Here is a 288,358-nt window from a genome sequence, read left to right on the forward strand (position 1 = left end):
CTCCCTCCTGAATCCTCCTCCCCCCCCCTCCTCTCTCTCTGCGGATGACTTCGTCAACCATTTTGAAAAGAAGGCTGATGACATCCGATCCTCGTTTGCTAAGCCAAACGACACCGCTGGTCCTGCTCACACTGCCCTACCCTGTGCTTTGACCTCTTTCTCCCCTCTCTCTCCAGATGAAATCTCGCGTCTCGTGACGGCCGGCCGCCCAACAACCTGCCCACTTGACCCTATCCCCTCCTCTCTTCTCCAGACCATTTCCGGAGACCTTCTCCCCTACCTCACCTCGCTCATCAACTCATCCTTGACCGCTGGCTACGTCCCTTCCGTCTTCAAGAGAGCGAGAGTTGCACCCCTTCTGAAAAAACCTACACTCGATCCCTCCGATATCAACAACTACAGACCAGTATCCCTTCTTTCTTTTCTCTCCAAAATTCTTGAACGTGCCGTCCTTGGCCAGCTCTCCTGCTATCTCTCTCAGAATGACCTTCTTGATCCTAATCAGTCAGGTTTCAAGACTGGGCATTCAACTGAGACTGCTCTTCTCTGTGTCACGGAGGCTCTCCGCACTGCTAAAGCTAACTCTCTCTCCTCTGCTCTCATCCTTCTAGACCTATCTGCTGCCTTTGATACCGTGAACCATCAAATCCTCCTCTCCACCCTCTCCGAGCTGGGCATCTCTGGCGCGGCCCACGCTTGGATTGCGTCCTACCTGACAGGTCGCTCCTACCAGGTGGCGTGGCGAGAATCTGTCTCCGCACCACGTGCTCTCACCACTGGTGTCCCCCAGGGCTCTGTTCTAGGCCCCTCTCCTATTCTCACTATACACCAAGTCACTTGGCTCGGTCATATCCTCACATGGTCTCTCCTATCATTGCTACGCAGACGACACACAATTAATCTTCTCCTTTCCCCCTTCTGATAACCAGGTGGCGAATCGCATCTCTGCATGTCTGGCAGACATATCAGTGTGGATGACGGCTCACCACCTCAAGCTGAACCTCGGCAAGACGGAGCTGCTCCTCCTCCCGGGGAAGGACTGCCCGTTCCATGATCTCACCATCACGGTTGACAACTCCCTTGTGTCCTCCTCCCAGAGTGCTAAGAACCTTGGCGTGACCCTGGACAACACCCTGTCGTTCTCCACTAACATCAAGGCGGTGACCCGATCCTGTAGGTTCATGCTCTACAACATTCGCAGAGTACGACCCTGCCTCACACAGGAACCAGCGCAGGTCCTAGTCCAGGCACTTGTCATCTCCCGTCTGGATTACTGCAACTTGCTGTTGGCTGGGCTCCCTGCCTGTGCCATTAAACCCCTACAACTCATCCAGAACGCCGCAGCCCGTCTGGTGTTCAACCTTCCCAAGTTCTCTCACGTCACCCTGCTCCTCCGCTCTCTCCACTGGCTTCCAGTTGAAGCTCGCATCCGCTACAAGACCATGGTGCTTGCCTACGGAGCTGTGAGGGGAACGGCACCTCCGTACCTTCAGGCTCTGATCAGGCCCTACACCCAAACAAGGGCACTGCGTTCATCCACCTCTGGCCTGCTCGCCTCCCTACCTCTGAGGAAGCACAGTTCCCGCTCAGCCCAGTCAAAACTGTTCGCTGCTCTGGCACCCCAATGGTGGAACAAGCTCCCTCACGACGCCAGGACAGCGGAGTCAATCACCACCTTCCGGAGACACCTGAAACCCCACCTCTTTAAGGAATATCTGGGATAGGATAAAGTAATCCTTCTAACCCCCCCCCCCAAAAGATTTAGATGCACTATTGTAAAGTGGTTGTTCCACTGGATATCTTAAGGTGAATGCACCAATTTGTAAGTCGCTCTGGATAAGAGCGTCTGCTAAATGACTTAAATGTAAATGTAAATGTTTTAATAATAGTGAAATCAGACCTTACTGCTGAGTACCTGACAGACTACCATTTCTATGGGAGTAGTTAAAACAAGTTAACAATGGAGCTTTGAGTAAAAAAAAGGCTTGATATACCTCTATCGGTATTCCATCAAGCCCTGGGGTTTTTCCAGACTGAAAGGATTTTTAATAGGCTCAAAAAGTTATTCTTCTGTAATTTGGCCTTCGCACTGATCTTTCTGTACATTTGTTAATTTATTTATTTATTTTTTATTTGGGAAGAATTCCTTACAGTAATCGTCATTCAGTGGGAGAAGATGGGACGGAAAAGAGAACATCTGCTTTAAATATTTAGTTTCCTCTAATATCATCTGGAGAATCATAGATGACTATGTCTTCAGTAACGAGTTTCTGCAAATAATTTTTGTTAGCGTTCCTGTGTGAGATTCAGGAAGAATGTTGTGCATTTTTATCCATATTCCATCCAGTTTGCTTTATTTTTGTAATAGATTACAGTAGATCGTTCTTGAATAAGTTCCTCCAGTTCTTTTTGTTTTTCCTCTAACTTATTTTGTATCTCTGTAGTATCGTTTTCATTGCTATCTACCTGAACTATTTGTTCATGTATTTCCCTTGTTAGAAGTTTAAGGTTGTTTTTCATTGTGTGGGTGGCTGGGTAAGTGATGATTTTCTATGCCCCCCCCATTTTCTGTCACCCCTCCCCCTTCCTGTTTAATGTCACAGGGCTGTCTCATATGACCTTGAGAGGCATTGTTGGCACGGCGAGAGATCTGCCGCGGCCTCGCCTGAGGGTGTCCTTGAACTGGATCTGCAAGACCAAAAAAACTTCACGCTGCAGCCTGATAGACATCTCAGATCTCCTCCGTCCCTCTCTCTTCCCTCCCTCTCTCCCCAGCTCTTTTTTATTCAATCTGTGCTGCTCTTATCTGTCCCCCCGAGGGGAAGATAGTTATCAGGATGCTGTATCTTTAACCTCCCTATCGGACCAAGATAGAGACAGAATTTCAAAATGTCTGACTGGCCTGGTCATGTGGATGTATTTTTAATCCTCCCTCCACCTCCTCCTCATTCTTCTGGCTGGAGCACCCATGTAATTTCAGGAGAGGAGTGTTTTTAGAACACACCTGTGTGTGTGTGTGTGTGTGTGTGTGTGTGTGTGTGTGTGTGTGCAGTGAGATAGCTGGCTAGCTGACCCACAACAAAGCAGCAGTCCACTTGAGGTGTTATTTACATACAAGGAAATCCCAGACTGTTTCCCCCCCTTCCCTTCCAGGCTGTTGGCACAAAGGGCTCTGTACTGGAGATCCAAACATACCATTTGTCTCTATTTAAGAGATCTGGCAGCCTTGTGTTAAATCATCACCTGAAGAGGCAGCCTCTCTAACTAACTTAGAAAGGGGAGGAGAAGTAGATTTTAACAGGCTGCTCATGCTGACTGACAGGAATGCTAGGTCATGGTGAAAATATGTGACATTTACATGGGTAAACAACACCATGGTTCACTGTACAAAGTCCTTCTCTCATTCTGTACTGTCATACTAGCCAATCATTACTTCTACTTTCACCTGAGTTTGGAACTCAACATAAGCCAGAGGAAAGCACACAGATGCTTTTATCAACATGCAGATAAATAGCGCAGAGCATCGCTCCCTTTCAATATGATGCAAGAGCAGGTCAACCAGCTAATATTTACACTGCACCAAGAGACTGCTAGTTCAATATATGAACTGAAAGGAAATGCAGTGTTCTTTTTGCCTTTAATGCAAATACGACTTCCAGGAATCATAGTAGTGACTGTGTGTGTGTGTATCAGTGTGTATCAGTGTGTGTCAGTGTTTGTGTTGAAGAGCAACAGAAAGAGGCCTAGCCCTTCTCCTCGCCACTGGCCCAGCCCCCTTCCCTGCAGCTCCCTTCACGCCTGACCTTTCATGACTGTAATGTTATCACATGTCCTATGCAGGCAGGGCTGCTGGAAACCATCTGCTAGCAGCGCCATGGCGGCCAGGCCCCTTCACTAAAACACTGCTCTGGTACTGGCTGGAGAGACCCGGTCTGGCCCTGTTTTGGATTTAACTGGTTTACTGCTCAGCATGTCTCACCTTCACACACATATACACACACACAAATATAGAAACACACACAGACTAGGGCTGGACGAAATGGTCAAAATATCATATCACAATATTTTCTAAATCTTGGACACTTTGACGGTACTTTATGTTTTTAAATAATAAAAGTTATATATTTGCTTTATGAGTTGTGCATGACCCTAGAACATACATTTTAAGTGATTTCAATAGGGCTTTCTCCATTCTGATGGTTTTATATCGTTCAATCAAACTTCAACTAAAAGTTGATTTCCACACTGGGGGGCATGATATTGCAAAACATCTAGGACTTATTTTTAAATGAACAGCGCAGTTAAAAACTAGATTTTCCTGTTTCCTTAATAATATTTCCACACTATGACGTTGAAATAACACTCTGAAATTGTGAAAATAATGATAATTTTTGTGTAAGAGTTGTAATTTTTTTTTTTTAAGCCTGGAATTTCAGCCTGTTCTGGTGGGATGGAACTTTTAACTGACATAATGATGTCACAATGTGATCTATCCAAGATGGCGTAGCAGTCAGATGTCTTTGTCCTTCGTCTTGTTGTGTCCCATGTATATATATATTTACATCTTTTCTTCGCATATATTTTTATATATTTTTTTCTAAAAACTCAACCTCAAAACACTCTCCTGCAACCCGCCTCACCAATTAAAAAAAAAAGTATTATTTACCTCAAATCTGAAATCCACAACAGAAGCTAGCCAGAGGTTAGCCAGAGGTTGGCCAGTTCACTGGCTAACGTTGGAGTTCAGCTAGCCACGGTTGGCGGTCATCAGCTATCCCTTAGCTCAAAAATCTATTGCCAGTTTTGTACAGCGCGACTCAGACCAGAGCATACCGGACCTATTTTCTCTCCATATCCCCGGATTTCTACCGCAGGCTGTGGACATTTACACCTGGATCTTGCAGCTAGCTAGCTGCTACCCGAGTGACTATTGGCTAACGTCGGTCCCGGAGCTAACATCAATTATTCCGGAGCTAGCCAGTTGAAGAGTTCCATCAGCCACTCCTGGGCTACAATCACCTATCCGGACCCGTTTTACTGCCGATGCGGAGCCCCGTCGGGCCTTCACGACTGGACTACCGACGTTATCTGCCCGAGGGAGTTATCCAACTGGCCCCTCCGTCGCGACATAACCTGAACACCCATCTGCGGCCCGCTAATCGTTAGCTGTCTTATCGGCTGCTATCGGACAATTTTCTTGGGCCACTATAACTATAACTATTTTGCCAATTGGACTGGTCCCCCCTACCACACGGAACCCCACTAATCTACAGACGGAAACGCACGAGGTGGCTAAAAACAAACCTCCCTCCATCTTCTGCCAGCTTGCTACCTATGGCCCAGCTAGCTGTCTGAATCCCACGGGACCCTTATGATCACTTGGCTAAGCATGCCTCTCCTTAATGTCAATATGCCTTGTTCATTGCTGTTCTGGTTAGTGTTTATTGGCTTATTTCACTGTAGAGCCTCTAGCCCTGCTCATTATACCTTATCCAACCTTTCAGTTCCACCACCCACACATGCTATGACATCTTCTGGTTTCAATGATGTTTCTAGAGACAATACCTCTCTCATCATCACTCAATGCCTATGTTTACCTCCACTGTATTCACATCCTACCATACATTTGTCTGTACATTATACCTTGAAGCTATTTTATCGCCCCCAGAAACCTGCTCCTTTTACTCTCTATTCTGGGCGTCATAGATGACCAATTCTCATAGCTTTTAGCCGTACCCTTATCCTACTCCTCCTCTGTTCCTCTGGTGATGTAGAGGTGAATCCAGGCCCTGCAGTGCCTAGCTCCACTCCTATTCCCCAGGCGCTCTCTTTTGATGACTTCTGTAACCATAATAGCCTTGGTTTCATGCATGTTAACATTAGAAGCCTTCTCCCTAAGTTTGTTTTATTCACTGCTTTAGCACACTCTGCCAACCAGGATGTTCTAGCCGTGTCTGAATCCTGGCTTAGGAAGTCCACCAAAAACTCTGAAATCTACATCCCTAACTACAACATTTTCAGACAAGATAGAACGGTCAAAGGGGGCGGTGCTGCAATCTACGACAGAGATAGCCTGCGGAGTTCTGTCCTACTATCCAGGTCTGTACCCAAACAATTTGAACTTCTACTTTTAAAAATCCATCTCTCTAAAAACAAGTCTCTCACCGTTGCCGCCTACTATAGACCACCTTCTGCCCCCAGCTGTGCTCTGGACACCACATGTGAACTGATTGCCCCCCATCTATCTTCAGATGGGACAAAAAAGTTCTGGGACACTGTAAAGTCCATGGAGAATAAGAACACCTCCTCCCAGCTACCCACTGCACTGAGGATAGGAAACTCTGTCACCTCCGATAAATCCACTATAATGGAGAATTTCAATAAGTATTCTTCTACGGCTGGCCATGCTTTCCACCTGGCTATCCCTACCGCGGTCAACAGCACTGCACCCCCCACAGCAACTCGCCCAAGCCTTCCCCATTTCTCCTTCTCCCAAATCCAGTCAGCTGATGTTCTGAAAGAGCTGCAAAATCTGGACCCCTAAAAATCAGCCGGGCTAGACAATCTGGACCCTTTCTTTCTAAAATTATCTGCCGAAATTGTTGCAACCCCTATTTACTAGCCTGTTCAACCTCTCTTTCGTGTCGTCTGAGATTCCAAAAGATTGGAAAGCAGCTGCTGTCATCCCCCTCTTCAAAGGAGGGGACACTCTTGACCCAAACTGCTACAGACCTATATCTATCCTACCCTGCCTTTCTAAGGTCTTCGAAAGCCAAGTCAACAAACAGATTACCGACCATTTCGAATCCCACCGCACCTTCTCCGCTATGCAATCTGGTTTCAGAGCTGGTCATGGGTGCACCTCAACCACGCTCAAGGTCCTAAACGATATCGTAACCGCCATCGATAAGAAACAATACTGTGCTGCCGTATTCATTGACCTGGCCAAGGCTTTCGACTCTATCAATCACCACATCCTCATCGGCAGACTCAATAGCCTTGGTTTCTCAAATGATTGCCTCGCCTGGTTCACCAACTACTTCTCTGATAGAGTGCAATGTGTCAAATCGGAGGGCCTGTTGTCCGGGCCTCTGGTAGTCTCTATGGAGGTGCCACAGGGTTCAAATCTCAGGCCAACTATTTTCTATGTATACATCAATGATGTCGCTCTTGCTGCTGGTGAGTCTCTAATCCACCTCTACGCAGACGACACCATTCTGTATACTTCAGGCCCTTCTTTGGACACTGTGTTAACAACCCTCCAGACGAGCTTCAATGCCATACAACTCTCCTTCCGTGGCCTCCAACTGCTCTTAAATACAAGTAAAACTAAATGCATGCTCTTCAACCGATCGCTGCCCGTACCTGCCCGCCCATCAAGCATCACTACTCTGGACGGTTCTGACTTAGAATATGTGGACAACTACAAATACCTAGGTGTCTGGTTAGACTGTAAGCTCTCCTTCCAGACTCACATCAAACATCTCCAATCCAAAGTTAAATCTAGAATTGGCTTCCTATTTCGCAACAAAGCATCCTTCACTCATGTTGCCAAACATACCCTCGTAAAACTGACTATCCTACCGATCCTCGACTTCGGCGATGTAATTTACAAAATAGCCTCCAATACCCTACTCAATAAACTGGATGCAGTCTATCACAGTGCCATCCGTTTTGTCACCAAAGCCACATATACTACCCACCACTGCGACCTGTACACTCTCGTTGGCTGGCCCTCACTTCATACTCGTCGCCAAACCCACTGGCTCCAGGTCATCTACAAGACCCTGCAAGGTAAAGTCCCCCCTTATCTCAGCTCACTGGTCACCATAGCAGCACCCACTTGTAGCACGCGCTCCAGCAGGTATATCTCTCTGGTCACCCCCAAAGCCAATTCCTCCTTTGGCCGTCTCTCCTTCCAGTTCTCTGCTGCCAATGACTGGAATGAACTACAAACATTTCTGAAACTGGAAACACTTATCTCCCTCACTAGCTTTAAGCACCAGCTGTCAGAGCAGCTCACAGATCACTGCACCTGTACATAGCCCATCTATAATTTAGCCCAAACAACTACCTCTTCCCCTACTGTATTTATTTATTTATTTATTTTGCTCCTTATTTTTCTACTTTGCACTTTCTTCCACTACAAATCTACCATTCCAGTGTTTTACTTGGTATATTGTATTTACTTTGCCACCATGGCCTTTTTTGTCTTTACCTCCCTTATCTCACCTCATTTGCTCACATTGTATATAGACTTATTTTTCTACTGTATTATTGACTGTATGTTTGTTTTATTCCATGTGTAACTCTGTGTTGTTGTATGTGTCGAACTGCTTTGCTTTATCTTGGCCAGGTCGCAATTGTAAATGAGAACTTGTTCTCAACTTGGCTACCTGGTTAAATAAAGGTAAAATAAATAAATCTGATTACAATACACCAATGATTGGTCATCTGGGTGAAGGGGTGGGCTCTAGACCCAGGCTGGTCACTAGAAATAGACACGATTTAGGACATTTGAAAAGGTCTTGATAACATCGATATATGCCTTCCCTGGGGCTCACAAAAAAAGAAAAACTATCACCCAGCGCGAATCCATGAGGATCTGAGCCAGAGCGTGCTGTTTAGACTACGTGCTGCTTAGACTACGTGCTGCTTAGACTACTAAAAATAAAGAAAAACCCTTGAATGAGTAGGTGTTCTAAAACTTTTGACTGGTAGCGTATGTAGTATACAGTATGTTAGTATGGGTATTCGAACACAGCTTATGAGATCTTGTTGCTAGAGCTTGACCATCCTATCAGACAATAAGGGTTGTGTATGTAAATATATTTACATTTGTTTTTAAATACACACATGATCAGACTGAACATTTCTAGGGCCAAAGAAGGCTCAGGGAAATATATGATAAAAACATATTTTGGTGTTATTTTCATTAAATAAACACACACAGTGATTGATTAGACATAGAGTGATGCTTTAAAAATTGTAATTACAACGACTACAGGGGGGCTTTAACCAAATATTGGAATTGCGATTTGACTATAGTTAGAATGTAATAGTGGGCACTTTGAAAACAGTGTTGTTTGACATGACAACTAAATTCAAAAGCCAGGGTGGCGTTCATAGAATTAGGAATTAAAATACTAATAGGATCTCTATGGAGGCATTATTGTGACATGGTGGTTAGTGTTTCCCAGGGGAGTGGGACCCTATAATCTTTGGCTACATTAAATGTTTTCTCTTAGTTCATGTAGCTAACATATTCATGCTTAGCCAATTCCTCTCTGATTTAGAAGATACTGTTGCACAAACAACATGCTGATTTCAACCTCATTTTCATTATCTCCAGCACAATACCAGTGTCTACATACGTGAAAACGGCGCATTTCTATGTTTTGTAAAAAAACAAATGTGAATTAAAAAAGTTCTACCTGATGAAATCATCAAAAGTTTCAACATTTTAAAAACACTATGAGATTCGTTGTAACGTGGGGAGCATGAAAATACCCTCCCTAAAAGTCACAGTGTTTTTTATTTTTAATCCTACCCTGTGATGTCTTAGAGAAGTAGAGACATCACAAATCTCAGATAATTTTTTAGGACCATTTTATGTATGTTTTTAACCAAAAAACTGTGGCTCAGTTGGTAGAGCATGGTGTGTGCAATGCCAGGGTTGTGGGTTCGATTCCCACGGGGGGCCAGTACAATTTTTTTTTTTTTAAATGCATGAAATGAAATGTATGTATTCACTACTGTAAGTTGCTCTGGATAAGAGTGTCTGCCAAATGACTAAAATGTAAAAAAATGTATATATATATGAAACACGCTGTTTTCACATCCTGTAGACATTGGTTTGGTGCTGGAGGTTGAAAAGTGGTGGAATTGAACTTTAAACAGTTATAATAAACAGTGGAAAACAAGCACTACTACTACTTTAATATGAGATTCTCCTCAGACCTGAAGGTGGCCAGCCTACTATAGATCCCCCTGTGGAGGACCAGACTAAAAACAGACTAGAGTGCAGAACCTATCCTCCACAATGCCTAAAATATTCATTACAAGCAGACCTGTTCCACATAGCGAAATATGAGTGAGAGCTGCTGGACTGTCTGAATATTGAATTGGTCCAAAAACTCAATACATGGATAAGCCCTGATTTCAAGTTCCAAGGTCCCAGCTCAGCTCAGCTCCCTACAACGTCAGACAATTATGTTGCCTGGGCTTTTTGGAGACATAAAAGATGCCAAGTAAATGAATAACAGTGTGTTGAAATCAATAACAATAAAACCTATAGTGAATGTAGCACATATTTTACCGGGTTTAAATGGGGATATGACAGGAATCAGTATGGGCTGGAATTGCTAAATAGTCAATCTTGCTAAATAGTCAATCTCACATAACATTAAGGGCCTTCTTAATTAAGCCCCTCAATATAGAAATGGAGATGGGGGGATTGCCTTGGATGTAAGATGATGACATCAGATGAAAGCGTACACCCTAACTGTCTGTGTACATACTGTAGATACTGTACATGCCATCATGATTCGTCACCAGCCAATTAGAACACTGAGTGCATTCTTGCAATTGGGTCATTTCAGCAAGCCATGACAACCACCATCTCAGACTGTTCTGAAATCGTTTCTGTAGTTAGAAACAGATAATATTATTTTCTTTAAATTCAATGTGATCTCTGAGAATTTAATTGATTGCACAAAAATTGGCAATTTTAATTTGTAGAATTTATATAATATTCAAAAAATATAGTACCTAAAATCCAATTTGGACCAAACTTTTTTTCTAAAAATGAGTAAGAAATTAAGTGGTCAAAAGCCATCCACAGACCCTCCACACTCCACCCCAATCCCACCCCAACAACGAGTATATAGTATCAGTTCTCCATGTTTGACATGTAAACTGTCTTTCTAAGATCATTCGTAAAAATCCAAATAACTTCACAGACCTTCATTGTAAAGGGTTTAAACACTTCTTCCCATGCTTGTTCAATGAACCTTAAACAATTAACCTGTGGAACTGTCGTTAAGACACTAACAACTTACAGATGGTAGGCAATTAAGGTCACAGTTATGAAAACTAAACCCAAAAGAAAGATGCCCAGGGTCCCTGCTCATCTGCGTGAACGTACCTTAGGCATGCTGCAAGGGGGCATGAGGACTGCAGATGTGGCCAGGGAAATAAATGGCAATGTCCGTACTGTGAGACGTCCTCGCAGTGGCAGACCACATGTAACAACACCTGCACAGGATCGGTACATCCGAACATCACACCTGCGGGATAGGTACAGGATGGCAACAACAACTTACACCAGGAACGCACAATCCCTCCATCAGTGCTCAGACTGTCCGCAATAGGCTGAGAGAGGCTGGACTGAGGGCTTGTAGGCCTGTTGTAAGGCAGGTCCTCACCAGACATCACTGGCAACAATGTCGCCTATGGGCACAAACCCACCGTCGCTGGACCAGACAGGACTGGCAAAAAGTGCTCTTCACTGACGAGTCGTGGTTTTGTCTCATCAGAGGTGATGGTCGGATTCGCGTTTATCGTCGAAGGAATGAGCGTTACACCGAGGCCTGTACTCTGGAGCCGGATTGATTTGGAGGTGGAGGGTCCGTCAGGGTCTGGGGCGGTGTGTCACAGCATCATCGGACTGAGCTTGTCATTGGAGGCAATCTCAATGCTGTGCGTTACAGGGAAGACATCCTCCTCCCTCATGTGGTACCCTTCCTGCAGGCTCATCCTGACATGACCCTCCAGCATGACAATGCCACCAGCCATACTGCTCGTTCTGTGCGTGATTTCCTGCAAGACAGGAATGTTAGTGTTCTGCCATGGCCAGCGAAGAGCCCGGATCTCAATCCCATTGAGCACGTCTGGGACCTGTTGGATCGGAGGGTGAGGGCTAGGGCCATTCCCCCCAGAAATGCCCGGAAACTTGCAGGTGCCTTGGTGGAAGAGTGGGGTAACATCTCACTGCAAGAACTGGCAAATCTGGTGCAGTCCACGAGGAGGAGATGCACTGCAGTACTTAATGCAGCTGGTGGCCACACCAGATACTGACTGTTACTTTTGATTTTGACCCTCCCATTGTTCAGGGAAACATTATTCCTTTTCTGTTAGTCACATGTCTGTGGAACTTGTTCAGTTTATGTCTCAATTGTTGAATCTTGTTATGTTCATACAAATATTTACACATGTTAAGTTTCCTGAGAATAAACACAGTTGACAGTGAGAGGACATTTCTTTTTTTGCTGAGTTTAGTATGGAGCTGCGGCTCAGAGTATTGTTTCTTTATCCTATGTAATGTATTCTTATTGAATTTGGTTATGTTTCCCCCCCTGTTCAGAGAAATTTGTCTTTGAAGTTGTTGGGTTTAGGTCCAATCTTGCATCCTGATATTCTGCTATCCCAGGGGGAGTGAGCATCTATCTGCCTTGGACCATCACCCATCCATCAGGAGCTTGCTAGGGCTACCAGTGGACATGGCCAACTGCACTGTAAATACCCTGACCTGAATGTGATGAGGGAGAGAGGAGATCTGGGAGAAATCTGTGTTTTATTTAGAAAAATAACAACCTGAGTTCAGAAGAAGAAAATGTAGAGAGCTTAATTTCTTCTGAGTGTGTGTGGTTTGGCTGGCTTGTCTGTGAGCTTGTCAGTTGTGATTGCAGTAATCAAACGCTATTACTGGAGATGGAGGGGGGAACAGAGGCGCTTATAGGTGGTAGTACTTCACAGACTCCCACTACTGTAGGCCCTCCCTCTGTGTGTGTGTGTGTGTGTGTGTGTGTGTGTGTGTATTTTTCTCTCTGTGTGATGTAGGGCTAAGGAGTGGTGAGGAGAGTTCCTCAGCGCTCAGCTTGGGGCATATAATCTATGGTTCATTTGCAGCTTTTCTCCTCAGTTTGACAAGCCGTTTACAAAACGGAGCCTCTGCCGCTGACCCAGTTCTGAGTGGCTGCCTCTGCCTGCATCTCGCAACAGCCAGGGCCCTGCCTCCCCATCATGCCTTGCTCTGCTCCCTCTTCTACAGTCTAACTGACGATCAATCCGCCACCCTCTGCCTTCATGAACTGTGGGAAAAAATAGGTCGCCCTGACCCACTTTTCTTCCTTTTTTTCTTCTCTCCCTGAGACCGTGCTAGGAGTTCTGCAGCATACGATCAAGGGAGTGAGAGAGAAAGAGGGGGGGCTAGGGCTGTGGTGGTCATGAAATTTTGTCAGCCGGTGATTGTCAAGCAAATAACTGCCGGTCTCACGGTAATTGACCGTTAATTAACATAAACACATTTACCATCTCCTGGCTTCCACACATAGCTTACAAGCCACTGATGCAGACCTTTGGAACATCTACATTTTAAAAAGTCTAATAAATCCATGTAACCATCACAATAAATCCATTATTTATTTATTTTAGGCAGGTCGAAAGAAACCATGATATGAAGAAAATGTAGTCTATTTCAGAAGAACAGGGTAGCATACTCTGAGTTGTCCTTATGTTAGGCCCTGATCTGGCTATGCCACATGGCTGTGGGCTACACTAGTTCATTTAGCGGACAAGATTTTCTTAGAATTACGTGGCATTATTTTATATTATTTTATGGTATGAAGAGTACAACTGAACAGAGCTGAATAAAATAGAAAGGATATTTTCTCCAAACGATTTGAGAGAGTGCGCACATGCAGCTATTCTGTGTTGAGCGGTTAACAAAGAAACAGGTCCTCCTATATGCTTAATTTAGAGTTATTTATGTAACTTTAATTGTGATACAAATGTTGGGCTATATCTTTTGATTTGATATATTTTAAGGCTGCATGATGCCACTCTAATGGTGATTTGAAAAAAGTTGCATGAAAGGCCTGAACTCTGCTTTGTTTTTTGCGCAGGCTGTACACACTTCATCAGTCTCTCATTCACAATTTGACAAGCACTTAATAATGCCTTGAATTTCCCGGCTGCATCCCCTTTGTGTGGCCGTAATGCCCCCTAAAAAATCCATGCCTTTTGCGGCCAGTGGCCGTTGTGCCCTTGGGCTGAATATAATAATTATAATTCCCTTCTTCCGGTTGTGTGCCGAAGCATCTCACACTCACATGGCTCTCAGTCACGTGATCGGGTCCTTTGACAAGTGACACATTGGGGATGCAACTGCACGCGTTCCTTATCCAATTCCGAGGCGCATATTGAAGATATTGGAAGAACTGTCCACATTTACTTTTCGTAAGCCAACAAGATGAGTAGGCCTAATGAACAGCAAAAGCACTAGCCTATATCAATCTACTATCCCCCATAGTACAAACGTTTCCCTTTTCTATTCTGTGAAAGAAAGAAATATTCCAAACATAGTCTGGGACAGTTGTGGGTTGCAATAGATCCCAAATTAATACAACTAGCATCAAAAAAACTGTTTTAAGCAATGAGCCTGACACAATTGATGAGAAAGTTTAGCTTAAAATGTTGTTAAACTATTAGGCTATTTCTAAACTTTATAAGCGCAGCAATGCTCACACTGCAGTAGGCTATAAGCGCAAATGTTCCATTAGCAGGAAATTCACCATTCTCAAAAGTGAACACAAATGCATGTAATGCGTTTATTATAAAGGTGCATTTCTGAATTTTTATGGTGAAAAGTATCTTCCCAAAACTTGAAATTCACATGCAGTTTATGTTTAACAGTTAAGCTCTACACCCGTTGTAAAGTGGATTAATGTGCTTCATTTTAAGACATTATTTGGCCACTTTAGATACAAACCATATCAAAACATATAGGCCTATGGGCTAGGCTACATGAGATGTGCGACTATGATATGAAAAGTTGCAAAGAAAAGCATGCACTGTTTCTTGCCTTAAGCGGGCATCATTCACAAGTGATAATATATAATTCACAAATGATAGACTAATATTGTCACCCATCACACTATTCTTGATTTAATCTTGTCTTTACATATACTAAATAATATATATGTGTGAAATTAGTTTTGATTTAGAATGGACCATTATCATGCACCTGTATCGAAACAGGAGCAGAGGAAAAAAATACATGTCATCTATGCACTTAAATAGAGAATGGAGGAAGCTTTTACCGTGTTTAATTTTCATGACAGCCAGGTATGCTATACTTCTGTTGTAAAAAGAAGCAATATGCTTACTTTTAGGAAAGTTGAGAAATAAATATAGTAGCCTATGGAAAGCTGATGGGATCCTCCTCTTTTTAATAGAGGCCATCACTCTGTTTTATCATGCAATTGTATAGCCTATAAAAATGTTGCGCAACATGAGCTCATGGGCTCTCATGAAGTTTGATTACATTTTCAAAATACATTTGCATTGATGTCAGAGTGATTAGAGGGACAATATATTGCTGAGTACCAGGCAGTTAGCAAGTTTGGTAGGCTACTAATGACCATCAGCAGCATCAGAGCTTGGAGAAGCCTAATTACCGTGACTAAACGGTCACATGGAATTTGACTGCCGTCATGACTAGTGACCGCCGGTGTGGCGGTAATACGGTCACCGTAACAGCCCTAGGAGGGACAGAGTGGGAGAGAGAGAAAGAAAGAGAGGGGGGGTCGAGAAAGAGAGACAAAGAAAGAGACTACCATCCTGAGTCCCAGTGGTTGTAAGATCCCACTCCTGTGGCCTTTGAAACAGAGTTGACCCTTATCAGCTTGGCCTGGCCAGTATGTACAGTAGGCAGAGCAATCCTCCCACGCCTTCATTAAACAACTAGCTACTGCTCCCAAGGCACAAACATTAGCCAATCTACCGTGTTCACCAACACACACAATCACAAGCAGACACGCGCACACACACACACACACACACACACACACACACACACACACACACACACACACACACACACACACACACACACACACACACATCCCACCCCTCCTCAGCTAAGAGGTGAACATTAGCTCATCTATTACTCAGAATGTTAAATGGGATCCTTTGCCTTATTTAAACACGCACTGTTTTTTTACTAATTTATCAACAGCCATTAAGGTAGCTATGGAAAATGTGTTGTAGGTGCAACATAAGACAAAAAAATGACAAGGGTTTGAGTGAAAGGACTAACTTGTGCCTCCAAGTGGCCACACACCTCTACAAAGTGTGCACATTTCCTAAGTAATTTCAATGCACTTTAATGACTCAAAGAAGAGTCCTCAACTAACTAGGGCTGGGCGATATGTCCCAAATATCATATCACAGTATAAAAAAAAAACTAGGGTGGCAACACATACACTACCGTTCAAAAGTTTGGGGTCACTTAAAAATGTCCCATTATCACCCATTATCAGCAACCATCACTCCTGTATTCCAATGGCACATTGTGGTAGCTAATCCAAGATTATCATTTTAAAAGGCTAATTGATCATTAGAAAACCCTTTTGCAATTATGTTAGCAGAGCTGAAAACAGTTGTCCTGATTAAAAAAGCAATAAAACAGGCCTTTTTTAGACTAGTTGAGTATCTGGAGCATCAGCATTTGTGGGTTCGAGTACAGATGCAAAATGTCAAGGAACAACAAATGCGCTCCTTGAGTGAAAGAGGGCGGGGCTAGGTCTGTGTGGAAAGCGGCATGTGAGAGAGTGATAGCAGAGAGAGATGAGTAAACTATAAAAATGGACTTTACACACGGTGTATCACATTTAACAAACCAAACATTCAAATACCGTTATAGAAGGTAAAGTTTAAAGCCCAAACCGGTCCGTGCATCAATACCGGCACATCGTAAAGTATGGTATACCGCCCAGCCCTAACTATAAGACGATTTTTTGAGCTCTCCTAGCTGTGCCGTTGAGGAACTAGAGCAAGCACTTGTAGTTATTTTTGTTTGGAACACAACCCTGCCATCACACAATTAACGTTGTTGTTTACGCAATCCAAACATGGTCCATTATAAATCAGAATCTGGGTCAGGTGGGCATCATTTGAAAGCTTGTTCTATTGTCAACATCACTAGCTAATTATAAAATACGATATTGCAGTGTTAGGCTTTCACAATGCAATTCAGGGAACAATATCATAATTTTGGTGCGCATGAGTGCCAGGGTCAGATTAAGAAATCGTAACCCAGGGTATGGCTCCTGAGTGCCACAGTGGTCTAAGGCACCGCACCTCAGTGCTAGAGGTGTCACTACAGACCCTGGTTCAATCCCGGGCTGTGTCACAACCGGCTGTGATCGGGAGTCCCATAGGGCGGCGCAGAATTGGCCTAGTGTCGTCCGTGTTAAGGGAGGTTTTAGCCGGGTTAGGCTGTCATTGTAAAATAAGAATTTGTTCTTAACTGACCTGCTTAGTTAAATAAAGGTTCAATAATAAATAAATAACAAAAAATGGCACAATGCCATCTTGTAACAACATTAAACATAGTGATCATAAATGCTGACACTGTATATGATGTAAGTTTTATGATATGGAAATGTGCACATGGACTCACAGGTGTTTGGCTTGCTTGTATGACATCAAAGCAGTATTTATTATAATCCTCAATGTCTTCAAAATACATCGGGTCATCTTAATTTACAGCATTCCCCTCACTCAGGAAACAAAACATTTGCAAAAGTTGCCCAATTAGCAGGAGAGATGGGGCAACTTCTTGTCGCGCGCGGTGCTCAAGTTCAGAACAGCTGTCAGTCAAAACCCATACAGAGCTGTGAAGCGCAGAGGCTGAGGTCTGATGTCATGTATAGCATGTTACTGTACAGTCACTGCATTCCAATTAAGGCATTTAACAGTGGCCAAATCTGCCATTTTCAACCTGTATGACCCTGTGGATAGGAAACTCTGTCACCACCGATAAATCCACAGTAATTGAGAATTTCAATAAGCATTTTTCTACGGCTGGCCATGCTTTCCACCTGGCTACCCCTAACGCGGTCAACAGCACTGCACCCCCCACAGCAACTCGCCCAAGCCTTCCCCATTTCTCCTTCTCCCAAATCCAGTCAGCTGATGTTCTGAAAGAGCTGCAAAATCTGGACCCCCACAAATCAGCCGGGCTAAACAATCTGGACCCTTTCTTTCTAAAATTATCAGCCAAAATTGTTGCAACCCCTATTACTAGCCTGTTCAACCTCTCTTTCGTGTCATCTGAGATTCCAAAAGATTGGAAAGCAGCTGCTGTCATCCCCCTCTTCAAAGGAGGGGACACTCTTGACCCAAACTGCTACAGACCTATATCTATCCTACCCTGCCTTTCTAAGGTCTTCGAAAGCCAAGTCAACAAACAGATTACCGACCATTTCGAATCCCACCGCACCTTCTTCGCTATGCAATCTGGTTTCAGAGCTGGTCATGGGTGCACCTCAGCCACGCTCAAGGTCCTAAACGATATCTTAACTGCCATCGATAAGAAAAAATACTGTACAGCCGTATTCATTGACCTGGCCAAGGCTTTCGACTCTGTCAATCACCACATCCTCATCGGCAGACTCAAAAGTCTTGGTTTCTCAAATGATTGCCTCACCTGGTTCACCAACTACTTCTCTGATAGAGTTCAGTGTGTCAAATCGGAGGGTCTGTTGTCCGGACCTCTGGCAGTCTCTATGGGGGTGCCACAGGGTTCAATTCTCAGGCCAACTCTCTTCTCTGTATACATCAATGATGTCGCTCTTGCTGCTGGTGATTCTCTGATCCACCTCTACGCAGACGACACCATTCTGTATACTTCTGGCCCTTTTTTGGACACTGTGTTAAATACCCTCCAGACGAGCTTCAATGCCATACAACTCTCCTTCCGTGGCCTCCAACTTCTCTTAAATACAAGTAAAACTAAATGCATGCTCTTCAACCGATCGCTGCCTGCACCTGCCCGCCCGTCCAGCATCACTACTCTGGACGGTTCTGACTTAGAATATGTGGACAACTACAAATACCTAGGTGTCTGGTTAGAATGTAAGCTCTCCTTCCAGACTCACATCAAACATCTCCAATCCAAAGTTAAATCTAGAATCGGCTTCCTATTTCGCAACAAAGCATCCTTCACTCATGCTGCCAAACATACCCTCGTAAAACTGACCATCCTACCGATCCTCGACTTCGGCGATGTCATTTACAAAATAGCCTCCAATACCCTACTCAATAAATTGGATGCAGTCTATCATAGTGCCATCCATTTTGTCACCAAAGCCCCATATACTACCCACCACTGCGACCTGCACGCTCTCGTTGGCTGGCCCTCGCTTCATACTCATCGCCAAACCCACTGGCTCCAGGTCATCTACAAGACCCTGATAGGTAAAGTCCCCCCTTATCTCAGCTCGCTGGTCACTATAGCAGCACCCACATGTAGCACGAGCTCAAGCAGGTATATCTCACTGGTCACCCCCAAAGCCAATTCCTCCTTTGGCCGTCTCTCCCAGTTCTCTGCTGCCAATGACTGGAACGAACTACAAAAATCTCTGAAACTGGAAACACTTATCTCCCTCACTAGCTTTAAGCATCAGCTTTCAGAGCAGCTCACAGATTACTGCACCTGTACATAGCCCATCTATAATTTAGCCCAAACAACTACCTTTTCCCCTACTGCATTTATTTATTTATTTATTTTGCTCCTTTGCACCCCATTATTTATATTTCTACTTTGCACTTTCTTCCACTGCAAATCTACCATTCCAGTGTTTTACTTGCTATATTGTATGTACTTCGCCACCATGGCCTTTTTTTGCCTTTACCTCCCTTATCTCACCTCATTTGCTCACATTGTATATAGACTTATTTTTCTACTGTATTATTGACTGTATGTTTGTTTTACTCCATGTGTAACTCTGTGTTGTTGTATGTGTCGAATTGCTTTGCTTTATCTTGGCCAGGTCGCAGTTGTAAATGAGAACTTGTTCTCAACTTGCCTACCTGGTTAAATAAAGGTGAATTTTTTTTAAAAAAAAATAAAAGTATACGAGTACGAGTGTAAAGGATGAACGTTAAAACATTGAAATTAAATTGAATCATTAATATATATAGAGGATATAAAGAGCTCCACACGTCATCATTGTTAATAGTTGAAAAAAAAGCGCTGATTACAGAAATTATTGCAGTTGATATGCAGCCATTGTCAATGGCCTACTTGAGTTGCAAGGTAATTTGCTAAATGAAGGACTGCAACCGCCATGCAAATGTGTAGAATTCGTGGGAAATTAGCTTTAAAACTGCAACATTTTCTCTTCGCCAACAAGAGGGGTGTGACCAGTTTGGGGTCGCATGGATTGCGAGGTGGGGGTTTGTTTCTACGCCGATTAGTTACATTATCCATCCAGACTTTTGCCTCCTAGGAAATTTGTGTGATCGGACCTTCTCAAATAGTACTTAACCTGTTTAGGATTGGGGGCAGTATTTTCACGGCCGGATAAAAAACGTACCCGATTTAATCTGGTTATTACTCCTGCCCAGAAACTAGAATATGCATATAATTAGTAGATGTGGATAGGAAACACCCTAAAGTTTCTAAAACTGTTTGAATGGTGTCTGTGAGTATAACAGAACTCATATGGCAGGCCAAAACCTGAGAAGATTCCATACAGGAAGTGCCCTCTCTGACCATTTCTTGTCCTTCTATAGCCTCTTTATGGAACATAGAGGATCTCTGCTGTAACGTGACATTTTCTAAGGCTCCCATAGGCTCCCAGAAGGCGCCAGAACGGGGAATGATGACTCTGCAGTCCCTGGGCGAAAAACAGTAGGGGTTTTGGAAAGTGGTCGCTCTGAGAACAATGACACGGGGCGTGCGTGCATGTGAAGACACCATTTTCTATTTTCAGTGTTTGAACGAAAACAAGGTCTCCTGGTCGGAATATTATCGCTATTTTACGAGTAAAATCGCATAAAAATTGATTTTAAACAGCGTTTGACATGCTTCGAAGTACGGTAATGGAATATTTAGAATTCTTTTGTCACGATATGCGCCGGCGCGTCACCCTTCGGATAGTGTCTTGAACGCAAGAACAAAACGCAGCTATTTGGATATAACTATACATTGCCAAACCTAACTTTTTTCTACTGCATCATTGATTGTTTGTTGTTTTACTCCATGTGTAACTCTGTGTTTTTGTATGTTGTCGAACTGCTTTGCTTTATCTTGGCCAGGTCGCAATTGTAAATGAGAACTTGTTCTCAACTTGCCTACCTGGTTAAATAAAGGTGAAATAAATAAAATAAAAAATAAAAACTATGGATTATTTGGAACCAAAACAACATTGGGTGTTGAAGTAGAAGTCCTGGGAGTGCATTCTGACGAAGAACAGCAAAGGTAATCCAATTTTTCTTATAGTAAATCTGAGTTTGGTGAGTGCCAAACTTGGTGGGTGTCAAAATAGCTAGTCATGATGGCCGGGCTATCTACTCAGAATATTGCAAAATGTGCTTTCACCGAAAAGCTATTTTAAAATCGGACACCGCGATTGCATAAAGGAGTTCTGTATCTATAATTCTTAAAATAATTGTTATGTTTTTTGTGAACGTTTATCGTGAATAATTTAGTAAATTCACCGGAAGTTTTCGGTGGGTATGCTAGTTCTGAACGTCACATGCTAATGTAAAAAGCTGTTTTTTTATATAAATATGAACTTGATTGAACAAAACATGCATGTATTGTATAACATAATGTCCTAGGAGTGTCATCTGATGAAGATCATCAAAGGTTAGTGCTGCATTTAGCTGTGGTTTTGGTTTTTGTGACATTATATGCTAGCTTGAAAAATGGGTGTCTGATTATTTCTGGCTGGGTACTCTCCTGACATAATCTAATGTTTTGCTTTCGTTGTAAAGCCTTTTTGAAATCGGACAATGTGGTTAGATAAAGGAGAGTCTTGTCTTTAAAATGGTGTAAAATAGTCATATGTTTGAAAAATTGAAGATTTTGGATTTTTGAGGAGTTTGTAATTCGCGCCACGCTCTACCATTGGATATTGGCGAGGCGTTCCGCTAGCGGAACATCTAGATGTAAGAGGTTTTAAGTACCCCTATAAAGCAGTTTGCAAAAAAAAACTAAAATAGATGAGAAGCATCTATTCCAAAGCTGCAGCTTGTGGTTAGAACACATATTTCCATTTAACCTGTTTGGGATAGGGGGCAGTATTGAGAATTTTGGAAAAAATATGTGCCCATTTTTAACTGCCTCCTACACCAACTCAGAAGCTAGAATATGCATATTATTGTTCAGGTTTGGATAGAAAACACCCTAAAGTTTCTAAAACTGTTTGAATGGTGTCTGTGAGTATAACAGAACTCCTATGGCAGGCAAAAACCTGACAAGGTTTCATGCAGGAAGTGGCCTGTCTGACAAGGAGTCGTGCGTCTTGCATCTGTTTATTGAAAAGTAAGGATCTTAGCTGTAACGTGACAATTCCTAGGGCTCCAATAGGCTCTCAGAACCCGGGAAAAACCTTAACGATGACGAGGCGGCCTCTGGCTGAAACAGATTATCGCCTTTGGTAAGTGGCCGATCAGAGGACCATTGAATGAGGCGCGTGCACGATTCGCCCCCGTGGAGAAATTTCATTCGGCTGTTTAGGCTCATTGCAGATTCCCGGTCGGAATATTATCGCTTTTCTACGAGATAAATGGCATAAAAATTGGTTTTAAACAGCGGTTGACATGCTTCGAAGTACGGTAATGGAATATTTAGACATTTTTTGTCACGCCATGCGCCATACGCACGACCGTGATGTAGCATTCTGATAGTGTCTAGAACTCACGAACAAAACGTCGCTGTTTGGATATAACGATGGATTATTTGGGACCAAACCTACATTTGTTATTGAAGTAGAAGTCCTGGGAGTGTATTCTGACAAAGAACAGGAAAGGTAAGAACATTTTTCTTATAGGAAATGTGATTTTGGTGAAGGCTGAACTGGGTGGGTGTCTAAATAGCTAGCCCGTGATGGCTGGGCTATGTACTTAGAATATTGCAAAATGTGCTTCATCCGAAAAGCTATTTTAAAATCGGACATATCGAGTGCATAGAGGAGTAATGTATCTATAATTCTTAAAATAATTGTTATGCTATGTGAACGTTTATCGTGAGTAATTTAGCAAACTGTTAGTAAATTCCCCGGAAGTTTGCGGGGGGTATGCTTTTTCTGAACGTCACATGCTAATGTAAAAAGCTGTTTTTTGATATAAATATGAACTTGATTGAACAGACATGCATGTATTGTATAACATAATGTCCTAGGTGTGTCATCTGATGAAGATCATAAAAGGTTAGTGCTGCATTTAGCTGTGGTTTGGATTTATGTGACATTATATGCTAGGTTGAAAAATGGGTGTCTGATTATTTCTGGCTGGGCACTCTCCTGACATAATCTAATGTTTTGCTTTCGTTGTAAAGCCTTTTTGAAATCGGACAGTGTGGTTAGATTAAGGAGAGTCTTGTCTTTAAATAGCTGTAAAATAGTCATATGTTTGAGAAATTGAAGTAATAGTATTTCAAACGATTCAAAAATCGCGCCACTGAATTCAGGTGGCTGTTACGTAGGTGGGACGAATTCGTCCCACATGCGCCAGAGAGGTTAATCAACCAGTCCATTTTGATTTTGTGATAAAGCGGTCGTGATTTGGCACGGAATGTAGCTTGTCTACAGTTTTGTTTGTGTATCCCATCAGTTAGATACGTTTTTATAGGCAGTAATTTTTGTAGGCCTAATGGAAGCTTGGGTGCTGTCACGTCCTGACCTATTTAGGTATTATTTGTATTGTAGTTTGGTCAGGATGTGGCAGAGGGTATTTGTTTTGGTTGGTTCGGGGTGGTGGTTTGATTAGAAGGGTGTTTTATTATTTCCGTGTTTTGGGTTATGTTCTATGTTTTTCTGTATTTCTATGTTATCTCTAGTTTAGTAGTTCTATGTTAGGTAATTGGGTGTTGGACTCTCAATTGGAGGCAGGTGTTTGTAGTTGCCTTTGATTGAGAGTCCTATATATAGGTATGGGTTTTGTTTGTATTTTGTGGGTAGTTGTATTTCGCACTGCTGTTATTTTTGTAGCCTGTGAAACTGTCGGTCTGTCGTTCTTTGTTTTCCGTGTTCACGTTTATTTAATAAATTATAATGATGAGCACGCAACCCGCTGTACCTTGGTCCTCTCTCTCCTACGACAGCCGTGACAGGTGCGTAGCACACGTGTCTGTAGCGAGAGCAGTCGGATAGAAATTGAGTGAGAGACATGTAATGGAGGGAAAAGAATGTAAGGAGAAGAACTGTAATCACTTGACTAGGTTTCTTTTTTGTTGTGAGTTGATAATACACATAACAAATGGAAGGAACACTAGAGTCAACATGAAATAACAGTTGTTTTAGGCACAAAATGTAACCTGCTACAAAGCAGATTCCAGATGCCTAAGCCTACTCTATGACTGTGGTATAACTTTATTGTCCCCTAACAGTCATTCCACGCAATAGGATTTCACGTGGAATTTTATGCCATTTTCTTATGGTTTTAAGGGAAAACTGATTTAAATACCAAGAACATCTTTCTATTTGTCACATTCCTACCTGACACTGTCACACCAATGTCACTGTGGGTCGCGACAGCTCATGATATCTCCACCCACGCACACACGCAAACACACATACAATGCCCTTCAGAAAGTATTCATACCCCTTGACTTATTCCACATTTTGTTGTGTTACAGCCTGAATTCAAAATGGATTACAATTATTATTTTTCTCACCCATCTACACACATCCCATAATGACAAAGTGAAAACATGTTTTATAAAAAATAAATACAGAAATATCTCATTTACATAAGTATTTACACCCCTGAGTCAATACATGTTAGTATCACCTTCGCAGCGATTAGAGCTGTGAGTCTTTCTGGGTAAGTCTCTAAGAGCTTTGCACACATCGATTGTACAATATTTGCATACTATTCTTTTTTAATTTTGTTCAAGCTCTGTCAAGTTGGTTGTTGATCAGTTTAAAGTCTTGCCATAGATTATCAAGCCGATTTAAGTAAAAACTGTAACTAGGCCACTCAGGAGCATTCAATGTCATCTTGGTAAGCAACTCCAGTGTATATATGGCCTTGTGCTTTAGGGAAAAAAAACTCCCTAGTCCTTGCCTATGACAAGCATACCCATAACATGATGCAGCCATCACCATGCTTGAAAATATGAAGAGTGGTACTCAGTGATGTGCTGTGTTGGATTTACCTCAAACATAATGCTTTGTATTCAGGACATAAAGTTCATTTCTTTGCCAAATGTAACTTTAGTGCCTTTTGCAAACAGGATGCATGCTTTGGAATATTTGTATTCTGTACAGGCTTTCTTCTTTTCACAATGTCAGTTAGGTTAGTATTGTGGAGTAACTACAATGTTGTTGATCCATTGGGTGGCAGGTAGCCTAGTGGTTAGAGCGTTGGGACAGTAACCGAAAGGTTACTGGATTGAATCCCTGAGCTGACAAGATAAAAATCTGTTGTTCTACCCCTGAACAAGGCAATTAATCCCCTGTAGGCTGTCATTGTAAATAATGTTTTTTTCTTAACTGACTTGCCTAGTGAAATAAAAAAAATCCATCCTCAGTTTTCTCCTATCACAGCCATTAACGAACTCTGTAACTGTTTTAAAGTTCCCATTGGCTTAATAGTGACATCTCTGAGCATTTTCCTTCCTCTTTGGCAACTGAGTTAGGAAGGACATCTGTATCGTTGTATTGATACACCATCCAAAATATAAATCAGAACATGCTCAAAGGGATATTCAATGTCTGTTTTTATTATTACCCATCTACCAATAGGTGACCTTCTTTGCAAGGCATTGGAAAACTTCCCTGGTCTTTGTGGTTGAATCTGTGTTTTCAATTCACTTCTCGACTGAGGGAACTTACAGATAACTGTATGTGTTGGGTACAGAGATGAGGTTGTCATTCAAAAATCATGTTAAACACTATTATTGCACACAGAGTGAGTCCATGCAATGTATTATGTGACTTGTTAAGCAAATGTTACCTCCTGAACTTATTTAGGCATGCCATAACAAAGGGATTGAATACTTGCTGACTCAAGACATTTCAGCATTACATTTTTCAATGAATTTGTAAAAATGTCTAAAAACATAATTCCACTTTCACATTATGTGGTATTGTGTGTATGCCAGTGACACAAAATGTCAATTTAATACATTTTAAATTCAGGCTTTAACACAACAACATGTGGAAGAAGTCAAGGGGGTGTGAATACTTTCTGAAGGCACTGTAATTCTTCAATCTTCATTAAGCTGCATTCAGTCATGGCTGGGTTCTTTAATATTCCCCTGCATTAGCCATGTTCCTCAGTTAGCAGCAGTGACAACAGCAACAGACTCCTCTTGTCCCTTATTGTGACCCTCAGTTTTACCTCAGCTAACGTGATCATTTGTTTTCACAAAGCACTAATCGATACATTGCCAAACCTATTGATTCCACTCAGAGATGGGATAGCTAGCTATATGTTAGCATCTCTTTGCCTATATCTTGACCCATGTTTCATGCAGTGAGTAGGCAAGCATACTGTATATAGAGACAAGAGTGATACCAGTGGATGCAGCAGCGCGGTTGCTATGCCATGTGGTTGCATACATACTGAATAGCATTAGTCGTTGCCTGACATCCTACTTTAAAAGCAGTGAGGAGGTTGACCTGGTGCTTAACTTTCAGCAGAAGTGCTAAGCCTCTGCATGCTAATGGTTACCTACTGTGCTGCTGCACAGACCTGTTGGGTAGCCTTAGAGACACAGTCATCAGCATGAAGCCTGCTGCTGTTCCACTTTTCCCTATGCTTGGCCTAGCCAAAAACACAACATAAGGCACTTCCTCTCCAGAAGAAAAAACATGAAATATATCACTAATGTGAATGAGCAACATCAGCAGGTGAGAACTGAGGAACATGGCCTTATTCTCTTGTGGGTTGAATGTGTGTCAGATGTGTTCATGGGGCCTGTGAGGGTTGAGGGGAGGTGAGGTTTCCTAGGAAAGGCCAGTAAGTGGAACAGTCTAAACCTTTTTGGGGTGTATGTAGGTCAGGCCTGGTCTCCTCATAACCACCAAGGTCAACGCTGCTAAATGGAACAGCAGGTGTCTTACACAGAGCGAGACAAGAGAGCAAGAGGGAGAGAGACAGAGATGGACAGACCTGGCTGGGCTAAACCACATCTCTCTCTCTCTTTGCCAAGTCGTTCCACCTAAAAAAGCACAAGAAAGAGGATTTCGACACCCACCATCTCAGATTGTTCTGAAATGGTTTCTGTAGTTAGAAACAGATAAGATAAGCATTCCTGCAACATTATTTTGTTGAAAGATAATTTCAACTGTGAAAAATGTAACTAATTGATTGCACCCAAATTGGCCATTTCAATTGAATAGATTTGTGTAATACTAAATAAATATAATACTCAACGTCCAAATTTGAACCAAATCTCTTCTTAACAATGATTAAGATGTGAGGAATCCAAATAAAATGGTCAAAGGTTTTTCTGAGAAATTAACCATTGGAGTCGCTTGCATTTTCCCCCACAACTTAATGTGAAAGTACCAGGTTTTGCCCACTAGATGCACTGTTCCTGTCACGTCCTGACCAGTATAAGGGGTTAATGGTTATTGTAGTTTGGTCAGGACGTGGCAGGGGGTATTTGTTTTATGTGGTTTGGGGTTTAATGGGATATGTATTTATGTAAGAGGGGTGTTTGTTTTATGTGTTCCGGGATTTTTGGGTAATGTTCTTGTTTTGTATTTCTATGGTTTTCTATGTTGTGTATTTCTTTGTTGGCCTGGTATGGCTCTCCATCAGGAACAGCTGTACATCGTTGTTTCTGATTGGGAGTCATACTTAGGTAGCCCTTTTTTCACCTGTGGTTTGTGGGAAGTTGTTGCATAGCTGTGTGTGTAGCCTGCAATACTGTTCGTTCGATCGTTTTTTTCTTGTTTTGTTTCGTTAAGTGTTGAAATAAAGTTAAGATAAGCACTCAACCCGCTGCGCCTTGGTCCATTACGTACCACGACCGTTACAGTTCCCTCTATTGCCACACACATATACATTTTGCTGGTCTGTTTATTAAATGGATCACAACATTTTTCTCTGGACAGGGAAAAAAACATCACCAAATTCACAAAAAAAGACATTACAGAGTATGAATAAAGAGATGAATGCGCACACAAACATAGAGAACTGATATTGTATACTGGCCATTGGGGTGGAATTGATTTGGGGTTTGGGAGGGTCCGTGCGTGGCGTCTGACCATTTATTTGGATTCCTCACGTCTTAATCATTGACAAGAAGAGGTTTGGTCAAAATCGGATGTTGGGTACTTTATTGAATATTATATGAATCACATAAATTGTTTCATTTCTCAGAGTTCAAATTGTCTTTCAACAAGATAATGTTACTGGAATGTTTATCGTATCTGTTTTTAATTACAAAAACCATCTCAGAACAATCTGAGATGGTGGGTGTCATGGCTTGCTGAGATGAAATGGAATGACTCAGCCCGGTCTGTTCTATCTCTATACATGTAAACACAGTGACACAAGGACTGTTAGGCTGCTACAGCTCTCTTGTGCTAGCTAACAACCACAGGTGTGTGTTTGTGTGTGTGTGTGTGCGTGCGTGCGCATGCCTGTCTGTGTATGTGTATACAAAGCATGTTACACAAGCTGTACATTGGCATCAGTTTGTTAGTTACTCAAGCGCTAGCCCCATTCCCTGACATGTAAATACAGTTACACAAGCTGCTGTGTGTTTGTGCAACGCTAAAGCTAAACCTTGATAGGAAACAAGGTTATACAAGCTAAGGGTTACTCATGGCCTGCGAACCCTACATGTAAACACTTATATTAAAATGGCTTTCTGTCTGTCTGAAAAATACTTAGGTTACATTCTGAAAATACCCCTTTATGTTACACACATCTGTTATAACTCAAGTATTACCTTAGGAAATACAGATGTTCCGCCAACTCTGTTTTTGTTTTGAACTCTTCATAAAGCTTCCCTTATTCCATAAAAAATACTTCTAAATAAAAATCCAACCCTTGATCCAAAGTCCAATAACCTCAAACCATCGCCTGCATATGTGGAGGTAAAGAAAAGGGAAGAGGTAAAGAACAGGGAAGAGGAGAAAGAGAGGGAGGCAGAGAGAGAGACAAAATACTGAGCGTGAGAGATTCCTGCCTAATGTATCATTACACACTTCATGGAAATCATGGAGTTTCATTGGGATGTGTTAATGTGGTGTTAACACAGCGATAAGGTTGATCCATTCACTAGGCAGAACATATATTAAATACATCAGAGGGGGGAAAAAAACTATAATGACAATTAAAAATACTCTGAAAAGCAGTCAGCTCTATTAAAGAAAGACGGAGTATGGCAGGAGCAGGTACATTTTTATGAGTGGGACAGCTACTGCTGCTGTAGCCGAGAAGAGGACTGACTCAAGGCAACTGCAATAACATGAATCCCCCCAGCCAGTTCATTGAGGACATGAATCACTTTAGTCACAGACTGACCTTCAAACTGACACATCCTGGGATCGGTGATCGAGAGTCGAGACGATGACTAATCCTGCCTGACCTGCCATTGGCTGCCATTACAATGAAGCATGCAGGCCCCTGGGCTCAGGGGGACTATTGGGGCTGCTGTTTGTTTGCTCCAGCTCAGATCATGACAGGAGTCATCCAAGGGGTAGAAACTAGGGGAAGCCATGTATCTGCCTGGCTCTGACACATTGACCTCCAACCTGTTTGACCTTGGACTGGCGTGATTAGCCAATAGGACAACAACCCCTGCAGCTGCATGCTCTGCTTGCATGCTACAGTCAGTCAGTCACCCCCTGCCCCCTCTTAGTCACATAAGGACTGTTAATGTTGGGAGGGGAGGTTGGGGTGAGGTTCGGTGAAGGATGTCACATGATTGGATCTCCTTCTGGAGAGTTACTTAAAAAGCCTCTTCAGCAATCAGGTCAAGGTCTTAATGCCAGAGGGAGAAAAAGAGAGAGAGAGGGGGAGGGGGGAGAGAAAGAGAGGGAGAAAGAGAGGAGAGAGAGGAGGAGGAGCGCTACAGTACACTACTCCTCTGCATTCACAGAGCCTGAAGAGGGAAGGAAGGAAGATCACTAATACACAGGCAGCAGTGGTTCTATTAACAATATTAATCTCTCTGCTTAGTGGACACTTTTATTCAAAGTCAGTTCCATGGTTATCAGTCTCACACATCTTTTTTTAATTTCTATGGCTGCTGGATATTTACTGGCCAAATCCAGGTTAATTGCCTTTACTCAAGGGCAGAGGAGAACAGCAGAGTATGAGCCAGCAATCTTCTAGACACCAGTCCATTCTCCCTAAGTAATAGGTCATAGCGCTCCCTACAGACATCTTTTCTACTCTCTCAAATGGCCTCTCTTTCTCTCACGCTGCACAGGGCAGGCAGAAAGGCTTAGCCCTGGGTGTGTACCACAGCTCTCTCGCTGTCTGTTTACCAAGGCAGCCCCCTCACCAGGATGCCCACAATGTCATTAGTATTTTAACATTAGTATCACTACTTTACTAATGAATGTAAAAGCCCAGATCAGAGGTAAAGCTCAGGATGAGGGGGGAGGGAACACGCCGGTGAAATTAAAGAATGCTATTCATCAGTGTGTGAGAGCCTATGCAGTCCAAATATTGTAATGTCATATGAACTCTTGTCTGAAAAGCAAAGGGCAACATGTTATATATGTAATTTATCAATTACCACTACAAAAAGTGTACTAACACATTTACTGGTTTGTAGTCAGTAGGCAAAGAAACCTGTTTGGATAATTTTTTAAACACCAACAAACTGGAATTCTCCCTGGTTTTATATCATAGTACATGTATCTCTCAGTAGCATATCTGTGCGGTAGGCTATACTGTAGGTCTTCTCCTAAACCCCTCTCCAGTCACCACACTCGTCCTGACCAGTAAAGCAGTAAAGGGGTTATTTGTTATTATAGTTTGGTCAGGACGTGGCAGGGGGTATTTGTTTTATATGGTTCAGGGTGTGTGTGTATGTAGAGGGGTGTTTGATTTATGTATTCCGGGGTTTTGGTCATTGTTCTATGTTTGTATATTTCTATGTCTGTTCTAGGGTGTTTAGATCTGTGTTTAGGTAATTGGGATTGGGGCCTTCAATTGGAGGCAGCTGTCTATCGTTGCCTCTGATTGAAGGTCCTATAATTAGGAATGGTTTTGTCATGGGAATTGTGGGAGGTTGTTCTTTGCATAGCTGCGTGTTGCCTGCAAGACTGTTTGTCATCTGTTCGTTTTCTTGTTTTGTTTTGATAAACATGAGCATTCACGTACACGCTGCGCCTTGGTCCATTCACTACGACGACCATTACACACTCAAAAAAATGTTGCGTTGTTTGAATGGTCTAAGTGCTGGTTTGCAGTCATTGGGCCACTTAGTTGGGTTGTTTTCATTAAAAAAATCTAGGTTGGGTTCTTGATGCTGGGTTATTGCAATATGACGCAGCGGGTCAGATAAGAAAACTGTAGGAGTGGCTTAGTAGGGGTGTGGCGTTCAGATAGTTATTTTTGGCCATCCATGAGAGTAAATGTCATTCCGGTTAATCTGTTCTGTTGTATTGTTATCATATATTAAGGTTAAACACTGACAATTTTGTAGCTTTAACCCCACCTAGAGTTGACTGAAGCACTAAGTAACATAATAAAAAAATCGCCAGTTTTGCATTGCATACGCCGACGTCGCACTTACGCATTTGTGGTGAAAGGTGGCAGAGCTGGAGCGGTGTTTGTCAGACCATGAGACATTCCGGAAATCGGTCTACTTACGAAAACGTCTGTAGCATCAAAAGGGGAGACTCTCACGAACACGATGGTGTTCTCCGTTTTGCTCTACGACCCCCACAAGTGTTACAGGACTCGTCTGAAGGTAACCAGTACCAGTTTAAAATAATGAATGGAAGTATGAAGGTAGTTTTGTGCCTACCCCAAACAGGGTTCAATATGTGTAAAAAAAAATATACAGTATATATTTCCTGAGCTTTCTTATATCTCCTAGATATAGGACAAACACTGCAAAACCTTGTTTCTTATTATTATTTTTTTAACTGTCTTTTTTGCTATTTATGAATGTGTTATTCAATGCGTTTCTCTGGTCTGTTAGTAAAGGTCAAATTCAATATTTTATCAAATACTTTTTAAAATATATGTTTTATACCTAAAGGAGTCTTAAAATTCAAAATGAAATAGCTAAATTATCCATAGTATGACCATCTTAAAACAATTCCACACTGTATGTCAGTTTAGAACCCCCTGCGCCCCCAACGGCTTAGACTTTTAAGAATGAATGAGTCTTACACAAGTATATGAGATCTAAAAGAGCCTATGCATATCCCAATGTTGGGAGAGTTACCATTTGTTACAATATGTACATAATAATGTCATTCATTGTATATTAAATATGTAATGGGAAAGCCACGCCCCTAATAGGCCATGCCTCCTGAAAATAACCTATGGATTACATTAAATAAAACCAAGCATGAAAAGTCAGCCCAGCATGAAAGTGAATAAAAAAACAACTGATGGTTAAATTAACCCGCGTTTAGGTAATCCAAATAACCCAACATGTTGGGTTATTCACGCAACCCAAATGGCTGGCTCAAAATAACCAAGCATGTGTTCTGTCCAATATTTACCCGGCGCTAGGTGACCAAATAACCCAAATGGGGTTGTTTTCAACCCAACATTTTTTTTGGTGCACTCTCCACAGCACAGCCACCCGCACAAGGTTCCCTGTTGCCTGGCAACAGCTCGCCTCATCACTAAAATCCCCAAATCTCCCAAAAGTTATACAATTACAGTTGGTGGTGTGGTGTTGGGGAGTACAGTACATAATAGGGATCGGGTTATTGTTTTCACAGCACTAAAAGGATAAAGGATGTGTGTCTAAAACAAGCAGTGAGTGACTGACTGACTGAATGGGGAAATCCCAGCTAGCAGCTCCTACTACCACAAACAGACACACAGTCACTGTGATGTCATCAGGATCCTGCTCCATTTGAATTTGGCCCTAGCTCTGTTTTTCCACTCCCTTGGAAAGCCATATGATTCAGATATCAGTCTGCCCATAGATTAAGACAACAGGGTGTGAGTCTGTGTACGTGTGAGCGTGTGTTAACATGAACGATAATCAAAATATTGACCACCACACTGTGCACTATGAACTCTCTGGTCGGTGCTCCTGGTCTTGGAGCATTACAGCTACCTACTCTAAGGACAATGTTTTATACAATAAACATTTTCCCGAACGCACCCCTTCTTGAGGTAAATAAATCTCTCAGTCACATTCCCACAGCACCTACTGTATAGTATATGCACCCCTTCACCTACCCTCCTCCCTCCTTCCCTCCACTATCTTCCTGTGCAATATATTCATCATTTATTAATACATTCTGAAAATTCCTCTTTAGCTAATTGACTGGGAAATTTTCTTTCAAACAAAAGCTTTTAAAAGAGAAAGATATAATTAAGTTGCCGGGATCTCTCTGCCCACTCCTTGTCCAGGGGGCCGGGCTGGGGGCCGGGCTGGGGGCCGGGCTGGGGGCCTGGGGGATGTGTTCTGCTCTGCGCTACTCTATGTGGTGTCAGGGAGTCACATACACCCATGTTTAAAGCAGAGGTGAGCTGGGTAGGTAGGCAGGCAGGCAGCGTTACGTAAAGCCTCCCTCTGCACAGGCTTTTTGCAGCAGACGCTGTGTCCTTGCTTGGGCTGCTTCAAGGTTCCCATAAGGACAGGCTGTTAAGAAGTTGGGAAGGACAGGGCCCCTGTAATATGCTGGCTGGGAGGGAGCGCTGTGATGAGACTGCGCCTGCCTTGGAATTTGAATTCTCCGATAGACAGGCTCATGCATCAATCCCTCAGCTTACAAAGACAAACCACTAACCTTCACCAGGCCGGGGACTCGTCAGGAATGAGTGGCATTTTCACTTAGCCTGGACAGCTTCTCTCTCCCCCAGACCTAAGCTCTGCTCTGCTCTCAGTCCCTCCACATAACCTGGTTAAAATAAGACACAGTTAAGTAACACTCCCCTTAGTCCGCAAAAATCCTCTGGTGTTTCTGACATCCTAATCGGACTTTAACCTTTAACCCCCTAGCTGTGCTCTTCAGGACTGACCCTGATGACCAGGACACAGACAAAAACAGGTAGCCTAATGCATTAGCAGCTAACCAACTAGTAACTACACAAGACTAAGTAGCTAACTAGAAGAATTTGGGATAGTCATTATCAAATTCTGTAATTATCAAATGGTGTCATATTGTAAGTCATACTGTAAGTTGTTGAACAGTGTGGCTTTGCTTACAACAACATTATCTTTCCTTTCTGAAGGCCATTTATTGGTCTCCTATTTTCATCCTCTTCTTGTGATTTCAAACTGATTGTAAACACACCAGTAGCCTATTTGTTGTATCTACTTTGTAAAGCAATGTGAGTCATGTTTTGATGTATCGTAGCCTATAACTACTTCAGTTAGAAACAATGTATTCTACTGTATTCATGAGTGTATTTTCCTGTTTCATTTACAGTGCACCCACACACTACCATGCCAGTGGCATTAGCCTGCTTGTGATAAAGAAAGGAAGTGAAGAGACCTTCTCCCTGCCCAACCACACACATAGTAGGAGAAGCCTTCTGCAGCACCTCCACAGCCTGAGGCCACCATCTCAACAGCAGGGAGAGAAAGTCAACTCTGCTCTGCTCCTCTGTTGTGACCACCCCAACCAACCCAAGGAGACAGTCAGGTCTACTCACATCAGCCTGTAGGTTCGGGCTTCTTCAGACTACAACAAAACATGGCCTTTATATCTGAATATCATCAGTAGTAAGGAAAGACAGAACAATGGCCACGCACATTATGTTTGGCCTGTGTATGTAACAGTACAAGGTAACTGTGTTCTTCTCTCTTGTTGCCACTGCTTCATTGATTGTCACAGTTAGGTTCCACAGCTGTTGTTTCTGAAATGGGGTGCCATGTTTTCATGTGGGTGACATGCTTATTTATCTGACCTGCATCTCTCCCCTCTCTCCGTGGATCACTTTGGGAGTAATTTCAGCAAAGTATAAATCATTTACAGCAATCGCAAATGGTAAGAATCAATGTGTGTGGATAATTGAGCGGCCCTGTCAGTGCTCCAAGGCCAGGGTGCAGGAGGGTGAGGTGGGGAGGGGAGTAAGGTGGGAGTGGAGATGGGGAGGTGAGAAAGGTGAGGTGAGAGAGGAAGAGTTATCCAACAGATGAGCCAGACAGCCAGGGCCAGTCAGTATCTCAGAGGGCTGCCTGCCTGCTCCAGCCTCCCTCCAACTTTCATCCCTCCATTCCGTCATTCCACCCTGCCTGCCTCCAGGAGCCACAGCAATAAAGAAGCATTTAGCTGCTCCTGCCATGTCATCAAAATGAGTCCCATTGACTTTGGTTCCATCCCTCCCTTCCACCCCGCTCCTGGATTGGAGTAGATAGCCTAGGAGAGTTGGTGTGATGGGTTGAAAGCATGACCGACATGACATTGTATTTCTACATCACTAATTCAACATCTAGGCCTATTGTTAGCAGGGGTTGGAACCGGTTCAGGGAACAGAACCAAAAACCGGAAAATAACAACATTTTTAGAGGAACAGAATCAGAACCGGAAGTGAAAGTGATCTATACTATTCTGGAACAGAGCCGTCATTTTAAAAGCATGGGGACTGGTTAATAATGTTATTTTACATTCCAGACTTTCAGTCCCACAAAAAACACAACAAAGTGTCTATGCAAAGCCCTCACTCTGTCACTCAGAAACATATTCCAGTGTCTGCCTGCCAGATGAAAATCTTTGCCTGTGTGTGTGTAGGCTACCTGCCCCTCCCCCTCCGAAGCATAGGCTACTCTAGCCTATTGACGTTACAAGCGTGATCCAGAAATTAGGAAGAGAGATTTTACATTTTTATTTTTAAAACCTTTATTTAACTAGGCAAGTCAGTTAAGAACAAATTCTTATTTGCAATGACGGCCTACCCTGGCCAAACCCTCCCCTAACCCGGACGACGCTGGGCCAATTGTGCGCCGCCCTATGGAACTCCTGATCACGGCCGGTTGTGATACAGCCCGGGATCTAACCAGGGTCTGTAGTGACACCTCTAGCACTGAGATGCAGTGCCTTAGACCGCTGCGCCACTTCGGAGAAAATAATGGATTCACTTTTTCAATGCTAATTAAGGATACTATAGTTATCATGTTTCACATTGGATTTATTAATTACAAAAAGGTCAGACGTGTTTTTAAATCTGGTGTCACTCTTCATACACAAGCTTGTTAGCTAGCTAGCTAGCTAGCTCTGGGCCAACGTTAAGACAACTCTCAGAAGTTCAAAGACATCGAAGGTTCCTCCATAGAAGTTGTTCCTTCGTACATAGGTATAATTCTGAGGGCCTAATTCAGATAATGCATGTCATAACAAGATACCCAGCGCTTCAAGCCTCCTCCTCCACACTCTCTTCCACCCACAAAATGTCCCTACAGTTGTCTGTCCATCGTGCATGTAAACAACTATAGCTTGCCCGCTCCATAGCAAGCTGCTCTATCCGCACTGATTGCTGAAGTAATTTCATGTTGAGCTAAATGTAAAAAAAATCTGAGGCTTAACCTTTACAGCTGTGGGCTAAATCAGGGCCACACAGTGTTTCTTGGTAGTCTTAAACAAATCTACTTTGAAACTAAAGTATACACCTCACACACATGGTTATGGGCTTTAAAAATAATAATATACCTGTACCACATCAGATATAGAGATGAAATGTATTACATTTTGAGTTTGCATCCCAATATTACACTTTATATACGTCATAGAAGACTGAAATATAACAAAACCATTTGACATAGAAACACCGGATTTTCTGCGTAATTTTAAAAATAAAAGTAAAAATTCATTATAAAAAACATTAATAACAGTCCACCCATGTGCCACTAAGTCATCTGAGGAAATGGCTACAAAGGAACAGAAAGGAATTATAGAAACAGGTATTTTTTGGGGGGGGGTTCGAACTGGTTCAGTGAAACTGAATGAAAAACAATAACGGTTCTGTTCAGAACGAAACTCATTTTAGTTCCAACCCCTGATTGTTAGAGATATATTTTAACCCAAGCACATTTCTAAAGAGTAGCCAACTGTTGGAAGTTAAGAGGCTGGTCATTACACCACAATCAGCATTCTGATTCCATCTACAACAACCTTAAAGCCTGATACTCCGACCACACGTTCGCAATGTCTGAACAGACCTATCGTGGACACGTCATGACACCTGATATATACAGTAGTTTACAGTATGCAGATTGTTGACAGACAACCTTACACTGTCCTGACACGAGATTGTGTGTAATTCAAACACAGCTAGCTCGTTTCAGTAGCTCAGCATTCATGAAAACACAACTTAAGCGCACACACTCAAAGGCATGCATGTATGCACACACACACACACGCATATGCACACACTCTCACAGTATAGGCTACACATACCTTCCTCTACAATTGACCCTTAATATACCTACAGGGGTATTTTATACTGTGTCATTTTAATTAGGGCTGTCCCGAGAAAATAAAATAGTGGTCGACGGAGAGTCATCCTGTTCTTTCGACCAATCGATTGGTCGAAATGTTTAAACCTATTTTTCCATATATAGACAGACACACCATATGTGTTTGAATAAAATCAACTACATATGCAGTGTGATTGTCTGATGCTTCAAGCACACTGTTTGATTAAATAATTAAGACACATAAATGACTCAAGATAGAGCCTGATGGTCACACTGCTCTGTTCGTGCTGAAGCTGCAACACCATTTCAGCCATTTAGTTTTTTCTGTCACCAAAATTACTCATTTGTTTACGAAAAACATTCCCTATTCCCTCAACCCTTGCTCTCTTTATGTGAAACATGTAAGCATCGCACGCATGTGAACAATAGGGCCTGACCTCAAGCCTATCATAATCACATCAATAAACTAGTTATAACAAACTCCGAAACACAGTAACATGTGACAGCAAAATGTATGCGGAGGACGTGAAAAAGAAACTCGAAACGGGCAAATGTTTACTGGGTGCTCAGGAGGGAAAGGGGAAGTCAATTCTGTGGAAGTCAATTGACTTAGTAGTAGAAACTACTGGAGCTCAAGAAAAAGGGGAGTATAGGAGCAAGCTTTGCGTGAGTATTATGTGTGCCAAACAGTTGCTGTTAGATTACAATATTATATATTTTTCTGACCATTTGGAACAGTGTAAACAATACGAAATAAATAAGTGTACCAGAGAGTCTGTTCTAACGAAAAACAAAAGATATATAGAGTACCAGTCAAAAGTTAGGACACACTTACTCATTCAAGGGTATTTCTTTATTTTTACTAATTTCTACATTGTAGAATAATAGTGAAGACATCAACACTTAAATAACACATATGGAATCATGTAGTAACCAAAAAAGTGTTAAACTAATCTAAATAGATTTTATATTTGAGATTCTTCAAAGTAGCCATCCTTTGCCTTGATGACAGCTTTGCACACTCTTGGCATTCTCTCAACCAGCTTCATGAGGTAGTCACCTGGAATGCATTTCAATTAACAGGTGTGCCTTGTTAAAAGTTAATTTGTGGAATTTCTTTCCTTCTTAATGCATTTGAGCCAATAAGTTGTGTTGTGACAAGGTAGGGGTGTTATACAGCCCTATTTGGTAAAATACCAAGTCCATATTATGGCAAGAACAGCTCAAATAAGCAAAGAGAAACGACAGTCCATCATTACTTTAAGACATGAAGGTCAGTCAATCCGGAAAATGTCAGAAATTGCAACCCAAATAAATGCTTCACAGAGTTCTAGTAACTGACGCATCTCAACATCAACTGTTCAGAGGAGACTGCATGAATCAGGCCTTCATAGTCTAACTGCTGCAAAGAAACCACTACTAGAGGACACCAATAATAAGAAGAGATTTGCTTGGGCCAAGAAACATGAGCAATGGACATCAGACCAGTGGAAATCTGAGATTTTTGGTTCCAACCGCCGTGTCTTTGTGAGACGCAGAGTAGGTGTATGGATGATCTCCACATGTGTGGTTCCCACCGTGAAGCATGTAGGAGGAGGAGTGATGGTGTGGGTGTGCTTTGCTGGTGACACTGTCTGTGATTTATTTACAATTCAAGGCACACTTTAACAGCATGGCTACCACAGCATTCTACAGCGATACGCCCTCCCATCTGGTTGGCGCTTTGTGGGAATGTCATTTGTTTTTCAACAGGACCATGACCCAACACACCTCGAGGCTGTATAAGGGCTATTTGACCATAAGGAGAGTGATGGAGTGCAGCATCAGATAACCTGGCCTCCACAATCACCCGACCTTAACCCAACTGAGATGGTTTGGGGTAAGTTGGACCGCAGAGTGATGGAAAAGCAGCCGACAAGGGCTCAGCATATGTGGTAACTCTTTCAAGACTGTTGGGAAGGCATTCCAGGTGAAGCTAGTTGAGAGAATGACAAGCGTGTGCAAAGCTGTCATCAAGGCAAAGGGTGGCTACTTTGAAGAATCAAAATCTAAAATATATTTTTATTTGTTTAACATTTTTTGGGGTACTTCATGATTCTATATGTGTTATTTCATGTTGATGTCTTCACTATTATTCTACAATGTAGAAAATAGTAAAAATAAAGAAAAACCATTGAATGAGTCGGTGTGTCCAAACTTTTGACTGGTACTGAATAAAGCCTTTATTACAGAAGACTAAAAACAGTTGCATGCATTCGTGACTTGCGATTGATTTATTGTTTAGGCTAATTATCCAAAACTCCCTTTGTTATTTCATTTTAAAACTAAAATGCTTGATTGAATTTAAATCATGAATGACTCATAATGCTGTGTGATGACATGAATGAATGATTGAAACAGTATATAGATACCTATAGAAGTATTGAAATAAAGGGCTAAGTAATGAAAATGACACTTATTGATGACGATCATAATAATCATTTTTAGAATGACAATAAGAAGCAGATCAAGAAAAAGGAGGGTATAAGAGCGTGAGCTACGTGCATATTATGTGTGACAAACAGATGCTGTTAGATTACAATATTATTTTTCTGCCTGATTGGAACAGTGAAAAGAACACTAAATAAATTATAAGCAATACCAGTCTGTTTTAATGAAATAAAATGGTTAAGCCTTTATTTCAGCATAGCAAAGATTAAAAACAGGCGAATCTGTGAAATTGCTTTATCTGACATTTTGCCGTTGCATGAGGCTTGGTGCTCACGGAATCAGTAGGCTATTAAACAATCACTCAAACAGGCAACATAAGCAAGATATGTCTTATTTCTGTAGATTTTTATGGATGATTTATAAAGCCAGGCACATTTAAGAGTTAGGCTGTTGATTATAGACCTAATTAAGTTGGGGTTTTCTCTCCTCAATTTTCTTAGACAATAAAGGCAAGGGCTGTTTCCTCTTCTCGGCTGCTGCTGCATCCACCGCATTGTTCTCAATCCCAATATGCTGGTTAACTTTCCTATTATGCACATAGCAACATAGGGAAAGGCGCCAATTTTCCACGCATTGAAGATTATGTTTCAGACAGTGACCATACCCAACACGGGAAAAAACGCATTTGTTATAAAATAATATGAGATTTATTTGTGTTGCACCATTATTTTTACATAATATAACTATATACAATTTCAGTATGACGTCTTAGAGTGATGGACTGTGCCATCCCTGTGGCTTCCGCAATGGATTAGTCCACTGAGACAGGGGTGAATCAGACAGGTGTCTCGTGCACCATGAAAAAACGAATTTGCGACTGCTCGACTTAAGAAATCTCGGTCAACCAACAGCCTATCGACCAAACAATCAACCAGTCAACAAAATTGGGTTAGCCCTAATTTTAATACATAACTACAGCAAAGTGCATTAATTGCAAAAACTGTAACAACACTGTTACAACACTGTAACACCCATTTTCGGGGAAGACAGATGGTTTGTTGTCCTGGGGAAACAGAACCTTGATCTCTTAGACCAGGGTCCAGAGTCCAGTCTTGTGAGCATTCAGCAGATGTAACATCATTTGCATATTTCTCATTTAAATATCCTCTGATTCTGTGGCGGGATACCGCACATCAATCATCATCAGTAGCTCCCTAGACAACAACCCACGGCTACAGCAAAACAAGTTGTGTAGAGTACAGTACACTAGCTTAGTGTAGGAGGAATATGGCTGGCATGTGCACCAGATTAGCCTATTCAAGAGCAAGAACATGTTAAATGTGGAGGTTTTAGTTATCTATGGCTCCAGTACAGAGGACTATACACAGCTACCGTTGAACATCCTGTACAAGATCAGGTCAAATAATTAAGTAGCTGAAACACTCCACAAAGGGAGGGCTAAAAGCCAGACCCCCAGACAGGCTGAGTATTTAAACTTTTCAAAAGTCAGCCAAGTTCACTTCAACAACGCTCAGGCCTATATTTGGCTAATCCACCCAGGTTTGCTGTAAAAGTAGGCCTAGTACACAATTGAATGTGTTGATGTGTTCCAAATGATGAAAAGTAAACAGGTTTGTTGTTGGGGGGGAAGTTTTGCCAGGGTGGCTAAGCACACCTGAAATAACAGTGAGGTCATGCCCTCTCTCTCTCCTGTGACTCCGCTGGCTAATCTTCAACCCCTGACGTTTTGCCTCTCCACCGATCCCATGGTCAAATAGCCTCTGCAGAGTCCCCAACAATCGGATGTTCCGGTTTTCAGGGGAAATGGAAAGAGAGCCTGTGACAGGACTTCCGCATTTGGAAGTTAACAAGGCGGCACTCCATATTAACTCCTCCTCCACATTTGCTGGATTGGTTGAACAGTGCAGAAGAGAATGTTCCCTGACATTTTTTTCTCATCAAGACCAGTATGTAGGGGATCCAGTTTCAGGCGTTTCTTTCATGCCTGCTACATTAGGTTAATGGTCAAATGCAGCTACAGGACATCTGGTGATGACTACTCCAAACAGTGGAATAGTTCAAATCCATTCTACCTGTCAATTGTCAGTAGCCTACTGCTAAGATATTGAATTAAACCATAGCAAACTAAAGAATATATAAGATGTAGATAATAATAATAATAATCAACAACAATAATAATAATAACAATAATAATGTAGTAGTAATACAATGTCACCAGTACTTTCTGTGTAGAAATCCACAAGGCTAATTTAAAATCTGGTATATGAACTGAATATTGAAAACTCAAAAAATGAAGTGACTAAAAAACTACGGTAGGCCTACATTATTCCAGACACTGTGCCAATGATGAATGAACATTTGAGGCGTGCAATGCCAAACATTTTGTCACCTTTGACAAGGAACAAGGAAACACAACAGATTAATTGAAAATAATCTGCATCCAGTTTTAACTATGAAGCATTATAATGCATTTATAACGTTAAACTACACCAATCAAAACTCTGAAATGATTACTAATTTGGCTACCTTGGAGCAGACTACGAAAGAGCCAAATTGATGTTGACAGTCATAATATCAATACCGGGCCTATTTACTAATGCTCATAGAAATAATATTCATTATCTGTATTAGTAGTGAGTGGCTATGCGCCTTTTACTTAGTACTAGTCCTATGCAGCATTTTAATGCAGGTTAAACTGAACATATGTATTTGTGGCCTATCATTTTGTAGGCTATAATTTTTACACGTAGGCTAGACTACAGCGAGGACAGTGCAACAATTGTAACAACAAACACTATAACAACAAATTAACAGTGTCACAACAATGAATGGACAATGTAACAATGTGAGAAAAATACGAAATAGCAAAGTAGCCAGCACGAACAAGCTACATGATTCGTATTTGAGTCATTAGATTTAGGCGACATAACATTGGCGCTTTCTATGGCAAATAGCTATTACATGTCTACGTGTGGTAATGCGTTTTATTAAGGTCGACAAGGAAATAATCTCAAACTGGCTATAATGTAACCCCGATGCCATTTAACAAAATGGAAACGACATTACCACAGCACTGGCTGGTTTATTACGACTTCTTTACGCAGCGTTTTCACACCGCTATGAGCCCAGAGACTAAGGCTCGAGACACAAACATCCTTCAACCCTCAAAAACATGCTGTAAACATGTTAAATCCATGACACACACCCCGTTTGTGCCCTCGCGGATTTTACAGAGCCGTTCATTTCACAGCCTATTCTGTACATTTAGCTCGGCACGTACCTGCTTGGGTTTGTCTACCCCACTGGCTGACAGTGGACCCCACTCAAGCGAAAAGGTGCATTATCATTCGAAAGGAGGAAATCCTTCGGATAGTCTCGGTGAAAAGGTCGGATTTCTCGAACGCGGGTTAATTATGAAAAATTGATGATTTATTCCAAAATGCCTCGGGTTTGGATCGAAGTGATCAGGCTCTGCGACCTGAAGTCGAATCAGACGGAATTGCTTATTCTCGGAATCCCCTTGCTCCCGAGCACTCAGCAGAGGCGACACTCCTCCTCTCTGCCACTGACACCACCCTTAAAGGAGCAGTTTAAAGGAGCAGTGGCATTATCAACCGATCCCTGCCCCTCTCCAAATGTATCGTTAGACTTCGTGAAAACGTTTGCGGTTTATTGTGTTTAAAAGTAGAATACAATCAGTTTTATAGCCAATGGTTTATAGACACTTAAATAATGTGTTTATTAATGTTGTATACATAATTATCAAATAATGAACTGTCTATAAATTGGGCCTACTTACAAACTCTTTGCAACCTCTGAAAGACAGCAAGGATGAGATCAAAGGAAATGGAATGAAAATGTAACAATCAACAACAAAAAACTTGTTGCCTTTTAAAAATTAGCACAATCAGGCTTTTACATTAATGGTTGTATTACATTATACTGATAGTCTGGGCAGTTTAGTATAGTACGTTATGAATTTCCACTATTACTTAGCCGTAGCTCTTTTTTTCTGTGACATAATCTCTGTGGTATCTACTATGATGGCCCACAGTCTTCTATCTCATTTGGCCTTGAACAAAATGTCTCAGAGGACCTGGGGAACATCTCTGTTTTCTGTCATGAATAAAAACACAACATAACCTACTTCTCTTCTGCACAGCCCTTCTTCCAGAGAAACTCTTTTTATTTTTAGACTGGGGGCCTGGGAGTGTGGGTGTGTAGGGGGGCAATACAGTTCTCCCACCACACTGATTTTCACTATTGTTTTAATTCCATGTTATTGGTTAGACAGATTTTTAACAGGACACATACATACACGCACACAGGTGCACACGCAAACGCGCGCGCACACACACACACACACACACACACACACACACACACACACACACACACACACACACACACACACACACACACACACAGCTTCAGCATTTAGGTTAACCAATGGATAATGTGCCTCATAACTGAATGTAACCTCACCATAATGGTTAAACAGTCATTTAATTCAATGTTAGTTTAATAAACAGAACTGACACTCAACTTGTCACTGCGATAAATTGTATAGCACTTTACAAGGTCATTGTTCACGGCATGTCTTACCTTTAATTAGCATTTTACAGTGTAACTGAGGTTAATGTAGGACTCAGAGACTAAAGTTCAGTCCAAATTGGCACTCATATCAACCTTGTATTGTCTAAATTGATGGCTTTTTATTGTCACTGTCTGACTAGATACTACACATGAAAACAGGCTTAACTTTGAGATCCTTTTGTGCTATTTATTTTGTCTTACTGAATGTGCACCATACATCTAGAATGTTCTTCTTGACCACTGAGATGTCAGCCTTTAGGTTCGGGGGAGCAAATGGCCTCAGCAATTTACGGTATCTACCCTCGTAACCTCTGAACTTAAGTGACCTTTCATCTTTGAACTTTGACCTCAAATGCCACATGAATGGAGATTCAATATCCTCCCTTTTATTCCTTCCCCCACCAGAACTGCCCTGACCTCTGCCCCCAAGCTTTTCACAGAAATGTGGTTCACAGAACTTCCACCTTTGACCCTAAGGGAAGGACAGCCTGTGGCTGTTTTTGTGGCTGTATTAAGAAGTCTGCATGTAACACAGTAATACTGAAAAGGATCACACACACACACAAAACAAAGTCTCTGGTAACAGACACGATGCTTTGTGTGTTACATTCTATGGTGGAAGTGGTAAGGGTAAAGTCTGTCAGGGCAGCCATGAGGATAACTGTGAAGTTAGTAGAAGTGTGGCGATTCTGACGAACAACAAAAGACAGAAAAGAGGAGAACGCATGGTGCATTTAAGAGGGCTGGTTAACAAGGCGTTTAAGGGCCTTTTGTAAATGCACTCTGATGTTTTACTGGACACACTAGTTAAAATTTTGTTAACACCCAAGATTACTTACTCTGTCATGCAGAATAACCAAAAGTAGTAGGTTTGGATGTTGTATCATGAGACATTACCAAAATAACCGTGGTACCAAAGAAAGCAATACAAGAATGCTGAATAGCCGGTGTGATGCTGAACAATAATAGATTAATACAAAATTAAATAAAAAAAATTAAAATGTGGAAATCACATAAAGATAATTGGTATCCTCATGTAGAATTGTATCAGTCTTTCTCTAATTAACAAACTGCCTGCTCATCAATTAATTAAAACTTGAAGAAAGTAGCCAACCTACCAATGTCAAAAAGACAAATTGCTTTAGACAATTAACTAGCCTGGTTGTTTTCTAAGTCTAAACTGTGGATTTTCTCATCCATAAAATACTTGAAAATAGCCATTCAACTGTGATTCACCTTACACATGAGCAAGGGTTCAGTGAGCAGTTACTGGGGCAGATTATTATCAGAATCTTTTTTTCTTTCATCCAGGAATTAAATAATCCAATCAACCCCCCAGTCCCTCAAATGTTTTTTCTGCAATTTAATTCCAGCTGAATATTTCAATGAAAAGACAAAAAGAGACAGAATGATATGAATCCCAGCGCAAAGTTCTATGGTGCTCCACGGCTGTTTTCCTGAACCCAGTAGTGCAAATAGAGGAGAGTTTAGATTCAGACGCCTGATTGTCTCTGAGGGAGAGAGCCAGAGTGTCAGCAGACATTAACCCATGACCTTTAACCTCTACTCCCCAATTTCATCCGGAACGTCTCCTAAGGTTTGGAGTGGAGGGAGGGGCTTTGAAAGGGCAGGCAGGTGCGAACTGGGATAGGAGCAGGACTGTTGGAAGTCACACTATACTGTAACCTTCGGACTCAAATGAGTAAATAATGGTTGTTAGGGTCTCATGTATAGAAACAGAATGGATAGAGCTGTACTTTGACCTTTGTACCTGAGTTAGCAAAAGCCTGGGTATGGAAATATAATATACTGAGGTACTGTTTTTATTTTAAAAAACATAACCTATTTAAATTTGGCTGGAATTCAATCTTACTGACTGACTGACTGTATCAATTTCAAACCATTTAATTTTTTTGTCACCCTATTTCTACAGTTCCAGATCCCACAAGGAGAGAATTACTCATTAACAAGTTAAACTGACTTTATTGGTGCAACAAACAAAGGACAGGAAAGAGAAAAGCTAGCCTCTGCTCAGAGTAAACACACAAAGATGATATAACACTGACTAGCAGAGATGTTTCACAATCATCTAGAATTTAGATGTTCTGAATTTTTGACTTCTCCCTCATTGAAGTAAAAATGTTTTCATAGATACACTGACCGGCGTCCGATGAAGCAGATGCTAAGCTACAGGACTGTTTCGCTAGCACAGACTGGAATATGTTCCGGGATTCATCCGATAAATTTGAGAAGTTTACCACATCAGCCACTGTCTTCATTAATAAGTGTATCAACGACGTCGTCCCCACAGTGACCATACTTTACCTACAATTCCCAACCAGAAGCCATGGATTACAGACAACACCCACACTGAGCTAAAGGCCAGAGCTGCCGCTTTCAAGGAGCGGGACACTAATCAAGACGCTTGATAAGAAATCCCGCTACGACCTCCAAAGAGCCATCAAACAGGCAAAGCGTTAATACAGGACTAAGATCAAATCCTACTACATCAGCTCTTACGCTCGTTAGATGTGTCAGGGCTTGCAAACTATCACAGATTACAAAGGTAAACCCAGACGCGAGCTGCCCTCCGACGCGAGACTACCAAATGAGCCAAATGCCTTCTAGGCTCGCTTCGAGGCAAGCAACACTGAACCATGCATGAGAGCACCAACTGTTCTGGACGACTGTGTGATTTTTCTCTCCATAGCCGATGTGAGTAAGATCTTTAAACAGGTTAACATTCACAAGGCCCCGGGGCCAAATGGATTACCAGGACGCATACTCAGAGCATGCGCTGACCAGCTGGCATGTGCCTTCACTGACATTTTCAACCTCTCCCTGACCCAGTCTGTAATACCTACATGTTTCAATCAGACGACCATAGTTCCTGTGCCTAAGAACACCAAAGTAACGATATATCAAATTAATTTGATTAATTCGAATGTATGTTTTAGCACAAAATTTGTTTTGAGTTTTTATGACTGTTTATGTCCGCTTGTTCTCATGTTGTCTTTTTGGTCTCGTCTCCTTCACTCCTTCTGTGCTGTATGCACCTTGCAATTTACTCACACACACCAAGCCCCTCTCCCTGCTACTCACAACTACAAAGATGAGAGCTCTGACAAGTGGTTTCAACCCGCTATTGTCATTTGAGGTTTTGTCCAACATAATTGGTCATATGGACACCGAAACACATTGAGACGTTATTTTACTGTAATAGAGGAGAAGGTAACCTTTATAACGATACCGTTTTTATGTCTCAACTACTCAAATTGCGAGCAGAGCAGACACTACTAAAACAGGAGTATCAATAAACATTGATTCTGGAAAATTAATTCTCAGTTTGTCGTGCGTGGTACCACGTACCGCTCGCAGCATTTTAGCCAAAGACTGATATACCAGCTGTCTAGTCTGTGTTTTATAAATGTGCAATGTGCATAAAACACAATAATATAAGGAATTGGCAATTTGTTCTCATTTTGAGAAATAAGGTAGGCCACTTGATTTCAACATCTGAATAAAGTGGACAGGCTAGCATAGTGGTCCAACAGTTAGCGACAGACAGAAGGGTGTGTTCATAACAATTAAACTGTGATACCTTGTTAGCTAACAAAAATATCCAAGTTGGCTAAACTTGAAATGTAAAGATAAGCTGGCTACTCACTAGCACATGGGCTTGTGCTTGAGAAATTGTTTATGTGACCGGTGTTCATTTTCTATAATGCTGCTACAAGAAGTTAGTCATTATTAGTGAATGTGCATTATGCATGGCTCTGGTAAATAACAAAAAGGGCATTTTCATAGACAGACTTGAAAGCCAGATCATTGATTATTGCAAAAAAAGCAGGTTAAACTATTTTGATAAAATAACTACATTATTAGTGGGTCTTCCGGCTTATATTTAGCCTAGGTATAATTTCACAAGCCCTGAATTCATTAGATTATTGCTGCTGTTTGAAATGCAGTGTATTTGACCTTTAATTGTACAAGAAAGCTTATTTAGAGAAAACATATGTGACGCTGGTATAAAGGATTTGGAGACAGGCGCAGGAATACACAATATGGGTTTTTAATACACCCAAAACAAACACGTATACAAGAACACTGGGCTGTACCCAAACAAAAGTGTGAGGGGAAACCTCGTTGAACGACAAGGGACGATACCCGTAATACACAATATATAAAGAACGCAGCATAACAGCTGCACCAACGCATAGGTGCTCACACGACCAACGGACATGGGAACAATAACAGACAATGACAGAGGGAACATATATAAGATACTAATCAGGGGAAATGGGAACCAGGTGTGTGTAATCAGACAAGACAGTCCGGGGTTGATGATAATGAATCCCATTCAGTGAAGCCTAGAAAGCCGGTGATGTAGACCTCCGGAACTGGTGAACAGAATGAGCAGCAGTACTGGGGGGATCCGTGACAACATAAAAATATAAAGATACAGTATATATTGGGAATCGCCCATCATTTTGAAAAAATCTAGATATGATTTTTAGGCCATTTTGCCCAGCCCTATCGCCCAGTAGCACACACATCTGTAGCCATGAAATGCTTTGAAAGGCTGGTCATGGCTAAAATCAACACCATCATCCCAAACATCCTGGATCCACTCCAATTCGTATACCGCCCCAACAGATCCACATACGGCGCAATCTCTATTGCACTCCACACTGCCCTCTCCTACCTGGACAAGAGGAACACCTATGTTAGAATGCTGTTCATCGACTACAGCTCAGCGTTCAACACCATAGTGCCCTCCAAGCTCATCACTAAGCTCAGGACCCTGGGACTGAACTCCTCCCTCTGAAACTGGATCCTGGACTTCCTGATGGGCCGCCCGCAGGTGGTGAGGGTAGGCAACAACACATCCGCCACGCTGACCCTCAACACGGGGCCCCTCAGGGGTGCGTTCTTAGTCCCCACCAGTACTCCCTGTTCAACTACAACTGCATGGCAGTGCACGTCTTCAACACCATCATAAAGTTTGCTGACGACCCGACGGTGTAAGGCGTGATCACTGATGACGATGAGAAAGCTTATTGGGAGGAGGTCAGTGACAGTGCCAGGACAACAACCTCTCTCTCAACATCAGCAACACAAAGGAGCTGATTGTGAACTACAGGAAATAGAGGGCCGATCACGCCCCCATCCACATCGACGTCGCTGTAGTGGAGCAGGTAGAAAGCTTCATGTTCCTCAGTGTCCACATCATTAAGGAATTAACATGGTCCACACACACCAACATAGTCATGAAGAAGGCACTACAATGCCTCTTCCCCCTCAGGAAGCTGAAAAGATTTGGCATGGGCCCTTAGATCCTCAAAAAGATCTACAGCTGCACCATTGAGAGCATCTTCACTGGCTGCATCACGGCTTGATATGGCAACTGCTTGGCATCCGACCGCAAGGCGCTAGAAATGGTATTGAGTATGGCACAGTACATCACTGCCCTCCATATCATCTATTCCAGGTGATGTCACAGGAAGGCCTTAAAAATGGTCAAAGACTTGAGCCACCCAAGTGATAGACTGTTCTCTCTGCTACCGCACGGCAAGCGGTACCGATGCAACAGGTCTGGAACCAACAAGACCCTGAGCAGCTTCTAGCCCTAAGCCATAAGACGGTTAAATAGTTAACCAAATAGCTACCCAGACTCTTTGCATTGACCCTTTTTGCGCTAACTCTTTTGACTCATCACATCAGCTGCTGCTACTATTTATTATCTATCCTGTTGCCTAGTCTCGTTACCCCTACCAACACTGAGTGTACAAAACATTAGGAACACCTTCCTAATATGGATTGCACCCGTTTTTGCCCTCTACTCGTCGAGGCATGGACTACAAGGTGACGAAAGCGTTCCACAGGGATGCTGGCCCATGTTGACTACAATGCTTCCCACAGTTCTTGACACACATGGGAAACTGCTGAGCGTATAAACCCAGCAGCGTTGCCGTTCTTGACACACACAAACCAGTGCACCTGGCACCTACTACCATACCCCATTCAAAGGCACTTAAAACTTTTGTCTTGCCCATTCACCTTCGGAATGGCACACATACACAATCCATGTCTCAAATGTTAAAAATCCTTCTTTAACCTGTCTTCTCTTCACTGCAGATCCTCTCAAGCTCTGTCCGGTTGGATGGGGAGGGTTGCTGTACAGCTATTTCCAGGTCTCTCCAGAGCTGTTCGATCGGGTGGCTGGGCCACTCAAGGACATTCAGAGACTTGTTCTGAAGCCACTCCTGCATTGTCTTGGCTGTGTGCTTAGGGTCGTTGTCCTGTTGGAAGGTGAACCTTCGCCCCAGTCTGAGGTATTGAGCGCTCTGAAGCAGGTTTTCATCAAGGATCTCTCTGTACTTTGTCCCTGTCACATGGAGTAAGCCAGACGGCTTAATTAACTGAAAAACCTAACCTATATCACATAAAAAGATGGCGGAGCCACAAAAGTACTATTGTGCAAGGGTGTTTATTTACATAGTGAATCCAGAAGAAAAACAACAGTACTGCCATCCAAAGTATACATTATGGGGACAGCTTAAAAACAATGCTGCCCCATCAACAGATCAATCCAAAATGGTTCCCCCCTTGACCTGAAAGAGAGGCTCTTTTTGTAGGGGAAGCCCCTCCCATCAGAACATACCCAGCACTAATTAATTAAGCAATTACCTTCATCAAAGCCTACATTTTCCACTCTGCAAAACATAATGAATTATATACATTGCAACATGTTTCTCATGATACAATATACCAATATAACATTTACAAAATCCCATCCCTACTGACATGGAGTCTTCCAATATGCCCATTCACACGAACGAGCCATTCAGGACAGACACTACAAAGCCTGCCCAATTACCGTAGCTCTGGTCCTTATCCCAGCATACCCAGAAGCTACAGAGATGGAGAGAGAGGAACAGAACCAAACAAACAACGCACTCATCCATAACATTGATAAGTACAATAAACGTTGCTTAAATTAAACAGGAAGGCTTGTCTGTGTATTCTTTATACCATAAACTGTTACTGACAGGAGGTAAGAATAAAGTGTGAATTGTATGTACTAAGATAGAGAAGTTAACTTGTGTGTCGACCCACATTGTTAACGTAGCTGATAACGGAGCAGGGAGGAGTGATGAATGTGTGTGTGTGTTGGTGTGCCAAACGCTGCCCGCGGCCAGTGATGGACTTCTCTGTCACAGTCCCGTTCATCTATGCCTTGATCCTGACTAGTGTACAAGTCCCTGCCGCTGAAAAACATCTCCACAGCATTATGCTGCCACCACCATGCTTCACTGTAGGGATGGTGCCAGGTTTCCTCCAGATGTGACGCTTGGCATTCAGGCCAAAGAGGCCAAAGGCATTCAGGTCAATTTTGGTTTCATCAGACCAGAGAATCTTGTTTCTCATGGTCTGCGAGTCTTTAGGTGCCCTTTGGCAAATTCCAAGTGGGCTGTCAAGTGCCTTTTACTGATGAGTGGCTTCCGTCTGGCCACTCTACCATAAAGGCCTGATTGGTGAAGTGCTGCAGAGATGGTTGTCCTTCTGGAAGGTTCTCCCATCTCAACAGAGGAACTTTAGAGCTCTGTCAGAATGACCATCGGGTTCTTGGTCACCTCCCTGACCAAGGTCCTTCTCCCCTGATTGCTCAGTTTGGCCCGGCGGCCAGCTCTAGGAAGAGTCTTGGTGGTTCCAAACCTCTTCCATTTAAGAATGATGGAGGCCACTGTGTTCTTGGGGATCTTCAATGCTGCAGAAATGTTTTGATACCCTTCCCCAGATCTGTGCCTTGACACAATCCTGTATCGGAGCTCTACGGACAATTCCTTCGACCTCATGGCTTGGTTTTTGCTCTGACATGCACTGTCAACTGTGGGACCTTATATAGGTGTGTGCCTTTCCAAATCATGTCCAATCAATTGAATTTACCACAGGTGGACTCCAATCAAGTTGTAGAAACATCTCAAGGATGATAAATAGAAACAGGATGCATCTTAGCTCAATTTCGAGTTTCATAGCAAAAGGTATGAATACTTATGTAAATAAGGTATTTCTGTTTTTATTTTTAATACATTTGCAAACATTTCTAAAAACCTGTTTTCACTTTTTCGTTATGAGGTAAGGTGTGCAGATTGCTGAGGATATTTTTTTATTTCATACATTTTCGAATAAGGCTGTAACGTAACAAAATGTAGAAAAAGTCAATACTTTCTGAAGACACCGCAGCTTTCATCTGGATTCACCTGGTCAGTCTATGACATGTCTATGTCCTAATGTTTTGTACACTCAATGTATATGGCCATATCGACCTCAATTCCCTTGTGACCCTGCACATCGACTCGGTACTGGTACCCTAGTATATGGCCAAGTTATCACACCTCATTGTTTATTAATTCTATGTGGAACTAATGGATTATAGGCACTTATGCAAACATGCTGTATTTTCCAGTTTGGACAAGGTAATCCTAGTTGCTGTACAGCTATTTTACACTTGTGTCACCTCCTTTATCTGCCTCTGAAAAGAGGAAGGGGATGCATGTGAGGACATGAGATATTTCTCCTCCTGTTGACTGTGTATCTGAAAGGGAAAATATACCATCTACAGTGCATTCGGAATGTGTTCAGACCCCTTGACTTTTTCTACATTTTGTTACGTTACAGCCTTATTCTAAATTTGATTAAATAAAAATAATTCCTCATCAATCTAAAAACAATACCCCATAATGACGAAGCAAAACCAGATTTTTATACATTTTGAAAATGTATTAAAAATATAAACAGAAATACCTTATTTACATAACTATTCAGACCCTTTGCTATGAGACTCAAAATTTTGCTCAGGCGCTTCCTGTTTCCATTGATCATCCTTGAGATGTTTCTACAACTTGATTGGAGTCCACCTATGGTAAATTCAATTGATTGGACATGATTTAGAAAGGCGCACACCTGTCTATATAAGGTCCCATTGTTGACAGTGCATGTCAAAGCAAAAACCAATCTATGACTTTGAAGGAATTGTCCGTAGAGCTCAAAGAGAGGATTGTGTCGAGGCACAAATCTGGGGAAGGGTATCAAAACATTTCTGCAGCATTGAAAATCCCCAAGAACACAGTGGCCTCCATCATTCTTAAATGAAAGTTTAGAACCACCAAGACTCTTCCAAGAGCTGGCCGCCCGGCCAAACTGAGCGATCGGGGGAGAAGGGCATTGGTCAGGGAGGTGACCAAGAACCCGATGGTCACTCTGACGAAGCTCTAGAGATCCTCTGTGGTGATGGGAGAACCTTCCAGAAGGACAACCATCTCTGCAACACTCCACCAATCAGGCCTTTATGGTAGAGTGGCCAGACAGAAGACACACCTCAGTAAAAGGCACATGAAGGTCCACTTGGAGTTTGCCAAAGGGCACCTGAAAACTCTCTAAACCAATATTTAACTTTTTGGCCTGAATGCCAAGCGTCACGTCTGGAGGAAACCTGGCACCATCCCTACGGGGAAGCATGGTGGTGGCAACATCATGCTGACAGGATCTTTTTCAATGGCAGGGACTTGTACACTAGTCAGGATTGAGGGAAAGATTAACAAAGTACAGAGCAATCCTTGATGAAAACCTGCTCCAGAGCGCTCAGGACCTCAGACTGGGGTGAAGGTTTACCTTCCAACAGGGCAACGACCATAAGCACACAGCCAAGACAACGCAGGAGTGGCTTCGGGACAAGTCGCTGAATGTCCTTGTGTGGCCCAGCCAGAGCCTGGACTTGAACCTGATCGAACATCTCTGAAGAGACCTGAAAATAACTGTGCAGCGACGCTCCCCATCCAACCTGACAGAGCTTGACAGGATCTGCAGAGATCAATAGGAGAAACTCCCCAAATACAGGTGTGCCAAGCTTGTAGCGTCATACCCAAGAAGACTAAAGGTTGTAATCGCTGCCAAAGGTGCGTCAACATTATACTGAGTAAAGGGTCTGAATACTTATGTAAATGCTATGTTTCAGTTTTTTTTATTTTTAATACATTTGAATATTTTTCTAAAAACCTGTTTTTGCTTTGTCATTATGGGGTATTGTGTGGAGATTGATGAGGAAAAAAAACAATGTAATCAATTTTAGAATATGGCTGTAACATAACAAAATGTGAAAAAAGAGCACGCCCCCATTCTCATCGACAGGGCTGTAGTGGAGCAGGTTGAGAGCTTCAAGTTCCTTGGTGTCCACATCACCAACAAACTAGAATGGTCCAAACACACCAAGACAGTCGTGAAGAGGGCACGACAAAACCTACTCCCCCTCAGGAGACTGAAAAAATTTGGCAAGGGTCCTCAGATCCTCAAAAGGTTCTATAGCTGCAACATCGAGAGCATCCTGACTGGTTGCATCACTGTCTGGTACGGCAACTGCTCATCCTCCGACCGTAAGGCACTACAGAGGGTAGTGCGTACAGCCCAGTACATCACTGGGGCTAAGCTGCCTGCCATCCAGGACCTCTACACCAGCCGGTGTCAGAGGAAGGCCCTAAAAATTGTCAAAGACCCCACCCACCCCAGTCATAGACTGTTCTCTCTACTACCGCATGGCAAGCGGTACCGGAGCGCCAAGTCTTGTACCAAAAGGCTTCTCAAGCCATAAGACTCCTGAACAGGTAATCAAATGGCTACCCGGACTATTTGCAATGTGTGTGTGTCTCCCCCCAACCCATCTTTACATTGCTGCTACTCTCTGTTTACCATATATGCATAGTCACTTTAACTATACATTCATGTACATACTACCTCAATTAGCCTGACTAACCGGTGCCCCCGCACATTGGCTACCCGGACTATCTGCATTGTGCCCCGCCACCCGCCAACCCCTCTTTTACGCTACTGTTACTCTCTGTTTATCATATATGCATAGTCACTTTAACCATACCAACATGTACATACTACCTCAATTAGCACGACTAACCGGTGCCTGTATTTGGCCTCGCTACTGTTATTATTCACTGTCTTTTTACTGTTGTTTTTTATTTCCTTACTTATCTATTGTTCACCTAATACCTATTTTTTACTTAACAATTGCACTGTTGGTTAAGTAAGTAAGCATTTCACTGCTATACCTGTTGTATTCGGCGCACGTGACAAATAAACTTGATTTGATTTGATTATCTAAGCTGGTAGGAAGCAAAACAAAGGTCAGCCTTGACTTTGCACAAGAATCCCTATCAGTTGTTTCTGGAATGTATAACACATGTCTTGGAATCCAAGTTTGCTACGACGACATCTCAAATACATCAAAATACCTTTGGAGCATACGAGTCTGTGTGATTTAAAAAAAATTATATATCTTTTCAAGTATCTTTTCAACACATTGATATGGAGTTAATCACCATAGCTTTATACTTCAAAATATGAAATGTCTCGCTATTTTCTAAGTTAATCCCACTGAGCAGACACTGGTTGAATCAACGTTGTTTCCACATCACTTAAATTAAATTACGTTGAACCAACGTAGAATAGAAGCTGAATTGACGTCTGTACCCAGTGGGATGGTATGTCAAGGCTCAAGACTCCATTCTCTGTGTGATGGGTGCTTTTGCGTGTTTTATTTCTCCTGAGGGTTACTGATCTCTATGAAAGGATCTGCACTCCACTCGCTGCTCAGTGAGGGATATTATGATGTTCGGGTCACAATGGGGTTGGTGTGTCATTTATTTTTGTACACTTCTACTTCCCCTGTGGTATTGGCATGGAAAGGCAACACAAAGCGCTCTGGTTTGAGTTAAACAAGGCCATCTGGCATGAAACCATCTTATGGTTGTCCCTGAAATAAAGACTTGCTCGTGAAGAAATGTTATTTGAAATTATTGCCTGATGCACATGCACCTTTCTGGATCCCTGTCAAAATTTGAAAAACAGTTCACTATTTGTCTAAATGCTTATGCATGCATGTGTGTGCGCATGAATGTGTGTGCATACGTGTGTGTGAGAGAATTGAGGAGTGACTCAAGCAGGCCTAGACCAGATTTGTTTGTGGGTGAGTTGCCCTGCCTGTCTGTCCCCCTGTACGTGCAGTGGCCTTGCATCTTGTTGACCTACTTGGTGCTCTTTGACTAATCCCTGGCGGTTCTGCAGGTGGCATGGGGAGGAGCTCTGCTCCGGGTTCCCCTGCATTTGAATATCAGATGGAAAAGGCGGGGCCTCACAGAAAAAAACTCTAAACTGCCAAGGGATTTGACTGGAACTCCTGCCAACACAACACGGAATGTTTTCTCAGTGCCCCTTCACTGTCTCTTTCTCTACCAATCTCTGTTTCCCTCTCTCTACCCCTTTCCTCTCTCTTTTTCCCTCTCTCTCTCTCTCTCTCTCTCTCTCTCTCTCTCTCTCTCTCTCTCTCTCTCTCTCTCTCTCTCTCTCTCTCAATTCAATTCAATTCGCTTTATTGGCATGACGTAACAATGTACATATTGCCAAAGCTTATTTTGGATATTTACAATATAAAATAAATAAAAATGAGAATCCAAATTGTCAACGGGACAACATTAACAACAATAACCAAGGGTCAAAATAACCATACATTCAACAATAACAAAAAGCATACAGTAGAGTACATGTGCAGGTTGATTGGTCTGTCAGACACTGTCCCTCAGTGCGCTGCCAAACCACAGCTCTCTGCGTCCTCCCCCAACAGGACGGGTAGCCTATCCTCATCAGCGAGGTCTTTGAAACCTTGAATAGGGGTTTCAAATTTGGGAAAATGACACTCTCTAATTGTTTTATATTTTTTACATTTTGTCAGGAAATGCAGCTCCGTCTCAGGTTCTGCTGTTGTGCAGTGGTTGCACAGCCTTTCCTCTACAGGGAGCCAGGTTTTCCTGTGTCTACCCTTCTCAATGGCAAGGCTGTGCTCACTGAGCCTGTAGTTTGTCAAGGTTTTTCTAAGGTTTTGATCAGTAACTATGGTCAAATATTTAGCCACGGTGTACTGTCGATTTAGGGCCAGATAGCACTGCATTTTGATTTGTATTTGCGCTTGTGTTTCTCAATAAGCAATGTAGTTTTGTTTTGACTGTGTTGTAATTTGGTTTATTCTGATTGATTGGATGTTCTGGTCCTGAGGCTTCAGTGTGTTAGTAGAACAGGTTACTGAACTCAGCCCCAGGACCAGCTGGATGAGGGGACTCTTTTCTTTGCTCAGCTCTTGGCATTGCAGGGCTTGGTAATGATATGAGAGGAGGTCACTGTATTTTAGATGTTTCCAAAACTTAATTGATCTTTTTTGAGTTTTTATTATTAGTGGATATTGGCCTAATTCTGCCCTGCATGCATTGTTTGTAGTTTTCCTCTGGACATGTAGGAGAATCTTACAGAACTCTGCATGCCAGGGTTTCAAGGGGGTGTTTGTCCCATTGGATTAAATCTTGTTTTGCAAGTGGACCCCACACCTCCCTCTCTCTCTCTCTCTCTCTCTCTCTCTCTCTCTCTCTCTCTCTCTCTCTCTCTCTCTCCCTCCCTCCCTCTCTCTCCTTTGTGGCAGCCAGCCAATGTCTCGTGATCTCAACACCTATACTTCTTTTCCACCTATTTGTTAGGCTTGAATTGCAGCCATCTTATTAGCTGAGTTAGGTCTGATACTGACACCACAGCTCACTATGGGAACAATATAACTAATACCATGGCATGTTTCCTATTGTGTTTTTTCCCTCCCTTTTTCCCTGGCCTTGTTTACCAAAGGTCACATGGCCCTCTCTCTCTCCTCTTGGGTGCTGTGTGTGTGTGTGTTAATGTGTTGCGTGTGTGTGTAGGATGGCCACTGTGAGAGCGGTATGTACTGTACATATTATATCCCACATGAACCTGGTCGTGTAGCACCAGCGTCTACCTAACCCTCCAACACAGATAACCCAGCTAAAAATGCTATCCTATCACCTTGCATGTATAATGGAAGTTTTCTCAGTGACACACAGTGACCTGCTGTCTTGTGTGTGTGTGAGGTTTAATTACTTATGTTTGGGTGATTCAATTACTCTTTCACCTTGTGCTTTATGGCCTTCAACCTACTCACTCACCAGAGACCATTTGCAAGTATAATGAGCTATAGATATACTATTAAAGGATACATTGCCAAATCTGTCTTAAAGTCAATTGGATGATGCCTACTGTAGTTTAGCAACAATGAGTGAAAGAAAACTTTTAAAACATCCTTGTAGCTGTTTTCAAATAATGTTTTATTGAACTAGATTTGCCAGCATCATTTTTTTACTTCAACATATTTTCAACAACACTATGTTATTTAACTTTTCTAAATGTCAGTGTGGAGGGATGTCAGCGTGGAGGGATGTCAGCGTGGAGGGATGTCAGCGTGGAGGGATGCCAGCGTGGAGGGATGCCAGCGTGGAGGGATGCCAGCGTGGAGGGATGCCAGCGTGGAGGGATGCCAGCGTGGAGGGATGTCAGCGTGGAGGGATGCCAGCGTGGAGGGATGCCAGCGTGGAGGGATGCCAGCAGGGATGGATGCTAGCGTGGAGGGATACAAGCGTGGAGGGATGTCAGCGTGGAGGGATGTCAGCGTGGAGGGATGTCAGCGTGGAGGGATGTCAGCGTGGAGGGATGCCAGCAGGGATGGATGCCAGCGTGGAGGGATACAAGCGTGGAGGGATGTCAGCGTGGAGGGATGTCAGCGTGGAGGGATGTCAGCGTGGAGGGATGCCAGCAGGGATGGATGCTAGCGTGGAGGGATACAAGCGTGGAGGGATGTCAGCATGGAGGGATGTCAGCGTGGAGGGATGTCAGCGTGGAGGGATGTTTAATGAGAGGAAGTGGTGAAGGAGAGGAGTTTTAGTCAAATTTCAGGGAAAGAGGCACCTCCCTCCCTCCCACAGACACAGTAGAGTGAGCACCCAGTGACTAAACCTCCCCAGCCCTGGCTGATTAGCTGGGGCCTCATCTCTCCTCCACCCACCCTCCAATCCATCCACTTCTCCACCCATCCCTCCTCCACCCCTCCATCCACCAGCAGCAGTTCCCACGGGGCCGTTAACTATTGACCCTGCTCAGTCATTATCAGATCAGCATTGGACACACACACACTGGGGCACTTTAACAACATGCCATGCAGTGTACACACACACACACACACACCCCATGGAACTTAAACAACACACCACAGTGCAGTGTATACACCCACTGGGTCCAGATAACTAACTGTGCTCCGGGAATGATTTGGCCTCATTGGAAAATAATAATACGTGCTCGTACTGTAATGACTGTAGGACGGACATGCTAATCTCTCTCTGTAGGGTTTTCATTCGAGGCTGAGCGATTCAGGGAGAGAAACAGAAACAGAGACAGGGAGAGAGACAAAACAGACAGAGAGGCATAGTGAGTGAGAGAAGAAAGATAGAGAGAAAGAGCAAGAGAAAGAGAGAGAGAGAGAGAGAGAGAGAGAAAGAGAAAGCCTAAAGGCCATACCACTAGCTCGTGTCTTCTCCACAGACAGTCTCCTTCAGCAGCACCATCTTCAGGCCCTGAGGGAATGCCAGTGCTTAGCAGCACCCCCCCCGATCATCATTACTAAACGTGTTGACAGAAATGTAGTGTCTCCTAATGAGCTGCTAGCCAGGATCCACTGTCATCCATCTAATAAGGGACTGACTGTCAATATTATATTATATTATACTGGATGTGGAACACTTTCTTTTTGTTGCTCATTCTATTACGATACTAAGATTTTAACAAATGATTTAACAATTCAAGTCAAATGTGTAACAATAATGTAATAATGTGAAAAGAAACACTGAAAATGCTATCAAACCCGTTCTAATTCAGACAGAGGAATGTGTTATGTGTGGTAATCAATTGAAATTCATGGCAGGTGCCATGTACTGCACTGTAATTCTCATGTAGGTGCACAGACTCTGTGTGCAATTCTAATGTTTATAGATACAATACATATTACCAAGGCTGTTATTATTTTAAAACAGTAGGAGACAGGCTTAGTTTCAGCGAGTGCGCGTGTGTTTGTATACAGTGTGTGTGTGTGTTTGTGTGTGTGCATCGCCTGCTGCATGTGTGTTTGTGTGTCAGACAAAAAGCAGATTAGTGAAAACACCGAGGTAAAATAAGCAGCCTGACCTTGCTGTGAAACTGAAAGGCAATCCTCTGAATGATCCGCGGGTCACTAGCTTCGTCCTTCAGACTGTTAAAGTACTTCTCATCCCCCTCTCCCTGCCTATCTCTGCTTCTTTATCCAAGCCTTGTGCTGCCTCTCTCTCCTTCTCTTCCCCCTCTCTATTGTCTGTCCCTTCTCTACAGCATTTGTCTCCCTTAGTATCTGTCCATCTGCATTCCTCTTCTCTCCATTTCTCCACCTACAATACCTATTTTTCTGCCATTCCACCCATTTTCTCTCTATGCAAAACAGCCGGTGTCTACATGTGCCACTACAGAAAATAACGTTGGAGTAACATTTATTCAACAACTCTTTTGATACCTCTGTCTTCCTTTCACGTCAGGCTCCTTGCACACGCTAGTCTGCTAGTGTAATTTAAAGCTGCATTGCTACCTGCGTGCGTTCCTCATGACAACACCGGGATGGCCCTGATGTGTCTGATACCCCAGCGTGTTCAAAGCCCAGAGAACACTACAGATACAGAGCAGACATTACAGTCACATTAAACACTTCCCCGACTCTTTGAGTTGTGAAATGTCTGACGCTAAAGAAGGAAGCAGCTAAAGGAGTGGTGCCTTGCCAGGTGAGCAGCACAAGCTCCTTGATGTATAGGATGCCTCAAAAGTTGCTGCATTAGCTGAAAATTACAAGTGTCAGCAAGTTCCTGGTGTCAGTTATGCAATGTCTAATTGCAGAGGTGCATTGCCAGTCCAATACTCACTGTGTGCGTGTGTGTGTGTGCGCGTGTGTGTGTGTGTGTGTGTGTGTGTGTGTGTGTGCACGTGCGCGTGAATGTCAATTCCATGGAGATGAGATTTCAAACTGACATATTTCTGTTTATGGGAAAACATGTCCTGCTAAATCACCACTGACGAGGTGTTTGGAATTTGCTTTAACATACTGTAAGTCACCTCTCAGGACAGTGTGTTGTGTTGTGTGTTGGTCTTACCCTGTGCTGCTAACCAACCGCTGGGATCTCCTTGCTCAAGGGTAGAACAACACCAGCCAGGCAGCTACCATTGTCCTGTGATTCACCTCTACTACCATCTGGACAGCATTGTCCGCCCCTACTAATCTAACCTACCGTACCGCTGTAGCTCCTACTGTTTAATCAATAATACCAGTGATTGAATGAGAGCTGAGGAAAACACAACAAGATTGACAAACATAATGTTCTATACAGTATGAGAGGATTTGTTAAAGCGTCAGTGGTTAACCGGGGTAAACAAGTCACATGGTTAAGCGCTCTAGAATATTACAACACCTACTGTAGAGAGAGGATTACTATAGAATGTTATATACGGAAGATAAAAAAATCTATATATACACAGTATGAAATCCCATAAATATAGAATACATACAATATGTGGCCGATTTTGCAACTACAGGCTTTTTTTGTGTACCATGGGTGGATTTTTAAGAACATGTTTTATTTATATTTGTTCTTTTACATATATTAAGTAGACACCAAAATAACATGAAACTTTTTTTCAGCTTTAAATTTTGTTTTTTTGTTTTATTTTCTAAAGCATTTAATGTCTGGATTTCACTGTTTCACACAGTTTTTGCCTTGTCTCACACCCAGACTTGATATTCTGCTATGTATAAAAAAAATGTTTTGTGTTGATAAAAATATTAAATGCACATGTTTAGAAAAAGAGTGCATTTTTTAAAACTATATAACTATTTGATGTGTATAAGCCATTTGTTACTTTTCTTTACACAAAATACAGTTGTCTCACATTATTGCGCAATTACCATTACTCTGAAAAAAATTAGAAATGATAGTGTTTTTTTCAACATTTTACACATCAAGTCACACAAGAACTGGGAAGTGACACTGAAAAACAAGGATATGACATTGTATGATATTATATCTCCACCTTGAAGAAAAGTCACTTTGAATATGTCAAGATAAGAGAATATTCTGTATCATTACCGCAACGGCTATAACTAATCTAGATTGTCCTCTATTTTAAATAATACATCGCATTATGTTGCGGTTGGAATTGATCAAATGTTAGCTGATCATATTAGCCAAGTAAACCTTATAACCTGGCAGTTAAAACCCCAAATGTTGCAAATTGTCATTACCAGCACTGTCATAACCATGACAAAATGTGTTGGTAATGACAATTTCCAGGTTATTTCCATCAGAAAGTAGCAACTTTTTGAATACGTTTTGTATAAAAATGGGTATATGCCTGCTCAATACTGCTTATCAAATGAGATTTTACTGTCTTTATAGCAATCAATGATATTGTAGATATCCATTTCCACCACAATGTACACATATTTATTAATAAAAAATATATTTACACATCTGTCTGCTTGAAGTGTAAAGCACTTACTTGTTCCCAACATAACTACTGTAAAAAGTATACATTTAAACAAGAAATTGCATTGTTGATGGTACTGTAGCTTTATTGTATTATTTCTTAATGTGGTAGTATCACATCCTATAGACGGATAAACCAAATAATACAATAAAAACATAGTGTTTTTCATTCAGTGTTAAACAAAAATGTTATGTTCTATGATGCGATGGTAATGACATTTGCAGAAGGTGTTTTGGGAGAACTGAGTAAAATCCATGTATTGTTGAAGAAATAGTCACAGCAAATACCAGTGTTCCTGACAAAATTAGAAAAGTATTTCTGTTGATAAAGGTTTTTTCAAGAAACCTTTTTTTGAGGAAAATAAGAAATGCCAAAAGTGCCCCTCGTTGCAAAATCACCCATATAATACATAAAATGCACTAAAGAGACATTTTAAATGAATTCAAACGATGCACACATACAAGACATGTTTGAGGACATTACAGGGCAGAACATGCTGAATAGATGGACAGAACTCATAAAAGTGAAATGTACAGAGATCTATGTTACTTCTCCACCCATCCCTACCAAAACCTTTACTTTTGATACTTAGTATTTGCACAGGCCCGGCAATCGGTCAAATTTCCAGACAGATTTCCAGTGATTGGGGATTGACACCACAAGACTTTATCTCAGAATAAATGACTGGCTTGCCGCCCCACCCCCCCTACCTTCCCCCGGCCAGGCCCCATTGACACAGTGGACGTTTCTTTTTCTAACCCTGACCTTTATCCATGATGGCTATAGCTTCTGCAAACAGGAATAGCCAGGATAACAGGATACAAATACAGCTTTGAAATGGCAAAGGAGACATAAGACGTGCATAGGCGTACATAGAATGCCTCGGATAGGTGACTACCATCATAAATTGAAGGGGAAAAGAAGATTCAGAACACTTTTCAAAAGCACAATGTCTGCTCTGGTCCTGTTGTGAAAGGCTAATAACGTGATATCTTAATTACATTACTGCAGGTAGCCTCTATAGAGCTATACATACACTACCAGTCAAAAGTTCACACACCTACTCATTTAAGGGTTTTTATTCATTTTTACTATTTTCTACATTGTAGAATAATAGTGGAGACATCAAAACTATGAAATAACACATATGGAATCATGTAGTAACCCAGAAAGTGTCAAACAAATCTAAATATATTTTATATTTGAGATTCTTCAAAGTAGCCACCCTTTGCCATGATGAAAGCTTTGCACACTCTTGGCATTCTCTCAACCAGCTTCATGAGGTAGTCACCTGGAATGCATTTCAATTAACAAGTATGCCTTGTTAAAAGTTAAGAAGGAAAGAAATTCCACAAATGAATGCATTTGAGCCAATCATTTGTGTTGTAACAAGGTAGGGGTGGTATATAGAAGATAGCCCTATTTGGTAAAAGACCAAGTATATATTATGGCAAGAAGAGCTCAAATAAGCAAAGAGAAATGACAGTCCATCATTACTTTAAGACATGAAGGTAAGTCAATCCGGAACATTTCAAGAATTTTGAAAGTTTCTTCAAGTGAAGATGCAAAACTATCATGCGCTATGATGAAACTGGCTCTCATGAGTTACCCAGAGTTACCTTTGCTGCAGAGGATACGTTCACTGGAGTTAAATGCACCTCAGATTGCAGCCCAAATAAATGCTTCACAGAGTTCAAGTAACAGACACATCAACTCTTCAGAAGAGACTGCGTGAATCAGGCCTTCATGATCGAATTGCTGCAAAGAAACCATTACTAAACAACATCAATAAGAAGAAGAGACTTGCTTGGGCCAAGAAACACGAGCAATGGACATTAGTCCAGTGGAAATCTGTCCTTTGGTCTGGTTATTCCAAATTTGAGAATTTTGTTTCCAACCACTGTGTCTTTGTGAGACGCAGAGTAGGTGAACAGATGATATCCACATGTGTGGTTCCCACCGTGAAGCATGGAGGAGGAGGTGTGATGGTGTGTGGGGGTGCTTTGCTGGTGACACTGTCAGTGATTTATTTAGAATCCAAGGCACACTTAACCAGCATGGCTACCACAGCATTCTGCAGCGATACGCTATCTCATCTGGTTTGCACTTAGTGGGACTATCATTTGTTTTTCAACAGGACAATGACCCAACACACCTCCAGGCTGTGTAAGGGATATTTGACCAAGAAGGAGAGTGATAGTAGTTCTGCTTCAGATGACCTGGCCTCCACAAGCATCCGACCTCAACCCAATTGAAATGGTTTGGGATGACCGCAGAGTGAAGGAAAAGCAGCCAACAAGTGCTCAGCATATGTGGGAACTCCTTCAAGACTGTTGGAAAAGCATTCCAGGTGAAGCTGGGTGAGAGAATGCTAAGAGTGTGCAAAGCTGTCATCAAGGTGGCGACTTATTTTGATTTGTTTAAGACCTTTTTGGTTACTACATGATTCCATAAGTGTTATTTCATAGTTTTGATGTCTTCACTATTATTCTACAATGTAGAAAATAATAAAAATATAGATAAACCCTTGAATGAGTCGGTGTGTCCAAACTTTTGACTGGTACTGTAGGTGGAGCTGTGTCCTTTTATGTTAAAAAAGGATCTATTGGAGGACCCCCCCCCCCCGCCCCCCCTCTCTCACACACACGAACACAGACGCCGACACAGACACAGGGTGATGGATCGATTGCGGAGTGACAGAGGTGAGGAAATAGAGAGAGATTCAGGATTTACATCTTCCTCTGATAAACCCCCCAATGATAAATTGACTCCACACTGACAAGGACACACACACGGGCCTCGTTTGGCCGATGAGGAGTTAAAAGATTTGCTATCTTCTTTTCTAGCTCCTTTCTCTCCTTTATTTTTAAAGCAGACTTCAACGCAAAGCGAATAACCTTTGTGAATGATTTAGTTTATTGACCTCTGCAGAGATTTAATATGAAGGTTGTTTCCTGCTAGCAGACCGAGCGCCAGTGGGGTCCCCAGGTGACATGGGCAAGGTCGCCCATCTCCCTCCAGTTAACAATATATTTGTCACACGCAGTGGGTTAGCCCCCAACACAGTGCTACCCCCTTCCACTTGATTAGCGGGACCAATAAGGGCTGCCAAAGATAATAAAGTAGACATTGGCTTCAGGAGATATGTCAAATGTCTCCAGCATCTCTCCCTATCTCACACACACCAGATACGCACACACAGACACATGTGCACATTCCCACTCCTCTCCCTCCCAACCTCCCCTCCTCCTCCCTGTTCTTGTTTTATTGTTTCCCAGATGAAGGTTAAAGGGAGATGCTGAACAGACAGAACAGCCTGGGGGCCTCGGAGGGCGGCTGAGCCATGGTGCTGGGGTGTGGCTGTGGGCATTATTACTGTCACCAGCTCAGCCCCCTCTCCTCTCTACATGGTGGTGTGTGTGTCAGAGGGGTGAGGCTGCTCTGCCACAGGGCCAAGGGGCCACAGCGTCCCACGCACATATGGGGCCAGCAGAGGGGTGCTGGTTCTTGACCGAGCCGTCACTGATAATAATCAAGGAGAGCTATCGAGCCTTATTAGCCCTGCCATTTTGTCACGATGAAGCACCAACTTGCAGCAGCAAACACAGGTGAATTATGGGGGAATGGTGAAATGCATTATGGTTCAGGGTAGCAAATAGTTTATGGCACAGTGTCGTAATTAAGTTGGGGCAGATTGTGAGGATAGAGGTGCCGGTAATGGAGGGTTTAAATCTTTTGGGCCGCTCGTGTCTTAAGTGCTACATTATTGATTTGAATGTATGAAAGTCCAGTGATAATGGAGGGTGTGTGTGTGTTTGGGTAGGGGATGACAGATGGATGAGGGTAGCAGGCTGTGCTGCTGCATGTGTGTGTCCTGTTTGTCCTCTGACTGACTGGACTACTTTGCATGACGAGGTCAGAGAAAGGTGGTGTTTACAGCTATATATGGGTTGTCCACATGAGACGGTAGCCTACATGAGATAACATCAACATAATCACTCTGCAACATTTTACTAAACGCATAAGTATGCTTTAATATGTAAACATAAATAACAGGAGTATTATTTCAGTAAAATTGCTTCAGAAATTTGTATCAGAGTAAAGGCATTACTGCATGTTGTAATGTGTTGTCATGCTTACATTTACATTTTAGTCATTTAGCAGACGCTCTTATCCAGAGCGACTTACAGTAGTGAATGCATACATTTCATGCATTTTTTGTTGTTGTTGTACTGGCCCCCCGTGGGAATCGAACCCACAACCCTGGCGTTGCACACACCATGCTGGCGTTGCAAACACCATGCTCTACCAACTGAGCCACAGTGAAGACTACTATGCTTATGTAGGTATTATCATGAGACTGGTGGTAGAGGATCAGAGACGTTGAATAACCAACATCTGGCTTGATCTAGTGCCATGACATGTGAATGAGATGAAAAAACAGGAAAAAGGGACACTGCAAAATGCCCATATACACTGCAAAATGCTCTATATTACAGTATGTCAGTGAAAGCATTTGAACAGTATCGATATCACTCCGAATAAACATATGGAGACGGTACGGCGAGACGAGAGGTGAAATTTGCATTAGCAAGAAGAACATTAGCATGATCTATGATCACATTGAAGAAAGACACAGTACATTCTCATTAAACCAATACATTTGGAGAGTCTATAACGACCTTCTATTCCTGACCTTCTCCCTCAACTGCCCACCATCCATAACGCTGCTGATTTCTATCTATAAATCATTGTTCCTCTGCGATCATTTCTCTATCACTACAATTAGGCTCTCAATACTGGACATCATGTTTGCTAAATCCAGATTAACTCAGGCCACCAACACTTCCATAGAAAATGTGAAGAGGATTAATGAAGACAATAGTGGCTGTCATATTTCAGACTGTGAACACCGCTACAGTAGATCTTAAGTACTACATTACAGTAAGTAGCCTACTGCTCATGGCTACACAATTAATTAATTAATTAATTAATGAATTAATGAATGACATTTTATTTTTGTGTCAAATCGCCAATTGGCAACCCATCCCTTATGGGATTAATTAACACATAAACAAACATTACAATAATTCACTATGGTAGTTAAATGATAATTCTTCTTCTGGTGTTCTCTGCAGTGCGCATGGCATAGAGTGAAAAAAAAGTCAGTTAAAAATCAATACATGATAGTAAATAAGGTTATCCAAACAATATTTACATTCCTAGAGCAGTAAAACAATATACATTAAGTTGAAGTCTTAGTTGACATACACCTTATCCAAATAGATTTAAATTCAGTTTTTCACAATTCCTGAAATTTAATCCTAGTAAAAATTCCCTGTTTTAGGTCAGCTAGGATCACCACTTTATTTTAAGAACGTGAAATGTCAGAATAATAGTAGAGAGAATTATTCATTTCAGCTTTTATTTCTTTCATCACATTCACAGTGGGTCACAAGTTTACATACACTCAATTAGTATTTGGTAGCATTGCCTTTAAATTGTTTAACTTGGGTCAAACGTTTTGAATAGCCGTCCACAAGCTTCCCACAATAAGTTGGGTGAATTTTGGCCCATTCCTCCTGACAGAGCTGGTGTAACTGAGTCAGGTTTGTGAGCCCCCATGCTCGCACACTCTTTTTCACTTCTGCCCACAAATGTTCTTTGGGATTGAGGTCAGGGCTTTGTGATGGCCACTCCGATACCTTGACTTTGTTGTCCTTAAGCCATTTTGCCACAACTTTGGAAGTATGCTTGGGGTCATTGTCCACTTGGAAGACCCATTTGCGACCACGCTTTAACATCCTGACTGATGTCTTGAGATGTTGCTTCAATATATCCACATCATTTTCCTTCCTCATGAAGCCTTCTATTTTGTGAAGTGCACCAGTCCCTCCTGCAGCAAAACACCCCTACAACATGATGCTGCCACCCCCGTGCTTCACGTTTGGGATGGTTTTCTTCGGCTTGCAAGCCTCCCCCTTTCTCCTCCAAACATAATGATGGTCATTATGGCAAAACAGTTCTATTTTTATTTCATCAGACCAGAGGACATTTCTCCAAAAAGTACGATCTTTGTCCCCATGTGCAGTTGCAAACCGTAGTCTGTCTTTTTTATGGCGGTTTTGGAGCAGTGGCTTCGTCCTTGCTGAGCGACATTTCAGGTTATGTCGATATAGGACTCGTTTTACTGTGGATATTGATACTTTTGTACCTGTTTCCTCCAGCATCTTCACAAGGTCCTTTGCTGTTGTTCTGGGATTGATTTGCACTTTTCGCACCAAGGTACGTTATCTAGGAGACAGAATGCGTCTCCTTCCTGAGCGGTATGATGGCTGCGTGGCCCCAGGGTGTTTATACTTGCCTACTATTGTTTGTATAGATGAGCGTGGTGCCTTCAGGCATTTTGAAATTGCTCTCAAAGATGAACCAGACTTGTGGAGGTCTATCATTTTTTTTTGAGGTCTTGGCTGATTTCTTTTGATTTTCTCATGATGTCAAGCAGAGGCACTGAGCTTAAAGCTAGGCCTTGAAATACATCCACAGGTACACCTCCAATTGACTCAAATTATGTCAATTAGCCTATCAGAAGCTTCTAAAGCTATGACATCATTTTCTGGAATTTTCAAAGCTGTTTAAAGGCACAGTCAACTTAGTGTATGTAAACTTCTGGCCCACTGGAATTGTGATACAGTGAATTATAAGTGAAATAATCTGTCTGTAAACAATTGTTGGAAAAATTACTTGTGTCATGCACAAAGTAGATGTCCTAACCGACTTGCCAAAACTATAGTTTGTTAACAAGAAATTTGTGGAGTGGTTGAAAAACAATTTTTGATGACTCCCACCTAAGTGTATGTAAACTTCCGATTTCAACTGTACATACATACATACATACATACATACATACATACATACATACATACATACATACATACATACATACATAACATATAGAGAGAAATAAATACTGAAAAACAGAAGTCCTTTGAACCCAGTCTGGCACAAAGAGAAGATTCATATGGGAGACAAGCCTATACAAAATCTATATACACACATGCCATTTACCACATAGAAGCTAAATATTAGTACAATTTAATTATAGGTAGCCCTTTTTCTTTTATTCCAGGCTTTATCTAAATATTCCACAAACGGAAATACACAATGGACATAAAAACATTTCAATTTCTTCTCATCACTCAGCTACATAATGCCAGGGTATATCTGGTATGATTTCTGGAAAAAGCACAAGCGTATATCGTGGTATAAAGGGCAATAGAGGACAAAATGAGTTTCATGCTCTATTTCTTTGAGGTCACAATAGTTACATAGTCTTTCCTCTTACAAATGCTAATCAAAATAGTGGTAACATTTTATTTGACCCTGGCTAGCATTAGAACAAAGTTGCCTGGTATTACATGTAAAACAAGTATTATTACTATGGGTATGCATGCATAGCCCTACTATTGCATGGATTGTGCCATTCATTTTATTATGATTATTATGACTGACCACCTACAATAAGAGTTAACATCTTTTTTTTTACTAATAATAACATGTTGTCTGACCAACAGAGAGGAAGGCTGGGGGCATGTCTGTAGTCTGTAGTCAAGCCATAGGTCCTCTCTCCTCTGGGTAACCCCAGCATCATAGCAAGGATAAAGGCTACCAGTGAAGCAGTATAGTGGGGCTAGTGAGGCTAGAGATGCTATAGAGGCTGGAGAGGCCACCAGTGCAGACAATCATTGACCTCTTCATTAAAGTGGACTGGGGCAGACCTCTAGGGTAAGGGCTACGCTTCCAAAGTAACTCTGCGGCTCTGACCTCATTTGCAACCAGACAAGCCTATTGTAACAGCAAATATAACAATATTGATTTTGCAAGTGGCAACAGTGCTGTGCGTCTTATTGATCAGGATCAAGCACTTATCACTCTAGAGACCCAGAGTGTGCCAGTGTTAAGCGCAGGTCTCAGGTCTTAATTACAACAGTGGCCTTCGCAGGATTCCTGCCCTAATGATGGACCAATAATACTACTGCGTTTGACCTTAGCTATTGGCTGCATGACCAATGCATGTGATCAGATTAATATCACCCTGCATGCCTGACAGCATATAGTTCAATATTTTAGCAAACAGAGTTGATATGTGTTTCTCTGTAACATTGAACAACATCTACCATTTATATACTCTGTCCATATAGTGTGATTTAGATTGTGAGTGCTAGTGGTCAATGGTGAGAAGTTCCCTTGGCCTTGGTGTATTATCCACATTCCATATGCAGTAACACTATCTTACTATGGAAGCTCTATGGCACAGTCATGATTTTCTCTTCTATAATCAGGGCTCTAGACTAACTCTTTACACTACTTTTTCAGTTGATGGCACCAGCATATGATTTGGTCGCACTAATGTTTCACCGCTGCGCGACAATAATGACCTGCATTCCATACAGAACCAAGCTAATAACCATATTTTAAATTAGCATGCTCTTGCAGGGCTTGACATTCATATACATTTGCCAGTGGCACACCGGACCAGTGCCAACTGAAAGCTTCAATTATTTGTTGATGGGGTAGTCCAAAATAGGAGAGGGTTGTCAAACTTTGTTTTTGCTTTGGGGAGTCTTGTGTAGTTTTTTTGTTGGGCACAGGGGAGGGTAGTGCGTTTTTTCCTGGTTTACATTTGCTCTTTTACTATATAACTTCTATCATCCTAGACACATTTCCTCATCTGCTTGCATGCACTTCCCCTATATCAAGGTTGTTTTGGTACTTCCCTTATGCGCTACACTTTTTCGCACGCTAACTTTTACTATACAATAGGTCAATATAGTCTACCAGTCGAACTGTCTATCCTGCCCTCTATCAAGTGGTGCAGTAGAGTGTATACGCAGGTATATGCCGTATACCCACTTATTTTTTCAGCAGGCATTGCGTATACTCACGTAATATGCGTATCAAAGCAGTGTAGTGGAGGTATACGCCAAATCAATGAATGAGGTTGATGGAACAGATTAGAATGTTTAGCTTAAAATGTTGATAAACTATTCATTATTCACATTTTAGCCACAGCAATGTGCACACAGTGGTTGGCCTACCCTCGAATGTTCCAAAAAGCAATTTGCAGGAAAACACTGTTCTAAAATGCGCAACTCACATGCGAACAGTTTCATGGACTGAGATGGGAAATATCCCTTAGAAATGTAGAAAGTGTGTGTGGGGGGGGGGGGTCTAAAGACGCAACAGCTATCATGGGTTGCTAATATGACTAAGATAATGCCTTTGGCTGCTAGACAATGAAATAAAGGTTAAAGAAAACCGACAGAACAGGAGAATGCATACGAGAAAGTCTTTGCCACTATGTTTCTATGGTGGGATTTTGGCTATAGGCTACTTTGAAGCAAGGTAAGACATGCCTCATAATATGAAGTAAAATGTCCAGGTTTTAAAACAATTAAGGAACAGAAAAAAATATAGCGATGCTAATAACTGTCTTCTGGTAGATTAACTGCTTTCCCAAATACCTTCTCAATTAAATGTTAACTAGCTACAAAATAGCCAATGTGTCACGGCTGTCGTAGGAATGATCGGACCAAAGTGCAGCATGTGTCATTCCACATTTTATTTATACTGTGAAACTATGCAATACATAAATAAACTGAATGAAAACACAACAAACCGTGACGCAGAGGTGAAAAATACACTACTCAAAATGAATCTCCCACAAACGCAGGTGGGACAAACACCAACTTAAATATGACCTCCAATTAGAGACAACATGACCAGCTGCCTCTAATTGGAGATCATCTCAAACAAAGCCCAACATAGAAATACAAAAACTAGAACAACCCAACATAGAAATACAAAACTAGAACATAACAACCTAGAAAAACTAACCTAGAAAACCCCCGTCAAGCCCTGACCTATTCTACCATAGAAAATAACAACTTACTATGGTCAGGACGTGACACAATGCCTACCTGGCAGAATGATATCATGATTATTTTCATCAATCCAGTGGCCATTTGTTTTGCAAACTCCATCTCATGTGCTACAGAAATACCACTAACCAAACAACAGTACTAGGTACCTGCATACTTGAATTAAATGGTAACTACTGTCACGTCCTGACCAGTATAAGGGGTTATTTGTTATTGTAGTTTGGTCAGGACGTGGCAGGGGTGTGTTTGTTTTGTGTTGTCGGGGTTTTTGGGTAGTGTTCTATGTTTTGTATTTCTATTTTCTATTTTTTCTATTTCTATGTCTAGTTTATTGTTTTGACCTTCAATTGGAGGCAGCTGTTCCTCGTTGTATCTAATTAAAGTTCCTATTTAGTAGGGGTGTTTTTCATGGGGTTTTTGTGGGTAGTTGTTTCCTGTTTAGTGTTTGTTGCAACTGACAACACTGTTTTCGTCGTTCTTTTTGTTCAGTGTTCATTTTATTTAATAAAAGAAGATAATGAGCATTCACATTCCCGCTGCGTTTTGGTCCAATTCATACGACGCCCGTGACAACTACACTAAGAAATGTACATTTCTTAGATTTTTTTCCGGGCCTCAAAAGTGGTCTCTTAAAGTGGTTTAAGCATAGTTATGGACTTAGAACATCTAATTTGTCGTCTAATTGGTTTATTAATACATTTTCAAGTTCATAATTGTGCACTCTCCTCAAACAATAGCATGGTATTATTTCACTGTAATAGCTACTGTAATTTGGACAGTGCAGTTATATTAACAAGAATGTAATCTTTCTGCCCATTTCAGATATGTCTATGTCCTGGGAAATGGTTTTGTTACTTATAACCTCATGCTAATCACATTAGCCATTACCTCAGTTGCCCTGGAGGGGGGGGTGCACCGATCCCGTAGAGGTTGAAGACCAATATGGAATTTATAATTTTAGTTCAGTCAGGGTGTATGCCATTGTTTCTAATAATGTTTCACACAGGGCACCTTTCCTTCGCCGGGTGGCCATTTGGGCCATTTTTGGCAAGAACTGACTTTACCCACTTCTCCTGGCACCACTACACCACCTCCTCCACTGTCCAACATTCATAATGACAATAGCGGTAGGTGGATCGTTTGTCCAGATCTGTAATAGACTAACTAGCAACACATACCACACATAAAAGCATTCACAACAGCATCAATTTCCAATATGAATCCACAAGAACAAATAGGAATAGCTGATAGGCAGCGTAGAGGCCTGGTGCAACATTGTGCATGAAAGAACAGCGAAGACGAGATATGCAGCTCAAAAAGCTCCCCTACTGATCTTGTTTGGGGACAATAAAACTATCCTACCTAGAATAGCCTACAACACAATGCTGTGAATAATTGCATTATTGTTTTAAAGTGAGTACAAAATCATACTATAGGCTGCAGTGAAAATGTAATTTCAATAATGGCACAAAAGCCCTGTTATTTTAATGTTTCATCACATTTGGATCAGTTGTGGGTCTAGACTAGAGTGTTGGGCCAGGAACCTAAAGGTCGCTGGTTTGAATCCCTGAGCCGGCAAGATGGAGAAATGTTCTGTCACTGAATAAGGCAGTTAACCCCGAACAACAATTGCTCCCTGAGGGCCGATGGTGTCGATTAAGGCAGCCCCTTGCATCTCTCTGATTTAGAGGGGTTGGGTTAAATGTAAAAGACACATTGCATTCAGTTATGCAACTGACTAGGTATCCCTTTTCCCTCAAGAGTTTATAAGGTCTACAAATGCAGAGTAGCAGGCCAGTCTGGCTGTATTTTTACTTCTGATACTGAAGTGGCAAAGTCGATTTCGATTTTTTTTTATAAACAGGGTCGCTACAGTTATTGTTATTTGTGGTCATAAACATTATTTTGAGTTAATTCTATGAGGAGGAGGGTGTGCAAAACCATTTTAAGTACAAGGGGAATGTCATGTGAAAATATTTTTTTATGTTGGGGAGGGGAGTGGATAATTTTTTTAAGGCAACTTTTTATTTCACCTTTCTTTAACCAGGTAGGCCAGTTGAGAACAAGTTCTCATTTACAACTGCGACCTGGCCAAGATAAAGCAAAACATTGCGACACAAACAACAGAGTTACACATGGAATAAACAAACGTACAGTCAATAACACAATAGAAAAGTCTATATACAGTGTGTGCAAATTAAGTAAGATTAGGGAGGTAAGGCAATAAATAGGCCATAGTGGCGAAATAATTACAATTTAGCAATTAAACACTGGAGTGATCGATGTGCAGAAGATGAATGTGCAAGTAGAGATACTGGGGTGCAAAGGAGAAGAAAACAAATATGGGGATGGGGTAGTTGGGTGGGCTATTTACAGATGGGCTATGTACAGGTGCAATGATCTGTAAGCTGCTCTGACAGCTGATGCTTAAAGTTAGTGAGGGAGATATGAGTCTCCAGCTTCAGTGATTTTTGCAATTTGTTCCAGTCAGTGGCAGCAGAGAACTGGAAGGAAAGGCATCCAAAGTAGGAGTTGGCGTGAAATATACCTGCTGGAGCGCGTGCTACAGCTGGGTGCTGCTATGGTGACCAGTGAGCTGAGATAAGGCGGGGCTTTACCTAGCAAAGACTTATAGATGACCTGGAGCCAGTGGGTTTGGCGACGAATATGAAGCGAGGGCCAGCCAACGAGAGCATACAGGTCGCAGTGATGGGTAGAATATGGGGCTTTGGTGACAAAACTGTGATAGACTGCATCCAATTGTTTAACCTTGAGTTGGACCAGCCCAAATAATAGTGAATCAGCAATTCAAAAGGTTTGAGTTGATTTTCTAATCGATGCATGTTACATTTGGATTGGTTTGGGGTATGTCTTAAACATTTGAATCAGGGGCCGATGCGTATATTGGTATTGCTGTCTAATATAGTACTGTGTTACAGTGGGGGGAAATCAAATAATGTTTCTGTTTGCTAACTTAGCTAGCTATGTAACTAGCTAGGTAGCTAGCTAAACAACTACTGGTAGCCAGATCTATTACTAAAAATAGAAGAGGTTTTACCATTGGAGATCTTTTGTATCTTGAAGCCTATTATTTTTTTGTCCTAAATAGGGCTAGCTACAAAACAGCAACCCTTACAAAAACGTACTGCACCATGGTACTACTATGATACTTTCACTTATACCATGGTATAGTCTGAATCATGGAAATGTACCATTGCTTTAGCTTTGAAGTATGATGGTACTACCATGTTACTGCCATTGCACCTAAACATTACCATGGTTTTGCATCATTTATACCATGGTAAAGATGTGAATCATGGAAATGTACCATGGTTTTAGCTTTGAAGTATGATGATACTGCCATGCACCTAAATAATACCATGGTATAGCTTAATTAACACTATGGTAAGTGTGCATCATGGAAATACTGTCACGTGCTGACCAGTAAAAGGGGTTATTTGTCATTATAGTATGGTCAGGGCGTGGCAGGGGGTGTTTGTTTTGTGTGTTTTGGTGTTTTGTTCTATGTTTTCTATATCTATGGTTAAATTCTAGTTTTCTATTTCTATGTTGGTTTTTGGGCATGACCTCCAATTAGAGACAGCTGGTTGTAGTTGTCTCTAATTGGAGGCCATATTTAGTTGATGTTGTTTCACTTGTGTTTTGTGGGTGGTTCTTTTCTGTATAGCCTGGATGCCTTATGGAACTGTTTTTCGCCGTTTGTTTATTTTGTTTAAGTGTTTTCATCGAATAAATTAAGTATGAGCACTTTACCTGCTGCACCTTGGTCCTATCCTTATGACGCCAATGACAAATACCATGGTTTTAACCTGAATTATACATTCTACCATGGTAACACACAATTATGAAAAATGGTCAAATTATCATGTGGTAGCATCTTTATTAATTGTGAGTTACCATAGTACAATGGAGGTACAATGCATTAAATAAATAAACCCCCAAGGTCAAAAGAGGTTGGTTGGTATTATATTGATGAATTTACAGTTGAAGTCGGAAGTTTACATGCATCATTAAAAAATGTTTTTCAACCACTCCACACATTTTTTGTTTACAAACTATAATTTTGGCAAGTCGGATAGGACACCTACTTTGTGCATGACACAAGTAATTTTTCCAACAATTGTTTACAGACAGATTATTTCACTTATATTTCAATGTATCACAACTCCATTGGGTCAGAAATGTACATACACTAAGTTGACTGTTCCTTTAAACAGCTTTGAAAATTCCAGAAAATGATGTCATAGCTTTAGAAGCTTCTGATAGGCTAATTGACATCATTTGAGTCAATTGGAGGTGTACCTGTGGATGTATTTCAAGGCCTACCTTCAAACTTTGCTTGACATCATGGGTAAATCAAAAGATATCAGCCAAGACCTCAGAAAATAAATTGTAGACCTCCACAAGTCTGGTTCATCCTTGGGAGCAATTTCCAAATGCCTGAAGGTACCACGTTCATCTGTATAAACAATAATACGCAAGTATAAACACCATGGGACCAATGTTTGCCTCCCCGTACCTGCTTCTCATCCCCGGCGTCGGTCCTTACAAAATGCAGAAGCCATCATATGAAGCATCGGGGAGTGCTGACGTTCCGGTTGGTGGTGACGTCGGGTCCGGGGCCCGACACCAATGGAACCGGTGGTGCCTAACCCAGCTCGTCGGGCTGTCACGCCCTAGCTGGCTCGAGAGGAATCTTGTCCCGGTTGGCTCGGAAGGCGCCCAACCCACGTTAGGCCTCAGCCAGATCGTCAGGCTTTTATTCTCAGCCGGCTCGTCAGGCTGCTACGTCTCCGCCGGATCATTGGGCTCCCACGCCTCAGCAGGATCAACAGGTCTTCATGCCTCAGCCAGATCGTCAGGCTCCTATGCCTCAGCTGGCTCGCCAGGCTCTCACGCCTCTGCCGGCTCATCGGGGGTTCACGCCAAGCCGGCTTGTCCAGCGCACGTGCCTCGGCCGGCCCGTCAGGCTCGCCCAGGTGGGACGCCGGGTTGCGCCCCTAGAGGGGGGGGAGTACTGTCATGCCTGCTCCTGCTCTTCCCCCCTGGCGCTCGAGGGCGCCAGCCTCCCCAGCATTGCACACTCCTGCCATCATCATTACGCACACTTGCCTTCCCGCCGTCAGGAGCATCAGCAATTATCGGACTCACCTGGACTCAATCACCTCTGTCATTACCATCCCTATATCTGTCTGGTTCCCCGCTCTGTACTCTGCTTCTGCATTAATGTTCATATGTCCTTGTATAACGTGCTGACGCTGTTTCTGTCCTGTTACCTGTCTGTTCCTATTAAATGTTTGACTCCCCGTACCTGCTTCTCATCCCCGGCATCGGTCCTTACATAATTGTACAGGTTAAAATCTTATTTCCTGCATCTCTATACATTTTGCCATGTAATGGTTACTTTTTGTTGCCATTTTAAAGCACATTTTTTGCAATTCTACACATTTTGTCATGGGTTGCAGAGAACATTTTCCCGTTTTAAAGCTAATTTCCTGCAATTCTACACATTTTGCCATGTCTCATGTGTGTTCATGTGATATTTGAGTGACTCGAACATTAGAACAAAATCAATGGGCAAAAAAACCGAGCTAAAAAACGTTAGCTGACATGGGCTAGTTGATCTGGAAATTTATGACGCGTTATAAATAAATCAAATCAAAAAATATTTGTCACATGCACCGAATACAACTTACAGTGAAATGCTTACTTACAAGCCCTTAACCAACATTGCAGTTTTAATAAAATGACCTAAAAAAAAAAAATTTAAGTAACAAATAATTCAAAAGCTGTAGTAAAATAACAATAGTGAGACTATATACAGGGGGTACCGGTACAGAGTCAATGCACCGGTTAATGTAGGTAATTGAGGTAATATGTACATGTAGGTAGAGTTATTAAAGTGACTATGCATAGATGATAACAGAGAGTAGCAGCAGCGTAAAGGGGGGGGGGCAGTGCAAATAGTCTGGGTAGCCATTTGATTAGATGTTCAGGAGTCTTATGGCTTGGGGGTAGAAGCTGTTTAGAAGCCTCTTGGACCTAGATTTGGCGCTTCAGTACCGGTTGCTGTGCGGTAGCAGAGATAGCTCTCTAAGGTCTGCAATGACTGACATGACAAGAGGAAAACTGTTGATGCACTATCCAATTTTGAAACTGCACCTAGTGCATTCTACTATTACAATTTTCAGCAGTAAGTTTAAAGACAGACTGAGTTTGGGAACCACTGGTTTGGAGTCCATGAACCTTTAGCTCCCACTTCCCTATTGTGAGATGGTTATTTGCAAAGGCTGTCAATGGTTTTACCAGTGGTGATTTTAGTATGTAAATCTTGGTGGGGCAAAAAAAAACTTAACAATACTTTAATTATTCTATAACGGTGACAAACGGTGCACACAAATTGTTAGGGCAAACATGAAGGTGTCCCAAAAGCAGAGCTTTCATTTCAGCCCCATGGAGTGAATCCCTACCACCACTACACATGGCTATCAGCGAAGCCTTGTCTGGCAGCGAAACAGTTCATTCAGCCTCATTTACTGCCTTTTTAAAAAACATAGCTGATATGGCTGACTTACTTAAACACGTGGTTACTACTGACAATTGAGATGTACAAACCATGGCATAAGGGAACGACGAGCAGATAAGAGGCAATCTGTAATTTCGATGAAGACATTAATGAGCGAGCTAGGATGGACGTAGTCAATATAACTATTTGTTCAGCACTTTTGAAATGTACAGCGACAGAATTCAGAACATGGGCTGTTCTTACAGTATTCTCCCTGTACACCAAGTCAGAACCATAGGATAAGTTATGAGGGGGAAAGGGACCAAATTATTAGGGTGAGGCACATGGGCTACTAACAGCTTACTACACAACATAAACTTAGTATTACTTTCTTAGCTACAGTATACATATCTCCCTGGCATATTACATCATTTGTGCAGCAGCATACAATACATTTTTGGACTCACCTTGTTGTGCTTTGCTCACTTGAACATGAAGGTGGTGCGGCGATCCTTCTTGTGGGCAAATTTTGTCATCAAACTTCATCATCAAAGTCTGGCATTCTCTGGATTTATGGTGCTTTCAAGACAACTGGGAACTCTAAAAAAAACATGATCGAATAATGACGTCAGTGATCTTCAGGTCGAAGCTCTAGATAGAGGCCTGAGTTCCTGACTTGGAATTCTGAGTTGGATGACCTTTCAAAATGTATTTTCCCAGTCGGAGCTAGTTTTTTTTCAGAGTTCCCAGTTGTCTTGAACTCACTGAAGTCTGAGATTTCCCAGTTCCAAGTTTCCACTTGTTTTGAATGTGGCAGAAGTCATGCTGGATTGACAGCAAGGCCAATGTATTCAAACTTTTCTGGCCCATGGTGATGCATGTGAATGTTTATCCTTTTAAGCTTGGAATGGAGACCCTTAAACCCAGACTTGGACCACACACCCATTCGACTGAATAGCAGGCTAGTTATTGCAACGCATGCAGTTAGCTACTGATTCCTTCCAAACCACTCATTGTTGAATTTGCGATTTCCAACTTGTTTTGTAATGTTTATGTCCAATGGCCGATGAGCACCGAGACATTTTATTTATAATCTGTCTTCATATGACAAGGATTGAAAAGAATTTGCCAGTAGATTGTCAACTTGATTCATGAAGATGACTGCTTGTCTAGCTTGCTAGCTAAGATTTTGAAAGTATGATGTTGACATGATCAGTCCAATCAAAGCTAAACATTTTTTGATGTAATTTTATCTGTGGCCAATGACCTTGAGACTTCTTGGATGGGCACTTCTAATGTAAATCTATGGCAGCACCCAAGGGGCTTTAATTTTTGAGCTCTCCCTGTAGATTTTGCGGTGACGTAGTGTTCCCATGAGTGACAGAAAACTGAGCCAATCACGGTGCAACAAGAGAACATTACCAACCCCTATGCTCCACATTTTCCCCTGGCTGCCCCACCACCACAGAAATCACTGAGCTAGGCTGTAACGCCTGCATTTTGTAGCTAACTTACTCTAAAAAAGCTAATTGTGAAGCAAAAACAAACGTGACTAGCTAAACATTTTTCACTGGCACCCTAGTGATCAATTAAAAATTGGTGTTGCACTGCCAAGTCCCTGACACTTTGGTGACAGTTGGCAATCGCTATAGGTTGTGGTAATGACATGCATTTTATGCATACGGAATATTGTGTATATGTATATATATGTATATTATTTGCCTTGAAGAAAAAAATCTGTTTTGGATGACAATGAATGTAAAGAGATGTCTCAGTGCCAGACGAACCATATTATGAGAAGAGACCATCCAAATCTCATGAATATATTTATCTACAGTTGAAGTCGGAAGTTTACTTACACCTTAGCCAAATTCATTTAAACTCCGTTTTTCACAATTCCTGACATTTAATCCTAGTAAAAATTCCCTGTCTTAGGTCAGTTAGGATCACCACTTTAGTTTTATATAATAGTAGAGAGAATGATTTATTTCAGCTTTTATTTCTTTCATCACATTCACAGTGGGTCACAAGTTTACATACACTCAATTAGTACTTGGTAGTATTGCCTTTGAATTGTTTAACTTGGGTCAAACATTTCGGGTAGCCTTCAACAAGCTTCCGACATTCATGCTGACAGAGCTGGTGTAACTGAGTCAGGTTTGTAGGCCTCCTTGCTCACACACGCTTTTTCAGTTCTGCCCACAACTTTTCTACAGGATTGAGGTCTGGGCTTTGTGATGGCCACTCAAATACCTTGACTTTGTTGTCCTTAAGCCATTTTGCCACAACTTTGGAAGTATGCTTGGGGTCATTGTCCATTTGGAAGACTCATTTGCGACCAAGCTTTAACATCCTGACTGATGTCTTGAGATGTTGCTTCAATATATCCACCTAATTTTCCTTCCTCATGATGCCATCTATTTTATGAAGTGCACCAGTCCCTCCTGTAGCAAAGCACCCCCACAACATGATGCTGCCACCCCCGTGCTATACAGTTGGGATGGTGTTCTTCGGCTTGCAGGCCTCCCCCTTTTTCCTCCAAACATAACAATGGTCATTATGGCCAAAAAGTTATATTTTTGTTTCATCAGACCAGAGGACATTTCTCCAAAAAGTACAATCTTTGTCCCCATGTGCAGTTGCAAACCGTAGTCTGTTTTTTTATGGCGGTTTTGGAGCAGTGGCTTCGTCCTTGCTGAGCAGCCTTTCAGGTTATGTCGATATAGGACTCGTTTTACTGTAGATATAGATACTTTTGTACCGGTGTCCTCCAGCATCTTCACAAGGTCCTTTGCTGTTGTTTTGGGATTGATTTGCACTTTTCACACCAAAGTACGTTCATCTGTAGGAGACAGAACGTGTCTCCTTCCTGAGTGCTATGATGCATACTATACTTGCGTACTATTGTTCGTACAGATGAACGTGGTACTTTCAGACATTAATTGCTTTTTGGAAAAAGGCGTTTGGAAATCGTTCCCAAGGATGAACCAAACTTGTGGAGGTTTTGACTGATTTCTTTTGATTTTCCCATGATGTTAAGCAAAGAGGCACTGAGTTTGAAGGTAGGCCTTAAACAACATCCACAGGTACACCTCCAATTGACTCAACTAATGTCAATTAGCCTATCAGAAGCTTTTAAAGCCATGACATCATTTTCTGGAATTTTCCAAGCTGTTTAAAGGCACAGTCAACTTAGTGTATGTAAACTTCTGACCCACTGGAATTGTGATACAGTGAAATATAAGTGAAATAATCTGTCTGTAAACAATTGTTGGAAAAATTACTTGTGTCATGCACAAAGTAGATGTCAAATCAAATCAAATCAAATGTATTTGTCACATACACATGGTTAGCAGGTGTTAATGCAAGTGTAGCGAAATGCTTGTGCTTCTAGTTCCGACCATGCAGTAATATCTAACAAGTAATTTACCAATTCCACAACAACCACCTTGTACACACAAGTGTAAAGGAATGAATACGAATATGTACATACAAATATATAAATGAGGGATGGCCGAACGGCATAGGCAAGATGTAATAGATGGTATGGAGTACAGTATATACATATGAGATGAGTAATGTAGGTTATGAAAACATTATATAAAGTCCTAACCAACTTGCCAAAACTATAGTTTGTTAACAAGAAATTTGTGGAGTGGTTGAAAAACAAGTTAATGACACCATCCTAAGTGTATGTAAACTTCCGACTTCAACTGTTGCTCTGTCAGGTCACTAGACCTTGATAAAAGCATGGGAAATTAAACAAAACACACACCATGCATACAACCATTATGTGAAATAGCATATTATTGTAATAATAAGGGAACTTATTAGATATTTATTCTTAATGCGCTATTCAAAATGATACCTATGGGTAATCTCCTATTTTACTAGCATCTCAATTTGTTTGTCTAGGAACGCATCATTTGAAGCATTTGTGAAACAAAGCTACTGGTAGAAGCAGGATGTTGGTCATAAAGTCTAGCTGTCACACTAAGAGGGAGCATATGTAGCTCAAGGTTCTGCTGTCAATCGTTAAACCTCAGAACCATGCAGGTCAATCAATCTCTCTCTCTGCACCCCTCTCCCTCTCCCCCTCTCTCTCCTCTGTCCCAGATCACTGGAGGAGAGGAGAAAAGAAATCTATGGAGTAAAGTAATCAGTGGACGGAAGAAAAAGGGAAGGCCTCAGGCCCGCTTGGCTACCTGAGTTCCATTTCACGCATCAGCAGTTGCAACACAAACACACAAAACTCTACTTGCCTGTCCTTCCATCCTAAACAACACAAGCAGCCCTGCGCAACACACCCCTGTGACCTACTCCTCCCCAGAGGAAACTCCCAGAGCACACTGCAGCACACAAGTCTACTTGCTCCACTGCCTGGTGACTGTTATTGATCTCCAGTCGAACACATCAAACACCCCGATACGACAGGCTTCTCTATAGTATACTAGTACAAAGATCTCCTATAATGTCAAGAGGCTGTGGTGCTAGACAACTGCCCCTCTCCTCTCCTTTCCCACTCCCCTACAGACATCATCAGCTAATGTACATGAGACAATCTATGCTGCATCTGGTCCGTACTTACGGCCTCTCTGTTCAATAGTGAAACGTTTTTTTATGGCCCTACCGTCTGCAAAATGGTTCGGCGAGCCATTTGACGAATTAAACAAAATGGCTCCACATAAAATGTCTCATCACACTCAGTTCAATGGTCCCTGGTACATCCATGATACTATGGAGGAGTGATCTGTGTTCATTCAGTACTTTAGCAGTATATTTCTCCCCTTAGACCAGGGATGTCAAACTTATTCCATGGAGGGCCTAGTGTCTGCAGGTTTTTGTTTTTCCTTTCAATTAAGACCTAGACTACTAGGTAAGGGGAGTTCTTTACTAATTAGTGACCTTAATTAATCAATCAAGTACAAGGGAGGAGCGAAAACCCACAGACACTTGGCCCTCTGTGGAAAGAGTTTGACACATGCCATAGACTATATCTAATTAAATCTTTTGGCTATTTAAAGTAAAATGTTTGGTTTTGAGTGTATTCCTTCTTGTAGTATGTGTTACAGTACCACCATGTGACTTTATCTTTAGGTGACTTGGATGGCTAGTAATGCGTGCAGGGTCACAGTGGGTGGTAGAAGGGTGACCCATGGGTGGGTATTTGTTTAACAACTGTAAAATGCAAATGACTGTATACCCTGAACCACTGCTATACTAACAAAGGACTTGAGAGAGAAGTCAGCAGTGTTTACAAGGGGCCAGGGGAGGAGGGAGGATAGATGGCTTTGGCATTAAATCTCAATTAGATGGATTTAAACACTAGATGGGTTGGGACTATCCATGGATCCTATGGAACAACAACAACATACATGATCTCACTGTTAATCTTGTTTTCATATACAGTATCTAAACAGACAGTGCCACTAAAATGCCATCAACTGAGTGAATACAATGCAAGGGCTGATATGACGTCGAATTTGGAATGAACTTCAAAGCGACCAATGGAAACCAGGGTTAGGGTCAATTCCCTTCTAATTCAGTCAATTCAGGAAGTAAGCAAAAATATCAATGTTCCTCACTGAAGTGGAATTGACTCCAACCCTGGTGTAAACATCACATGGTAGCTTAGTCATCTAGTGACCCTCTAAACCAGCCTGTCATCACAGGTGTGACAGACAGACAGTGCGTATTTGATCGTGGTTGTCCGAATGTTCCTTCCTGCCTCTCTTCACATGGTCCTAATGGGGCCTTTATGAGAGGGCAGGTGGACATCACAGGAAGCCCTGTCTCTCTAATCCCACTGACTGCTGTCAGGTCAGGATGGAGCTGCTGCTGCTGCTTTAATGAGCGTTTTGACCACATGGTTCCTCAGAGTCAGAGTCATCCCATTCTTCTGTGTTGTGGGACTGGGAGAGCAACGTGTTCTGTGGAGAGAGGTCGGTCGGCATCAAGGCCGACTCCCAGGGTTTGTGACGGTGGTGGTGAGATTACTCATTGGCGTAGTTTTGTTAAGGCTTTTCTCCAGCTTCAGCAGAACATGTTCCCGAGTGGCTTGTGCAGGGTCACCCTGATCCCTGCTTGCCCATTCTCTCCTCCTCCCTCGTTCTCCTCCTCCTCCTTCGTTCTCCTCCTCCTCGTCTCTGTGTTTTTTTGTGATGTTATCTTTTCACTCTCCTCCCACTCACTGCTGTTCCCTGAAGCTGTCTCGGGATGAACAGCTCATTGTTTTTGTCCTTGTGCTGGTTTCCAACACAGCATGCCTAGTCAGGGCGGTTAGCTGTTTCCTACACAGCCCCCTTTGAAAGGAGGACAGGTCAGCAGCAGGCCAATGCCAACTTAAAGACAATTTATCCTCTTCCAGCAACACGCAGGCTGGAGCCTAAATGTCAGTGCTCATTGTCATACCAGGACTGAACAATACTGAGCCCTGTTAGCATGTGATTTATAGATCTATGCATGATTCATCTTCTTACTGTAAATAAAATCAACAAAACACCCTCCTGTTTATAGGCGAGACGTAACATAATGAAACATATGAACGTCTGAACACAGAAGGGTGTACAGCAGTTCAATTGCTTTGCTTTTCTTGTACGTACAGACAGGCAGTGAGCACAGCGTAGGCAGGGCCATGACAAGATAAAAGTCCTCTTTTCAGCTTCATCTGTTCACATAAGTTATTGTGTCTCCTTTTTTAATTTTCATTCTTTACACAAATCAAGAAGGAATGCTTTGTAGATGGGTTGATGAAAGCAGCTCTCTCTGCTCGGTGGGGGGTGGAGGGGGGCTGAGTGATTGAGGAAAAGACACGTTGCTCCTCATGAGGGCCCTAAAATGTATGTGCCCTTTTGGCGCTGCCAGGGGTGACCTTAAAAATCATAAACACTTGACGAAAGGCACGGCCACTGTCTCAGGACTGATCAATCTCCATCCTCAGCTCCCCCTCTGTACCATTCACACACAGACACCACTACTCAAATAATACAATCTGTTGGTAAAGCTGGTGGCATGTCATCAATAACAGGTTATAGCAACAGTCAAGAAATCTGTTGATTCAGGTTAGCAAACCTGCTGTTAGCTTGTTGGGAGCTATCTATCTAGGCTGAATTCGCCAATAGCATTATGTCACCTTTGTGTGACGGTACAGTACCAGTCAAAAGTTTGGACACACCTACTCATTCAAGGATTTTTCTTTATTTGTACTATTTTGTACATTGTAGAATAATAGTGAAGATATCAAAACTATGAAATATCACATATGGAATCATGTAGTAACCCAAAAAGTGTTAAACAAATCAAAATATATTTTAGATTTTAGATTCTTCAAAGTAGCCACCCTTTGCCTTGATGACAGCTTTGCACACTCTTGGCATTCTCCCAACCAGCTTCATGAGGAATGAAGGAGTCTAGCACTTGTTGGCTGCTTTTCCTTCACTCTGCGGTCCAACTCATCCCAAACCATCTCAATTGGATTGAGGTCGGGTGATTGTGGAGGCTAGGTCATCTGATGCAGCACTCCATTACTCTCCTTCTTGGACAAATAGCCCTTACACAGCCTGGAGGTGTGTTTTGGGTCATTGTTCTGTTGAAAAACAAATGATAGTCCCACTAAGCGCAAACAGATGGGGTAGCGCATCGCTGCAGAATGATGTGGTAGCCATGCTGGTTAAGTGAGCCTTTAATTTGAAATAAATCACAGACAATGTCATCAGCATTGCACCCCCACACCATCACACCTCCTCCTCCATGCTTCACGGTGGTAACCACACATGTGGAGATCATCCGTTCACCTACTCTGCGTCTCACAAAGAAACAGCGTTTGGAACCAAATTTGGACTCATCAGACCAAAGGACAGATTTCCACTGGTCTAATGTCCATTGCTTGCATTTCTTGGCCCAAGCAACTCTCTTCTTCTTATTGGTGTCCTTTAGTAGTGGTTTCTTTGCAGCAATTCAACCATGAAGGCATGATTCACGCAGTCTCCTCTGAACATTTGATGTTGAGATGTGTCTGTTACTTGAACTCCGTGAAGCATTTATTTGGGCTGCAATCTGAGGTGCAGTTAACTCTAATGAATTTATCCTCTTCAGCAGAGGATTACTCTGGGTCTTCTTCTCCTGTAGTGGTCCTTATGAGAGCCAGTTTCATCATATCGCTTGATGGTTTTTGCGTCTGGATTGACTGACCTTCATGTCTTAAAGTAATGATGGACTGTTGTTTCTCTTTGCTCAAACGCATTAAGAAGGAAATAAATTCCACTGTAACGACGTGCGCTGAGAGTCGGGAAGCAAGTTCAGGGAGTGAGTGTTTTAATAAATAAACACAACATAATACAAAATAAGAAACGCGAACAACAAGACACAGGAACAGAAACAATAATGCCTGGGGAAGGAACCAAAGGGAGTGACATATATAGGGAAGGTAATCAGGGAGGTGATGGAGTCCAGGTGAGTCTGATGACGTGCAGGTGCGCGTAACAATGGTGTCAGGTGTGCGCCATAATGAGCAGCCTGGTGACCTAGAGGCCGGAGAGGGAGCACACGTGACATCCGCAAATAAACTTTTAAGAAGGCACACCTGTTAATTGAAATTAATTCCAGTTGACTACCTCATGAAGCTGGTTGAGAGAATGCCAAGAGTGTGCAACGCTGTCATCAAGGCAAAGGGTGGCTACTTTGAAGAATCTAAAATCTAAAATATATTTTGATTTGTTTAACACTTTTTGGGTTACTACATGATTCCATATGTGATATTTCATAGTTTTGATATCTTCACTATTATTCTACAATGTAGAAAATAGTAAAAATAAAGAAAACCCCTTAAATGAGTAGGTGTGTCCAACCTTTTGACTGGTACTGTATATCATCATTCTGTTAAACATGAGAAATGTGAAGCACCACAGCAGTTTATTGTCCATAGCAGTTTAATCTAAATGAACTACGCCTGAGATTGACTGGCAATGGGCATCTGACATTGCAATTTGCAATTAATCACATAGGAAGGAGTAGGCTGGGAAGTATTTGGGGAAATAGAATCATACTATTTAGCAAGAGTTTTCATCTATATTTTTCATAGCTGTCTGTTGACCACCACAAACCGATGCTGGCACTGACAGCACTCAACAAGCTGTATAGGGCCATAAGCAAACAGGAAAATGCTAATGTAGAGGTGGCGCTCCTAGTGATCGTTGACTTTAATGCAGGAACACTGAAATCTGTTTTTCCTCATTTCTACCAACATGGAACCTGTGCAACTAGAAGCGCAAAAAACTCTGGATCACCTTACTCCACACACAGAGATGCAGACAAAGCATTCCCTCGCACTCAATTTGGCAAATCTGACCCTAACTCAATCCTTCTTTCCTGTTTACAAGCAAAATCTCAAACAGCAAGTACCAGTGACGCACTCAATAGGGATGTGGTCCGATGAAGTGGATGCTAAGCTACACAGACTGGAATATTTTCTGGGACTCAGTTACATTTACATTTTAGTCATTTAGCAGACGCTCTTATCCAGAGCGACTTACAGTAGTGAATGCATTCATTTCATTAAAAAAATTATCCGTACTGGTCCCCCGTGGGAATCGAACCCACAACCCTGGCGTTGCAAACACCATGCTCTACAAACTGAGCCACACGGGACCAGTTGATGGCATTAATAAGGGAATCGATGACATCATCTCCACAGTGACCGTATGTACATATCCCAAACAGAAGCCATGGATTACAGGCAACATCCGCATTGAGTTAAAGGCTAGAGTTGCCGCTTTCAAGGAGCAGGACACTAACCTGGACGCTATGCCCTTCGACTAGCCATCAAACAGGCAAAGCTTTAATACAGGACCAAGATCAAATCCGACTACACCGGCTCTGACACTTGTCGGATGTGGCAGGGCTTGCAAACTATCACGGATTACAAAGGGAAAACAAGCTGAGAGCTATCCAGTGATGCAAGCGTACCAGACGAGCTAAATACCTTCTATGCACACTTTGAGGCTAGCAACACTGAACCATGCATGAAAGCGCCAGCTGTTCCGGACGACTGTGTGATCATGCTTTCCGTAGACGATGTGAGTAAGATATTTAAACAGAAGAACATTCACAAGGCCGCAAGGCCAGACTGATTACCAGGATGCGTACTCAGAGTATGCGCTGACTAGCTGGCAAGTGTTTTCACTGACATTTTCAACCTCTCCCTGATCCAGTCTGTAATACCTACATGTTTCAAGCAGACCACAATAATCCCTGTGCCCAAGAATGCCAAGGTAGCCTGTCTAAATGACTATCTCCCCGTAGCACTCACATCTGTAGCCATGAAATGCTTTGAAAGGCTGGTCATGGCTCACATCAACACCATCATCCCATTCACCTTGGACCCACTCCAATTCGCATACCGCCCCAACAGATCCACAGATGACACAATTTATTTTGCACTCCACACTGCCCTTTCCCACCTGGACAAAAGGAACACCTACGTGAAAATGCTATTCATGCACTACTACTCAGCGTTCAACACCATAGTGCCCTCCATCTCATCACTAAGCTAAGGACCCTGGGATTAAACACCTCCCTCTGCAACTTGGTCCTTGACTTCCTGACGGCTCACCCCTAGTTGGGGAGGGTAGGCAACAACACCTCTGCCACGCTGACCCTAAACACGGGTGCACCTCAGGGGTGCTTGCTTAATCCTCTCCTGTACTCCCTTTTCACCCACAACTGCTTGGCTGCGCACAACTCCAACACCATCATTAAGTTTGCCGACGACAAGACGGTGGTAGGCCTGATCACCGACGACGATGAGACAGCCTACAGGGAGGAGGTCAGAGACCTGGCAGTGTGGTGCCAGGACAACAACCTCTCCTTCAACGTCAGCAATACAAAGGAGCTGATCATGGACTACAGAAAACGGAGGGCCGAGCACGCCCCCATCCACATTGATGGGCGTAGTGGAGCAGGTCAAGAGCTTCAAGTTTCTCGGTGTCTACATCACTAAGGAATTATCATGATCCACACACACCAACACATTTGTGAAGAGGGCATGGCAATGCCTCTTCTGCCTCAGGATGCTGAAAAGATTCAGCATGGGCCCTCAGATCCTCAAAAAGTTATACAGCTGCACCATTGAGAGTATCTTAACTGGCTGCATCACCGCTAGGTATGGCAACTGCTTGGCATTCGACCACAAAGTGCTACAGAGGGGCCAAGCTCCATTCCATCCATGACCTCTATACCCAGCAGTGTCAGAGGAAGACCCTAAAAATTGCACCAAGTCTGGAACCAACAGGAGCCAGAACAGCTTCTACCCCCAAGCCATAAGATTGCTAAATAGTTACTTAACCAATAGCTACCCAGACTATCTGCATTGACCCTTTTTTGAAATCATCATATGCGCTACTGTTACTGTTTATTGTCTATCCTGTTGCCTAGTCACTTTGTCCCTACCGATATGTACATATCTACATCAATTACCTCATACCCCTTCACACTGACTTGGTACTGGCATCCCGTGTAGACACTGAGTGTACAAAACATTAAGAACAAATCAAATGTTATTTGTCACATGCGCCGAATACAACAGGTGTAGACCTTACAGTGAAATGCTTACTTACATGCCCTTAACCAACAATGGAGTTTTAAGAAAATACCAACAAAAAAATATGAGATAAGAATAACAAATAGTTAAAGAGCAGCAGTAAATAACAATAGCGGGGCTATATACAGGGGGTACCGGTACAGAGTCAATGTGCGGGGCACCGGTGTCCAGGTAATTGAGGTAATATGTACATGTAGGTAGAGTTAGTAAAGTGACTATGAATAGATAATAACAGAGAGTAGTAGCAGCGTAGAAGAGGGGGGAGGGTTGCAATGCTGTCTGGGTAGCCATTTGATTAGCTGTTCAGGAGTCTTATGGCTTGGGGTAGAAGCTGTTTAGAAGCCTCTTGGATCTAGACTTGGCGCTCCGGTACCGCTGGCCGTGCGGTAGCAGAGAGAACAATCTATGACTAGGGTGGCTGGAGTCTGACAATTTTTAGGGCCTTCCTCTGACACCACCTGGTATAGAGGTCCTGGATGGCAGGAAGCTTGGCGCCGGTGATGTACTGGGCCGTTCGCACTACCCTCTGTAGTGCCTTGCAGTCAGAGGCCGAGCACTTGCTATACCAGGCAGTGATGCAAGCTGTCAGGATGCTCTCGACGGTGCAGCTGTAAAACCTATAGAACATCTGAGGATGCCAAATATTTTCAGTCTCCTGAGGGGGAATAGGTTTTGTCGTGCCCTCTTCACAACTGTCTTGGTGTGCTTGGACCATGTTAGTTTGTTGGTGATGTGGACGCCAAGGAACTTGAAGCTCTCAACCTGCTCCACTGCAGCCCCGTTGATGAGAATGGGGGCGTGCTCGGTCCTCCTTTTCCTGTAGTCCACAATCATCTCCGTTGTCTTGGTCACGTTGAGGGAGAGGTTGTTGTCCTTGCACCACACGGTCAGGTCTCTGACCTCCTCCCTATAGGCTGTCTCATCGTTGTCGGTGATCAGGCCTACCACTGTTGTGTCATCGGCAAACTTAATGATGGTGTTGGAGTTATGCCTGGCTGTGCAGTCACGAGTGAACAGGGAGTACAGTAGGGGACTGAGCACACACCTCTGAACCCCTGCTCCTTCCATGACATAGACCAGGGATCATCAACTAGATTCAGCCATGGGACAATTTTTTCTTGAGTGATGGTCAGGGGCCCAGAACATAATTACAAATAATTTGTAGACTGCAAGTGAACGCAAGAATCCCAAACAGATATAATATTTGACTGAAACATAATCATTTCAAGCCTTGTTACATTTGAATACGATCACGAGTCTCTCTATTATGCGTGGGAATACTTGGAAACAGATTTCACAAATTAAAATCACTTGGAGCTGATTTCCTGGTGTTTTTACAGTCTTTTATGTCCAACAATAAAATGGCCCGTGGGCCGTCAGCTGGGAAACCCTAACATAGACTGACCAGGTGAATCCAGGTGAAAGCTGATTCCTTTTTGATGTCACTTGTTAAATCCACTTCAATCAGTGTAGATGAAGGGGAGAAGACAGGTTAAAGAAGGACTTTTAAGCCTTGAGACAATTTAGACATGGAATGTGTATGTGTGCCATTGAAAGGTTGAATGGGAAAGACAACAGATATAAGTGCCTTTGAATGGGGTATGGTAGTAGGTGCCAGGTGCACCAGTTTTGTTCAAGAACTGCAACGTTGCTGTGTTTTTCATGCTCAACAGTCTCTCCTGTGTATCAAGAATGGGGCGGCAGGTAGCCTAGTGGTTAGAGCGTTGGACTTGTAACCAAAAGGCAAGATCGAATCCCCGAGCTGACAAGGTAAAAATCTGTCGTTCTGCCCCTGAACAAGTGTCACAGTCACTGTCCTCAAACTCCCTGTCATAAATAAGCCAAGGCGCAGCGTGCCGGTAATTCCACATCCTTTATTTTGAAGTGAAACCGACCAAAACAATAAACAGGGAAAAAGGGATGCCTAAGTATGGTTCCCAATCAGAGACAACGATGGACAGCTGCCTCTGATTGGAAACCACACTCAGCCCAAAACAAAGAAATAGAAAAACTAGATTGCCCACCCCACATCACACCCTGACCTAACCAAACTAGAGGAAAATAAACGTCTCTAAGGTCAGGGCGTGACAAAGCAGTTAACCCACTGTTCCTAGGCCGTCATTGAAAATAAGAATTTGTTCTTAATTGACTTGCCTAGTTAAATAAAGGTAAAATAAAAAACAAGTTAAAAAATGGTCCACCACTCAAGGGACATCCAGCCAACTTGACACAACTGTGGGAATCATTGGCGGGGGGTGTCCTCAATGTTTTGTACACTCAGTGTATAAAAAACATTTATATTATTTTTTTTTCTTTCTCTCTGCATTGTTAGGTAAGTAAGCATTTCACTGTTGGTCTACACCTGTAGTATACAATGCGTGTGACAAATACAATTTGATTTGATTTGAATAATCATATTTTTTTCTCCCTGGCCTTGCGTTGCATTGTTACTCGATAATTACTGTGGTCCCTGGAGGATTCTCATTAGGGTGTTGACCTTGAGGAGGTTCATGCACAATTGACATTTTAACTAAAGACCGGAACACTCTTCATTCCATTCCCCAATGCACAGCTCAGGCAGGCAGGGACACACCGATCACATTGTCTGCTGTGAGCCAACTGAAGCGGAAAAGCCAGTGAAAGTCCAGGAAGCATGGATAAAAAACTCTGAATGTGATGAGGTGCTGCAAGGGCAAGATGTCTTAAATTACCCCCCTTTCCCCCCCTTTCCCCTCAGCCCCCCCCCCCCTTTACCCTGACAGTCCCAAGCACCCATCCACTACTCATTACTCTCTCACCCCCCATATCTATAGATTTCTTCAACCTCTCCACCTGTTCCAACCCCCACCTCTATTTCTCCCCTCCTTCCACAAGTTTGTTTTTCTGTTATTGGCTTGGTGAGGAGGAACACAGTAGGTTGAGTAATTCTCCCGGGGGTGATAATGCCTCCTGACCTTTCATTAAACCTTAAGCAAAATAAGGACTTTACCGCTCCTTATCCGCCATGACGGCTCCTGGTGCATTGAGGGTCTGTGGCTGAGTGAGCCCCTGGAGTCAGGAGGGTCTGGAAGGGGGTGGCTTTGTGCTGTCACAGTGTGAAGCGTCGGGTGGTGGGGTCAGAGGCTGGGGCCAGGGCCCCTGGGTGGCATACAGGCTGACAGCAGACAGACCTGCTATTTGTTGGCTGTAACACCTCTGAGCTGAGGAAGATGTCAGCCAGCATCACAACCAACGGGGCCATCACCTTTCCCCTCACTCCCGCCCCCCTGCGGCCTTTGGATGTGCTCCGCCTATAATGCAATAAAGATCCTCACCCTTCTATGACAATAAAAACAAGTGTGACGCTTTGCACCTTATAATACAATGACCATGGCCCTTTGGATAGCAAACATGATTGGTCCACTGTACTACACCAACGTGATAAATAAACATAGGAGATGATACAATTAACATACCACATCCATCGTGAATTCAAAGTCCAGAGAGCAATGAACTAACCAGTGATATTATTTCATAATCCCACTGTACAGTATGAATAGTTTGGTCAGTCAGTCCTGTGACAACTAAGATCATTAAGAGTTTCCTGTGTCATGTGGTTTGCGATGGAGTGGATAGGAAGGGCTTGTCAAGTCATGACAACCAACCATATAGCCTCCACATAGAAAACAGTCAGGCAGCTAATTCATTAGACCCAACAGAACATATACATAATATACTCTTTCACTAGCTCAGATAACTGAAAGGAGATGGTGCTGGTTGTAGAGACTGTTCAGAGAGACCCACAGGGAAGTGATTGGTAGTAGGACTGACTGGCAAGATAGAAAGTGGCTAGCTAAAAGCATTGCTGCCTGCTCTGGAAGAGTGAGTGGCCCGTGGGGGTTGGGGTAATCGACAGAGCCTGAGCAGAGGCAAGGCTGTATATACTGTACGTCACAGTAATACAAGGGAAGCAACCCCTTAATTTGAGACCCTGTTTACAAAGCCTCTTTTATGCAGCTTTTCCTAATTTACACCAGGCCAGAAGAATGAGTAATTGCTAACCAGAAAACAGGTTTATTTTGCTATCCTATTAAAACATACATGGTGACAATGACAATGTCCCTCTTCTGGAGAGAGATAAGCAGGAAGGCAGCACTACGACGACGCGACACACATGGGTGGGACTCTCAAAATTAGAACTGGGATCACATCCGTGGCACAACAAACATCACTTTTGGAGGGAATTGGGTGCCGTACGCCCTTGTGCTCCTAATTTCCTCCCGGTCCCATAATAACAAACCCCTTTGTCAGTGATTGAGGCTTTGTAGATATTTACGCGCCGGGGGAAATATAATGTTATTTTATTATTCCAAACAATAGGGCTTACACTGCATCTGAAATGGGTCACAAACCGATTATAAATCGGTTTTTTGTTTGTTTTTTGACTACTTTCATTCTCTATTTTTAGACATAGTAAGGAGGAGGTGTTTTTAAAAAAAACATTTAATCTATGACAGAAGATACAGTGGTGAGCATCAATAAACACTGTTTTTTAATTATTCTCTAGGAACATCTGATAATATGTCATTAAAACAAAAATGTCTGCTGATCCCAAACCATTCATGGACATACTGTGTGTGAAAGTGAGGACATTGACAGAGCATTATATTTAGCCTGGCTTACAGTGATAATTACAAAAACATCAATACCCAGCCATTCACCCCTCCTACATGGTGATCCCAAAACAAATCCAACTTGACAGCTTGTGATCATTTTCTAGTGAGTTATAATGATGGATTTTAATGTGTCATTTTTTATAAATATTAGATGTTATGCTTTTAGTTACGCGCACACACACACACACACACATACGGAGGTATTCATTAATAAATAATGAAGGCAACAAGAACACCACTAACAGAACACTAGACACTAAGGTGCTTTGTCATCCTGAGACATTAGTCGTTTTACAGTCCTCCCAGGCCCACTGTGTGTAATTAGCTTGGCTGTCGCCACATCTCTGGGAATGAAAGGGCACCTCACGATCCCAGGGTCATGCGGGATCAAAGGTCACAGTGGAGCCATCATGAAAACTGGTGAGCACACATCAACATGCACACACACTCAGGCATACACACACACTGAAGCAGGCAGGCACACATTGGCACACACAAATGCATGCATGCATTGTATCAATGTCTTTAATGTTCTTAGGTGTCACAGTAAAATATGCAAAGCAAATAAACTGGCTTAATACGGCGGGGCACCACACCCTAATAGAGTATTTTTTTCCCATTAATCATATCATAATGAATTTTACTAGTTGAATATACACACCAATATGATACTTATTTGTACTACAACTTTTCTGAAATATTGAGGCAATATCTCCTTAAATATGCACATAATTGCACATATCACAAATACATTTTTCTGGACACTGGATAAAGTCAACCTATAGATTTGGTTTCATTTTGTTAAGAGACTCCAGGAACGGACTTGTATAGAGCAGATTGTGGATATATACTTTTTTCATCTTTCTATCTGTAAAATACTAAAGCTGCATCTTTGGCGCATATTTCCAAAGAAAATGTTATCTATAATCAAAATTTGACAACATATCAACAATTCCTTCTATACATGTCTGGAAAATATATCTAAGGATAACTCAACACAATTTGGTGAATGCAGATGCTTATGAAGCTGAGATAAATGAGTTGGCTGTGGGAAGCGTCTGACTTTTGGGAAATGGCAGTTAAAGAGAAGTACAATGAATTTAGGCTACTAATCGCCAAACGCGTATTTAGACCCAATCTCTTCAAGGTAAGTTACTACATATAGTCCAGTTTGTAACATTCTCTATGAAATGGGCTTTTAAATTCTGTATGATTATACTGAACAAAAATATAAAACGCAACACTCATCTATTTCAAAGATTTTACTGAGTTACAGTTCATATAAGGAAATCAGTCAATTTAAATAAATTCCCTAATCTATGGATTTCACATGACAGGGCAGGGGTGCAGCCACCCACTTAGCAGCCAGGCCCACCCACTGGGGAGCTAGGCCCAGCCAACCAGAATAAGTTTTTCCCCACAAAAGGGCTTTATTACAGACAGAAATACTCCTCAGCATCCCACCACCCCACCTCAGACGATCTCGCAGGTGAAGGAGCCGGATGTGGAGGTCCTGGGCTGGCGTGGTTACACGTGGTCTGCAGTTGTGAGGCCGGTTGGACGTATTGCCCAATTCTCTAAAACAACGTTGGAGGCAGCTTATGGTACAGAAATGAACATTCAATTCTCTGGCAATAGCTCTGGTGGACATTCCTGCAGTCAGCGTGCCAATTGCACGCTCCCTCAAAACTTGAGACATCTGTGCCATTGTGTTGTGTGACAAAACTACACCATTTGATGTGGTCTTTTATTGTCCCCAGCACAAGAAACACCTATGTAAAGATCATACTGTTTAATCAGCTTCTTGATATGCCACACCTGTCCGGTGGATGGATTATCTTGGCAAAGGAGAAATGCCCACTAACAGGTATATAAACAAATAATAATATTTTTGTGCATATGGAAAATGTCTGGGAGTTTTTATTTCAGCTCATGAAACATTGGACCAACACTTTACATGTTGCGTTTATATTTTTGTTCAGCGTACATGTAGTGAGCATAGATATTATGGATTTATGTCCATTTGAATGTGTTAAAATGAATTACAGTTTTATGACGGTAGTAGGATAAACATAAGAAAATCAAAATTTACATCAAGTTTTTGACATTTACATTTTTAGACACAAATAATAAAGGACCAAAATACCCGCAAAAATCTAAATTTATAATGTCATTTCAGCCTGTGGTGCCTTAATGAAACTAAGTAAGGCTGTCCTCTCTTTTACTTCATTACTGTAAGGTTGGAGGGTGAATGTGGCCCTTAGGACAGGGTCAAGGAAATGGTAACGAGTCGACTGTGAGTGACATTTCAGATGGAAATGACATAGATTGTGCCACCCACGTGCCCTGTGGCATGGCATTGAATGGAGGCAATGTCAGCCTGATCTTACTTAGCTACAAAAGCTGCTGATAAACACCCCACCCCCAATGACACATAAACATACACACGCATGCATGCTTGTGTATATGCTTTAACACACACACACACACACGTGATTGTCAACCTTGTCTCACGTCAATTAACAAGGCACGCCACCTTCCAGATGTGAATGCGCCATCCTAACCACAGGTCAGGTTTAGCTGCGAGAGGTTTGAGTGAAATACATTCAGTTGTCTCATTGCGCTGGATGTCGCAGTACTGTCTGACATGGGAATGGCTGAAGGTCAAGCTGTCCTTGTTTGTGTAAAAAATAGAGAACAGAAATGTGTTTGTAGAACTAGAAAGTCAGAATACTATGATCACAATGTTCAGAACAAGGAAAGGTGCTTCTTACACCGCTGCCATAGCAAATATAACTATATTTCTAACAAAATGGGTGTTATGTTCCCCAGTTTCTGTGTTGCAGTTTGTGTATTTGTGAGTGTGTGTTTCAGGAAATGGCTTCCTGAAATTCTCCACAAGAATCTGATTGGTCGGCCCCCATTGATGATTGGAGAGCTGACCCCGCCCCCTCCGTCAGGACGCAGCTGTCTTCAATTACAGACTCCTTCTAAAGCAATATAAGCCAGTGTTCTGTTGCTCAGAAGAGAGATGATTGCTGAGAGATAAGGCTGATGGCTATATCATATGTTGGTTGTTGCTGAGAGTGAGACAGGCAGTTTTGGTATGTACAATGTTAGTTGTTGCTGGGAGCAGCCTTGGTATGTTCTGTGTTAGTTTGTTGCTCAGTCAGACAGAGCTTATTTGATATCCTGTGTTTCTGTTTTTTTTTTTTGTGAAATAGTTTGTATTGGTTCCCAGGGGGGAAGGCACCTAGGGAGTGCTTAGGCAAGAGGCCTGTGGGCATACATAACCTGTAGTATTCACTGTCTATGCACACTAGCTAAGACCTGGGTGGACCATCCCCTGTATTTTTGTTAGTGCACCAGGTGGTGCTAGTTAGGTGGATAGGCAGGTAAGGTAGGAGGGGGCGTTGATATTTACTTTCTATGTTTTGGTTCCGTCCAGCCCCTTTTCCCCCAAACTACCGTGTAACAGAATAAATTCCTTGTAAACGGTAATTCTCTGCCTTTTGTCATCCCTACTCACACCTACAGTCCCATACCTCTTTCACACCACGGAGAGTTGAGTTGTAGCAGGGTGTTGCGTTCCCTCTTTCTAGAGGCGTGCGTAACAATGGGAACAAAACGAGCAAAACACTGAATTACAACTGTTGGAAGGCATTCACATCCACCTATAACCTCATAACAGACTGCAACATCCAATTACCTTATTCATACATGGAGCAATGCCCTTTAGCTGTAACATTCAAATGGTCAACTCCAATATCACTCATACCGTAAAGTCACAAATAGTTTTCCCCCTCTAACAAAAGCTTATCTTGAACTGGGGCTATGTTTGACATGGGATCTGTTTTGTGTCCTACATAAGTCATCTGAACTACAACTCCCAAGGAGAATGGGGATCAGATATGGAGGTCCAGCCTCAAGGACAGTTAAGCTATTTAAAGGTGACGTTCTCAGTCAACGCAAAACAGAATGCCAATCTATCTTCCCTGTTTGCAATATCTCCCCGCTTCTTTTTTCATCCCTCTCCTTACCCTGCTATTTTAGGCTTTCCCCTGCTCTCTCCCTCTACCCCCCCCCCCCCCCCCCCTCCGACATGCTGAAGAGGCAGCTGTGAGGAAGCAGGGTAATAAAAAGAGCTAATGAAAGGTCGCAAGGGGTCAGCGTGCTCACATACCTTCACCGGACAAGGGGATGAGAGGTCAGCCATTCCAGGGAGACAAACTGTTTAACTTTTTGACTAGAGGGCGTCAAATGTTCAAAAGGTCACAGGGTCATAACCCCTGGGTTAAGATTCCAAGTGCCCTGTGGGTCAGAGAAGGAATGCTGGGTAATGGGGGTTTGGAAGTTTGGTCTCCATCCTCCTTTTCGACGAATGAACGAAGGCTGCAGTGTAAATGAACAGTTGTCTCCTTGTTCCACCTCAGTCTCACCAACATCACCATTTGGGACAACATACGATATGGTGAATTTGTAGTTCTAATGAAATATTTCAATGTTGACAGTTCATGGGTATATTGCGAGTATCAATATACTGAAATATTTCCAAGGAATATTTCATTGAATTTTAAATGGCAAGGGGAATAGTAAGAACTAATTAAAGCTATTTTAGTTTTACATTTCAATAGAGATTTAGTTATCCTCTGACGTTAGTAGAAAGCTTAGTTGAGCCTGACAAAATAAAACAATTCAAAATTCACCCACTTAACGTCGCAACAAAAATCACACCTGACTGTTTAAAATGATTTTTATTGTGAAATGATTGACGTAAACAGTTGATTTGATTCCAAACAAAAATACTTCTCTCAATACCACAGTGTTCTGCAAGTGACAAGATGTGGATTACATCAGTCATAGTGAAGGTGGATTATTGCCAACAAGACATTAAACCCATATCCCCCTGTGTTTTAACTATCTGAGACATGTGCCAGTTCAAATCTGCTGAAAAGCAGTAGGGATAACACTGCCATCTTGAGGAGAACATTAAAAACAGACACCAACATGCAGTGTGGAGCAGGGGTAGAACTCCCAGTAGAGGGCACTGCAATGGCACCTACCCAGTCCAATTCAACATGATTTCAACCCACTGCTAACAGCATTTAAAAATCTATTTGAAATGTAAAGTCCTTTTAGGAAATCATGCTGTATAAGAGGTGACAGAGCACACACACAAGTTAAGTGTGTAAGTAAAGTCACTTGGGGTAATTGATATACGGTTGAATTCATATAATTTGCTAATTCTCCTGGCCTGCTTATTGGATCTCAACTGTAGTGAATAACTGGATAAAGCTGATGAGACGTGTTTCCAGTGAACTAGCCACCTCATCCCAGCTGTCCCATTAGATTCATGAATCAAATTAGCTGCAGCAGATGAGTAACACCGATATGATCATTGGCAAAACATCAGATCAGGATTTGACCATGTATTCTAGCAACTCTATCCATGTCAAACATACTGTAGCTGGGATTAGTCTGTTTGAACCAATGGTAGCTAACTGCCGGACAGCAGCACACTGTCAGTCTGCAATGCTCAGAGTGTGGTGCTATAGTAATGAATGGGTTTTAATAACTACCCTACCATATGAACTGCACTCCTCAGCTGTATACTAGCCTAATCAGTAGTCACAACAGAAAACACAGTCAATATTGGGTTTATAAATTGGATTTTCATTGCAGTACTGTTAGCTGACCAATGGTGGGTGTATTTTCTTTGTATCTGACATACTACAGTGCATTTGGAAAGTATTCAGACCCCTTAATGACAAAGCAAAAACAGGATATTAGAAAGTTTTGCAAATGTATAAAAAAAACAACTGAAAAATCACATTTACATAAGAATTCAGACCCTTTACTCTGTACTTTGTTGAAGGCCCTGCGGAGCGTTGTTGCAGAGCTGTTTTCAGGTCTCTCCAGAGATGTTAGATCGGGTTCAAGTCGAGGCTCTGGCTGGCCCACTCAAGGACATTCAGAGACTTGTACCGAAACCAGTCCTGCATTGTCTTGGTTGTGTGCTTAGGGTCGTTGTCCTGTTGGAAGGTGAACCTTCGCCCAAGTCTGAGGTCCTGAGCGCTCTGAAGCATTTTTTTTCATCAAGAATTCTCTGTACTTTGCTCTGTTCATCTTCCCTCAGTCCCTGAGTCCCTGCCGCTGAAATACATCCCCACAGCATGATGCTGCCACCACCATGCTTCACCGTAGGGATGGTGCCAGGTTTCCTCCAGATGTGATGCTTGGCATTCAGGCCAAAGTATTCAACCTTGGTTTTATCAGACCAGAGAATCTTGTTTCTCATTGTCTTAGAGTCCTTTAGGTGCCTTTTGGCAAACTCCAAGTGGGCTGTCATATGCCCATTACTGAGGAGTGTCTTCTGTCTAGCCACTCTACCAAAAAAGCCTGAATGGTGGAGTGCTGCAAAGATGGTTGTCCTTCTGGAAAGTTCTCCCATCTCCACAGAGATACTCTGGAGCTCTGACAGAGTGACCATCAGGTTTTTGGTCACCTCCCTGACAAGGCCCTTCACCGATTGCTCAGTTTGGCCGGGCAGCCAGCTCTAGGAAGAGTCTTGGTTCCAAACTTCTTCCATTTAAGAATGATGGAGGCTACTGTGTTCTTGGGGACCTTCAAAGCTGCATACATTTTTTGGTACACTTCCCCAGATCTTTGCCTCAACACAATCATGTCTCGGAGCTCTACGGACAATTCTTTCGATCTCATTGCTTTATATAGACAGGAGAGTGCCTTTCCAAAATCATGTCTAACCAATTGAATTTACCAAAGGTGGACTCCAATCAAGTTGTAGAAACATCTCAAGGATGATCAATGGAAACAGGATGTAGGTGAGCTCAATATTAAGTCTCAAAACAAAGGGTCTGAATACTTATGTAAACAAGGTATGTTTTTTTTTTTATATATATTTGCTAATAAAAAACAGAAATACATTATTTACATAAGTATTCAGACCCTTTGCTATGAGACTCGAAATTGAGCTCAGCTGCATCCTGTTTCCATTGATCATCCTTGAGATGTTTCTACAACTTGTTTGGAGTCCACCTGTGGTGAATTCAGTTGATTGAACATGATTTGGAAAGGCACACACCTGTCTAAAAAACTGTTTTTGCTTTGTCATTATGGGGTAGTTTTAGTGCGTAGTTTTAGAATCAGGCTGTAACGTAACAAAATGTGGAAAAAATTAAGGGTCTGAATACTTTCCGAATGCACTTTATATACACTGAGTTAACAAAACATTAAGAACACCTGCTCTTTCCATGACTTAGACTGACCACTTGAATCCAGGTGAAAGCTATGATCCCTTATTGATGTTAATTGTTAAATCCACTTAAACCAGTGTAGATGAAGGGGAAGAGACAGGTTAAAGAAGTATTTTTAAGCCTTGACACAATTGAGAAATGGATTGTGTTTGTGTGCGATTCAGAGGGTGAATGGGAAAGATAAAAGACTTAAGTGCGTTTGAACGGGGTGTGGTAGTATTTGCCTGGCGCACCGGTTTGTGTTAAGAACTGCAACGCTGCTTGGTTTTTTATGCTCAACAGCTTCTCGTGTGTTTCAAGAATGGTCCACCACCCAAATCACATCCAGACAACTTGACACAACTGTGGGAAGCATTGGAGTCAACATGAGCCAGCATCACTGTGGAATGCTTTCGACATCTTGTAGAAATATTACCTATTATGTTAAAAACAACTTTTAATCCAATAACATTATCATATACCACGCAATAGACAGCATATCTTACAGTATATTGCCGTGCAGTGAGCAAAGCTGCTGCTATTTGTGTGAGAGTGATGACAAAGGAGTTTGAGTCTTGCTCCAGCACACTAATCTAAATCCAGCCCCCCCAGGCAGAAGGAGCGTAGCGTGAAGGCCGCGACACACAGACAGACATGCAGCGCTCAGCTGAAGGAGTCATACACAGCTCCAATGGATTTACAAGCGATACGGCTATCTCTCTGAACCTTGACAAATGCATGCATTATGCATGAGTGGAAAAAGGTGACATAAGGTATATAACTGCTATATCACACATTACATTAGCCCGCTGAGTTTAAGCCTAGGCACCAGTTCGGGAGCTACTGCAAGTCTCCAGGTCTCAAGCAACTTCCCAGCAAACCAAAATTGGTTCTGTGAATGTACTTGTTCTTTAGGTCGTCCAGTCGTGCTGACGATTATAGAATGTTTATATAAAACATTCACCTGATGTTGCAAAACTGTTTTCTAGAACACATTTAATCTGTTCTATATTAAAAACAATTGTGGGGGTACTGTTACCCCTTTTTCATGATATCCAATTGGTAGTTACAGTCTTGTCCCATCACTAAAACACCCGTACGGACTCGGGAGAGGCAAAGGTCGAGAGCCACGCGTCCTCCAAAACACGACACTCCAAGCCGCACTGCTTCTTGACACATGCTTGCTAATCCCGGAAGCCAGCAGCACCAATGTGACGGAGGAAGCACCATACAGCTGGTGAACGAAGTCAGCGTGCATGCGCCCGGCGCCACAAGGTCGCGATGGGACAAGGACATCCCTGCCAGCCAAACCGTCCCCTAACCAGGACGACGCTGGGCCAATTGTGCGCCACGTCATGGGTCTCCCAGTCACGGGTGGATGCGACACAACCCGGGATCAAACCCGGATCTGTAGTGACGCCTCTAGCACTGCAATGCAGTGCTTTGGACCCATGCGCCACTTGGGAGGCCCCTAATCTGTTCTTTAAAGACTCCCAGAATGTTTCATTAGGTTGTGGGAACAGTCTGGTGGGAAAATTGTGGGGACATCACAAAATAAACTGTCCAGTTGTGCAGACAATTCTACAGTGTTTATTTTAGGGTGCACAAAACACTAACCTGATGTTACAAGAACACTTGTCATCTGTTCTTTAAAAGGTTCCAGAATGTTTCATTAAGTTGTGAGAACTGTCTGGTGAGAACATTGTGGGATATCACAAACGATATGTTCCCAGAACACAAAAACTGTCAAGTTGTGCAGATGATTCTACAATGTTTCTTTTAGGTTGCAAAAAACATTCACCTGATGTTTCAAGAATGTTCCCAGAACACATTTTGTCTGTTCTTTAAAGGTTCCCAGAACATGTAATTAGGTTGTGGGAACAGTGTGTACATTACAAGTGATAGGTTCCCAAAACACAAAATCTGCTCAGTTTTGATGACATTCATACAATGTTTAAGTTAGTTTGCAAAGGACATTCATATAATGTCATCCCCCTCTTCAAAGGGGGAGACACTCTAGACCCAAACTGTTATAGACCTATATCCATCCTGCCCTGCCTTTCTAAAATCTTCGAAAGCCAAGTTAATAAACAGATCCCCGACCATTTCGAATCCCACCATACCTTCTCCACTATGCAATCTGGTTTCCGAGCTGGTCATGGGTGCACCTCAGCCACGCTCAAGGTCCTAAACAATATCATAACCGCCATCGATAAAAAAACAGTACTGTGCAGCCGTCTTCATCGACCTGGCCAAGGCTTTCGACTCTGTCAATCACCGCATTCTTATCGGCAGACTCAATAGCCTTGGTTTCTCAAATGACTGCCTCGCCTGGTTCACCAACTACTTCTCAGACAGAGTTCAGTGTGTCAAATCGGAGGGCCTGTGTCCGGACCTCTGGCAGTCTCTATGGGGGCGACACAGGGTTCAATTCTCGGGCCGACTCTTTTCTCTGTATAGATCAATGATGTCGCTCTTGCTGCTGGTGATTCTCTGATCCACCTCTACGCAGACGACACCATTCTGTATACATCTGGCCCTTCTTTTGACACTGTGCTAACAAACCTCCAAACAAGCTTAAATGATATACAACACTCCTTCCGTGGCCTCCAACTGCTTTTAAATGCTAGTAAAACTAAGTGCATGCTCTTCAACCAATTGCTTCCCGCACCCTTCCGTCCCACTAGCATCACTACTCTGGACAGTTCTGACACTACAAATACCTAGGTGTCTGGCTAGACTGTAAACTCTCCTTCCAGACTTAAGCATCTCCAATCCAAAATTAAATCTAGAATCGGCTTCCTACTTCGCAACAAAGCCTCCTTCACTCATGCCGCCAAACATACCCTCGTAAAACTGACTATCCTACCGATCCTTGACATCAGCGATGTAACTTACAAAACAGCCTCCAACACGCTACTCAGCAAACTGGATGTAGTCTATCATAGTGCCATCCATTTTGTCACCAAAGCCTCATATACCACTGCAACCTGTATGCTCTCGTTGGCTGGCCCTCACTACATATCCGTTGCCAAACCCACTGGCTCCAGGTCATCTATGTCTTTGCTAGGTAAAGCCCCGCCTTATCTCAGCTCACTGGTCACCATAGCAACACCCACCCATAGCACACGCTCCAGCAGGTATATTTCACTGGTCATCCCCAAAGCCAACACTTCCTTTGGCCGCCTTTCCTTCCAGTTCTCTGCTGCCAATGACTGGAATGAATTGCAAAAATCTCTGAAGCTGGAGACTTATATCTCCCTCTCTAACTTTAAGCATTAGCTGTCAGAACAGCTTACCGATCCCTGTACCTGTACACAGCCAATCTGTAAATAGCACACCCAACTACCTCATCCTCATATTATTACTTACCGTCTTGCTCTTTTGCACCCCAGTATCTATACTTGCACATCATCGTCTGCACATCTATCACTCAAGTATTAATGCTAAATTGTAATTATTTTTGCCTCTATGGCCTATTTATTGCCTACCTCCTTACTCGTCTACATTTGCACACACTTGTTCTCAACTGGCCTACCTGGTTAAATAAAGGTTAAATAAAAAAGAATACAAAACGTTGACAGAACACCTGGTCTAAGTTCTTTAAAGGTTCCCATAACATTTAATTATGTTATGGGAGTTTAGGATGTTAAAATAATATTCTTGTGATATTCACATAGGTTGCACAATGTTCAACAATATCTCAAATAGTCTGTATTTATGTTGTTTATAGCATCCATTCATATTCACGCAATGTACAATTAACCTTGTCTTGGAGGTCCTCAGAACATCTCAAAAACATTTAGTTAATGTTATATTTAAGTTTGACCGACTATTACTATAACATTCTCAGCATAGAAATGTGTATCTCCTTAAAGCATACTCTGCCAAAAGAGAGGATGTCTTTATTTCATCCAGATTTATAAATCCAGTCAGAAATGCAAATTTAGACTACCTGTAAAAATGTTTAACATTGTGTAAAAGTTGACTGCTAAAAAACACCTAATATACATCCAACTTTGAGACACTTGATATGGTCGCCCCTGTCTTATTTTTCATTATCTGAAAAGTACCTTGTAAATATGGGCCCAGAAGTATGCAGCATATAAAGACGATGGGTGAGTGATGGTGAATAACCCACTTACCAGTATTTCCCTGGGTTAGTTATGTAGAAGGCTAAAAAAAGAAGAATGGAATTCCTGATGTTACAGCCTGAATTTAAAATTTAAAATGGATTAAATTGCGATTTTGTGTTACTGGCCTACACACAATACTCCATAATGTGAAAGTGGAATTATGTTTTATAGAAATGTTTACAAATGAATACAAAGTTTAAGAGCTGAAATGTCTTGAGTCAATAAGTATTCAACCCCTTTGTTATGGCAAGTCTAAAGTTCAGGAGTAAAAATTTGCTTAACAAGTCACATAATAAGTTGCATGGACTCTGTGTGCAATAATAGTTTTTAACCATGATTTGTGAATGTCTACCTAATCTCTGTACCCCACAATTAGCTGTAAGGTTACTCAGTCAAACAGTGAATTTCAAATACGGAGGTTTCCTATTGGTAGATGGGTAAAAATAAAAAAGCACACATTGAATATCCCTTTGATGAAGTTACACCCAGTCTCTACAAAGATACAGGCGTCCTTCCTAATTCAGGTGCCGGAGAGGAAGGAAACTGTTCAAAGATTTCATCATGAGGCCAATGTTGACTTTAAAACAGTTGCAGAGTTTAAGGGTTGTGATAGGAGAAAACTGAGGATGGATCAACAACATTGTAGTTACTTCACAATACTAGCCTAAATGACAGAGTGAAAAGAAGGAAATCTGTACAGAATAAAAATATTCAAAAACATGCATCCTGTTTGCAGTAAGGCAATAAAGTAAAAAACACAAAAAATGTGGCAAGGAAATTAACTTTTTGTCCTGAATACAAAGCTTTATGCTTCGGGCAAATCCAACACAACACATTACTGAATGCCACTCTTCATAATTTCAAGCATGGTGGTGGCTGCATCATGTTATGGGTATGCTTGTCATTGGTAAGGGAGTTTTTTTAGGATAAAAATAAACAGAATAGAGCTAAGCACAGGCAAAATCAGAGAGGAAAACCTGGTTCAGTTTACTTTCCAACAGACACCTTTCAGCAGGACAATAACATAAAACACAAGGCCAAATATACATTGAAGTTGCTTACCAAGACTAAATTGAATGTTCCTGTGTGGCCTAGTTACAGGTTTGACTTAAATAGGCTTGAAAATCTATGGAAAAACTTAAATGGCTGTCTAGCAATGATTAGCAAACAACTTGACAGAGCTTGAAGAAGTTTTTCAAGAATGTGAAAATATTGTACAATCCAGGTGTGCAAAGCTCTTAGAGACTTACTCTACCCAGAAAGACTCACAGCTGTAATCACTGCCAAAGGTGATTCTAACATGTATTGACTCAGGGGTGTTAATACCAATGTAGATGAGATATTTCTGTATTTCATTTTAAATACGTTTGCAAAAATTTATAAAAACATGTTTTCACTTTGTCATTATCGGGTATTGTGTGGAGATTGGTGAGAGAGAAAAACATATTTAATCCATTTCTAATTCAGGCTGTAACACAACAATATCTGGAAAAGGTCAAGGGGTATGAATACTTTCTGAAGGCACTGTAATTTAATGCTCTGGGAACCTTTAAAGAACTCAGAAAGGCTGTTCTATCAAAATTCTTGCAACTTCAAAGGAATGTTTTGTGCATCCTGATTGTGAATGTTAGGAGAACATTCCAAGGATATTTCATTTAAGAGATAAAACAAATAAAATAAAAATGTTCATTATCAAAAACATTATTGCTATGTTTTTGTGATGTTATCATCCAACTGTTAGAAAATACCCTATCTAGAACTTAATGGGAATCTTAGCTAATGTTCTGGGAATGTTCCCGTTTTGCTGGGTTATCATACATATACAGTGGGTGTACAAAATATTAAGGACACCATCCTAATATTGAGTTGCATCCCCCCTCCCCCAGCCTCAATTTGTTGGGGCATGAACTCTACTAGGTGTCGAAAGCATTCCACAGGGATGCTGGCCTACAGTATGTTGACTCCGTTGCTTCCCACAGTTGTGTCAAGTTGGCTGAATGTCCTTTGGGTGGTGGATCATTCTTGATACACTCGGGAAACTGTTGAGCTTGAAAAATGCAGCAGTGTTGCAGTTCTTGACACAAACCGGGGCGCCTGGAGCCTACCACCACACCCCGTTCAAAGGCGCTTAAATCTTTCGTCTTGCCCATTCACCTTCTGAATGGCACACATACACAATCCATGTCTCAATTGTCTCAAGGCTTAAAACTCCTTCTTTAACCCATCTCTTCCCCTTCATCTACACTCAGTGTGTGTGTTATCAGTGCTGACAGCAAGACATGTTGTTTTAAATATTTCAGACCTAATTCTGTTGCAGTGACCCTGTCATAGCCAGATGAAAAACGGTGTTAATGTCTGGATTAAAGTCAAAGGGGTGAGTGATGGCCAGAGTAGATGCCCTGTAAACACATACAGCAGACAGATCTGGGTTCAGATCTAGGTCTGACAACATATACTGTACACCCATTCCCTTGCCTGAGAAGACAGTGACTTGAGGCAGATGTGGAAAAGAGAATAGGAGGGATGCAGACCATAAATTCAAAACACATGTGCCCAAGAATAGAGAAGTTGTTAGTGATGGAGGAGAAGTATAGTAGAGGACAGGGAGAGGAAGGATTCACAGAGGATTAACCCTGAGCCTCACATCAATAATAATAAGAATAATGTTATTTTTCTGAGGGCAATCCTCTATGGAACCTCTGCTTAGAGTAAATGAGCCATATAGCCTAGTGATTGAAAACAGATACGTGTCATATCTGTCCTTGGAATGGAGAAATAATATCACTTTAATGCTGACAATTGTATTTAGAGATTGACGGGATTTGTTTAAGAAAGATGTGGACAGTTTATCTGAATGGATTGAAAATGGTGGTATCATATCTTATGGTTTAAGTCTTTTATGTTGTTATTTCGTTTTATATTCAGCGTAGTGCATGACATGTCTGCTGCGTGTGTCTGCTAACATTGTCCACTATAACTATTGAACAACTGAAATCTAAACATGAAGAATTAACATCAGGGTTTATAAGAGATTATACAAAAGACGGATTTAATGTCTGGGTTTGCCCAGTTGCATACACATACCAATTAACTTTATATGTAAAAAAATAAATAATAATTAACAGGCCTGCAATGCTTGGGTGGGGAAAATATTTTCTAGATTATTTAAATGATTTGTGCCCTCAAGAAGGGTATAATATTGCAACAAATGTAAATACTGTTTTTTTTCTATAAATTGTCAAATATAATTTATGAATAAAATACCTTTGCTAAGTGTCACTCGGGAATATTATAAAAAAAATTAATTGGCAAAAGTAACCATCTTAACACTTTCACATATATCACTAAAGCCTGACTAAAAGATCACAACCCCATCACGTCAAAATCCCAGTAATGACAAAAACATCCCATAACAAAAGCAGCGTGAGCTGTAGCACTATTTGTTTGTTGTGTGCAGTTAGCCAGCCTGAGCCAGCGCCTGCCTGCTGAGAGTGTGATTATGGGTGGCCTGCCTGGTCCAGGCCGGCCTGCCTGTTTGTGAGGGCTGTCTTGGACAGTAATGGTTCACTGCTTCTATTGGATTATGAGAGGGATTTTAAACTGGTACTAAGCCGCAGGGCTGTAGACAGCCTGCGGAGCGCAGGAGCTGTGTGTTTGGGCATGTGTATATAGGGGTGTGTGTTTGTGGGTGTGTGTGTGCATGTGTGTGTTTGTGTGTCCTCAGCAGTCAGCTTGTCTCTACTGTTTTCCATTGTCTGTGGCCAGAGGTGGAGGGAGGCACAGCATCTGAAATATGAACCTATTCTGCTTCTCTCTGGTAAGACACACGCTTTAATGAACCTTCTCTTTCTTGTGTTTTTTATTCTTTTTTTGGTGTCTCAAAAACTCTACATCTCAGACAGGGTTGTGGATGTTTACTTCCTGAATTGAATTAATTAAAATGGAATTGACCACATTCCTGTCGCCAGGACAGACTGTCTTGTCTCTGCGTTCCCTGTCCAGTCCCTCTCATAATCTGGCAGACTGCTCAATCAGGGAAAGGATTGGTAGCACAGAGATGTTATTGCTGTTGACAGGGATCTGACATGGACTCTCTCAGAAGGAGACATAAAGGAGATTGAGGTTTCAGTCGTACTATGCTTTAGGAAGTTATCGAAAGACATTTGTGTATTGTAGTTGTTTGTCACGTCGGGTTTTAGAGCAGACAGATAATTTTAATAGGAGGATTCAATGTTCTGAATTGATGAAGCGGCAAATGTTTTATTAATTGGTCCTAAAATACAATGTTTCTTTGACAAAGTAGGTTTCTATTCAAATACATACTTTTAGAGGTTGACAAAGAGTCAAGCAAGACAGTATGATGCTTTTGTATTTAACATTTCCTTTGTAATGTAACTTGAACTTTGAAGAAAAGTTTAAAATAGTATTCTTTGAATACTGTTGAGGGGGGTTATGAAAGTGGTTAGGACACAGTTAGAGTCCATTTTCCCTATATACATCCTGGATGAGTCTCCCAAAACTGGTTAGAAACCTGTAACAATAGCCCACATTTAAGAAAAAAAAAAGCCTTACATTTTTTTATAGAATGGACATTAGATGTAACATTTAAAATACCTTTAAAAATAAGAAAAAGTTCATGTTTTTTGCATAAATGTTTTTAGCCTGTTTGGGATTACTGGGTGAATGTGGTCGACATGGAGCTCCTTAGAACAGATCACGGATCACCAGGTTATGTAGAGAGGAACATGTCCTATTCATGGATTAGGCCAAAGTAATCACCCCAGAGTCAACATTTAATCCCCTATGCTCACTGTGTAAAGTGTCAATGCAGCTACTTCATTTGTTGTTGGCATGTTATGTACACTACACACTTCAGGACTTGACTTTTACAGCAGGTCTGACTGTAACCCAAGGTAGGATTTAAGACACAGGTAACTGGGTTGGTTTAGCACACCATAGGGATTCAGAACAGACTTTAGGGGTTTCCGAGACTAACCAACCCCGAATATGAATACAAAAATTATAGTACTAGAGCAGTGCTCAAACACACTCAAGGGTCAAAGGTCAGAAGGACCGTGTCTTACTGTGTGCCATACTGTAATCAGATGTATTTTATCAAGTCTCCTAACCTGACCTGGCTAGCCGCATTCCCCCTGATTGGGAGACTCCAGCATGTCATTCCTATCCAAATAACACTTATAGAACTTGCAACTAGACAGTGAACTTGGTGAAATGGCTTGTGTGTTAAGATCAGAAAGAAAAAGTGTGCCACTGCAACTTAAAGATTTGGCTGTTTTCTATCATCACCTCATGCTTATGACAACCAATATAACACAGTAACAAGTCACGAAACTTGGCAAAGCGTGAATTTTGACCATTGAGTACATAAACAATACCCTATGGAATAGTCTATTGAGAACACAGGGGTTCTCAAATTGGGGTCCGCCGAGGGGGTCTGCAGCCAGATCTCAAAACATACAAAATATAAAAATAAATTCAATAATGAACATTATCATTTTTTTTACATTAATATCACTAACAACAGATATAACGAATTCTGGCCAAGGGATCTATGGAATACATTTAGAGGGTGTAATACAATACAATACAATACAATGAAATATAATTAATCTATAATGTATCTTCATAACCCTGGGTAACATGGGCCTGGGAAGCTCACAGGGATATTGGTATCCATAGTACTCCATTATTCATTTTTCAACTTAATACTTCTTGTATTCCCCCAAAAAGTTTTATTTACTTTTTGTTTTACATAAATACACTGTAATTTAAGCTTTAAAATGGCAAAATGTGTAGAATCGCAGGATATAATCTTTAAAGCTGAAACAACAAAACATCTCTCTGCAAAATTCTCTCTCTGATGCAAAGAGGTGGGCCTTTAAAATGTTACTTCCCAAGGCCCGAAACTTGGTTTGTTCGGCCATGCACTGCCGAAGTCATAGTAAAACTCCTTGTATGCTATTTTTCTTTCACTTGAGTTATGAGAGGGTCCCTGATGAATTTGCTATCACAAAAGACGTCCCCGACTCCGAAAAGTTTGAGAATTACAGCAGGGATTCTTATACTGTTTTATGTCTTATATACTGTTTTATGTCTTTCCTGTCCCTGATCATGTTGCTCTCTTTCCTCTGGTCTAGGAGGGCTCGACGGACAGCCTGTATGAGCCTGCTCTCAACAAACACCCAGTCATCCAAGAAGACAGTTGTAGAGTTCCCAGTCGACACAACAGCCGACACAGCAGCCCTTCTCTGAGGGACAGGGCCAAGTGGAGAGGCTCAGATCCATGTATACCCACAGTGAGTTCTACCAAATATTTAACAAAATATCAATACACTAACTAATGTACTCCCTAACCCTAGAAAATTGTTGCACATCAACACAGTTTCAGTTTCTAGATTGAGCATTTATAGATAATCTATAGGTGACTATCCAGATAAAGTGGGACCTAAAGTAGACCTCATACCTCATATCAGGCCAACAGATTCCAACACACTGATGTTAGTCTCCAACAATAACAAACCAGTCAGACACTGCTGGTGACCTGTGACTGCAATCTGCTGCTGAAACTTCAGGTCATTGGATGGGTGCCTGAAGACCAACTTTTCTGTGTAAGCCTATATCAGTCTCTAAGTTTAATCAGGGTATTTGGAGATGGCCTACTTGTGCTATACATTATGTGTGCCAGTTCAATGCAGTGTTACATTACATTTATTTTCTTCCCAGGAGCTGTCCGAGGCTCACAAATCCCATTTGAAAAAGAAGAAGAGAAGGTATGGAAGTTTGTATTGTTTACGGCTGTCAGTCAATAAATGCTTTGGTTAAAGAAAGAGTGAGGGGCTTAGTTAACCCCTGAAATGGATACTAAGGCGTGCTGCTTACTGTATACCTCAAGGAGATAATGAGTTAATCAGGAGTTCTCAGCAGGTCCACCGTTAATGTTGCTGTCCTTTCATGGTGGCCTTCACTCTCTAAGCTTCCAGGGAGCTGTCTGTTTGGACCTTGGTCCATTGCTCAAGTCCATTAGAGGGCACCTATTCCATAATTTTCATATCGGAACAAGGTCATAGTTCATAGTCTGCTTTGACCGAGGATGGGATTTTTGTAAATGAAAAAGTTCAAGGGGGTTCCTAGGGATGTTTATTTGTAATGTTATTTCAAGCAATTACACACTGAAAGCTGTCTTTTTCTATATATTTGACAAATTACAAGCAGTCTACCTGATCTCCTTCATGTAATTCTACTGTAGTAAACAATTAAAGATGGAACTCTTTTCTTAAAGATGTACTTCTCTCCAAAGATCCACAAACAAATTGGCAAGCCTAGTCCATTTACTGACGTAGGTGGAACATAAAACATGTTTTCAGTTGTAAACATGGAGCCTATAGCTAGCCTGTGGTTGTGTTTAACTATGATATTAGATCAATGGTGTGTATTAGGTGTTATGGTGCAATTTCATGAGAGTTGGGTGGGATTAGGATTAGATTAATTGGGACAAGAGTTGGGATTTATAATATTCTTTCCCATTTACATTTATTGCATGTATTCATTTATTGCATGTAAGTCTAAAATGTAAGATAAAGGATGTGATTTATAGCCACATTCACAGAATGTTGTTGGAAATACAGTACCTTGGATTTGGATTTCCCAGAATTTTTATTTAGGCTAGTGGTCTATTGTAAAGTGGTTGTTCCACTGGATATCATAAGGTGAATGCACCAATTTGTAAGTCGCTCTGGATAAGAGCGTCTGCTAAATGACGTAAATGTAAAAATGGTTTACAGAATGACACAGACCCATACTGTTCAAAACATTGCTATTGCATGCAAGGAGATGGGTCAAAATGTAGAATTGTACTGTGGAAATGACTTATGTAATTTTTGATTGTGAGTGAATCAAACAGTTGTGTTATGACAAATCTTATCAAGCACTTCATTGTTGTTGAAAGATAAAATCCAGTTAGTATTGTGTGTTTCATGTGTTCACATTGCAACCCTAGCACCAGACTTCTCCTGAGGTGTTGTTAGAGCCATAACTAATATGTCATCATCATAGACCATTAGTGACATTTAACTAATATGGTTAAACAACAACATTGACAAAATGTCTGCGTATTGAGTGAATGCTCTGCTGGAGACAACCTCAACATTGACCGGAATTTATTTTAATTTGTAATTTCAGATCACATGTACCAACAACGTCAACATCGGACAATGAAACCATAGGTTAGTACAAAAAAAATAATTGCAATACACTGATACATTTGACGTACTCAGACGTGTTTGAGTGAGCGTAAAATCACAGGCTTCTTACCAACTTTGCTTTGATCCTGCTCTCCAATTTATTTGGAGCTGTATAGTGTGCGCACAATGCTGCACTCAGTATTAGTAACCTACTTGGCCGTGCTAGACCTACTGGCTTCTGTACTCTATTTGATTTCACTTGGCTCTCTCTTAGCCTTGCTGCCACTAATATAGAGACCTTAATGGCCTCGGTTTTCTTCCCCTGACCCCTCTATTGCAGATAACACAGACACTAATGTCTACTGGCAGTCACCCAGAGAGAAGCAAGATTTTGTTCACATCAAGAATAATCACAACGAAGGTAAACGGCCAGAAACATATGTCAGCCAAAGAACATAAACCTCATGTTTCATTTAGGGTATGCTTGCTAAGGCCCGAGAGAGACACTATGTGTGTGAGACAGACTTGTAGGATTTAGTTAATGATGACAGATACAGACAGACCTACTGATGCTCCCCATGCTTTTCCAAAGTCAGTGAGGAAGGAAAAAACCTATCGCGGTGTTTTATGATGAGGGATTATGTTGAATGAGACAGCTGAATGAGAGCAAACAGGGTGTCTGTTGTTGGCTGTTAGAAACGAACTGAGGCGGGCCCAGACAGTTTCCTTTGGATTCTGGTTCATGAGGCATAGTTACAGTAGGTAACCCTACACCTGCAAATCTACAACCAAACAAGTCAAGATTGTGGTGTGTGTGTGTGTGTGTGTGTGTGTGTGTGTGTGTGTGTGCGTGTGTGTGTGTGCGTGTGTGCGTGTGTTGCTAACAACAACCTACTGAGTACCAAAGAAGTGGTCTAACCATGCATTCTTGCCTGTGGTTCCTCAGAGATGGGTCAAGGTCCTTGTCAGAGAAGTGTGCTGGCGGTAGAGGACAGAGTGGAGCAGCTGAACTCTGAAAGAAGAGAAAAAGAGCCCACAACTCAGGTAATACTATACATATCATCATCATCCTCATCATCAACCTCATCATCATCCTCATCAACTGTTGGACAAAAGATCAATTGTAGGCTAGCACGATACCACAAATTCGATTAGAGATATTGGACTTCGCTTTTCAAATGACAAAGGCAACTAGATAAACACTTTTCCCCTGAAATGAGCAGCATTAGCTTAATTTACCCAAACAGGTGAGCCCAAATCACCTGGCCTTGCTCATTTCATCAGTATAGGATATTGGGTACACATGCAATAATCTCTAGGTAAAAGTCACATTTTGAATTTCCGACAGGCTTTTTCTAAATTCTCCCCTCTAATGCCCTCCCAATCACACATAAATCTGTAAAACGTATGGCCCTTGTTTTTCACTTTCTGTTTGAGATATAATCACTTCCTGATTGAAATGCTCGATCATTTTACTAATGAATTCCCCTGACACAGAGCTTTTTGGTTGTGTAAACATTTTGGGTCATCTTGAAATACAGAGAAAGTAATCTACAGTCCCTTGATAATTAGCACTGTAGCCTACATTAGGCCTACTACAGCCGCAAATATTGAAGGACTTGGTGATGGTTGTGGTGAAGTCCACGCTAGGCTCCTATCCTCTTAGCACACTTGTGTTCTTTGTCTCTCGCCAATTCGGGTGCATTAATTGTTTTATTAAATGTGAATTATCCGTTTATCAATTCCTGCGATTGCCGCTAAATTTACCGTTAATCCCCGCCATTTCTCAATAATCTAGAACGATAGTGTTTGGATAATTTATTATTATTCACGGAATGTATTATCAGTAGGCCTGTCACATTCATTTATCGTTCTCATTCTTGGCGCGGACCCGTTTCCAGAGCTCACAAACCACGATACACTTGTGAGAAATACGTTTTGGAATATTTCATTTCATTTAAGACTTTTCTGTCAATTTCCAATTTTATTTGGAGAGCTCCATGTTTGTTTGCATGTGTCTGGTTCCTCCATCCCGCCAAAATGTTCAGTGATCGCACATAGAAATACACATGCATGTCACGTTTGGGAGCCAGTAGGTCTATTGTGAGTTGAGATACATTTGGGAATAGAGATCAATTTGTGAACAGTGATGAAATATTATGATTAAGTCTGATTTAGACGAATTTACCAACATAATGAATGATATATAAATTGTATTTTATGTAGTGCCATGTTGAACATTAGGCCTAACCCTAGTTTTCACTAAAAGCATTGAGGATATAAGTAACTCATTAAACGTGTATTGTTATTTTGTTTATGCAGGGGGTGAACTTCGAGGCCTGGAACCCAAACTATGAGCCCCCTGACATCCATCAGCAGAACACGGTGAGTGTTATTGTCAGCAGGGGCAGCCAGAGACCTCATGCCCATTGAAACTGATGGTGTACCTTAATACATTTTCAGTATTTATCTGAAAGATATACACAATAAATACAAGAAATACTCTCTTGTTTCATGCAGTGCTAAATACTGACCGTATGCTACAATAGACGACACAGTAATTGTACATTGGAGAGAAGAACAATGCACTATGGCATTAGCACAATCTCCTGTGGGACAAGCAGGCAGCAATCACTTTAGCAGCACAGTGATAATTATTAGTAATGCAGTGCAGATGGCAGAGCATGGAAATGGTAATCCCTCACCCACATGGCCCCTGAGCTCCACGCGGATCGGTCTCTCTGTGTTAGTGTGTTTGTCTGGATGTGGCACGCGGATCGGTCTGTGTGTGTTAGTGTGTTTGTCTGGATGTGGCACGCGGATCGGCTGTGTGTGTTAGTGTTTGTCTGGATGTGGCACGCGGATCGGTCTGTGTGTGTTAGTGTGTTTGTCTGGATGTGGCACGCGGATCGGTCTGTGTGTGTTAGTGTGTTTGTCTGGATGTGGCACGCGGATCGGTCTGTGTGTGTTAGTGTGTTTGTCTGGATGTGGCACGCGGATCGGTCTGTGTGTGTTAGTGTGTTAGTCGATGTGGCACGCGGATCGGTCTGTGTGTGTTAGTCTTGGTGTGTTAGTGTGGTAGTCTGGATGTGGCACGCGGATCGGTCTGTGTGTGTTAGTGTGTTTGTCTGGATGTGGCACGCGGATCGGTCTGTGTGTGTTAGTGTGTTTGTCTGGATGTGGCACGCGGATCGGTCTGTGTGTGTTAGTGTGTTTGTCTGGATGTGGCACGCGGATCGGCTGTGTGTGTTAGTCTGTGTGTTTTAGTGTGTTTGTCTGGATGTGGCACGCGGATCGGTCTGTGTGTGTTAGTGTGTTTGTCTGGATGTGGCACGTGGATCGGTCTGTGTGTGTTAGTCTGGATGTGGCACGCGGATCGGCTGTGTGTGTTTGTGTGTTAGTCTGGATGTGGTACGCGGATCGGTCTGTGTGTGTTAGTGTGTTTGTCTGGATGTGGCACGCGGATCGGTCTGTGTGTGTTAGTGTGTTTGTCTGGATGTGGCATGCGGATCGGTCTGTGTGTGTTAGTGTGTTTGTCTGGATGTGGCACGCGGATCGGTCTGTGTGTGTGTTAGTGTGTTTGTCTGGATGTGGCACGTGGATCTTTGTGTGTGTCAGGACATGTGACTTTATGTTTCTTTGTGATACCAGAAAGGATGTAGCAAGCCCTCTCTGTGCTTCTTTCTCTACATATAGTATACTCAGGAACCGGCAAGGGGAATGTGAGCACACATGGGTTATTACATGTTGTGTCCATTTATATGGTTCTTCTGTATTTGGTTCTATCTATTTGAGATTTTGGCACAATAACCATTGCTGGTGCTGGCATATATGTTTTTATTGGGCTCCCGAGTGGCGCAGCGGTCTAAGGCATTGCATCTCAGTGCTAGAGGCGTCACTACAGACACCCTGGTTCGAATCCAGGCTGTATCACAACCGGATGTGATTGGGAGTGTAGGCCGTCATTGTAAATAAGAATTTGTTCTTAACTGACTTGCCTAGTTAAATAAAGGTTACATTTAAAAATAATAAGAATTGAATGAAATGTACCTTTGCATTTTATTTTGGTGAGGTTTAAAAATGTCCCGGTCCCTCCATTCCCTCATCCCGCCAGTTGAATTACAAGTAATAGATCAACCAACGTCCTCAGGTGACTGGGAAGACACCATGTGGTACAGTTAGACCTACTGCTCTGCTGGCCAGGTTTGTCAGGGTGGTTGGGGTGAGGAAGAGGTAGGCTGTGAACTCAGGGTAGGAGACGTCAGGTGTGTGTCTGTGGCGGCGGCCATATCACAGACACTCCTCCACTTTAATCTTCTTGTTGACTCTATAACCAGAGCAAAACTAAAGACAAATAAAAATAAGACAAAAACATGGCATGTGAAGTTTTCACTTGACAACTTGAAAGTACTAGGCATTACATAATGCACACTGATATTATGGACACTGATAGCCTACCTACCTATATTATTCTGCTGCAGACTGGGGATGCGGAGGCTGACATGGCTGAATCTAAGGGAAAGCTGAAGAGGTTCCAGAGGCTAGTGAAAGTGAAGAAGGGAAGCCAGATGGGACTAGATGATGGAAAGACTGACAGCAATTGTGAGTTCTAATGGATGCACCTTGGCTCCAAATTCAAAGACAGAGCTGCCTGCCTGCTTGATACACAACAAATTCTATGAATACAAAACCCTAGAATAATAGGGGCAACTCTCGTTAACAATTGAAAGCTGATGATTTTATTATTCTTTAAAGAATAAATTACGTATCTATGAATGAATAGGACTAAAAAGCCCTTTATTTCTCTTCTTGTCCAGGTCACTTGGCAGATTCTGTGTTCAGTAACGAAAGTCCTGTCATCACCTGCATCGGGCTGGGGAAGAAGACAGAGAAGAAGTCCTCGAAGGCTGACCCACCATCGCCACAGAAGCAGCAGACTAAGGAGACCAATGGGAAAGCTGTGGAAGGACCTTGGAGCACTGGGGTTCACGACCACCACTGGGGCCTCACAGAATTCCCTCCACCCTGGGATGTCCCCTACCACACCTGCCACCGGCCCCCAGGCGAGCCTCGGAACTATGGCTTTGACTTCACCCTGCCCCGAGCAACAGCTTGGGACCGCTTTGAGAGTCTGGTCCAGGAACTGGACAGCAAACAGACGCCGCCAGTGTTCTCACACCAACGGGTCATCCGCTCGATCACAGATCTGGAAATCTCAGAATCCACGGTAAGATACGGTTTTCTTAAGGGATCATACATACAGGTCTGACAGAGGTATTGAGGGAAGCTGTGGGACTGGTGTTTCCTGAGAAATGATTGCTTTGTTGGGCACACTTTCCCCTACATAGGCAAATTTCTATTTGGTATTCATTTAACAAAGAACAAGCTTATTAAGGTAAAAGAACGGAAACTGCAATATACAGGCTTTGTGGTAATTCACCCCTTCCTGTGCTCACCAGTCGCTTGGCCACTTCCTCATAAGTAATTTTACTGGTTACAGTGAACTTTCAAAAAAACTATGAAGACAACAGTTTGTGACATAGTCTGAAAAGTCTTTCGACCTTAAACAATTGCATTTATGGCAAAAAATGAATTACTCACATTATTACAACCCCAATCCAGCAGTCATCAATGAGGCTTTCTGGGTGCACTGAGGATTATTCAGTGTCTGTAGCTTGTTGACCAGACTTTACCACCTCCCACCTAAAAGTACAACACATGCATGTCTTTCATCACAGAAAAACAGACTGTGTAGATATAGTCACATCCTGGCTGCCTTAGAGGAAATGTAGCTGCTCTGCACAACTGTTGCAGTATAGTAGGTTGTTGATATGATGATTGGTCAAATAAGCAACAGCACAGTTGTTTTTTATCAACAACAAAGAAACTGACCAGCAGTTATTCAGATTCAGCACTATGCTTCAGAGGAAAACGTCAAATGTCTCAAACAAAGACACGAAGAGCAAGACAAAACCAAAGGTGAGATGATTTAAAAGTCTGTTTTTTTTGTGTAAAATGTGCTTTTCGATTTGCTGCTGTAATAACAAAAAACAACATTTTATATGGCTGGGCATTTTGTTTAAACATTTTCTAACTTAAAAGTACTTGTTGTAATTTCAAATAAAAGGAAAAGTTCTAAAGCATATTTGCCAAACATTAGGCTGTATTACAGCAGTAACTCAGGATATTGAAAATGAAGATTCACTCAAAAGTTTGAGTTCATTATAAAAGCAATACTAGCATTTGTTGCTCTTGTTATTTGACCATTATTTCTGTTAGAAATCATTAGCTTTCCCCAGTAGGTGACAGTGACTGCAGCCGGCCAAGGTTCACGGTTCACTAACGGTCAGATGATCATTGCGGGGCCACGAGCCAGGGTTTAATGTAACAGATGTTGGATGAGAGCCTCAGAATGACCACTAAAACTAATCTAATGGGCCGCCAGTGAACAACGGACCATTGCTTTTCACACAGTCACATTTTTTATGACGTTTATGCAGATTATTATCTTTCAATTAGCATAGTGCAGATGAGCAGATGACAGGTTTAAGGGAGAACAGCAGGATGTACTAGAATAGTAAAATCCATAACAATAACGCTATTATATAACAGGAATACAACACACACAAAAAAATGTAGCACAAGAATGATATGAAATACTATAATATTCAATGTATTACATTGGATTTAGTATAAGAGAGTTACATTACATCACTTTATGGCAAACGGCCGACCATAACTGATACAAACACCACTCAGTACTCATCCATTACCATACAGCAGTACTCATAATACTCATGATATCAATAGTAGTAGTACAAAACAACAATACTACAAAGACAAGGTTTAGTTTGGCAGCTTTAGAAAATACATCTCTAGAGTTCAAACTGAACCTGCAGTTATATCATCAAATCCAATCTTAGTCAAATGCAACATAAGACACAATAAGTACAAAAAAGATTAAGAGAAATCTCATGAAATGCCATAATGGAGCCTGGTGGTACTACAGACAGTACTATGTAAATACATGACCAGAGGAACAGCCAGGTTAGATGTAATGGTTTACAAGGTATAGGCCTACTACAGACATGACTTGTTTGTATTGTGCTGCTTTGAGTTCAACATAAACACGACAGCCAGACAACATGTGTCCTGCTGTTACCATCCCAAACACGTTTTAATCTGTAAAGTTAATCTCTCATCTCACCCAGCGCTCCACCAGCTTTGGCCGATTTGACTCACTCAGACACCAACCAGACCCAGTGAAGCCAGAGGAAAATGGAGGTGCTTTGGTACGTGAAGCATCTGTCTGATTTTGTCGGCTACTTCAACAAGTAATTCCTTATAAGTGACACTGTAAACTTTCTTAATTGTTTCTATGGATGTGACGGTCTTGGAATTTTGGATTGCGGTTAATTGTCAGCCAAATGACAGTGGTCACCTTTATAGCCGTTTGAATAGCAAAAGAAATAGTAAATGTTCTCCTCTCCTCCGCTCATGACCGCATGTGCTGCCATATAAATAGAATCGAATGGGAGTCATTCAAGTCAATGATGGCATAATGGGTGGACTGGCGGCCATTGCAAGCGTACCCATAGCAGAGATAATTTAGAGAAGAGGGGAATCTCACTCGAATCGTATTAACACCAATTGTGTTCGTTTCCCATGTGTCGTCAATGGGCCACGCGGTGCATTATGGGTGATTATGGGACAAGGAGATCACTCCTTCAAGAATGGGAGTCAATTGGACGCTAAACTCAAAAAACAGCATTAGCATAAATTACTTGAACAAGAAGTACAACATTACGAATCTTTTCCGAGATGTGAAATAATTTACTTGTTCTCTGTAATATCGTAGAGCTTTGAAATCGTGACATTACGTACTTTCGAGGAAAATAGGCAGGTTTCTCGACTCATATCCACAACATGAACGCGATTGGTCGACAGTCTGCAGGGTGGGGCGTTATACGTGTCTCCATTCATTGGCCACTGGGATTCCTATCTCCTCCTTTCTAAGTATCTCTGCCCATGGGAGCAAAGCAGTAAGTGATAGCAGGAAGTGTATCCATCAATATGTGCAGTATTTTTTTTAATTTAAACTCAACTGACATTACTTAGGTGATAATGCCCAAAAAGCCGGTGTTTGGAGGATATATTGGCACGGGTGTTGGCAAACCGTGCCAATATATCCGTCAAACACCGGCTTCGAGGGCATTATCACTTTTATACAATGAGTTATATCAACATATTCAAATAATGATTCACATATTTTCATAAAAAAACATTATTTTGATGAATTTATTAATACTATTTCATCCTCCCACAAGATATAGTCCTGACATAAATTGAAGGTTGCTACCCAAGCCGACTGTTCGTTCGTTCTATTGGTTCGATTGACAGAGTAGTTAAGTCTTTTTGTTCTGTATCTATGGACGCGACCCAGTCGTTCTTTCTAAAATGTTCCATTGCCATACTGGCTGGCAACGTTCTTATAACCCTTGCTTGCTAGCTAGCCAACTACTGCTAATTTACAGTCACGTCAAACAGTGCAGCCAGAATAACAGCAAAGTAGCTGCATTTGTGTTTGTTTGAGCTGTTTTCTAGTGACATTTATTTGGATACAGCCATAACAATGAGCTAATAATGCGCGATTTCGCCTGCATAGAAAATGTGCTCTCTCGTCAAGACACTGTTGTTCAGATGAGCTAGCCATCAACACAGCTAACACAATCACTTCAAACTGAAGCTGGAAAGACTACAAACTACCTGCATTTCATTTAGTTTCACCTGTTTTCTATTGACATTTATATATCCATAAAAATGATGCCAGCTGATTCATGAGTTCGACGAGCAGAGAAAAGCTGTCTGCCTGTCTGTCTCGTCCCGACTCCCTACACCTTCATTACTATGGGACTGCTGAAGATCGAATTTCAAAATGTAAACAATGTTGCAAATGTCGAAGAGACATACAGCAAGGTTAACACAAATCTCCGCAGTTGAAAACCAAATGCTAGTCTAAAAGAAATGGGAGAAAATGTCTTGATGCTTTTTATAGTGGAGAATTGCCTGGCTGGACTGATGAGACAGTGGATTGCACAGTGAGATGGAACAGAGTAAATAGGCATTTTAATGTCATAGCTTTAGCGGGTGGTAATTTGTGGAATAAACACCGGCTGGAATGCGATTTTTTTAAACAATCATCATCCAGTATTAGATCCACCCGTTGTATAATAAAAATACATTCCATTGCATGAGCCACATAAATTAAATTAACATTCCAAACTCAGCGAAAAAAGAAACATCCTCTCACTGTCAACTGCGTTTATTTTCAGCTAATTTAACATGTGTAAATATTTGTATGAACATAAGATTCAACAACTGAGACATAAACTGAACAAGTGCCACAGACATGTGATTAAGAAACGGAATAATGTGTCCCAGAACAAAGTGGGGGTCAAAATCAAAAGTAACAGTCAGTATCTGGTGTGGCCACCAGCTGCATTAAGTACTGCAGTACATCTCCTCCTCATGGACTGCACCAGATTTGCCAGTTCTTGCTGTGAGATGTTACCCCACTCTTCCACCAAGGCACCTGCAAGTACCCGGACATTTCTGGGGGGGAATGGCCCTAGCCCTCACCCTCCGATCCAACAGGTCCCAGAGGTGCTCAATGGGATTGAGATCCGGGCTCTTTGCTAGCCATGGCAGAACACTGACATTCCTGTCTTGCAGGAAATCACATACAGAACGAGCAGTATGGCTGGTGGCATTGTCATGCTGGAGGGTAATGTCAGGATGAGCCTGCCGGAAGGGTACCACATGAGGGAGGAGGATGTCCTCCCTGTAACGCACAGCGTTGAGATTGCCTGCAATGACAAGCTCAGTCCGATGATGCTGTGACACCACCCCAGACCATGATGGACCCTCCACATCTAAATCGATCCCGCTCCAGAGTACAGGCCTCGGTGTAATGCTCAATCCTCCGACGATAAACGTGAATCCGACCATCACCCCTGGTGAGACAAAACCGTGACTTGTCAGTGAAGAGCACTTTTTTACCAGTCCTGTCTGGTCCAGTGACGGAGAGTCCAGCCTCTCTCAGCCTATTGCGGACAGTCTGAGCACTGATGGAGGGATTGTGCGTTCCTGGTGTAACTCGGGCAGTTGTTTTTGCCATCCTGTACCTGTCCCGCAGGTGTGATGTTCGGTCGTACCGATTCTATGCAGGTGTTGTTACACGTGGTCTGCCACTGCGAGGACGATCAGCTGTCCGTCCTGTCTCCCTGTAGCGCTGTTTTAGGCGTCTCACAGTACGGACATTGCAATTTATTGCCCTGGCCACATCTGCAGTCCTCATGCCTCCTTGCAGCATGCCAAAGGTACGTTCACGCAGATGAGCAGGGACCCTGGGCATCTTTCTATTGGTGTTTTTCAGAGTCAGTAGAAAGGCCTCTTTAGTGTCCTAAGTTTCATAACTGCGACCTTAATTGGTCTTAATGGCCGTTCCACAGGTGCATGTTCATTGATTAATTAATTGAACAAGCATGGGAAACAGTGTTTAAACCCTTTACAATGAAGATCTGTGAAGTTATTTGGATTTTTACGAATTATCTTTGAGAGACAGGGTCCTGAAAAAGGGGCGTTTCTTTTTTTGCTGAGTTTAAATTACCATGGAAATTATAGCATCACAATACCAGGCAGCCATTGCGAGTGTAACCATGAGTTTGCCAGTCAAATTCCCATCCCGTTCTATTCATTCTATTTCCATGTGTGCTGCTGCTGAAGTGAAGGGTGCTTTGCCTAGGCAACCAAAGACTAGTTTGCTAAAACACCTTGCTTTTGTCAGCAAGGAGCAACAAAGTTTCATCACATTGTAAAGAGTTCATGTTACCCCAGAAACCGCATGAATGCCCGGCCGTCCTGTCTTGAGATTGTTCCACAAACAAAAAAACAATGGTTTCAAATGGTTACGACGTCTGTTTTTTTTTTGGGGGGGGGGGGGGGGGGGGTTGATTCGTCTTCATCCATAATCGGCGGTTACACAGTACGGTTATTGTCCCAGCCCTAATTGTTTCAACATTAGTAGATTTGTATTTATTTTTCCAAAATAAACTGATTCATGTTTCAAGCCAGCAGGGCTGACTCATCTTTTTAAATGATGTTGCTGTATCGTAGTTTAAGCATTTCAACTATGTAACAACAAGTGTATGTTGATATGTGTGCAGTCTGCAGAGGGAGAGCAGGTTAATAGTGGTGACCAGACCAGATCAGGAGGTATAGGCAAGAAGATGAAAGCCATCTCACTGACGATGAGGAAGAGGATGGGCAGGCAGTACGCTAAAGCCCTGTCAGAGGAAATGGTGAGTGAGACGAAGCACGTTGTGGCAAACGGATCAACTGTGCTTTCTTTTCTTTATTTTTTAGTTTGAATAATTTGAAGGTAACAACATCTATTAAAACAAAATCAATATTGCACTTCAATTTTTACATTGCAATTACCATTGTACAGTTTTTCTTTACATTGCAAACAAAACCGACAACGCCCCCAACCTCAACTGTATTTTTTGACATTCAGTGTACCACAGATCTCTGATAAAAGCCAAATGTGTGAAATGAAAGTTTAACTAAAAGAAAGCTGATGTCTGAATGCAGAAGTATAGGCTGGTATTTAGGAAATGTACAGTAAGACCACACAAATTATGGGAATGGATCAAGTCCACATAAATGAACAATATAAAACCAACAGAAAAGGAACCTTGGAAGTGAATAATACAGAATGACAAAACAGTGATCATAGAGTGGTAATAGAATACAGTGATAATACAGTGCATGGCTCCTCAGGAAGTAAAGAAAGGAGGATTATAAATTATGACGAACAAGTTAGGCTAGGCTTTTAGTCCAGAGACCAACATGTCCAAACACTGGTCAGTACAGGACAAAGACTCATTAACACGTCACCTGGTAACCAAGTTATTTGCGAAGCTAAAAAGACACAACTCTTCTCTCACAAAGAGAACAAGGGAGGTACAGTCAGAGCCTACGGAGCAGGTATAGGGGGATTACACACAGCTCCTGCCTATGTCAAGTCTCAGTTATAAATGGCAAGGCAGCTCTGTGTGGATTAAGGACTCAGAGAGAGAGAGGAGAGAAGCTCCTCTGTGTTCTTGCACAAACTACCTGGGATACTGAGCCGGTTTGGCACACGGAACATCTTAGAACCCTGCCCCGACCCGGCCCTCTGATTAGTTTAGCTTTCTCTTTTCCTTCCTCCTCAACCGCCATGCTGTGAGCGGAGATGAGATGGGGAGTGACGGAGAAAAGGAGGGCAAAGAAAATAATAAAACGTGACCTGTTCTGTTGTTTTTTTACTGGTAGTGCGACGAGACGGAGAGAGATGAAGAAGGAGAAGGGGATGTTGTTTACAGTGTCCATTCATTTCCAAAAGGACACAGAAAGTCCAGTCACTCTCTGGAAAGCCTCTACAGTCTCAATAGTGGACAAAGCTCCTCCAGTAAGCACACAGCCAACACCTTACTGGATTAAACATATTCACTCTCTCTTTACTAATGCAATTTTAGTTTACTCTGCAGTTGATAAAAATCAAGTGTGTAGTTTCATCTGCTAAGGCATGTTGTTGGACCTTGATTTACCCAACAAAGGATGCCTGACAAACATAATCACAGTCAAAAGTCTAAACGGTCAATATTTATTTCACCGCCATAACCATCAAACTGTAACTTAATATTATAATTGTTAAGTAGACTACTGTTAGACCAGCATCAATCATAGGAGGCTGCTGAGGGGAGGACGGCTCATAATAATGGCCGGAACGGTGCGAATGGAATGGCATCAAACACCTGACAACCATGTGTTTAATGGATTTGATACCATTCCCCTAATTCCGCTCCAGCTATTACCACAGGCCTGTCCTCCGCAATTAAGGTGCCACCAACCTCCTGTGAAATCAACCACATTAAGGAGTAAAAAAACGACCTCGCTATGTAGCATGATGTATAACAACACCCACAATGCTCACCATAACACATTCGGCCCTGTGTTTGTAAAGGTTGTTGTGAAGCTAACATGATGTCTGTCTCCTACCAATCCATCTGTGTTGTGCCCTAGGTGGGGTTACCAGTGGGTCAGATGGCTCCAGTAACAGAGACAGTCTGAGGCTGGATGAGGAGCTGCCCCTTTCCTACACAGGCCAGTTCTGTGGTAGAGCCCGGGTCCACACTGACTTTGTCCCCAGTCCCTACGACACTGAATCACTCAAACTTAAGGTAACCTACCTGACTGAACCACCTGACTGAATTGTCAAACCTGTCCTTCAGCACATCCTCGTGGACTTTTAAGCAGTTGAGATAGAGCCAATGTCTTGCAAAGTAGCTTGTGAAGACCTAATACATGCATTGCTCAAGTAAAATGCCAATTTCTTCTTTCAGGTAGGGGATGTGATTGAGATCATCAGCAAGCCTCCTATGGGGATATGGACAGGCATGCTGAACAACAAGGTGGGAAACTTTAAGTTTATCTACGTAGACCTCATAGTAGAGAAGGTTCCTGAACCGCCTCAGAAGATGACACACAGGAGGAGCAGGAGACCCCGGCCCAAAACGCTACAGGAACTCCTAGAGCGCCTCAATTTGGAGGTAAACTGACTCTCTCTCCTTGTCTCTCTCTCTCACTCTCTTCTCTGTCTCTCTCCTCAAACCTGCTGTCACAAACAATCGCTCTCAAACAAATTTGTTTCCTGCATTCTTAAAAAAAACTATAAATTGCATCTTTAGAGAACCATACATTTCTGATGTCAACACAGTGATGAGACAGGATTGAGATGTTTTTATTGTAACATGATGGCTTGCTTACCGATTGGTATTGTTTTTCTGTGTTGTAGGAGTATGCCTCCTCCCTGCTCCTTAATGGGTACCAGACAGTAGATGACCTGAGGGAGCTGAAGGAGCAGCATCTGGTGGAACTCAATGTGACTGATTCTGAACACAGACATCGTCTGATGGCTGCCGTCGATTGCCTCCAAGAACCCCAAAGTGAGTCAGGGCAGTCTTTTCCCTACTTTGATTTCCAGGTGGGATGCAAAGGCACTTAAGACAACACCTGGGCCTTCTGGCATCAACATTGCCAATTTAAACCAATAACAATCCAAACACTTTTATGTGAGGCGCTCCAGAGTTGCTAGTTCTGACAAAAACAGTAGGTGTGGAGGAGATCATAATTCCCTCTAAGCATATGTACTGTATTTAGATTGCCAAAGGCCTGGTTTTAGATGTCAAGCGTATAAGGAAGGGTATACCGTCAGCGGAGGAAGTGCTGTATCAGGGCCATGGTATCATGGACACAGATAAAGAGGCTATTGATAACTGGATAACCACCACTTACAGCACAGAGAACACAACAGGACAGTTACCACACATAGTTCAATACAGTCACAACCAATTATTCAGGACAGTTACCACACACGGTTCAAAAGAGTTACAATAAACAATTCAGGACAGTTACAGCAAACAGCTCACGACAGTTAGCAATCACAGTTTAAAACAATTATAACAATACTGCTAAATTGGCAAACTGTCTATTATAACGAAGTAATATCACTGCAAGAAGTGAACTTCAGAATCCAACATTAATTGAGTGCATCTCAGTGAGTGTAAATAACAGGGTATCAGCCATCTTGTCCTGGCCATAGCTAGATAAAGAAGATGTGTTACACTGCTAATACCTTAAGAGTCAGTTGCTAGGACATGAAAGGAAAGGCTGAGTGGTAGTCAAGAAACATAACATTGAGTGATGTAAGACAAGATAAACTACTAACAGGAAATGTCATTTTCAGAAGCCACTGTGGTTTGGGTGTTGCACTAGCCCATATATCTTGTTTTTCAATCTCATGCAAACACTTTGGATCTTTTGAAATTCACTTTTAGCTGCAGTAACCAAAAGTAACAAGGGCTCAGACTCAGAGATTCAACAGCCTACATAAAAATTGAAACATACCAGCTGCAATAGACATACTATTTCAGTGCTTGAGAGAAAAGGGAAACTATAAAAAAAAAGTTATTTCTGCAACTCTGATATTGTGGGAGCATATCAGATTTGTGGACATAACATTTAAATAGACCACTATAAGCTCTCTAAGCCCCCATGTCTGTTCCATTCCAGGTGATGGTCAGGAGGGAGAGTTAAACCAGGAAGCCAAGTCCCCAACTGAGAGTATTAAAGCTGACCTGAACTGCCCCAGAGATTCTGGCTGCTACATGCCTTCTGACTGCTCAGACAACAGCAAGGAGGAGACAGACATCCATGTGCCAGCACTGAACCATCATCCTCCCATGGCTCAGACCTAACCGCCACCAGCAGATAGACACCCCTAAGGGCCTTTCAGAAAAATGATCGATGTGGATCCATGCAACAATTGTCTCATGCGAAAGACCCTTTACGTAGGACAAGAGCACTCCTCTTTGCTTTCATACTGCATTCAGTATCAGTAGCCTATGTGGCTGGCATTGCGGTTGTTATGCATGTACCCACTATTTCCACGTAATTTCAACCCAAAAAAATCTGTGATGACGGTGAATCAACTTTTAACCTAAATCCAATGACAATGTTGATTTCACGTTAAATTCACCTTAGTTGGCAACTCAACCTAATGTAAATCAAAACTAGACGTTGAACTGATGTCTGTGCCTAGTCGCCATCTACTGTACACCAAAGGCAGACCAGGCATTTCCTGAGTTGGCTTGGGTGCTGGTTTGTAATTGTTGATGATGTATCCCAAGCCTTTACAGTTATTCCTCAAGTCTCGTGAGTCATCCTGTCATTGGACCTGTGAAATCATTGCAGTAGGCTAGGCTTTGTTTTTAGCACAATGTGCAATGTCAGCATTACTGTGTGTGGGTGTACAGTACATTTTCAGAGGTGCATGTGGAAGAGGGAGATATTAAGAGGGTTTAAAGCATTTTTCTACTGTATCTCAGATTTATGATATTATTGAACATTTTGTTAAAGTGATTTGAGAGTCAGCAGCTTACTGACAGTTTTTTGAAAGCTCTCCTTCATTCTAGCAATTGTTTTACCAATGTATTAATGAAACGACTATGAAATGCAATATTTTTCCAAAAATAAAGTATTATAATTTTCTGCAGCTGTTAAATCATTTCTGGTGAGAATGGCACAAGGGGATACATTGTTTTTCTTCTGAATTGTCATCAGGAAGAACAACCAGCAGATGTACCAATATAGGCCTACAATTGGTTGGTAAAAATTCTTCATAATACAGTCATTTATTAACATTTGCATAGGCATGAAATAAGCACACTGGATACATTTACATTCTTTATTTAAGCAAGTCACTGATTTCAGATGGAAATCTGAGAGGTACATCACTCCCCCTTACTTCAGAGCAGGAGTCCACATGGTGGAAGTGTTGTCCAAATCCCTCAGTGAACACCATATATCCTGGATTGGGCCTAATCAAACACAGGCCTATTTATTCCTAAATGTATAATCCTAAACTGAACAGATTTGACCATTCTGTTGTTAGCAGTGTGCCATTTATAATGAATGGAGACACGTTTATAATAGCACAATCAGGACTCTTAAGGAACAGATCTGTGAAACACTGCAATTTAAAAATATACTTGTTTTGCCAACTCACACAATTATGGGGTTTAATATTCACTAGAAAACACTTTAAAAATGACAGTAAGTACATTTGCACAGAGGTAAAATTACAAAAAATATCCATAGTATATGATGTACAACTACACGGTCATGTTTTCCCAAGATAAAGGGACACCTATTGCTTTATTTCCACATATGATCCACATATAGTTCAAGTCAAAAGTTCTGACACACCTACTCATTCAAGGGGTTTTCTTTATTTGGACTATTTTCTACATTGTAGAATGATAGTGAAGACGTCAAAACTATGAAATAACACATATGGAAACATGTACTAACCATGTGTTAAACAAATAAACATATTTTATATTATAGATTCTTCAAAGTAGCCACCTTTGCCTTGATGACAGCTTTGCACACGCTTGGCATTCTCTCAACCTGCTTCACCTCGAATGCTTTTCCAACAGTCTTGAAGGAGTTCCCACATATGCTGAGCACTTATCCTTCACTCTGCAGTCCAACTCTTCCCAAACCATCTCAATTGGGTTGAGGTCGGGGGATTGTGGAGGCCTGATCATCTGATGCAGCACTCCATCACTCTCCTTCTTGGTCAAATATCCCTTACACAGCCTGGAGGTGTGTTGGGTCATTGTCCAGATGAAAAACAAATGATAGTCCCACTAAGCGCAAATCAGATGGGATGGCGTATCGCTGCAGAATGCTGTGGTAGCTATGCTGGTTAAGTGTGCCTTGAATTCTAAATAAATCATTGACAGTGTCACCAGCAAAGCACCATCACACCTCCTCCATGCTTTACAGTGGGAACCACACATGCAGAGATTATCTGTTCACCTACTTCGCGTCTCACAAAGACAGAGCAAGTCTCTTCTTCTTATTGGTGTCCTTTAGTAGTGGTTTCTTTGCAGCAATTTGACCATGAAGGCCTATTTCATGCAGTCTCCTCTGAACAGTTGATGTTGAGATGTGTCTGTTACTTTAAATCTGTGAAGCACTTACTTGGTCTGCAATTTCTGAGGCTGGTAACTCTAATGAACTTATCCTCTGCAGCAGAGGTCCTTATGAAAGCCAGTCATCATAGCACTTGATGGTTTTTGAGACTGCACTTGAAGAAATTTTCAAAGTTCTTGAAATTTTCCGGATTGACTGACCTTCATGTCTTAAAGTAATAATGGATTGTCATTTCTCTTTGCTTATTTGAGCTGTTCATGGCATAATATGGACTTGGTCTTTTACCAAATAGGGCTATCTTCCGTATACCACCCCTACCTTGTCACAACACAACTGATTGGCTAAAATGCATTAAGGAAAGAAATTCCACAAATGAACTTTTAACCAGGCACACCTATTAATTGAAATGCATTCCAAATGACTACCTCATGAAGCTGGTTGAGAGAATGCCAAGAGATGCATAAAGCTGTCAAGGAAAAGGGTGGCTACTTTGAAGAATCTCAAATGTAAAATATATTTGATCTGTTTAACACTTTTTTGGTTACTACATGATTCCATATGTGTTATTTCATAGTTTTGATTATTCTACAATGTAGAAAATAGTAAAAATAAAGAAAAACCCTGAAATGAGTACTGTAGGTGTGTCCAAACTTTTGACTGGTACTGTTCCTGAAATACTATTTATAGGAGTTGTGTCATATAACAATATAAGTACTGAAACACACTGTCCCTGCAACAGACTCTTATTGTAACATACCAGAAACTACTTTACAAAAAGGCAGCCACGTGAAGAGATAAGGATATAATAACTTCAACCTAAAGCAAACCAATCATGGCAGAAAGAATAGGCAGCGAAAATATGATTGCAGCATGGACTATGTTGACTATTGAATGCCCTTCATGTGCATACCTGTGTACATTCCCAGTGATGCAAAATGTGTCCTCCTATCGATGTGTGAAGGATACACACTACTCATCATGAGAGTGAATTCAGCCTAATAATAACATTCTATTTAGAACACCAAACCATGACAATCCTCTCAGAGGGAAAAGAAAATAACTGAAAAACAAAAAGTCAGATTTACAAAAATGTACAGTTGAGAAGAAAAAACATCCCATGATCCTTCAGAGCTTGAAATACAACTTTTAAAAAGGTCACTCCAGCAAGTAGATCAACAGTCTTCAAAACATTGAACATTCAGAACTTTTAGAAGTTCAAAGTTCTAACATGTTGGCGGAAACATCGAAGTTTAAAGTAGCAGCCATTGTGATTCTGTCTGTTGCAGTCTCCGTGTGATGCCGTCATAAGTGTAGTTGGCACAACCAGCTCAAACAGGTACAGAGACAACTCATCTGTACTGCGCATTGCATGGCAATTCTCAGGATATAGAGACAATTCATCTGAACTGCCCATTGTCCTGGCCATTCTCCAGGTATACAGACACAGCTCACTTGTACTGCCCAATGTCATAGCCATTCTCTGGATATAAATGTTCATCTGTATTGGTTACTCCATTGCTTACCTCTAAAAAAGGAGAGAAAAAAAGAAGAGTTCAACTTTGACCCTCACTCTTTTCCATTCTTGATTTGGTTCAGTGGGTTGGTTGGAGAATAGTGCTGGCAACATCAGGGTTGTGGGTTTGATACACGCATGGGCTACATACTGATTATACTGTATGTTTCCGTGTCAACTTCAACAGTTCTGTCAGTTGCTTTGGATAAAAGTGTCTGCTAAATGCCTATATTATATTTGATTTATTACGTACCGGAGAATATGAGTTTCTCTTTCATGATGTTGACGTCTCGGCTGGGCCGGCGAGTCACAGCACTCAGCATGATCTGCTCTGGGTTGTAGTTCTGCATGCCACTCATCCTCCATCTGACAGGGCGACACCACACCGTCACAGATACATTTAGAGTCAATATAAACATAGTCAAATGATGAATACATATTGATGAATACATATCGATGAATACATATCTAAATGAAACCGTGTAACTGAGTACAAGCGTTAGAGCTTCAGACACAAGTAAAGCACAAGGACAGAAAACAACAAAGCAACATGGGCCATGGGAGTCACCCCAGTTACCTGATCAAGTGATAGCTGACAGACGCCAGAGTGCAGCAGAGAAACGGAGCATGCAGATCAGGCAGAACAAAATCAGTCAGAATGGAGGACAAATAGGGAAGAACGAGAGAGAGGAGGGAATGAAAGAGGACATAAGAAATAAATATGATATGGACAAACAGAAGGAGAGAAATTGCCAGATGAGGAGGAGAAGAGAGAGACAGGGCAGTGAAAGGGAAAGAGCAGAAGCGTCAGTTTAGAAGCAGAAGGCTACGCAACACAAAGTTCAGAACACACAGACCTTTACATTTACACAACAGTCCTGAGAAACACTTAGTACGTCAGACTAGACAATGGAGCAGAGCAGACATATCACTGAAGTGTGTGCATCCAGCTTTCATCGGGGATCAGTGTAGTAGAGAACTTTGCATTGTTATTGCAATACTCTGGAAATACTCAAAAGTGTGAGGGTGAGGGGTATGCTGCAAATACACAACCATTCACAGCTAAATGAAAGGAGATTCAGTTTGATCGTAATGGAAAATGGGTACTTACTTTTGAAAGATGAATATTCCTGTAACTATGGCGATGGAGACAAGATCTGAGGTGATCCAGACTAAGCAGTATTCATATGGGCTCTGTAAACACGAACAGCTGTTCAGAACCAACATCCACCACTAGATCGCAGCATCACCACAAATATACTGTACCTCTCATCATGATGAACATGCGATGACGATCAGAACATGAATGAAACTACTTGAGTTTTAAGTCCTAGTCTCGAGCTGTGTCCTTGGGTCTGCTGCTGTGTCCCCATGCCTCACTTCGCTCTTACCCAGCTATTCTGCTGTTCCCTAGTCACTATCTGTACTCTTCCCTGCGGTCCCCAGCCTCTCTGTGTTGCCTTGCCTCTGTACTGTAGCAGTTAAAAGGGGTACCCAGTCATAGAAAATTGACTGTTACATTCATGGGTATCTTCCATACGTCTACACTGTACTAAAAGTGTAGTTATTGCAATGAAGAGGTGTAGACGGAGATTCTTACCATGAGCCAGATGGGGTAGGGCACCTTGCGGAGGACCTGCGGGGCGTCGGAGGAGACAGAAGGCACTCCGCTGCACCACAGCACAGAGTAGAGCCACGGCTCATTCACCGGGTACACCATCACACTCATGTTGTTCACCAGGAAGTCCCTACAAAGATAAATAGTTATTGGACATGCTGGCCTGTGAGTAACCAAAACGCAGGGTGAGGTTAGGGTTAGGGATTAAGATGAGATTCTAGGACTTTTTAGATTACATGATTGGACCTCCCAGATAACATTTTGGACAATCCCAGCAGGTGAATGGTTAGGGTTAGAGTTTGAGTGTAACAGTAGTATGTCTTACTGAATGTCCTTGTTACTGGCCTGTGAGTAGCGCAGGGTGAGGCTGCTGATGCCCCTGTGTCTGAGCTCCTCCACTGACAGTTTCTCTAAGGAGGTCTGCTGTAGCCCCCTGACACGGCCCCTGTCTGTGTCCGGGGTCCACGTCACCTAAAAAAACCACAGGGCACAAGACGCAGGGTAAGAGTCTGGACCTGCTTTTTGATTTACACATCTCTACCAATGTTGCTAAGGACTCAGTGACAGATAGATACACAGAAAGTCCTCCTCACCCTCTTCTGTGATATCCCAGACCTCTGGACGGCCCACAGGGTGTCCATGATCCAGGTCTTGTAGTGTGGGTGTTCTGGGGGAGGTCTATGGAGGTTTAACAGGGCTGAGCGGTTGGCCCTGGCTGTCAGGCGGAGCATCTCTACCAGGCTACACACTGTCAGGTTCCCCATTCGGTTCCGGTCCCTCCCTGTCAGAGACCCAACCGTCCAGTAGGGGTCACTCTGGAGAGAGAGGGAAGAGAGGTGTTTTATTTGATGAAGTGATGCAAAGTGGAGTGAAAAAATATACTTGGAGTGGGAGAGGGAAGGGTAGACTAGAGAAGGGGAGAGACTAAGAGAAAGAGCAATAGAAGGAGGGAGAGAGACATATACCCAGTGAGAGGGAGAGAGAGACAGAGGGGGGAGAGAGGTACCTCCAAAAACCACTGCCCCGCATTTAGAGAGCGAATCTCTGTCCAATTGAAGAGAGAGGCGTCCTCGTGCTGTTTGTCTGGAAAGACCTTGGCGATGTTAGTGGTCCTTCTCAGAGTGCGGTCTCGCATCAGGAAGGGCACCCCGTCCAGACTGTAGAGGAGAGTTGGGACCACAGACTGACATCACTGAACCAGTAACACTTATGTAATTTATGTCACTGCTTTTATAAATAAAATAAAGAGGTTCTGTGGCAATGGGAGTATTAAAATGGGCCTGTAATAACAGGCTATAATGCACTAGTGAAAAGAAATGGATGTGAGATTAAAATGGTCTTAAAACAAGTTGACTACGTCAAAGGCAGGGTCAGAATGGGGGTGTTTAGATTTTCTCCATAACCTTTTACACGCTGTGAATGTTGCTATGGCTTCACTACAGAAAGGCCCACCCGTCGTTACCGGTCTACTGTAGAGAACTCATTACTCCTAACATTAAGGTGGTAGGGTGGGGTTAGGTTATTGGCTGGTAGAGTATGGCTGGGTACCTGACGGAGACGTCGGCCTCCAGGGAGCTGACCCCCTGTTGCAGGGCCTTGTTGAAGGACATCAGGGTGTTCTCTGGAGCTAGCTACAGCACAGGACACACACACAGACGGGGACAGACAGAGACAGGAGGTACAATGGGTTGTTAGAATTTGATGGCAGTCATTTGAGCTAGTGTTGGAAAGGCAAATTATTTCAGCTTTAAAGAAATAGGAAATAGGTTAGCAGCCGACTACATGTGGAGATTCCTTAGGATCTACATGAAGCGGCTAGAGAGTAGGGGACAAGAAGATGTTTCTGTAGGGGGACACGGACTCACCATTGGAGCCCCCCGTCTTCCAATGACATCAGGTCGAGGTTTGAGGCTGTTCCTGTCCATGATGCAGGGTGAGGTGATGGCAAGGGGAGCCATGTAGAGGACCAGCAGGACACTTAGGTAGACAAGCAGCACAATCATGTGGATCTCTGGGAAGGAGGAAGACCATAGAGTGAGGACATTAGGTCCCAGATTTCTGACTGCTGCTGCAATCATTGTTCATTATCAAACATCTTTATGGTTATAATGATAATAATCATGAAGTAATGTAATAATATTGGTATCCTGATTAGAGTTACAGTGAAAGCCAATCAAAATCCAACCCAATACTTACTGGTTCTCCCTGCACGGATCACATGTCCAGCAACCAGCCAACCCAGCGCTGTGACAGCAGCCAGAGCTCCTATGTGCAGGAAAGGACCTGTGGACTGAATTACAACACAGGAAGACAGGAGTTTTATAACCTTGTTCTCACACACACACACACACACACACACACACACACACACACACACACACACACACACACACACACACACACACACACACACACACGTAGAGAAACCAACAAATAGAGATGTAGACCTGTAGCGATATAAGAATGATGTCCCATTCGTCCCCCCACACGTCACTGATGGAGACCACACCACTGACAGTGGTGATCAAGGCAGCCAACACACCAATCTGTGGAGACCAACATATCAACAGTTTGATTTGTTCTACACATTCCTATGCAGGGCTAACAGTAACATGGTATTCATTTCCTCATCAGTAGGTCAGAGTTAATTTGAAGGCCTACCTTGTGGATCCAGTAGAGGTTCAGTTGCTGTCCCAGTGAAATATGACAGAGTGCTAAAATCTGGATACAAACAGAGCCACAATCAGGTTAGATCTTACTGAACCTGCAGCAGCAACATGTGTTTTACTGTGTGTACAGGCATTTAACCAAACATGAAACTTACTCACCATTAAAAATGTTATGTAACTAAAGCCAACTGCGGTGGTTGCGAGAATGGGGACAGTGCCATCCTTCCATTCCCCAGAACGGTTGTATAGTAACCTGAGAAAGAGAGACAGAGGGTGGGGAAGGTGAGCCAGTGTCTTAAGAAGAGGACCAGCCCTGATAGGAGATATTGAAATATGCACACATTAAATTACTAATTGAAAACTGCTCAAAAGAGAGACTGCTTCTGGAGGACAGAAACAATGGTGCAAACTCAGCTCATAGCCACTCTGGTAAGGACTAACTTACACTCACCAGTTGAATTGGTTGTAGTCATTGTGGGCCTCCAACCAGAAGTAAGCCCAGAAGAGGAGCAGGGAGAAGGTGCTGCACAAGATGATGAACCATGCACATTCCCACTGGTGAACACACAACAGAATGAAGAAGACATGTACTTTCTATAACACTTTTAACATAACGTTCCACAACTTTCAGCTAAAACAATCACACAACGAGTAAAACAAGTCTAAAACAAATTACCTCTTAAAACGAAACAAAAATAGATTTTTTATGAATTTCCCCTTTGATTGGTAACATAACTTCCACCTTTCATCTGTCCTCTGGCATGACTGGCTTGAAAGTTTGGTCAGATTACCAGGCACTTCCCCCATTGTAATTGACTGGATTGAGGGGGGTAAAACAGGTCAGGGGCGCATGCAGAAAGGGAACAAGTTTGCGAAATAGCAAATTTCCCAATTATAATAATTTTATTGAGGGGAAATGTACTTACTGTGACATGTGGTTGTCTCACCTAGCTATCTTAAGATGAATGCACTAACTGTAAGTCACTCTGGATAAAAGCATCTGGTAAATTACTAAAATGTAAATAAGTAATTATGAAGAATATGGAATAATGTTATCTGTATTCATGACATCTCTATCTGCCACGTTTTACAACGTTTGCGTACTGAATGTGGCCCAGGGCAGACCACAGCCAGGTGGAGTTGACCAGTGATCAGCTTTATCTCATGCTGGCCAGACTAGTGCTGCATCTCTTCCACATCTACAGTCTATTATTAGAGGCCTGGCGATAATGTGTAGACACGTGGTAGTTAAGAGGGGAATACCACATTAACACTTACACTGCACTCAGAGGAAAGGCTAGGAATCTCATCAGTGAGGCCTCACCTTCTGCTGGTTAGAGGTAATGCATAGGGGACAATGGGAGAGTAGAGGGCTGCTGTTTTAATGAAGTCTGGTTTCTGAGGTAACCAGCACACTACTTCTGTTGAGGCAGTCAATTACCTGGTCTCACACAATACTTCACAGCCTTGACAAGACCTTGTGTGTGTGTGTGTGTGTGTGTGTGTGTGTGTACAGTGCTGTGAAAAAAGTATTTGTCCACTACATAAGTTTCTCTACTGTTGTATATTTTTTATATTGAACATTATCAGATCTCCAACCAAAACTTAATATCAGAAACTTGAGTGAACAAATAACAATTACAAACTTATTTCATAAACAAAGTTATGAAACACCCCTGTGTGAAAAGTAATTACCACCTGACACTCAACTGGATGTTGTGCCACCTTTAACTGCAATGACTCCAACCAAACACTTCCTGTAGTTGTTGATCAGTCTCTCACATCACTGGGGAGGAATTTTGGCCAACCCTTCCATGCACAACTGCTTTAACTCAGCAACATTTGTGGGTTTTCAAGCATGAACTGCTCGTTTCAAGTCCTGACAACGTTAGTGGGGATTAGGTCTGGACTTTGACTAGGCCATATCAAAACTTCACATTATTGCTTTTTAACCATGTTCATGTTGACTTGATTGTGTGTTTTGGATCATTGTCTTGCTGCATGACCCAGCTGCGCTTCAGCTTCAGCTCACAGACAGATGACCTGACATTCTCCTGTAGAATTCTCTGATACAGAGCAAAATACATGATTCCTTCTATTAAGGCAAGTCGTCCAGGTCGTGAGGCAGCAAAGCATCCCCAAAACATCACACTTCCACCACAATGGGTGACTGTTGGTATATGGTTCTTACTGTGGAATGAAGTGTTTGGTTTTCGCCAAGCATTATGGGACCCATGTCATCCAATATTTTCTGCACCTTTCGCACACAACACATTACAGTGGGTGATCATACCTCTCACACACACACCTTTAAAACCCAAGGGGGTAGATATATCCACACAGTAGTTCCTGAAAATCATGAAGTCCAACCAGTGACCCCAGCCTGGTTCTTCTCCCTGAGCTCCATAGACCATCTGTGGTTACTGGTTTATCAATAGAGGGGTGATGGGGCTCAGAGTTAACTCTCTTAAGTTTCACTGAAAACACTCTCCTACTGGACAAACACTAAGTGCACATTAGCACATTTCACTGTTTCTCAACTCTGGTCCTTAGGTACCCCCAGTCATATTGGGCAAACAGGAAGTATCCCTATGCCGAGTCGAAATGAATCATTTTGCAGGCATCTTTTCACTTCTCCAGGTGTAGTCTTTTTTGCCGATATGTGAGATACATCAACCAGCCCAGTGCACAGCCAGTCACAGTGGAAGTCATTTTACAGTATAGTAGGGCCATTTCAGACACAACCATAACCAACCACACTATCGAGGATACAGGAAGTCAGTCTTTAGCACGGTGTCATTGTCACCAAGCTGATGACGTCTAATCCTGACGTCCTTCTAATCCCATCACTTCCTCCTCCAGACTGTGCCTTGGCTCCATTCTCCTTCCCTCTCTAACGTCTTCACAGCCTGCTAATTATAACCCCTGATAGACAGTGCTGCCCTGCCACACCGTTTCATCTATTGAGAAGAACACTGATTAATCACAATGAAGTAGCCAAGTCAGAGAAACAGTATGACTGCCTACCATTTCCGGCAAACCTCCTCAGACAGACGTGCACATCTCACTTCTGTATGATACAGTACTATGCACATTTATTATCCTATGGATTTTGCCATATCAGGTGCATGGTACTACATGAAAATATGTACCTAAAAATAGGACAAATATAATTTGTGTCTCAATGACAACTGATGGAGCTATGAATCCAACTTCAGCTGGAAATGGAACTTGTTCAGCATGGGCTGCTTTATGGTTTGCTAGTCTTGAGCGAAAGCATTTCTAGGTCATTAATTACTAAGTTCTCTATGGGCTTGAAGAGCAGGACAGAGGTAACCCGTTTCTGAGAAATACCAACCTACCACTCAAAGTAATACCACTAAGTACCAGAAGAGAAAGCAATGATATACAAACACAGGAGGGTCAACTCAGGCCTGGGAATCACAGTAGCACTATCTCCATGGTCAAGTCAATAGCAGAATGAACTCTAATAATAAGAGTCAGAGAGATAGGTATGTACATGTGATTCTCATTGATGTGTATTTGGATGATATGAATGTCTGTATGCATGAGTGTGCACGTGTGTGTGTGTGTGTGTGTGTGTGTGTGTGTGTGTGTGTGTGTGTGTGTGTGTGTGTGTGTGTGTGTGTGTGAGTGCTTTGTAAATAGAGAGAGGGAAAGCAGGTGTGCAGCTGTGTGTTTGTATTTTTCCTCTTGGTCAGCACCTCATTACTGCCCCGCTCACACTTTCCCTACTAACTGGCCTAATTTATGGACAACATACTGGGTTTTTGTAGTCCAATGACAAGTTAAGAACAGCAGGAGCGGCTCTGATACTCCAGTCTGCATCACACAGCTGGGAGTCTGGGTAGAAGCATTATATTAAAACACCCCCATTGACTTCAACAACAAGCTTATGGCTACCAATGCCTGTCATAAACCTAATACCTCCCAGTGAGCAAAGTTTTACAGACCACTATTTACAGAAAATGTCATTTGAGTTACATTTAATAATATTACATTTTTAAAGTATGCTATTGGATAAATGTAACAATTTAACAAGGACGGTAGCTATAATAAAGCTTTCTTGAAAGGTTGAATGCATTGGATAACTCAGACTTTTGCTTTTGGTAAATACTTACTTGCCTGCCTGCCTGCCTGTCACATAGTACACACTGACCTCTATAGCAATGCACACGACTCACTCTACACTCTGCCCCCTTCTAGACAAGAAAATACAGTACATGTTAACATTTTACAGAAAGCTGACAGGTATAACACTTTATTACTTGTTATAAGCACCTATGAACTATAATGTCTTATTATAAGGCTTATAATATGTTATTTCTCTCCAGGAAGCATATATCTAAGGTAGGGGTCATTCAGGCAGGCTCTTGCCTGGCAGGCTGACTGATATTGTTGTGCTCAATCTCACACGTGTCAGGTTACTGTATATAAGTCCAAAACTATTTCATTGTTCTTTCCCTGCAGGTGATACGTCTCCTGGCTTTGTTTTGCTTACAAACAAGCCTCACTATCAGTGTTGGAAATTCATCTGTCACTCGTGATCTGAACAAGACAGTTCTTCAATTAACAGACTTCTGTTGTGTAGTGACATTTTTACTACTGTTGTCAAAGCCACTCACTGCTCCTAGCCCTACACTGCCCAAATACCTACTTTCATGACAGTGGCCTAAAATAAAAGCTAAGCAAAGTTTTGTAAAAAAAACTGTCCACTGAGAGCAAGGCTGGTTTCATCATTTAGCTCAACACAGCTGCTGACGTTTGCCAAGCTTTTCATTGCTTACACTAAGTAGCCGGACCATAAAAACATAACATCAGACGGTAACCAGTTCATGAAAGATCATTCTGGCTTAAACATAGTGATTCCACTTTGGTACTTGGAGCTAAATCAGGTGCTGCAGTAGTGCTAATAACAGCCTAATAAACAGGCTAGCCGACTTTTGTTCTACATTCTGTACACACACACACACACACACTCACACTCAAACTGTGCTTGTGAAGGTGTATCAATCCCTATATCGGTAACTCATCATTATCATTGATGATTTGCGGTCTCATGCTCTCAGTAAATGTCCGATGAGGAGATCCAAAGCGTTTTCTATTGAGCGCAAAGCCTAGTTATTAATGCAAGCTTTATTAACGCAGGCTTTCCAGCCATGCATCATTAGCACAGATCCCCTGTTTTGGCCTCAATCCATGTGGGTAAATAGATATTATATCTTACAGTCATTCAGTATGGGTTATAGATGTTTTACTCCTTAAAGGGGCATCTGTTTGTCTCAGTTTGATTAGGTGAGTGAAAGGGCATCAGTTCCTTTGGAATTTGATACTGAGGCCTAGCTTTCCCCAGTCTGTGCCCCATGGCGATGAGAGGAGACAAGACAACAGGTCTCTCTGTATATCACTCCCTTTAATAATAAGTCATTTGACTGATTGAGGACAAGAGTGGTCCTCCATAACAAGTCCAGGAATGTTGCCAGCAGGTGCAATTAAAGGTCAGGACAATCTAACTCTCAGATATTCCATTGATTGGTATGAGAAGAGAACATACCAATACACCCATAATTTGTCCACAACAGAACATCTTGTGACATTTGCAGAAGTCTTTACTCTCACCTTGGAGCTGTTGTCATGGGAACGCTGGTAGCGTTTCCAGCGGCAACCATAAATCCCAGTGAGGAAGGACAAGCACAGCTGCTTCTCATAGACCTGCTGCAAGGGTTGGTGCTTCACCATGCTCCTTCAGCCTCGGCTCGCCACCGGTCCGCTAGCATCCCACACTGAACAGGGAACACTGCAGGGAAAAAAGACAGGAGTCAGAAACATATTGAAGATAATTCAAGACTGGAGAAATAATTTTGAGAGGAGAAAGTAGAAGGAAAATGTGAAAATATTATAACTTGAAGGAAGATAGGCCAAAAGGAATTTGTTGTCAGAGTGTTTGTGTAGAAGACCATTTATTACATTTTCCAGTTACTCAACATGGTGCCTGTCTTTTCATTAACTGAACTCCATGGTGATCGTTGTGAGGAACAACCGAAACCCTACAAAACCTGCATGAATACTGTGACTTAGTCATGTAAGGGGTAGTCGGGTTGTGGATCGGCTGCTCTCTCTGCTAGGGTTGGGCGGTATCCTGATTTTCATTCCGTTCCTGTACCATACCGGGTATACAGTATTTTTTTTTTATATATATATATATATATATATATATATATATATATATATATATATATATATATATATATATATATATATATATACATATATACACACACACACACATACACACACCCCCCCCCCCCCAATTCGGAAAGTATTCAGACCCTTCATGTTTTCCACAATTTGTTATGTTACAGCCTTCTTCTAAAATTGATTAAATATTTTTTCCCCTCATCAATCTAGACACAATACCCCATAATGATGAAGCAAGAACTGTTTTTCAGGTTGGATGAGGAGTGTCGCTGCACAGATATTTTCAGGTCTCTCCAGAGATGTTTGATCGGGTTTAAGTCCAGGCTCTGGCTGGGCCACTCAAGGACATTCAGAGACTTGTCCCAAAGCCACTCCGGCTGTTAAGGGTCGTTGTCCTGTAGTCTCCCAGTCCCTGCCTCTGAAAAACAACCCTACAGCATGATGCTGCCACCCCCATGCTTCACTATAGGGATGGTGCCAGGTTTCCTCCAGGTGTGACGCTTGGCATTCAGGCCAAAGAGTTCAATCACTGTGTTCTTGGGGACCTTTAATGCTGCAGAAATGCTTTGGTACCCTTCCCCAGATCTGTACCTCGACACAATCCTGTCTCAGAGCTCTATGGACAATTCCTTCAATCGCATGGCTTGGTTTTTGCTCTGACATGCACTGTCAATTGCAGGACCTTATACCGACAGGTGTGTGCCTTTCCAAATCATGTCCAATCAATTGAATTTACCACAGGTGGACTCCAAGTTGTAGAAACATCAAGGATAATCAATGCAAACAGGAGTGAAGGGGTCTGAATACTTTCCGAAAGCACTGGGGGGTTAGGGTCCCAACAAATTACTAGACAATTCCCATAGCGGACACTAGTTAAATGCTAAGAAGCGCAAGCAAACAAATTTCAAGGACAGACAACCCAGCTCATAAAGTTATACAAATATCTTGAAAGGCTACACTCAGTTTGCTGCACGCACAAAACAAATATTAGACAGCAGGGATGTTGATCCAGGAGGGGATTGATTGTCTGTTATAACCAAGAAGCTTAATAATGTCATCTAGCCACTTAGCAAGCAAGTTAGAAAACCAAATACGTTGCTGGACCCCTGAGCTGCAGATAACTTATTTGGCACATCTAGTTATAAGGAGTGGCATAACACACGGGGGGGCTTAGAGCTTTAGTGGGCCCCTTTAGTGGGACGGTATTGAAAATCATACCATCTGTATTTCACATACACCGGTATATGGTATATCGCCCAAGACTTCTCTTGGCAACCAAGCACACATCAGCACATTTCACAACGGCCTGTTAAAATAACAGTATACCCGAGAAAGAGGCCCAGCACGTCCAGCTCCCATTCACTTCATCCTTCCCAAAATATTGGTTGTCTTGGTTGTGTTTAAAAATGTCCTCTTGGAAAACTGTCACGGTCATCCCCCTCTTCAAAGGGGGAGACACTCTAGACCCAAACTGTTACAGACCTATATCTATCCTACCCTGCCTTTCTAAGGTCTTTGAAAGCCAAGTTAACAAAAAGCCAGATCACCGACCATTTCGAATCCCACCGTACCTTTTCCGCAATGCAATCTGGTTTCCGAGCTGGCCATGGGTGCACCTCAGCCACGCTCAAGGTCCGAAACGATATCATAACCGCCATCGATAAGAGACAATACTGTGCAGCTGTATTCATCGACCTGGCCAAGGCTTTCGACTCTGTCAATCACCGCATTCTCATCGTTTCTCAAATGACTGCCTCGCCTGGTTCACCAACTACTTCTCAGACAGAGCTTAGTGTGTCAAATCGGAGGGCCTGTTGACCTCTGGCAGTCTCTATGGGGGTGCCACATGGTTCAATTCTCGGGCCGACTCTTTTCTCTGTATACGTCAATGATGTCACTCTTGCTGCTGATGATTCTCTGATCCACCTCTACGCAGACAATACCATTCTGTATACTTCTGGCCCTTCTTTGGACACTGTTAACTAACCTCCAGACGAGCTTCAACGCCATGCAACTCTCCTTACGTGGCCTCCAACTGCTCTTAAGTAAAACTAAATGCATTCTATTCAACCGATCGCTGCCCGTAGCTGCCCGCCCGCCCGTCCAGCATCACTACTCTGGACGGTTCTGACTTAGAATGTGGACAACTACAAATACTTAGGTGTCTGGTTAGACTGTAAGCTCTCCTTCCAGACTCACATCAAACATCTCCAATCCAAAATGAAATCTAGAATCGGCTTCCTATTTCGCAACAAAGCCTCCTTCACTCATGCTGCCAAACATACCCTCGTAAAACTGACCATCCTACCGATCCTCGACTTCAGCGATGTCATTTACAAAATAGCCTCCAACACTCTACTCAACAAACTGGATGCAGTCTATCACAGTGCCATCCGTTTTGTCACCAAAGCCCCATATACTACCCACCACTGCGACCTGAACACTCTTGTTGGCTGGCCCTTGCTTCATACTCGTCGCCAAACCCACTGGCTCCAGGTCACCTACAAGTCTCTGCTAAGTAAAGCCCCGCCTTATCTCAGCTCACTGGTCACCATTGCAGCACCCACCCATAGCACACACTCCAGCAGGTATATCTCACTGGTCACCCCCAAAAGCCAATTCTTCCTTTGGCCGCCTCTCCTTCCAGTTCTCTGCTGCCAATGACTGGAACAAACTGCAACAAAAAGAAAATCACTAAAGCTGGAGACTCTTACCTCCCTCACTAGCTTTAAGCACCAGCTGTCAGAGCAGCTCACACATCACTGCACATAGCCCATCTGTAAATAGCCCATCCAACTACCTCATCCCCATACTGTATTTATTTATCTTGCTCCTTTGCAACCCAATATCTCTACTTGCACATTCATCTTCTGCACATTCTACCATTCCAGTGTTTAATTGCTATATTGTAATTACTTCACCACCATGGCCTATTTATTGCCTTTACCTCCCTTATCCTACCCCATTTGCACATGCTGTATATAGACCTTTCTACTGTATTATTGATTGTATGTTTGTTTATTCCATGTGTAAAACTCTGTTGTATGGGTCGAACTGCTTTGCTTCATCTTGGTCAGGTTGCAGTTGCAAATGAGAACTTGTTCTCAACTAGCCTACCTGTTAAATAAAGGTGAAATAAAAACAAATAAAAAATAAAATAAATACATTTGCACACACTGTATATAGACTTTTTTCTCTATTGTGATATTGACTGTGTTTGTTTATTCCATGTGTAACTCTGTGTTGTTGTTTGTGTCGCACTGCTTTGCTTTACCTTGGCCAGGTCGCAGTTGTAAATGAGAACTTGTTCTCAACTAGCCTACCTGGTTAAAAAAAGGTAAAATGAAAATGTTTTAAAATGAAAAGAGAGTTATTTTCATTGAAGATGGAAACATTTCCTAAAATGTCAAACATTTCTGTTCTGGAGTCAATGACTGTCCTTCGTTTGTTGTATTACTCTTTGGTTCAACATGTTCATCTTGACAATCATTTAAAAAGCAGTATACAACATTACCGAAACAATACCTTTGAAAGTGGCTCAATGCAACTACTGTAATATGAACCTTTCTCATGGCTTCATATTACATAGACACAAAAAAAGGGTCAATTGTCTACAGAGTCAATTTTGTGAACCAGTGACCTTTAGTTATCTTTCTAGCTGCAGTTGGACGCACAGCCAAATTAGCCAAGAAGCCATAGACCAGATGTATTAAACTGTAACCAGAGCACACCTCCAGGAGTTAGTAGTTACAGTACACAAACACCACTCAAATATTTATGAGCAACAAACAAACAAAAAACTGGAGAGGTCCCTTGACATAGCAGAGATGGCAGGTAAAACATACTCACATGATGAATATAAAGCTGGGTAAAGCAGCCTAGTCCCATAGTAAATGAGTGAACAATTTCAAGTTTCAGCCTTCCCATCAATTATTATTAACAACTCGGCACCCAGAACCAAATTAGCTGAGGCTGTCACAAGAGCCTACGCCAAACCACATGATACACTTTCCAACACTCAATAAAAGTATTGATTACTTCTAAAACAGAACATGATTGCACTTTTGGTCCATTATATCTTCTAGGCGGTGAAATAAAACAGGTCTCACAGCTGGAGATTGCATGTGGCTGGCTAACACAGATACAATGTGTGTGTGACCATCTGGTTGTCTGGGAACCCTAACTAAAAACGACAGTATGAACACTTCCAACATCAGTGATGTCGTCCACACAATGTATTACGAATAAGGCAGAGAAGCTACATTGTTGAGTTGTCACATCATTCAATAAGAAAAAAACTATAGCGAAACTAAAATGTTAAATGAGTAGTTCACTATTTTACATATTCCTCACCCTGAAAGTAGTCTATGGGCCAGGAGAAACTGCATTCCATGGTTCAGTGGTCTTTAAACAGCCATTAGAAAACACTAGCTAACTTTAGCCACTGCTAGCTAAAAATCTATGGAGGTGATGGGGTGAAATAAATAAAGAAAAATGTGCTCACATGCCCCCATCACTTCCATAGATTTTTAGCAAACGGTGGCTAAAGTTAGTTAACCCTAGGTTTTGTGTGAAGTCAACATACCCAGAAGAGGATGGAAACTAGCTGTCCTCTAGATACACCGTGGTGTTATCCCAGAGATTGCTGTTGAGGCTACTGTAGACCTTCATTGCAAAACTGTCTTTTTAGCAGCTATTTGGTGACATCTGAATATATAGTTTTATCGAAAAACCTTTTTAATGTTTCAATATTTATATTTTTATGAAATTCACTGAGTAGGATGGTCCTTCCCTTCCTCCTCTGAGGAGCCTGGTATGGTCGGTGTCGATACTTTCCCGGTTACCGTCGCAGCTCTAAACATCAGCAACATCCTCTTAGTTTTTCTCGACCTCAAGATGAAAATCAATTCTACATGAGAACTAACGTTATCAATCATTGCCAACAGCTACATTTCCACTATCTCCTCTACTCTGTTGATTTACCATGCCAACCTAAATGAGATAAGCACGGAAATATTGATTGGTCTTTTTAATCACACCAGCGGACCGGGTGAGCGTCAGTGTTCCCTCAGTGAATGGCTGTCACATGAGGACATAGAACAGTGACAAGAGTCCATTTCCTGGGTAATCTTCCCAGACAAAGAGAGCAGTACATTTTCCCCTGATTCTTATCTCCTAACAGACAGATTCTCAGAACAGAGAAACAGAGAGAGAGATGAAGATGTGAGTGGCTGGAAGGTGCACACGCTTAGAAAAAAGGTGCTATCTAGAACCTAAAAGACTTCATCTGTCCCCATAGGTCCTGTGTGGCTCAATTGGTAGAGCATGGCACTTGCAATGCCAGGGTTGTGGATTTGATTTCCATGGGGGACCAGCACAAACGAATACTGTAAGTTGCTCTGAAAAAGATAGTCTGCTAAATGACTAGAATGTAAAATGAGAAACCTTTTTGGTTCCAGGTAGAACCTTTTTGGGTTACATGTAGAAACCTTTCCACAGAGGGTTCTACATGGAACCCAGAGGACAGCCAAAATACCCTTTTGTAACCTTTTTTTCCCGATGAGTGTAGCTGTATGGTCTGGTCTCCTCAGCTCAGCTAAGTTTGAGTACAGCTACTGTACCAGGTCCACTGTTTCCATTTGATTTATTTTCTGGCTGTTTTGCATATTATTTTGGAATTAATACATGTCACATACCAGTTTTCAAAAAATGTCAAATAAATAAATAATAGAGTTAATAAAGCCGCATACAAACATGGTCTCTTTTTTGCCTTCTTGAGTAAGGCAGCTCCAAAATGCAAGTGTTTCAGCCCAGCTCAGTGCATTCTGTGGTGGTGGGGCAGCCAGCGGAAAATACGGAGCGTAGGGGTTGGTAATGTTCTGTAGTTGCACCGTGATTGGCTCAGTGTTCTGTCACTCATGGAGACACTACGTTACTGCAAAATCTACGGGGAGAGCACGAAAATTCAAGCCCCTTTAGTGCTGCCATAGACTTACATTGGAAGTGCCTATCCAGACCTCCCGAATGGCACAGTGGTCTAAGGCACTGCATCGCAGTGCTTGAGGCGTCACTACAGACCCGGGGTTGTTCCTAGGCTGTGTCGTGACTGGGAGTCCCATAGGGCAGCGCACAATTGGCCAGTGTTGTCTGGGTTAGCAGTGGGTTTGGGTGGGTGGGGGTGGGGGGGGCTTCACTTGGCTTATCGCGCTCTAGCGACTCCTTGTGGCAGGCTGGGCACCTGCAGGCTGACTTCAGTTGAACGGTGTTTCCTCAGACACACTGGTGTGGCTGGCTTCTGGGTTAAGAAGTGTGGTTTGGCGGGTCATGTTTCGGAGGATGCGTGACTCGACCTTCGCCTCTCCTGAGCCCATTGTGGAGTTGCAGTGATGAGACAAGATTGCAATTGGGAAGAAAAAGTGGGTAAAAAAAGTGCCCATCAAAGAAGGCTCAAGGTTATTGGCCACAGATAAAGAATTCAAATCACATTATATCTATCGTAGCTTTGATTGGACTGATCATGTCAACATCATAATTTCAAAATCTTAGAAAGCAGTCATTATCATGAGTCAAGTCGACAATCTCCTGGCCAAATTATAGATAAAACATATCGGTGCTCATCGGCTATTGGATATTAACATTACACAACAAGTTGTAAACGGCAAATTCAACAAGGAGTGGTTTGGAAGGAATCAGTGGCTAACTGCAAGCTTTGCAAAGCAATCACTAGCCTGATATTCAGTGGAGAGGGTGTGTGGTCCATGTCTGGGTTTAAGGGTCTCTTTTCCAAGCTTAAAAGGATAAATATTCACTCGCAACACACCATGGGCCAGAAAAGGGAAATATCAGACTTCAGTGAGTTCAAGACAACTGGGAACTCTGGGAAAAAAAAGAGCTCCAGCTGGGAAAATAAGTTTTGATCGGTCATCCAACTCAGAATTCCAAGTCGGGAACTCGGGCCTCTTTCTAGAACGCCGACCTGAAGATCACTTGTATCATGATTCAACCTTGTTTCCCCCCCCCCCCCCCCCCCCCCAGAGTTCCCAGTTGTCTTGAAAAAAAATTAATCCAGAGAATGCGAGACTTATGACAAAATTTGGCCACAAGAGGGACCACCACACCAACTTCCTCTTCAAGTGAGCACAGCACAAAGTGAGTCCAAAAATGTATTGTATGCTGCTGCATATATTATGTAATATGCCAGGGAGATATGTATACTGTAGCTAAGCAAGTAATACTAAGTGTATGTTGTGTAGTAAGCTGTTACTAGCCCATGTACCTCACCCTAATAATTTGGTCCCTTTCCCCCTCATAACTTAGCCTACTGTTCTGACTTGGTGGTGCACATGTAGCCTATAGCCTGTTTTAGAGAAATATAAATCATTGAATATTGTAAGAGCTTCCTTTGTCTGTTTATATGCCCCTTTTATTTATCCGACGGGTCTGACTTTGTGTACATGGGAGAATACTGTAAGAACAGTCTATGTTCTGAATTGTCGCTGTACATTTCAAAATTATGGATTGCCTCTTATGCGCTCGTCGTCATCTTATGCCATAGTTTGTACATCTCAATTGTCAGTAGAAACCACATTTGTTTAAGCAAGTCAGCCATATGAGCTATGTTTTTTTTTTTTAAAAAGGCAGTAAATTAGGCTGAATTAACTGTTTCGCTGTGTGCTTAGGGTCGTTGTCCTATTCGAAGGTCACCCCAGTCGGATGTCCTGAGTGTTCTGAAGAAGGTTTTCATCAAGGATCTCTCTGTACTTTGCTCGGTTCATCTTTTCCTCGATCCTGACTAGTCTCCCGTCCCTGCCACTGAAAAACCTCCCCGCAGCTTGATGCTGCCACCACCATGCTTCACCGTAGGGATGGTGCCAGGTTTCCCCCAGATGTGACTCTTGGCATTCAGGCAAAAGAGTTCAATCTTGGTTTAATCAGACCAGAGAATTTCAAGGTCCTCAAGGCCAGCATCCCGGAGTCGCCTCTTCACTGTTGACGTTGAGACTGGTGTTTGCAGGTACTATTTAATTAAGCTGCCAGTTGAGGACTTGTGAGCCGTCTGTTTCTCAAACGAGACACTCTAATGTACTTGTCCTCTTGCTCAGTTATGCACCGGGACCTCCCACTCTTTCTATTCTGATTAGAGCCAGTTTGCGCTGTCCTGTGAAGGGAGTAGTACACAGCTTTGTAAGAGATCTTCCGTTTCTTGGCAATTTCTCGCATGGAATAGCCTTCATTTCTCAGAACAAGAACCGACTGTCGAGTTTCAGAAGAAAGTGCTTTGTTTCTGGCCATTTTGAGCCTGTAATCGAACCCACAAATGCTGATGCTCCAGATACTCAACTAGTCTAAAGAAGGCCTGTTTTATTGCTGAATGTAGGCCTACATTGAACCCCACACACTTGCAGCTACTGTAGGTTGAATGATAGAACAGTTATTTTAATGTTAAAATGTTATGGGATACATTTTCTCCATTGTTTTTTTTATGGTAGACCACTTACACTATGATCAAATAACTGGAAATTAAAGCGGGTACAGCCTCAGTGTTCACAAGTAAACACGCGGCAGAAATTGCACAGAATTTTCACAACATTCAAGTTTGCGCTCAGCAGACCTGAAATTTGCTCAGTGCAGAAACATTGAGGGAACATTGCCCCAGAAGATATTTATATTATTCTAAGATAAAAATAAATAAATAATAGCCTACCTAATGACACTCTTCCAACTGTATTTTCGATTATCCTGCCTACACCCCATAATTTAACTGGCTACTGTAGTCCCCTTCAAGTTTGTCTGACAATGATGACATGCTGGCTAGGATGCGCGCCATAGAAATAGAATGTATAGGACGCTCTACAAGCACTAAGTCAATAGTGCTTGTAGAGAAGAACATGTTACTTGCAATTGCCAGTCTAGCTTTTATACCAATAATATCCTAATTAGCCTGTAAACCCACACAAAAGAGAAAGTAAAACAGCTGACCACTAAAACCCTTAGAACAATGAGTTGGCTATACTGTACATTCTGTACAGACAAAGAGAGACATCAATAGTATTGTGGCATGTAGCCTATCAGTTAGAATTTTGAGCCAGTACCCGAATGATTGCTGGTTCAAATCCCTAGCTGACATATTGAACAATCTGCCTATGTGCCCATGAACAAGGCATTTAATCCTAACTGTTCCTGTTAGTTGCTCTGGATCAGAGCATCTGCTAAATTACCTAAATGTATGTGCCATCATCAATACATAAATTAACATGAATAATGATCCCTGAGCCTGTTATATTTTATGTTGTACAGGCCTAGACCTATTTATTTTCTTGATTGTTGTACATAACATTGTCATGTATTTATTTTCTGTTTCTCTAGAGACAATACAGACTGGTCTCTTATCGGATCACCCTGTAGTGGATGCTGAGGGGAGAACATATAGGTCAAGGTCAACGATGGGTACTCCCAGCTTCTGTGGTGGCAGCAATTACATCCAACCACACTGACCCCAACAGCCTCTTCATTGAATTCCAGGAAGTTGAGGAAATTTTGAAGAAATAACATTGTAGTTCAATAATTTTTTATAAACAATTTCATGTTATTATAAAACAACAATTACACAGTTACTATGCCATTCACACTGTCACTCAGACGAGAGATTTACAAACATGTTCCTGGGAAGCAGCCGTCTTGTAGGTTTTCACTCCAACAGGTGATGTTGATTAGGGTTGGATTGAAAAACAATAGGACAGTAGCACTCTAGCTAGAAGGTCTGAGAACCATGGGGTTATGTAAAACAAAGGGAAGATCCCAATTTGCATCCTCTCTCCTTCTCAAAACACATTGAATGAGAAAGCCAGAGGACTTCTCGCTTTCTCATGAGAAAGAGACGAGGACGTGAGGATTATGCAGTTGAGAACTTCAAACAGAATCCTACTCATGACTCCATGTGTTGGCTCATGCCTGGGAGGCAGCCCGGTTCCAAATTTTCACATGGAGTAAAACACACCTACCTGGGCGCCCAGGCCAGATTAATCGAATCCCTTCAATGAATAGAACGGGTGTTCTCATTCAAGACAATGATGGCATAATGGGTGGACTGCCGGCCATTGCGACTGTACCCATAGGAGCAAAGCAGGAAGTAAAAGCAGGACATGTATAGGGCTTTTGCAGTGACCGTATTACCGCCACACCGGCGGTGATGAGTCATGAAGGCAGTCAAATTCCATGTGACCGTTTAGTCACGGTAATTAGGCTTCTCCAAGCTCTGATGCTGCTGATGGTCATTAATAGCCTACCAAAATTGCTAACTGCCTGGTACTCAGCAATATATTGTCCCTCTAATCACTCTGACATCAATGCAAATGTATTTTAAAATCAATTCAAACTTCATGAGAGCCAATGATCTCATGTTGTGCAACATTTCCATAGGCTTGGCAATTGCGAGAGAAAAGAGTGATGCCCTCTTCTAAATAGAGGAAGATCCCATTAGCTTTCTATAGGCTAAGCCTACTATATTTATTTCTCAACTTTCCTAATATTAATCACATTGCTTATCTTTACAACAGGAGTATATATTTACAACAGGAGTATAGCCTACCTCGCTGGCATGAAAATAAATCACGGGAAAAGCTTCCTCCATTTGCTATTTAAGTGCATAGATGACATGTATTTTTTCCCACTGCCCGTTTCGAGACAGGTGCATGAAAATGGCCCATTTTAAATCAAAACAAATTTCACACATATATTATTTAGTATACGTAAAGACAAGATTAAATCAAGAATAGTCTGATGGGTGACAATCACTTGTGAATGATAAATTATCACTTTTGTGTGACTTTTTGTAATCATAGTCGCACACCTCATGTAGCCTAGTCCATAGGTCTATATGTTTTGTAATAGTTTTGATAAGGTTTGTAATCACAACTAAAATGGCCAAAGGAAATCTTGAAAATCACATAAATCCGCTTTTCGTCACACCCTGATCTGTTTCATCTGTCTTGTGCTCGTCTCCACCCCCTACAAGGAGTCTCCTGTTCTTCCCCATTATCCCCTGTGTATTTATACCTGCGTTTTCTGTTTGTCTTTTGCCAGTTCATCTTGTTTTGTCAGGTCTTACAAGCGCATTTCCCATTTCTCCAGTTATTGTTTTCTAGTTGTCCCGGTTCCGATTTTTCTGAGTCTGCCTGCCGTTCTGTCCCTGATTGACTCTACCTTGGTTTACAAACCTTTGCCTGCCCTCGACCTGCCCCTTTGTATAATGAATATTCTAAGAACCAAACTATCTGCCTCCGGTGTCTGCATCTGGGTCATATCCTGAGTACGAACTGGCCATGACTGACCCAGCAGACTCGGACAAGCTCCGCAACACTGTCTCCCTCCAAGGAGCCACCATTGGAAGACATGAGGAGTTACTGCATAACCTTGTGAAGGGACTCCATATCTTGGCGGAACGCCATGACCATGCCTTCCATGCATTGTTGGAACAATTCTGCGGACTATCTACTAGGCAGCAAGCCACAACAGTAACCTTCCAGACTCCCAGTAACCCCTCTGGGCTAGGGTGGTGTGGGAACAACAATCCACCGTTTGCCTTAGTCTGGAAGATTTCATGACGGAGGTAAGCTGTGGGCCATACAGGGAGTCTCCCATCTCCTATTACTCGCACTCCTCTCTAAATCTCTCTGGGTGCTCATGGACTCTGGGGCCGACAGGAGCATCATGGACGCTACCCTGGTGTTAAAGCTGGGCATCTCCACACAACCCCTCTCCATTCCCATGGACGCCAGAGCATTGGACGCACGCTCTATTGGTAGGGTCACTCACAGTGTGGTTCCCATCAACCTGTGAGTGTCAGGTAACCATAGTGAGTCCATGCAGTTTCTGCTCATTGAGTCTCCTCGTGGCTCCAGGGGCACAACCCCCTGATCAACTGGGCTACAGGTTCTATCCTGGGTTGGAGCCCAATCTGTCACACACATTGCCTCAAGGCGGTGCAGCCTGCCCATGGGAATTCTCCTGCGGGCTTGGGAAAAGCCTCAGACCTCTCAGCGTTCCCTCGGAGTACCAGGACCTCCGGGAGGTTTTCAACAAGGCCCGCGCCACATTTCTTTCTCTGCATCAACCCTACGACTGCACCATTGACCTCCTCCTGAGTACTACACCACCTCAGGGGCAGCTTTATTTCTTGTCTGGTCCGGAGACCAAGACCATGGAAATGTACATTGAGGACTCTCTGGCTGCAGGGTTCATTCGTCCTTCCTTCTCCCCAGCTGGGGCAGGGTTCTCTTTGTGGAGAAGAAGGACAAGAATAATTGACTAAAGGGGGCTTAATGACATCACGGTAAAGAAACGTTACCCTTTACCACTTCTCCTCGGCTTTCGAGCCTCTCCAGGGGGCGACCATTTTCTCGAAGTTGGACCTTCAGAACGCCTAGCATTTGGTTCAGATACGGGAAGGAGACGAGTGGAAGACAGCCTTTAACACAGCTAGCGGGCACTATGAGTACCTAGTTATGCCATTCGGACTGACCAATGCTCCCGCAGTGTTCCAGGACCTGGTCAATGACGTGCTCCATGACATGTTGAAACGGTTTGTGTATGTCTACCTCGATGACATCCTTATCTTTTCCAGTTCGGCTCAAGAGCATGTTCTCCACGTCTGACAAGTCCTCCAACGCCTCCTGGAGAACCAGCTGTTTGTTAAAGCTGAAAATGTGAATTCCATCGCTCCACTATTTCTTTTCTGGGATACGTCATCGCTGCAGGGGACATTCAGATGGATCCTAACAAGGTGAGAGCGGTGGTGGAGTGACCCCAAGCCACCTCCAGAGTGTAGCTTCAAAGCTTCTTGGAGTTTGCTCATTTCTACCGCCGCTGGGGTTACAGCACCCTGGCTTCCCCCTCCCTGCACTCACCTCACTTAAGGTTTCGTTCACGTGGTCCCCAGCTGCTGACCAGGCGTTTTCGGATCTCAAACATCTATTCACCACAGTGCCCATCTTAATCCATCTGGACGCGTCCCGTCAGTTTGTGGTGCAGGTCGACACATCGGACGTTGGAGTGGGGGCCGTCCTTTCCCAGCGTTCTGCCCAGGCAAAAGCTGCATCCCTAACCCTTCCTCTCCCATTGTCTTAATCCCGCTGAGAACTACAACAATCCCACGGAACTACAATTTCCATGGAAATTGGGAACTTCTTGAGGTCAAGATGGGGCTGGAGGAGTGGAGACATTGGCTAGAAGGGGCAGAACATCCATTCTTAGTGTGGACCGACCCAAAGAATCTGGAATATCTCCGCACCACCATGCGCCTCCACTCAGGGCAGGCTCGTTGGGCTCGGTTATTCACTCGTTTTAATTTGATCATCTACCGCCCTGGGCTTATTCCTCTAACCTCACCTGCCATCCTGGCTACCACCGGACCCTGGCTTTCCTCCTCCGACGGTTTTGGTGCCCCACCATGGTTCCAGATGTCTCCACGTTCATCGTCGCCTGCATTGTGTGTGCACAGAGTAAGACTCCACGGCAAGCTGCGGCAGGCCTCCTTCAACCACTCCCTGTTCCTCACCGCCCCTGGTCCCATATATCCCTGGACTTTGTCACTGGTCTCCCTCCGTCCGATGGCAACACCACCATCCTTACGGTAGTGGATGGTTTTCCAAAGCCAACCATTTCATTCCCCTTCCCAAGTTAACCTCAGCCAAGACGACGGCCTAACTCATGGTCCAGCACATTTTCCAGAGCCATAGACTTCCGGTTGACATGGTCTTCAGTTCTCATCCCGATTCTGGAAGGCGCTCTGCACCCTCATTGGGTCATCGGCCAGCCTGTCCTCCGGGTTTCATCCCCAATCTAATGGCCAGTCGGAGCAAGCCAATCAGGACCTGGAGACGACTCTTCATTGCCTCGTCTCAAATTGTATTAGAAACAAATAGGAGAATGGTTAAATTAGCATTAGTTTGACTTTGTTGCATTTAGGCGGTCTCATGTCTCATTCAGGGGGTCTGAGACCCCCCCTGCGCTCCCCATAATTCGCACTCTGGTGACCATGGTCATTTGGCTGACCAATAACTGTCATACAAAATTCCATCATTGGTTATGCGTGTCATCATCATAACCAGATGTGACTGACCTAGCGGACTACCTAATAAGACTAACCAAGCAATGAGGACTAACAGATAGTAGTTCTGTGGACTGCATGTTAATATAAGAGTTATTAAACATAACTAAACCGGATAACTCACTGCCTTGTCTCCATCATGATACATGACCTTTACATCCCTACTATCATGTCCTCTTTAGAGGTTACATCTCTATCCCAGGCCATGTACCATATTCTACCTCTCTCTGGGGACTAATTGGGGACATATTGTTTGTTATATGAATTTAGGTCGCCAGTGATTTACAAGGCTCAGACATAGAAAGAAATGCTTGAGCATCAGATCATGCAGATCTGCGTTGGTCCAATCGCTGTTAATTCATTGTTTGACTTGTATGGGAACACCCCAGCCCAGGGGAGATACTTCCTGGAGACCTAGCCCAGAGTGACCCACCGTGCTGGGGGGAGCTGGGCCGTGGGCACCCTGCCAGAGTCCACATCCCGGACGGGCCCCCAGGGGAGGGTCACGCAGGGCTGCTCAGCCTTCCATCACAAGGGAAAGATTTTACCCAGGTCAGGTCACCCCCTATTGACACACTGTGGCTTTTCAGAACAAGAAATCTGATGACAGGCTAAATATTTGTCTGTTAGGCTGTTCCATTCAAATGAATAGTTGAACACAAAAGTAAAGGCCTTACTTTTTCTTCTGAATAGGTGTAAAATAAACAGAAGGACAAGTGCTAGAGGGATGACGTGTCAGCTGAAAAAACACTCATACCTTACAATCAATCAAACTGCCTTAAACAGACACTAAGTTATTTTTTGCAATAAGTTCAGGCACTCCTTGTGGTTTAACATATCAAACTGCCAATGGTTGATGCAGTTAACTGGAAAAAAAACCTATAACAAAGCCTTTCAAGCTATTTGGAATGTAACATTGACCCTGGGCAGGAAAAAAAATCTCTGGTAGTAAGACTTCGAAGGCCTTTAAAGGATCGCTGCAGGGAGTTTCATAACTGGCACCTTTCTGTAGCTACCCACTGGGCACACACTTGTTGAATCAACGTTGTTTCCACGACATTTCAACAAAATGACATTGAATCAACGTGAAATAGACATCGAATTGATGTCTGTGCCCAGTGGGTACTGAGGAACAAGTGGCCCAGGGGCAAACAGAGAAAAGCAAAACAACCTGAACCAAGACAGGAGACAGGGTGGTGTGTATCACAAAACAACTGGCAAATAACAGAGAGGGGTGTAGAATTAGTTGTAAGTTTAATAAATTGTTAAAAACTAGAGCAACAGTTGCAGGTGTGGGCTGCCGTGCAATGGTAGTTTTCCTATTTCTCCTGGAATAAATAAACCAAACTTCCATAATCCGTGGCAATTTAATGCCGGAAGTGGGACATTGATTGACAGACAACCTATCAACAACACACTATCATAAGGCAATGTCTAGTTCCACCTGTGAGGGATGGAGATGTCAGTGTTGATGGTCTTGGCCCACTTAAGTGGAACTGACAGCATTTTAGCAACATGAAATCTTAGAAAAATCTGTTCATATACACCCCCAGGAAGAATATTACACTTTTTAACCTTTTCGTACGCGAGTTCCAAATATCTCTAACGGTCGCCCCAGCGTGAGTTGTTTTATGTACGTGATGTCAGAATGCATTCACTGTTCCAAAATGTGATTGTTACGCAACAGGACAGTTAACACGTACTGCCTGCTAATTATCTATAAGCTGTTTCAACATGTCAATTTCAAATTATTTTCTAACAAGTTGTATTTTCTAACCACAGTTTGAATTGAGGTGTGTTCCGCCTCCTCATTAATTCGCATAGAAGTAGCCCATTTCACTGTTGCGGACAATTTATGTTTGAGACTTTCCATCGTCGAGGACAGCCCTTACCCATTTTGTCCACACATCAAGTATGCAGACTTGCACGAACTGGCACATTTTCTGGCTGGTGCTCGCTTTGCCACCACCATTGTTGTTTTCCTTACAAATAATAACTTTGGACAAGTGTGCTTTCCTATCAAAGTAAGTGCCTTATTTTCTGTATATCATGCTGTCGTTTCTACTGTAGCATGAATTATGTATGTATGTACGGAGCATAATATATTTACAGTTTTATTCGCATGTTTTCAAGTACTGGTGACAATTATTACATAGATTGTAATGGACACCTATGATGTGTGTAAAATACTTTTTTGAAGGTTGCACTGATCATAATGAGCTAATGCTAATCTATTTGCCAGCTGTGTTTGTTGACATTATACAATGCATTCTGGGTATCACGTAAAAGTCTGACAGACCAAAGATGTTATAATGAGGTGAAGGAATGGTTCACTCATCTTTCGGATAAACTTCCAGAAGTGAATGATTGTAGACGACACACCCCCTTCAACACGCGTACTGCAAACAGACAACTCAACTTGTCTCCTTTTATTATCCTTGGTTAACGCAAAAAACAAACATGGTGGCGTGCACAAACTACCCATCGTTGGATTACTTTCGATTTCTAGAAAGTGTCTTACTCAATTATTTAGATCAATGTTGAGCTCAACCATGATGTGATGAATTATAAATAGTAATTGCCATTAACTAATTCATATTGTGGTTTCTGTCAGCTGAGCGTTATCTAAATATCACCGCTAGTGTCATGTCAATATTTCTTCAGTTAGCGCTAGGACTAATGTAGCTTACATTTTCCGGTTTGGATGACTGTGCATGCTGTTGGTACTTCTGTGAATGTCTGAACATGGCATCCAAAAATAAACTTGTCACATTCTGTCACGGTCTTGGAAATGAGCGGACCAAGGCGCAGTGTGAGTATAGTTCCACATATTTAAGTGAAACTAACAAAACCAAATAACAAAACTTAAGACCGTGATGACGTAGTGCCCAAACACACTATCAAACAATCAATATCCCACAAAACACAGGTGGGGAAATAGCTACCTAAATATGGTTCCCAATCAGAGGCAACGATAAACAGCTGCCTCTAATTGGGAACCACATTAGCACCAACATAGAAATAGATGTACTAGATCACCCCCTAGTCACACCCTGACCTACTACACCATAGAGAACCAAGGGCTCTCTATGGTCAGGGCGTGACACATTCAGGACATAATTTTATAAGGACTGTGTTTGTGCAAAATGTTTGTGAAAAAACAGTGTGGCTAGCTCAAATGCTGACTGTTGCGTCAATCGAAACTGGATGATCTAAATAAGGGTCCTAATCAAACCGGTCTGAGCTTCCGCTGCAGGGACCACTGTAGAATGATCACTCTTTTGTTGGTACGTGTGAAAAGGTTAAAACATTTTTCTGACAAGCGAGCACTTAGCTATGTGACTCGTTTCAGGAAACTAGGGGTATGTCACGCGTCACTACTTCATAGGAGGGCCATTTGAACGTAAACTTATTTTTTTCAAATCCAAATGCGTTTTTTGGGCATAAATGCCTTCTGGAACATGTGAAATTTCATGTACCTTAATAACAAACTTGTATGCCATCTGTAATTACAAATACAATTGTTAAAATTACAAAACCTAGTTGGTTTAGTCATGGAAAAAGTCAACAAACTTCCCTCTAGCCATGAGTGTCTGAGATAATGAGTGGGCTGGACATGCCGAGAGATGAGTTCAGATTGGTCTGCCATGTAGCACTTTCTGTCTATAATATGAGCTGGTCAGTATGTGAAGGTAATCTTTTCTAAAAGATATCACGTAGTATAAACTGCATAAGTGTTGCGCTCCACTTTCTGGAGGACCAGGTTTTTGCCGTTTGACTGCAAATATGCAGACGGAGTCAAAAAGAGAACACACAGAAGGCTGTTGTAATCTGGATAGTTTTTTTTATACATCTTCAAACTAAGGGCAACCATGGCATCTGTGACAGAGGGAGACGTGTCCGTCCAGGTATATTGGGAAAAGAGTCTAGTTGGCTACATTTTCAGATATTACACGTTTCTAATTTTGTCAGAAAGTTGTTTTCATTTCAAGTTAGTGTACTGTTAGCTAGCTAGCTAACGTTACGTGTATTATCTGTGTACTAACATTATTCGTATCTCAGAGCTATTTCAATTGCTAGTTATAGCCTAATGTAAGCTATTTACATTGAAACTGGTCGGTTAGCTACCTGCAGATTTATGCAGGCTGGTAATTTTATGAGTTGGGATTATGCTTCGATGTTTAGCTAGCTACATGTCTAAACAAAATACTCCACTATGCAATCAACAATTTCAATAGAATGTTTATGATGTCACTGCGACAACTATCGATAAACGTAGCTGGTAAATTCGCTCTGGCTATCTACTCTGATTTCAGTACACTCAAGTGTTTCATTTTTTTTTTTTCACCTTTATTTAACCAGGTAGGCAAGTTGAGAACAAGTTCTCATTTACAATTGCGACCTGGCCAAGATAAAGCAAAGCAGTTCGACACATACAAGAACAACACAGTTGCACATGGAGTAAAACAAACATACAGTCAATAACACAGTAGAAAAATAAGTCTATATACAATGTGAGCAAATGCGGTGAGATAAGGGAGGTAAAGGCAAAAAAAAAGCCATGGTGGCAATGTAAATACAATATAGCAATTAAACACTGGAATGGTAGATTTTCAGTGGAAGAAAGTGCAAAGTAGAAATAATGGGGTGCAAAGGAGCTAAATAAATAAATACAGTACGGGAAGAGGTAGTTGTTTGGCCTAAATTATAGATGGGCTATGTACAGGTGCAGTGATCTGCTCTGACAGCTGGTGCTTAAAGCTAGTGAGGGAGATAAGTGTTTCCAGTTTCAGAGATTTTTGGTAGTTCGTTCCAGTCATTGGCAGCAGAGAACTGGAAGGAGAGGCAGCCAAAGGAGGAATTGGCTTTGGGAGTGACCAGAGAGATATACCTGCTGGAGCGCGTGCTACAGGTGGGTGCTGCTATGGTGACCAGTGAGCTGAGATAAGGCGGGGCTTTACCTAGCAGGGTCTAGTGTGACAGAAAACAGAATAACTGACGAATTTACAAATGCTCAACACCCAATTAATATGGCCGGTGTCAGTAAATGTTGGCAAAAAAGGGTGATTTAATTTTTGCCAGCAGCACATTTGCAGTCACCAACGCTCTGGATAACATAAAAACAGACTAACCAGCTCTGCTAGGGCGTGTAATATGGTCATAATGAGCTGTTCTCTCATTTGTGTCTGGAAGTAGCTAGTAAGCTACCCAACGTTAGCAAGTTAGCTTGGGTGCTTGACTGCTGTTAGGTCAGAACACTCGGATCAACCCTACTCCTCTGAGAGTGAAATGCTCTGAATTTACGAACTGACAATCTGACAACGCTCTGAGTTTACAAAACACCCAGAGCTCACTCTGGCACTCCAGATTACATTTACGAACACACCCGCAGTATAAGACAGCCATTAGTCTTGAAATCTTTGGTTGTTTAGTACATAGCTTCACATGTGAATCCTTAAAGCGATGGATGGAGCTAAAGCTTAAGAGGGTGTGAACGATACTGAATGGGTGTAGACAAAGAAGAGCTCTCCAGTAGGTACCAAAACATTGAAGTTTATCAACTTTCAAAGCAGAATAACTTTCACATGGTTCCTCAACTGTAGTGTATAATATACAATTTTCTAGCTCTGAGTCTCTACTTTTATCCAATGTAAAAAACACAATTTAAAATTTTGCTACAGAAGACAAATGAAGGCAGTCGGTCACATATGGTCATTTTCAAGTGTTCATAAATTCTTAGAAGTTTGGGAATTACGTACAGTTGAATTCGGATGTTTACATACACCTTATCCAAATACATTTAAATTCATTTTTTCACAATTCCTGACATTTAATCCTAGTAGGTCAGTTAGTTGTCTTAGGTCAGTTAGGATCACCACTTTATTTTAAGAATGTGAAATGTCAGAATAATAGGAGAGAGAATTATTTATTTCAGCTTTTATTTCTTTCATCATATTCCCAGTGGTTCAGAAGTTCACATACACTCAATTAGTATTTGGTAGCATTGCCTTTAAGCCACTTTGCAAGTATGCTTGGGGACATTGTCCATTTGGAAGACCCATTTGCGACCAAGCTTTAACTTCCTGACTGATGTCTTGAAATGTTGCTTCAATATACCCACATCATTTTCATACCTCATGATGCCAACTATTTTGTGAAGTGCACCAGTCCCTCCTGCAGCAAAGCACCCCCACAACATGATTCTGCCACCCCTGTTCTTCACGGTTGGGATGGTGTTCTTCGGCTTGCAAGCGTCCCCCTTTATCCGCCAAACATAACGATGGTCATTATGGCCAAACAGTTCTATATTTGTTTCATCAGACCAGAGGACATTTCTCCAAAAAGTACAATCTTTGTCCCCATGTGCAGTTGCAAACCGTAGTCTGCCTTTATGGCGGTTTTGGAGCAGTGGCTTCTTCCCTGCTGTGTGGCCTTTCAGGTTATGTCGATATTGGAATCATTTTACTGTGGAAATAGATACTTTTGTACCTGTTTCCTCCAGCATCTTCACAAGGTCCTTTGCTGTTGTTCTGGGATTGATTTGCACTTTTCGCACCAAAGTACGTTCATACCTAGGAGACAGAGCGCGTCTCCTTCCTGAGCGGTATGATGGCTGCGTGGTCCCATGGTGTTTATACTTGAGTACTATTGTTTGTACAGATAAACGTGGTACCTTCAGGCGTTTGGAAATCGTTCCCAAGGATGAACCAGACTTGTGGAGGTCTTGGCTGATTTCTTTAGATTTTCCCATGATGTCAAGCAAAGAGGCACTGAGTTTGAAGGTAGGCCTTGAAATACATCCACAGGTAAACCTTCAATTGACTCAAATGATGTCAATTAGCCTATCAGAAGCTTCTAAAGCCATGACATCATTTTCTGGAATTTTCCAAGCTGTTTCGAGGCACAGTCAACTTAGTGTATGTACATTTCTGACCCACTGGAATTGTGATACAGTGAATTATAAGTGAAATAATCTGTCTGTAAACAATTGTTAGAAAAATTACTTGTGTCATGCAAAGTAGATGCCCTACCCGACTTGCCAAAACTATAGTTTGTTAACAAGAAATTTGTGGAGTGGGTGAAAAACGAGTTTTAATGACTCCAACATAAGTGTATTTAAACGTCCGACTTCAACTGTAGATATGCTAGCCCATTAACCACGTTATGACTAACTTGTGATCATTGCCCTTGCTAGTTTGATTGTATTGACATTCCCACCCTTAGTTACATTTGTCAGTTTTTGTCCAAAATATTGTGTCATTGAAACAATGCCTCCCGAATGGAGGCAGCAAACAATGTACCAGGCCAGCTGGAATTTACAACCTGATAGCAATATTTTTTGGACTACCAAGAAATGTATTGGTGAATTATATTAAATCATGCATTGAACTGCATCCCTCTGTTCTGCCAACAATGCCTTAGTGTACAACATGGAATGTTGAGTCAAATAGAACCTATTTTTAAAACCTCTTATAAAGTTGGTTTTGTAGCATAAACTGGGATTTTGATCTTTTTGACTGATATTATGATTGTCTGTTTGTTTCATATTGGCAAAGTAATTAAAACGCTGGCAGTTCCATTTTAATGTTCTGGTCTAGCATTTTCTTAAACAGGGGCACGAGGGGAGCCCTACAATATTACGTTTTTCTAAGTAGTGAGAATGCTAGGGAGCAGCCAATGTTGAAAATAATCTTTAGACATGTACTTTTCTTCAATGTAGTTTTGTAATTGACTAAAACTAGCAGAAAACAAGAAAATTGCGCTTGAAAAAGGTCAAGCTTTTGCAGTGAGCCACTGGGGTAACCTAGGTAACCACATGTTGTTTTCCCCACAGCTGGGCAGTGTCACTATGTTCTAATTTCTAGAATTGGCCTCTCAGACGATAGTAGTGTTCTAGAATTGGCCTCTCAGACGACAGCACATTACAAAGTTGCCTGTGTCATTAGAATCATCAGCCCATAGTTATTCATAGAATAATCCACTGAGTTTCAGCCATGGATATGTCTAAAATTAGCCCTTTATATCGGTCAGTGTCACTTATTTCCAAGCTCCTCCATTATTCATTCATTCCCTCATGAAAAATATATCACACATTAATTATTCATCCCTGGGTCTCTCATTCACTGAATTCACTGCCCCACAATAGGGTTTGAGCAACGTTCTCATTAGCTACTCATCAAAGGGATGGGAGGACATAACACATTTACTACTGCCCTCATCGTGAAAACATGGCTTCAGACATGACCCATACATGTCAAATCAATCATCACTGAGGTGGCTGGTGCCAGAAATAGCTTTTGCTGACACTGTGTTATGTACCTGACTTTATCAGATGGTGGGAGGATGTGACTTTTAATGGCTGAATGAGATGTTCCTCAGTAGCAAAGCTGTATAACCTCTTGGCCAGCATTTGATCATTTATGCAGTCTCCCAAGTAGCAGCCTAATCATTCATTCATCAATGATGATTCAGACCTGACAGATAATAACCTCATGATGACGTATGTTGGGAAAAGCAGGATACAACAGAGTCTGGAAAGTGTTGTTACAAATGCAGTGACTATATAATAGCCAGAATATGAAATGCAAAAAGACTGAATTTCATTTAACAGAGACCCTAGAGTTACTATGACTGAGATGTTACAAACTGCCCTGGTGCATTTGGCTGCTGTGATAACTTAAGAGCTCATCCCAACCTTCTCTCTAAACCTGAATACATTACTGACCAACACACAAGACAAAGATAGGAAGAGATCCACATCACAATATGGTTGGACATTTTTAAACAGTCCAGGTCTGGTCAGCCACTGTTGGCTACCTGACCTAGGCCAATTAAGATGTTTTAAATAAATGAGGGGACATCGGGATGGTTCTAACACAGGATAGTTGTAACACTCTCAATATGTTTAATCAGGGAAAAGCTGAATCATGTGACTCACTGTGCACATGGTCAGTTTTGTCCTCAACCCTCTGTGATAGACTCTGCAGATTTGAATGACATTAATCTGATTTTGAGGTAAGAAAGTAATCTTTTTGACCAAATTTGTTTTTGCACTGGCATCACCTGCTTTGTCGTTAGATTCACCAAACTTATCAGGTTTTTGACTGATTTCTTTTGATTTTCCCATGATGTCAAGCAAAGTTTGAAGGTAGGCCTTGAAATACATCCACAGGTACACCTCCAATTGACTCAAATTATGTAATTTAGCCTATCAGAAACTTCTAAAGCCATGACATAATTTTCTGGAATGTTCCAAGCTGTTTAAAGGAACAGTAAACTTAGTGTATGTAAACTTCTGACCCACTGGCAATGTGATACAGTGAATTAAGTGAAATAATCTGTCTGTAAACAATTGTTGGAAAAATGACTTGTGTCATGCACACAGTAGATGTCCTAACCGACTTGCCAAAACTATAGTTTGTTAACAAGACATTTGTAGAACGGTTAAAAAACAAGTTGACAACTCCAACCTAAGTGTATGTAAACTTCTGACTTCAACTGTATTTTTATACAGTAATTATTATTCAATGTGTCATCATCTGGAATTTGAACTCACAACTTCTTGGTTGCCAGCATTATGATATTTCTGCTATGCCACCACACCTGTACTCCTGCACTTTGGACTTCAAATTAAATCTCAGTTTTGTTAAATATACGCTCAAGAAAAACTATGATATTGTATTTCTCATAGTGATTCAGGAGTAACATTGAAACAACATTAGACAACTATACAGAAAACCCTCAAATTGCTGAAATAAGTAAATTAAATCAATGACGAGAATAAAGTCAGATTAACTGATAACTAAAAGAGCAGTGCAGATGGCACTCTGTGCATAGATTTATTATAGGCATTGAATGTGTAGTGGAATGCGACAGACATTATTGCTCAGCAGAAAGATCAGCACACCTAAAATCCAGAAACTGGGAGTCCAAATCCCAGGTGGGGTTATATTTTAGATGGAACAGCGTACCACTTACTTTAAAACCACAAACCATTAATGGTTTGGGACGATCTGGGACCATCACGTGACATTCTGAAGACTGGTAAAACAAATGTCTTGAGCACATTTGTGTGCTTAATCTACGTCACTTTTGTTTTGAGCCGACTTCGCAACGGGCTTTCCAAAATGAATGCAATCACTTTTTACCTGGTGTAACATTGTCTCTTCCGTCCCTCTCCTCACCCCAACCTGGGCTCGAACCAAGGACCCTCTTAACACATCAACAACTGCCTCCCACAATCATCGTTACCCATCACTCCACAAAAGCCGCAGCCCTAGCTAGCCATTTCACACCGGTTACACCCCCCCCCCCCCCCCCCCTCTTGACCGCCTCCTTTTCTGCAGCAACCAGTGATCCGGGTCAACACCATCAATGTAACAGTTTTGCTTCTGTCCCTCTCCAACCTGGGCTCAAACCAGGGACCCTCTGAACACTAGGCAGGTAGGCTAGTGGTTAGTGCGTTGGGCCAGTAACCGAAAGGTTGCTGGATTGAGACCCTGAGCTGACGAGGTAAAAATCTGTTGTTCTGCCCCTGAGCAAGGCAGTTACCCCACTGTTCCCTGGGTGCCAAAGACATGGATATCAATTAAGGCAGGCCCCCACACTTCTCTGATTCATAGGGGTTGGGTTAAATGCGGAAGACACATTTCAGTTGTACAACTGACTAGGTGTCCCACAAAGCATCATTACTTATTGCTCCACAAAAGCCGCGGCCCTTGCAGAGCAAGGGAAACAACTACTTCAAGGTCTCAGAGGGAGTGATGTCACCAATTGAAAAGCTATGAGTGTGCACCCTGCTAACTAGCTAGCCATTTCACACTGGTTACACTGGGGCAATCTCCTCCAGCCGGGGCAACCTGTGTCAGATAATCAAATCCCTTCAATATCTCATGTGAAGTGTTCCAAAAACATGTTTTCATATGTGAAACACGTTTTCACAAGTGAAATGTCACATGTTATCACGTGATCACATTAACTTCACATTAAATCACGTCATCACACAAGATCACACGTGTTCACATGTGGAATTCATTCAGTTTTTTTCCATAAGGGACACAACAAACATTCAATTGTTTAGTCCAGATGTTGTTGTTTAATTGTCAGATGTTGTAGTTTAGTTGAGAAGGGCCAGTTAATGGAACGTAAAAATAAACATTTTATAAATTGTATTATTATTTTATTAATTCTGCTGTTCTCATGTTCTCAATAAAAGCTATCAATATTTCGCTGCATGTCGTGATTTATGCATTTATTCAAACTGTTAAATTTCCCCAAGCCCTGTTTCAACTGACCCGAAGGTGGGGTAATGTTTCCACAAAGTCACAATTGATCTGTTTTATTTAGAGAGATAATACCTATACCCATTTGTAGCAGACAGATGGAAGCTGTTCCTATCACGTTTTGAATGTAGTAGCTCAAACAATCTATGAGAAATTGGCAAAAATGCCAGAAGTGTTACAGCCATCACCCCTACAGTACAACTGTCTGGCCATCAATGTCTCATTAGGTCTCATGAAATGATCGCAGGTAAACAAGGCAAGCCACACAGTAGGCTGTGTGATATTGGTCGGTTTATATTCAATTTAATCCGTTAACCTGCACACAATGTCAACACTCACCTTCCCTCCACGACTGCGTATCTTCTCCAAAGCAAAAGTTATAAAACTAGGTAGCCTATTAGATATATCCGTCATAGCCATATTCCCGTGATAGTACACCGATACTTGTCCCCTAGTTGAAGTTATTGCAGGTTCGTCCGACTTCAAATAATTCGCTAAAGTTTATGGTTCGCGAGAATTAGGTTTCGGGTTAAGTCGGCAAACCATCTAATGATAAAATATAACATTTAGGGTACATAAACTACAGACGCGGGCGCACCGAGAATGATCATTTCCAATGACAATGTCCGAAGTGAATTTTCATTGGAATTCTAACAAAATAACTCACAGGATTGTGACTCACCGAAGTTTTACACACTTCTCAGAAAAGGATAGAACCTTAATCCGTCCGACACGGTGTGGGTGGAGCTGCAGTGAACCCACTTCGCTCCGACAGACCTGTTACGAAAAGGCTATGTATCCTCTGCCCGGCACTGGTTCAGGGTATGGGTTTTAGAAACTAGCAGCCTGGTCTCATAGGCTAGACGTAACATAGTAAACATAAATCCGGGACTGTCAAATTATACTGGACAAAAATATAAATGCAACATGTAAATTGTGGTCCCATGTTTCATGGGCTTAAAGAAAATATTCCATACACACAAAAATCTTATTTATCTCAAATGTTGTGCAAAAATGTGTCTACATCCCTGTTAGTGGGCATTTCTTCTTTGCCAAGATAATCCATCAACCTGACAGGTGTGGCATATCAAGAAGCTGATTAAACAGAATGATCATTACACAGGTGCACCTTGTGCTGGGGACAATAAAAGGCCACTCTAAAATGTGTAGTTTTGTCACACAACACAATGCTACAGATGTCTCAAGTTTTTGATGGAGCGTGCAATTGGCATGATGACTGCAGAAATGTCCACCATTGAATATTCATTTCTCTACCATAAGCTGCCTCTAATGTCATTTTAGAGAATTTGGCAGTATGTCCAATCAGCATCACAACGGCAGACCACGTGTAACCATGCCAGTCTAGGACCTCCACATCCGGCTTCTTTACCTGAGGGAACGTCTGAGACCAGCCACCCAGACAGCTGATGAAACTGAGGAGTATTTCTGTCTGTAATAAAGCCCTTTTGTGGGGAAAAACATATTATTATTGGCTGGGTCAGGCTTCCAAGTGGTGGGCCTATGCCCTCCCAGGCCCACCCATGTCTGCGCCCCTGCCCAGTCATGTGAAATCCATATATTATGGCCTAATGAATTTATTTCAATTGACTGATTTCCTTATATGAACTGTACCTCAGCCAAATCTTTGAAATTGTTGCATGTTGCGTTCATATCTTTGTTCAATATAGTATGATATGTTTTGTTTGGTATGGGTATATAAGACGGTTACTTACTTCAGGCAAAACGAAAGTAGGGCCTAAAGGTTGTGTGTTCAAATCTCATCATGGACTTTAGCATTTTAGCTAATTAGTAATGAATTAATTACAATGAATTACTACTTTTTAGCTACTTTGCAAATACTTGTTAGCTAACCCTTCCCCTAACCCTAACCTTAACCCTTTAACCCTTTAACCTAACGCCTAACCTTAACCTTAACCCAAAACCCTTAGCCTAGCTAGCCACCTAACCACCTGGCTAACGTTAGCCTCAACAAATTCTAATTCATAAAATATGATACGTTTTGCTAAATCATAACATATTGTACGATTGTAATTTGTAACATATTTTTAAGAATTGCAATTCGCAACATACCATACGAATTGGAATGCATACCATATCATACACAATGGATGATGGACATCCAGAAATGAATACATATCAAATTAAATGTAACATATCATATACTAATTGGAGTGTAACGGATTTACATTCACTATGTTATGTCTACCCCTGATCCAGGTAGCAGCTAGTGACTGACAATGAGCATCTGACATATGATCAGATGAATCAGAATAAGGCCCACACATTGGATAGGTAAATAAAAGTGCACAATGTATAGGACATTTTTCAATAACGACTCAATAACTGAATGATCAATTATTTTCCATAGATTCCCTGGATCATAGTCCTGAATCATGACATCTGGTCATTTTTACAGGGTGAATTTGGTGTCGATGCTTAAATATTTTTTTTATTTAACTAGGCAAGTTAGTTAAGAACACATTTTTATTTACAATGATGGCCTACCCCGGCCAAACTCAAACAACACTGGACCAATTGTGTGCCACCCAATCATGGCCAGATGTGATACAGTTTGGATTTGAACTAGGGACTGTAGTGATGCCTCTTGCACTAAGATGCAGTGCCTTAGACTGCTGTGCCACTTGGGAGCCCTCATTGACATGTCCTGCTCTATTTCATCATTTCAACTGTTCTCCTTGATGATGTCTATGGTACCTCCAAGAATCAGGATGGCTGCCCTTCGCAGGTGCCATCTAGCACCAACCCCTGTTACAACTCTGAGGCAGTGAGCCAACACCAAGCACAGAGAGGGAGTGACATCCAGCAGGAGATCTATTCCAGGCCTAACAGACACAGATTAACCCCTGGCTTGGGAGATGTTTGTGTCAGGTACCTCTAATCTTGTGTAACTGACAAGTGGAATAAATTTACTTCATCTTGTAACAGAAGTTGGTGAGCAAAGAAGGTTAGGTGGGTCTACACGCTCTCTGTGTCTCTGTCTGTCTCTGAGAGCTCTATTCTGTAGATTAACTGCACTAATTTATAAGGGGATTTAGAAGGAGTTTATACTGTTAATTTTAAGTTTATTGATTGTTTTCTTGAAATTGTGTGACTGTCACTGGAGAAAACTCCCATATATCTAAATCCTAGTCAAGAGAGATACAGAGCTTGTGGCTGCATGAATATTCCCCAGCACTTGGCAGCCCCTGGTGGTGAATCATCATCATCTCCTGTATTCATTTGATGATTTTCCTCCACCAGAGGATGCTATTGCCTTCTGTATCTCACACAGCTAACTTGAGGGCCTCTCTTTACATTTGTCCAGTTCCAAATGTAAACTAGTCCCTAATAGACACACCATCTGAAAGGACTGGCTACGTGAGTAAGCAATATGATGAAAATTACACCTATAATTTATGCCTGATACTAATTGTCTACAAAAACTCTGCGTTATATTGGCATCGAACCAGTCACCCTCCGTAGGAGAGGGGGTGACCTTGATAATGTATTGTTAAAACGAGAGGCTGCCTGGATCTTTAATTTAAAGAACCTTGCACCCTTCGGTCTCAACATAGACTTTGATCTTAAGCCATTCTTGTGATTATTGTGACTTTGCCATTGTAATTGTTTGTAAGTTTGTGTAGGGGTCCCTTGTTGCTCAGTTGGTAGCGCATGGTGTTTGCAACACCAGGGTTGTGGGTTCGATTCACACGGGGGACCAGTACGGAGAAAAAAAATGTACGAAATGTATGCATTCACTACTGTTAGTCGCTCTGGATAAGAGCGTCTGCTAAATTACTAAAATGTAAATGTAGTCTAAAATGAATATATGATTGTATGCTATCCATTAGTTTTTTTGTTTGCCATTTTTATATTTGAGAATTAACCAATGATATTAGGCCACACTTGGCCATGATTACAGACAACGGTGTGTCTTTTGACACTATATAAACGAGTCATCCTGCAGTGTTTGTGATCATACCCTGATGAAGACAGCTTGGCTGTCGAAACGTTGGATATTACATTTTTGCATCTGAGCTCCTCCTCTCCCTTATTTTCAAGTTTTCTACTCCGCTAGCCAGCACCTCGCCTTAATAGGTGTGCGTTTCTTTTTCTTCTAGAACATTCCATTACTAACAGAAGAATACCCCCACACTGTGACCGGCTTCCTCACAGCAGAGACCTCAGATTTGAGAGAGAAGTTAAGGTTTTCTGAAAAATAGTTTACAGCTGAAGAATAAGGTGTCTCTTGGGGATGCTCCTCTGCTTCAATACATGAGAACTGTGAGCTATATTAACATATGGAAGTTGCCATTCTCAAAATAGAGGATTTACAAAAACATTTTAACTCATGCTCTAAACCAGAGTATCCAAAACTTGGTCTCTTGGGCAAAAGGCAAAATGTGCACCCAGGTGGGGCCCCAGGACCGAGTTTTGGATACTCTGGTTTAGAGCATAAGTAAAAAAATGTTTGTCTATTCTCTGATTCAAATAACCAACTCATCATCAAGCTTTGATTATTTTAATCAGCGCAGTAGCATTTGGGAAAAAAACAAAACATGCACCCCTGGGAGACCCCAGGACCAAGTTTGGGAAACCCTGCTCTAAACTGATGGTTCTTTTATGGATAAAATAACTGATGGTTCTATCAAACAAAAAATTACTTGATTTGATACACAAAACATAAAAAAAACTCCCTTATTAATGAGTTAATTTAATTTAGTAAGTGAAGCTAAGGTGCTGAAACCTGTTTTCTCTTGAATACTTATTTTCCCCCCTCCATGATCTGTGTCTCCACCCCTATGCTACGTGTTATTTCTGGATGTGGAAACAAGGCAGGCCATCACAGGAAGCTGGACAACATGGAGACGGATGCACATCCTGTTCCCCTGCCCCTTTTCCCTACTGTATGTTGATGGGATTCCCATGCTGCTATTGTTGCTATTTTTACATGCATCTTGACATGCAATAATTTACAGGCAGTAACCTAAGTGAGCTATGAAGTTCTATGTGAAGGTATATACAATCCAGTCATCCAATAATGATAGAGATCATTGTGTTTCCCTTTGCCTATAAGATGTTAGTTGGAGACTGCACTATATAGCCCTTTATATACTATACACAGCCTTACCACAATGAAACCAATCACGGACTGTAAGAGTGTGTAGAAATGTGAGCAAAAGCCACAAGATGTTATCAACCATTACAGTATGTAAAGAGGGTCTGTTTCATCAAGTTCAACAACTGAGACATAAACTGAACAAGTTCCACAGACATGTGACTAACAGAAATTGAATAATGTGTCCCTGAACAAAGGGGGGGGGGGTCCAAATCAAAAGTAACAGTTAGTATCTGGTGTGGCCACCAGCTGCATTAAGAACTGCAGTGCAACTCCTCCTCATGGACTGCACCAGATTTGCCAGTTCTTGCTATGAGATGTTACCCCACTCTTCCACCAAGGCACCTGCAAGTTCCCGGATATTTCTGGGGGGAATGGCCCAAGCCCTCACCCTCCGATCCAACAGGTCCCAGAGGTGCTCAATGGGATTGAGATCCGGGCTCTTCGCTGGCCATGGCAGAACACTGACATTCCTGTCTTGCAGGAAATCATGCACAGAACGAGCAGTATGGCTGGTGGCATTGTCATGCTGGAGGGTCATGTCAGGATGAGCCTGCAGGAAGGGTACCACATGAGGGAGGAGGATGTCTTCCCTGTAACGCACAGCGTTGAGATTGCCTGCAATGACAACAAGCTCAGTCCGATGATGCTGTGACACACCGCCCCAGACCATGACCATGACCCTCCACCTCCAAATCGATCCCGCTCTAGAGTACAGGCCTCGGTGTAACGCTCTTTCTTTCAACGATAAATGCGAATCCGGCCATTACCCCTGGTGAGACAAAACCGTGACTCTTCAATGAAGAGCACTTTTTGCCAGTCCTGTCTGATCCAGCGACGGTGGGTTTGTGCCCATAGGCGACATTGTTGCCGGTGATGTCTGGTGAGGACCTGCCTTACAACAGGCCTACAAGCCCTCAGTCCAGCCTCTCTCAGCCTATTGCGGACAGTCTGAGCACTGATGGAGGGATTGTGCATTCCTGGTGTAACTCGAGCAGTTGTTGTTGCCATCCTGTACCTGCCCAACAGGTGTGAGGTTTGGATGTACCAATCCTATGCAGGTGTTGTTACACGTGGTCTGCCACTGCAAGGATGATCAGCTGTCCGTCCTGTCTCCCTGTAGCGCTGTCTTAGGCGTCTCACAGTACGGACATTGCAATTTATTGCCCTGGCCATATCTGCTGTCCTCATGCCTCCTTGCAGCATGGCTAAGGCACATTCACGCAGATGAGCAGGGACCCTGGGCATCTTTCTTTTGGTGTTTTTCAGAGTCAGTAGAAAGGCCTCTTTAGTGTCCTAAGTTTTCATAACTGTGACCTTAATTGCTTACTGTCTGTAAGCTGTTAGTGTCTTAACGACCGTTCCACAGGTGCATGAAACAGTGTTTAAACCCTTTACAATGAAGATCTGTGAAGTTATTTGAATTTTTACGAATGATCTTTGAAAGACAGGGTCCTGAAAAAGGGACGTTTCTCTGTTTGCTGAGTTTAGTACAAAAGCACTAAACATGTAGCTGAAAGCTATCCTTTTCATGTTGAGGTTGAAGATGTGGTGTGGGGTTACTTTTTTCGTCCTCAGACCAATGTTGGCTCTATGTTAGTAGTTCATTAATCTAAACATCAACAGAACATGCTTCTTATACATAGCCTTTTCACTCTAGCAGTGCTGAGGCGTAGCCAATGTAATGTGACCTAATTTCTAACACGATGTCACAAATTCCTTGGCACCAAACACTGGGCTACTGTGGCATGTTGAGTGATTTCCTAAACTTTATTGCTGCTCAGTAGAAACACTACTATGTTTTAGAGTGCCTAAATGAGTGCTTTTTAGACAAGGAATAATTGGATATACTGCATGTCCACAGAGGAAAAAATGGTGCCCATTTTTGGGAAAAGAGAATCAAACTATGTGCCGTTAGACACCAGGGCATAGTGTAACAATTTGGCATGGCCAGGCATTGAATGGACACATCCCCCTCCGGCATCCCACGCTACCAGTCTCGCAAATCAGACAGACACAGCCGCAGATGTGGCACTGGGAGGAAGAGGTGGACAGTAAAACCTTCACAACTAGAAAGCAAACTTTACTAATCATAACAATTATAATACCGAAGTACTTTCTACACCCTAAAAATGATTATTCTTCAGCCTTCAGCCTTGCAGTAGGGCTATGGTAAATAATGTTGCATAGTCTAAAACTGTGTACAGTATATTAAATTAGCATAATTTTAGAATACAGAACTATGAACTTTACAGAAACTCTGCCAGATGTCTGTCTACAGTGTGAATGAGTGCTCAGTGTGTCTCAGGCTTTAGGACCTGGAGGGGGAAAGTCCCTCTCTCATAGCTGCTCCACAGTAATGGGATACAGTGGGAGGGCCCAGCTCAGCTCACTGTGCATGGAAAATCACTGCACCTCACTGAAATACTTATTTTCCAAACTTCCAGAAATTCATTTCCCACGGTTTATAGACCAGCTGAAGATCTGTCCTTGTGGAAGCTGAGAGAGAAACTAGAGTAAAACTGCTGAAAGAGCCTGGTAAGTTAAAGGGGGATGAGATGGGAGTGAGAGTGGGGGAGGGGGGGGATATTCACTGAACTGTGTTAACTGAAGGAAAATGTCTGACCAGGAATGCGAAAAGTCCCTCCATTTTGGGCTTAGGGTTATAAAATGCCTTTAGAGAATGTAGTGCTGCATTAGAATACGGCTTCATGTCGTTGAGCATTTTGTAGGCCAGTTGAATGGAAAAGATGCATGCGAAAAGTTGCCAGGCTAAAACATACTTTTTCCTCCATCTTCAGTGTTCACGCTTAGTTAATGGATCACATAACAGTGAAAATGTTGTGATGATCAATTAAAAGTGATTATCATTTGAGTGGCAATGTTGCTTTGAACTGTGCCTTGTCTGTAGAGTAGGCCTATCTTATTAGTAACGGCCCCACCCAGCAACAGACTATTTGTGCTCTGATCTAACGCACAGTTTGCTCTGCCATGGGGCATCTCTCTTTACATGGTGGTAGAGAGTGTCGAGACTCGAGAAAGCATCCGATCAATTACGCAGAGGGAAATGAGCTGTGTAATTTATAAACATATGTTCAGACAGATATTAATGATGATGTAAACTTGAATATCCCTCCTCCTATAGACTTTCTCTCTCACTGTGGCAGTGCTGATTGGTCAGAGTTTGAAATGATGAATCCAAACGATAGATATAATGCAAACTGAGAATGTATTGAAATCATCTGTACTTCCAGCAAAACTTTGAAAACATCATCCCTATAGTACAGAAATGACAGCCTGAATAAGCTGAAAGATCAAACTTTCTGTAAAGACAGTGAAACATTTGAAACCTCGCACCTGCTTAAAAGGTCACTCATTCCAGGCCTCAGAGGATGCATACAATCCTTTTGTTTAGATTCTGCAGCTAAATCTGGTCCACCAGATGAAGCGAGAGCTTGATTGAAATATCGTAGGTGTTCTACAGCTGCAGTATAAACATGGCTCTTGAGTCTTGCCTTGAACTTGGCATGGGCAAACCTGTCCTCAGATTTTCCACCAATGAATTACATTACAGACCGCATAATGAAAGCTTAGTATACCACAGCATGTCCATTCTGCATCATCCAGGATGAATAAAGGAAGAGTGGTATTCCACTTGAATCTCAGCAACGGGTTGGAGAAGTGGGTTATCTCCTTAACTCATGGCGAGAGTAAGGAGAGAAGTCCTACAAAAGGTTTTCTGTTCTCAAAATCCAGGGCAAATTTCATTTAATTTTCCTCTGACACTAAGGATTTGAGACTCTGTTGCTCTGTAATTGCTCTGATGCTCTATCATGTCCCCTCTCAGGTCTTTAATGATCGTTCTGACACTATGTGGGGGACTAACCTGGTAGCCATGGCCTTACTAGCCACCGCAGCCTCTGCTGCTACTGCCGCCTTGGCAGACAAGGTCCTAAGTAACCACGCCACCCTGCTGGCCAACAACAGCGCCAGCCTGGCCTTCAGCCTCTACCAGAACATGGTCAAGGAGAAGGACCTAGAGAACATCCTCATCTCCCCCGTGGTGGTGGCCTCTTCCCTGGGCCTGGTGGCCCTCGGGGGCAAGGCCTCCACCGCCTCCCAGGTGAAGACCGTGCTGAGTGCTGACAAGGTGAAGGACGAGCAGCTTCACGCCGGCCTGGCCGAGCTCCTAGAGGAGGTCAGCGACTCCAAGACCCGCAACGTCACCTGGAAGATCAGCAACCGCATCTACAGCCCCAGCTCGGTCAACTTCGCAGATGCCTTTGTCAAGAGCAGCAAGAAGCACTACAACTATGACCACACTAAGATCAACTTCAAGGACAAGAAGAGCGCTGTGAAGTCCATCAATGATTGGGCGGCCAAGTCCACCGACGGCAAGCTGCCCGAGGTCACCAAGGACGTGGAGAGGACCGATGGGGCCATGATCATCAACGCCATGTTCTTCAAACGTGAGTTCGATCTTACAAAGCACCAGCACTTGGTAGATACTCTTCTCTCTTTTGCCTTGTTTTTTCATCCATTCACATATTTACTAATTTACAGTAAATTGTCTTTTACTTTCAATCTGAACAGCCCATTGGGATGAACAGTTCCACCAAAAGATGGTGGACAACCGTGGCTTCCTGGTGTCCCGCTCTCACACTGTTGGTGTATCCATGATGCACCGCACAGGTAAATCAATTACAACATGTCCCTCAACATAATATTAAACAGTATATTTAAACTGAACTAGGGTGTTTTCAATTCAGTGTGAAGGAAGATGTACAAAAATACTCTAGAAATGTATCTGAGTCTGTTCTCATACTGGCTGTACCTGCAGGTCTCTATGGTTTCCATGAGGATACAGTGAATAAGCTTTTAATCCTGAGCATACCCCTGGCCCATAAAAAATCCAGCCTGGTGTTCTTCATGCCCTACCACGTGGAGTCCCTGGAGAGGCTGGAGAAGCTGCTGACCTGCAAGCAGCTGGATGACTGGATGGGCAAGCTGAAGGAGACGGCTGTGGCTGTGTCTCTGCCCAAAGTCAGCATGGAAGTCAGCCACAACATCCAGGTACTGGAAAAACCTAGACATGGCACAAGTCATTGGTGAAAACCACAATGTTTATGAGATGCAAGTTAGTGTTAGTATGTTAGTATACACTAACTATACAGTACACATCCCCGATGCTCTTAGGTGGCTGAACTCCTTTACAACTCTCACTCTCTCTCTCTCTCTCTCTCTCTGTCTCTCTCTCTCACACACACACACACACACACACACACACACACACACACACACACACACACACACACACACACACACACAGAAACACCTTGGGGAGCTGGGTCTGACAGAGGCTGTGGATAAGACCAAGGCGGACCTGTCCAACATCTCTGGGAAGAAGGACCTGTACCTGTCCAACGTCTTCCATGCCTCTGCCATGGAGTGGGACACTGATGGGAACCCCATCAATACCAGCATCTTTGGCACCGATAAACTGAAAAACCCCAAGTTGTTCTACGCTGACCATCCCTTCATCTTCCTAGTGAAGGACACCAAGACCAACTCCATCCTCTTCCTCGGCAGACTAGTCCGACCTAAGGGCGAGAAGATGAGAGATGAATTATAACAACTTTGAGTCTTAGGTGAAGTGTTTTTGTATGCACAGGCGTTTGTGTGTGTGTGTGTATGTGTTTGTATTTTCCTATGCAAAAGAGAGGAGAGGGAGAAAATTAATTGTACGTCTTATACCTCAAGAGTACATTCCCATTTCATCATCTATGTGCCAACATTCGTGCCTGTTGTTCACAATGCATGATTCAGAAATATATTTTTGTGTATTTTGTCCTGTGTTGTAAGAAACAAAGCATTGTGTACTCCAAAAAACCATTAACTTCACCTTAACATGGTATCATCACCAAGCCTGCAATCCAAACTGAATATCGCCCCGTTTCACAAAAGAGAGCGATATTCAGTTTGGATTCCAGGCTAGTTAGTAATCACCATCTCCACGTGGCATGTTTGAGTATTTTAATTAAGGGCAGATCACAGGATGGATACTTACATTAAGTATGATCTCCCAGACTATTGCCTTAAATATAAAATCAGCGTTACTCTCAGGGTTTCCTCTCCTGTTAGTCTGGGATCCCAACTGAATGCACACTCTGTTTCACTATTGTTTCACTTCACTTTGAATTCCAGACTATTTGTTTCTACCAGTTTACTTGAGATTAAGTCAACATCAAATTACTATTGTCGGGGTATTCATACTCTTTATTCCAAAAATAACTAATTGTGTGATAATGTCATTCAAATGTGCTGAGCAAGTAAACTGTTTCTGTTTTCTTTACAGGTTTTGCTACGATTACCATGTACCCGTCACCACATATCCCATTTTTAGTTTGTGAAATTCGTGTGGGTTCCAGTATCTTTAATGTCTAAATTAAAATGTTTTTTTTTCACAAGCTTTTTCACAATCTTACTACCTGGTGCTAGCCTATTGTTCACTCCCCCAAAACACATGAATCTATGACCAAGGGGACGCGGCTCTGTTTGTTACTCTGTTTGGCTTTTTACTGATCCGCAATGAAAGCACTGCTCTGTAATCTTTAGCTAACTAACCTCTGAATGAAAGAAAGAAAGGTGATATCTGTGGAAGACTTTTGATTAATCAGCCTAGCCCTGTCTCAACACTGTCACGTTTTGCCACAAAAAATATGCTTTTTTGGAACAATGGAATGGTATGAGATAGAAGTTTTCTCTTTTTTCAATAAAATGGTAAAACAAAAGAATGTTGTAATGTGACTTGGTTCGAGGGCAAACTTATGGTGACAACTAGGATGGAATGGCAGGGTTTGTGAGGTCAAGTGCAGGAGCCAATAGGAGTTGCCAACTGATTGGCCAAAATTAATTCCAGCTATAGGACTTTAGAAAATTCACAAGGAAGTGCTACCAAAGGAAATTCATACCTTTCAAATGTTATGCTAAAACACCATCTACTGTGTGTACTGTGAGTGGCTTTGCATAACAGTGCATGTCATACTCTCCAGTGCCACATCTCCAAACCGTGACAACCTATGCAGATGTCTATAGCAGCTACTATGTCCAGATCATAGCCTTATATAATTATTGGTCAGATGGAGTGGGATGCCCAAGGCAAGAAGCCCACAGGATTCCCACCATGGGCCAATTGAGTGTTATGGGACCATTCACATATTATTGGACCCAAGTTAGGTTTGCATCCTGCGGCTCTCTGTAAGTTTCTCAGGTCAGCCAGTTGTTGGGATTTAATGAGTTGCTCCTACACCTGTGTATTAACATGAAATATGTTGCTACTGTAGTAATTCATTACTGAGTTATTAAACAGGTATAAGAGCAAGTGTTTCCTAGTAGGTCAAAGGGGTAAGGCTAAATCTACAGTAAGTCCATGTGTTTTATAATTCTAATAGGCTGCATGCATGCCTATCTGTAATCATGTGGCACTGGGGATCATTTAGGCATCTCTCTCCATCTAGTGGCTTACATTGTAGGCAGACAAAATGTAACATCCCATGGGCTCAATGGGCCTACCATGACTCCCTTAGATCAAGAATAAGTATTGTTTTGCTTACATTTATATTTTTTTAATTGCGGATAAAATATATCCAGATTGTATTTATTTCATACAAATTCAAATGATGAAAAATGCTTTTGACATCTTCACTTATTAAATAGTTGGTTCTCGTACAGGCTATATGAAAACATATACAATATAAATAGCTAAAATGCAATTATGATCACACATCAATCTCATGAAACGTGTTTTTTCAGGGCCTGGACTTATTTTTAGTTAATTTCTGTGTATTGGTTATTTGTCATTGTAGTTTGGTCAGGGCGTGGCAGGGGGTGTTTGTTTTGTGTTTCGGTGTTTTTGGTTTAGGTTCTGTTTAAATCTAGTTTTCTATTTCTATGTTGGTTTTGGTAGGACCTCCAATTAGAGGCAGCTGGTTGTCGTTGCCTCTAATTGGAGGTCATATTTAGTTGGGGTTTGTTTCACTTGTGTTTTGTGGGTGGTTATTTTCTGTATAGCCTGTGGGCCTTATGGAACTGTTTTTTTTGTCGTACGTTTATTTTGTTTAAGTGTTTTCATCAAATAAATTAAGAAGATGAGCACTTTACCCGCTGCGCCTTGGTCCAATCTGTAACGAATATGTTTGGAGAAGTAGCGGAGTCAGGCGCAGGACACAGGAATGAGTGCAAACAAAACGTGTTTACTCAAAACCACAATAAACTTCTCCCACAGCAAAATAACAGGGTTAGGAGAAACACCTCCAACAACCACAAAACATGAACAATCACGGACAAGACAAACAGGGAACCAGAGGGTTAAATAATGAACATAATGAGGGAATCATAAACAGGTGTGCATAATAAAGACAAAACAAAACGAACAGGGAAAACATTGATCGGTGACAACTAGTAAGCCGGTGACGTCGACCGCCGAACGCCACCCGAACAAGGAGAGGGGCTGACTTCGGCGGAAGTCGTGACAGTACCCCCCCTTGACGCGCGGCTCCAGCAGCGCGCCGACACCGGCCTCGGGGACGACCCGGAGGACGGAGAGCAGGGCGATCCGGGCGGAAGCGGTGAAGCTCCTGGATTAACGATGGGTCCAGGATGTCCTCCACCGGTACCCAGCTTTGCTCCTCCGGGCCGTACCCCTCCCACTCCACGAGGTACTGAAGGCCCCTCGCCCGACCTCTGGAGTCCATAATGGCTCGTACGGTATACGCCGGGGCCCCCTCGATGTCCAGACTGCTGGAGCGGACCAGCCACCACCGGCCTGAGGAGAGACACATGGAACGAGGGGTTAATATGATAATCAGGGGGGGGTTGTAACCTATAACAAACCTCATTCAGTCTCCTCAGGACTTTGAATGGCCCCACAAACCACGGACCCAGCTTCCGGCAGGGCAGGTGAAGGGGCAGGTTTCGGGTCGAGAGCCAAACCCGATCCCCCGGTGCATAAACCGGGGCCTCACTGCGGTGGCTGTCGGCACTCGCCTTTTGCCGCTTGATGGCTCGTTGTAGTCGTACATAGGCAGCGTTCCATGTCTCCTCCGAGTGCCGAAACCATTCATCCACCACAGGAGCCTCGATCTGGCTCTGATGCCATGGTGCCAGGACCGGCTGATACCCTAGCACACACTGAAAAGGGGTAAGATAAACAAAATAACAGGGTTAGGAGAAACACCTCCAACAACCACAAAACATGAACAATCACGGACAAGACAAACAGGGAAGCCAGAGGGTTTAATAATGAACATAATCAGGGAATCATAAACAGGTGTGTATAATAACACAAAACAAAATGAACAGGGAAACATCGATCGGTGATGACTAGTAAGCCGGTGATGTCGACCGCCGAACGCTGCCCGAACAAGGAGAGGGGCCGACTTCGGCGGAAGTTGTGACACAATCCTTACGACGTTCGTGACAGCAAGCCCATGTAATGCTTTGTAGGTTAGCAGTAAAACCTTGAAATCAGCCCTAGCCATAACAGCAAGTCAGTATAGCGAGGCTAGCACTGGAGTAATACGATCAAAAATGTTTGGTTCTAGTCAAGATTCTAGCAGCTGTGTTTAGCACTAACTGAAGTTTATTTTGTGCTTTATCCGGGTAGCCGGAAAGTAAAGCATTGCAGTGGTCTAAAAGTGACAAAAGCATGGATTAGCTTTTCTGCAACATTTTTGGACAAAAAGTTTCAGATTTTTGTAATGTTACGAAGATGGGAAAAAACCTGTCCTTGAAATATTCCTGATACGTTCGTCAAAAGAGAGATCAGGGTCCAGAGTAACGCCAAGGACCTTCAGAGTTTTATTTGAGATGACTGTACAACCATCAAGATGAATTGTCAGATGCAACAGCAGATATCTTTGTTTCTTTAGTCCGAGTTTAAAAGTAAAACATTTGCCGCCATCCACTTCCTTATCTGGAACACAGGCTTCCAGGGTAGGCAATTTTGGGGCTTCACCATGTTTCATCGAAATGTACACCTGTGTGTCATCCGCATAGCAGTTAAAGTTGACATTGTGTTTCTGGATGACATCACCAAGTGTCATGGCCTGGCCATAGAGAGCCTTTTATTCTCTATGTTGGTTAGGTTGGGGTGTGACTAGGGTGGGTAATCTAGGTTGTTCTATTTCTATGTTAGTCTGGTATTGTTCCCAATCAGAGGCAGCTGTTTATCGTTTTCTCTGATTGGGGATCATATTTAGGCAGCCATTTCCCCACTGTGTTTTGTGAGATCTTGTTTTGTTTTTGTGTAGTTGCCTGTGAGCACTCCATAGCTTCACGTGTTCGTTTATTCTTTGTTTTTTGAGAGTTTCATTTAATAAACATGTGGAACGCTACGTAAGCTGCGCCTGGGTCCAGTTCTTACGACCAAGAGGTAGAATATATAGTGAAAACAATAGTGGTACTAAAACAGAACCTTGAGGAACACCGAAACTTACTATTGATTTGTCAGAGGACAAACCATCCACAGATCTAAACCAGACAAGAATGTGTCCATGTAGACCAATTAGGGTTTCCAATCTCTCCAAAAGAATGTGAGGATCGATTGGGTCAAAAGCAGCACTAAGGTCTAGGAGCACGAGGACAGATGCAGAGCCTTGGTCTGACAACATTAAAAGGTCATTAACCACCTTCACGAGTGCAGTGCTATGATGGGGTCTAAAACCAGACTGAAGCGTTTCGTATACATTATTTGTCTTCAGGAAGGCAGTGAGTTGCTGCGCAAAAGCTTTTTTAAATACATTTGTAGAGGATATAGGCTCAAGGTTTGGCTTTTTCAAGAGAGTCCTTATTTCTGCCACTTTTAGTGAGTTTGGTACGCATCAGGAGGACAGGGAGCCATTTATTATTTTCAACATAGGAGGGCCAAGCACAGGAAGTAGGCCATGACTATTTTCATAAATGAATGTGTCAAGAGATACAGCATTAAAAAATTGAGTGTCTCAATCAATCCTAGGTCCTGGTAGTTCTGTGCAGACTCTGAGCTTTGGAGAAATATGCAGATTCATAGAGGAGACTGTAATTTGCTTTCAAATGATCATGATCCAAAGTGGGTGAGGGACCACCTGTTAATGGTGGGTCGCGACGTAAATGTCTAATTATTTCAATAACAACTGTCATTGATTTGGCCAAGTGCAACTGCGCTCTCGGTTCAGTGCGCTCTCTGCTTATCAGCGGTCTCTGCTCAGTTTGGCAGCTGCGCGAGTGGGAGAGGTAGAGGGAGATGCCCGTGTGCTTCGCCGTTTACCGGATCTTTTTTCTGCAGTTTTCTTGAAGATCACTCCGCGACCCACACGCTGCAACGCCGTCGTTCAGCAGCATATGATGCGCCGTCGTTCCGCAGCAGATGATGCGCCGTCGTTCAGCAGCAGATGATGCGCCGTCTTTCAGCAGCAGATGATGCGCCGTCGTTCAGCAGCAGATGATGCGCCGTCGTTCAGCAGCAGATGATGCGCCGTCTTTCAGCAGCAGATGATGCGCCGTCGTTCAGCAGCAGATGATGCGCCGTCGTTCAGCAGCAGATGATGCGCCGTCGTTCAGCAGCAGATGATGCGCCGTCGTTCAGCAGCAGATGATGCGCCGTCTTTCAGCAGCAGATGATGCGCCGTCGTTCAGCAGCAGATGATGCGCCGTCGTTCAGCAGCAGATGATGCGCCGTCGTTCAGCAGCAGATGATGCGCTGTCAGCCACTGACTTGTTATTCCAACTCGCCATCACTCACTGCTGTCATCAAATGGACTCAAGCTAGCCACATGTTCTGACTGAGCTCAATTGCCATGAAACGCAAATACAACGATTACTATCTCTCTTGGTTTCATACAAACTTAGAGAAATAACGATGAGCTCCCACAATGTGTTTTGTGTGGGGAAGTGCTTAGTAGGGAAGTGCATAGTAATGAGTCTCTCAAAACGAACAAATTAATAAAACGACACGTCCTGACCACACATCCAGGCACAACATGACGGTAAATCCAGGGAGTTCTTTCAGAACAGGGCAGAATGCTTCAGGGAACTGTGCTACGTAAGTAGAAAAGTCAACTAGCAAGGCATTGTTGTCATTTTAGAACAGGTGACGATAAGCAGAAATAAGGGAATACTATCTCTCATAGTAGTAGATGTGAGTTTCTCTTTCAAACAAGTCCCTGGCTGTCACGTCCTGACCAGCAGATGGAGCTAGTGTTTTAGTTTTGGGGTCAGGACGTGGCAGGTTTGTGTTTGTATATGTTGGGTGGATGATTGGGACTTCCAATTGAAGGCAGGTGTGTATAGTTGCCTTTGATTGGAAGTCCTATATAGGTGTGTGTGTTTGTCTTTGGGGTTGTGGGGAATTGTTGTGAGCACTGCTTTGTTTGGTTTAGCCTGCCACACCGTCACATTGTGAGTACCGTCCATTGTTTTGTTTATTATTTTGTTTTTTCAGTGGATGCTCTACTCCTGTTTTTGAACATTAAAATATGAGTATCCACACTTCCGCTGCGCCTTGGTCCTTCTCTCTCCCGCACGACTTATTCTGTGACAGAATTCCCCACCTTCACAGGACCAAGCAGCGGAAGAAGGCTGGCAAGGACTGGGAGACCGAGAGGCACCCCCAATAATTTTTTAGGGGGGGCACAAGGGCTGTGTGACGGGGCAGGAGCTGCCCGCCAGTCAACAGTCGTCAGAGCTGCCCGCCAGTCAACCATCACCAGAGCTGCCCGCCAGTCAACAGTCGTCAGAGCTGCCCGCCAGTCAACAGTCGTCAGAGCTGCCCGCCAGTCAACAGTCGTCAGAGCTGCCCGCCAGTCAACAGTCGTCAGAGCTGACCGCCAGTCAACAGTCGTCAGAGCTGCCCGCCAGTCAACCGTCGTCAGAGCTGCCCGCCAGTCAACAGTCGTCAGAGCTGCCTGCCAGTCAACAGTCGTCAGAGCTGCCTGCCAGTCAACAGTCGTCAGAGCTGCCCGCCAGTCAACAGTCGCCAGAGAGGTCAGACTGCGCTGAACTGCCGGAGTGGCCAGACTGCGCTGAACTGCCGGAGCAGACTGCGCTGAACTGCCGGAGTGGCCAGACTGCCCTGAACTGCCGGAGTGGCCAGACTGCCCTGAACTGCCGGAGTGGCCAGACTGCCCTGAACTGCCGGAGTGGCCAGACTGCCCTGAACTGCCGGAGTGGCCAGACTGCCCTGAACTGCCGGAGTGGCCAGACTGCCCTGAACTGCCGGAGTGGCCAGACTGCCCTGAACTGCCGGAGTGGCCAGACTGCCCAGACTGTCCCGAGTGGCCAGACTGCCCAGACTGTCCCGAGTGGCCAGACTGCCCAGACTGTCCCGAGTGGCCAGACTGCCCAGACTGTCCCGAGTGGCCAGACTGCCCAGACTGTCCCGAGTGGCCAGACTGCCCAGACTGCCCAGACTGTCCCGACTGTCCCGACTGCCCAGACTGCCCAGAGTTGCCAAACTGCCCAGACTGCCCCGAGCTGCCAGACTGCCCAGACTGCCCCGAGCTGCCAGACTGCCCAGACTGCCCCGAGCTGCCAGACTGCCCAGACTGCCCGAGCTGCCAGACTGCCCCGACTGCCCCGAGCTGCCAAAGTGGCCCGACTGCCTGGAACGGCCAGAACCGGAGCCACCTCCAGGATAGGTGGGTTGGGGAGGGAGGGTGTAGCACAGTGCCACACTTCCGCTGCGCCTTGGTCCTTCTCTCTCCCGCACGACTTATTCTGTGACACTGGCCTCATAACGTTACACAGCAAATAGCTAACGTTAGCCAAATCAAGCTAACTAGCAACCCCAAGAAACAGTACAGATGAAGATTAAAAATGATCTGGCCTACTGTACATTTTACTGTAGAAATGATTGTTGATAACAAGTCTAGGTTGGAACTGTTGCTGTTACAAGTAATATTTTTTTATTCTGAACTGGAATAAACTGATTGAAGCAAGATGCTTTTTGAGACAAACACTCACACAGTTCTGGGTTGCTAATCTGCAGCATTAAGCGGTCTCCTGCCTGCCTGAGAAAGCAGTAGATGTTCTGATCCAGTTTGGTACCACATACCTATGCAAGTCAGGGTTCTCAAGTACAGAAACTGTGTCAATGCTGAGCATCACCTCAGTGTTGCACTGTCAGAAACTGAGCCCAGAATATAGACATGCTGGTTGAAAACTTCAACCAGTTACACACCTCTCATTAGGACTGTGTGTATGTGTTTTCTGGTCTGTGATGTGATCAATCAGTTTATTCCAGTTCAGAATAAAAAATGTATTTTAAGAACAACAGTTCCAACCTAGACTTTCAACAATAATTATTACAGTAAGATGTACAGTAGGCCAGAATTTTTTTTATCTGTATTGTTACTTTTTATTTATTTTATTTCACCATTATATAACCAGGTAGGCCAGTTGAGAACAAGTTCTCATTTACAACTGCGACCTGGCCAAGATAAAGCAAAGCAGTGTGACAAAACAATCGTACAGTCAATAACACCATAGAAAAATCTGTATACAGTGTGTGCAAATGAAGTAAGGAGGTAAGGCAATAAATAGGCCAATAGTGGCGAAGTAATTACAATTTAGCAATTTACCCTGTCGTGATATATGTGCAGATGAGGATGTGCAGGTAGAAATACTGGTGTGCAAAAGAGCAGAAAAACAAATATGGGGATGAGGTAGGTAGTTGGTTGGATGGGCTGTGTACAGCTGCAGCGATAGGTAAGCTGCTCTGACAGCTGATGCTTAAAGTTAGTGAGGGAGATATGTCTCCAACTTCAGTGATTTTTGCAATTCGTTCCAGTCATTGGCTGCAGAGAACTGGAAGGAAAGGTGTCCAAATGAGGTGTTGGCTTTGGGGATGACCAGTGAAATATACCTGCTGGAGCGCGTGCTACGGGTGGGTGTTGCTATGGTGACCAGTGAGCTGTGTTAAGGCGGAGCTTTACCTAGCAAGGACTTATAGATGACCTGGAGCCAGTGAGTTTGGCGACGAATATGTAGCGAGGACCAGCCAACGAGAGCATACAGGTCGCAGTGGTAGGTAGTATATGGGGCTTTGGTGACAAAACGGATGACACTGTGATAGACTGCATCCAATTTGCTGAGTAGAGTGTTGGAGGCTATTTTGTAAATGATATCGCCGAAGTCAAGGATCGGTAGGATAGTCAGTTTTACGAGGGTATGTTTGGCAGCATGAGTGAAGGAGGCTTTGTTGCAAAATAGGAAGCTGATTCTAGATTCAATTTGGGATTGGAGATGCTTAATGTGAGTCTGGAAGGAGAGTTTACAGTCTTGCCAGACACCTAGGTATTTGTAGTTGTCCACATATTCTAAGTCAGAACCGTCCAGAGTAGTGATGCTAGTCGGGCGAGCGGGTGCGGGCAGCGATTGGTTGAAGAGCATGCATTTCGTTTTACTAGCATTTAAGAGCAGTTGGAGGCCACGGAAGGAGTCTTGTATGGCGTTGAAGCTCGTTTGGAGGTTTTTTAACACAGAAGGGCCAGATGTATACAGAATACTTTGGGTTGCACGATCAAAAAGCCTGTGTGTGTGTGTTCTGTTATACATCTGTGTGATGTGATTAATCTGTTATTCCAGTTCAGAATGAAATTATTTATTGTAGTTTAACAGCAACAGTTCCAACCTAGACAGGTATGTAAGAGTGTTTTTAACAGGGAAAAAATAAACATGAAAATATATTAATGGGTATTTCATTGTTATTTGTTTTTGTCTATATTGCATTTTTTTTTAGGCATAATGACAATGAAATGTACCAATATTTACTTATAGTTGCATATGTTCCTAAGCTTGGGTTCCAGGAAAACACAGAATTTCTCATTTGGGTCCCAGGCTGAAAAAGTTTAAGAACCCCTGCTGTAACGGATAGCATATCATTTCAAAAACATTGTAACGGATCGGTGATCACAAGCATACAATTTCTGTCTGTGATTCCCTGTTGTAGGCTAACGATGTGAACATGAGAGATTCCATAGCCTACATGGCTTACATTACTACTGTGTTGCAATAAAGGATTTAGTTTTTTGTCAAGTGAATCATTTAATGCAGAATCCTCAATGCAGTTCCCTTTCATTTGATGACCAAAAAGCAACATCCATCTGTGAAGATGATAATACAATGGCCCATACACAACTTTTGATCCTGAAAGAAAGGATACAGGATGTAGTTTAAATTAGTGATGCTGTGCACACATGTGAAATCAAATGGTGGTGGTGGGAGAATGGTAGAGCAGAGAAAAGAAAGGGATGAGGTAATTGTAGATGAAGTGATAACAACGGGTCTCCTCTATTGTGGTAAATTACTGGCTTACTCCACATCTATCTGTAGAGGCTGTGAAAGGAGAAATGTTGTCAGGACAGTCAAGATAATGCACTCTGTATATGCACTCAGTTTCAAATAAGTCTGTTAATTAATTAAATTAATTTATACCCTTCAAAGTCAAAGATAAGGTTGCGCTTAAAATTAGTGAACAAAGATACTGTGTCCATTTCCTAAATAAAACTAAAATGCAGTTATTGTCTTAGTCATGCTGGCAACAAATCTGTCCCCCCAACATTTCGAACAAAACCCTCCTGTTTTATGTTCTCTCCAGCAATTTCACTGCCAAGTGTGGTTTAAGGTTTCCAAGTAGGAATATTCTATTGAAAGAGAAAAGGAAAAAGGCATTTAGACCTATGTGTGTATTATTACAACAGTTTGAGTGTACCAACGTTTTGATCTAATATGTAACCAAATAATACACAAAGTAGTTTAATTGTTAATGCAAAAATACTAGGTGAATTTAGGAAGAGCTCATTCAAGTTCCAGAGTTAAGATAGGGTTGGTTGGCTTATAGTATATGGAAGATTTCAGTGAATAAGCTGTGCTTTGTACAGCCACACCTGGTGCCCCATGCTGCCCCCTGGGCAGGTATTTCACCATGCGCCACAGAGCGTACGCACACGCACAGCTGATCCCTTCCAGGAACAGAGACTGGGACAGGTGTGACCTCTCCGGTTGACATGAGACATCTGAGCAGTGTGACGTTCTCTAGAGTACAGGGCCACAAGAATGACACATGTCTAATGTGCTTTTTATTCACACTGCCCTTGCCTTTGAATGAGGACTCAACTCTTTTGCCAGTTCACTGGGCTTTTACAAAGTGCAGGACAAGCCATTCAATTAGAATGTGTTATCGGACAGCAAGATATACCTATGTTAAAATATGAGACATAATAATTGTAATCAGAAGATACTATTAACATTTACATTTGATTGGTAACAGAATACATAGCAAAATAATAACTTGAGAATAAATAATGCTGTAACTGAAAATTGTACACCCAAAGTAGACTACTGCCCCTTTAAGAGCTAGAATAGATTTTGTACCCTATGTTGTGAATCTCTCCAAATATGTTGTTTTCTTCTCACACTATTCAAACCCCACTATCAATAAACAGTTTATGACACTCTCTTAGGCTATAGATCACATATGGCAAACAAATAATCTGAACTAAAAACTCCATACATTTTGGAATTTCTGTGTATCCTTGACAATCTCTAATCAATATCTAGAAACAGCACGCATTTTTTTCAGGGAACCTGCACATCATCAACTTCTCTCTTTTGTGGCACCAATGTGAGGGTTTACGGCAGGGGAAATGGTGTTGCGGTAGTCTAGTGTGGTACGGGAATAATGACAAGCGAACCTGGAGAGCTAAAAAAGGGACCCGACCATGGAATTCAAGCGAACTGAACTCAGACCACCTCTGGAGATTGTCTCAGTTTGTTTTTTTCCTCTTTTGAGGGGAAGTTCCATTTGGAGTGTTCACACTACACAAAATAGTAAGCGAACCGGACTGAGTTAAAAAAAATGAACTGAAAGGGACCACGTTTGAAAACAACCTAAGATACATTGACAGCCAGCATATTAGTAAAAATATTTGCTAGTGTTAATTGATGATATTAGACTGATATGTGTTCTTTTAACAAAAAATATTTAGTGGCTCTAAATGTAATCCCTCCATGTGAGATTATGAGAGATGCATATATGGTGGATGAATGAACACAGACGCTTGTATGATTTACAACCATCAGGTTATTAAGCTCCTGCTTCACTCACAGATAAAGTTATTTACTCTGACCAAATACCATATCACAATTTCTATTGAAAACCTACTTTCCTTAGCATTTCATATCTCCTTTGACAACAGAAATATAAAAACGTTTAATGTTAATTATCTCTGTACATGTGAACATTTGATTGAACTTGACATTCAATTAATTCTAAGAGAAAAAGTGCTGATTTTAAAAAGCATAATAATGTATGTCTTCATAGACTCCTAAAAAACCAAACTCTTGTGAAATACTTGCAGAGGAATGTAATGAACTAATTAAATTAAAACATAATTCATTAAAACATTTTGCAATGTCCAGTCTCCTGGGTGTGAGGGTTTGGTTCTTGCTCATCCTCCACTACGTGGCTGTAGTGATGGACTGCCACCCGGGCTGTCTCTGTGAAGTGGAGAGCTTTGTCCTGCTGAAAAAGAAATGATGTGGTAGCCATGCTGGTTAAGTATGCCTTGAATTCTAAATAAATCAGACAGTGTCACCAGCAAAGCAACCCCACACCATCACACCTCCTCCTCCATGCTTCACGGTGGGAACCACACGTGGAGATCATCCGTTCACATGCTCTGCATCTCACAAAGACGCGTCGGTTGGAACCAAAAATCTCAAATTTGGACTCATCAGACCAAAGGAAAGATTTCCACCAGTCTAATGTCCATTGCTCGTGTTTCTTGGTCCAAGCAAGTCTCTTCTTATTGGTATCCTTTAGTATTGGTTTCTTTGCAGAAATTCGACTACCTCAAGCTGGTTGAGAGAATGCCAAGAGTGTGCAATGTTGTCATCAAGGCAGGGTAGCCTAGTGGTTAGAGCATTGGACTAGTAACCAAAAGGTTGCAAGTTTAAATCACTGAGCTGACAAGGTACAAATCTGTCATTATGCCCCTGAACAGGCACTTAACCCACTGTTCCTAGGCTGTCATTGAAAATAAGAATTTGTTCATAACTGACTTGCCTAGTTAAATAAAGGAAAAGCAAAGGGTGGAGAAGAGTCTCAAATATATTTTGATTTGTTTAACAATTTTTTGGTTACAAGCCCTTAACCAACAATGCAGTTTTAAGAAAAATACCTCCTAAGTAAAAATAAAATTGATAAGTAAAAAATAAGAAATAAAAGTAACAAATAATTAAAGAGCAGCAGTAAAATAACAATAGCGAGGCTATATACAGGGGGTACCGGTACATACAGGGGGTACCGGTACATGATTCCATATGTGTTATTTCATAGTTTTGATGTCTTCACTATTATTCTACAATGTAGAAAATAGTAAAAATAAAGAAAAACACTGGAAAGAGTAGGTGTGTCCAAACTTTTGACTGGTACTGTATATGTTTGACTATGGAGAACCAAAATGGCGGCGCAGTGGCTTCAAAACAGCGCCCCCTGTCAGTCATCTAGGGTTAATACATACAATTGGTTGTGGTTGGAGGGAGCCTTTCGGTCATAAATCGTTAGTACTAAAGATTCTGCACTCCTCCTTATCACACGCGCACACAAAAATCATTCCTTCCTCCCTCGCCCTGTAAGTGTATACTCGTCAGACGTCATGATACGTCATCAGAAGTGTCCACCTCATTTGAGGGCTGAGGGGATAGGGTGTGTCTTTTAATTGTTTGGACCGCTCTCACACAGAACTCCCCGATCGTTTTTTCCATCATGGCTCCATCTGCAGACAGGCTGGGATACTGGGGGCGGCCAACCTCAACGCTAGATTGGTGTGAGGATAATTATGTCGTCTCTTTCTACATCGCAGAATTCTGTAAGTACAGCTGGCACCATGCGTATTGCAAAACTAGTAATAGAAAACAAAAATTCATGCAATAAATACGGCTGTGGATCAGTGCGGAAAGCTGTGTCAGAAATAGCGTAAACATTATGCCGGTGGTGCCATTCCCGTACGCTCGCGCCAGAAGGCTAGATCATGCCTCTTATCTCTACATTTAAATACAGCTTTGACGTTTTATACCGGTAAGGTAGAAGTTACCATTAGTGTCGTCGCCTCGACCGTGCTTCTTGCCTATGGCGATGCCAGACCCGCTAATGAGTCACAACTTCACTTGCACCTGCAGCAGCACCGCGCTCTTTCAAGTAGGCCTAACTGTTTATAAGTATGCTACTGTTAAGGGCTATCTATACGGCACATTAAAAGTCGCTAGTTTGGCGCTTTGCGCATGTGTACAGTGAAATGCGCCACAAGATAGCTTCAGCTTCATTCTGGGACAGTATACAGACTCTTTCGGCAGGTACCCTAGTGGTTAGAGCGTTGGGCCAGTAACCGAAAGGTTGCTGGATCGAATCCCAGAGCTGACAAAGTAAAAATCTGTCGTTCTAAGCAAGGCAGTTAACCCACTGTTCCGGGGCGCTGAAGATGTGGATGTCGATAATGGCAGTCCCCCGCACCTCTCTGATTCAGAGGGTTGGGTTAAATGCGAAGACACATTTCATTTGAATGCGTTCAGTTGCAAACCTCACCAGCTGCGCGCACATGCTATTCAATAATTTCACCCCAATGATCTATATAAACCCTGGATATGCGTTGGCCAATCAGAGGCTTTGAAGCCACCGGTTGGCCATATTGGCATTCCCCAGAAGGAGCAGTCCTCCATACAGTCCCTTCAGAAAGTATTTACACTAGTTAGTGGTGCGCCTGAGGGTCAGCTTTATGTTCACCTGCACCCACCAGCAATTGCTAACAACCCATCCACAAGCTGACCACAACCCTCTAAAATGTAAAATGCTCTGTAGGCTAGAAAGATGGTGGAACCATTTTTTTTACTTGGGGATGCAGTATTTATTGTTGTCTGATTAGGATATGTTTCTGCTTTCATTTCTGATATTTCTGATATTTTTGGTAGGCTAATTGTTAGTCAATAATGAGATACATGCAGCTTCTCTTCTGTGATGTATATGTTGACCTAGAAGACTAAATAAATCCTTGCTCACCAAATTAATATCTTAAATTAATAGAATGAATGAATGCTTCAATCTAGTTGACAGTTTTCCATGTCATCTTTCACAGAGCAAAGGTGTTACGGACGGTGGAGAAAATGCAATAGTCTAACAACAAAGGGAAATATTTCCTGTGCAAAATTTCCAAATTACGTCAGTTTGACTGGTTGTAAGCAAATAGAAAGCTGTGAAAACGACCCAACATCTTTCTGATAAGATTTCAGTTTGGCTTGGATACATATGTAGTTGAAATACTATCAGCTTTGTTGCTGATAAAGATAGATACCATCTGTAGAGGTGCTAACTGAGCATTCACATTCTCTCAAGATGCTGAAAGAAATAAATCATATTTCTCCACTCATGTTCCCAAGTAAACATTTTGCCTAGATTTGGTGTATAATTGTACTGCAAGAAATACTTAATTCTGCAGGAGTTAATATTAAGGCTAGTGAGTGGTTAAAGACCAGATTTCAGTTTCCATTTAACCCATCTGAACAGTAGGCTACAGTTCCCTATCTTGTGACTGTCGAGTTTGTATAGCCATCACAATTATCACACATCCTCTTTTACCACTTCACCAAATCTTTCCCAAACATTACTTTTCTGGCCCTCTTTTATTTTCAACTCTTCAGCTTTTCTCTTATTGAATTAAACTCTGACATTTTCCCTTTTGCCTCTGTGGATTGACGTAAACTCTTTCTGCCCGTTCCCAAAAACATTTGGCGATAGGCGTGTGGACTATTTGGCCTGCATACAGTTTGACACTAAACCTTAGGCTTACGCACTAATGCCAGATAGCCTAAAATAATGAAAGCAAAACCTCAATGTAGCCTATAGATATAAATTGCACAAGAAATATACATTTATGGATTTTTTAAAGTACTGTTTTCTCTTTATTCAACCTGCCCGCCACACACCCACCCTTCATCCAAACAATATTGAATGACCCTAAACCCGTCAGCCCTGCGGATATAACTGGGGGGACTGCGGGTTATGAGTCAACCCACGTATCACTAATTCACACCCCTAGACTTTTTGTTACAGTCTGAATTTAAAATTGATTCAATTAGGGGTTTTGTCACTGGCCTACACACAATAATCCACAATGTCAAAGTAGAATGATGTTTTTTGATTTTTTCTACAAATGCAAAAAAAATGAAAAGCTGAAATGTCTTGAGTCAATAAGTATTCAACCCCTTTGTTATGTCATGCTTAAATATGTTCAAGAGTAAAAATGTGCTTAACAAGCCACATAATAAGTTGTATGGACACAATAACAGTGTTTAACATCATTTTTGACTGACTACCTCATGTCTGTACCCCACACATACAAGTATCTGTAAGGTCCCTCAGTCGAGCAGTGAATTTCAAACACAGATTCAACCACAAAGACCAGGGAGGTTTTCCAATGCCTCTCAAAGAAGGGCACCTATTGGTAGATGTGGGAAAATGAAAAAGCAGACATTGAATATCCCTTTGTGCATGGTGAAGGTTGGATGGTGTATCAATACACCCAGTCACTACAAAGATACTGGCGTCCTTCCTAACACAGTCGCCAGAGAGGAAGGAAACTGCTCAGGGATTTTCCCATGAGGCCAATGGTGACTTTAAAACAGTTGGTGTTTAATGGCTGTGATAGGAAAAACATGTGGATGGATAAACAACATTGTAGTTACTCCACAATACTAACCTCATTGTGTGGCATGTGCTATATCTCAAAACCTCAGCAGAGCTTAACAGTAGTAGCGCTGCTTGCAGCATCGAGGGAGGTCAGAATACATTAAACAGGAGATTCTCCTCACTTTTGCTTAAAGTTAAACTAATAAAAATGTTAAACAGGAAAGTTCTTGGCATTTTACTGACTAATGTTAAACATAAATATTGTGCAACAGACATTCCTTAGTCTTGTACATATATTTCTAAGAATATGATTTCAAGAATCCTTTACTTTTGTATCCAGCAGCTAAGCAAGCAACACATTCAGTACAGCAGTGTAGCAATGTTAACTGAACAAAGAACTGAGTTAGCCCTCAGAGCTCTTGCCTCTTGCATATAAGCCCCAACTTGAAACAACATTCTAATCATTAGCATCGTTGATCATTGATCATCAACCATCACTTGGTGTTGTGAAATCTTCAAATTAAATATGTTACCTTTATTTAACCAGGCAAGTCAATTAAGAACCAATTGTTATTTACAATGATGGCAAAAGGAAAAATGCCTTCTGTGGGGACGGAGGCTGAGATAAAAAAAAACTATGGAAGACAACACAGACAACACAGACAGAAGACACTGGCAACAGCACAAATACAACAGCAAGCAAACAGTGGATGTGGTATGTGTGAATTAAAACAACATGCTTCTTACATAAGTAACTAGTGACATCTAGAAACAACTACATGTCTTCACAACCTGTTCATCTATTTGTCCTTTGACCTCGTCCAGGGACACCAGGTCCTGTAGTTTTAGGTTGGCTTGGAGGTATTCCAAGACCAGGGGGCTGAGAAATTAAAGGACCATGCTTTTATGCGTTTTCCTTTCGACAGAAGACAGCATAGATAAAATGGCAGTTTTCCTAAAATGGCCTTATAAATAAAAACTAATTTCACCAGTCTGAATCTTACTGATTTTATAAATTGGACCTGCTTACAGAATGTAAACCCTATTCTTTCTCTAGTTTTCCATCTGCTAAGAGACACACTATTACAAATTCTATCAGACATCAAATGATTGTGGTTGTTGTTTGCTATCATACACTACATGTTGTCTTGTCTTCCTCTGACAGTTGCTCTGTTTGTTATCTTGTTGTACAGGGAACACTGTCAGCAACCTGATTATGATCCTGCCTCCCATCTACGGTGCCATCCAGACGTATAAAGACGGCCTAGAGTTCCGCTACGTCTACTCTTTTCTGGGACTGGCAGGTAGGTGCTCCATACACATCAGGAATTATTAGTATGATTTACAAAAAATGTATAATACAAATGAAGAGTTTATTTCCTAAATGCTATCTATATCCACCAATTTTTCCATTTGTGTTTTTTCAGCAGAAATCGTTGCTTATGGGTACCTTCATGTGTGTGTAAAATATTACTGATATCTGATTTTTATTTAATACATTTTAGATATGTATTTTTATTTTTACGCTATACATTATATCCATTGTTTAGCTGGAATGGAATGCTCGATCCTGAGTATACAAAACATTAAGAACACCTGCTCTTTCCATGATATAGACTGACCAGGTGAAAGCTATGATCCCTTATTGATGTCACTTATTAAATCCATGTCAATCAGTGTAGATGAAGGGGAGGAGACAGGTTGAAGAATGATTTTTAAACCTTGAGACAACTGAGACATGGATTGTGTATGTGTGCCATTCAGAGTGTGAATGGGCAAGACAAAAAAATGCAAGTGCCTTTGAATGGGATCTTTGAATGGGATATGGTAGTAGGTGTCAGATGCACCGGTTTGTATCAAGAACTGCAACGCTGCTGGGTTTGAAACGCTCAAAAGTTTCCCGTGTCTATCAAGAATGGTCCACCACCCAATGAACATCCAGCCAACTTGACACAACTGGGGGAAGCGTTTGAGTCAACATGGGCCAGCAGCCCTATGGAATGCTTTCGACACCTTGTGGAGTCAATGCCCTGACGAATTTAGGCAGTTCTGAGGGCAAACATATACAGTACCAGTCAAAAGTTTGGAAACATACTCATTCCAGGGTTTTTCTATATTTTTACTATTTTCTACATTGCAGAATACTAGTGAAGACCTTAACTATGAAATAAAACATATGGAATCATGTAGTAACCAAAAAAGTGTTAAACAAAAATATATTTGAGATTCTTCAAAGCCACCCTTTGCCTTGACAGCTTTGCACACTCTTGACATTTTCTCAACCAGCTTCATGAGGTAGTCACCTGGAATCCATTTCAATTAACAGGTGTGCGTTGTTAAAAGTTAAATGGTGGAAAGTCTTTCCTTAATGCGTTTGAGCCAATCAGTTGTGTTGTGACAAGTTTGGGTGGTATACAAAAGATAGCCCTATTTGGTAAAATAGTCCATATTATGGCAAGAACAGCTCAAATAAGCAAAGAGAAATGACAGTCCATCATTACTTTAAGACATGAAGGTCAGTCAATACAGAACATTTCAAGAACTTCAAGTGCAGTCGCAAAAACCATCAAGCGCTATTATGAAACTGGCTCATGAGGACCGCCACAGGAAAGGAAGACCCAGAGTTAGCTCTGCTGCAGAGGATAAGTTCATTAGCGTTAACTGCACCTCGGATTGCAGCCCAAATAAATTCTTCAGAGTTTAAGTAACAGACACATCTCAACATCAACTGTTCAGAGGAGACTGCGTGAGAGAGACATCTCCCTCAACGTCAACAAAACGAAAGAGCTGATCGGGGACTACATGAGACAGCAGAGAGAACACGCCTCCATCCACATCGATGGAGCTGCAGTGGAGTGGGTCAAAAGCTTCAAGTTCTTCCGCGTGCACATCACTGAGGACCTAAAATAGTCCCTCCACACCAACAGAGTGGTGAAGAAAGCACAACAGCAGGGCTCTACGCTGACCTTTTTTACAAGGAGCATGCGTGTGCCTAAGTTGGAAAATGTAGGCGCACACAAAGAAATGGAGGATTTCAATTAAAAATACGAGGTAATAAAGCTAGAATCCTTCATTCTTCTAGGGGCACTGGTGCGCCTAAATAAAAATTCCAGTTCGCACAGAAAAATATTTAGGCCATTTGCGAGTAATATGGTCGCCCTGTAGAGCCCTGAACAGAGCCTTTTCGACCTCAGGAGGCTGAAGAAATTCATCTTGGCCCCTAAGACCCTCACAAATGTCTACAGATTCACCTTCGAGAGCATTCGGTCTGACTGTATTACTGCCTGGTACGGCAACTGCACTGTTCGCAACCGCAAGGCTCTCCAGAGGGTGGTGCGGTCAGCCCAACGCATCACCGGGGGCACACTGCCTGTCCTCCAGGACATCTACAGCACCCGGTGTCACAGGAAGGCCAAGATGATCAAGGACCTCAGCCACCCGTGCCACGGCCTATTCACCCCTCTACCAGGCAGAGACAGTACAGGTGCATCAAAGCTGGGACCGAGAGACTGATAGAAGCTGTTTATCTCCAGGCCATCACACTGTTAAACAGTCATCACGAGTCAGCCTCCGCCTGGTAACCTGCCCTGAACCTTACACTGTCACTAGTTGGTTACCACCTGATACTCTACCCTGCACCATAGACTTGCTGCCCTATGTACCTAGAGTCATTGAACACGGGTCATACTATTTTACCCACTGGGTATACCAAACATAAGGAACACCTTCCTAATATTGAGTTGCACCTCCCCTTTTTTCCCTCAGAACAACCTCAATTTGTCGGGGCATGGACTCTACAAGGTGTCCACAGGGATGCTGGCCAATGTTGACTCCACTGCTTCCCACAGTTGGCTGGATGTCCTTTGGGTGATGGACCATTCTTGATACCAACGGGAAACTGTTGAGCGTGAAAAACCCAGCAGCGTTGCAGTTCTTGACACAAACCTGTGCGCCCTGCACCTACTACCATACCCCATTAAAAGGCACATAAATGTTTTGTCTTGCCCATTCACCCTCTGAATGGCACACATACACAATCCATGTCTCAGTTATCTCAAGGCTTAAAAATCATTCTTCAACCTGTCTCCTCCCCTTCATCTACAATGATTGAAGTGGATTTAACAAGTGACATAGATAAGGGATGATAGCTTTCACCTGGATTCACCTGGTCGATCTGTCATGGAAAGAGCAGGTGTTCTTAATTTTTTGTATACTAAGTGTACAGTATGTATATACTGTATTCTAGTCATGGCTCATCTTATATAACTACTGTTGTGTACACATTTTCTATTCATATACTGTCTATACATTCCATTTATTTTATATATTGCTCGCTCTGATATTTCTTAATATTATTTTTCTTAATTTTTGATTGTGTGTATTGTTATTGTATTGCTAGATATTAATGTACTGTTGGTGCTAGAAATATAAGCATTTCGCGGCACCTGCGATTAAAATCTGCAAATCTGTGTAAGCGACCAATAAATGTTTATTTGATTTACTTGTACATTAAGCTGCCTCATGCTCCAGAAACAGGAGATAGGCTCCTGCTCCTATGAGCCGTTCCGACTCGTACAAGCCAAGGCTACTTACAGAACTTACTCCTACTTCATAGTATTTTAAAAGAACATCATCAAGATGCCTTCCTGTTTATTTGAGTGAATGGTTTGAATGTCTGTGCTTCCTGCTGTTTGTTTGATGTGATCTCATCTTCTTCTGTTCCAGCTGTTGGCATTGGTTCCTGGTGCTTCCATATGACGCTGCAATATGAGATGCAGGTGAGCTGACTTTTAGTATCTAAAAATAAATTGTGATTCGTCAGCACACTGTATGCATCCACCATTGAAGAGTTCTGTTCTCATAATCACATGGACCTTTTCAGCTGTTAAGGACATAAAAAATGATACCTCATCATTTCCTGAAAAATGCACATGTAGTTCGGTCAGACACTAGCGTAAACAGAAAACAATAGTCCTGTCTTGGCTCGTGCCGACCATCCCATTATACATCACTCTCTGTCTCTGCTGTCTGACTCCCCACAGTTGCTGGATGAGCTGCCAATGATCTACAGCACCTGTGTCTTTGTCTACTGTCTGTAAGTACCCGACATAATGGATTTACGTTCTTCAGCTTTCACAGTGCCAATGCCATTGAGCAGCCCAGGTCAAAAGCTCACTGAAAGTAATTTGAAGGCAATATAAAATGTAATGTGATCAATGAAAAGTGAATCCAACCCTCCAATTGATCCACCCTAAGAAAGCACATATTGTGTCTCTCGTGGTTGTAGATGTCATGTAACTAAGCTGATGTCAATGGATTCAGCGGCACTTAGATTTCCTCCATTTTAACTGGGGCATCTTTCATCATCTTGCTCTCCATCCTTCTCAAAAGCCTTACTGTATACAGTATGTCTATAATTACAAATGTGTTTCATGAGAGGAATGATAATTGAATTCATGTTTTGTTACAGATATGAATGCTTCAAGCAAGAAAACACTCTGAGTTTATTTCCTATCACATTGTTATTGTTCTTCAGTGTCTCAGTCAGTGTGGTGAGTGTCTCATAAATCCCACAGTCAGGTCAAAAATGATTGGTGCCCTTGATAAAAATTATATTATTCTAATATATTTGCTCAGACAAATAAATAAATATACACACACACACCACTACAGATGTAGGATCTTAATTTGATCACTATTTTATTGCTGAGAATTTTCGTGCACAGCAGGAAATGCAAACGTGTAGTGGATTCAAGGTTTAAAAAGGCTTCTAAAGTTTGTAATTTCCACTTTAAAATGGCAGACTTGATATGCCCTAATGAAAAATGTATCAACCCCAACAACATTTTTTCATTAGTTATAATCCACATAATAATTCACATTTCCTGTTGATGCAGGATTATTTTCCTGCTGTAGCAAACTGGTTTATATTTAAAATCCTACATCTATACCACTATTAGGGCAACGATTAAGTTTAAAACTTTCCTGCTATTGGACGCAAGTGTCTCTTGTCCCCACGTACAGTAAGGAAGATGGTTTGGGAGGCAAAGGGCCAAAGTTGGAGAATTACAGAATTTTTGACCAAGTGACCAAGTTTACGCCACCTCCATGCTCTCTGGAAGGGTTGGTTGCCAGAAAAAATACTTTATTGAGAGCGAACAACAAATGTAAACACCTGGAGTTTGCTAAAATGCATTGGCACTTGGATTGGAACTGGTGTTGTGGTCAAATAACATGAAAAGAGAGCTCTTTGGCCACGCACACCAGTGGTGGGTTTGGCATCGAAAGAAAGATCCATATGCAGATTTATTTTAGAATTTTATTTTTTGCTTGTTGAACAAAATCTTTCTCTGAGCAATTGTATTAGTATAATAGAATAAAAAAAAATGTGCATACAATATAGCTCAGTATTTGTATTATTTCTATTATAAAGTATTTTTTTCCTCTTCTTTACCAAGGGTGCCAATAATTTTGGACCTGACTAACTGTCCATTTTCATTCCATTACTGTATGTCAATAATTAATGTCACTATCTGCATTCTCTTTTTTCTATTTTGTTCCCAGGTGTATTTACAATGGAAAGAGCCAGTATTTCACCAGGTGAGAGAGTACATTTGCACTCTTCAGTGAGCATGCTCTTTGTTTGGTATTAGATTTCACTGTTTCATTAGTAAATATTGCCCCTGGCTAAAAGTGGAAACAGCCAGACATGAGGTCCTGTTAGATTGCTATTGTGGCATGTCACTTCAGATGTCTCTGTGCAGTTTTATTCAGCAATACAATATATTTCAGCGTTGTCACTTGTCGTACAACATGTCATACACCACCTTTTTGACTATCGCTTAGTCTAATCTTACATGCCCAGGTTACACTTATATAAACTCCTCTCTAGCATACCACCACAATAGCCAGTGTTGCTGTGGATATTGAGAGTCTAGAGAAGTGTCTGTGTTGCTCGACAACAACAGAAACAAAGTGACAAAGCAGCCTTTGTTTACACTTCAAAGCCCTCTCTGCTTAGCCTACTAAACCCCACTGCTCCATGGTGGCTGTCAACATCGTCGTAGGAACTGGACCAAGGCGCAGCGTACGTAGCGTTCCACATCTTTATTATAAAGTGAAACTTCAGCAAATACAAAAAACAATAAAGGAACAAACGAAACGTGACGTTCTGGAGTGCTCACAGTCAACTACACACAAACAAAACAAGATCCCACAAAACACAGTGGGGAAATGGCTGCCTAAATATGACCCCCAATCAGAGACAACGCTAAACAGCTGCCTCTGATTGGGAACCATACCAGGCCAACAAAGAAATACACACACTAGATTACCCACCCTAGTCACACCCCGACCCAACCAAAATAGAGAATAAAAAGGCTCTCTATGGTCAGGGCATGACAGTGGCACACGTTTAGTCATAAACATGCCCTCAACAGTCTGTTTTGGAGAACGTTATATTGTCAGCATATTGTTTCAACTAATTAGTGTTTCACACCAAGCTGATGCATGTAGTTTGATTTGCTACTCATTTAGATACAATACACCAACTGTGACCATTCATTTATACGTCTCATCAACCATCACAAAAGAGCAGTGTTTATTTGAGCATGGATTTAGCACAACCTCATGTTTGAACCTTGTACATGCTGTACTGTAGTGTTATCCTTTTTTAGGGGTTGAGCAGTCTGGTTGAAAACGTGTGCATTATACACCTCATACTTCATTTCACCTTTGTTCTGGTGAAAACACCAGAATTAGGGCTACTGTAAAATATGACACAGATCTGAATTTGGTTGCTTTTCAACACTAAAGATTCTTCTTTTTGTGTCCTTAGGTCATGTATGGTGCACTTGTAGCCTGCTTGGTGATGCGTTCTATCTTCATAGTTACATGGTATGTGGCAATGTGGTAGCATCGTGGCTCAGTAGTTTGGGAAACTAACTGATAACTAAGAGGTCAGCAGTACATTTGTTATCCTTACAAAGTTTGAATTGTATAATAGCCACTCACCATTGGATACTGCTATTATGCAGATATTTGTGGTTCTGGATTACAATGTTTTCAGAAACCACAGTACGAAGTAGGGCAGAGGAGGCTGGTGGGAGGAGCTGTAGGAGGACAAGCTCATTGTAATGGCTGGAATAGAATAGATAGAACGGAGTCAAACGTGGTTTCCATATGTTTGATGCATTTGATACCGTTCCATTGATTCCATTCCACCCATCACAATGAACCTGTCCTCCCATAGCTCATCCCACCAGCCTCCTCTGAAGTAGGGCTATGTTATAACATTGTTTATACATCTCATCTGACTTTGTCTTTTACCTGCAGGGTGTACCCCTGGCTCAAACCTATGTGTTACTTCTCCCTGAGTGTCTTCCTGCTGGGGTTCCTGTTGTGGAACATTGATAATCTGGCATGTGACTCACTCAGGTAAATATACAAACAATTTGCACACGCTGACATCAGAATATGGACATCCATTTCCCTAGATGTAGGATCTTAATTTGATCATCCTGTTGAAGGAGAACTTTCCTGCAATGCAAAAATGTTTTTAACCTGGCCTGTATTTGAGGTTTAAAAAGACCTCTGAAGTTTCTAAATTCCACTTTAAAATTTCAGACTTGAATATCCTTTAACTTTTTTTTTAATCAATCTCTACAAAAATGTCCGATATTTATAATCCACATAATAATGACTATTTCCTGTTGCTGCAGGATTATTTACCTGTTGTAGCAAACTGTCTAAAATGAAGATTCTCCATTTGTAGACAGAATGAAATGTAAAACTCTCCACCCCACACTCCCCTTTAGATCCACCAGACAGAGACTGCCCCCTGTTGTTGGGGCGGTGACACAGTTCCATGCCTGGTGGCACATCCTCACAGGCCTGGGCTCCTACCTACACATACTCTTCAGGTAAACTATCCACTGAACCGTCTATATTCTATAGGTCTTATAAAGCTTTTACTGTGTTTGTTTGCTCATTGTATTTGTATTTCCCACTAAAATTGATTTATTCAGCTTGAAGAACATAATTAGATTAAGAACAGACTGGTGTCTTGAGTAGGGATATGGTCAGATGATTTCTACAAGAATGTGTTACTGAAAAATGTAATATGTTCTGTTGTCATGTAGCCTGCAGATACGGTCAATCTACCTCAAACACAGAGCAAAAGTAAAGGTCAGTGTGCTCTCATCCTCCCAGTTCTTCAACACATCCCAGTTCTATGCTTGTGTATACAGATGTAGGCTCTACAAGTTTTACTTGCAACAGGGTGATCAAATTAAGACCCCACACCTAGAGAGCGTGAGGTTTTGAGCAGAAGATGACTCTGCTATCTCCCCTCTTCAGTGTGTTGTTGTTAAGTTGTCCTGTACAGTCCAACAATATTTATACTGAACATTCCTCTTGAAGAAGTAGATTATTTATGTTGGGAATAGAAAAGATAATTGAGTATGTGGAGTGTGACATTCAGAATCAGGCATAACTGAAGTTCTATGGTATGGACTGAGGGTTACGATAAGGACATTTTTTGGGATGCAATTTCTATACAATAGCTACCTTCATATACATAACGGCTGCATCCGGGGGTGTATGTATGCCTGCCCACTGTTGGGCAGTAGGTTTGGGAGAGCCTTCCTCCATCCTTCTCTAATACTCATCATACCTGAAGATCATTCAGAATCAGAACTGCCTTCAGGTTATGATACACAAGATACACAAGAGGTTTTTCAAATTAAGATCCTACATCTGTATGGCACCACAATATCAACAATAACCTAACACTTGTCCACAATGTGTTGAATCAGTTTATATGTGGAGTGTGGCCCATGTTGCACATGGAGGCTCAGAAGACAAGCTGAGTGGCTGGGGACCATGAAGGAGGGGGACTACCATACAACAGGGACCTGACCTGCCAGTCTGCCAACTCCCCTTCTGCTGTCTATGGGACACATACTGTACACCCGACTACCAGAGGTCTGGCAGGTCACCCCCCAACCTACCACTCCAGGGACCCTTTTGTTTTGCACTGTGTGGATTTGCCAAGTACAGCATAGCATTGAGAGTTGATATGGAATGATTTTTCTCTTTCATTGATCACAATCGGATTTTCATGGTGATGTTGTAGTGTTTTTGTTTTTAAGTTCTCAAACATTTTGAATGCATTAATGTACATACAGTATAGTATGTCGATGCAGATATGATATGTAACTGCCCTGCCCGAACATTGGTTATGTTTAGACCCGGGAACTGTTTATACTACCCTATTTTTTTCAATATAAATTAGCAGACGCTCTTATCCAGAGAGACTTAAGCCTTCCGCATGCTTTGGTTCGGCTGATGCTTAGCCGAACAAGTGTTCATATACTCCCTTAAAAGACCTTCGCTTGGGCCTCCCGAGTGGTTGTGCCACTAGAGATCCTGTTTCGAGTCCATGCTCTGTCGCTGCTGGCCGCGACCGGGAGACCCATGGGGCGGTGCACAATTGGCCCAGCGTTGTCCCTGTTAGGGGAGGGTTTGGCCGGCCGGGATGTCCTTGTCCCATCACGCTCTAGCGACTTCTGTGGTTGTCCGGGAACATGCACGCTGACACGGTTGCCAGGTGCACAGTGTTTTCTCTGACACATTGGTGCGGCTGGCTTCCGGGTTAAGCAGGCATTGTGTCAAGAAGCAGAGCGCCTTGGCTGGGTCGTGTTTCGGAGGACACACGGCATTCGACCTTCACCTCTCCCGAGTCTGTATTGGAGTTGCAGTGATGGGACAAGACTGTAACTATCAATTGGGGAGAAAAAGGGGGGGGAAAAAATAAAGATCTTTAAAAAAATAAATGCCCTTCGCTTCAAAAGCTTGAAAAAAGCAGCAATACTACTGTTTGTCCATATTGAAACGCCATAGCCAGTATACACTTTCTCAAAAAAGTCCAAAATTAATGATAACTCAAGAAATGTTTCATTCATTTTGACATTTTTTCTGAGGAGATCTTAGTTGCTCAGCTTTATATCTAAGCTGTTTGGTGAAATAATTAGCATGAAAACAATTCATCTCTAGTTGAATGACAGCAAACATGAAGCATTAACAATGACAGCATTGAAGAATCCCTACTGTTGACCAATCACCGACGAAGGACCGTAAATTGGTAACCAAACTTTTGGCTACCGAAAAATGTTTGTGTGCACGAACAGCCCAAAAAAACCTTGCTAAACACCAAAACAAAGAAAAAAGTCATAAAACTGTTTTGGATGGGAAGCATGCAGGCACCTTTACATTTAGTGCATTCATCTTGAGATACCTAGGTCAGACAACTACATATCACAGTCATAGTAAGTACATTTTAAGTACATTTTTCCTGCTAGTAGGAAAACACAAGTGCATAAGCATGAATTAAATGTCTTATTTAAGATACTTTTTGAAGAGGTAGTGTTTCAGACATTTTTGGAAAATTGGCAGGGACTCTGCTGTCCTGACGTTAGGGGGAAGCTTGTTCCATCATTGGGGTGCCAGGACAGAGAACAGTTTTTGACTGGGCTGAGTGGGAGCTGACGCCCCATAGGGGTGGGAGGCCCAAGACACCAGCGTTGGCAGAGGTTCCCTTCTCTAAGGGAATCTGGTCTAGATGATACAGTGTGCTGGTTACAGACAGGACTGAAACAGAGACAGCAGGGAAAGGTATAATAAATCAATTATATTGACTACAGTATATATGTCCTCTGTAACGTCTTGGTAACACAGGAACACTCTGACTTCAATTACATTTATTTTATGTATGCCAAGACTGCAACTGCATTATACTTGCAAAATGTAAAGTTGTTTTGATATTTTTACATGTCCATGTGTTTTTTTTATGATTTACTTGATTAATATTAACAAATCGAAGGGAGATTATACAATTTATCTAAGGATTGTTCCATTTAAAAAAAATTGTTACATTATCATAGTGGGAATTTCAAGGATACAGGGTAATTATTTTCATGTGTATGTCTTTTAATTTGCCAACGCAAAAGATCATGAAGAAAGTTTACCTGAAATAAAGATATCTGCACAAGCTTTGGTGTTGCTGCCAAAAGGAGGAATGAGAAAATAGTGTTTTGACTGACCGCTGAACTATTCTGACCACTGTTCTACAGACTAGATCATCTGGACATGTTTTCAGATGGATTCGCCAATTAATATCCATTATTTAACTATCTAGCAATGAATTCAGGTATCTGCATGTCTGCAATTAAATGATTATCATTGTCCTGTATTACCACACACACATATTTGCTTCAAGGATGAGACCTCTGAACCTGTTTGTATCTACTGTACCAGTCTGTTCATGCATTGCAGTTCTAGTGATGGATTCCAACACGCTCTCATTCCTTATGGCCACTAGATGGCATGAATTGCCATATTTCAGTTTTAGGTTATATGTACATTTACCAAAGGATCCTGTTCTGTGAAACCCTCCCCTCAGGTCACAAAGTTAAACAATTGGATAAATGCTGTAATTTACAATGCAGTATTCTGGGGATTTTCTATGTGAAATTTCATGTGAATTTGATCTTAAATGTAATGTACTTACAGTACCAGTCAAATGTTTAGACACTCATTCAAGGGTTTTTTCTTTATTTTACTATTTTCTACATTGTACAATCATAGTGAAGACATCAAAACTATGAAATAAAACAGAATCATGTACTGTAGTAACCAAAAAAGTGTTAAACAAAAATGTATGAGATTCTTCAACGTAGCCACCCATGCCTTGATGACAGCTTTGCACACTCTCAAGCTTCATGAGGAATGCTTTTCCAACAGTCTTGAAGGAGTTCCCACACACGCCGAACACTTGTTGGCTGCTTTTCCTTCACTCTGCATTCCAACACATGCCAAACTATCTCAATTGGGTTGAGGTCGGATGATTGTGGAGGCCAGGTCATCTGATGCTGCACCATCACTCTCCTTGGTCAAATATCCCTTACACAGCCTGGAGGTGTGTTTTGGGTCATTGTCCTGTTGAAAAACAAATGATAGTCCCTCTAAGCGCAAACCAGATGGGATGGTGTATCGCTGAAGAATGCTGTGGTAGCCATGCTGGTTAAGTGTGCCTTGAATTTTAAATAAATCACTGACTGTGTCACCAGCAAAGCAAATCTGTACCATGCTCGTGTTTCTTGGCCCAAGCAAATCTCTTCTTATTGGTGTCCTTTAGTAGTGGTTTCTTTGAGGTAATTTGACCATGAAGGCATGATTCACGCAGTCTCCGCTGAACAGTTGATGTTGAGATGTGTCTGTTACTCTGTGATGTGCAATCTGAGGTGCAGTTAAGTGCCATTTTCTGAGGCTGGTAACTAATGAACTTAGAGGTAACTCTGGGTCTTTCCTGTGGCGGTCCTCATGAGAGCCAGTTTCATCATAGCGCTTGATTGTTTTTGCGACTGCACTTGACGAAACTTTCAAAGTTCTTGACATTTTCCGCATTGACTGACCTTCATGTCTTAAATTAATGCTAGACTAATTTTGTCTTTGCTTATTTGAGCTGTTCTTGCCATAATATGGACTTGGTCTTTTACCTAATAAGGCTATCTTCTGTATACCACCCCTACCTTGTCACAACACAACTGATGGCTCAAAAGCATTAAGAAGGAAATACATTCCACAAATGAACTTTTAACAAGGCATACTTAATTGAAATGTATTCCAGGTGACTACCTAATGAAGCTGGTTGAGAGAATGTCAAGAGTGTGCAAAGCTGTCATCAAGGCAAAGGGTGGCTACTTTGAAGAATCTCAAATATAAACACTTTTTTGGTTACTACATGATTCCATATGTGTTATTTCATAGTTTTAATGTCTTCACTATTCTACAAAATAAAAAATTAACCATGAATGGGTAAGTGTGTCCAAACTTTTGACTGGTACTATACATATATACAGTGGCAAGAAAAAGTATGTGAACCCTGGAATTATCTGGATTTCTACATAAATTGGTCATAACATTTGTCACACCAACAGACAAACACAGTCTGCTTAAACTAATAACACACAAATTATTGTATTTTCTCTATATTGAATACATCATTTAAACATTTCACAGTGTAGGTTGGGAAGAGTATTGCCTGATGTGAACCATGCCGCAAACAAAATACATCTCAGAAGACCCAAGATTAAGAATTGTTGACTTGCATAAAGCTGGAAAGGGTTACAAAAGTATCTCTAAAAGCATTAATGTTCATCAGTCCACAGTAAAACAAATTGTCTATAAATGGAGAAAGTTCAGCACTGTTGCTACCCTCCCTATGAGTGGCCGTCCTGCAAAGATGACTGAAAGAGCACAGCGCAGAATGCACAATGAGGTTAAGAAGAATCCTAGAGTGTCAGCTAAAGACTTACAGAAATCTCTGGAACATGCTAACATCTCTGTTGACTAGTTTACGATACATTTACATTACATTTAAGTCATTTAGCAGACGCTCTTATCCAGAGCGACTTACAAATTGGTGCATTCACCTTATGATATCCAGGGGAACAGCCACTTTACAATAGTGCATCTAAATCTTTTAAGGGGGGGGTTAGAAGGATTACTTTATCCTATCCCAGGTATTCCTTAAAGAGGTGGGGTTTCAGGTGTCTCCATAAGGTGGTGATTGACTCCGCTGTCCTGGCGTCGTGAGGGAGCTTGTTCCACCATTGGGGTGCCAGAGCAGCGAACAGTTTTGACTGGGCTGTGCGGGAACTGTGCTTCCTCAGAGGTAGGGAGGCGAGCAGGCCAGAGGTGGATGAACGTAAAACACTAAACAAGAATGGGGTTCATGGGAGGACACCACGGAAGAAGCCACTGCTGTCCCCAAAAAACATTGCTGTACGTCTGAAGTTCTCAAAAGAGCATCTGGATGTTCCACAGCGCTACTGGCAAAATATTCTGTGGACAGATGAAACTAAAGTTTAGTTGTTTGGAAGGAACACACAACACTATGTGTGGAGAAAAAAAGGCACACCAACATCAAAACCTCATCCCAACTGTAAAGTATGGTGAAGGGAGCATCATGGTTTGGAGCTGCTTTGCTGCCTCATGGCATGGGCAGCTTGCTATCAACGACGGAAAAATGAATTCACAAGTTTATCAAGACATTTTGCAGGAGAATGTATGTCTGTCTGCGAATTGAAGCTCAGCAGAAGTTGGGTGATGTAACAGGACAACGACTCAAAACGCAGAAGTAAATCAACAACAGAATGGCTTCAACAAAATAAAATATGCCTTCTGGAGTGGCCCAGTCAGAGTCCTGACCTCAACCCGATTGAGATGCTGTGGCATGACCTCGAGAGCAGTTCACACCAGACATCCCAAGAATATTGCTGAACTGAAACAGTTTTGTAAAGAGGAATGGTCCAAAATTCCTCCTGACCATTGTGCAGGTCTGATCTGCAACTACAGAAAACGTTTGGTTGAGGTTATTGCTGCCAAAGGAGGGTCAACCAGTTATTAAAACCAGGGTTCACATACTTTTCCACTCTGCACTGTGAATGTTTACACGGTGTGTTCAATAAAGACATGAAAACATATAATTGTTTGCGTGTTATTAGTTTAAGCACACTATGTTTGTCTATTGTTGTGACTTAGATGATCAGATCATATTTTATGACCAATTTATGCAGAAGTCCAGGAAATTCCAAAGGGTTCACATACTATTTCTTGCCACTGTATTTACACAGTGCATTCTGAAAATATACAGACCACTTGACTTTTTGAAAAAAAAAAATACGTTACAGTCTTATTCTAAAGTGCTTTTGTGTAAATTCTTACAAAGGAACACTCAAAGTCAACTTAATGCACCATAGTACACGTCAATCAGGAGCTCTGCTTGGGCAGTCCCAGCAGTTGTCTTATATACAGCTATACACAGACAAGTTATATTTGCATGATTAAGCATAATTAATTTATCATTACCGTTCTGTTTCATTCATGTGACTGACCAATACTGGTTCATAACATGTGACAGACCAATACCTCACGAGGCTTCTTCTCTCTAAGCTGAGACCTTGAAACATATACAGTTGAAGTCGGAAGTTTACATACACCTTCGCCAAATACATTTAAACTCAGTTTTTCACAATTCCTGACATTTAATCCTAGTGAAAATGCCCTGTCTTAGGTCAGTTAGGATCACCACTTTATTTTAAGAATGTGAAATGTCAGAATAATAGTAGAGAGAATTATTTATTTCAGCTTTTATTTCTTTCATCGCATTCCCAGTGGGTCAGAAGTTTACACTGAATTAGTATTTGGTAGCATTGTCTTTAAATTGTTTAACTTGGGTCAAAAGTTTTGGGTAGCCGTCCACAAGCTTCCCAAAATAAGTTGGGTAAATTTTGGCCCATTCCTCCTGACAGAGCTGGTGTAACTGAATCAGGTTTGTAGGCCTCCTTGCTCGCATACGCTTTTTCAGTTCTGCCCACAACTTTTCTATGGGATTGAGGTCAGGGCTTTGTGATGGCCACTCCAATACCTTGAATTTGTTGTCCTTAAGCCATTTTGCCACAACTTTGGAAGTATGCTTGGGGTTATTGTCCATTTGGAAGACCCATTTGTAATCAAGCTTTAACTTCCTGACTGATGTCTTGAGATGTTGCTTCACTATATCCACATCATTTTCCCACCTCATGATGCCATCTATTTTGTGAAGTGCACCAGTCCCTCCTGCAGCAAAGCACCCCCATAACATGATGCTGCCACCCCCGTGCTTCACGGTTGGGATGGTGTTCTTCGGCTTGCAAGCCTCCCCCTTTTTCCTCCAAACATAACGATGATCATTATGGCCAAACAGTTCCATTTTTGTTTCATCAGACCAGAGGGCATTTCTCCAAACAGTACGATTTTTGTCCCCATGTGCAGTTGCAAACTGTTGTTTGGCTATTTTATGGCTGTTTTGGAGCAGTGGCTTCTTCCTTGCTGAGCGGCCTTTCAGGTTATGTCGTTTTAGGACTCGTTTTACTATGGATATAGATACTTTTGTACCGGTTTCCTACAGCATCTTCACAGGGTCCTTTGCTGTTGTTCTGGGATTGATTTGTACTTTTCGCACCAAAGTACGTTCATCTCTAGGAGACAGAAAGCGTCTCCTTCGGGAGCGGTATGACTCCTGCGTGGTCCCCTGGTGTTTATACTTGCGTACTATTGTTTGTACAGATGAACGTGGTACCTTCAGGCGTTTGGAAATTGCTCCCAAGGATGAACCAGACTTTTGGAGGTCTACAATTTTTTTCTGAAGTCTTGGCTGATTTCTTTTGATTTTCCCATGATGTCAAGCAAAGAGGCACTGAGTTTGAAGGTAGGCCTTGAAATACATCCACAGGTACACTTCCAATTGACTCAAATTATGTCAATTAGCCTATCAGAAGCTTCTAAAGCCATGACATAATTGTCTGGAATGTTCCAAGCTTTTTAAAGGCACAGTCAACTTAGTGTATGTAAACTTCTGACCCACTGGAATTGTGATACAATGAATTATAAGTGAAGAAATCTGTCTGTAAACAATTGTTGGAAAAATGACTTGTGTCATGCACAAAGTAGATGTCCTAACCGACTTTCCAAAGCTATAGTTGGTTAACAATACATTTGTGGAGTGGTTGAAAAACAAGTTTTAATGACTCCAACCTAAGTGTACGTAAACTTCCGACTTCAACTGTATCTTTCGTTCCCAAAACAAGGTCTGGGCATACTGCCAATTTGCAGCTACTGATAGTGAGGATTCGTTCATTCAGCCACTTGCATGAACACAGAAATTGGTTTTTAGAACAGCACATGAATAGAACACAGAAATTGGTCATAGTAAAAGCACAAACATTCAAATTCCCATTACAATGGATTAAATAATTTTTTCCCACTCATCAATCAACACAAAATACCCCATAATGACAAAGCAAAAACAGGTTTTTAGACATTTTTGCAAATTTATATAAAAAAAACTGAAATATCCCATTTCATAGGTATTCAGACCCTTTACTCAGTACTTTGTTGAAGCACCTTTGGCAGCGCTTACAGCCTCGAGTCTTCTTGGTTATAACGCTCCGGTACCGGTTGTCGGTTGGTAGCAGACAGAACAGTTTATGATTCGGGTGGCTGGAGTCTTTGGCGATTTTTAGGTCCTTCCTATGACACCGCCTGGTATAGAGGTCCTGGATGTCAGGAAGCTTGGCCCCAGTGATGTACTGGGATGTACACACTACCCTCTGTAGTGTCTTGCTGTCGGAGGCCGAGCAGTTGCCATACCAGTCGGGGATGAAACTAGTCAGGATGCTCTCGATGGTGCAGCTGTATAACTTTGAGGAACTGAGGACCCATGCCAAATCTTTTCAGTCTCTTGAGGGGGAATAGGCGTTGTCGTGCCCTCTTCACGACTGTCTTTGTGTGTTTGGACCATGATAGTTTGTTGGTGATGTGGACACCAAGGAACTTGAAGCTCTCAACCTGCTCCACTGCAGCCCCGTCATTGAGAATAGGAATCACCTTTGTCTTGATCATGTTGAGGGAGAGATTGTTGTCCTGGCACCACACTACCAGGTCTCTGACCTTCTCCCTATAGGCTGTCTCATCGTTGTCAGTGATCAGGCCTAGGGTTGTACATTTTGGGGAATATTCAGAGGCGGAAACTTTCCGTGGGAATTAACAGGAATTTATGCAAATTAATATTAATACCATTTCAATGTAGATGTTTTTTGCATTGGATACATTTACCATATCATAAAGAGACAGAAACATAAACATTTTACCTTATCATAGTAGTCAAGTAGACATAATTGCAAATTATTAAATCCTTCCAATAGAAATTAACAATTTAGTTACGAATTGAACTTTAATTAAATAAGTTGACTCTTAACATGGGATGATTTCACTGAACAACAAAAGGGAATATTGAATGATCCATCTCCCAAAAATGTTTTTCAACATACATCTGTAAAATGATAATCTAGAAACTAAAGCTTTGGTTGTCTTCCTCTCAGGCTTCCATGTCTTCTCCCTGGACCTCCTCAATGTCCACTTCTTGAACATCAGACTCTGAGGCCTCATCTTCACTGTCACTCTCAAAAAGCCTCAAATTTGCCATGTACGCTGTGGCGTGTATGGGCTTCAGGCAGAAGTCTTCACGCTTTTTGATGTCTTTCAGACCTGCAGTTTCCTCTGCTTGGAGCAACAGTGAAGTGGGCAGGGCAGTATAGATTTATTCTCTTACATCTGCAAGCAGAGTCTGAACATCAGACAGGATGGCATTGTCTCCCTCAATCAGTGCAATGGCTACTGCTATAGGTTTCAGCAGTTCCAGGCTGCTTACCACTCTCTCCCAAAATGCATCCTCCAGGAGGATCCTCTTGATGGGGCTGTCCATATTGGCAGACTGTGATATGGCCATTTCTTGGAGACTCCTTCCTCTCCAGGAGACTGTCAAACATGATGACAACACCACCCCAATGGGTGTTGTTGGGCAGCTTCAATGTGGTGCTCTTATTCTGCTCACTTTGCTTGGTGAGGTAGATTGCTGCTATAACTTGATGACCCTTCACATACCAAACCATTTCCTTGGCTCTCTTGTAGAGTGTATCCATTATTTTTAGTGCCATGATGTCCTTGAGGAGCAGATTCAATGCATGAGAAGCACAGCCAATGAGTGTGATGTGAGGGTAGGAATCCTCCACTTTAGACCAAGCAGCCTTCATGTTCACAGCGTTGTCTGTCACCAGTGCAAATACCTTCTGTGGTCCAAGGTCATTGATGACTGCCTTCAGATCATCTGCAATGTAGAGACCGGTGTGTCTGTTGTCCCTTGTGTCTGTGCTCTTGTAGAATACTGGTTGAAGGGTGGAGATTATGTAGTTAATTATTCCTTGCCCACGAACATTCGACCACCCATCAGAGATGATTGCAATACAGTCTGCTTTCTCTATGATTTGCTTGACCTTCACTTGAACTCTGCATCCAGCAAATGACTAGATAAAGCATGTCTGGTTGGAGGGGTGTATGCTGGGCGAAGAACACATTGCCTGTGAGCATCAGAGGTGAACCAGTTGCATACACAGCTCGAGCAAGACATTCATCAGCATTTCTCTGACTACGTTCCTCCATTGAGTAAAAAAAACTTCTGATTCCAGGAGGACCATGAGCTGTTGCTATCGATAAGGTGTCTGATTCATCATTTTCACCTCGAATAGAAGTAGAGGGACTTTTGTCAGAGGTTGCTTGTTGTGAATGCTGAGGGAACTTTATGCATTTGGCCAGATGATTCTGCATCTTTGTTGCATTCTTCACATATGATTTGGCACAGTATTTGCAAATGTACACAGATTTTCCTTCTACATTAGCTGCAGTGAAATGTCTCCACACATCAGATGCTGAACCGTGGCATTTTCCTGTAAAGATTAGAAAAAAATTGTAAAAAAAAACAATTCCATGTACAGATAAATAGTTCAGCAGTTAGATGAATCAACTCCTTTGTAAGATAAATGTTTTAAAATGAAACATGTATGGAAGCTGTAACGCTGGTGTAAAGGATTTGGAGACAGGCGCAGGAATACATCATCTGGGTTTTTAATACACCCAAAGCAAACACGTAAACAAAACACTGGGATGTACCCAAACGAAAGAGCGAGGGTAAACCTTGTAGAATGACACGGGACGAGACCCGTAGTACACGATGCACAAAACACGCAGCACAGGCTGAGACAACGCATAGGTACTCACACGACCAACAGACATGGAAACAATAATCGACAGCCCAATGGGGAAACAAAGGGTACATTTATGCAAACACAATCAGTGAGGAATTAGAACCAGGTGCCCGTAATGACACAGTTCAGTGCAGCCTAGAAGGCCGGTGATGTCGACCTCCGGAACTGGTGAACAGAATGAGCAGCAGTACCGGGGTATCCGTGACAGAAATGGTTGAATTAACACTCCTCAGTTAGCAGGCTCAAGGGAGCTAAAACCCACATGGTAGTTGTATTTGTATTTATTATGGATCCCCATTAGCTGCTGCCAAAGCTGGGGTCCAGCAAAATTAAGGCAGTTTATACAATTTTAAAACATTACAAAACATTCACAGATTTCACAACACACTGTGTGCCCTCAGGCCCCTACTCCACCACTACTACATATCTACATTACTAAATCCATGTGTATGTATAGTGGGTATGTTATCGTATTTGTGTGTGTGTGTGTGTGTGTGTGTGTGTGTGTGTGTGTGTGTGTGTGTGTGTGTGTGTGTGTGTGTGTGTGTGTGTGTGTGTGTGTGTGTGTGTGTGTGTGTGTGTGTGTGTGTGTGTGTGTGTGTGTGTGTGTGTGTGCAAATGTTTCTGTTGCTTCACAGTCCCCACTGTCACACAACATGTCGTACTGGAGAGAAGACCAAGGCGCAGCAGGTATTTGGATACTCATATTTTAATTCCAAAGAAAAAGGAGTAAAGCATCCACTTGACAAAACATTAAGAGATACTCACGACAGTGCAACAGTTCTGCAGGCTATTAAAAGCAGTGCAAAAACAACTACAAACAATCCCAAAGAAAAACACACACACCTATATAGGACTCCCAATCAAAGGCAACTCAACACACCTGCCTTCAATTGGAAGACCAAACACCAACACAAACATTCACACACACAAAACTGCCACGTCCTGACCCCAAAACTAATACAATAGCTCCATCTGCTGGTCAGGACGTGACACCCCACTGTGCCATAAGGTGTTTTTTAATCTGTTTTTTAAATCTAATTTTACTGCTTGCGTCAGTTACTTGATGTGGAATAGAGTTCCATGTTGTCATGGCTCTATGTAGTACTGTGTGCCTCCCATTCTCTGTCCTGGACTTGGGGACTGTGAAGAGACCTCTTGTGGTATGTCTTGTGGGGTATGCATGGGTGTCTGAGCTGTATGCCAGTAGTTTATAATGACAGCTCGGTGCATTCAACATGTCAATACCTCTCATAAATAGAAGTAGTGATGAAGTCAATCTCTCCTCCACTTTCAGCCAGGAGAGATTGACATGCATATTATTAATATTAGCTCTCTGTGTACATCCAAGGGCCAGCCGTGCTGCCCTGTTCTGAACCAATTGCAATTTTCCTAAGTCCTTTTTTGTGGCACCTGACCACACGACTGAACAGTAGTCAAGGTGCGACAAAACTAGGGCCTGTAGGACCTGCCTTGTTGATAGTGTTGTTAAGAAGGCAGAGCATCGCCTTATTATAGACAGACTTCTTCCCCATCTTACCTACTACTGTATCAATATGTTTTGACCATGACAGTTTACAATCTAGGGTTACTCCAAGCAGTTTAGTCATCTCAACTTGCTCAATTTCCACATGATTTATTACAAGATTTAGTTGCGGTTTAGGGTTTAGTGAGTGTTTTGTTCCAAATACAATGCTTTTAGTTTTAGAAATATTTAGGGCTAACTTATTCCTTGCCACCCACTCTGAAACTAACTGCAGCTCTTTGTTGAGTGTCGCAGTCATTTGAGTTGCTGTTGTAGCTGGCGTGTATAGTGTTGAGTCATCCGCATACATAGAAACTCTGGCTTTACTCAAAGTCAGTGACATGTCGTAAGTAAAATTGAAAAAAGCAAGGGGCCTAAACAGCTACCCTGGAGAATTCCTGATTCTAACTAGATTATATTTGATAGGCTTCCATGAAAGAACACCCTCTGTGTTCTGTTAGACAAGTAACTCTTTATCCACATTATAGCAGGGGGTGTAAAGCCATAACACATTTTTCCAGCAGTAGACTACAGTATGATCAATAATGTCAAAAGCTGCACTGAAGTCTAACAAGACAGCCCCCACAAGAATTTTATCATCAATTTCTCTCAGCCAATCAAATCAAAGTTTATTTGTCACGTGCGCTGAACACAACAGGTGTAGACCTTACAGTGAAATGCTTACATACAGGCTCTAACCAATAGTGCAAAAAAGGTATTAGGTGAACAATAGGTAAGTAAAGAAATAAAAACAACAGTAAAAAGACAGTGAAAAACAGTAGTGAGGCTATAAAGGTAGCGAGGCTACATACATACAACAGTTAGTCAGGCTGATTGAGGTAGTATGTACATGTAGATATGGTTAAAGTGACTATGCATATATGATGAACAGAGAGTAGCAGTAGCGTAAAGAGGGGTTGGCGGGTGGTGGGTGGCGGGACACAATGCAGATAGCCCGGTTAGCCAATGTGCGGGAGCGCTGGTTGGTCAGGCCAATTGAGGTAGTATGTACATATGTACATGAATGTATAGTTAAAGTGACTGTGCATATATGATAAACAGAGAGTAGCACCAGCGTAAAAGAGGGGTGGGGGGGGCACACAATGCAAATAGTCCGGGTAGCCATTTCATTACCTGTTCAGGAGTCTTATGGTTTGGGAGTAAAAACTGTTGAGAAGCCTTTTTGTCCTAGACTTGGCACTCCGGTACCGCTTGCCATGCGGTAGTAGAGAGGACAGTCTATGACTGGGGTGGCTAGGGTCTTTGACAATTTTTAGGGCCTTCCTCTGACACTGCCTGGTGTAGAGGTCCTGGATTGCAGGCAGCTTAGCCCCAGTGATGTAATTTGTGTAGGTGCTGTGCTTGTTGAGTGTCCTTCCCTATAAGCATGCTGAAATTCTGTTGTCAATTTGTTTACTGTAAAATAGCATTGTATCTGGTCAAACACAATTTTTTCCAGACGTTTACTAAGGGTTGGTAACAGGCTGATTGGTTGGCTATTTGAGCCAGTAAAGGGGGCTTTACTATTCTTGGGTAGCAGAATGACTTTAGCTTCCCTCCAGGCCTGAGGGCACACGCTCTCTAGTAGGCTTAAATTGAAGATGTGGCAAATAGGAGTGGCAATATTGTCTGCTATTATCCTCAGTCATTTTCCATCTAGATTTTCAGACCCTGGTGGCTTGTCATTGTTGATAGACAATCATTTTTTCACCTCTTCCACACTGACTTTATGGAATTCAAAAGTACAATTCTTGTCTTTTATAATTTGGCCCGATATACTTGGATGTCAGCGTTTGTTGCTGGCTTATTTTGCCAGTGAAAAAGTCATTCAAGTAGTTTGCAATATCAGTGGGCTTTGTGATGAATGAGCCATCTCATTCAATAAATGAAGGAGCCGAGTTGGCTTTTTTCCCAAAATTTCATTTAAGGTGCCCCAAAGCTTTTTACTATCATTCTTTATATAATTTATCTTTGTTTCATAGTGTAGTTTATTTTTCTTTTTATTTAGTTTAGTCACATGATTTCTTAATTTGCAGTATGTTTGCCAATCAGTTGGGCTGCCAGACTTAATTGCCATACCTTTTGCCTCATCCCTTTCAACCATACAATTTTTCAATTCCTCATCAATCCAAGGGGATTTAACAGTTTTTACAGTAATTTTCTTAATGGGTGCATGCTTATTAGTAACTGGAATAAGTAGTTTCATAAATGCGTCAAGTGCAGCGTCTTTGCTCCTCATTGCACACCACAGACCAGCAAATATTATTTTCTTTATCATCAACATATGAATCACTACAAAAATTAACTAGCAGAAATTGTTAACAAGTTAGAAATTATTGAAACACACTTTGCTGTAGGCTACTATTTACTAGTTAACAAAAAAGCATATATGTCATATTCCCCAAATTCCCAGGCTTAACTTCCCATGGAAAATTTCCAGGGAAATTCCAGAAATTTACCGGAAGGTTTCCGACCCTTTGCAACCCTAATCAGGCCTACCTTTTGGTATTTTTGGGGGTATTTTATTAGGATCTCCATTAGCTGTTGCAAAAGCAGCAGCTACTCTTCCTGGGGTCCACACAAAACATGAAACATGACATAATACAGAACATTAATAGACAAGAACAGCTCAAGGACAGAACTACATAAATATTTTTTAAAGGCACACGTAGCCTACATATCAATACATTCACACAGACTATCTGGGTCAAATAGGGGAGAGGTGTTGTGCCGTGAGGTGTTGCTTTATCGGTTTTTTTTAAACCAGGTTTGCTGTTTATTTGAGCAATATGAGATGGAACGGAGTTCCATGCAATAATGGCTCTATATAATACTTTACACTTTCTTGAATTTGTTCTAGATTTGGGGACTGTGAAAAGGCCCCTGTGGGCATGTCTGGTGGGGTAAGTTGACTATGCAAACAATTTGGGATATTCAACACATGAATGTTTCTTATAAAAATAAAAGTGATGCAGTCAGTCTCTCCTCAACTCTTAGCTAAGAGAGACTGGCATGCATAGAATTTATATCAGCCCTCTGATTACAATGAAAAGCAAGATGTGCCGCTCTGTTCTGGGCCAGCTGCAGCTTAACTAGGTCTTTCCTTACAGCACTTGATCTCACAACTGGACAATAATCAAGATAAGACAAAACTAGAACCTACAGAACTTGCTTTTTGGAGTGTGGTGTCAAAAAAGCAGAGCATCTCTTTATTAGGGACAGACCTCTCCCCATCTTTACAACCATTGAATCTATATATTTTGACCATGACAGTTTACAATCTAAGGTAATGCCAAGTAATTTAGTCTCCTCAACTTGTTCAACAGCCACACCATTCATTACCAGATTCAGCTGAGGTCTAGAACTTAGGGAGTGCAGGGCCTGGTGAGTGCAGGGCCTGGTGAGTGCAGGGCCCATTGACATTCTTAACCACTAACTGTTTGGACATCCTGCAGAAGATTTGCTGGTACTGCACGCATCCGAAAGACATGGTTGTGGTGTTAGGATTTTACACTCAGTTGGGGAAGGGACATAGGGCAACCCGCCTTTGTTGGTAAAGGTGTCAACCAAATGGGACCTAAGTATTTAGAGAGAGGCTAGTGTATTGTTTAGGGACAGTGAGGGATATTGAGAGCTGCTTTTAAGAGGAAAGATCAGTCAACAAAGTGAATGGACTTGGGGGCTGCAGAAGGTGTGAAAAGTCTTAGGAGGGCAGTTCTTACACAGTATGTATTGTTGTGTATGGAATATTTGTCACGTCCTGACCAGTATAAGGGTTATTTGTTATTGTAGTTTGGTCAGGACGTGGCAGAGGGTATTTGGTTTATGTGGTTCGGGGTGTGTGTATTATGTAGAGGGTAGTTGATTTATGTATTCCGGGGTTTTTTGGTCACTGCTCTATGTTAGTCTATTTCTATGTTCTTTCTAGTTAGTCTGTGTCTATGTTGAGTTTATTGGGGTGTGGACTCTCAATTGAAGGCAGGTGTTGTCTAGTTGCCTTTGATTGAGAGTCCTATATATTAGGGTGTGTTTGTAATTTGTGGGAGGTTGTTTCTTGTTTAGCTGTCATTGCCTGACAAGACTGTCTTTTTCGTCGTTCTTCGTTGTTATTTTTGTATACGTGTTTGTTTGGTTTTCCTTCTTTCACCTATTAAAAGAAGATGAGTATACAACCCGATGCGTTTTTGTCCTTCCCAGACGACAACCGTGACAATATTAAGGAGAAATGGCACCTCTCAATTGCTCTCATACACAACAATACATTTACTGTCTCTAAGAACAACCCTGCATAACCCAACAAAAACTTAATCTCAAAGACCTGTCTTTAAACCTCCCCAGCCCCATGACTTTGACAGATCATTCTTGTTATTTGTAGCCTTTGGCAGGGGGGAAGGCCGACAGAAACGCATTGTTATTGAAAAATATTGTTGGCTGCAGCTGTGATAAAGCCGGTTAAGACAGTGTACAGTAAGTGTATATTTTGCATTTCTGAAATTATTTTGATGTGACATGAACGTCAAGGGCTTTACCTTTCTAGAGCCGTATCACAGTTGAGAATCGATTCACGTTTTGGCTCTGGAAGCCAAAACAGCCAAATACTCCATCAAACGTGAATCAATCAACTTACTGTACATGGTTTTAATCAGTTTTAACACAATTGCAGCCAAACAGTATTTTTCAGTGACAACACGTTTGTGGCATCTGCCTTCCATTTACACACAGGTTGTTTGGAGACTCCAATAGCTAACTATCACAGTAGGCCTGCCAAGGTTTTGTATGGTGGGATTGGCCATGTATAAATCATTCAGGTTCTCTTGTCTGATTAAACAATATATTCCAAACTAACATTATACATAAGTTATAATCTGTCTTTTGTTTTATGTCATCTGTTATCATTAGCCAGAACCTGTTTCGTTTTACATACATATAGAGGCTCAAACTAATGATTGTAGTTGATGGAATCACAATCGTCTATATATTTTGTGAACATGTTTAGTTGGTTAATGTAGAAACCTTTAGCAATTAATGCTCAGAAGATGGGATGGGTCATGTGTTATGTTATTCCTAACCTAGGCTCAGGGTGGCAGTCTTAACAGATAAAATATCAGATTTACAACCCACCCAGTGCTTCTAGAGTAGCACGCTATGCTTGTGTAGTGGTGAAGACAGTGACAAGTACTGATCACTAAAGAAACACTCATAAATGACTCATGGTCTTGATACCATGTCTGCCACCAAATTTACATACAGTACAAGTCAAAAGTTTGGACAAGCCTACTCATTCAAGGGTTTTTCTTTATTTTTACTATTTTCTACATTGTAGAATAATAGTGAAGACATCAACACTATGAAATAACAAATATGGTATCATGTAGCAACCAAAAAAGTTATAAAGAAATCCAAATATATTTTATATTTGAGATTCTTCAAAGTAGCCACCCTTTGCCTTGATGACAGCTTTTCACACTCTTGGGATTCTCTCAACCAGCTTCATGAGGTAGTCACCTGGAAAGCATTTCAATTAACAGGTGTGTCTTGTTAAAAGTTAATTTGTTTAATTTCTTTCCTTCTTAATGCAAAAACCATCAAGCGCTATGATGAAACTGGCTCTCATGAGGACCGCCACAGGAAAGGAAGACCCAGAGTCTTATTAGACTTAACTACACCTCAGATTACAGCCCAAATAAATGCTTCACATAGTTAAAGTAACAGACACATCTCAACATCAACTGTTCAGAGGAGACTGCGTGAATTAGGCATTCATGGTCGAATTTCTGCAAAGAAACCACTACTAAAGGACACCAATAAGAAGAAGAGACTTGCTTGGGCCAAGAAACATGAGCAATGGACATTAGACCGGTGGAAATCTGTCCTTTGGTCTGATGAGTCCAAATGTTATATTTTTGGTTCCAACCGCCTTGTCTTTGTGAGACGCAGAGTAGGTGAACGGATGATCTCAGCATGTGTGGTTCTCACCGTGAAGCATGGAAAGGAGGTGTAATTGTGTGTGGGGGTGCTTTGCTGGTGACACTGTCTGTGATATTTTTTAATTCAAGGCACATTTAACCAGCATGGCTACCATAGCATTCTGCAGCGATACGCCATCCCATCTGGTTTGCACTTAGTGGGACTATCATTTGTTTTTCAACAGGACAATGATCCAACACACCTTCAGGCTGTGTAAGGGCTATTTGACAAAGAAGGAGATTGATGGTGCTGCATCAGATGAGCTGTCCTCCACAATCACCCGACCTCAACCCAATTGAGATGGTTTGGGATGAGTTGGACCGCAGATTTAAGGAAAAGAAGCCAACAAGTGCTCAGCATATGTGGGAACTCGTTCAAGACTGTTGGAAAAGCATTCCTTATAAAGCTGGTTGAGAGAATGCCAAGAGTGTGCAAAGCTGTCACCAAGGCAAAGGGTGGCTACTTTGAAGAATCTAAAATATGAAATATATTTTGATTTGTTTAACGCTTTCTTGGTTTACTGCATGATTCAACATGTTTTATTTATTTTATAGATTTGATGTCTTTACTATTATTCTACAATGTAAAAATAAAGAAAAACCCTTGAATGAGTAGATGTGTCCAAACTTTTGACTGGTACTGTATGTTATCATTATGGGGCATAATTGTAACTAGTCAAACATACAGGTCATCAAAAAGAAAGGAGGACCAAGGCACTCTTCATATAATTAATTAAAATGCCTTTATTTGTATGGCATGTTCAATAGAAACAACGTTTTAAAAATCCGACGCGTTTCGGGTGCATGGCCTTCGTCAGGGAGTACAAAGAAATAATACAATGTCCTATTTTGAACAGCTTTTCCAATTAGCCCTAATTTGAAGAGGGAGTGGTTACAAAATTGATTGGACACACCTAGTAAGCAATACTACACACATTAAAAAGTGAAATACTGTAGCTATGTTATCAAAAAACCTTAAGGTTAGAACTACCTTTCTAGGCGTTCTGATACTTCTAGCTTGGAGTTGAATGTTTTGATAACATAGCTACAGTTTTTCACTTTTTAATGTGTATAGTATTGCTTACTGGAAATGAACATCATTCAATATGTACTAAAGATAGATTTGTGAGGGGAAGATTTGATCTTTCTTGAATCAATAGCCTATTTTTCAGAGCTTTATTGAGAGAAGTGTTGAATAATTTGCAGCACATAGGCTAGGTGTAAATACATCATGCTGCTTGGTTAGCAAGTGTCACTTCCTCCTGATTTGGCTCCCATCAAGGCTTCTGCTGTCCTAACACACATGACTACCCTCCTGAAGCATCTTACCAGTTGGCACCATGTGAAAAGCTAGTAATTTGCTGGCGCAAATGGGGACACGTCAGGCTGAGGAGTAGCCTAAGTGCTACATTGGCAAGGTTGAGTCACTGAATCCCTTTTGAGTACGTAGGAGTATAAGGATCTGGCTCATGTTCACACGAGAACATGAAACCACAAAGTGCTTTGGAATTCCCACAGAGCAAGCCACTATTGCCCAAGGTAAACAAAGACTGTGTGTTTGTTACGTGTATGCGTTATTCAAGAGTCATCCAAGACACCTGATGCAATCCAAAACTTTACAATGAATATTTTCTTTGAGTCACCATGCCCTTAGTCTAATCAGACAAGTCTGAAACTTGCACTGGGTGACAAAAATATATGAAAGAAGTTTAATTGTTATTTTCTTTATTATCGCCTACTAACCTCTATCATCATAAAAAAATGTTTTGTTGTGGAATATTTTCCTGCACGGCAGGAAATACAAACTTGTAATGTGTATAGGTTTAAACGGGCTTCTAAAGTTTGTAATTTCCACTTTAAAATGTCAGAATTAATTTGCCCTAACAAAAAATGTAGCAACACCTACAAAAAAAAATCCATTAATTATATAATCCATATAATAATTCACATTTCATGTTGCTGCAGGATTATTTTCCAGCCGTAGCCAACTGTCTCAAATAAAGATCTCTCATCTGTACCTTATAAATGTTTGGTAGATGTATAGGGTTATATGGAAGTGTTTACAGTACAGACTAGACTAGAGACAAGTCAGGACAAAGCTGTTCCACCAAAGAATGACAACACAGCTGATCTGCCCCTGCTCCTTCTCGTCTAGTCAACAAGCTGTTCAACACTAAACACACACAAGCACTATCCAACTTTCCCTGGAGGTTCTCTACTATTTGTAGTGTAAATGTGGGTTTTACCTGTCTCAGTATTTGGAGTAGATTTGTTTGTTTTTCATAGATAGGGATTTTATCAGATAGAAACCACAAACTACTGAGTGTTTATGGGCCTTTTGCAATCAAAAAAGTTTCTGGGATCAATGACTGAGAACATTCTTTTTGGGCTGCGAGAATACAAGATTAAAATGATCTAACAAATTAGATACTGAAAACTGTGAATGAAAAGGAAATAAACACAAGGCAAAACCACAAAAGACAACCAATATTGATTTCAATGAGATTTTCCTATGTCTTGTGCATCTCAGTTTTGTCCCTGTTTGTAGTTGAGCAAGTACCAATGCACATCTGTGGCTCAGTTGGTAGAGCATGGTGTGTGCAACGCCAGGGTTGTGGGTTCGATTCCTACGGGGGGCCAGTACAACATTTTTTTTTTTTAAATGCATGAAATGTATGTATTCACTACTGTAAGTCGCTCTGGATAAGAGCATCTGGTAAATGTATAACTGTGTGTAAAAAAGGGAAAACACCTCAGTGAGGTTTTCATTAGTGGTGACTAATCTGAAAAAGTCCTTGAGACATTTTTCCTGTTCTGTTTTTCCTGCTCTGAGATGGTAGTATCACTGGGCAGAGCTCTACCTGTGCACATGGCGTTTCAGTTCATATTTAATCTAAGGATCAGCTAAAAATAACATTGTGGAGCTAGAATAGCTTCACTCACATATAAACCTGGGACATACTGTACATTAAATTACATATTGTTATATTACTGTCTCTGCTGCTTGTTCTAAGGTTCACATTCATTCCTGTCCTCACTTTCAACATAGATTTATCTTAATGATACAGAGACCTGGATCATTAAAGGTTAATAAACATATTTGGTGTCAATTTAATAGGGTGACGGGTCAGAAAACAAAATTATGCAGTTATAGGGCCATTTGCATTCAAATGTATTCCATCACTGGGAGAGAAGAACAGAGTTGAAGTAACATTTACCTGCTGCAACACACATCCCATAGTAGCCTAAACATGCCAGCTGCTTCGCTCAGTTTTGTTTGTTTCTTATGAAGTCATGTTTTGTTACAAGTATTTATTTGTTATATGTTGCACGAAATGTGCAGTATCTTGTGCTTGAAATTACATTTGCGCAACACAGGCGCATATCTATAGGGGAGGCATATTCGGTGGGAAGCAATGGATCTGTTCCATCAGGCGATGCCTCCCCATAAAACCATGCCTTCCCTCTTTCTAGCACCATAGGCATTGTGTAGGTATACAGTGCTACTGTAGGCTATGTCACAGTCTGCAGAACAGCCACAGTTCCACTTGTTGTGTCTTTAGGTATTAATATCGCAGGCTTATTGCATGCCAAGAGCTCAGCCAACATTTTATTGGGTGTAATGAATACATAATGAAGGCCATTAGCAAAGAATAAGACCCAGCGTTTCCTGTTTCACATGATTCAGCTTTACAACAAGACAGTTTGTTTTAATGGCCACAGGCTCTTTGCTTGGGTGGCATCCGTCTGAGCTGATTTTCTAGGAAAGCGTGAGTAAGACAGTTGTGAACCAGTTGCTTATTGAGAGCTTGCAAAGTAGGGACTGAGTCATGTCTGGAATACCTTGATTGTTCAAATAGTTAATTGCTTTGATAAATATATTAATATTTTGTACACAATTGCAGAATACAGTAGGCCTACTACGTAAGTAAGTAAATAAAATATTTAATTTTGTGTGAATTTACTGGTAATTGAGATACAATTTTACAGCTAAGCAGCATTAAGCAGTCACAAAGGCATAGGGCTGTTGTAATATCTGTCAGTCGAAGTAGGGGAAAGCGTTTGTTTGTGATTGAATCGTGTGGATCTGCGAAAGTTATGGCCTCTTGTCTGAGGCAGCCATTTTGCAGGCCAACTGACATTTACTCCTGAGGTGCTGACCTGTTGCACCCTCGACAACCACTGTTATTATTATTATTTGACCCTGCTGGTCATCTATGAACATTTGAACATCTTGGCCATGTTCTGTTATAATCTCCACCTGGCACAGCCAGAAGAGGACTGGCCACCCCTCATAGCCTGGTTCCTCTCTAGGTTTCTTCCTAGGTTCTGGCCTTTCTAGGGAGTTTTTCCTAGCCACTGTGCTTCTACATCTGCATTGCTTGCTGTTTGGGGTTTTAGGCTGGGTTTCTGTACAGCACTTTGTGACATCAGCTGATGTAAGAAGGGCTTTATAAATACATTTGATTGACATTTTATTGAAAGGATCTGCAGAGGTGGTTGCGCTGGGACTCCTAGGTTTGCAAGCAGATTGCCAGGAGGTGTACCTGAAGGTGGGGCCCATGATGATTTTGATTGCACACCTTTGGATCTTCTCAAGTAGGTTGTGTTGGTTGGCTGTGAGACCTGGGTGCCATACTCGAGCCTGGACAGACAAAGCAGTTAAGGGCTGTTGTTCCCTTAAGCAAGGCACTTTACCCCTAAGTGCTCCAGGGGCGCTGTTCGGCAGCAGGCTCCCAGCCTGTGATGTGTGTGTTATATGTCAGGTTGGGTACTGTCTGTGACAGTATTGTCGTCCTCACTATACTGGTAAGAGTCTGATGATTGTAAGACTGTAAAATTGGTATCTGATAGCAACCTTACACTCTAAAAATAAAGGTCACTGGAAGATCTTTTAGGGGTTCTTCAAATTGAACCTCTAAGTTCTTCGAATAATAATTGTTTACCCCTCCCCCCAATTATTATTATTATTAATCAGCATAACAACAATAACACAATATTTTGTTTAGTGGCAAAGCAGAATTCAAAAATCTAAATATGAGGTCAACTCCGAGCAGAGCTCCAAGTTCAATCAGTTTATCCTCTGGCGTGTTAATGTGTTGATATCCTTCGTATCCATAGCAAGAATGATTTTGCAGTGCATGGTGATCGAACAGTTTCCCAGTTATATTCATCAGCGGTGTAGTGAGGGTGAAGTCTGTGAATACAAAAATAATAATTCATAATTATACAAATGATTAACAAAACATGCACACGACAGTATTCATACCATGGTTTTTGTGGTAAATGTGAATGGAAAAAAATGGTTCACTTTTTACAACGGTTTTCATACCTTATCTATAATGTAGAGACCTCTGGGATCTTCATTGAAGAGGTCAGGTAGAAGGAAGATGGCTGCTGTGACTGAGTCCTATAAGGTTTTAGAGAAACCATTTATAAATGATAGCCTACATGTGATCTGCATAACATTATGCGACAAACCAATACCAATTGTACATACCTTTGTGGGCCTCATCAGTATACCTGCAGACACAGACACACAAATAAGTGGGCAGTTCAGTCATCTGCGCCCAATGCAGCTATAGCCTTCAACATATTCTTACCTCTTTGTTGATTAACATCCCATTGAATTGTGTCCATTTTCTGTTTTAGAAAGAATTTTAAAAGCCACAGCTATTTGTACAAATATGAAAAGATAGATGGTATCATCATAAAACAATATCAATGTAGATCAGATAAGGGAGAAACCTTACCTTTAATTGAGGAGATCTTAAAAATGTTCAGTTAAGTGCCTGCACCTGTTGTTTTCTCAAATTCAAATCTACATTTTTCAGTTGGGCAGTTAGGTTCCTGCAAGAACCCCCAAGAACTGAGGTTTCTCGATGAAGCCCACCTTCTATGGTGTTCTTTGAAGTACCTTTTAGAGTGTGTTGTCTTAGAGGCCATCTAATCCAGCTCTTTCAGATCAGTGAGAGAAGGTGAGATGTAGAGGTTATTTTAAATACACAGTAGCAGCAGCTCCTATAACGTGTGCAATGTCAAAACTACTCGTTCAATAAAGAGCAGCACTCCACGGTACAGACTTACTGCCTCTTGGGGCTATCTTTGTTCACCTGAAAAACAAAGATACAAAAATGGGATTGAAATTAGATATTTTTTTGCCAATGACTTGGCTGCCTCACAAGTCTCAGAAATGTCTTGACATTGTCTTGTCTTGAAATTGTCTGAAACATAGACAAAAAAATCCCTCTATTTTGTTTTTCTGTTTTTCTGCACAGTATAATTATAGCATGTAAAACTGTCTAGAAAGGCTGATCAGACTTTCAAAGTGTTTCATGGGGTTTTCCACCATTTAGCTATTGTCCATTAGCCAACATTTCCTGCTACAGAATGCAGGATATGACTTCATCCCTAGGACGTAGGAACACTGATCCTATCATTCCATATCGTCCCTCATCATAACTGGGACATTTCTGAGTCATCCTCAGGGTACAAGGTCAGATTGTATCAACACCTGAAAAAGCAGTCACATTTGGAGGGATATGTAGAGACATGTCCAAAGTGATTATGGGATTTTGACATGTGCGTATGTTTGGAAAAGTGTTTGCTTAGTCATTGCAAACAACGTCATGCTCTGTCCCATTAACTGGAAACTATAGAGCAGATCTAGAGCTAATATTAAAACTGTATAAAACTTTACATGAAGATTATGAAGCCTTCAGAAATACCCTTATTAAGCCTACACAGATTGTTAATAAATAATTTATGACAAAATTACATATTATATACTACCATAACCACCTCTACCCATCATGGCCTTATTTACATGAACATTTATTGTGTTCCTCAAGTCTAGTCATACATCAACCAATGGATTCTGGCTAATACAGCAGCAGCCAATTGGATTCTGATATGGATTCTGATACAGATATGTTCTGTATCTGCGGCTAAGGCCTAATCTCACTCCCAATCTCATCTTTTACCCCATTATTATCCTAATAACATACTTTCACAATGTTGCATACCTCTCTGTATGCTCATCCACAGATAACCACTTGTTAACATGTGGGTCGGTAAACCAAACATTTTGTGGTACCTTCACGACACCTGGGACATGTCTAGAGCCACTGTACTAGTCCTGTTGGGACAGGAGTTCTTAAACTGTCATGCCTGCTCCCGCTCCCCCTCTGACGCTCGAGGGCGTCAGGCTGTCCATCATTACGCACAACTGTCCCTATCGTTACTCGCATCTGCGCTTCATTGGACTGACCTGGACTCCATCACTTTATTGATTGCCTCCTCTATATACCATAGCAGCACCCACCTGTAGCACGCGCTCCAGCAGGTATATCTCTCTGGTCACCCCTAAAGCCAACTCCTCCTTTGGTCGTCTCTCCTTCCAGTTCTCAGCTGCCAATGACTGGAACGAACTACAAAAATCTCTGAAACTGGAAACACTTATCTCCCTCACTAGCTTTAAGCACCAGCTGTCAGAGCAGCTCACAGATCTCTGCACCTGTACATAGCCCATCTTTAATTTAGCCCAAACTACTACCTCTTCCCCTACTGTATTTATTTATTTTATTTATTTTGCTCCTTTGCACCATATTATTTATATTTTAACTTTGAACTTTCTTCAAACTACAAATCTACCATTCCAGTGTTTTTCTTGCCATACTTTATTTACTTTGCCACCATGGCATTTTTTGCCTTTACCTCCCTTATCTCACATCATTTGATCACATTGTATATAGTCTTATTTTTTTCTACTGCATCATTGATTGTATGTTGTTTTACTCCATGTGTAACTCTGTGTTTTTGTATGTTGTCGAACTGCTTTGCTTTATCTTGGCCAGGTCGCAATTGTAAATGAGAACTTGTTCTCAACTTGCCTACCTGGTTAAATAAAGGTGAAATAAAAATAAATAAAAAAATATCTGTCTATTCCTCAGTTTGATCCATGTCAGCATTAATGTTGTTATGTTTCCCATGTCCAGACGCTGTCCGTGTTTGGCATCATGTCTGTTATTTATTAAATATTCACTCCCTGTACTTGCTTCTCATCTCCCAGCGTCTGTCCTCACACAAACATAATTAACAGTATGATCTAGGTGGTCCACTACTCCATACACTGTAGACACAGCACTGGAAGTGATGATAACCAAGAAAGAGAGCAATAGGCCTCGCCTCGGCAGAGTTTGAGTCGGTGGGACTTCGTGAGGCACAAGGCAGGGGGACAACCTGGTTGACCGTCCTGGCTCTGATGCAGCCCTGCCTGATATTAACTTTTCCCCTCCGATCCCCAGACAAAGACCCAGGGCGACCCCTGAGAGGACCATCAGATGCTGACCTGGAGTTTGCGGAGGTATTTATGAGAGGAGGTATAGGCTGTTACCCCTGGTAAAATAAGCCTCTTAGATTTACTATTGCATTTTAGAGTGCTGCTACTAATGAGAGGTCAAGTTTCAGATGGTTTTATTGGCAGGCTTTTAGAGGCTCCTACAAAGGCAGTGAGTGCAGCCTTGCTCAGGTGTGTGGCTGGTTCTTTGATTTAAAAAAAAAAAAATTCACAGGGACAGTGCACATTAATCAACGTTTCAGTAAAAGTGCCGGTTTTAGCCAGCCGGATAATTTTCAAACGCAGTCCCTACCGCAGCTCTACTGTTTGAACAAGTGATATTCCTTAATAGGTTGACCCTATTATTTCAGAGTTGATCTTGTGATCGACTGGGCTGTAGTGGAGCGGGTCGAGAGTTTCAAGCTCCTTGGTGTCCACATCCCTAAACAAACTATCATGGTCCAAACACACCAAGACAGTCGTGAAGAGTGCATGACAACACCTTTTCCCCGTCAGGAGACTGAAAAGATTTGGCATGGGTCCCTAGATCCTCAAAAAGTTCTACAGCTGCACCATTGAGAGCATCCTGATCGGTTGCATCACTGCTAGGTATGGCAACTGCTTGGCATCCGACCGTAAGGCGCTACAGAGGGTAGTGCGTACAGCCCAGTACATCACTGGGGCCAAGCTTCCTGCCATCCAGGACCTATATACTAGGTGGTGTCAGAGGAAGGCCCAAAAAATTGTCAAAGACTCCAGTCACCCAAGTCATAGACTGTTCTCTCTGCTACCGCACGGCAAGAGATACTGGAGCGCCAAGTCTAGGTCAAAAAGGCTCCTGCCACACGCTGCTTATTATCTATGCATAGTCACTTTACCCCTACCTACATGTACAAATTACCTCGACTAACCTGTACCCCCACACATTGACTCGGTACCGGTACCCCCTGTATATAGCTTCGTTACTGTTTCCCTGTAGCTCAGTTGGTAGAGCATGGTGTTTGCAATGCCAGGGTTGTGGGTTTGATTCCCACGGGGGGCCAGCACAGGTAAAAAAAAAAATGTATGAAATTGTATGAAATGTATGCATTCACTACTGTAAGTCGCTCTGGATAAGAGCGTCTGCTAAATGACTAAAATGTAAATGTAATTTGTGTTACTTTTTATTACATTTTTTACTTTAGTTTATTTAGTAAATATTTTCTTAACTCTATTTCTTGAACTGCATTGTTGGTTAAGTAAGTATTTCACGGTAAGGTTGTATTCGGTACATGTGACAAATAACATTTTATTTTATTTGATGCTGCAGATATAAGAACTGTGCCAGCCAGTGTGATCTGGAGAGCATATGGCAGCAATTTATATGTCACAAATTTATATGACTGCAATTTATATTTTGTTATTTTCCATCTTGCTCTACTTGACGTGTACTTAACTTTTATTCAAACATAAAGCAAGGTGTGCTATGTTTTGCGTCAATTTTTTTTTACATCTGTGTCTTTGATTACAGTGGGAGCTGTGTACAGGTATCGTAACTGAACCTACTGAGAACAACCACAACTACAAGCTTACAGTCAAACTGCCTGACAATTAACTTAGATGTTAAGTCCCCTATATACGGGACTTTTTTTCCAAACAAACTCTTAAGTCCTTGCCGATGACAAGCATATCCATAACATTATGCAGCCACCACCATGCTTGAAAATATGGAGAGTGGTTCTCAGTTATGTGTTGTGTTGGATTTGCCGCAAACATAACACTTTGTATTCAGGACATAAAGTAAATTTTCTTTGCCACATTTTGTGCAGTATTATTTAAAAGCCTTTTTGCAAACAGGATGCATGTTTTGGAATATTTTTTATTCTGTACAGGCTTCCTTCTTTTCACTCTGTAATTTAGGTTAGTCTTGTGGAGTAACTACAATGTTGTTGATCCATCCTCCATCTCTTACTCTTCTTTGTGAGGCATTGAAAAATCTACCTGGTCTTTTATGGTTAAATCTGTGCTTGATATTCACTACTCCATTGATGGACCTTACAGATAATTTAATGTGTGGGGTACAGAGATGGGGTAGTCATTTAAAATGATATTAACCACTATTATTGAACACTGAACGAGTCCATGTAACTTACTATGCCATTTGTTAAGCACATGTTTACTCCTGAAGTTATTCAGGCTTGCCATAACAAAGGGGTTGAATACTTATTGACTCAAGACATTTCAGCTTTACATTTTTTATTAATTTCAAAAATGTTCTACAAACACCTTTCCACTTTGACATTATTGGGTATTGTGTGTAGATCAGTACACCAAATCTAAATTTAATCCATTTTAAATTCAGGCTGTAACACAACATGTGGAAAAAGTAAAGGGGTGTGAATACTTTCTGAAGGCACAATACTGTATATAAGGGTGGGTTGTGTGAGGAATTTTGTTACGAAGTTTGAGTTCTAGACCATAAGCATGGCTCTCCGTTTGATGGAAATTCGGAAAGTATTCAGACCCCTTTACTTTTTTCACATTTTGTTATTTTATTCTAAAATGGATGAAACAGTTTTCCCCCTCATCTTTCTACACCCAATACCCCATAATGACAAAGCAAATACTGATTTTTAGAAATGTTTGCAAATAAAATAAAATGAAATATCACATTTACATAAGTATTCAAACCCTTTACTCAGTACTTTGTTGAAGCACCTTTGGCAGCGATTAGTCTCGAGTCTTCATGGGTTGGATGCTAGAAGCTTGGCACACCTGTATTTGGGGAGTTTCTCCCATTCTTCTCTGCAGATCCTCAAGCTCTGTCAGGTTGGATGGGGAGCGTCGCTGCACAGCTATTTTCAGGTCTCTCCAGAGATGTTTGATAGGGTTCAAGTCCGGGCCACTCAAGGACATTCAGAGACATGTCCTGAAGACATTCCTGTGTTGTCTTGGCTGTGTGCTTAGGATCGTTGTCCTGTTGGAAGCGGAACCTTCCAGTCTGAGGTGCTCTGGAGCAGGTTTTCATCAAGGATCTCTCTGTACTTTGCTCTGTTCATCATTCCCTCGATCCTGACTAGTTTCCCAGTCCCTGCCACTGAGTAACATCCCCACAGCATGATGCTGCCACCACCATGCTTCACCGTAGGGATGTTGCCAGGTTTCCTCCAGATGTGATGCTTGGCATTCAGGCCAAAGAGTTCAGTCTTGGCTTCATCAGACCAGAAAGGCTTCTTAACAGCTTCTACCCCCAAACCATAAGACTGCTGAACAGCTAATTAAATGGCTACCCTGACTATTTTTATTGACCCCCCCCCCCCCTGTTTATTATCTATGCTTAGTCACTTTACCCCGACCTACATGTACATATTACCTCAATTACCTTAACTAACCTGTACCCCCGCACATTGACTCGGTACCGGTACCCCCTGTATATCACCTCGTAATTGTTATTTTATTGTTGCTCTTTTATTTTTTTACTTTAGTTTACTTAGTAAATATTTTCTTAACTCTTATTTTTCTTAAAACTGCATGGTTGGTTAATTCAGCACACTTCGAACAGAGTTTGTTGAATGAACAAACTTTAACACATTAGCTCAAATTCTTGTCCATTTGAAGTCCACTCAATTCACAGAATAATGCTGATTAAGCAATTGGATAACTTGGCTTTTATTTTTTTTACAGCGTACTGTGTATCATAACTTGAGGGCAGTTCTGATTTTGAATGATCTTCAGGTAGAATGTCATCACACTTCACATACTCAATTATCTTTTCTATTCCCAACAGAATTAATCTACTTCTTCAAGGGGAATGTTAAGTAGAAATATGACCCCAAACTCAAACATGTCACTGCCACAGGGCCTGCCAATGAGTTGTTGGACTGTACAGGACAACTTAACAACAACACACTGAAGAGGGAAGATAGCAGAGTCATCTTCTGCTCAAAACCTAACGCTGTCCCTTAACCCCAGAGACGGTTGTCCAAATTAGGGAAGACTCAATAGAGGAACTGAGTCAGATGCATGAAAGAGATGTCATTTTTCTCTGAAAACAACCACAACAAGTTGGTTTACATCATTAAATAGACTCTGCAATGTCTTATTACAGAATCCCACAGCCTTTAGCAATGAAACATTCTGTAAGCAGGATAGCTATTGAAATCCTTGGTTGAACTGACAGTATGCTGTCCGCTCAGGGAAGTGATGAAAGGTGTTGCATGGTTATTTGATGTGACACAACCTGATAATGATGAAATTTTATAATAAATAAAGTGTAATGCTATTAAAAGTCTAATCAGGGTTAAACCAGATTACAAGAAGTCTAATAAAAAGTCTAAAAGCCCAGGAACTACTGTCTATCCGTCACGGCTGTTATAAGGAGCGGACCAAGATGCAGCGTTTTCATAGTTCCACATATTTATTAAAAGTGAAACTGAATGCAATACACTAATAACTTCAAAATAGGAACACAACAAACCGTGACGCAGAGAGGACAACACACTACTCAAAAGACAATAACCCACAAACAACAATGAGAAAAACCCCTACTTAAATATGATCTCTAATCAGAGGCAATGAGGATCAGCTGCCTCCAATTAGAGATCAACCCCAAACAATCCCAACATAGAAATAGACAAACTAGAACCTAAACATAGAAATAGAAAACATAGATAAACCAAAAACACCCCCTGTCACGCCCTGCCCTACACTACTATAGAAAATGACATCTTACTAGGGTCAGGACGTGACAGTACACCCCCCCCCCCCAAAGAGGAGCGTCGCTGGAGGCTCAGGGCTGAGGAGCGTTGCTGGAGGCTCAGGGCTGAGGAGCGTCGCTGGAGGCTCAGGGCTGAGGAGTGTCGCTGGAGGCTCAGGGTTGAGGGAGCGTCGCTGGAGGCTCAGGGCTGAGGAGCGTCGCTGGAGGCTCAGGGCTGAGGAGCGTCGCTGGAGGCTCAGGGCTGAGGAGCGTCGCTGGGGCCTGAGTGCTCACAGCAGGCACTGGCTGTACCGGGTTATGGATGCGCACTGGAGGGAGAGTGCGTGGAGCAGGAATCGGTCTCACCGGACTAGGAAGACACACTAATGGCCGAGTGCTCACAGCAGGCCCTGGCTGTACCGGGTTATGGATGCGCACTGGAGGACGGATGCGTGGGGCTGGCATAGGAGGTGCCAGACTAGTAACACGCACCTCAGGGCGAGTGCGGGGAGCAGGAACAGGACGTACTGAACTGGGCAGGCGCACTGGAGGCCTGATGCGTGGGACTGACTTAGGTTTGCTCTACGGCGCGGGAAGTTAGGTCAGGGCTCCCCCCTGACTTAGCCAAACTCCCCGTATGCCCCCCCCCCATTTGTTTGGGGGGGCTGTCTCTCACACTTGCCTCGTTGCCGGGCTAGTACCTCCCTTTGTCGCTGCTCCGCTCTCGCTGCCTCTACCTGTTCCCATGGGAGGCGATCCAGCCTGGATCTCCTCCCATGTCCAGGATCCCTTTCCGTCCAGAACTTCCTCCCAGGTCCATTCCTTTCTCTCCTGTGTACGCTGCTTGGTCCTTGGTTGGTGGGTTATTCTGTCATGGCTGTTATAAGGAGCGGACCAAGATGCAGCGTTTTCGTAGTTCCAACCAAAAACACCCCCTGTCACGCCCTGCCCTACACTACTATAGAAAATTACATCTTACTAGGGTCAGGACGTGACACTAGCATTGTTACACCTACTGCCTAATGATTACAGATATAAAACATTTATAAACTATACAATTATTATATATTGAGTGTGAAATGCTCTGTCAATATATGAAACAATAATTCCAATCTTGCCGGAAGCCTTCATCTAATAGAAGTGTTTTGCTCTCATGAAGTTCACACAAAGCTTTCCCACCGGCAGGCAGTGTCATACCGTAATTACGGGATTGCTTGCTTGTGTCCCCCCCCCCCCAAGGAAAAAATATATATACTTTGGGGAACCATTTACCCATCGATATTAATTTAAAAAAATACATAAATGTATATCTGTCCTATAAACAGTGCCACTTGCCTCACCAGGTGCATTTGTTTTTGTTTTGTTTTTTAGGAAATGAGCATCCAGTACCATGGTTAAAAAAACCTTAGTACATACTGCTGTTCTATCACACATGCAATGATGTCTGTGTGAAAAAAAACATTGTTTGAAGTAACATCTTTGTTGTTGTAATATTGCAAACGGATATGGCAATTTCACCACTATGGATTACAGTTCAAGGTTGACTAATGCTATTGACTATCACAATTACCTGAGACCATTGAGTCATACAGTACCGTATGTGAGAAGGATAGTTACTCTCGTTGCCCCATGTTGGAAGATTACAGATGCTGACTGAAACATAAGGAGTATTTTCTTCACAGCTGGATTGTGTACCAGGTAACAATGAATGAAAACCAACAGTGTAAAAATGACCTGGGGTGTTGACAGCCTAAGTGTCAATGTAACTTCATTATTTCATAGTTATGCTCCTGTAAATTAGATAAACTACTCTAGACTATTTTAATTCTTATTTAAATGATTCACTGCATAGTGACAGGACTGATGAGTAAAGGTTGGCATTGCTACTAATTGAGAGTAGGCTACTATGAATCTGTGGGGTTGCCCTGGCGATGCCAACTTAGCGTGACTGTCTGTCTGACTGTCCTCAGCACTGCTCATTTAAAACCATTACCTTCACTTTACATACTCCATGGTCATAATCAGTTCTTCAGTTCATTATTAATGTGTTTATGTAAATTACAATAATGTATCTATTACACACATATTACACTAGAGGCCCAGAGGCTAGAGAAGAGGACCAGTAGCCGGAAGGTTTGAATCCCAGGCCGTGCATTAAAAATGAACTGACAACCAGAATGCACCTGGTATTAGATCTCCTCCTTAACCTCTTTAATCCAACCATAGTGCCAGAGGCGCTGCACTGCGGCTGACCCTGTGCTACTCCCAAAGTATGGTATTTTTCCACTTCTGATGGACTATAGCGCTACAGGCGCACGTTTCTTGATTGATGGGCATCATGGGTCGTTGCACTAAAGTAGTTTGGGGCCGGTGTCTGTGAAATGGGACAGCAGCCAACTAGCCAGGTCCACGGGCTGCATCGGTTTCCTCTCTCTTTTTTATAACCAAATATTAGATTTACTTTTGTTTTGATAAATCAATGTCATATCAGTCTTTTACACTTGACTTAATATGATACATGCAATAACAAGTTTTTCTGAGAGAGTGGTACATTCTACAATACTAAGTACACTAAGTGTTTTTCGCAATAACTTAGTAATTTAGAATGTGAAATACACAATAGATTGATGTCAGCAAGTAAGACAAATATAAATCAATATACCAATTATTTAGAGGATATGACTATTGATAAAACATTTATTTTAAGCTTGTTGAGCTTTATTTCTGTGTCTGAATACAGTTTTGGGGGTATTTTTTTCTTCCAATTTATAGTACATTACAGTACATTATGAAAAGTAATTACGATTAAGGCAGTGTGTCATAATGTATTTGGTGTCTGTCGTCACCTTGATTTCCTTCCTCTTGTTTGATGAGGGCTTTACCAGTGATGACTCACTGACATTGCTCAACTCTCCGGGCTTTGAGTGTATATAAGACGTCCCCTGGCCACACACCACACAAACAAGACACTCCTGAGTAAGAAGCATCATGAAGACTTTCAATCTGTGCTTACTACTAATCAACCTGGCAATAGTGATTTACTCTTTGCCAATATCGCCACCCAGTAAAGAAGATGAAGCCCTTGCAGAGGTATCCTTTTTGTCACATCTTTTGCTAGAAGGGCCTATATGGGTTTTACAACTGAAATTATTGTGATGGAACAGATGTGTACATGTAACTTCACATGGCTTAGTCAGTTTGTTATTGTAAAAGATAATGTTGATAATAAAAATACATTGGACTTAGTTGTGCTGAATTATTGACGTGCAAGAACTATTGAAATACTTGCTTAGTTAGATGCTATACTCAAAACACAGTAAAGTCATTGTTTATTTTAACACTTGTTGTGTGAGCCTTGTACACCTACCATAGGATATTATATTCATAACTGTAGTAAAGGTCACCATAATGTACTATCATATTAACATCATGCTTGCTGTGTTTTCTGTAGACGTACCTGAAGAGGTTTTTTAACCTGACAGAGGAGACGGGTCCTGCGTTCAAACGAGGGCCCAGCCAGCGGAGCAGGAAGGTCAGCGAGATGCAAAGTTTCTTTGGCCTCCAGGTGACTGGAACCTTGGACGCTGAGACTGTGACGATGATGAAGAAGCCTCGCTGTGGGGTACCTGATGTCCAACTCAGCCGCTTCACCACCTTCGACAATCGCAAGTGGCAGACCAACCGGGTTACCTACAGGTGAGAAAGACAAATTTGACCATGGTGAATTTATGCTAAGATAAAATAAGGCTTGTCATGTTAACATTTAGTTATTTGCGTTTATTAATCAGGTGGTCTTTAAACTTTGAGAAAAACATAAAGGCAAGTATCCACTTAGTGTGGATAATAATGTTTTTGTATTTGCAAACATCAAGTTATGCACTGAGACAGTGATGATAGCCCTTTGACAAAAAAAATTCTAATGTTGACTGTTGGTGTATTGTGTTCTTTAGGATTGAGAACTACACCCCTGACATGTCTGTGGCTGAGGTGGACAACTCCATAGAGAGAGCACTACAGGTGTGGGCCAAGGTCTCCCCCCTGAGGTTCACCCGCATCAACAGCGGCATCGCTGACATCATGATCTCCTTCGGCACCAGAAGTAAGCAACTTTTATCCCACCTAACACAATGAAACAGAAAAATACTGTCAAACGTTTATTGTACATTATGATGCATTGTGGGAACATTTTGTGGGTGGGGAAGGAAATGCTATATTTCGAGTGGTACTGTAATTCCATCGCACAGAATACAGTACCAGACCGTATTTTTGGAGTGCCGAAAACCTTTTGTCCACTAGTGAGTGAATGGCATTGTTGTCTGGGTCATTAACATATTTTGAGTTGTGCCTTGTAAGAGGCTGTATTTGTTGCACCCATTAGTGAGAATGCTGTACCAATTTAACTGGTATGTGGTAGTAGTGCCCCATCAATTTACAATGTATAGGGGACAGATTGGAGTGGCAGCAAGTCTTAAACCTTTAATTGTCAACCTCAAATTGCCTAGCAGCCAACCTACTGGCACCAATCCCATGTAATTACAGCAAAATACAAACCTTACCTCCCCTAATTGAATATCATTCATTCATCCATTCCAGTCTACTACAGTCAATTCTGCAGTATTGTACTGTGTAATTACACAGTACATGCTTTGATACTATATTTAGATTACAGGTAGTATATTGCAATATGAAATACAGTAACTTACTAACCACTTGCTGCTTGTAAGTTACTGTAATATTCACAGCAACCCCTTTACAGTGTACTATAATTAGCTAATAAGCTGATGTACCAAAATGTCATACTGTAGATGTTCACAAAGAATGCATCCATTTAAAAAGGGAACATAAAGTACTGTATGTACTGTACAGTGCTTTGTTTTGAAAGACAGACGGTCACTTTAAAGGCTCTCAGGATGTTTTTGTATAGCAGAGTTAGAAAGGGAGGGATGCAGGGAGATACCTGTAGAGGATCCAGTGTTTACATTCCTCCTGTCAGAGCATAGTACAGGTATAGACCTATTCAGGGGCACCCTCCGCTCCATGCCACTTACATAACCAACATCACCACCACTCACAAACACAGACATCCACAATGGTCTCAGTGGCATTCTACTGCACTTTAATATATTTTACATGGTTTGTTGTGCTGACAGAATGGAGAGACACCCAAATACCACTTACATAACCATCATCACCACTCGTAATCTTAAACACATACATCCACAGTAACATCAATATCATGTCACTGCTTGCCCCTCACTGTAATCCGTATTAACAGTTTGATGAGTCGAAGGGGTGTTATTAGAGCCACTCTGCCTTATTTCACCCTCTGAGGTGTTACGAAGTGTATCGGTTTTAAGAAACTAACATTCTATATAAATAATTTGAATATAAATGTTTATACAGTATGCATTTGTCCTCATCTCTGATGGCTCAAATGATGATTTCTCCTGTCTGTGTAGATCATGGTGATTCTTACCCCTTCGATGGCCCTGATGGTACCCTGGCCCATGCCTTCTCCCCCGGCGCTGACATTGGAGGAGATGCTCATTTTGACGATGACGAGTCCTTCAGCTTCAGCTCAACCAGAGGTGAGACCCTCTATCACAACAATATGTGGAACATGACTTCATTTACACTGTTTCAATTGTAGGACAGTCCTGGGTGACATGTCATGATAATTGCCACAAAAGAGTAGAAGATCTGTAATTATGTATTGTCATCATAAAGGGTACAACCTGTTCTTGGTGGCTGCCCATGAGTTTGGCCATTCCCTCGGTCTCAGCCACTCCACCGACCCTGGAGCGCTGATGTTCCCAGTGTACAGCTACACAAACCCCAGCACCTTCTCTCTGCCCCGCGATGACGTCAACGGTATCCAGTACATCTATGGTCAGTATTCAATTATCTTTTCTCTGTCTGCCCAGTTTGCTTTAGCTTTATATTGCTATATTCCACTTTGTTTGCTTTTGACTCATCAACAAAAAGGCTCAGGCCAAATAATTTATATAATTGATCTCCAAGTAATTTTATACTGGAACTTGAATTAATGAGTATCTGTGTCCTCCAGGTCCAAACACAGATGTGAACCCCAACCCAGACAAGCCAGATCCTACACCCCCTTCCACCCCTAATGCCTGTGACCCCACCCTAGTTTTGGATGCTGTCACCACTTTGCGTGGGGAGAAGATGTTCTTCAAGGGCAGGTACAGCAAATCATGTAGCCTAGATCAAATGTTCAGTGACTTGTGGTAACCTACAGCTCAGAAAAAGTAAATGAATGACACGGTTTCCCAGGAAAACAGGTTGCCTGTTCATCTGTAATCAAGAGCTTTAACGTCCTGATGTCTTCCCTCCATCCTCAGGTTCTTCTGGCGTGTCTACTCTCAGAGCAGCAAACCAGAGCAGAACCTCATCAAGAACTACTGGCCCGAACTCCCCGACAACATCAATGCTGCTTACGAGAGCCAGCTATCTGACAGAGTGTTCCTCTTCAAAGGTATGGCAGAATCACCAAATGCCTCAAATTAGCCCTGGAATGGCTGTAGTCTCCATAACTTGTCTAGAGACATATCAGAGCTAGCCTCATACACTACAGTGGCTTGCGAAAGTATTCACCCCCCTTGGCATTTTTCCTATTTTGTTGCCTTACAACCTGGAATTAAAATAGATTTTTTGGGGGGGTTAGTATCATTTGATTTACACAACATGCCTACCACTTTGAAGATGCAAAATATTTCTCATTGTGAAACAGACAAGAAATAAGACAAAAAAACGGAAAACTTGAAAACGTCAATATTTTGTAGAGCCACCTTTTGCAGCAGTTACAGCTGCAAGTCTCTATAAGCTTGGCACATCTAGCCTCTGGGATTTCTGCCCATTCTTCAAGGCAAACTGCTCCAGCTCCTTCAAGTTGGATGGGTTCCGCTGGTGTACAGCAATCTTTAAGTCATACCACATATCCTCAATTGGATTGAGGTCTGGGCTTTGATTAGTCCATTCCACAACATTTAAATGTTTCCCTTTAAATCACTTGAGTGTTGCTTTAGCAGTATGCTTAGGGTCATTGTCCTGCTGGAAGGTGAACCTCTGTCCCAGTCTCAAATCTCTTGAAGACTGAAACAGGCTTAGCTCAAGAATTTCCCTGTGTTTAGCTTCATCCATCATTCCTTCAATTCTGACCAGTTTCCCAGTCCCTGACGATTAAAAATATCCCCACAACATGATGCTGCCACCACCTTGCTTCACTGTGGGGATGGTGTTCTCAGGGTTATGAGAGGTATTGGGTTTGCGCCAGACATAGCATTTTCCTTGATGGCCAAAAAGCTCAATTTTAGTCTCATCTGACCAGGGTACCTTCTTCCATATGTTTGGGGAGTCTCCCACATGCCTTTTGGAGAACACCAAACGTGTTTGCTTATTTTTTTCTTTAAGCAATGGCTTTTTTTTGGCCACTCTTCCGTAAAGCCCAGCTCTATGGCGTGTACGGCTTAAAGTGGTGCTATGGACAGATACTCCAATCTCCGCTGCGGAGCTTTGCAGCTCCTTCAGGGTTATCTTTGGTCTCTTTGTTGCCTCTCTGATTAATGCCAACCTTGCCTGGTCCGTGAGTTTTGGTGGGCGGCCCTCTCTTGGCAGGTTTGTTGTGGTGCTATATTCTTTCCATTTTTTAATAATGGATTTAATGGTGCTCCGTGGGATGTTCAAAGTTTCACAGATTTTTTTTATAACCCAACCCTGTCTGTGCTTCTCCACAACTTTGTCCCTGACCTGTTTGGAGAGCTCCTTGGTCTTCAGGGTGTCGCTTGCTTGGTGGTGTTGCAGACTCTGGGGCCTTTCAGAACAGGTGTATATATACTGAGATCATGTGACAGATCATGTGACACTTAGATTGCACACAGGTGGACTTTATTTAGCTAATTATGTGACTTCTGAAGGTAATTGGTTGCACCAGATATTATTTAGGGGCTTCATAGCAAAGGGGGTGAATACATATGCACATACCACTTTTCTGTTTTACATTTTTTTATATATTTTGAAACAAGTACATTTTTTCATTTCACTTCACCAATTTGGACTATTTTGTGTATGTCCATTACATGAAATCCAAATAAAAATCAATTTAAATTACATGTTGTAATGCAACAAAATAGGAAAAACGCCAAGGGGGTGAATACTTTTGCAAAGCACTGTACTACTACACTATAGGCTAGTACACTATACACTATGGCTGTAATGAATACTGTGTGAATATGCGAACCTGTTTAATTGGAGCCAGGGTCATATCTCAGTAATACTTTCTCTGTCCCTGCAGATAGTCAGGTCTGGGCTCTCTACGGCTATGACATCGTCCCCGGTTATCCCAGAAACCTGAACAGCTTGGGTCTGCCCAGTACCGTGAAAAAAGTTGACGCCGCCCTGTACGATGTAGATTCTCGCAAGACCTTGTTCTTCGTTGATGACAACTACTACAGGTTAGTGGAGTCTGTTTTATCATTACAAGTTATTGCATTTCTATTCATTTTTCTATGTACTGTGTATTGCCATTAGATGTCAAGAGTATCACAATCTCACTAATATTTCTGTTACCGTAGTTACGACGAGGCAATGAAAAGGATGGACAAAGGTTTCCCCAAGCGTGTGGATGAAGGGTTCCCAGGCATGACAAGCAAAGTGACTGCAGCCTTCCAAGTCCGAGGTGAGTGTGATACAGCATCTAAACACACAACTGTGCATTACAAGCCAAGCGTATGGAAATGTACAATGACGTGGATTTTTTTTTGATTCAACCAGTATGTGCCCAGTAGGATGTCTCTAACCTCTCTACCCTATATGGTTTTACAGGCTTTACCTACCTCTATAGTGGCTCCTACATGTTTGAGTACAGCATGAGGACCAGGAGACAGTTACGCGTGCTAGGAAACAGCTACTTCCTGCCCTGTTAGAACATCGACCCTCATGAGCTGTTTAAAGTAGCAGCCATGAACAACAATGAATGCAGCCAAATATTTTTTTATAATATATAATGTTGTTGTAACTTCGAGATTTTAAAGATGTGTTTTCTAATAAATATTATTGTCACATATCTATTTAAATATCTATTCATGTATCTCAATTATTTTATATGTTTCTTGATTAAATTGTAACCCAAATAATCTGAAAACATGAATGTATTGAATGAAGGCCAAACAAGTTTTTACACTTTGCATACTCAAATAAATTCCAAGTTATTGAGATTTTTTTTGCCTTTTACTATGGTGGACTTATGGTGGAAACATTATGGAGCATAGATGCGTATTTCATCCATTGCTTCAAATGACATTAACAAACAATTCACTTAAACAAATATACAACCCACAGAGGGTCCTACTAATCACCCCAAACAACCCCAAAAAGGTACCCCAAACAACCACAAATAACCACAAACAACTACAAAACAGGTGCCCCAAACAACCCGCAACAACCACAAAAAGATACACCCAACAACCCAAAACAACCACAAGCAACCACAAACAGGTAACGCAAACAACCACAAACATCCTCAAATAACCACAAAAACAGGTAACCAAAAGAACCCGCAAAAAACCCAAACAGGTACCCAAAAGTACCCTCTCCCCAAACAATGAGAAGCATCCAGCTGCAGATTATGCACGCTGAGGCCACCTGTTATAAGCGAAACCTCAAAGTGCATTTTCTGGCGTATTTTTGCATCTCAGTTGGTATATGTGCTTGCAGTTCTCTAACGCCCTGGACCACAGCTATAATATGTCACTAGCTCTGGTCCAAGGCATAGCTAGTAGCTAGCTAGCTGTGGTCTCCACTCGCTCTGGTCCAGGGCATAGCTAGTAGCGCTGGTCCGTACTTGCTCTGGTCCAGAGTGTAGAGTTAGTGTGGATCAGAGCTACTAGCTATACACTGGACCAGAGCAAGTTAGTGCAGACCAGAGCTAGACTAGAGTTAATGTGGACCAGAGTTAATGTGGACCAGAACTAGTTATTTACTAGCTACGCCCTGGACCAGAGCTAGTCCGGACCAGAACTACTAGCTATGCCCTAGACCAGAGCTAGTGTGGACCAGTACTAGCAAGCTACCAGCTATGCCCTGGACCAGAGCTAGTGGCAGATTATAGCTCTGGTCCAGTGCATTAGAGCACTGCACAAATACCAACTCAGATGCAAAAATATAATCTAAGATGCAAGTGCATGCGCTTTGAGGTTTGCAGACCAGGTGGCCTCAGGGTGCATAATCTGCAGTTTGATGCTTCTTGTTGTTTGGGGTTGTTTGGGGTACTTTTGGGTTCTATTTGGTACCTGTTTGGGGTACTTTGGGGTTATTTTGGGTACCGGTTTCTGGTTGTTTAGGGTGATTAGTAGGACCCCCAATGGGTATCTGTATTAAGGTACATAAAACCATAGCAAATGGAATGGATATAATAACATAGATGGAGAATAACAATGAAGGAACTCAATCTTCTACATGCCACACTGATTTAGTATACCACAAGGTATATCTAAACTAATTATTTAGGGAAATCATATGGTGTGTGACATTGATCTGGTCTGCCTAGACTGCTAGATCTTTGTTATTTTCACGGTAAAATATAGATGACAAGATTTCGAAGAACCACTCTGCCATATCAAGCAATGTTCCTCTTGTAATGAAATACAAAGGCCAATGAGTATTATGGTCCAAACACACAAAGAAAGTCATGAAGAGGGCACGACAATGCCTTTTCCCCCTCAGGAGACTGAAAAGATTTGGCATGGGTCCCCAGATCCTCAAAGAGTTCTACAGCTGCACCATCGAGAGCATCCAGACCGGTTGCACCACCGCCTGGTATGGCAACTGCTCGGTATCCGACCGTAAGGCGCTACAGAGGGTAGTGCGTAAAGCCTAGTACATCCCTGACCCCAAGCTTCCTGCCATCCAGGACCTACATATATACTAGGCAGTGTCAGAGGAAGGCCCAAAAAATTGTCAAATACTCCAGTCACCCAAGCCATAGACTGTTCTCTCTGCTACCCCATGGCAAGCGGTACCGGAGCGCTAAGTCTAGGTCAAAAAGGCTTCTTAACAGCTTCTACCCCCAAGCCACAAGATTGCTGAACAATTAATCACACGGCCACCCGGACTATTTACATTGACCCCCCCACACTTTGTTTTTACACGCTACTCGCTGTTTATTATCTATGCATAGTCCCTTTACCCCTACCTATATGTACAAATTCCTCGACTAACCTGTACCCCCGCACAAATACTCAGTACCAGTACCCCCTGTATACAGCCTCGTTATTGTTACTTTGTTGTATTACTTTTTCAATTTTATTTATTACTTTAGTTTATTTAGCAAAAATGTTCTTAACTATTTTTCTTGAAACTGCATTATTGGTTAAGGGTTTGTAAGTAAGACTTTCACAGTAAGGTCTACACCTGTACATGTGCCAATTTTTTTTGGACTTGATTTGAGCAATGGAAAGAAACCATGAGCTAGCATGACAGTCCCTAGGCTACATGAGAAAATGACACACCTTTGGCAACTATTCTGGTTTGCTTGGTCTAACCCCCATTATAGTCCAGTGACACAGGAGAAAATGATATGTTATGACACATCAAAAACGGGTAATCAGTTGTCACATCAGTATGAGGCGTGCTAACGATACACAAAGAGGCTAATCTACTCTCATGACAGGTGCAAGCTAGGAGTCAAGATCCTCCCCAATTAAGTTTTTACAATTGCCTAATCCCATGTTTCTGCTCTTTGAGCTAAAATTTAACACATACCGTAATTTCCGGACTATTAAGCGCACCTGAATATAAGCTGCACCAACTGAATTAAAAAATATATATTATTTTGAACATAAATATGTCGATAAGCCGCAGGTGCCTACCGGCCGCAGGTGCCTACCGGTACATTGAAACAAATGAACTTTACACAGGCTTTAACGAAACACGGCTTGTAACAAAAATAAATAGGCTTTAACGAAACACGGCTTGTAACAAAAAATTAGCAGTAAGCTTTAGTTGTCTTTTTGCACTGAGTCAATTCCTCACGCTGCTGTTTCCAACGTCTTATCATCGACTCATTAAGACCAAGCTCCCGTGCAGCAGCTCTATTTCCTTTTCCAACAGCCAGATCAATTGCCTTCAACTTGAAAGCTGCATCATATGCATTTCTCCGTGTCTTTGCCATGATGAGGGTGACAAAATGACTACCGTAATCAGAATGATGGGAAGTTTGAGAGCGCAGACAGGAATAAATATCTCTCTGGGAAGAAGGGCGGTGTCAACAAATGATAGGAGTGGTGGTAGGAGTCAGGCGCAGAGAGCAGAGGTAGGGAAATAATGTGTTTATTCCGTAAAACACAAAAACGGTCGACGCCAACACAACCGGCGTGAAATGCGAAGTGCCCAGAACAACAGGTACACAGCACGCACATAAAATAACACTAGTCGATCGCCAGCACATCCAATAACAAAAACACACTCTGACGCAAATAATCCCGCACAAACCTGGGCGGGCTACACAGGCTTAAATAACCATAAATCAAGAGAACCAAATGAGGAACAGGTGCAAACAATAAGACATACCAAACCGTGGATAGATGGCAGCATTCGTGCAAAACTGAAAGCGCGAACCACCGCATTTAACATGGCAAGGTGACTGGGAATATGGCCAAATACAAACAGTGTAGTTATTCCCTCCGTAAGGTAATCAAACAGTCAAAATGTCAGTATAGAAACAAAGTGGAGTCACAATTCAACAGCTCAGACACAAGACATAAGTGGCAGGGTCTACATTACAGACAATCACGGACTACAAAGGGAAAACCAGCCACGTCGTGGACGCCGATGTCTTGCTTCCGGACAAGCTAAACACCTTCGCCCGCTTTGAGGATAACACAGTGCCACCGACGCGGCCCACTACCAAGTACTGTGGGCTCTCCTTCTCCATGGCCCTACGTGAGTAAATAATTTAAGCGTGTTAACCCTTGCAAGGCTGCCGGCCCAGACGGCATCCCAAGCCGCATCCTCAGAGCATGCGGAGACCAGCTGGCTGGAGTGTTTACGGACATATTCAATCTCTCCCTATCCCAGTCTGCTGTCCCCACATGCTTCAAGATGGCCACCATTAGTCCTGTACCCAAGAACGCAAAGGTAACTGAACTAAATTACTATCGCCCCGTAGCACTCACTTCTGTCTCAACCCCTGGTCCTGGGTCTCAACCCAGCCCTGTGCAATTGGGTCCTGTACTACCTGATGGGCAGCCCCCAGGTGGTGAAGGTAGGAAACAACATCTCCACTTCGCTGATCCTCAACACTGTGGCCCCACAAGGGTGCGTGGTCAGCCACCTCCTGTACTCCCTGTTCACCCATGACTGCATGGCCATGCACGCCTCTAACTCAATCATATGTTTGCAGATGACACAACAGTAGTAGGCTTGATTACCAACAATGACGAGACAGACTACATGGAGGAGGTGAGGGCTCTCGGTGTGTAGTGTCAGGAAAATAACATCTCACTAAATGTCAACAAAACAAAGGAGATGATCGTGGACTTCAGGAAACAGCAGAGGTAGCACCCCCCTATCCACATCGACGGGACTGCAGTGGAGAAGTTGGAAAGCTTCAAGTTCCTCGGTGTACACACCACTGACAAACTGAAGTGGTCCACCCACACAGACAGTGTGATGAAGAAAGCGCAACAGCGCATCCTCAACCTCAGGATGCTGAAGAAATTTGTTTTGGCCCCTAAGACCCTCACACATTTTTACAGATGCAGAATTGAGAGCATCCTGTCGGGTGTGATTGGAGGGGGATGACACTAGTGTGTGTGGAGGGGTAACACTAGTGTGTGTGAAGGGGTGGGTAACACTAGTGTGTGTGGAGGGGGATCTGGTAAATAGCAGGACCACCTCGGGATGCAGTGGAAGTCCTGGCTGGTAGCCTCTTAGATGAGAGAGGTGTGTAGGGCTTCGCAGCTCATCTTCCTCAGGTTCATGATGGCTTCGTGGGGCAGTGTGGGCTGAGGTGGGTGGTGACAGGCATATCTTGGCAAGACGCACAGACTCTTCTTCGGGGCGATACGCCCACAACCGCAGGGCCCTCCAGAGGGTGGTGCAGTCTGCACAACGCATCACCAAGGGCAAACTACCTGCCCTCCAGGACACCTACAGCACCTGATGTCACAGGAAGGCCAAAACAATCATCAAGGACAACTACCACCCGAGCCACTGCCTGTTCACCCCGCTATCATCCAGAAGGCGATGTCAGTACAGGTACTTCAAAGCTGGGGCCGAGAGACTAAAAAACAGCTTCTATCTCAAGGCCATCAGACTGTTAATCAGCCATCACTAGCAAATTAGAGGCTGCTGCCCTATATACGTAGACTTTAAATCACTGGCCACTTTAACATTGGAACATTAGTCACTTTAATTATGTTTACATATTTTGCATAACTCATCTCATATGTATATACTGTATTATATTCTGTTCTACTGTATCTTAGTCTATGCCGCTCTGACATTGCACGTCCAAATATGTATATATTCTTAATTCCATTCATTTACTTTAGATTTGTGTGTATTGTGTGTATTGTTGTGAAATTGTTAGATATTATTTGTTAGATATTTTGCTACACCTGCAATAACATCTGCTAAACACGTGCATGTGACCAATAAAATGTGATTTGATTTTGACAGGATTTCTGCCATGTATTTGGGTTGCCCTGCCTTTCTAAAGTCTTCGAAAGCAAAGTTAATAAACAGATCACTGACCATTTTGAATTCCACCGTACCTTCTCCGCTGTGCAATCCGGTTTCCGAGCTGGTCACGGGTGCACCTCAGCCACGCTCAAGGTATTAAACGATATCATAACCGGCATCGATAAAAGACAGTACTGTGCAGCCGTCTTCATTGACCTGGCAAAGGCTTTCAACTCTGTCAATCACCACATTCTTATTGGCAGACTCAACAGCCTTGGTTTCTCAAATGACTGCCTCGCCTGGTTCACCAACTACTTCTCAGACAGAGTTCACTGTGTCAAATCAGAGGGCCTGTTGTCCGGACTCTGGCAGTCTCTATGGGGGTACCACAGGGTTCAATTCTCGGGCCGACTCTTTTCTCTGTATATATCAACGATGTCGCTCTTGCTGCAGGTGATTCCCTGATCCACCTCTATGCAGACGACACCATTCTGTATACATCTGGCCCTTCTTTGGACACTGTGTTAACAAACCTCCAAACGAGCTTCAATGCCATACAACACTCCTTCCGTGGCCTCCAACTGCTCTTAAATGCATGCGTTTCAAACGATCGCTGCCCGCACCCGCCCGCCTGACTAGCATCACTACTCTGGACGGTTCTGACTTAGAATATGTGGACAACTACAAATACCTAGGTTTCTGTCTAGACTGTAAACTCTATTTCCAGACTCACATTAAGCATCTCCAATCCAAGATTAAATCTAGAATCAGCTTCCTATTTTGCAACAAAGCCTCCTTCAGTCACGCCGCCAAACATACCCTCGTAAAACTGACCATCCTGCTGATCCTCGACTTCGGCGATGTAATTTACAAAATAGCCTCCAACACTCTACTCAGAAAACTGGATGCAGTCCATCACAGTGCCCTCCGTTTTGTCACCAAAGCCCCATATACCAACCACCACTGCGACCTGTATGCTCTCGTCAGCTGGCCCTTGCTACATATTCGTCGCCAGACCCACTGGCTCCAGGTCATCTATAAGTCTTTGCTAGGTAAAGCTCCGCCTTATCTCAGCTCACTGGTCACGATAACAACACCCACCCATAGCACGCGCTCCAGCAGGTATATCTCACTGGTCATCCCCAAAGCCAACACCTCCTTTGGCCGCCTTTCCCTCCAGTTCTCTGCTGCCACTGACTGGAACAAATTGCAAAAATCACTGACGTTGGAGACTTATATCTCCCTCACTTTACGATAAGCATCAGCAATCTGAGCAGCTAACTGATTTCTGCAGCTGTACACAGCCCATCTGTAAATAGCCCATCCAATGTTCCTACCTCATCCCCATATTGTTTTTATTTACTTTTTTGCACACCAGTATTTCTACTTGCACATCATCATCTGCACATCTATCACTCCAGTGTTAATTTGCTAAATTGTAATTACTTCGCCACTATGGCCTATTTATTGCCTTACCTCCTCACGCCATTTGCACACACTGTATATATACTTTTTTTTCTATTGTGTTATTGACTGTACGCTTGTTTATTCCATGTCTAACTCTGTGTTGTTTGTGTCTCACTGCTTTGCTTTATCTTGGCCAGGTCGCAGTTGTAAATGAGAACTTGTTCTCAACTGGCCTACCTGGTTAAATAAAGGTGAAATAAATACAATTATTAAAAATACCCCTTTTGTCTGTGGTAGATCCCTTTATATAACTACAATTTGTTTCTCGTTTTTACTACAATGACCACAATGCGCACTGACGTTTTGCAAACACACGCTCTGATTGGTCCATTGGGTTGGCGCTGTACTAGTAGGCTGAAGGTGAAATTGGTCTAACTTTGCGAACAGACCTCCGTTGCAGTTCAACATTATGTCATCAAGTGGACTTTTAACCATGCGTTCTCAACTTTGCAAGCGTTTGGTAAGTGGGGGTGACCAAAATCAATGTGGGCACTTCAAACGGGAAGCATTCCTTCTCATTTTATCGGACGCCGGCACATGCTAGGTGGCTATTGTTGTTTTGACAGCCGGTTACGATAGAAAAGGCCTGCCTTGTAAACTTCGCTATCTGATATAGTTAGCTAGCCACAGCAATCCCTGTAATGTGTTAGCTTGCTATATATTGTTAGTTGGCTCCCAGAAATATATTGCTGTACCTACACGTCAATAATAATAGTAGTAGCTAATCAGATTGCTAGCTGGCTGAATGTGGCGTAACGTTGTCGTCCCCCCCGTTACATTAAGTACCTAGCTGCTAATAGGTATATCCCTCTGCCCTTGCAGGCTCACAAGTACCTGTCAAGGACCTATTCAACTCGCCCTTCTTTAAATGTGAGTAAGTGACAAATGTTTTGGAACATCATTTACCCTTTTCAGGATCTTTGCAGCTAACTTGACACATTGAACTGACTGAGTGAAAGTGAGAATGTAGTAAGCTACAAAAGGGTTTTGCCAAACTTTGATGGGTCATTTCAGGAAGTGGTCATCGTCAGTGCCGTCCGCACCCCGATGGGGTCCTTTAGAGGGAGCCTGGCAGCCGTACCGGCCACCAAACTGGGCTCCATCGCCATCAAAGGAGCCATTGAGAAAGCAGGTATGGGAGTGATATGAGGACTTTACGTCATTACATTCATTCACAGTAAAATGATTGACAATTAGATGCATGTTTTGACACAGCAGCAGTGCTGAGCGATTATTGCTTTTTGAGGTCGTTTCGGTTTGATAAAAAAAATAATGGTTTTCGGTTTTGATTTTTTTTAAATTAACAAATGTATTATGTAGGTTGTATGCTGTGACACAATAAAACGGTTATTAAAAGTCCAATGATGGTAGTGACTGCCCATTACTGCTTGTCACTGCCCTCATTTATTCACATTACTTTAATACAATATTTAGGTTGTGTGTATATTATTTGTTTTATTTGATGACTTTATTATTTAATTCCAAGTCATCTTCTCATCTCTAGAGCTGCTGTCTGACAAAAATCACAATTTTAGTAGTTCTTAAAATTAAGGCACTTATAACCGCTGAATACCAATTATTAATCACTTAGATCATGTATGTTCAGGTAGAGATACCTTGCGACGCAACTGCTCTCTATCCCTCAATCACACATTCTTCTGTCTCTTTTACGAAGCAGGCGTAAAAGTAGTTGTACAGTAGATTATGGTCACTGTCGTTAATTGACAAGTTCCCTGCGCTAAAGTATGTAGAATATTGGCCTGTTGGAAACTACAACTCCCTACTACATCGCATATTTCAGGCTTAATCTGATTTATTTCTCTTACATTTTTATGGACACAATGTATTTTACAATGTATGTATTAGCTGGAGGTAGAAGCCTAAGTGTTGTCCATTAGTTTACTCCAAATAGGGGAGGGGTGGTAGGGTTAGGGGAAACTGATATTTAAATATCAATCTATCCTATCTACAGTGCATTCGGAAAGTAGTCAGACCCCTTGACTTTCCTTATTTTGTTACTTTACAGCCTTACTCTAAAATGGATTCAATAGTGTCACAGGCCGGCTCAGCCTGTGGCAAAAATGATGGGACATGAACAACAGGTATAGGCCAATCAAAAGGTTCTTTATTGTAAAGCAAAAACTATTAACTTTAAACAAAGGAAAAGGAATGAGGTGTGGAAATGTCATAATGTAGGGTGTATGTAAAGTGCATGGATCTGTGTGTGTGAACATGACTGAGTGGAAACTAAGTAAACCTACAAAGGAACAAACAAAACAGGATCATACCTGGAGTAGCAGGGAGAGAGAGGAGTGGTTAGTGAAGCAGTTTAAATACCCTGAGCCCAGGTAGCTCCAATCACGCCAGCTCCAATCACTAACAACTTTTTTTTTGTCATTTAGCAGACGCTCTTATCCAGAGCGACTTACAGTAGTGAATACATTCATTTCATTCTCCTTTGCCTGCAGGAGGAACCGCCCCTGCACTGTAGAGGAGCTGTGACACCCCCCTCAAAATGAGGGTCCACCCTCAACCCAAATTTCGACCCAACATATTTAAAACAATCCAAAATTCCCCCCCAAAAACAAACGGATACCAGTCCTTGCTCCTAGCAGTAGCCCCGTGTCCCCTAGCTGACTGTCCCCTCAAACTCAGCAGCCCTGGTACCTGGGGAGCAATTTAAGAGAAAAGAGGCGCAGACAGCCCGCAGGGGTCAGCAGAGAGAAAATACAAACTGGGCTAAAGGAGCGCGGGACAGCATCAGCAATGATATCCTTACCACTAATGTGTCTAATATCGAGGTTGAATGGTTGCAAGAACAAAGCCCAACGCATCAGGCGCTGGTTGGGATTTTGCAGGGACTTCAGAAAAACAAGTGGGTTGTGGTTAGTGAACACAGTTAAAGGGGTCAAACCAGAACCAACAGACTTCGAAGTGCTGTAAATCCCTAATGAGACCTAAAGCCTCCTTTTCAGTTACATAATAGTTTTGCTGATACTTATTACATTTCCGGGAAAAGAAACTGACTGGACACTCAACATTGTCATCATTTTCCTGGAGAAGCACAGCCCCAGCACCGATTTGACTGGCGTCTACCTGCAATTTGAAAGGTTTCCCAACATTTGGTGTTACCAACACGGGTGCCAAACACAAAAGAGCCTTAACTGCATCAAATGCCTCTTGACACTGGGTGGACCAGATAAATTCAGCCTTGGCCTTCAACAGATTGGTCAGTGGGGACACTACTACCGAAAAGTTTACAGAAAGCACGGTAGTACCCCGCCATTCCCAGGAAGCGCATCAGTTCTTTCTTTGTGGAGGGCTGTGGGAACTGCTTCACAGCCTGAACCTTGGCTTCCACGGGACAGACAACACCCTGACCAACAACCTTGCCTAGGTATGTGACTGTAGCTTTGGCAAACTCACACTTTGCCAAATTGATAGTCAACCTGGCCCACACCAGTCTTTCGAACAGGGTTTGCACTCTCCAGACTTGCTCCTCCCAGGAGTCTGAGTAGACGACCACGTCGTCCAAATACACGGCTCACCCTTCCATACCTGAGACCACCCGATTCATCAGCCTCTGGAAGGTGGCTGGAGCATTCCACAACCCGAAAGGCATCACTGTATAAGAGAACAAACCAGATGGAGTTATAAAGGCAGCAATCTCACAAGCTCTTTTGGTACGGGTTACTTGCCAATATCCCTTTAAAATATCAAATTTGCTAACATACTTTGCTGACCCAACTTGATCAATACAGTCCTTCATCCTAGGAAGAGGGTAAAGGTCTGCTTTAGTAACAGTTAACTTTTCTATAATCAGTGCAAGGTCTGAAAGTGGAATCAGACTTTTTGACCAGAAGACAGGGTGAAGCCCAATTTGTAAAACATGGAGCCGCAATACCATTGTCCAACATATACTGCACCTCTGTTTCCAATTGCAGTCTCTTCTCAGATACACGATAAAATCTGTTTGATAGGCTTAGCATCTCCGATGTCTGTCATGCTCAATTAAGTGGGTTTTCGATAGTGTCAGAAAACAAAACAGGGTAGTTTCTAATAAGAGCTACCAATTCATCACATTTCTCAGTCTAAATGATCTACCAAAACCCCAAGGTTTTGCAAAGTCTGGGAGTTTTTCAACCGACCTTGTAAGACCTCATCCGAAACCCTAACTACCTCCTCTTCTCCCCCCTCCACAAAGTTAAAGCCACAAGATGCAGTGACTGGAATAGCAATCAACGCTGACCTTACCGCTGGAGTGCCTTCCACTTTGCTTAGATCACAGGAGTGATAACATTTTAACAGGTTCACATGGCATAATTTAGAGGACTTCCTATGACCAGCGGTTTCAGTAAGATAGTTCAAATCTGACACTTTGCGCAACACAGTGAAAGGACCACAGTATTTTGCCTGAAAAGGTGAACTTACAAGAGGCAGAAGAGCAAGTACACGTTCACCTGGACTAAACTCACACAGCACAGCCAGTCCGTCATATTTCATTTTCTGTTGAGAACATTTTAGTTTTTCTTTTGCCAGTTCACCAGTCCTATACAACTTCAACCTAAAACCATTTACATAGTCTAAGGTTCCAAGGTGGTTCCTCAGGCAAACAACCATCCTGCAGCACTGCTAAAGGCCCACGCACCTTATGACCAAACACTAAGTCATTTAGGCTAAACCCTGTGCTTTCCTGCACTACTTCACGAGCAGGTAGTAACAGCCAAGGTAACCCTTCCCAATTTGCAGACAGTTCTGTACAGTATGCACAAAGCAAGGATTTTAAAGTTTGAAAATGTTCCAAAGCTCCCAGACTCTGGGCATGGTACGCAGTAGACTTAGTGTTTAACTTTAAGCTATTTGAGAACCTGAGCAAATAAATGGGAGGTAAAGTTAGACTCCTGATCTGACTGGATGATTTTTGGAATCCCAAATGTTGAAATAAATTGAGTTAACGCTTTAACTACTGATTTTGAAGTTATGGTACGCAAGGAAAAAGCTGCCGGATATCTAGTTGCTTGACACATAACAGTTAATAAGTAGCTATGACCTGACTTGGACCGTGGTAAAGGCCCAACACAATCGATAATAAGATCCTCAAAAGGTTGCCCTACGGCTGGTATTGGATACAAAGGTGCTGGTTTTACAACCTGGTTTGGCTTACTTGTGCGCTGACACGCATGACAAGTTAATAAACTAAGCTACATCCCGCTTTAAACGTGGCCAGAAAAAATAACGGCGTATGCGATCATAAGTCTTACAAACACCCATATGACCTGCCACATCACCATGTGAAGTTTGCAACACTTTATTTCGCAAAGTAGTAGGTACAACTATTTGAAAGACTGATTCTCCTAGACCCTGATCATAGTGTGGAACCCATTTCCTAACCAACAGCCCATCAAGAAGAAAATAACACTGAGCACTATTCCTCACCACTGAATCAGGAACAACTTTATCAAACAGATCAGCCAAGGTACTATCGGCCTTTTGCTCAGCCATCAATTAATCCCTAGAACTAGTCAACTGTTCTGTCTGGAGTTTGACTGGCAACTCAAGACTTTCTGGCTTACTCTCAACCTTATTACGAGAGGCAGCGCGGGTAACAGCACAAACTGGAAATACCTCAGGAGACACAGTTGCGATCTGGAGATACCCTTGCTGGGGACACTGAAGGTTGCTTCGTAAAGATGTTTAGTTTGCCATCTGCCCACACCTTACAACCTGCCAAGTCATTCCCCAAAATCATGTGGACTCCCTCTACTGGCAACTGGGGTCCAACCCCAACATCTATATCACCCTCTACCAGACCACATTTTAGGTTAACTTCATGTAAAGGAGAAGAGAATGGAACTAAACCCATACCACGTACCATTACACAACTGCCAGTATCAGACTCCTTAGAGAATGGCAAAACAGATTCCAGAATAAAATAATCTAAAGCTCCAGTGTCTCTTAAGATCTTGATTGAAACATTTTGGTTGCCATCTTTCAGGGACACTGCACCATCTGAAATAAAGGCTGAAAAATCACATTGGGAAGACAGAGAATCAAACTCAACTAGTGGCTGAAAAAACTCACCCTGGTGGTCAGAGGCTGAAACAGGAGCTGCCATCACAGCAGGTTTAACTTGACCTGACTTTTTTGATTTAAGTAGAGGACAATCTTTCTTCCAATGTCCTTCAACTAAACAGTAGCGACTGGTATTAGCATTAACTGGTGCTTTAAGTCCTCCAGACCCAAACTTCTGCTGAGGCCTTTGGAAAGAAGCTCCAAAAAACGTTGACCTTACTATTCCTAGAAGTGAAGATATTTTTATGGTACATGTCACTGTTTGACTCAAAATGACATGCGTTAGCCTGTACTCATCTGCAAGGACTGCTGCATCACTTGGAGACATGTATTAAATGACAACGATTAAATGCAGAAGTCAAATCACGAACAAACTCAGAATAGGTTTGTGACTAACTTTTTCCTGTAACGAAACCGTTGATGATATGCCTCTGGCACAAGTTCGTAAACCTTCAGAACTGCTGATTTAACTTTAGCATACACTTTACTGTCAGCTACACTCAGTGCTGCAAAAGCCTCACGTGCTTTACTTGTAAGCACACATTGCAACAACATAGTCATGTCCAAATCTGACCAAGCTCTAGCTTCCGTAATACGCTCAAACAAAGCAAAGTATGTGTCTGGATCTGACTCATCAAATTTAGGCAACAAATGAAGATTCTGTGAATCATCAAATTGGTAATTCTGCTTTAATTTAGCTTTAACAGTCTCTTTAATTTTGTCAACAATCTCAATCTGATAATGTTCTGTCAATTTCAATTAACTGCTCCTTAGTACACAACTCTAAAGCTACATCTGAAGGAGCTTGAAAAAAACTACTCAGAATGGAAGACATTTTAGTCAACCAATACAACTATTACAAATGCGCCCAAAAAAATACACAACTCACCTGCTGTCAGTCTGGGTTCAAGGACAGGAGCCAAACCCCACTATCCTCCAAAAACAACTAACTAACTGGCCCTGGTCTTTGTGCAGTCACATGTGGTGGGGTTTTATGCACACAAAACCAGTGGAGTGGAAAAGACAACCAGAACTGGCGGCCCCCCCATAACCACGAAGGTGCTCCCGAGCCGATGTAGGGGAAAAGGGAAGCTCTACCCACGTTCACTGCCACCTAAAACAACACCACGAGCCTCCTATTGACACTCGCTGATAAGCCTGAACAGGAGAGGACTCCCACTTGAACAAAAACCCAGAAAAACCCAGAGTGAATTGCTAACCAAATTTAGCTACCAAGCTAACTGAACCAAAAGAACACATAGCTCAACACTCTTCAACAATATTGGCCCAACCAAAACATCCCTCTCAAACAAATGTGGCAATCTGAACTAAAGTAACCCAAGTTAACTAAATAAGCCAAATTACAAAATAAACAAACGTATCAATAATAAAGCAAAGACAATCTAGACAACCTTAACCAACTATGACAAAATGTTAGTCAACTAAAATAAAGTACAATTAACTTTAACTTACGGACGAGCCCCCACTTGTCACAGGCCGGCTCATAGCCTGTGGCAAAAGTGAGGGGACATGAACAACAGGTATATGCCAATAAAAAGGTTATTTATTGTAAACCAAAAACTATTAACTTTAAACAAAGGAATGAGGTGTGGAAATGTCATAATGTAGGGTGTATGTAAAGTGCAGGGATGCATGAATCTGTGTGTGTGAACATGACTGAGTGGAAACTACGTAAAACTACAAAGGAACAAACAAAACAGGATCATACCTGGAGGAGCAGGGAGAGAAGAGTGGTTAGTGAAGCAGTTTAAATACCCTGAGCCCAGGTTGCTCCAATCACTAACGACCCTCCTCTGCCTGCAGGAGGAACCGCCCCTGCACTGCAGAGGGGCTGTGACAATAGTTTTTCCCTCAATCTACACACAATACCCCGTAATGACAAAGCAAAAACAGGTTTTTAGAAACCTTTGCGCCGTTCATCTTTCCCTCGATCCTGACTACTCTCCCAGTCCCTGCCGCTGAAAAACATCCCCACAGCCTGATGCTGCCACCACCATGCTTCATTGGAGGGATGGTGCCAGGTTTCCTCCAGATGTGACGCTTGGCATTCAGGCCAAAGAGTTAAATCTTGGTTTCATCAGATAGAGAATCTTGTTTCTCATGGTCTGAGAGTCCTTTAGGTGCCTTTTTGCAAATTCCAAGCGGGCTGTCATGTGCCTTTTACTGAGGATTGGCTTCCGTCTGGCCACTCTACCATAAAAGCCTGATTGGTCAAGGGGTCTGAGTACTTCCCGAATGCACTGTATAGTGTGTGTGTGTGTATGCCTCTGGGATAAAGTCTATCATGCTGGCTGCCCAGAGTCTGTGTGTGTATATACACTACCGTTCAAAAGTTTGGGGTCACTTAGAAATGTCCTTGCTTTTCAAAGAAAAGCACATAACATCAAAATGATCAAAAATACAGTGTAAACATTGCTAATTAAAAATGTTTTTTAATGGAATAGCTATGTAGGCGTACCGAGGCCCGTTATCACCAACCATCACTCCTGTGTTCCAATGGCACGTTGTGTTAGCTAATCCAAGTTTATCATTGTAAAAGGCTAATTAATCAGTAGAAAACCCCTTTGCAATTGTTAGCACAGCTGAAAACTGTTCTAATTAAAGAAGCAATAAAACTAGCCTTTAGACGTGAGTATCTGGAGCATCAAATCATTTACATTTTATTAGTCACATGTGCCGAATACAACAGTTGTAGACCTTAGTGAAATGCTTACTTATGAGCCCCTAACCAACAATGCAGTATAAAAAAATAAATACGAATAAGAAATAAAAGTAACAAGTAACTAAAGAGCAGCAGTAAAATAACAATAGCGAGACTATATACGGGGGGGGGGGTACCTGGTCAATGTGCGGAGGCACTGGTTAGTTGTGATAATATCTACATGTGGGTAGAGTTATTAAAGTAACTATGCATATATGATAACAACAGAGAGTAGCAGCGGGGTTAAAGAGGGGGGCAATGCAAATAGTCTGGGTAGCCATTTGATTAGGTGTTCAGCAGTCTTATGGCTTGTGGGTAGAAGCTGTTTAGAAGCCTCTTGGACATAGATTTGGTGCTCCGGTACCGCTTGCCGTGCGGTAGCAGAGAGAACAGTCTATGACTAGGGTGGCTGGAGTCTTTGGCAACTTTTAGGGCCTTCCTCTTAAACCACCTGGTATAGAGGTCCTGGATGGCAGGGAGCTTGGCCCCAGTGATGTACTGGGTTTTTCACACTACCCTCTGTAGTGCGTTGTGGTCAGAGGCAGAGCAGTTGCCATACCAGGCAGTGATGCAACCAGTCAGGATGCTCTCGATGGTGCAGCTGTAGAACCTTTTGAGGATCTGAGGACCCATGCCAAATCTTTTCAGTCTCCTGAGGGGAATAATTCCTCCTGAGGGGAATTGTCATGCCCTCTTCACGACTGTCTTGGTGTGGTTGGACCATGTTTAGTTTGTTGATGTGGACACCAAGGAACTTGAAGCACTCAACCTGCTCCACTGCAGCCCCGTCAATGAGAATGGGGGCGTGCTCAGTCCTCTTTTTCCTGTAGTCCACAATCATCTCCTTTGTCTTGATCACGTTGAGGGAGAGGTTGTTGTCCTGGCACCACATGGCCAGGTCTCTGACCTCCCTATAGGCTGTCTTGTCGGTGATCAGGCCAACCACTGTTAAATTTAATGATGGTGTTGGAGTCGTGCCTGGCTGTGCAGTCATGAGTGAACAGGGAGTACAGGAGTGGACTGAGCACGCACCCTTGAGGGGCCCCCGTGTTGAGGATCAGCGTGGCGGATGTGTTACCTACCCTTACCACCTGCAAGGGCCCAGGATCCAGTTGCAGAGGGAGGTGTTTAGTCCCAGGGTCCTTAGCTTATTGATGAGCTTTGAGGGCACTATGGTGTTGAATGCTGAGCTGTAGTCAATGAATAGCATTCTCACATAGGTGTTCCTTTTGTCCAGGTGGGAAAGGGCAGTGTGGAGTGCAATAGAGATTGCATCATCTGTGGATCTGTTGGGGCGGTATGCAAATTGAAGTGGGTCTAGGGTTTCTGGGATAATGGTGTTGATTTGAGCCATTACCAGCCGTTTAAAGCACTTCAGGGCTACAGACGTGAGTGCTACGGGTCGGTAGTCATTTAGGCAGGTTACCTTCGTGTTCTTAGGCACAGGCACTATGGTGGTCTGCTTAAAACATGTTTGTATTACAGACTTAGACAGGGAAAGGTTGAAAATGTCAGTGAAGACACAAAAACATATATATATGTATGTATTTCACATTTATTTAACCAGGTAAGCTTGTTGAGAATAAGTTCTCATTTGCAACTGTGACCTGGCCAAGATAAAGCAAAGCAGTTCAACACATTCAACAACACAGAGTTACACATGGAATAAACAAACATACAATCAATAATACTGTAGCAAAATCTATATACAGCATGTGCAAATGAAGTAGGATAAGAGAGCTAAGGCAATAAATAGGCCATGGTGGCAAAGTAATTACAATATAGCAATTAAACACTGGAATGGTAGGATGTGCAGGGGATGAATGTGCAAGTTGAGATACTGGGGTGCAAAGGAGCAAGAAATAAATAAATACAGTATGGGGATGAGGTAGATTGGATGGGCTATTGACAGATGAGCTATGTGCAGTGATCTGTGAGCTGCTCTGACAGCTGGTGCTTAAAGCTAGTGAGGGAGGCAAGAGTCTCCAGCTTCAGAGATTTTTGCAGTTCGTTCCAGTCATTGGCAGCAGAGAACTGGAAGGAGAGGCGGCCAAAGGAAGAATTGGCTTTGGTGGTGACCAGTGAGATATACCTGCTAGACCGCGTGCTATGGGTGGGTGCTGCTATGGTGACCAGTGAGCTGAGATAAGGAGGAGCTTTACCTAGCAGAGACTTGTAGATGACCTGGAGCCAGTGGGTTTGGCGACGAGTATGAAGGGAGGGCCAGCAAACGAGAGCATACAGGTCGCAGTGGTGGGTAGTATATGGGGCCTTGGTAACAAAACGGATGGCACTGTGATGGACTGCGTCCAATTTGCTGAGTAGAGTGTTGGGAGGCTATTTTGTAAATTACATCGTCGAGGATCGGTAGGATGGTCAGTTTTACGAGGGTATGTTTGGCAGCATGAGTGAAGGATGCTTTGTTGCGAAATAGGAAGGCGATTCTAGATTTAATTTTGGATTGGAGATGTTTAATGTGAGTCTGGAAGGAGAGTTTACAGTCTAGCCAGACACCTAGGTATTTGTAGTTGTCCACATATTCTAAGTCAGAACCATCCAGAGTAGTGATGCTGGATGGGCTGGCAGGTGCTGGCAGTGATCGGTTGAAGAGCATGCATTTACTTTTTCTTGCATTTAAGAGCAGTTGGAGGCCACGGAAGGAGAGTTGTATGGAATTGAAGCTCATCTGGAGGTCAGTTAACAGTGTCCATCGAAGGGCCAGAGGTATACAGAATGGTGTCGTCTGCGTAGAGGTGGATCAAAGAATCGCCAGCAGCGAGAGCGACATCATTGATGTATACAGAGAAGAGTCGGCCTGAGAATTGAACCCTGTGGTACCCCCATAGACTGCCAGAGGTCCGGACAACAGGCCCTCCGATTTGACATACTGAACTCTATCGGAGAAGTAGTTGGTGAACCAAGCGAGGCAATCATTTGAGAAACCAAGGCTGTTGAGTCTGCCAATAAGAATGTTGTGATTGACAGAGTCGAAATCCTTAGCCAGGTCGACGATACGGCTGCACAGTAATGTCTCATATCGATGGCGGTTATGATTTAGTTTAGGACCTTGAGCGTGAATGAGGTGCACCCATGACCAGCTCTGAAACCAGATTGTATAGCGGAGAAGGTACGGTGAGATTCGAAATGGTCGGTAATCTGTTAACTTGGCTTTCAAAGACCTTAGAAAGGTAGGATAGAATAGATATAGGTCTGTAGCAGTTTGGGTCTAGAGTGTCTCCCCCTTTTGAAGAGGGGGATGACCGCGGCAGCTTTCCAAACTTTGGGAATCTCAGACGATGCAAAAGAGGTTGAACAGGCTAGTAATAGGGGTTGCAACAATTTCGGCAGATCATTTTAGAAAGAGAGGGTCCAGATTGTCTTGCCCGGCTGATTTGTAGGGATCCAGATTTTGTAGCTCTTTCAGAACATCAGCTATCTGGATTTTGGTGAAGGAGAAGTGGGGGAGGTTTGGGCGAGTTGCTGTGGGGAGCGCAGGGCTGTTGACCGGGGTAGGGGTAGCTAGGTGGAAAGCATGGCCAGCCGTAGAGAAATGCTTATTGAAATTCTCAATTATTGTGGATTTATCGGTAGTGACAGTGTTTCCTAGCCTCAGTGCAGTGGGCAGCTGGGAGGAGGTGCTCTTTATTCTCCATGGACTTTACAGTGTCCCAGAACTTTTTTGAGTTTGTACTACAGGATGCAAATTTCTGTTTGAAAAGGCTAGCCTTAGCTTTCCTAACTGCATGTGTATATTGGTTCCTAACTTCCCTGAAAAGTTGCATATCACGGGGGCTATTCGATCCTAATGCAGAATGCCACAGGATGTTTTTGTGTTGGTCAAGGGCAGACAGGTCTGGAGTGAACCAAGGGCTATATATCGATTCCTGGTTCTAACTTTTTTGAATGGAGCATTTAAGATGGTGAGGGAGGCACTTTTAAAGAATAACCAGGCATCCTCTACTGACGGGATGAGGTCAATATCATTCAAGAATACCCCGGCCAGGTCGATTAGAAAGGCCTGTTCGCTGAAGTATTTTAGGGAGCGTTTGACAGTGATGAGGGGTTGTCGTTTGACCGCGGACCCATTACGGATGCAGGCAATGAGGTAGTGATCGCTGAGATCTTGATTGAAAACAGCAGAGGTGTATTTGGAGGGCGAGTTAGTTAGGATGATATCTATGACGGTTCCCGTGTTTACGGATTTGGGGTTGTACCTGGTAGGTTCATAGATAATTTGTGTGAGATTGAGGGCATCAAGCTTAGATTGTAGGATGGCTGGGGTGTTAAGCATGTCCCAGTTTAGGTCACCTAGCAGCACGAGCTCAGAAGATAGATGGGGGTCAATCAATTCACATATGGTGTCCAAGGCACAGCTGGGGGCAGAGGGTGGTCTATAGCAAGTGGCAACGGTGAGAGACTTGTTTCTGGAAAGGTGAATTTTTAGAAGTAGAAGCTCAAATTGTTTTGGTACAGACCTGGATAGTAAGACAGAACTCTGCAGGCTATCTCTGCAGTAGATTGCAACTCCGCTCCCTTTGGCAGTTCTATCTTGGCGGAAAATGTTGTAGTTAGGGATGGAAATTTCAAGGTTTTTGGTGGTTTTCCTAAGCCAGGATTCAGACACGGCTAAGACATCCGGGTTGGCAGAATGTCCTAAAGCAGTAAATAAAGCAAACTTAGGGAGTAGGCTTCTAATGTTAACATGCATGAAACCAAGGCTTTTACGGTTACAGAAGTCAACAAATGAGAGCACCTGGGGAGTAGGAGTGGAGCTAGGCACTGCAGGTCCTGGATTAAGCTCCACATCACCAGAGGAACAGAGGAGAAGTAGGATAAGGGTATGGCTAAAGGCTATAAGAACTGGCCGTCTAGCACATTCGGAACAGAGGGTAAAGGGAGCAGATTTTTGGGCACGGTAGCATAGATTCAAGGCATAATGTACAGACAAAGGTAATGTAGGAAGAGAGTACATTGGAGGTAAACCTAGGTGTTGAGTAATGATGAGAGAGATATAGTCTCTAGAGACGTTTAAACCAGGTTATGTCATCACATATGTGGGAGGTGGAACAACATGGTTGGTTAAGGCATATTGAACAGGGCTAGAGGCTCTACAGTGAAATAAGACAGTAATCACTAAACAGGACAGTAATGGACAAGGCATATTGATATTAGGGAGAGGCATGCGTAGCCAAGTGATCGTATGGGTCCAGTGAGTGGTTGGGCTGGCTGGGGACATGGCGATTTAGACAGTTAGCAGGCCGGGGCTAGCAAGCTAGCAGTTAGCAGGCCGGGGCTAGCAAGCTAGCATAAGGGCCTTAGATGGACGTCGCGATGGGGGAAAAGTCTGTTTTTGCCTGCTCGTGCGGTGACGTCGATAGACCAGTCGTGGAATTAGTAGGGTTCCAAGTAGCAGAGGGGTCTTTTCCCATTTTGCCAATTGGACTTGGTGGTCCAAGAAACTGGCCGATGGATCAGCTAACAGTCCAATATGCTCTAGATAGCATGCAGGCCGCGGTTAGCAGAATGGGCCTTTAGGGGACGTCGCGCGTGAGGGGCCTGTTGGGATCCTCGGCCAGATTATGTCGATATTCCAGTCATGATGGATCGGCGGGGTTCCGTGCCCCGTACCGGCAGTAGAAGGGGTCCGGATATTGTAGCCAAGGAGTGTGCTCCAGGAGTAGCCCAGGAGCTCTAGCCGGGAGATGGGTCTATCATGGGCTAGCTCCAGGCTAGTTGGTGCTAGCTCCGGGACGGAAACGTTAGCCAGGAGTAGTCAACCTGGGTTGCGGTTAGCTAGCTGCGACGATCCAGATGAAAAGGTTCAGAGTTTGCGGTAGGAATCGGGGGATATGGAGAGAAAAAATTAGGTCCGGTATGCTCTGGTTTGAAACGCGTTGTACAAACTGGCCAGAGCTTTCCGAGCTAAAGGTTAGCTGATGACCGCTAGCAGTGGTTAGCTGACTGATAGCTGGTAGCTAGTTAGCTAGCTAGCTTCAGTTGAGGTATTCCAGTTCTGCGGTAAATAGAAATACTTTACAAAAAAAACATCCACACCACATTTGTCACGACTTCCACCGAAGTCGGCCCCTCTCCTTGTTCGGGCGGCGTTCGGCGGTCGACGTCACCGGCTTACTAGTCACCACCGATCCATGTTTCCCTGTTCGGTTTGTCTTAATTATACACACCTGTTTTCAATTCCCTTATTATGTTCCTTATTTAACCCTCTGGCTTCCCTTTCTGTTTTGTCCGTGATTGTTCGTGTCAGTGGTTGTTGGAGGTGTTTCTCCTAACCCTGTTGTTTTGCTGTTGGAGATTTTTTATTGTGTTTTTGAGTAAACAAGACTCTTTGCACTCATACCTGTGTCCTGCGCCTGACTCCGCTATGTTTCCAAACAAAATCGTTACAACATTGGGTGAGGCGGGTTGCAGGAGGGTATTTTGAAGTTGAGGTTTAGGAAAAATATTAAAAAGAATGCGAAGAAAAATATATAAAAAGATATATACATGGGACGAGACAAGACAAAGACGTCTGACTGCTACGCCATCTTGGATTTTCCTAGTTGGTCAGCGCTTGCTCGCTGTACACGTCCTGGTAATCCGTCTGGCCATGTGGCCTTGTGAATGTTTACCTGTTTGAAGGTCTTACTCACTCACATCGGCTGCGGAGAGCGTGATCACACAGTCTTCCGGAACTGCTGGTGCTCTCATGCATGTTCCAGTGCCTTTTGCCTCGACGCGAGCATAGAAGTAGTTTTGCTCGTCTGGTAGGCTCGTGTCACTGGGCAGCTCTCAGCTGTGCTTCCCTTTGTAGTCTGTAATGGTTTGTAAGCCCTGCCACATTCGACGAGTGTCAGCCGGTGTAGTACGATTCGATCTTAGTCCTGTATTGATGCTTTGCTTGTTTGATGGTTCGTCGGAGGGCATAGCAGGATTTCTTATAAGAGTCTGGATTAGTGTCCCGCTCCTTGAAAGCGGCAGCTCTAGCCTTTAGCTCAGTGTGGATGCTGCCTGTAATCCATAGCTTCTGGTTGGGGTATGAACATACGGTCAATGTGGGGGCGACGTCATCGATGCACTTATTGATGAAGACGATGACCTGATGTGGTGTACTTCTCAATGCCATCGGAGGAATCCCAGAACATACATCCAGTCTGTGCTAGCAAAACAGTCCTGTAGTTTAGCATCTTCTTTATCTGTCCACTTTTTTATTGATCTAGTCAGTGGTGCTTCCTGCTTTCGTTTTTGCTTGTAAGCAGGAATTAGGAGGATAGAATTATGGTCAGATTTGCCAAGTGGAGGGCGAGGGAGAGCTTTGTGTGTGTGTGAAGTAAAGGTGGTCGAGTTAAAAAAAATTTTTTAAGTCCTCTGGTTGCACATTTTAACATGCTGATAGAAATTTGGTAAAACGGATTTAAGTTTCCCTGCGTTAAAGTCCCCGGCTACTAGGAGCGCCGCCTCTGGGTAAACGTTTTCTTGTTTGCTTATGGTGGAATACAGCTCATTCAATGCTGTCTTTGTGCCAGCCTCTGACTGTGGTGGTATGTAAACAGCTACGAAAAATACAGAAACTCTCTCGGTAGGTAGTGTGGTCTACAGCTTATCATGAGATACTCTACCTCAGGCGAGCAATAGCTCGAGACTTCCTTAGATATCGTGCACCAGCTGTTGTTTACAAAAGTACATAGCCCACCGCTCCTTGTCTTACCAGACGCCGCTGTTCTATCCTGCCGGTACAGCGTATAACCAGCCAGCTGTGTGTTGATAGTGTCCTTGTTGACTCCGTGAAGTATAAGATATTACAGTTTTGAATGTCCCGTTGGTAGTTTAATCTTGCGCGTAGGTAATCTATTTTATTCTCCAAAGATTGCATGTTTGTTAGCAGAATTTAAGGAAGTGGGGTTTATTTGATCGCCTTCAAATCAGCATTAGTGGGTTCAATTACAGGTTCAAAATGGCCAGAGCGTTGTAAGAGATCTTCAGTTTCGTGGCAATTTCTCGCTTGGAATAGCCTTCATTTCTCAGAACAAGAATATACTGACGAGTTTCAGAAGAAAGTTCTTTGTTTCTGGCCACTTTGAGCCTGTAATCGAACCCACAAATGCTGACTCTTCAGATACTCAACTAGCCAAAAGAAGGCCAGTTTTATTGCTTCTTTAATCAGAACAACAGTTTTCAGCGGTGCTAACATAATTGCAAAAGGGTTTTCTAATGATCAATTTGCCTTTTCAAAATGCTAAACTTAGATTAGCTAACACAACGTGCCTTTGGAACACAGGAGTGATGGTTGCTGATAATGGGCCTCTGTGCGCCTATGTAGATATTCTTTAAAAAATCTGCTGTTTTCAGCTACAATAGTAATTTACAACATTAATAATGTCTTCTCTGTATTTCTGATCAATTTGATGTTATTTTAATGGACAGAAAATGGCCTTTTCTTTCAAAAACAAGGACATTTCTACGTGACCCCCAAAATTTTGAATGGTAGTGCATATGAAACACACACGCAAATGATTTTGAACATTGTACATTTCATCTGAAAGGAGGTGTAAACTGCAGTCAATTTGTTTTATCTGTACGGGTATGTATATTGTGTGATTGTGGCCAGGTATCCCAGTTGAGGAGGTGAAGGAGGTCTACATGGGAAATGTACTACAGGCTGGGGAAGGACAGGCCCCTACAAGACAGGCCCTGCTTGGTGCAGGTATGTTTAGAAACACACACATTCACACACACCACATTATCAGGCGTGCTAATCGACTGCTACTTACACCCCCCCCCCCCAGGGCTGTCCCTCTCCACTCCAGCAACAACAATCAACAAAGTCTGTGCCTCTGGAATGAAGTCTATCATGCTGGCTGCCCAGAGTCTGATGTGTGGACACCAGGTACAGTAACATAACAGCTCACTGTGTTACCATAACATGACTTGACACCAGACTTAGCTGCTATTACCCCTGCTCTGATCATCTGCAATATCACTGTTACTCAGTTTGCCAAAACATTATGGTAGGTATGCCTATATGAGGTCCAACACTCCATTGAAGAACACTGGACTTTACTACATAAAGAAGATTAAAACCCTGTTGACATTGCACTCGCAGATTACAGATTTCCGATGAAGGTCATTGTGACCAAAAAATATAACCATGTCATTAATCTTTATCTAATAAGCCCATTATTTTTCTATGGAAAGTGTTGCATCATGTAACATAGGAATAATCTCCTAAAACGTGTTCAGACAAAACAAATCTGGTTGCTTTCACGTTTGTTTCTCCCACTAACTCTGACTGTGCCAGGATGTGATGGTGGCAGGCGGTATGGAGAGTATGTCCAATGTCCCCTACGTGATGACTAGGGACACTCCGTCCTACGGAGGCGTGAGGATGGAGGACCTCATCGTAAAGGATGGCCTCACTGACGTCTACAACAAATTCCACATGGTATTTTATCACTGTATATTTAAATAGAGCAAATGTTCTCTATAGGAGTGTATGTGTTGGTGTTCTTGCTGGCTGCTGTCCAGACATTATTATTTCCATTCATTTGGAGACAGAGTAAGCAATGGTTAGTAGTTGAGTTCTTGACTTTTTGAAGAGGATATAATGTGTTTTAATGGAATGTAATGTGTAGGGAAACTGTGCAGAAAACACAGCCAAGAACAGCCAGATCAGCAGGGAGGAGCAGGATGCCTACGCCATCAGCTCATACAGCCGCAGCAAAGCAGCATATGAATCAGGAGTGCTTGCGAAAGAGATTGTCCCCGTTAGCATCCCCCAGAGAGGTAAAGGATGGTATCCTGTAACATTTCACCTCAATAACTAATGGGTATCTAAATAAACTAAACCAAACCATGTTACCATGTTTCTCCATAGGCTTATTATCAGTGGTCAGATGCATGTAGTTGACATAATGTTTTTCCTCTGCAGGCAAGCCTGATGTGGTAGTGTCAGAGGATGAGGAGTGGAGGCGTGTGGACTTCAGCAAAGTCCCCAAACTGAGAGCAGTGTTCCAGAAGGAGAATGGAAAGTACCCTAGTCCTAGTTGATAGGCCTCTGAACTGGTGTCTGCTGCATGTTTGCTTATATATTACTGAGTAGGAGGGCATCTGAGCTTACAGAAAGCCAAAAATGTCTGTTTTTTCAACTCTTGGGTCGATATCCTTTTTTCATGGTAGCCCAAGGTAATCCATGATAATGGGCATAAAAAAACGTCTTCAGAAGTAAAACTACTGTGAACGTTATTTGCACAAGGTTCGAGACAGACTCAAACACTCGCTGATGTGCTTGAGACAAACCTCTGTGTGCAGATTAAGTTGATTCTGATTGGTGATTTGGATTCCAGGCACGGTTACTGCAGCCAATGCCAGCACGCTGAACGACGGGGCCGCCGCTCTGGTTCTCATGACGGTCGACGCGGCAAAGAGACTCGGCGTCACCCCATTGGCCAGGATCGTCTGTAAGGCACCATCCCCCCCACGTAGCCCAGTACCAGACTGTAGTTACATAATGCTATGGCACCTAGTGTCTTTGTAGAGATAACAATCCAGGGCGATTCCCAGGAACATCATGAACTTTCACCTTAAAGGTGCAATAAGCAGAAATCGCTCTGGGTGATAAAATTCTAATAGTTCACTTAATTTCAGTTTGTGACAAAACAAGCAAGTTTAGTGTAGAGAATCATTGTGCCATCAAAACTGCTGTGAAATATATTTTTATTAACCGAAAATGTTGTACAATGCATTCGGCAAGTATTCAGACCATTGACTTTTTCCACATTTTGTAACATTACAGACTTATTCTAAAATGTATCACTTATTTTTTCCCAGTCATCGATCTACACACAATACCCCATAATGACAAAGCAAAAACAGGTTTTTAGAAATGTTTGCAAATATATTAAAAATAAAAACATGTACCTTATTTACAAAAGTATTCAGACCCTTTTCTATGACACTGGAAGTTGAGGTCAGGTGCATGCTGTTTCCATTGATCATCCTTGATGTTTCTACAACTGGATTGGAGTCCACCTGTGGTAAATTCAATTGATTGGACATGATTTGGAAAGGCACGCACCTGTCTTTATAAGATCCCACAGTTGACAGTGCATGTCAGAGCAGAAACCTTAGGTGGAAGGAATTGTCTGTAGAGCTCTGAGACAGGATTGTGTTGAGGCACAGATCTGAGAAAGGCTACCAAAATATTTCAGCATCATTGAAGGTCCTCAAGAACACAGTGGCCTCCATCATTCTTAAATGGAAGAACTTTAAACAACCAAGACTCTTCCTAGAGCTGGCCACCCGGCCAAACTGTGCAATCGAGGGAGAAGGGCCTTGGTCAGGGAGGTGACCAAGAACCCGATGGTCACTCTGACACAGCTCCAGAGTTCCTCTGTGGAGATGGGAGAACCTTCCAGAAGGATAACCATCTCTGCAGCGCTCCACCAATCAGGCCTTTATGGTAGAGTGGCCAGACGGAAGCAACTCTCAGTAAAAGGCACATGACAGCCTGCTGGCATTTTGCCAAAAGGCACCTAAAGGACTCAGACCATGAGAAACAAGATTATTTGGCCTGAATGCCAAGTGTAACGTCCGGAGGAAACCTGGCACCATCCCTACGGTGAAGCGTAGTGGCAGCATCATGCTGTGGTGATGTTTTTCAGCGGCAGGGACTGGGAGACTAGTCAAGATCAAGGGAAAGATGAATGGAGTAAAGTACAGAGATCCTTAATGAAAACCTGCTCAGGATCTCAGACTGGGGTGAAGGTTCACCTTCCAACAGGACAACGACCCTAAGCACCCAGCCAAGACAATGCAGGAGTGGCTTCGGGACAAGTCTCTGAATGTCCTTGAGTGTCCCAGCCAGAGCCTGGACTTGAATCCGATCTAACATCTCTGGAGAGACCTGAAAATAGCCTTGCAGTGATGCTCCCCATCCAACCTGACAGAGCATGAGAGGATCTGCAGATAAGAATGGGAGAAACTCCCCAAATACAGGTGTGTCAAGCTTGTAGCGTCATACCCAAGAAAAATCGAGGCTGTAATTGCTGCCAAAGGTGCTTCAGCAAAGTACTGGGTAAAGGGTCTGAATAATTATGTACATGTGTTATTTCCATGTTTTTTTTTTTTTTTATGTTTTAAAAATTCTAAAAACCTGTTCTTGCTTTGTCATTATGGGGTATTGTGTGTAAATTGAGGGGAAACAACAATTTCATCCATTTTAGATTAAGGATGTAAAGTAACAATGTGGATAAAGTGAAGGGGTCTGAATACTTTCCGAATGCAAAAGGTCAAAGATGAAAGTAAAAAAATGTTTTTTTTAAACGACACAAAAAAGGAACATTGCCTGTTTGCCTGAAACTGATGCCACGTAAGTGCGTATACACTCTGTTTTGGGAGGGACTGTGGAGGGGTCTTGGATGGTTGAGGGGCAACTCTCAGGGGAGCTGTGGGGGGCCTCTTTGATGGTTGCTGGCCTGGCGGGGGGCTCTTCGATGGTTGGGGGCTGGTGGCTGAGAGGTCGCTGGTTCGGGTCCCCGATTTGACTTGGTGGGAGATCTGTCCATGTGCTCTTGGGCGGGGCGCTTGACCCTGGTTGCTCCTGTGGGTCGTTCTGGATGGGAGTGTCTGCTAGATGACCGACTGTTATGTAAATGTTGAGCGACTTCACTGCACTGTTAAAAAATTAAATCAATAAATTAAAGCATAGAAATGGCGCACATAGAACAGATCTACCGCTTCTTAGACTTGCTTTCAATGAGAATGACAGATCTATAACTCACATTTGAATTTGGTTCAGTCGCCCAAAAAGTTACCTATTGCAGCTTTTAATAACACATTAAAAATCTGCTATTCATTTTACAATTCAGGTTAAAGTGATAAGCTTTATAAAGAGCAGTATTTCCCCTTTATGCATTTAGCCACTGCGCACTGCCACTGCTAATTCGTGGCCGCCCCTGTGGGATGGTAAAAACGTTTTCAGTGTAAACTTACACAATTAAAACCATATATAAATTATGTAGGAAAGATAATAGCAATATATTTTTTTGTAAGTTCTTATAATCAGCAAAATAAAACTAGACAGTTGGGGAGAATCTAAAATTCAAAAAATGGCATGGCATGGGGCCTCCCATTTTTGATTTTATGTTTTGAGTCACTCCGGTAGCCTAAGAACAAGGCATAAGCCATGGCAAAATGTGTATAATTCCAGGAAATTTGCTTTGAAACAGCTAAATGTTTTCTTTGCTGCCAAGAGGGCCTCTAAAACCGTGCCATTGGCCGTACCCACTACCATGCCCCCCCCGATATAGTTTTAAATGTTATACATGTAAAATTTCCACCTGCAACTAAAACCAAATGTCAATCACATACCAGTAATTTTTAGAATGCCGCGTGATGCTGCTAATCAGTTGTTACCGCAGCTAGCTGGTCCAGCTGTTGTCTCCACAACTTCCTGTATTACGATTGAGTCTCATTAGCGATGTTGACCACAATAGCAAAAACATTAGTAATACAAAACTTCTTCACGTACCTGAAACGTGTGTTTTTTGGATTATGATCAAGATGCAAAATGATGGCTGAAATATTACGTTTCTCCTTTTTAAATAAAATGTCTTCATTTTCCAGCTTTTGCAGATGCAGCTACTGCTCCCATTGATTTCCCCATCGCTCCTGCCTTTGCTGTACCAAAGGTGAGTGAGTGTTAATGGGTAATGTCTAAATGTTTAAATTCCCTATTCATTTCTGGCACTACCCCCAATATCAACATATGTGAAAATACTACAAAACATAAAAATGCTGTACAAATACATTTTTACCCAGTCGTAGGCAATGCCTACTCATCGGTTGAAGTCACATGATGCATACCTGATGATGCCATTAGAAAAATGTATCTTTATCTTTTTTACTACAAAACATCGAAACCTGCCATTTTCTCATACAGTATGTTAATGTTGGGGGTAGTGCTGGAGAACTATATGAAGTTATTTTTTTTTAAATGACTGCTGTAGTGGTTGTTTCAAGTAAGTTGTGGGTCTCATCACTGTACCTTTTAGATAATATGGATTATCAGAGATCGGGACAGTAACATGACTCATGAATATAGCTTCTGGCGGTGAAAAAAGCATCGGTCTTTGTTCAATTTAATTGAATGACAGCACATATTTGCTGTAAATGATCATGTATTCTCAGTCAACCTGGTAAAATAAGTGTGAAATTTAAATAAATGTACATTTTTATGGTCCTCAGGTCCTGGCAGCTGCAGGGCTAAAGAAGGAGGACATTGCCATGTGGGAGATCAACGAAGCCTTCAGTGTTGTGGTTCTGGCCAACGTGAAGATGCTGGACATCGACCCCAGCAAAGTCAATGTCAATGGAGGAGCTGTCTCCCTGGGACACCCTATTGGGTAAGCAGCATTGACAGAGAGTGCTATGCCAAAAAATTCTGATGATAAACAAATATGCCTGATAGTAAGGGAGGGAAAAGCCAGATCTTTGTGATGCTTACTTTGTCATTCTGTCAATCTCTCAGGATGTCGGGGGCGAGAATCGTGGGACACATGGTACATGCTCTGAAGTCTGGCCAGTACGGCCTGGCTGGGATCTGCAATGGTGGTGGTGGAGCCTCCTCTATCATCATCCAGAAGTTATAGGAATCTTTTCTCTTCCCCTTAAAGGTTATTAACAGACAAGCATATAAACTGCCTGAACTGAGCTGTTAAAACACTTTTGGATGTACTTGTCATCTTTTAGACTGTGCCTTATCACTCTAGATAATGTGTCTGAAATGAACAACCTCCAGTCTGGCAGCCTTACTGGTCAACTAACCTACTGAACTAATATTATAACTCCCATGTTTAAGTCACTCCTGTTTTCGATGAATGTTTGTTGCAAGAGGTAATTTATATTTAACTTTTCGACTGTAAAGATGAATAAATAGTTAATGAAAAAAGAGCCTTCTATCATTGGTTTCTTGTCTTCATTGTTATACATAACCTATCCTGACTGTAAATGTGTAGCCACTAAACAATGACCGTTTTGGTTGAAAGAGCTTTTCATGATAAGATGAATCGTATCAAAACATAGCAGGTTTATATCATATGTCAAGGTAATATGATTTACAATTAGATGCACACATTTTCTGAGGCCAACCCAAGAACACTTGGAGAGATGTCCAGGCAGAAATGACAGAGCTGCCTCAACTTGAAAACCGATTGAGAACATTCTTCAATGGCCTATACTCCTTATAGGAAGCGTCACGTAAGTGGATACATCTTTATTTTTTTAAACTTTTGAATAAGACAATAAATGGGGTCTGTCTGCCTCTAATAGTCACAGAGGGCTTGGCCACAGATTAAAGTACAGTGCTTTCGGAATGTATTCAGACTCCTTCACTTTTTCCACATTGTTACGTTACAGCCTTATTCTAAAATGGATAAAACATGTTCCCCTCAATCTACACACAATACCCCATAATGGCAAAGCAAAAACAGGTTACACATTTTTGCAAATGTAATAAATATTTAAAAAACACATTTACATAAGTATTCAGACCCTTTACTCAGTACTTTGTTGATGCACCTTTGGCAGCGATTTCAGCCTTGATTCTTCTTGGGTATGACGCTACAAGCTTAGCACACCTGTATTTTGGGAGTTTCTCCCATTCTTCTCTGCAGATCCTCTCAAGCTCTGTCAGTTTGGATGGGGAGCATCACTGCACAGCTATTTTCAGGTCTCTCCAGAGATGTTCTAGGCTGGGCCTCAAGGACATTGAGAGACTTGTCCCGAAGCCACACCTGCGTTGTCTTGGCTGTATGCTTAGGGCTGTTGTCCTGTTGGAAGGTGAACTGTTACCCCAGTCTGAGGTCCTGAGCGCTCCGCAGCTGATTGGTGGAGTGCTGCAGAGATGGTTGTCCTTCTGGAAGGTTTTCCCATCTCAACAGAGGAGCTCTGTCAGTCACCATCGAGTTCTAGGTCACCTCCCTGACCAAGGCCCTTCTCTTCCGACTGCTCAGTTTAACTGGGTGGCCAGCTCTAGGAAGAGTCTTGGTTCCAAACGTCTTCCATTTAAGAATGATAGGGGCCACTGTGTTCTTGGAGACATTCAATGCTGCAGAACGTTTTTGGTACCCTTCCCCAGATCTGTGCTTTTACACAATCCTCTCTCGGTGCTCTATGGATAATTCCTTTGACCTCATGACTTGGTTTTTGCTCTGACATGCACTGTCAACTGTGGGACATTATATAGACAGGTGTGTGCCTTTCCAAATCATGTTCAATCAATCGAATTTACCACAGGTGGACTCCAATTAAGTTGTAGAAACATCTCAAGGATGATCAATGGTATCCAAGATGGCGTAGCAGTCAGACGTGTGTTTGTCTTGTCCTGTGTTAATTAGTCTGTAAATAGTCTGTTTTTAGTTTTTTTCGTATATATTTTAATCTCACTTTCCATCTACCAACTAAATATTACTTTCCTGCAACCCACCTCAACCAATGTGGTATGGATCTGCTTTTTTTATACCTTTATAACTGGAACCACCATCAGAAGCTAGCCAGCAAACTAGCTACTAGTCATTGTTTGCCACTGCTAGTGGTCTTCAGCTTGAGCTCGGACACTAGCCAGCTTTATCTTGGACAATTACCTGCCAGTCTGCACAGCGCGATATCTACCCAGAGCATATCGGACTGCTTTTCTCCACCACATCACCGGATTCCTGCCGCAAGCTCTGGATCATTACACCGGATAATTGCAGCTAGCTAGCTGGAACCGAGTGGCTACTGTTGGCTAACGCCTCTGTCCCGAAGCAAGCACCAGTTAGCCTTGAGCTAGCCTCAAGCTAGGCCCATCTCCCGGCCAGCCGACGGAGTATACCAGCTAATTGTTGGGCTACAATACCTCTTTTGCCAATTGGTCTGGACCCTTTATTGTTGGCATGGAGCCCCACCGATCCATCACGACTGGTCTGCAGATGTAATTGTCCGATGTGGTTTCAACAGGCCTTTCTGTCGCCGAAGACCCATCTGCTAGCCCCGGCCTACTAGCTTTCTGAACGCCGTGACTCCTGCTCGCCCAGCACAGTAGTGACTACCGAACAGCTCCCTGACTCACCTATTGCTGCTCATTGGACCATATGATCACTCGGCTACACAGCTGATGCCTGCTGGTCTGTTCATTAACACTGTACCTCATTTTGTTTATCTGTCGGCCCCAGCCTCAAACTCAGGTCCTGTATGTACCTAACTGACCCTCTCTGCCAATTCATCGACCAACACCCGTGATTGCTTTATGGCTATCTCTAATGTCGATATGCCTTGTCTACTGCTGTTTTGGTTAGTTATTGTTTTATTTTACTGTAGAGCCCCCAGTCCTGCTCAACATGCCCACCCCCCACGCATGCGGAGACCTCACCTGGCTTAACTGGTGCCTCCAGAGACGTAACCTCTCATCGTCACTCAATGCCTAGGTTTACCTCCCCTGTACTCACATCCTACCATACCCTTGTCTGTACATTATGCCCTGAATCTATTCTACCACGCTCAGAAATCTGCTCCTTTATTCTCTGTTCCCAAAGCACTAGACGACCAGTTCTTATAGCCTTTAGCCGTACCCTCATCCTACTCCTCCTCTGTTCCTCTGGTGATGTAGAAGTTAACCCAGGCCCTGTAGACCCCAGTACCATTCCCCAGGCGCTATCATTTGTTGACTTCTGTAACCGTAAAAGCCTTGGTTTCATGCATGTCAGAAGCCTCCTTCCCCAGTTTGTTTTATTCACTGCTTTAGCACACTCCGCCAACACTGATGTCCAAGCCGTGTCTGAATCCTGGCTTAGGAAGGCAACCAAAAATTCTGAAATTTCCATCCCCAACTACAACATTTTCCGCCAAGATAGAACTGCCAAAGGGGGCAGAGTTGCAATCTACTGCAGAGATGTTCTGCAGAGTTCTGTCATGCTATCCAGGTCTGTGCCCAAACAGTATGAGCTTCTAATTTTAAAAATCCACCTTTCCAGAAATAAGTCTCTCAATGTTGCCGCTTGTTATAGACCCTCCTCAGCCCTCCGCAGCCCTCCGCTGTGCCCTGGACACCATATGTGAATTGATTGCCCCCCATTTATCTTCAGAGATCGAACTGTTAGGTGACCTAAACTGGGATATGCTTAACATCCTGGCCGTCCTACAATCTAAGCTAGATGCCCTCAATCTCACACAAATTATCAAGGAACCTACCAAGTACAACCCTAAATCCGTAAACATGGGCTCCCTCAGATATAATCCTGACCAATTTGCCCTCCAAATACACCTCTGCTGTCTTCAACCAGGATCTCAGCGATCACTGCCTCATTGCCTGTGTCCGTAATGGGTCCGCGGTCAAACGACCACCCCTAATCACTGTCAAACGCTCCCGAAAATACTTCAGTGAGCAGGGCTTTCTAACTGACCTGGCCCGGATATCCTGGAAGGATATTGACCTAAATCCCGTCAGTAGAGGTTGCCTGGTTGTTTTTTAAAAGTGCTTTCCTCACCATCTCAAATAAGCATGTCCCATTCAAAAAAAATTGAACTAAGAACAGATGTAGCCCCTGGTTCACTCCTGACTTGACTGCCCTTGGCCAGCACAAAAACATCCTGTTGCGTACTGCATTAGCATTGAATAGCCGCTGCGATATGCAACTTTTCAGGGAAGTCAGGAACCAGTATACACAGTCAGTAAAAAAGCAAAGGCTAGCTTTTTCAAACAGAAATTTGCATCCTGTAGCACTAATTCCAAAAAGGTTTGGGACACTAAAGTCCATGGAGAATAAGAGCACCTCCTCCCAGCTGTCCACTGCACTGAGGCTAGGAAACACTGTCACCACAGATAAATCTATGATAACCTAGAATTTCAATAAGCATTTTTCTGCGGCCGGCCATGCTTTCCACCTGGTTACACCTACCCCGGCCAACAGCTCTGCACCCCCCGCAGCAACCTGCCCAAGCCCCCCGCCCCCCGCTTCTCCTTCACCCAAATCCAGATAGATGATGTTCTGAAAGAGCTGCAAAATCTGGACCACTACAAATCAGCTGGGCTAGACAATCTGGACCCTCTTTCTAAAATGATCCGCCGCAATTGTTGCAACCCCTATTACTAGCATGTTCAACCTCTCTTTCGTATCATCTGAGATCCCTAAAGATTGGAAAGCTGCCGCGGTCATCCCCCTCTTCAAAGGGGGAGACACTCTAGACCCAAACTGTTATAGATCTATATCCATCCTGCCCTGCCTTTCTAAAGTCTTCAAAAGCCAAGTTAACAAACAGATAACACCGACCATTTCGAATCCCACCGTTCCTTCTCCGCTATGCAATCTGGTTTCCGAGCTGGTCATGGGTGCACCTCAGCCACGCTCAAGGTCCTAAACAATATCGTAACCTCCATTGATATAAAAGACAGTACTGTTCAGCCGTCTTCATCGACCTGGCCACAGCTTTCGACTCTGTCAATCACCGCATTCTTATCGGCAGACTCAATAGCCTTGGTTTCTCAAATGACTGCCTTGCCTGGTTCACCAACTACTTCTCAGATAGAGTTCAGTGTGTCAAATCGGAGGATATGTTGTCTGGACCTCTGGCAGTCTCTATGGGCGTGCCACAGGATTCAATTCTCTGTCCGACTCTTTTCTCTGTATATATCAATGATGTCGCTCTCGCTGCTGGTGATTCTCTGATCCACCTCTATGCAGACGACACCATTCTGTATACCTCTGGCCCTTCTTTGGACACTGTTAACAAACCTCCAAATGAGTTTCACTGCCATACAACACTCCTTCCATGGCCTCCAAATGCTCTTAAACGCTAGTAAAACTAAATGCATGCTCTTCAACCGATCGCTGCCCCCCCCCCCCCCCCGCCCAACTAGCATCACCACTCTGGAAGGTTCTGACTTAGAATATGTGGACAACTACAAATACTTAGGTGTCTGGTTAGACTGTAAACTCTCCTTCCAGACTCACATTAAGCATCTCCAATCCAAGATTAAATAGAATCGGCTTCCTATTTTGCAATGAAGCCTCCTTCACTCATGCCGTCAAACATACCCTTGTAAAACTGACTATCCTACCGATCCTTGACTTCGGCGATGTCATTTACAAAATAGCCTCCAACACTCTACTCAGCAAATTGGATGTAGTCTATCACAGTACCATCCGTTTTGTCACTAAAGCCCCATATACTACCCACCACTGCAACCTGTATGCTCTCGTTGGCTGGCCCTTGCTACATATTCGTCGCCAAACCCACTGGCTCCAGGTCCTCTAAGTTTTGCTAGGTATAGCTCCGCCTTATCTCAGCTCACTGGTCACCATAGCAACATCCACCCATAGCACGCTCTCCAGCAGGTATTTTTCCATTGGTCATCCCCAAAGCCAACACCACCTTTGGCCGCCTTTCCTTCCAGTTCTCTGCTGCCAATGAATGGAACAAATTGCAAAAGTCACTGAAGTCACTGTAAGTCTTGTAGTTCTCTTTGGCGAAGCCTTCTGAACACAGGCAGTGATTGGTGAGGGTATAGGCCTATAGCTTTTTAAAGAACATTTAATTTAAACATTTTAAAGAACATTTCTGTTGTCAGTATTACATGGTTTGTTGTGACAAAGTTGATTTTATCGTAGACAACTCTCAACACCAGTATGTATGGATGGATGATGACAACTACTATAACATATGGCCACCTTTCCCTCCAAGTAATCGTAGGAAAATCTGCCCATTGGTATCAAGATTGCCTTGAAAGCCCATCTTCTCGCATTCCAACAGCTGAGTCAGAGACAAGATTTGGTAGGATGGAAGTGAGATGTAGCCCAGTGTTTCTTTTTGAGGTTTCAGTTTCATGCATGGCCATCATATCATAAGGAACTTAGGAACTGACTTGTTGTCAATAAAAAAAATGTTTTCCTTCATTACCTCAGTCCCTCTCATCCATGGTTATATTACATAAAAGAACCAGTTGATTTACCTGAGAGAAGAAAGCTAAATCTTAGCCCACCAATGGCAAAGAACAGTCAAGTGGTTCTGTCCCATTAGGCCCATAGTGAATCATCTTCTATCCAGGCAGTGAACAGTCATATGGTATGTTAAATATTGACTGGGTACTTAGTTAGTGTGTCAAAGTCCTGAGGCCAAAAAGTTTGTGTGGAGACATTTCAAGGGCCTGTTGTGTGTCAATATCCTCTCAAAGACATAGTCATAACGCATTGCCTGTTGATTAACAGCCAAGAAGAAAGACAACATGGGCAGAGAACCAGGGGCTCTTGTTTACACATTAATAACAATTTGCCACTTTTCACTTCATTTTATTGATTGCATCTAAGGAGTACATTATATTATATACACAAAAGTAGGTGGACACCCCTTCAAATTAGTGGCTTCGGCTATTTCAGCCACACCTGTTGCTGGCAAGTGTATAAAATCAAGCACACAGCCATGCAATCTCCATAGACAAACATTAGCAGTAGAATGGCCTTACTGAATAGCTCAGTGACTTTCAACGTGGCACCGTCATAGGATGCCACCTTTCCAACAAGTCAGTTCGTCAAAGTTCTGCCCTGCTAGAGCTTCCCCGGTCAACTGTAAGTGCTGTTATGGTGAAGTGGAAACATCTAGGAGCAACAACGGCTCAGCCGCGAAGTGATAGGCTGCACAAGCTCACAGAACCGCCAAGTGCTGAAGCGTGTAAAAATCGTCTGTCCTCTGTAGCAACACTCACTACAGAGTTCCTGAACTGCCTCTGGAAGCAATGTCAGCACAGTAACTGTTCGTCAGGAGCTTCATGAAATGGGTTTCCATGGCCAAGCACCCGCACACAAGCCTAAGATCACCATGCGCAATGCCAAGCGTCGGCTGGAGTGGTGTAAAGCTCGCCTCCATTGGAAACGCGTTCTCTGGGAAAGCTTCAGCATCTGGCAGTCTGACGGACAAATCTGGGTTTGGCGGATGCCAGGAGAACGCTACCTGCCCAAATGCATAGCACCAACCGTAAAGTTTGGTGGATGAGGAATAATGGTCTGGGGCTGTTTTTCATGATTCAGGCTAGGCCCCTTAGTTCCAGTGAAGGGAAATATTAACATTACACCCTACAATGACATTGTAGACAATTCTGTACTTCCAACTTTGTGGCAACAGTTTAGGGAAGGCCCTTTCCTGTTTCAGCATGACAATGCCCCCGTGCTCAAAGCGAGGTCCATACAGAAATGGTTTGACGAGATCGGTGTGGAAGAACTTTACTGGCCTGCATAGAGCCCTGACCTCAACCCCATCGAATGACCTCAACCCCATCAATTGCCATGCAATAACAGTCCAAACAGAAAAACGTTTAATTAAAACATGGTTATAAAATGTATCTGTTTTCATAGACATTTTATACTTCCTTCTCAGAGTTAGCCACAATACCATATACTGTGTTTCAATCTCACAGAAGTGATCATAATGCAAATTCTACTCCAAAAAGCAGATGTGCATAAACATTACATTTTAGTATTGTCACAACAAAATTCCCTGTAAAGATGTTTTACAGAAGTAAGCTGTTTTGTTTAGGAAGGTAAAGTGCCATGTAGGCTAATCATTGCATGTAAAGTAATGATTACACTTTTTGCAATTCAACATTTGAACTCCTATTCTCAGCAAAATTGTTGTTAACATGTATTTATTTCCTGAGTTTTCATATAGATCTCCTGAAATAGCAAGTACATTTACACATACCCAGAATTTGCCTTAGTGGGAAGATGCTGCCAGCAATGGACAATATATAAGGATATATACAGGATACATAGACATCACATAGATATCATACAGAATATACAATATCAGAACAGTAACCATAAAACTCTAGAGTATAGGCTGATTGCATTGGGAATATACAGAGGGCATATCTATAAGCAGAGGGAGGGATGTTGCCATGGCAAATATATACAGTGCATATACAGTGTTGTACATAGTGCAAATGCAGTATAGTGTAGATTAGTATTTTAAGTCATTGATGAGAAGGTGCAGTATTCAGTCTAGGTCTGGACCAGGAAATCGCAATGTTATTTATGTTAGTGTTACAGCTTAATAATTGAACCGCCCTACAAATCATGCTGTGCGCACAAGCTAAGGTGTGGTCATGGCTGTTCATTACCCTGGACCAAAGGGAGAAATGGACTGAGTTAGAGGGACGGAGAGAAAAAAGAAAGGACGCTGAATCAGTGTTCGAAAGCAACAGTTGAACTAATCCAAGGTAAGTCTGGAAAACAGTACCTGAAATGAATCTGCTGTCAAAAAAAACTGTTATACAAGGCTTTGCTGTACATTTGTATAACTTTTTTGTTAATAAATGTTATACTGTGGCTAAAATGTTTTTAGAAGTTACTTTAAACTTTTCCAGATTTGATCTTATCAGTACACTGAAAGTGGTGCCGACATGAACAATAACCAGGTAACTTCAGTTGTATATCTCTGATTTGATTTGGTTTGTTTTGCCTATGGGAAATGGGCAGCCACGTGCATTGTTCATACCAGTCATTGATGTTTTGTGGTAATTACACTACTGGTGTAATGTGTATGTTCATCATACCATGGATTTCCATCATTGTAGTTAAATGGAAGACCATTATCCTTCTCTCCGCTTTCTCCAGACACCAGGTCCCCAGTATGTGAACCATGGGTTTCAACAAGGGGAGGGAAGACCCCCTCCATACGCCTCTGCCCCAAGGATGCACAATGTCCCCCCCTCTATTTGTCCTCAGTACGCCCCCCAGTATGCTCCCAAGACCATCAATACCCACCACACGGTCACCCCTGGACTACCACGCCCAGTCCCAGAACAAAAAGGTACAGTATTTACCTTTCTACTGATATTCCTCTGTTGATTAACATCAGATGCCACACTTAAATGCAAAACAAGCCT

General features: G+C 42.3%; 9 protein-coding genes and 2 long non-coding RNA genes across 18 annotated transcripts in view; 7 read left to right on the forward strand and 4 right to left on the reverse strand.

The window, feature by feature from the left end:
- nrip1b (nuclear receptor interacting protein 1b) overlaps positions 1-43,694 on the reverse strand; it is an 88,369-nt gene extending 44,675 nt beyond the window's left edge. Inside the window, exons 1-2 of one of the 3 annotated variants that reach the window (XR_003867877.1) lie at positions 43,284-43,694; positions 33,924-34,034 (exon numbers count right to left, since the gene is read on the reverse strand). The gene's annotated coding sequence lies outside the window, so the exon portion shown is untranslated. The remainder of the gene's footprint in view (positions 1-33,923; positions 34,035-43,283) is intronic. The other 2 variants (XM_029700528.1, XM_029700529.1) reach the window with 2 other exon arrangements.
- Positions 43,695-110,732: 67,038 nt separating this feature from the next.
- Positions 110,733-121,022, forward strand: LOC115154369 (uncharacterized). The gene is made up of 9 exons (XM_029700535.1): positions 110,733-111,030; positions 113,372-113,530; positions 113,958-114,004; positions 115,413-115,456; positions 115,755-115,835; positions 116,361-116,458; positions 117,737-117,799; positions 119,896-120,016; positions 120,232-121,022. The coding sequence occupies exons 1-9, from the start codon at positions 111,007-111,009 to the stop codon at positions 120,681-120,683; spliced, it is 1,089 nt and encodes a 362-aa protein (XP_029556395.1). The 5' UTR covers positions 110,733-111,006; the 3' UTR covers positions 120,684-121,022.
- Positions 115,851-121,076, reverse strand: LOC115154370 (uncharacterized). Its single transcript, XR_003867879.1, has 4 exons — positions 121,016-121,076; positions 119,877-119,955; positions 119,465-119,758; positions 115,851-116,426 (listed from the first exon to the last, which is right to left on the reverse strand). It is a non-coding gene; the product is annotated as an uncharacterized LOC115154370 (long non-coding RNA).
- Positions 121,077-121,171: 95 nt separating this feature from the next.
- samsn1b (SAM domain, SH3 domain and nuclear localisation signals 1b) lies at positions 121,172-131,570 on the forward strand. Its single transcript, XM_029700534.1, has 8 exons — positions 121,172-121,393; positions 122,626-122,706; positions 126,640-126,774; positions 127,790-127,925; positions 128,540-128,697; positions 128,860-129,066; positions 129,312-129,462; positions 130,589-131,570. Exons 1-8 carry the CDS (start codon positions 121,331-121,333, stop codon positions 130,771-130,773), a joined length of 1,116 nt encoding a protein of 371 aa, XP_029556394.1. The 5' UTR covers positions 121,172-121,330; the 3' UTR covers positions 130,774-131,570.
- Positions 131,571-133,606: 2,036 nt separating this feature from the next.
- LOC115154371 (glycerophosphodiester phosphodiesterase domain-containing protein 5) lies at positions 133,607-171,248 on the reverse strand. Of its 3 annotated transcripts, none has more exons than XM_029700536.1 (16): positions 171,109-171,248; positions 144,459-144,636; positions 139,270-139,373; positions 138,978-139,071; positions 138,811-138,870; positions 138,597-138,695; positions 138,346-138,439; positions 138,015-138,160; positions 137,698-137,780; positions 137,156-137,306; positions 136,743-136,964; positions 136,475-136,620; positions 136,132-136,279; positions 135,643-135,725; positions 134,785-134,897; positions 133,607-134,543 (listed from the first exon to the last, which is right to left on the reverse strand). In XM_029700536.1, the coding sequence occupies exons 2-16, from the start codon at positions 144,576-144,578 to the stop codon at positions 134,467-134,469; spliced, it is 1,740 nt and encodes a 579-aa protein (XP_029556396.1). In that variant the 5' UTR covers positions 144,579-144,636; positions 171,109-171,248; the 3' UTR covers positions 133,607-134,466. The 3 variants fall into 3 exon arrangements, with proteins under 3 accessions (XP_029556396.1, XP_029556397.1, XP_029556398.1); XM_029700537.1 differs by having other exon boundaries at positions 170,766-171,248; XM_029700538.1 differs by lacking the exon at positions 171,109-171,248 and adding an exon at positions 147,605-147,622.
- Positions 171,249-177,915: 6,667 nt separating this feature from the next.
- On the forward strand, positions 177,916-182,357 carry serpinh1a (serpin peptidase inhibitor, clade H (heat shock protein 47), member 1a). Of its 2 annotated transcripts, XM_029700541.1 has the most exons (6): positions 177,916-178,104; positions 179,414-180,035; positions 180,160-180,258; positions 180,407-180,639; positions 180,896-181,214; positions 181,922-182,357. In XM_029700541.1, the coding sequence occupies exons 2-5, from the start codon at positions 179,438-179,440 to the stop codon at positions 181,196-181,198; spliced, it is 1,233 nt and encodes a 410-aa protein (XP_029556401.1). In that variant the 5' UTR covers positions 177,916-178,104; positions 179,414-179,437; the 3' UTR covers positions 181,199-181,214; positions 181,922-182,357. The 2 variants fall into 2 exon arrangements, with proteins under 2 accessions (XP_029556401.1, XP_029556399.1); XM_029700539.1 differs by having other exon boundaries at positions 180,896-182,357.
- A 12,678-nt stretch (positions 182,358-195,035) lies between these two features.
- LOC115154373 (alkaline ceramidase 3-like) lies at positions 195,036-208,815 on the forward strand. Its single transcript, XM_029700542.1, has 11 exons — positions 195,036-195,473; positions 199,477-199,587; positions 203,009-203,061; positions 203,326-203,378; positions 203,754-203,835; positions 204,848-204,883; positions 206,121-206,179; positions 206,618-206,719; positions 207,100-207,204; positions 207,424-207,469; positions 208,099-208,815. Exons 1-11 carry the CDS (start codon positions 195,371-195,373, stop codon positions 208,150-208,152), a joined length of 804 nt encoding a protein of 267 aa, XP_029556402.1. The 5' UTR covers positions 195,036-195,370; the 3' UTR covers positions 208,153-208,815.
- A 22,097-nt stretch (positions 208,816-230,912) lies between these two features.
- LOC115154374 (uncharacterized) lies at positions 230,913-233,788 on the reverse strand. The gene is made up of 4 exons (XR_003867880.1): positions 232,080-233,788; positions 231,977-231,999; positions 231,809-231,886; positions 230,913-231,673 (listed from the first exon to the last, which is right to left on the reverse strand). It is a non-coding gene; the product is annotated as an uncharacterized LOC115154374 (long non-coding RNA).
- An 8,638-nt stretch (positions 233,789-242,426) lies between these two features.
- LOC115154375 (collagenase 3) lies at positions 242,427-248,722 on the forward strand. Its single transcript, XM_029700543.1, has 10 exons — positions 242,427-242,579; positions 242,941-243,185; positions 243,440-243,588; positions 244,949-245,077; positions 245,217-245,378; positions 245,557-245,692; positions 245,852-245,985; positions 247,801-247,960; positions 248,081-248,184; positions 248,331-248,722. The coding sequence occupies exons 1-10, from the start codon at positions 242,478-242,480 to the stop codon at positions 248,429-248,431; spliced, it is 1,422 nt and encodes a 473-aa protein (XP_029556403.1). The 5' UTR covers positions 242,427-242,477; the 3' UTR covers positions 248,432-248,722.
- Positions 248,723-255,962: 7,240 nt separating this feature from the next.
- On the forward strand, positions 255,963-279,402 carry acat1 (acetyl-CoA acetyltransferase 1). The gene is made up of 12 exons (XM_029700544.1): positions 255,963-256,116; positions 256,479-256,526; positions 256,671-256,788; positions 273,056-273,151; positions 273,234-273,334; positions 273,746-273,889; positions 274,080-274,230; positions 274,376-274,471; positions 274,791-274,904; positions 278,071-278,135; positions 278,692-278,849; positions 278,975-279,402. Exons 1-12 carry the CDS (start codon positions 256,066-256,068, stop codon positions 279,093-279,095), a joined length of 1,263 nt encoding a protein of 420 aa, XP_029556404.1. The 5' UTR covers positions 255,963-256,065; the 3' UTR covers positions 279,096-279,402.
- An 8,171-nt stretch (positions 279,403-287,573) lies between these two features.
- The window catches only part of tmprss2 (transmembrane serine protease 2), a 20,354-nt gene continuing 19,569 nt past the window's right edge, over positions 287,574-288,358 (forward strand). For 2 of the 3 annotated variants that reach the window (XM_029700547.1, XM_029700546.1), the window contains exons 1-3: positions 287,574-287,689; positions 287,837-287,887; positions 288,087-288,282. In XM_029700547.1, the coding sequence (XP_029556407.1) occupies positions 287,873-287,887; positions 288,087-288,282 (211 nt within the window). In that variant the 5' untranslated portion in view covers positions 287,574-287,689; positions 287,837-287,872. The remainder of the gene's footprint in view (positions 287,690-287,836; positions 287,888-288,086; positions 288,283-288,358) is intronic. The other variant, XM_029700545.1, reaches the window with a different exon arrangement.

This window comes from Salmo trutta, chromosome 19 (assembly GCF_901001165.1).
Source record: "Salmo trutta chromosome 19, fSalTru1.1, whole genome shotgun sequence".
In the NCBI taxonomy this organism is placed as follows: Eukaryota; Metazoa; Chordata; class Actinopteri; order Salmoniformes; family Salmonidae; genus Salmo; species Salmo trutta.

What these genes read in the sequence shown, in the direction of transcription:
- LOC115154369 (XM_029700535.1), top strand. Translation starts at nt 111,007, where the DNA reads ATGAACCTATTCTGCTTCTCTCTG. An exon ending in ATCGGACAATGAAACCATAG is followed by an intron (nt 115,457 to 115,754) that starts GTTAGTACAAAA and finishes CCTCTATTGCAG; the next exon opens with ATAACACAGACACTAATGTC. An exon ending in CAAGAATAATCACAACGAAG is followed by an intron (nt 115,836 to 116,360) that starts GTAAACGGCCAG and finishes GTGGTTCCTCAG; the next exon opens with AGATGGGTCAAGGTCCTTGT.
- samsn1b (XM_029700534.1), top strand. Translation starts at nt 121,331, where the DNA reads ATGCTTCAGAGGAAAACGTCAAATGTCTCAAACAAAGACACGAAGAGC. An exon ending in AGAGCAAGACAAAACCAAAG is followed by an intron (nt 121,394 to 122,625) that starts GTGAGATGATTT and finishes CATCTCACCCAG; the next exon opens with CGCTCCACCAGCTTTGGCCG. An exon ending in CTGAATCACTCAAACTTAAG is followed by an intron (nt 128,698 to 128,859) that starts GTAACCTACCTG and finishes TTCTTCTTTCAG; the next exon opens with GTAGGGGATGTGATTGAGAT.
- LOC115154371 (XM_029700536.1), bottom strand. Translation starts at nt 144,578, where the DNA reads ATGGTGAAGCACCAACCCTTGCAGCAGGTCTATGAGAAGCAGCTGTGC. An exon ending in CCCATGACAACAGCTCCAAG is followed by an intron (nt 139,374 to 144,458) that starts GTGAGAGTAAAG and finishes TGTGTTCACCAG; the next exon opens with TGGGAATGTGCATGGTTCAT. An exon ending in GAGGCCGACGTCTCCGTCAG is followed by an intron (nt 137,307 to 137,697) that starts GTACCCAGCCAT and finishes TCTCCTCTACAG; the next exon opens with TCTGGACGGGGTGCCCTTCC.
- serpinh1a (XM_029700539.1), top strand. Translation starts at nt 179,438, where the DNA reads ATGTGGGGGACTAACCTGGTAGCCATGGCCTTACTAGCCACCGCAGCC. An exon ending in CAACGCCATGTTCTTCAAAC is followed by an intron (nt 180,036 to 180,159) that starts GTGAGTTCGATC and finishes CAATCTGAACAG; the next exon opens with CCCATTGGGATGAACAGTTC. An exon ending in AAGTCAGCCACAACATCCAG is followed by an intron (nt 180,640 to 180,895) that starts GTACTGGAAAAA and finishes ACACACACACAG; the next exon opens with AAACACCTTGGGGAGCTGGG.
- LOC115154373 (XM_029700542.1), top strand. Translation starts at nt 195,371, where the DNA reads ATGGCTCCATCTGCAGACAGGCTGGGATACTGGGGGCGGCCAACCTCA. An exon ending in AAGAGCCAGTATTTCACCAG is followed by an intron (nt 204,884 to 206,120) that starts GTGAGAGAGTAC and finishes TTGTGTCCTTAG; the next exon opens with GTCATGTATGGTGCACTTGT. An exon ending in AACACAGAGCAAAAGTAAAG is followed by an intron (nt 207,470 to 208,098) that starts GTCAGTGTGCTC and finishes GTGTTGAATCAG; the next exon opens with TTTATATGTGGAGTGTGGCC.
- LOC115154375 (XM_029700543.1), top strand. Translation starts at nt 242,478, where the DNA reads ATGAAGACTTTCAATCTGTGCTTACTACTAATCAACCTGGCAATAGTG. An exon ending in CAGCTTCAGCTCAACCAGAG is followed by an intron (nt 245,078 to 245,216) that starts GTGAGACCCTCT and finishes GTCATCATAAAG; the next exon opens with GGTACAACCTGTTCTTGGTG. An exon ending in GTTGATGACAACTACTACAG is followed by an intron (nt 247,961 to 248,080) that starts GTTAGTGGAGTC and finishes CTGTTACCGTAG; the next exon opens with TTACGACGAGGCAATGAAAA.
- acat1 (XM_029700544.1), top strand. Translation starts at nt 256,066, where the DNA reads ATGTCATCAAGTGGACTTTTAACCATGCGTTCTCAACTTTGCAAGCGT. An exon ending in CGTTAGCATCCCCCAGAGAG is followed by an intron (nt 274,231 to 274,375) that starts GTAAAGGATGGT and finishes TTTCCTCTGCAG; the next exon opens with GCAAGCCTGATGTGGTAGTG. An exon ending in TCCCTGGGACACCCTATTGG is followed by an intron (nt 278,850 to 278,974) that starts GTAAGCAGCATT and finishes TCAATCTCTCAG; the next exon opens with GATGTCGGGGGCGAGAATCG.